This window comes from Strix aluco, chromosome 5 (assembly GCF_031877795.1).
Source record: "Strix aluco isolate bStrAlu1 chromosome 5, bStrAlu1.hap1, whole genome shotgun sequence".
Classification (NCBI taxonomy): Eukaryota; Metazoa; Chordata; class Aves; order Strigiformes; family Strigidae; genus Strix; species Strix aluco.
This window is the reverse complement of record NC_133935.1, coordinates 60,886,801-61,129,373: the sequence shown is the minus strand read 5'-3', so window position 1 is coordinate 61,129,373 and position 242,573 is coordinate 60,886,801. Positions and strand designations below refer to the sequence as shown.

Genomic DNA, 242,573 nt, shown 5'->3' with positions numbered 1-242,573 from the left:
TTCTCCTCCTACAGTAGTGCAAATTGAGATGCAGGAGGATTGAATGGATTGGACCTGGGGCCAAATCCTGCAGATATGTAGCTGCTTAAAGATGCAGCGAGGTTCCTACTTGCAATACCATTGGATACCTAACTTCTCTTGACATGGATGAACATTCATGCAATGGCATTTTCTCAATCTTTAGACTGTTATGTAAAATTAGGACCTTGGGTGAGCCTGTGGAGATTGGAAAGAACCTAAAGAATTTTTATTTCTAATTTGTCCTGTCCAAATTAAACTGCAGGTTGTATGTATTGGGTGTCTCTTCCCATGCTTTGGGATTTGCCCAATTCTTTAGATTTGACTTGTGGAGTACCTGGCCTGTCATAAGACATTGCCCAACTAATTCTCTTGGGTACCAGTTGCAAATAGTAGATGGTAACTTTGGGTATGTGCATTAATAAAGTGTGAGCTTTTTTTATTATCTTCCCTGTTGACTTACAGAAGTGCTGTGTTTGGTTTTTCTTCTTCATCCAACTACCTTGTTGGGACAAGACTTAAGCTTGAGCTGTGCAGTTTATTCTTTCTCCTCTTGCCATCTTTTAACCCCTTCAGGTGTTCCCCAAACGTCTGACTTGCTCATAAGCGAGTAGGTGTTTGCTTGCATTTGCCTTCTCTGTTCCAGCAGTCCTGCAAAAGTTACAGGTCAGCTTTCCCAAATCTGCTGTGTTACTAGTAAAGTACTACAGATGTTGCTTTGGACCTTATGTGGTGGAAGATTCTGAGTCTTGAGCCTTGCTAAGCAAGTCACTTTCAGAATAAATTGAATAAATCCATCTTACCCTGTGTCATGGAAGGGCAACTAATTGATCCATAGTTATCCATATGCAGTCTATTTTGGTATTCATATGGGAGGTAATCTTTCTGCACAAGTAAAAAGCCTAGCAGGTATCTTAACTGCAGGGTTCTGCTCCTAAAGACTCTTATTGTCACTTCTTTGTTCTGGAGGCATGGGGGAAATGTGTCTTAGGAAATTTATAGTTCCCTATTCTAGAACAGGAACTTCTAGTTAACGGGGCTCTGTCTCTTACAGACCAGAAATGATAAGCAGTGAGGTATGAAATAGGGTATTACTGGCATTAAATGAATAATGTGTATCCTTAACAGCTTTAATAGCTGTTAAATTACTTCTAGTTTTTGTCCTGATTCAAATGGTGTAGTTTCATGTAATATAGAGCCATAGTCCCTGGAAGTGGGACTTAAAGGGATCCCTCTGGGAAGGATTTTCAGTTCTTTTAAGCTGTGCCACTGACTGTGATATATATGGGAAGATACCTTCTACTTAAGGGTTTTGTTGGGTTTTTTTCTTACTAATTATTCTTCTCAGATAAACCTTCCATGCCTTCAATTTTTCTGAAGAAAACAGTCTTCATTTGAATGTAGAAATAGAGGTTTAACTACATTATTTTTGCTATTGTATTGAAAAACCTCAGCTCCATTTCATAAGGTGAGTACTCAAAGAATTGGGCCTTCATTGTTACTGGGTACTCCACTGTCATCTGTATTGCACATGGTGTGATTTCTTGACTGGATGAGGAACTGTGTGCATACTACTTGTTGAAGGCACATACCACTTCCTCAGTCCCGGCTGAGGCCACAGCTGGAGTGCTGGGTCCAGTCCTGGGCCCTCCAGTGTGAGGAAGACATGGACGTATGGCGTGAGTCCAGTGAAGAGACATGAAGATGCTGAAGGGCTTGGAGCATGTGAGCTATGTGGAGAGGGTGAGAGCTGGGATTGTTCAGCCCAGAGAAGGCTCTGGGTCATTTTACCCATGTGGATAAATACCTGGCGGGGGCGGGGGGAGTGAAGATAGAGCAAGGATTTTCTTGGTGCCCAGGGGTGGGCCAAGAGGCAATGGGCACAAACTGAAATGCAGGAAAATCCATTTAAGCCTAAAGGGAAAAAATTCATCCCAGGTCAGACACTGGAGCAGGTTGCCCAGAGAGGTTGTAGTGTTTCTGTCCTTGGAGGTACTCAAAGCTGGACGCATCCCTGAGCAACCTGCTGGTTGACCCTGCTCTGAGCAGGGGGTTGGACTGGAGGAGGTGCCTGTGCTGGGTTGACCCTGGCTGGACACCACATGCCCACCAAAGCTGGTCTATCACTCGCCTCCTCCCCTGGACAGGTGAGAGGAAATAGAACGAAAGGCTTGTGGGTTGAGATAAAGACAGGGAAATATCACTCGCTAATTGCCATCACGGGCAAAACATACTCGACTTGGGTAAATTAATTTCATTTATTGCCAATCAAATCAGAGTAGGGTAATGAGAAATAAAACTAAATCTTAAAAAACACTTTCCCCCACCCCTCCCTTCTTTCTGGGCTCAACCTTGCTCCTGATTTCTCTACCTCCTCTCCCCGAGTGGCACAGGGGGACAGGGAATGGGGGTTGTGGTTGGTTTGTCACACCTGTTCTCTGCTGCTCCTTTCTCCTCTGGGGGGAGGACTCCTCACTCTTCCCCTGTTCCAGTGTGGGGTCCCTCCCACAGGAGACAGTCCTCCATGAACTTCTCCAACGTGAGTCCTTCCCGCGGGCTGCAGTTCTTCATAAACTGCTCCAGTGTGGGTCCCCCACGGGGTCACAAGTCCTGTCAGCAAACCTGCTCCAGCGTGGGCTCCTCTCTCCATGGGGCCACAGGTCCTGCCAGGAGCCTGCTCCAGCACGGGCTTCCCAGGGGGTCACAGCTTCCTTCAAGCATCCACCTGCCCTGGCGTGGGGTCCTCCATGGGCTGCAGGTGGAGATCTGCTCCACCATGGGCCTCCATGGGCTGCAGGGCACAGCTGCCTCACCATGGGCTGCACCACGGGCTGCAGGGGAATCTGTGCTGTGGTGCCTGGAGCACCAACCCCCCCTCCTCCTTCACTGACCTTGGTGTCTGCAGAGCTGTTTCTCTCACATATTCTCACTCCTCTCTCCTGGCTGCTGTTGCGCAGCAGTGTTTTTCTCCCCCTTCTTAAATATGTTATCACAGAGGTGCCACCACCATCACTGATGGGCTTGGCCTTGGCCAGCGGCAGGTCCATCTTGGAGTCAACTGGCATTGGCTCCATTGGACATGGGGGAAGCTTCTAGCAGCTTCTCACAGAAGCCACCCGTGTAGCTCCTCTGGCTACCAAAACCTTGCCATGCAAAACCAATACAGTCCCACAGGGCCCCTTCCGAGCTCACTGGCTCTGTCACTTTAACAAGAGTGGTTAATAGAAACAATGGATCCAAGGTGAGTTCACTTAAGGCCAGCACAGAACTGTAGGGTTGGGAAAAGGAATCTGGACAGCAATAAAGCTGGAATGCAGATGTGGTAAATTACTCTTCTGGAGAGGAAGAGGATGTTCATGAGCTGCTGGTGATGTTGCCACAGGTAAAGGAGCCCCTGTTAATACAGAGGACTATCTCAAACAAACAGGTCAACTTTTTACTGCAAACCTGAGAAGGCTGGTAGCAGGGAGGACTGTAGCCTCTGCTCAGAGGGGTCTAAAATACTACTGAAATTTTCTGTCCCCTCCCTGGTGTTTCTTTCTCCTGCTAATTGATCCAAGGTGTATCTTGTAAACTTTAGAAACTGAAGTTGGCCAGCAGCTGAAAATTGGAGAGTGTACTTCATCAAATAGCTGTTGAATGCCCATCTGTGGCTTTGTAAGACCTGCTGGAGTTAGTAACTGGAACTGTAGTTGTCTTTGGGCAAGTAGTACTGCTAGAGAAGCAGTAATGTGCTCCACGCTTCAGTTGCTCTTAACATGAAGCCTTTGCAGCCAAAAACTTTTCTGATATTGGGGGGGGGGGGGGGGGGGGGGGGGGGGGGGGGGGGGGGGGGGGGGGGGGGGGGGGGGTGTTGATTGGCTTCTGTGGGGGTGTTTTGGGTTTGGGGGAGTTTTTTAAATGAAATTGGTAAGTGAGTGAATGTAACCACCTCAAAAGTTGATGCAATTCTACCTTTTGCATTTTCTTTCTGAAACCCTACAGGTTTACACCTGGTTGTATGTCTGTGATCTGAAGAAGTCATACTGAGCGACAGCCTGGAAGACTGATGTCTTCTCTGCACGCGGTCATGGCTGTAACGTGCTGCCTGAAGAACAGATCTCCAAGGGTGCTTCCTAGCTTGCTTTTCCAGGATTTTCACCTGGAGTTGACAACTGAAGGCAACTTTTAGGAACAAGAACCGTGCAGTCCCTAAGTCCCTTAGCAACCTTCAGAGTTTGTCTTTGTTAGAGCCAGCGAGGGCTGACCTGGAACTGGGGTATCTCCATCTGGTTAGTGATGGTGCCTTCTTTGGAGTATCTGCCACCCTGCCTTTGCCTCACAGAGATGACACTGAGTAAAAAAGCCGCTGAATTCCTTGTTCTCGAACAAGGCCTCCAGTCCCGGAGGCATCGCCCCGCCGTTCCCCCGCCCCGGGCTTCAAGCGCCGCGATGGGGGCGAGTAGCCCGCGTGTGTGTGTGTGTGTGTCCCCTGCGCGGGTCCCCGCGGGGCGCGGGTGGGCGGTGCGGGGCGAGGCGGCTCCGGCCCGGTGCCCGCGGAGGGGCCGCGCAAGCGGAGCGCGTCCGCGGTGCCCCCGGGAGGCGGCGGGGCGGTGTCGCACCCCGCGGTGGGGCTGTTCGCGTCCCCCGCTTCTCCCCTCGGCCTCGGGTCGCGGTTTCGTTCCGCGCTCGGTGTTTGCGGGTGCGCAACCGGAGGACCCCGGCGGCGCCGTGCCAAACGCCGAGAGGTGCCCGGCGCTGCTGGGCTCCCACAGCCGGGGTGGTCGCCGCTGCGGGCTCCGCGGCAGCGCGCGTAGCGTCTGCCGGCGTGTTGGAACTAACTGTCTGCTTGTGGGGTTATTGGAAAGCAACTGGCTCCTCGGGATTCCTTGCCTAATCAGAGGTGTTACCTCCTCCTCTTCCCCCAGTGTCTCTTGACATCATTTCATCCATCAGAGTTTCAGAGGAAAAGAAAAAAAAAAAAAAAGACACCAACCAAAGCAGAACCCACCCAGTCTGTGAGCAGCCCACACCAGCCCCTCAGTTTTGCTGTGACTGCAGGGAAGAGCTGGATCAGGGCAAAGATGAAGGATGGGAGCGGGGCTGAGCTCCTTGTTCTGAAGGATTTGGTGCGGGGCGAACCGAGAGGAATCCGGAGCGATGCACCGATCAGCATCCCCCGTACCTCGGGAGGGGATCAATAAACCCCGCGGCCGTGCGTGGGGATGCGGAGGCGCTTGACCCACGGAGAAAAAGAAGCCCTCGAGGTGCGTTTGCTCCTGCCGGTCCTTGTTGCTCCATGGGATTTCTTCTGCCCCTCGCGACTGACCTGATGTGGACCGAAGCGTTTCTAACATGAACTTTCTCCCTGGGATCTGGTGGTCTCTTCCCCTGGTCTTGGTCTGGGCGACCCCACCAGTCACCTCCTCATGGTGGTAAGTTGTGCAATTCCAGGAATTTTTATTTGCTCTTGGGGAAGGTGGGGTCGGATTAATTGTAAATTAGGGAAGGGAGGGCGGGAGTGGGGGGGAAGCCTCTCCCTCTCAGGCTCGTACAAGCGGAGCTCGCTGCTGCCAGCTGCTCCGGTCCAGAAAGCCCGGCCTTAAAGCAAGCGGGATTAGACGGTCTCGGCATCTCCTTCCACACCCCGTCCCTGCTCCCCGGCCTCCTTCGCAGAAGCATGGAGCAGCTGCGAGGGCTGAGCGGGGCTTTCGGCGGGGCTGACGGGTGCGGGGGGGCCCGGCCCGGCCCGGCGGGGGCAGCGGGCACCTCCCGGCGGCGCGGCGGGGCCGCCGGAGGGAGCGGGAGGGGCGCAGGCTCGCAGGGAGCGCGCCCGAGGTGCGCGGAGGAAGCGCCCCTGCTGCTGGCAGCCAGCCCTCCGCGCCCCGGCGGCGCTGGGAATTGGCTACAGCGGGGATATTCTTTTATTAATAATTCCACACACTCCCCCCTCCTTCCCGCCTTCTTCTTCGCCCTCCCCGGCCCCTCCCTCCTTCGAAGTTTCTCCTCGCTGAACTGCAAACTGCAAGTGCGAAGGGTTGAAAGCCCCGCGGGCAGCGCAGGACCCGACCTCAAGTGATACTTGATGCCAGTGCGGGGCGTCTAGGGGAGCTGGCGGCACAACGGGCCCGTGGAACGGGGCTGGAGGGAACACACAAACCTGCCCCTCAAACTGGGGACTCCAACCAAGCCCAGACTGAAAAGTCTTGGCGTAGAAGAGGAGTTAAACCACTTCTTATAAACCTGGGGAACACATTTAACCTTGACACTGTCTGACGCGGGATGAAAGCCTGATTTATCAGACTGAGCATATTTCAATAAAATGACTATCTGTGCCCATAGCCGTATAAACATTATTTATTGCGATGGCTTTTTGTCACAGTGTCTTTTAACTGCCACTTAAATATATACTTTTTTTTTTTTTTTTTTTGGAAGTCACGGCTTTAACGATTTTATGATCGTATAAAATAATGAAAATACAAGAAAAGGACATTTTCTTCTGTTTGATCCCTTCAAAAGACACCTATAATAGTTTGGGTTTTATGAAAGGTGCCTTTCGAAACATTTCAGGACTAATAGAGACCATCTGGATACAGATGATGATGTAATTTGACTTTTGTCAAGGTTTGTTGGTTGTTTTTTTTTTTTTTTTTTAAAGTACAGCACGGAGCTGTAATAGCGGAGTTTGGGATTCTCCTAAATGCCTCACGTTATTAAAAAACACGGCATCGGAGGGTAATTTTAAAGGATTTCCACCAAAAAAGGCAAAGGCGGCTGGAGCTCTGGGTCGGCTCCTGCCCGCAGACGGGGCGCCAAGGAGCCCCCTCCCCGGGGGCCGGTGCCCGGGGGTCGCCGCGGGCCCCCGGCGCTGCCCTGCCCCTTCCCTCCTGCAGGTACATGGGGGCCGTGGGCTCGTCGCGGGTGATGTGCGACAACGTGCCGGGCCTGGTGAGCCGGCAGCGGCAGCTGTGCCGGCGGCACCCCGAGGCCATGCTCTCCATCGGCCGCGGCGTGGCCGCCTGGACGGCCGAGTGCCAGCACCAGTTCCGCCGGCACCGCTGGGACTGCAACGCCCTGGAGCGGGGGCAGCGCCTCCTCGGCCGCGTCCTGCTGCGCAGTGAGTCCCGCGGGGCGCGGCGCGGCGCGGGCGGGGCCTCCCCGCGGGCTCGGGCGGGGCGCGCAGCCTCCGCGCCTGCCCGGCGCCTTCGGGCCGAGGGTAGAAGCGGCTGCGGAGGGTGGGGGCGAGGGGCGGGGGGGGCGGTCAGCGCCGGGGCTGGCACCGACGGGGCGCGGGCGGTCACGGCGGGGGAACGACGGGAGGCGGCGGCCCCGCTCCTGCTGGCCGTGCTTTCAGCAAGGGGGAAGCTTCACTTCGCGGTTCGGGAGGAAGGGAAGGGGAACGCAAAGTTATCCTAGGGTCTCACAGTCAGCAGAGCAGCACGTACCGTAACGCGAAGGGCTGCTTTGCTTAAAGGCCTGCGTCAGAGCAGAAAAACACACGCAAGGTTCAGAAAGGGGATTCTGGCTTATTAGGGGCTGGCCCTGCAGTTTCCGACTTCTCCTTTTTTTTTGGTGCATGATGGACCCTAAACCCACAAATTAAGGGCTACCGAAAATTAAGAGAAACCGAGGTGTCCGAATGCAGCAGTTGGGCAGAGGGCTTTCCGGCACAGCCCACCTTGTCTAGGGACACGGGTACTCTGGGGGGGAGGCAAAAGGGGCAGCCCACGTCCCAACAGGATCCCAACACCTTGGGCTGGCAGACGACAACCCCTTCTGCAGGCGGGTTCCCGCGGGGGCATTTCCCTGGGGAAGCACAGCAGCAGGGAACCGTCCCCCCGGCGCTGTGCTGCCCGCGAGGTGTGGGCCGAGGGCTGGGCCCAGGTGTGGGGTCTGCGCCCGTGCCGGGGCAGCGCTGCCCCCCAGGCCCTCAGCCTTCTGCAGGGGGTGCGACAGCCGGCCCCTCAGATCAGGCTCCGGGGGACACATCTGATGATAGAGGTGAGCCAGGCTTGTGCAGATCCCGAGCAGCTGAGGGCTGCCATGAGCTTCCCACCCTCGGTGGACGATGGTTAAGCAGGGTGTTTTTGCCATCTAAATGGTGGACTAAGCCATCTAGTGAGTCTTCAGAGAGCTCACACAGTCCTTTGGACTCAAAGAAATGGCTGAGATCTGTTACTGTGCCAGGATGTCCCTATCCAAGTGATAAACATTATGAGATTCTTCCAAACTGTGGCTCTTTTCACCAAATGCCACACCTGGGCACGCAGCCGTGGTGCACAGCTGGTGGGACTGACCCTGCCCTGGCACTTGTGTCCCTGGGATGTCCCGGGTACCGTCCGAGACAGCCTCTCCAGGCTGTGAGCTGCAGGGTGCCTGCACTGAGAGGAGGAGGGAAGCACCCTGGGCCATTGCCCCAGCAGTGGGAATGGGGAGGAGGACAGGAGACACTGGGCGTGCTGACCCAAGCAGTGGGATTTCATCCATAGAGCATCATTTGGTGACAGGCTTTGCTGCTGGTAAGCAGTTGGTTCCCGTAACCAGCTTCATGTTCCCTCAGCAATTATTTGTGAGTAACCAGTAACATCACCCATCAGATGAAGTTTTTGATGAGGTTTGTCTGACATTCAGGAAAACATGTCTGGCAGAACATGGCCTAATTCTGATGAGGCTATTTCATAAAAAAAGCAAAAATGCAATTTTTCCAACAGTGAAGTTTTCACTGTTGGCTCACAGAGACAGTTCTGAGCTCTACACTAAGCCTATCAGGCAGTGATTGCGATGGGAAATATAGCTTGATATTGGTAATTTGAAATGAAATGTTTTTGATTAGTTTAATGAACTCAGATGAAACATTTCTCTTCCAATGACAACTGTTTCTTTTTAATTAACACTTTAAAAAGTTTCGATGTTTCTGAATACATTTTCTCAGAAATAATCTTCAAAACAGCATTATTTGTAACAAGCCATGGTATCTCCTGACTGATTTTGAAGGCACTGTAGGAAAGACAGGGTTTGCCCAATCTTTTTGCAAGGTTTTGGTTGCCATTTGCCAAAGGTTTGCACAGCACATGGAAGTCCAGGGCCTATTCCTATCTGAAACATCTAGATGCTACTGGAATAGAAATACTGAGTTATATGTAATAAAATTGTAAATTATATGGCATATTGCTGCACCTACAATAAAATCTCAGATAAGATTCCCTCTTTGGGGTCCTACTTTACTGTGCTAACATGATTTAAGGCTTACAAGTCCTCCAAACAGGTCTCTCTCACTGCTGATGGTCTTAGATACTGCACAAAAATCCACTTCTCACTCTTTCCATGCTGAAAAACTTTTGAAATATGAAAATTTTCCATTACCATAATTAGAGTTGTGCCAGTATAACATAGCTCTGTATTGTAAAGTGCTACATCTTAAAATAAACTTAAGTGATTACTACGTTGAAATATGTACCCAATAGCCTAAGAGTAGGCATAGTCTCGAAATGCAGATATTCTTTGGTATAATAGAGTATCTTCATTAAGAGAAAGGAAAACTGCCCGAGCAGCTGGTGTGCAGAAGTCACAGCTGCCAGGCCAAATCCTGCCTCAAGCATGACACAAGCAGTGCCATTGATTTAATGGAACTTGTTTGTGTGAATTACGGTTACCGGGCTTGGTTCTAGGCAGAGAACATGAATTTAATTTATTTTCAGAAATTAACATCCAAGATTTCTCCCTACCACCTTTTAAGCAGGGAAATTTATTCCAAGTGCTTCGAAGAGGAAAAGCCAGTTTCTGAAGTTATTTGCAGTATTTTGCAACGTACATGTTGTTCCAGTGTCCCTATTTAATAATTTCTTAAACCTATCTCTGAGATAGCACTTCATATATTTTTCTAAATCAATGAAACATGATAGAAATACCAGCTGTCCTATTCACGTATCTGTAGAAAACAACTGATCCATGAAAGTATATTAATCAATATCAGAAGCAAACATTTAATGTTTTCCAACTCTAACACTATATTGATGAGCTTTTACCAGGGAGGGGTCCAAGTTTAAGACATGACTAATTCTGGCTCCAGGGAATGTGTGTTTGTGTGATTTCAGCTCAGTTTTATCTTTTGCTCAGCAAAAAAGTCCAGGCTAACTGGCTGGAGTTAGGATAGCCACTCAAACCAACTACCCCAACAATTTTTAAAGTGACTTCTTTTGTTTCAGGTAGTCGCGAATCTGCTTTTGTACATGCCATCTCCTCTGCTGGAGTTGTTTTTGCCATCACCAGGGCATGTAGCCAAGGGGAGCTGAAATCCTGCTCCTGCGATCCCAAGAAGAAAGGCTCGGCCAAGGACAGCAAGGGCCATTTTGACTGGGGTGGCTGCAGCGATAACATCGACTATGGTGTTAGATTTGCCAGAGCCTTTGTGGACGCCAAAGAACGGAAAGGAAAAGATGCAAGAGCACTGATGAACCTTCACAATAACAGAGCTGGAAGGAAGGTGGGTGTCCATCCAACAGATGCCTGGAGATGCTCTCAGTGAGCTCTAACAGATCTGGTGCTGGTAACGGTTGGCCCTTGCTGACTGGTCTCAGCAGTTAGGAAGAAGTATGGGATGAGCGGGAGCCTGAGATGCTATTTCTGTCTCCCTTGGAGGTTCAGAGTGGCAGAGATCTCCAAACAGACTGAGTGCAACTGCTTAACAGTGCTCCCGTCTGAGTCAGCCCAGTGGTTCCTTGTGTGGGAAGTTAAACACGAGCCCAAGTCATTGCAGGATCAGTTTGGAGGGAGGTTTTGTTTTGAGCCTTTGAGGAGTTTTAGTTTTGGTTAATATAGAATACAAGTTCCTAAGGGAGGCTGAAGACCACACTGAAGAACAGGCTTGAGTATTAAAGAGCAAATTCAGAATAGCATTGGAGAAAAAACCCATCTTGTCCATTCTTGTATGTATATGGTAAACTTAAACACAAAATGAGCAGAGACAAAATGCAATTACTTCACTTTAAAAAAAAATAAATTCAAAATACTTGTCCCTCCAAAAGGCATTGGCCTTGGGGCATGATGTTCTCTAAACAACCCCTTTTCTGTACATTGTATGAAAATACCATTCTTCAATTTTAACAAAAAGAATCCTTGCTCTTTTACTGTAGGTGAGTAGAAGGAGTAGTTGCCAGGCGTATTGCCCACTGCTGGTGCAAAGGCTGAGAAATACATGAACTAACATTTTGTGATGGTAGCTATAAGTAGTAAGAATAGTGCATGAAACTGGAATACACTGTTTCATTATTCAAAACATATTCAAAATTTTCTGCATCCATGACATCTGAAATAATACAGAAAAATATTTATAGTGCTAGATCAAGCACTGCTACAGTGATTTGCAGAGACTTCTTGTTTCTTGTCTTTGGTTTTCCTTTGCTTATATTCAGTAGGAAATAAATTGTTCATATTCTGATCTTTTTGTATTAAAAAGTTCCCTTTATAAACTAAAATTGTTCTATATTAACTAGCCCTTATTAGGAGAAAAGATCCAATTTTAATGAATTGTACTGCAAGTAGATGATTTTTCTGATAAATATTTCTCCTTCAACATCTTAACTCCACCTGTTTATTACCAGCAGGTGTAATTGATATGCAATATAGACAGATGAGGCTATTCAGAATAGTGACATGCATATGCAATACTATGGCTGTATTTATGTTACTGTCCAAAAGAGACTGCAGTCTACAACACAAGCAAAGACTTTATAGGGGTGATTTAGCTCCATACTGGGAAGTACTTTGTGTAATAGTTGAGTATCTTAGTAAGTTTAAAAAAATCATATGCCAAATAATAAGACAGTATTGGTAAGCAGGTAGGTTTTTTAGAAAAAGATCAAGAGACTTTAATAAACACATTCGATTAAAAATAAGCAACACATTCTCATATACTCTAGGACCTGCTTTAAAGAAAGGGATGCTAGTTTGTATCCACAGTGCAATAGCACAGGTTTTGCTTTGCAGAGATCTCGCTACCTCAGCCCATCCACAAGCCTGGCATTCAGATCTGGGTAGGACCAGCTCTGCCCTCAATTTTTTCTCACCCCCAAATGGGGTGTTGATAGGTTTCTTTTAAAACCGGACTATTCAGATTTTACTAATTCAAAAGTACATAGAATAAATATTTAGAATATTCCCACATGAATCATACAAAATAATATGTTTTGTATCAGTACAGGAACATCACTGACAAAAAGAAGTTCTGCATTCCTATGTGCTTCTTCCACTCTTCCAGCAAGTTGTTTTAAACGTACAAGTAGTTAAACTGATTTCTACTCAGATAATTAAAAGCAAGAATCTGCCTAAATCCCAGTTTTGTGATAGTGCCATTGGCAATGAAGTGGGGTAGTGGGAATGTCAGTGACTTCTTCGAAGTAGTCATATTGTTTACAAGATGGAAACAAAATTAAAAGTACTTTGGTTTTATAATATATTCTTGCTTTATTATTAAGTGCTTGACTGAAAAATGCTGCCTTGCTGTGCATCAGTCTCGCTTCTAATCATGGAGCTTTCCTCTCTCTTACTTCCTCCCATGATGCTGTTTCTCTTGTACGAACTCCAAAACGTTCATATTTCATGAACCCTTAAGGCATAATATTTTTAGATCAAATATCCTTATCTTCAGAATTAGGAATGAATTATTTATTGTATATGAACCCATCTGTTGTTCTCCAACATCATACAGATAGCTTAAATGTCTGAGATGAAGCTGAAATGGCTTTAATGCTATCCAGACATTAAATTAATGATGAAGATGATCTCTCCAGTGCAAGCTTATGAAGGTCTTATTCTAAAATGTTTGTTAAAAGGTTTATAAGCATTTTAAAAATACCATATTTTAACATTTTGCATAGACCTGATGCCTAGCCCAGGTACAATGCTTTGCACAGTCTCTGTAAAATCATTTAAATATAAATTGTCGATGAATTTCTGGGCAATATTTGAAACACTATTCAGGGCAAAGGGCAACTTCACAAGGGTGAGCTAGAGAGGGTCAGCATGGCGATGCTTCAGCTGGAACGATGGGGAGAGGGGCTACGTTTGCCTACCAAGGGGCTGAGTGATTCTGTCCACTTCCCAGATGGTTTCCTCCTGCCCAGCCTGTGTCCTAGTGCTGTGGACCATCTCGATCCTCGGGATGAAGGGCAGGAGCGGGGAACGTAAGCCCACCAGCCGCAGGATTGCGTGTATGGTTGAGTCAACCAGAGCAGACCAACCATGTGGGGATGACTTGATGCTACCAGTGGGTGTCACTACAGACCGTGATTTGGAGACCCATTGCAAGCCTGGCATTACAGGATGACTGGAAAAGGGCTGAGAAGCATAAATTGCAGTTTGTTTTACCTGTGTATATTTTACTGCGTTTCTAAACAGGCCGTGAAGCGGTTTTTGAAACAGGAGTGCAAATGTCACGGTGTGAGTGGATCATGCACTCTAAGGACCTGTTGGCTGGCCATGGCAGACTTTAGGAAAACAGGAGATTATCTGTGGAAGAAATACAATGGAGCGATTCAGGTGGTCATGAATCAAGATGGCACGGGTTTCACTGTGGCTAATAAGAGATTTAAGAAGCCAACTAAGAATGACCTGGTATACTTTGAAAGCTCTCCAGACTACTGTATCAGGGACAGGGATGTAGGTAAGCCTCTGTTGTTACACATGAATGGTTTTATTTCAGACATTTGTACTTTAAAGGTCAAAAATTATCATTATTATTGAATGTGTGTGTGTGTGTATATATATATATATATAAAAAATATCCATGCATGTAATCAGCGGGAAACGGGCAGGAAGATGTAGATGTTCTGGGAGGACAGCTCTGTACAAGCTCCTCAATGTCCCTAGATGTACGACAGCCAGTTGTTATAATATAATTCATCAGTTTCCTCCAGATGCTATGGAGCCCTGGAGATGCTATAAGGCAAAAGCTGCTCTTAGGACAGTGTGAGTATGCTCTGGAGGCAGGTCCATACTGTACACAGCCACATACACACTTGTATCACACAGCTTACTCCAGAGCTGCCAGATGTAACTACGGCAGCCCCAAGTCCTGTGATGTCCCTATAATACCACCTCCTGTCGCATTTCTTCTCTTCCATATTGTTATGCTACTGCTGCAGACTCCCGAGAGACCAGTGTCCACCTTTATTTGCACATTCCCCGCAGCTCACTGTGGACCGTGGACCCCCTCGCTGTAGACACACCTCTCCCCTTTGGTAATGTAGGAGGTATGGCAGCTTTTGCAAAACCATGCTCGCACCAGTCAACGCAGCTGTGGGTAACAGTGCAAGGCAGCTGGAGAATGTGCAGGTGAATGACATAATAGAAGTTGGTGGGGCACAGCACAATGTACTGACACAGCTGTTCCTTCCTCTTTATGGGGCAGTGTTGGCTCTGTTCATGATAACCATCACATTTGCTGAAGAGTTGTGCCAGCCCCAGTGGGAAGAGGTAAAGTTTCAGGGCTGCTATTAACACTGAAGTTTTCTGCTCTCAGAGGTTTCAGTAGGGATGCGCTTAACAGTGTTACAGGATTCAAGGCATTGCCAAGCACCAGGAATCCTGCTAACAGTTGTTGACCCATGTATAGTATTTCCTGATGTGGCAAGTAAAAACTAGCAACTAGAAAACCAGAAATTTAGAAAAGAAAGCCAGACTGAGTAATGTATGAAAGATGTTGTGGAACTAATTAATAGGTTGTATAACATACCAGATTGCACCCGGTATGACATATCTGTAAGTATCTGGATAGCAATGCGGCTCAACTCTTTTTGGCATCGCTGCATATTTACAGTCCAAGTTTACTTGGAATAAGCATTGCAAAACAACTGTACTTAAATAAGAACAATATGTGAAATCCTGGTCATGTACTATTGACTTCAGTGAATCCAGAATTTCATCCAGTACGCTTATGTTGTAAAGTGTTTCTGGTTAGTTGAGTAGTCAAGGTAATTTTAAATGTTATTTATGGCTTTGCAGGTGATGCTTATTACCTGCACAAGCACATATTGTTCCTTGAATGGTGACTGGTATTGTAAAGTCTAATACTTTAATCCAAGTGAATAAATGGGCATATTGTAGCATTGTGCAGAGACTAACTTTGCAAACTAGGATTTATTCAAAACTTTATTTCTTGAAGTTGCCTCGTTCATTGTAAACCCCATGATTTCTTCCCCCCAAAAAGGAGACTGTACACAACCCACTTCTATGTCAAAAAGCTGTTTAATAATCTCTTTGTACTAAGCCTAATCTCATCTGTCAGTCTTGTTATCGTGGAGGAAAGTGGGCATTTTTCACCACAGTATATTATGCGTGCTTGCCTGATGCTGTCAAGCCTGCCCAGAGATGATGGTCTGACACGTGCTTTGGCTCAGCTCAAGATAAGGCTGTGGATGAGGTGGTGTTTCTTTGCTGCCCAGAATTCAGAGAACGTTGCTGTTTGGAAGAGCACATTTTTGGCAAGCTGCCGTAAACCTTTAACGGGATGCAGGATGCCCTCCTGCTTGCATCGAACAAAGAAAGAATCAGACTAACAAAACCTGATCTGGCTTTGAGAGAGGTCATTTCAGCAGCTGAGCAGCATTTTTTGCTTTAGTACTTTGGTTTGCCCTGTCGAGCACTCCAGAATGTCAGCCCTGTTAAAGGACTGGAAATGAAACGAGATTATGGAAGTCTGAGTCTGGAAATAGGTGGGGAGCATCTCAGTGTCAGCTAAATCTAATACACAGCTCTTTAGTATGTCCTTGAATACAGTTCTGCCTTTCATTCTCTGGGGAATTCAAGCAATTTAGTGCTTCAGGAAAAAAAAAAAAAATATCTGGAGATTGGTTAGTGTTGGGACTGAATAGAGGATTCCCAGAGCAAATCATATGAAGTGTCACGACTTGACTGGGAGACAGCTACACAAACTGTAAAACGACCAAGCCAGTGTCCTCTGTGGTTGGGTGTGCTAACACATGTGAACCAGTAAATTAAAGGTGCTCAGGGCTTGTATCATCAGCGGCCTATCCAAAAAACCACATACCTCGTCTTCTGCCATCAGAGCTTTTAGCGCTGGCTCTTCTCTCTGGTGGCGGGCAGCCACTGGAGCCTGCTGGGACTGAATACACCCCACTGGGTCTGGCAGTCTGTTTGGGGGAGGCAGCTGGATGTACATACGTGGATCACCCCCACAGTGTGAAAAATGCAGTATTATTTTTTTTCCTAGAAGGAAAAGAGGAGTCATTGCTTTTGGGAGGAATACAATATGTGGAAATCACTAATAGCAACTCAATAGCAAGAGAATGTAATAACCCGACCACCTCTTGTCTAGCATTAAGATTTCACGGCTTCTAGAAAAGAACCAAAGGAAGATTTTCAGAAGTGTTCAGAATTCACTTAACTCTGCTCACATGTATGCTGAAATAATTTTTACTCCCAATTTTGTACTCATAATTTGATAGAAGCAGAGGTAAGACATCCCAGAGGGCTTTTGAAAATCTTGTCATGAACTTACAAATTTTGCCACACTTTGCATGGTCCTCCCTTATATTATCATAAATTTTCAGCTCCCAAAACCAATACAAGCATACCGAGGACTACACAGGGAGAGACCTGTTAGAAATAAAGCTATGAAGGGAACTAAAGTGATGGCCACACAAGTGGCAGTCCCACTGTTGCATGTACTATCTTACCCTGAATACGTAACTTCACCTCCAAAATGCTGTAAAAAACCTTCTTGCTTGTCTGCTTATAAGCTTCTGTTAGAAGCGTTTTAAATTTTAAAAGATTGCTATTTGACCATCAGTGCAGGCTAGGTTGATTGAAAGCTGTTGCAAGTTTATCATGTTTTGAACGTACCGGTGGACAAGCAGAGACTGCTTCAGGATTAATGTTTGAGCAGCTGCAGGACAGGCATCGCCCACTTGCTCACTGAGCCTTCGTTACAGGCTGTTGTTCATAGAGGCTCTTAAAGCTGTGTAATATTTTACTGCAAAAAAACCCCATTTTGCAACAGGTTTATTTAAAATTAATTGTCACAGAGCAACCAAAAAACTTAGGCAATGTTTGAGTGAAGCCTCTTCCTGCAGGGAGACCCCCACCAAAGTGTGTGGAGCAGGCTGAGCTCAGCTACGTGTGTTGGTTGAGGTGGTGCACAGGGAGCAGAGAGGTTGCATCCAAAGCGTACACCTCAAGGTGGAGGTGATGGGCAAGCAGCAGGATGGTGTTGGTGAGCACGTGTTGACTGCAACTGTTCTGATAGCAATGAGACTTCAGCTGTGTGAAGGTGGTGGTGGAGCAAAGAGGCAGGTTGTGTCTATGTGCAGATGGTCTCAGGCTGCTGCAGCAGTCCCTCAGGACCTGCTGCAAACCCCTGTGCCATGTGCTTCAAGTCATCCGTAGGTTTCTCCTGACACTCACACGGTCCTGGTTTGGGCACTATCAAAGCTGGCATCACTGCCTCTGCCTGCATGTAGGGTGTGGGTTGTGAACCTGGACTGTGGTGGCCTTCTCCTGTGTCCCCAACAGGCAGACAGGGTGCTGCAGCTGTGTCTGAATACCCTCCACACCTGATGTCCTGGTGGAAGGCACTGTGGAGATGCATGTGCAGTGCTAGGGGCAGCCACGTGGAGCTGCACATTGGGTGACAAACCACATGCCCAGGGTGATCTGCTTCGGGTCCTTCACAGGATTATTTTTACGTTAATTTATTTCCCTTGCTACCCCCTGTAAGCTATTTGCTGCACTTTTGAGATGAATGAGGCCAAGTCTGGAGTGAAAGAAAAATGTGAAACTAAAGTACAGCCTGGGCAAGATGTGTTAGTACTTGAGGTAAGTAATCCATGGAGGGAAACCAATCTTGATTTATGTCAAAAACTTCTCACCGAGGTTAGTCGCATACAGTCAGTCCCTGTGTGAGTTCTTGGCCCATATCTCCCAATTTACACACTGTAAACACGTTGGGTGCAGTCCCAGCCCTGTGCAAGCTGACAGTGGAGCTTGCAATGACTTCTCCTCCAAGCACCATCTGGCAAGGGAGCAGCGCAATCGCCCCAAGCACCTCTGGGAGCTGTGAGGTTATGACAGCTGTCAGTGGCTATGGAAATTAGAACGAGACACATGTTTACTCTAAACTGAATCTGGATAAGTTGTTCTTATCAGCACATTGCCATCTCTTCATTGCTGGCCTGGGAAATCCCAGCCCCTCTAGACAGGGCTGCCTCCAGTGTGTGCTGCCTGTTCTCTCCAGCCTTGCCGTACTGGGGTGTTGTACACAGGTTTCATGTGAATCCTTCTTGATTTAAAAAGTAGTTTCAGAGCTACTTTTCTGTGAATATTTCCTCCCCCAGCTCACCCTCAAACACTTGTGTGGAAAATAGTTTATTGTTTTGGGAGATTTCACTGCTTTCTTTTTTTTTTTTTTAGGTGAAAGTCAAATAACGAACTTTATTGCTTGAAGCCAGATTTTTAATCAACAGAAATAGAAGAGAAAATCTCATGTTATAAAGGAATAAACACACTTTAGTGCTTTAGGAATGGGAAAAATTATCTTTCAACTTATCATATATTTCCTTAAGAAAACAACAGTGCAAAGCAAGTAGAAAGGGTTTGATGTACTGACAGTAAAGTTGGCTGTATTAAAAGCTGTGGATGTTTTGGCAGGTATAATGTTGTGTGTTGGCATGGCAATTCCAACACTTGAAATAAAAAAAAGAGGTTGCACAAAAACTTTTTAGAAGTTAGAACATACTCCTGCCTTATTTTGTTTAGTGTCTTCTGCTGACTTCATCACCTGGGTATCCGAGTGCCCGCCAAGGAGTGCAGTAACTTGCCTGGCTGCTCGCTGTCAGTTATTGCTCATTTTCTTTCTCATGAGAGAAGCTGAAGAGATGCTGAAGATGCTGTTTGAACTTTTAAAAAATAGTGGGTTTTCTCAAAAATGAAGCCTTTATATGAATCTGTTTTCTCTTTTGTCACATTTTGTGGATAATTTAGTTTCCTCTCCTAGTGGCATAGTAGATGTTGATGTTGTATTGTGAGCAGTATCAGATGACACCGGCTTCTGCCTATCTGTTAGCAGCTGAAATAATTTTGGTTTTGAAGCCAGTGGCAAAACTCCTGTCAAAACCAGGGGGCGTATCCTGCTCAGGTTCTCCTTTATTGCTGTGTCATTTCCCCAAACCTCTGGAAATTAGAACTTTTGGAGTTGGAAATTAACCTGTGCCTTGGCTGAGGGACGTGGTCAGCCCTTCCCAGGACAGGTCCTGCTGGGTGTGGGGGTACGAGGGGTCTTCCTTCACCTCCTGCAGCCAGGTGGCTCGGCCCTGCTCTGTTCCTCGCCGGGAGCGTGCTGAGGTGGAGAGCGGCTTTGCTTTTCCAAGGAGTGACGCCTGGCTGGTCGCCACAGGACGGTGGCACAACGAAGGCTGTTGAGTGTCCAGCTCGTTTCACACGAAGCACACGCAGAGACCAAGACACCGAGCGTTTCGAAATCTAACCCACATCACGGTTGTTGGAGATTGCTGTCCTAGGCATGCTGCGTTATGCAGCCCAGGCACACCAGGACTTTGGGGCTGGGCCTTGTCAGTGGGGTAAAGCATCATGCGGTGCAAGGGTGAGCGGGAGCCCGTGCAGGGAGGTAAGCAGGAATTCACACCAAATTCCTGATGCAGAATGGTAATCATATGAGTCACAAGCTTGGCCTTTGTACCTTTTTTCTGTCTGAGCGGAGAGGGCAGGACAAGCACCTATAAAAGTGGTTATTCAGTTGTACATTGCACAGTCCAGGATGCGATGGATATTGCTGTGGACTGACTCAAGCACCAGCACTTATGTTCAGATGTTCCAGCTGTTTGCACAGCATTGTGGATGGAGGAGAACGTGGTGGCCGGGAAGCAGGGTTTGGTTTGTTTTCTGCTACAGGCTTCCTACAGGACCACAGGCAGATCACATAGCTCTGCATCCTCCTGACTCCGCAACACTGCCTAGATCAGGGGCCACTGGAAGTCTCTCTTCCCCCAACGTGAAGTGATTCCTAAAAAAATGATCTGGGAAAGGCCTTTTGGCATCTCTGCTTTCCCTATCACGCAGGTTTCCCAGGTGCATCTGGCCTTGGTGGGAAAGCTGCGTGGCAGAGGGCTTGCTAGGAGTGGTGTGTGCCCATGTGGGTCATTGCTGGTGATACCTCTCCTCCTCCTCCCCAGGAGCCCCTACACGGGATTCAGGTGCCAGCACTGGCTGTGGGGCAGGAAACCGGGAGTTACTGGTTGTACCCTGGTGCAGGGCATGCCCAATGCAACATGTCACTGTTTTTTACATCAGCATGAGGAGCTCCCCCAAATGGCAGAGACTTACTTTAAGGTGCTGTTCAGCTGCCTCCCCAAGGATCCTATGTCAGAGCGCTGGTCTATGGGCAGAAGCGTGAGCAGGCTCAGACCCTGAGGAGATCTGGGATCTGTCAGGCAGCAGGTGCAGGAGCCCATCTCTCTCTCTCTCTGTTCAGCGTGTCTTCTCCTCCCTCTGCCTTTTCCCTCTCAGGTGGCTCAGCAGGTCTCTGCTTGACCGGCACAGCAGCACCTTTGCAGCTAAGGATCCCTGAGCCAGGGCGGGTGTCTGTCACCAGCAGCAGCTGGCGAGTGGCTCCTGGGGTGGGCTGCCGGGGCGGCTGTGGGCAACCTGCTGAGCTTGGGGGGCAGGCGGCCATGCAACACCCTTCTGCTCTGCCCACAGCAGACCTGGACCAGTGATTTGGTGTGTGTATTTCTACCCAATGAATATTTAAATATTTAAACAAATGTGGGAATACGGGCTATGGGAGACAAGGCTGAGAGGCCTTCTAGGGACTGAAACACTCCTCTGGGGCAGCAGTTGAAGCCTGTCCTGACTTAGATGCAAAAAGAGCAAAACTTCCCCCACTGTGGCTAAGAGGATAAATCATGTGTTGGTCACATGAAAACTGCAGTCTGAGAAGGTGACTTTACTCAAGTCCCTGAGACCACTTGCTACCTCAGTGGCTGGACCCAGGCCCAAAAAGACATGAAGTCTCCCTAGTGGTGGGGACAGTAGGGGACAGAGGAACAACAAACACTTGTATGTTGTGAACTGCTTCAATACAGCAGTGGTGCTATATACAACCATAAGTACCCCATAGTGGAAAAAAGAAAGAAAATTAGAATTTATGCATCTTAGATTTTTATTAATTTCAGATTAATTACAGTTTAAGTTTATTAATTAAGATTGACTTGCTATCCTAGCTCATGCAAATTTGAATTAATGTCTGCATGTTTTTTTTTTTCTTTAAGAAGGTAAATTGTTCATGTTTGATGTACACCTGTGAATAGTCTTTGTAAAATGTTCCACAGTCAATACTTAGGGCATCCCATTTTGGCCAAGAACAGAAGAATGGAGCTATAATTGGGTCTAGGGAAAATGTCAGAACAATGTTCATCCCATGGATATATCTGATATTGATTTATAATAGCAATATGTAAGAAATCAGGGGAAGCAATGAGTATTCATGAAGTTTTCAGATTGCTGGTAATAATCTGTCAACAGCTGTGGTATAGATTCTAAAGTGTACCTTAAGTATTAGATGAGCAGCAGCTTGTATGTGGTACAGTAGCTGTTTGGGCTAAGACATGCCTTAAAGGGCCATTTTGTGCCATGTGGTGACAGGCAGAGGCACTTCCACAACTCCAGAGAGGTATTAGGAACATGAAGAAGTGTGGTATGCTTCCCTACCCCTCCTTCTGACCACAACAGGCTATAATTGAGTTTCTTCTAATCTCTATCAAGAGATAGGAGAAGAACCCTTGGTGCTTACTCCACAGAGTTGAGACACGCAAAGTGCAGCCACTCTTCAGCTGTCACCTGAACTGGTGGACACAGGGGCCATGGGTGGACACAGCAGCGATGCCAAGCAGTTGGGGTGCTTCTGCGCTCACTTCTGCAAAGACTTTAACCACCAGCAGCATGGTTACTCTGCCCACCGTGTCCCTCACAGCCACCAAATTTCACAGTCTACTCTTTCCCAGCCCTCCCCTGCCCACTCAGAGCTCCCCTGCAAAGCCCATGAGCTCCTGAGCACCACAGGTGTGCTCCTCCTGGCCACCTTATTTCACACAGCCCTGGGGGACTGGACACGGAGGACAGAAGAGGGCTGCACGGCTGCCTCAGGAAGGGTATCTTCTTGCTGGAGAGGAAAAAGGTGGTACAGAAAGATGAAGCAAAGCATGATGATACTGACAGAATCAGGCAGAGCCTTGAAGTATTTGGTCCATTTTACTCCTTATTTCCACATCTGATTTCTAGGAGAAAATTGAGATCAATTTTACCTTACTATAGGCATTTTTCTGGCTTGATATTGAATCCTGGGTGAAGTGATGTTGAAGGATCAAATACATTGCATATTATGTCTCCTATACATATTTTCATATGCTTTCTGTCCTTCCTTAAAATCCACCTTGTGACATTTACTATGTTTCCTTTGTAGGGTCCCTCGGGACAGCTGGTCGGGTTTGTAACCAAACCTCCCGCGGCATGGACAGCTGTGAAGTGATGTGCTGTGGGAGAGGCTATGACACCTCCCGCGTCAGCAGAATGACAAAATGCGAGTGCAAATTCCACTGGTGTTGTGCTGTGCGCTGCCAGGACTGCCAAGAAGTGGTAGATATTCACACCTGCAAAGCACCAAAGACTGCTGGCTGGATCTCCCGGACATGATGCACAGGCTATTGATGCGTGAGGACCATAGCCTTTGCCCTTCCTGGTCTGTGCAGGGAATGCGTCCAAGTTCTTCTCTACTTTTATGCCAGTTTTGCCTTTTTCTTTCATTGCACAGAAGCTGCTGAATAATTAATACAAACTCTGCAGCATTTACTTTCCATTTCTGCATGACTGTGTTGCTGCAGAGTTGTCTGTGCATAAACTGATGCAGCTCTGGAAGGACGTACTTCTGCCAGGACTCTTCCAACCAACACTAACTCTCCTCTGCACTCCTTGTGGCAATTCATTCCTGCCACCAGGAACACAGCAAGATGCAAAGATGCGGCATTTCGTACAAGACCACCACCACCAACTGCATGGGCTGAGCTTGCTCAAGCATCTTCTAAAGGATCTTGTGCTGTTCGCAGTCTTGCCCTGGATACTGAAGTGCTCAGGAGTTTGAGCACCAGTTGGCGATTCCTCCATGAAAGAAAATTCAGGGTGGGTGAAAGGCTTTACTGGAGGGGTGTTTGTCCATCCCCAGTGGACTGGAGTTTGCAGTGAGGTGGCCACATGGGGCCAACCCAGCCACCATTAGCACGCTGTGGCTTTCCGTGAAGCAGAAATTGGCCCACGGTGAAAAGCAAAGGAAACTGCAGGAGATGTATTCAACCACAACATTTTCATAAGCTATTAAAGAGTCAAAGCAAATGTCTTAGTTATGTATTTGTGAAAACTTGCCTTAAAAGCTTTTAAGAGGTCATTAATATTAATTGCTGAGGTTTTTTGTGATCTGAAAGATCAAAGAGAAGAGATTTGTTTCTCAGCCTAGTGAAAGCTGGGCATAGGACATTCAACTACCTAAAGATAAGGTTTCCTATTTTTCACTTACTGAATAAGCAGAAAAACATTTGCAGAAAGCTGATGGGGAAGGAAATACCTTGTCTCAGTAATGATCGGGTTTCTAAAGATTCTATCAACTTCTATGTTCTTTTAAATTTAATAAATCTATTAAATGTGTTCAGAATGATACTTTCCATTCAGATGGGGACTTCCAAATGAGATTTTCTCTGAATACTTTCTGCAAAAACTTACACCTGTGATTAAGGGTGCGTTGGCCTTTGATGGAGGCAGTTACAGGTTATGCCAGGTCCATATGCTGGGCTGGGATCAGCACAAAACAACAAAGTGCTGGGAAGATGTGCAGGCTCATGCAGCCCAGAAATTGTAGCCTCACTGGAGGGGAGCTGGATCAGAGAGGGACAAGCTGCCCCTCCTCAGAGAGATCAGCAAATGAGACAAGAAAAAAGATGGGTCCTGCTCAGCTAAGTCTAATAGGCTCTGGAAAAGCACCCATGAAGTGCAGAGACAGGCAAAGTAATGAAAAAATAACATAGGAAAAGAGGTTGAATGGGTGATAGAACATATTGTAGATGCGGGTAAAATTTCTATATGAAAATGAAAAATACTGGAGGAACCCTAACAGGTACAAACAGTGCATGAAAAAGTAATATACAAGTAGTATATGGTGGCAATTAAGTGAGTACTCTGGTTATGTGTTTTTTTTTAAAAAAAGAGTATTTAAAAGGAATGGGGTTTTGCATTCAGTGGTCTTGAGATAGCAGACATTTACATCTGAAAGGCTTTGGAAAAAGTTTGTATCATTAAAATGGGCAAGTCATCACCAGAAGGCACAGCTGGCATTAGAAGATTAGCAGGATCCAGAAAGGTATTTATTTGGACTATAAGATAATGTTTCAGTTACTGTATATGGCTTTAATGTAATGATCATGGCTAGAAGTAAGAATAATCACACTTCTGTGTATAAACCAACTGCTGGTGGGAATAACCCTGTCAGAGTGTTAGTGTACAGTGTGTGTGTGTGTGTTAGTGTACAGTGTGTGTGTGTGTTAGTGTACAGTGTGTGCATTACACACACGCACACATGCAGTGTGCATCTATGTATACATGCTCCGTTCAGTGGTTACACTGTTGGCCTCATTACTGCTGGCAATTCTAGCTCTGGGCTGGATAAGGAAAATTTCATACATAATTGTATTTAAAGGTGAGCTCCAAGGAGAATTTTTATTAGGATTTCACTGTGAAATTAAATCTGCATGTAGTTCACAGCCTGAGCAATGTCACATTTTAAGCCTTAAACTTAAAGAACTTAAAAGCAATAGAATAATTTTTAAGTTGGTTTTTTTTTTTTTTTTTTTTTTAAGATTCAGGGACCCTTTGAGTAGTCTACAAATTCCCCATGTAGTAAAGCTGAAAATATTTCAATGTTCTGGAAAAAGGAAGCCTCATTCTTACAAGGGAACTTGTTCTAGCAGTTGAATAAAAGGTGATGAAATGAGATTGCTTCTTAACTCCATCATTTGGTTAATACACCAGAAGACAAACCCACCTGAATTCTCAAGTCCCATGTAAAGTGTTTTGGGGTCATTGTGTTAAAGGTGGAACTTTTATATCCTCTTCCTCCACCAAGCTACATCTTCCTGCTCCAAACATTCCCCTGGACTCAGGGGCTTGTGGTTCCTGAAGGCTAGTCTTACCAATAAGACTGGGAAGATGGTGGCATTGAGTACCTTGACCTTTTCGGTGTCCTTTGTCACCAGATCCCCTGCCCTGTTCAGCAGCACACCCACCAAAGGTGCACACAACAGGCTGAATTTTATATTTCACACAAATGTCATATTAATAAGCTGCAATACAATGCCGCCACCAAACTTGCTTCACCAGAGGAAAACCAGAATGTTTTGCAGCAGAACAAATGTGTAACTGCTGAGCTGGCCAATTATTTGATTACATTTTTTTTCTGTATTTATGATATTTTTTTTTTTAAAAAAAAAGAGCTCAAGGTAGGCTTCTTACAGCTGTAAGCATTTCTGCTGCCGCTTCCATGAAGAAAGCACTCCCAGAAGCTTTTGCTATTTCTTAGTGGGAAAAGACACTCAGAGATATAAATATTGCTAGGAAAGGCACCTCCTTGACCTTCAGCTAATCAAACAAAGAAAAAAGAAGGGAAAAAAAAAAGAAAAAACAGAAATCAGGCAAGGCAAATGAAAAAATCCTATATTTTGTTCTATGGAATAAATTTACTCATGTATTTAGTCATGAAGAGGAAACAGCTGTCCCTAGGTAGACACTTTAGTGTCAGAATAATGTTAACTGAGGCAAAAGGTTGTAGGATTTTTTTTTTTAAATATGCAGTCCAATTTTCTTGAGGGAGTTCCCTTTAATTTGCTGCATGAAATCACAATATAGCAGCGCTCTGAAACGCTGTTAGCCTGCCAAGGTTTTTGGGATTGCTCCCTCCCCACTAGTTTTTCTTTTAACAAACTTTACCCTAAAAAGTGTGTTGAGCTGTTTTAGGAGAAATCTCATTAAAAAAGCATAATCTTCTTTTACCGCATGGAAAATGGAGAATGACTTTAAGGAATGGTGGTGTATGTTAGGGCGTTGTGGGTATCGTAGCTCAAGAGATTGCTGGGTTGCTTCTTTTTCTTCCTGCAAAACTATCTAAGCCAAATTTGTGCATCTCACCCTCCTCTCCCATGCCTCTGTAACCTTCTTTGCAGATGTGAATTAGAAATAAAATACCACATTTCTGGTATGGTGCTGCACAGCTGCTCATCACACCTGCACTCGGCAAGCAGCCGCAGTCTCTGCCTGCGGGCTTCATGCCCAGCCTCTCACAAGACTCGGCCTATGGTGGCAAAGGGAAAATGAACGTTTTACTGGGGATTAGTGAAGATCTGGGGCTGGGGAGGGTGCTTCTGCAAGGAAAAAAACAGCTCTTAACCCAGTGGGGCAGCAGGAAGTGTCCAACACTTGCTCATCTCTCTGGGTTTTGCTTCGCACTGTTAGGAAGGGCTACAGCCTTCGTGTGCAGGTGATGGCCACCTCTGAGGGCAGAGGTGGTTTTGTGATCACATATAAGAGCCTCCAGGTTCCTCCTGCCACTTCAAACAACACAAGTGAACTTGTACTATTATCTGAAAGACAGGAGCAATTCACGGGCTGTAATCACAAACATGCGTAGTTTTTTTTGTGTAACAGCTCCTTTGCCTGATTAAATGGATGTGACTTCATAATGTAAGATCTTCTCCAGTGTGAAAGATGCAAACATGTGTGAAACAATATATTAACTGCTCCTCCTTCGTTGTTCCAGGGGTGCCACTCTGCTCCCTCGGTGGTGGGAACCAGGCAGGAGCCCTGCAGGGAGCCAGGTGGCGTGCGGGGCCGGGGGCTACCTTGCACACTGTGCCTTAACTAGCGCCACTGAGGCTCTCAAGCCCTCTGTGCAGTGACAGCCACAGCGGGCATGAAGGGGAGCTTGCAGTCTGTGCAAGGGGCACAGCTTCCTTTGGATATTCACCTTCTGTAGGCTTCTGCAACACAGGAAAACTCCTGATATTCTTCCTCCTTGCTACTGGGGTAGGGACTTCTATGCTATCCCACTGAAAAATCAGCGCCTGTGCATTCAGCGTTCACACCAAATTCCAGCAAACGACAAACCACCAAGAAAACAACAGCCTTTCCTAGGAGCAGCACTAACCTCTCCGAGTGTGGCTCTCGCCTTGGAGCAGCTGTAAATCTACTTGGTGGTAGGGCCATGAGGTGGCCAGCTTGACTTACCTGACACTCCTGGGGGTCTCCCTGACACTCCTGGGGGTCTCTCCTTTTTTTGTTCTAGGCAGGTTACAGTGTAAAGAGATAGCATGTGTCTAAATTGTATTAGGTTGTCTTTAAAAACAAAACCAGGAACTGTTAACCTTTGGAGTTAAAAAGCTCCCCCCTGCCCTCAAATCTGCAAACTGAAGATTTGGATGAGTTATTATCTGAACCAGATTTCCAGGAGGCTCATCTCCGCACTAAGCCAGAGGCTTTCCATCATTATAATCATGGGCTGTGTTTGCCTTTTGATCTAAGCCATGCTGAACTTCACAGGAAACATGTCAGAGGCAGAAAAGCCTAAGGCAAGAAACCCTGACCAATGAAAAAGAAAATCCTTTTGTCTGACTTGCCTGGTCTCCCAGATGCCTAGAATTATAATTAAAGCTAAAGAGATATTTTCTAGATAAAATCCATGGCTCATTACTGCTTATAAGGGAGATGGATACTAGAAACAGTAGAAATAGAATTGCAGAAACATATTTTTGAGTTCCTAAAAGTTCCCCATAGTTCAAGGGAAAGATCTAATTCTTCCAGGAGTTAAGGATTCCTCTTTATCAGATTATTACTGATAGTAATTCCCACACAGATCATAATTCACGTTATCTCTTCTTCTAACAGAAGACCAAACTGCTGCCTTAGTTGCTGACAAACATGGATGTTTGCATATAGCTAGATATATATCGATATGCAAACACATTTACATATTATGACTGTTAATCACAGCAATTTGTTCTTTTGTAATGTAGGGTATACATAAATGAACTTTGAAAGGTTTTTGAAGTGGCTGGGAATAAGAGATGCAAAGCAGCACAGGACATCAAGAGCTGACTATTCCTGACCCTTCTGATTTTCACCAACCTTAAGTAATTCTGACAGCGCCGTTGTGAGACAAATGAATATGATTATCCTTGGTTTTACAGCTGGAGATACACAGGCACGCTGGCTGTAGAAGTGGTGCTCTCTGTGGCTGTCCTAGCAATTCAGGTGCAAAGCCAAGAACACAAATATTGGCCCATTTTACACTTCCACATGCTGTCCACCAGCAATCCACTATCTCTACTGTTATCCCACATTAAATGTAAGCCACACTAATTTCAACTTTACAGTGAGTTGTTTTGCACAAATAATGGCCAGAGATGAAAAACCTGTATGGAAATCCCCAACAGTGACACACCTCACCATTTTTAACATTTAGCCATGGGGCTCTCTGATCGTCTCTGTCCTCCCTCAGGTCTCATTCTTACAGTTGATTTCTCCTGGCGTGGGGCTGTCTTTTTGCCTCATAGCACAGCAGTATTTGCTTTAATGCAGTGCCATTGCTCACTTGGACAAAAATCTTTCTTCTACGTAGACTAGTGTATCTGTGATCAAGAGGGCAAAAAATAATGCAATGGATCTCCCACTGTTAAGAAACACTTTTCTTTTATACCAGCTCCAATAATGGGAGTTCTGTCTTTGCTCACCCATTTCCTCATTGATAAACTTACCTGCCGGTGATCACAGTCCCTCAAGCTGCTCAGATTTTTAGAAGAACAGCAAAGTTGAACTGGCAAAGTGGCATTTTTGATCCACTGCATCGGGTTTATGCTTCCTTATCTGGGAAAGGAGTCGAAAAAACAGGACCACTTGCTTCAAATTCCAGATCAGATTCTTGATCTTAGAGCTGGCCTTGTGAGTTAGCAGAGGTGCCTGCGGGAAGTTTCCATCTACAGTGGCTAAGTTATAAATGAATACTTTGTCTAAACCTCTCACAGCACAAGGATAAGATTTCCTGAGGTAAGCACTAATGATGAAACACCAACCTCTCTATTAATTGTGCATGAACTAACACCAATTTTGCTAATGAGTTTCTGGTCTCAAGCAACAGTTTATAATGCTGATGTTTAATCTGTACAGGAAAAAGTACCTGCTTTTTCATACTTGAAAAATACCAGCAATACAATAAAAACTCAGCAATAAATACATAAGAGTGTGAATGCCATGATCACTCTCTACAGGTGAATTTGTCTTCAATTCTCTGCCATTACTTACACTTTGTTCTTCAGACAGAAAACAAAGCACGGAGCTTCTGGAGGTACTTGAAATAACAGTGGTGTGAAGAAAATCTGTCAAGTATGTGGACTTTCTGAAAATTCAAATGATGATAAAACCTCTGTGCAGGGATGGGAATCAGAAGCCCAATGTGCCATCCAAACTGCCCAGAGAGCCTAAAGCTGCTTTAAGCGAGAGCTTTAACTGTCTAGAAGCCTCATCTAGACTGTCTGTAGCAGTGAGGGCTTCACCCTAATTGAACTTTGTAAGAAAAGGCAGTGATACCATTGCTTAATTGTAAAGTTATTAGGGTTTCATCATTAACTGAATGGACAGCCAAGCCCTAGCTGTGGTGAAGCAGATACACCACACATGTTTAAGAACACAAAGTACAATCTGAGCTTTGAAGAAGCAGCCAAAAGACAACAATGCTGCAATACACAAAAGTTTATTTTTAAGTTTTTCTTGTCTGAAGGCAAAATATAATAGAACCTAACATCAATGTATTTTGTACAACAAAACAGTTTTCATATGAGAACAGACAATCCATGAAGAGTTTTTAAGTCTCAGAACTGCTTCCCTTTTTTATCATGCTTTCTTGTGGTCAACAAAAAGTTGGCACAGAAGATGTCATGGCAGTCAGTCAGCGGGCGTGCTCCCTCAGATCCTCGTCAGCTGGTGCCACAGACTGGAGGGCAGGATACTTTCTACTTTTTCCATCACAAAATTTAAAGGGGCAAAGAGGGTGCTGAGAAACTGCAAAGAAATCAGATACACATTCAAATCAAAATCCAGGAGACAATACACCTCAAGAGAAAGCTGTCTGATAAGACAAGAAACTCTTGCTGCATTCCTCTGTAAAATCCTCCAGCATGATAAAAATTAAATAATTCACATATAAAGACATTCTGCCAAATTCTGAGTCTTGCATATATACAGATTTCTGGATTTTGCAGTAAAGAAAGCAAGAGCCCCATTTTTATGAAGATCAAAGTGATGAACTACAGAAGTTTTCACACATCTCACGTCCTCGATTCAGGCTCATACTGAAGTCACAAAAAGCTCAACCCAAAATCTACTAAAGGGAAAGAGAGGCTTTTTCATAATGGCAGAATCTGCCAAACCACCTCTCACAGACAAACAGCATGTCTTTAGATTCAGGTTTAAAATGGTTCTGGGTTATCTATGTATCTGCTATACACACCGAGGCATCACTAACTGGAATTTATCTTAACATCCTCCCTCTATTACAGAACACAGTTGGCAATGTTGAAAGAGGTTTCAATATATTAATGTTAAAGAGCTGCAAGAGGTTTGTGTTTCAGCTACTGCTCTGCAGTCGGCATAAAACATATAAACTCCGCTTACTGCACTGATGTGTATATGACGTCTACTCGGTAGGTCAGTATTAAAGCAAATCTGGTGCTGGATGTGTTCTCTTTTTGCCCAAAAGAAGTCTCTCTCCTGACAAAAGAGAGCATCAGACTTTATATATCCTTTTAATGTTCCGAATTTGTCCCATATATCTTTAGGCACTTGATTCAGACGTGGGGGTCTGGTCCCCCTGCAGTCACTGAAGAAAACTGGACAGTAATTCTACCCATCTCAGGACCAGAACTGCCCTTTGAAATTGTCTGTTCCTTCTCTACCCCCAGCCAGGTTGGGCTTTGTCTTCTCCTGTAAAGCAAGGAGGACTGCAGCACAGTGTGGGGTGCTGGCCCGCCCCAGCCACACTCCTGAACTGTTAGCTCCTGACACAGTTCTGGCCCATGCCAGCTAGTCTCTCCTCAACAAAGCCCAGGCAGAGTTTGGGGATAGCACAGGGCAGGGACAGTTCCCAGCAGCCCAAGGATGGGGTCATCCTGCCTTTGAAGGGAGGAGAGTTTAGAGGTACAGACATGAACTGTGATGTGTCACTTGGCCTTTGGAGCCACAGAACAAACAATATTTTATTACTTAATAGAGATATGTCCTCAGGCTTCTAAGTATCTAAAGTTAAGCATGAAAAATTCAATTTCAAAAATTGTTACAGGTCTGTGTGCTGCTGAAGCACAGCTATCTATGACAAATGTATTTAAAATATTTCAAAATTTCAATATTCAACAGCAAGAGATTACAACCATTTCATGCAAGAAAATACCTGCAAACAGTTTCACTGTTTAACAAAATGGGTTCTGTGCAGAGTTTAACTGTAAAAATGTACGATGTTTATGATGCTTATGCATTTTAAAGGCAATAGTAAGCATTCAAACTCTTTTTTTCCTCTTGGACATGTTTGCATGCAGTACAGACACTACATCATGGACAACTTGTTCATCATGGGAAAACCAGGTAACACCATCACTGGTAATGAGATTTTGTCATAAGCACAGGTCGAAGAAAAAACTTCTTCTAACTGAAGCTGAACAGAGTATTTCAGTTGTAGTGCTAAAGGTCAAGCTGTATAATGTGAATCACAGCTGAATTAATGTAACACTGACCTACCTAATCTTAGAGTTTGCTATTACTATTTTAAGTGGCTTAGCCCAAGTAGAAGCATTCCCTCTGGTTAAGCTGTGAACTGTTTAAGTATGTCCCTTTAATTTTGTCAAACGCAAAAGGCTCATTAGAGGATATTTTCTGCTCTTTGAGTAGCACTCGATCTTTGTGGTAAGCTTGCACCATCACACCCACTTGGATAAAACTCAGCTTTGTAAACAGTGCAAATTACATACTTGTTAAATCAATGAAACAAGAATAATTTGCCTGACAGTAAGTTTTATTGCAATTCGTAGGAATTTTGTTGCTGAAGTAGTTGATTGTATCCTATAACAAACTCAGCAAAGTATCTGTAGCTTAAAATGAGCCAAGTTTTTCTCCACCTGGAAAATTAGTTGGTCTACAAAATACATTTAAATTCATGGATACCAAAGCCTGGCTTCACTGAAGTCCAAGCAAAACCTTTGCTGGCAGCAAGGGGTTCAGGATGCCACCTACTTTCTTGTACAAGCCCATGCAGACAACATCTGTGCTGGAGCTATCTGGCCCTTGGAAAGCTGGTGCTCCTGTCCTCAGACACCACTGGCAGATGCCTGTCTGGCTTGTTTGCCACATGGTAGCACCCAGGAGGGCTTAGTCTGTGCAATACGGAGGTATTTGGGTTTTTTTCTGCCTCTCCTTTTGACACTGACTGTTTTTTCCACATGGAACAGAAAAAACAAAAGCAGCAGTAGAGTAAGAATTCAGGGTGGCAGAACTGGTGATGGAAGACCTGTAAAAAGTTTGCTATTACTACTTTCTATTTTAAAAGAAAACTATCAACCTGGTTATTTCAAAGCTGGCAGAAAGCAGCTTCTAAATAGCACCATTTGATTAAAAAAGACATGCAAAAGTGTCTTTTCAAGCTTTTCCACTGTTTGGTTGGTGTTTGTATGGAGGAACTGACTATTTATTGCTCAGTCCCTGTGATTGGATTTGCATGTTCTCTGCCTCAGCATTTGTAGAGGTCCAAGCAGATGAAATATCTCCCTAGGCAAACCTGATTGCTGAACTGAGGTCTCATCCATCATACAGGAAATACTGAAACAGATCGTGTCAGTGATCTCAGGCAAAGGAATCAAATCAAAGAAAAATTAGTCTTTCTAAAGTTTAACTCATTTTGAAAATGTAACTAGGCACCACACTTTTAGACTGTTGACTCAAATTATATAGTGACGCCCTTGTTAATAAAACTCTCAATTTTATTTTAGATATTCTTATTGCTACCATGTTATGACAGGACCTGCACTTACATATTTTTAGCCATTTCCCAGATATTTTTATATTTCTACATGACAATGAAAGAAATTCAATACTGCCAACACTGTGCTGACAATTTTATCCAAGCCATGCAATCAGAAATTAGTTCTGCTTATATTCATATCTTAAGTGACTTCCAAAAGCCTTTTGTTAGAAAGCCTAGCAGAAAATTAAAACCACAAGCTATGAAAATGTTTCTCCCTAACTGAGTGAAAATGCTAAGATCTGCTGTCATTTTAAAGTTATTTATATTCAGTCTGACAAAATAATCAGAGAAGAACTGGAGTCTTTCTATTTTATTATTGGAAGAGTCAAACTTACTTCCAGGTACACTGGGGATATCTAAACTTGCTGCTGAACTGGCAGGCAGCATTCAGAGCAGGTTCTAGCTCTAAAACATGGGTGCACTGATGGAGTTTCAGGAGTTCCATCCTGCACTGAACTTCCCAGAAGAGAAACATTTTAAAATGCCTTTGACTTCCGCATCCAGTGGGGGAACGCAGGCTGCCCTAAGGGATTATCACAGTGGCACAGGCCACCTTTGGCAGTCTCACATGTGGAAGAGGTCCTCAGAACCCAAGGGCTTTTTCTGCCTTAAAGAACCCAGTGTCTGGGTTAATGGGCTATGGAAAAGGTGCAAGAAAATGCTACCTGGAAGACAGGTCAAAGCCAGTTCCCAACACCCAATCATGCTAACTTATTCAGGTTTTGTGAAATATGGTAAATATCAACTTGCAGTAACATAAACCTGGGCCATGATGGTGGTATTACATCTGTGCAATGCTTTTGGGACTGGCAGGCATAAGAGAAGGAATAATTTTGACCAGTGAAAATTAAAGTGTATGTGCACAATTTCACAACATAATATACCATATCACAATGACTACCAACCATACACGAATAGGCAATTCAGTGCACACAGCCACAGCAACAGTCAGCACATTCATCTTTTAGCTATTTATGAAATTAGATATTTATGAATGATCTTCCCTAAAACTGAAAGGGAAGCTGGCCAACCTATCCTATCCTATCCTATCCTATCCTATCCTATCCTATCCTATCCTATCCTATCCTATCCTATCCTATCCTATCCTATCCTATCCTATCCTATCCTAATACAGCTGCATTTCAAAGAGATGTCTGCCATGATCTTCTTCAGTCTCATATACCTGGGCTACTTTTCCCAGAGGAGACCACAAAATGAGCCTTCAGAATCACAGCCTTTCTACGAGCTACTAAATGAATGTCACAGGCTTAAATTCTGCCCTTCCATGTACAACAAAAACTCAGCTGCTGCATGTAGTGGATTGTGAAGATTAAGATATAGCTAAATCAAGTCACAATACATGTTAACTGACATCCTAACTGCATCCATACAGGTTCAGAGATCTTGAAGTAATCTTGCCAACTTTATGCACATAATGCAGCCCACATTTCAATTCTATTTGTCTGTGCTTATTTTACTGACTAAGAGCTTTACCTGCTCTGATATGCAGAACTTAATAACCACATACAGAGTCTTGGGGTATCTATTCTATTAAGACCAATGGCAGTTTCACTTACACATCAGGGAAATAGATCCTTCTGGTCTGACTCTACTCCCCAAATGGCTTTGGAACCTGTAAGCTCCAAACCATAGAGAAACAATTACTAATGCACCACCAGTGTAACTTCTGATATCTCTGTTTGATTGCACTCAGCAATCAAAGCCAGGTGAGTTAAGCCCATGGAGACATGCTACCAATTTTCTCCGATTCCAGCAGCTCACTGCCTGTAGCAGGAGCACTAAGTACAAAATCTCATCATGCTGACAGCTTGAGATATACTCTTTGGTTCAAGATACAAGGCTAACAGGGACAGATTTGGGGTCATTAACTGTGACAGGATCAGAAAACTGAAGATTACATTGAAAGAGTGCTCAAACAGGGATTATCTTTTTCAACGATTTAAGGAAAAAAACTACCAAAAAAGCTTTACAAAGAAGTGTAAGATTATATGCCTGAGCTACACACTTATTGTCCACCAAACGCCCACATATATACTCAAGAAACAAAATAAACCAATAATTTTTCAGGTTTGTTTCAGCACTTTTTGCTGATAGAAGTGGTATCTTTTGCTACAGCTCATCTTATTTTCTGTCTTCTAGAGCTAATGAAAGAAAATTCTTGATGCAAGAACTGTTGCTGAACCAGATCTCTATCATTCACAAGCCTGGGTGGTAGAAGACCTGGTTCACCTGCAAAGGGAGTCTCTCATCACTTGCAAAGGAGTTTGAGAACGTACTTACAATCCGGAATTTGCCAAAGCCTTTCAGCCTTGCCTCTTCCACCCCACTCCCTAAGCCCCCAAATCAAAAGCACCAAAGACATTAAAAACAAGACCAGGGGGCTATTTTGGAAACACAAGACCTACAAGATATACAAATATATTTGAGAAAATATATTACAACAGAGGATATTCAGTATTTCTTGGAGAAGAAGACAGGGTTTTTATTATTCTAGAACTCTTCTGTAAGTGGCTTTTTCATATCCTAGCACACTGGAGCAGTGATGTTCTTGGTTTTGCAAAGAAAAAAGTGTTTAGCATAATTCATGGCCCTTTCCCCTCATCCTCCAACATTTATTAATGCTTGGTGGATTAAGAAAGGAGAATTAGCAGAGACTTCCCTGGATGTAGTTAAGTAAAGCTATGAGGCAAATATTGAGACTACTTCCTTCATGGCAGTTTGAGGAAAGAACACAGAAATTTGCCCTGGTTAACAGTACACTCTATTTCTGCTCATACTAAGAGTTTCTATTGCACTGGAAAGCACGGCACAGTCACTATGGCTCTAGACAAAATAGAGGGGTTCTGCAAACCATTATTAGTTTATTTTATTGGATTATGTATGAGAACACAGATATGCCCTTCTCCCACCAAGCCTTTTTTGGCAAAATCACAAGAGATCTAGCCTAACAAAAGAGTCATATAAAGCAGAGAAGACAGACAGTAGTGTGTTTTACTGATTAGCTCAAAAGTCCCCCTGCTCAGACATGTCTTGACATTTTATTTATACTGCCGAATATGCAGATATTTAATACTCAGAAGTATTTAGCTCAGCTCTTCCTGCATCTGCCTCTTTATTTACCAGAACAGAGCAGCAGCAGAGAATACTCACAGCTTTTGCAAAGACCCCCATAAGCTCTGGGAACTGATGTGTCAGGAGGGCTAGCATGGCTGTGAAGGAACATAGTCCAGCAGTGAAGAGTATGAAGAAGGGAAGCTCTTTCTTGGGGTAAACTGAAACTTCATGAAATGCTGTAGAAAAGAAGATGGGAAGGGGATTGCATTATACGTTAAAAAAAAAAAAAAGACAACAAACCCAAACCAACATTCTAACATGGTTTAAACAGCCAGAGACACTCAAAGATGCTTTTGAAGGAAGGAATATGCAGAAGGTCTGAAACATCTAAGGCCAACATTATCACTGTGTCAGTCATTTTACTGCCAAATAATTCTCATCTAAAGATCATATTTCTGGCTTACTCTGGTCCTTTGTACGTGTTACTTTTGTCTTTCTTGTGTCAGCACTAACCATAATGCAGCTGTGCAACAACTAACCCTGGAAAACTAACCTACAAATAAAACATTCACTTTTTTATGCAGGTCATTGACTAGTCACATGGCTGCATGTTTGCTAATGCTGATACACAGAGAGTGCAGAAAGACGCACCCAGGAGCAGCAGGGAGACCAACCCTGCAGACGCATCGTTGTAGATTGGTTTAAGCAGGTTGTAAAACAGCCTTTGTAACAGTACTTTCTGAGGGTTTAATCTGCAGAACCAAGAAAAGTTATCCTAAAAGCAGGACATATAAACACGTACTTCAGATTTTCAGAATTCTCTGTATAACAATACAACAAATTTTTTAAGTGTTAAAACCTGGAATTTAAATTAATAGTGAAATTTTAAGGTGTTTCTTAGTAGACACTAAAAGGAATACAGAAATTTCCTTGACTCTGGTATGAAAAATCACTCACTGGGCTTTGGAGAAAGCAGCACTGAGAAGGCTAAAAGGATGAGTATTTTACTGGAAGAATATACCCCTTAAACTTTTATGGTGGCTCAGATTCAAGGTGAAAATTTGGCTGGGCTGGCAAAAGGTCTGGTGGACTCTTATCTGCTTGCTTCACTCATTCAGTCCATAGTTTGGAGCTACATTCACAATAAATGTAAACTTTGAAACATTTTTTCTCATACAGGACCAATCTCAAGGCTTTCCATATACTCAAATCCTATGATTCTTCATACACACAAAACATTACTCTTCCATTTTGCCTACTTTCTTTGCTTCAGTGACCAGCTGTCATCTCATCGCACTTGCATACAACCTAAGCACAGGGTAATCCAGCAACATGGCAGGACAATATTCTTGACTGCATTCATCCAGAGTGGAGTGGTTTCCAAAACCAACAGTAGGAATTCACGAGTTTAAATTCAAATATTATAAACTAAAAATATGTGTGATTTTTGGGCCTGCTAATTCAATCAGTTTAAAAAGAAAAACACAGATAATATGCAACTTCTCTTTGATTTAAATTAAATTTAAATAACAGATCATGGACTTTATAAGTCTAAGATCTCTTGTGCTCATTTTTTTGCACTTGCTTTTGACACAGGCTCAAACTTGTTCCGGTCTGTTATCCAGTTATGGCAAAAGTTTTGTGATCGATAGGTTTAATTTGGAGAGCCTATCACATCTTAGTGTTCTGATATAATTCCAGCTGACTCTCCTTTAAAACACATGCAATTAAAGGGTGTGGACAGGTATGCAAACCCCTTTAACTGACCTGTGTCTGTCACAGTATGTTAAACCCTTCCCTACTCAAACCCAAGAGATTTTGCAGTGAAAGGCATTTCCCATAACTGCCAGAGCAGAACACAACTGTCTGCATATGCTGTTAAAGAGTCCCTCGCTTCTAACATTTGACAAGAACGATTAGTTTTGCATCTAAAAAGAGAATGCTGAGCAATTCTGCATGACTTTGTCATTCCTGTATCTCCTGACACTCCACCCTCCCCACCTCAGCATCCCTCTGAGTAAAGCAAGCAGAGCACTCTAAGAGGTGTTGTTATAATTAGGATGATTATAATGGGGTGGGGAGATACTGTCAGTTGCCAAGGATTTCTGTGTAATATCAGTGAGAATGTACTGTGAAGGAGAGACTCACAATGAGTGGATTTTCGCTGTATTATTCTCACCTAATGTTTACTCACGTTGGTTTATAAAAAGTGGCAAGACATTTTTCAGCCCAAACCAGAGAGGTTCTGAATGAAAGACTACAAAGAGTGCAAATGCACTCAAAACCATCCTTCACAGCAGAAGCAGGCTACATTTTACTTTTTCCAGAACAGATTTCTCTTTATTCCTTCTTCAGGATAATGAAGGTGAGAGAAGAATCTCCTTCCTTAGATCAACTTGTATTTGCCCCCTCTGCCCTAACCCTGCAAACCCCTCCGCACTTGTGTGTGTTCCACTTGTGCTCACACAAAGTCCCACTGTGAGAAAACATGTGGGAATGAAGCATAACTGTTTGCAAGATTGGCTGCTTCAGCTCTTCCTCTGCATTCCTGTGCTTCACTCCATGCACTGCAGTAAGTCTCATTAGCTTGGACTGTAACGCTTCTCAAGGGCTGATCTGTCTTTGTATCTGTATCTTGCAGAGCACGGGGAACTGTTGGCACTTTGCTAATACATGCCATAAACATATATAATAAATAACTGAGGTAATTTCACATCAATCTCTCCATAACAGCACACACACCATTACACGAAGAGAACTGTTTCTTGATATTTAAGACTGCTTTTCAGAAAACATCAGCATAACCTGTCAGAGTAACAGCTGCATTGATAATCCAGCTGTCCTCAAGCAGGTTTGATCTTGCCTTAGAACTTAAGTAGCTAGCGTTTCTACAAAAGACTAACAAGGTTGTGCCACTGTGCTTTTGGTTTGATGGGATTTTACCCTAAATGAAAGATCAGACATATTTTCCAATGTCCTGGCAAGAGAGAATAGCAAGATCTAACTGATTTATAGCTCTTCAGTAATCTCTCTCCCTGTCCCTACACTGTCAACAACAATAAAGATAGCTAACTGTTACGAACTATGGCTAGGAGCTGCCTCTTAAACCACCACAGGAGATCCAGGAAGTCACTGTCAACCCAATTATTCTAATCCAGTGTATTCAATTTAAAAAGCATCAACGGAGATCAGTGCTGCAAGACTCGGGTAAACAACACTTTGATGTCAATGATAGGAAGAGAAAAATTGAACATACATGGTAGTAGTTCTCTATCTGCAGTTTCTGTACAAATAGGGTAAGGGTAGAAAAGATGTCCTTTTTCCAGTGGATAGGGGATCATTCTGAAAGCTGAAAAGAAAACACCATGCACAAGTTACTGTGAGTGTGGCAGTCACTAGACATACTTAACTATATGTACAATTTTGAAAAACAAGCACACACAAAACATAACATTTATATTTGGTTGTAAACAGCATATAAATTGCTTAATGAAATGCCAAAATATAAATATACGCTTACCTTTTAATCCTGCAAACACTTACGTTTGCTTTTATTCTTGGGAGAAAGTTTTACACATTTTGTCTTAGGCTTTTAGGCTGCAGAATTTTTAAATTTCAAAGGAAAGAAGTGCATCTGATATAACAGGTGTGGCCTACAAAAATGACCAGCCAAGTTTGTGAATTCAGGCCAACACTCGCAATCTCTGTGTATCATGGATAATAGAAGTTTTGCATGGAAAAAGTGCACCCTTTTTTTCCATCACGCACCAGAAAACCAGGTAACATTGATGACTCAAGCCCAGAGAACCAGTTTTCCAACACAGTCATGTTTTCATTTTATATCTGGCAACCAAAGATTAATACTGAATTATTAAAACTGGTTTCCTCACATGAGTTCTTTGTAAATGTAGCAGATCAAGTCAGGTTCCAACATAAATCTTCAGGTCATGGATTAAATAATACTTAATCTTATGAATTTTTAAAATTGAAAATAATAATAGAGAGGGAGGGAAATGGATTACTAAATCTGGACGGTGATGATGTCATAGACCATCTGAGTGTGGTTTATGGAAACATCAGAATACATGACTGAATTATAGCTTTGCAATCAAGGCATCCTTTTCCATTATCCTATATATTATTTTCACTGTTAAAATGTCATCAACATGTTATTCTCACTACTCCTATGAACCTCAGTCACTGAAGCAATATTTTCCTCAACAGATGTCCTAGAAGCACTGTGTATTTTAGATGTTAGGTACAGCCCACAGCCACACGATAACATGCCATTATCTGTTGCTCACAAGGCAACCAAGAAATTGGTTTAAAATACACAACACCCCAATATTTTCAGTTGTCCACACTGTTTCACAGAATCACAGAATCATCTAGGTTGGAAAAGACATTGAAGATCATCTCGTCCAACCATTAACCTAACACTGACCGTTCTCAACAACACCATATCCCTCAGCGCTATGTCAACCCGACTCTTAAACACCTCCAGGGATGGGGACTCCACCACTGCCCTGGGCAGCCCATTCCAACGCCTAACAACCCGTTCTGTAAAGAAATACTTCCTAATATCCAGTCTAAACCTTCCCTGGTGCAACTTGAGGCCATTACCTCTTGTTCTATCGCTTATTACTTGGTTAAAGAGGCTCATCCCCAGCTCTCTGCAACCTCCTTTCAGGTAGTTGTAGAGGGCGATGAGGTCTCCCCTCAGCCTCCTCTTCTCCAGACTAAACAACCCCAGTTCCCTCAGCCGCTCCTCGTACGACATGTGCTCCAGACCCTTCACCAGCTTCGTTGCCCTTCTCTGGACATGCTTGAGTAATTCAATGTCCTTTTTGTAGTGAGGGGCCCAAAACTGAACACAGTAATCGAGGTGTGGCCTCACCAGTGCCGAGTACAGGGGTAAGATCCCTTCCCTGTCCCTGCTGGCCACTCTGTTTCTGATACAAGCCAGGATGCCACTGGCCTTCTTGGCCACCTGGGCACACTGCTGGCTCATGTTCAGCCGCCTGTCAATCAACACCCCCAGGTCCCTCTCTGACTGGCAGCTCTCCAGCCACTCCTCCCCAAGCCTGTAGCGCTGCTGGGGGTTGTTGTGGCCAAAGTGCAGCACCCGGCATTTGGCCTTATTGAAACTCCTACAGTTGGCCTTAGCCCATCGCTCCAGCCTGTCCAGATCTCTCTGCAGAGCCTCCCTACCCTCGAGCAGATCAACACTCCCACCCAACTAGGTGTCATCTGCAAACTTACTGAGGGTGCACTCGATCCCCTCATCTAGATCATCAATAAAGATGCTAAACAGGAGTGGCCCCAAAACCGAGCCCTGGGGGACACCACTCGTGACCGGCCGCCAACTGGATTTAACTCCGTTCACCACAACTCTTTGGGCCCAGCCATCCAGCCAGTTTTTTACCCAGCAAAGCGTGTGCCCATCCAAGCCTCGAGCAGCCAGTTTTGCCAGGAGAATGCTGTGGGAAACGGTGTCAAAGGCCTTACTGAAGTCAAGGTAAACAACATCCACAGCCTTTCCCTCATCCAATAAGCAGGTCACTCTGTCATAGAAGGAGATCAGGTTTGTCAAGCAGGACCTGCCTTTCATAAACCCATGCTGACTGGGCCTGATCATCTGGTTGTCCCGCATGTGTTGTATGATGGTACTCAGGGTGATCTGCTCCATCAGCTTCCCGGGCACCGAAGTCAAGCTGACAGGCCTGTAATTTCCCGGATCATCCTTCAGACCCTTCTTATATATGGGCATCATACTGGCCAATTTCCAATGTGTCGGGACCTCTCCGGTCAGCCAGGACTGCTGGTAAATGATGGAAAGCGGCTTGGCGAGCACCCCAGCCAGCTCCTTCAGCACCCTTGAGTGCATCCCATCCGGTCCCATAGACTTGTGTATGTCTATGTGATGCAGTAGGTCACTATCTCTTCCTGGATTGTGGGGGGCATCATTCTCTCAGTCTCTGTCTTCTGGCTGAGGAGGCTGGATTCCCTCAATACAACTAGTCTTGTTATTAAAGACTGAGGCAAAGAAGGCATTGAGCACCTCAGCCTTTTCCTCATCACTCGTTGCCATGTTTCCTCCTGTGTCTAGCAGGGGATGGAGGTTCTCCCTGGTCTTTCTTTTGCTGTTGACATACTTACAGAAACATTTCTTGTTATCTTTGACTGCTGAAATAATGTTAGCTGCATTTATTGTGCAATTATATGAGTGTATTTATTCTTGACTACTATGTTTAAAGGAATAGAAAAAAAGGCAGAAATCCTCAAAGATGGTAAGCCAACCTGGGCTATAACTCTCTTCCAATATTAAATCCCCCTTCTCCACAGCACCCCAAAAAGCCAAGTACAAATACAATAATTCAAGCCTTTATGATCTTCACATGCAACAAATTTGAGTGTCTGTACAAAAACATATGTGGAGGGATGTTCAATGCTCATTATTTCAAAAATCACTAACACAAGTTTTTCCTTCCAGTTTGGCTTAATATCTAAACAGACAATCAAGAGCCTTCTGCCTTACCCTAAATCACAGTAGTATTAAGATTCTTATCAAAATAAAAAGGGAGGGTTGCCTTTAGAAAACAAGTGAAAAATGTCTAAACAGATTTTGCTGAATTTAAACAGTAATCTTTGACATGAGACCAAATATGGAATATTTACAGTAAAACAGTTTATTTAGCAATGTTAGCCATAGAAGAAAGTGCTCTGGTTCATCTGTATCAGTTTGTGTTTACAGATGTACTTCTCTGCCTTACTCTTACAGTATTATCTGATTCTATTTTACATTAATAAATTCAGGCAGCACAGAGGCAGCTTGCCATTCAACTGTGTGCTCATCAGAAAAGCTACTGTGGTATTTGAGAATGCCTCAGTTTTTCTTCTTCATGCAAATCATAGGAAACATGACACAAGTTTAGAAAGTGGGAGTGGCAAACAAGCACCTCAGACTCTTGAAATTCGGTTACACTTGAAACTACAGACCTTCTACGCAGAGCACCTGGACCAAACCCAGAGGAATGTTTCATGTGGTGTCACTTGGGCTTTTTTAGTTGTACTATGAATAAAACTGTACTTCCACTGATCGAATGAAGACAGAGCAGGAAACAACCAACATTCCAGTTCAATGATGATCATTATTTTTATAACCTCACTATTCTCAATTGTTGAATGCAATTTGGGAAGAAAGTCATTGAGAATTTCGTAGTTTAAAATATCACAAAGGCATGTCTGCATAAATGTTTTTAGAGGCTGTCTTAATTAGGAGTGACCTTATTCTTCTCTGAACCATTCAAAATGTAGCTCCCAAGTGACTGACTTAATGTACTTAATTCTGCCCAATTCCCACAAGGTCAGAACTGAATAGTGTATATATGTGGGCATTAAATTTCTGCATACAAGTTACTGAAGTGAGACTTGTGGTTCTTTAAGCATACTGACAGAACAGTACACTTTAAACACATGGCAAGTACGTATATACCTAGAAAGAAAGTGATGGCAACCAACCATGTACTGTATGTAGACTGTTGGTTAGAACTAGTATTTTATTAAATTTAATTTCTCTGTCATGTTTCCACTGGTTTTAACTTACAATTGTGCAGAGATGCCAAGGAAACCTTTTGCAAGTAAAGGACATGAAAGTGACATAATTTATTACATCCGTAAAGAATATCACCCAGACTTTACAGGCACCTATACAAATATTAGCTAATAAAGTACATATTCAGATTGCTGTGGAGGTAATAAGGAGAGGAATCAGTTAATGTAGTTAGATGGAAATGCCCTACACTGCCTTCAGGCACATATTACCAGATTTCCTAGGTGGCAGGAGGCCTGCAGGGCAGCCAACCTCCTGTGCCAAAAGCTGGTCCTTGTAAACAGCCCCTTAGGGACTCCCCAGACTGACAAAGCAAAAGACGACCTATTCAGGATTCCCTGCAAAATACTGTTCCATAATGATGGGATATGAGCCTTGGGCTAAAGGATTTCTGCAGGCATCTGGAAGAGAAGAAACACTACACAAAAGCAAACCACTGAAAATAAGTCACTGGGAAGGAAGCTATGACAGAGAAAATAATAGGCTGGGAGAAATGACAGGAAAAGAACAAGCAGATAGGACAGAAAATGATGCAGCAGAGGAAACCCCAGGTGGCAATGGTATGGATTACTGAGCAAGGTGTTCTATACACCTAGAAATAAAGCCATTGCTTCCTCAGGGAGCCTACATTGCAAATTAGGTAAGTTCAGACCATTTCATACAGTGACTGAGACAATAAGTCACTTTTACAATGGAGGTATTAAGTGCATTTCTGTAGAAAATATCATGATGACAAACTATCTTTTCTAACAAAGCTTAAATGAGAACAGCAAATGGAGAAAGCAAAAAATAAGGTGGTATAACAACATATGAAGAAGCTGAAAGAGAACAGAATAAAACAGAGCAGAAAAGGGGAACTAGATTACATAAAGAAATATCTACATTATAAAAGGCCCACAAAGGCTGATTCTAAACGGTACTTTTTGATTCTCTGAAACCTGAAAAAAAACCACATCTCAAAGACAGGATAAGACAGGTTAGAAGGTTAGTATATGGCCTTTGGAGGATATATACTCCAATCTCCTACGCAAAGCAGGGTCATCTTCCAAGTTAGGTCTGGTTGCTCAGAGACGTGTCCAGCTGAGCGCTGAGTATCTCTGGGGATGGAGATCCCAGAACCTATCATCAACCTGTCCAATGCATCATCACTCTCATTCTGAAAATATTTTTCTAGAATTGTCTAGATGAAATTTCTCATGTCAACTTGTGTGTATTGCCTCTTGTCTTTCTGCTGTGCTGTTCTGCAAAGACTCCGACTCTGTCTTCCATGTCATCTCTCTGTTGGGTGGCAGAAGACAGCAACTCAATCCCCCCTTTACCTACCAGAAGTTCTTTTCCAAGTTGACTAAAACCAGGTCCCTCAGCATCTTTTCCTACATCATATGTTCCATATGGCCCTATGTATCCTAGTAATCCTCCACTGGACTCCCTCCAGTTTGTCAATTCAAAAAAAAAAAAAAAAAAAGTAGTCATATAATACTGTATTGTTTTATACTACACATCAATATTTATCTGCCTAAGAGGCACTTCCATGATTTCCCAGTATCAAAGTATATGTCAAAGAAGATGAGAAATTTTTTCAGTATTACACAAAGAACACAACCCAAGACTTCAGAGCCCTTTTTCTCATTAAGTGAAGTTTGTATTTTCAGTTTGAATTTCAAATATTTCAGTGCTGATGAGGATATAACTGACCTCCAAAATTCCACATACTATTCTTCACAAAAAGCTATTATTTTCTCATGACATTCAATAAAAATATTTGATTAGCTCCTTTGTAAGAAAGAGAATTACTTACTGCCTTCCCATGTACAGTGTAAGAGATTCAATGCCCCCTCTACTCTTTTCCAGTGTTGAAGATGAAAGAAAGCATATGCTATTGCTTCACTGTCCCCTCTCTTCAGAATATGTTCAGGGGGCAGAATTAAGCTTTTCATTTCTAGTAGATACTGCAATAAAAAAGCAGAGCCACAATTATTTCAGAGGTAATAAACACAAAAAGCTGCCTGCAATTCTACAATGTACACTGAAAGGTCTATTTCCCTAAAGTACTTTCCCTCATAAGTGTTTCATCAAATGCGCAACATCACCAACTGCACTTGAAGATAATTATTGAATTATTCCCAAAGACTAAGGTATGCTGACAGATGGTTAATGTTCTGCTCTTCAGCTGTATTAGGGGCACTACACAGAATTTCAAAATGAGATGTCTCTCTTATCAAAGGAGATGTAAAAAAGGGCTCAAAGCAGAAGAGAATTTAATTACAAGAGCTTTTTAATTAAAAGTGTTTATAATAAAGCAAAGAAAACATTAAGCAGTTTGATGCACATAGTCTTTCTATAAGGAAACATGCAGTACTTAATAGTTTGCACACAGGTGTCTTTACTGCATTGCCATCAACTGATCACTAGGGCTATGAATATGTAGTTGGCAGCCACCTAAATAGCTACCGACAAGTTACAAAGTAAAAAAAAGTTGCAAAACGTAACAAATACCTGATTTCCAGGAAAAAAAGTATTAGATGGTTAAGCTTGCTACTTGAAACACTTAATGAAAATGGCACGAAAATGAAAAGCACCGCTGACAAAACCCACAAGCAATTTTCCCAGTTACTGGATCCCTGATAACAGAAGCAGATGAAACGGAGGGTTCATGCCACAGGAAAAGACAGATGTCTTGGACATTATTCAAGCAGGAGATTTTTCCTCCTTCCCCAGCCAGTGAACTACCAATTCAGCAGACATTATCTCATCACTGCTGTTACTACATTCCAGTTAGTGGAGGGGAAGGATACAGCCGAGGGGAAAGATACACCCCTTGTTGGCATGCTTTACAGGGAAAGCAGTGACAGACAGAAATAACAGGCTGCCAAATCAACTCCTGTTTGTCAGTTCTCCTCCTCAGCTGTGCTCTGACTGCTCTTCAATAGCATAGGGAAACTGTCCCTTCTCTTCTAGGATGCCCAAGCGCAAATGTTCTCCCCACCAGACTATTTAAGTGAACACAAAAGGCACCAGATGAGTTGGGCAGTAGACCATCAAGCCCTAACACAAGGTTTGGAAAAGAAAGTTATGGTTAATTATTGGTAAAAAGAGAGCAAGTGTGCAGCCCCTCCATTTCACCCTGTGCCTATGCACTGGTCTGGAAGGAGGAGGACTGCAGGATCTAGGGACTGACAACTCAGTGCAGGCACCCACAAGAAGGCAACCTGACACCAGAGGTGAGGCAGAGGCATAGGTGGTGGTAACTGAAGGAGACTGGAAGGAGCTAGCAAACAGGTAAAGGATTTGAAGAGACTGTGATCAAAGCAGAGAACTGTCAACCCTGGGAAACAGATAAATACTTCGAAGAGGAAAGAGAAATCACACGTCTTTCTGATGCAGGTAACTGTATTAAAGGAGAAGAAACTGAATTAGCAGTGGGAGCAATAAGTTTGATATTTGGATTTTCTCTAAAGCCTTTGAGAAAAATCTGAGAGCTGCAGAGTAGGTGGATTAATGGAGGAAACTGCAATTTAGTAGGCAGGACAGGGGATTAAGAGTGACAGAAAGAACAGAATAAAGAGATGACAAGAGGGAGGGAGCTGCCAGGCTTAGAGATATAGCAAGCATTCTTATTCATGCCCTAATGAATGTGCCACTATTTTAAAAACACCCATTATACCTGTTGAACACAACAGAATACAGCTGCAAGAGCTGCGGTTTTCTATCTGTTTTATTATTTTAGAACACGACTCTTATTTCCATTTTTTTTTGCAAAAGTAGATGAGAAAATTCTTAATATCTAAATATTTCAGTCAAAGGAAAACAAACTCAAAGCCATGTCATTACTTGTAGGAAAAGAAAAAACAGGAAGGAACGTCCTATTTCCAGGAGTGTTGAGATGAAAACATATTATTTTGACTCTTATGTATTGCTTGTTACCAGTGACAAATCAAGTGGAAATACTAGATGGAAGGATGTATCTTGACACTTGCAAATCATTTTTAGTCCTCAGTTGTGTGGACTTTTCAGTCTGTACTTTTCCCAGTTTCAGAAAGAAAAACCTATTTTTAAGAGTTCCTCAGATCAAAAATGTGAAACACTCCTCCCTCCTCCCTCATTACTCTACCACAGCTATTTTCCCAAACAAAAAGTCCATAATCTGCTTTGGTGATATTCAAGAAGAGCCACACACAAAGTTGATGGATGGCTCAAGTCTCATTTGGGTCTCATAATAGTTTTTGTTTTATACACAAAGGTCAGCCACACCTTTTGGGCATACAAACTGTCAATGAATTTATTCTGGAGGCATTTCCAGCAGGAATGCCAATTGTACACAGCTCCAGAGAGACTTCGTCTGGAACACTCTGTACAGTTCTCATCATGCATTTTCAGAAACATAAAGATCAAATTCTGCAAGTACAGAATAGAGCTAACCAAAGAAATGGCAAGTCTGCTTTGTGAGAGGACACCTGAAGGCCTCCACCTGTTTAACTTCTCTAAATAGCTACCAAAAAAGGTATCTAGCTGTAGGTAAGGCTTGATTATTATGGAAGAAGAGATATGACTGTCCATGAAAATTAGGATGGTCTTGATGTCCTAGAATATCATATCCATTTGTACATTGCTGTATTTTCAAGGAGAGTTCAAAAGCCCAGAGAGCATTCAGGTTCCTGGAGGTTTCACTGACAGGGCTCAGGGTCTACTTGGAGATAACATAGCCAAGGGCAGCCCCCTTTTATGGTAACTGCAGGCTACTGGCACCCAGATACTTGACAGGTGGGACTGAGCCCCAGCAATCTGCAGGGTTTCTAGCAGATTGACCATGAAATCAACACAGTCCCCCTGAAACATTTTGGATTGGATAAGCAGACAATTTCCAGTGAAATGAAATTACACGAAAATAATCATTCTTCAAAAACTATCCAATAGGCTGCAGTCCTCATGCTGCCCATATAATGTGTGAATCAGAGTCCTGATGGACTTCTGCATGCAACAAGTATCTCCAGCTCTTGGAAAAAATCGGCCAAAGACATCTGACTGCAGTTTCCAAGAGGCTGCTATTGCACTTAATCAAACATACTACACTACTAAGTTACAGTCTTCAACCACCAAAGACTTCAGGGTGGGAATGTGACTATTTATATATCAACATTTCCAAAGGCCTCAGCTGTTACAGGACTAATACGAACACAAAATCCTACCATACCACTAAAATTCATACCAGCTCCATCTGGCTTTACAAGAAAACAACCTCTCGACAGACTCCCTGTTAACTGTAACTCCTGATACACTGGCATCCTCTCAGATTCAACCATGACCTTTACAATTTAAATAAAACTTCACTACCTTTTCAATACTTTTGAATACACAGGGAAAGACAGGGCTCTGAACCCAAGCATGGTTCCACTTCAGAGGGAGAGTCAGGTAACAGGCTAAATAAGAAACTTAGCAAAGAGCTAGCCATCATGGAGGAAATGGAGATAGCAAGCCCAGCATATCTTCAACTGCATTTGTTTTTCAATGACGAACGAAGAAGTTTAACTAGAACAGGAAACAGCATATCATCAACATCTGGTGTTATCATGTTCCTTTAAAAAACGAATCAGCTCCAAAAAGACAGTCTAGAAAATTTCAGCTGGAATGACCTAGTCTTAATGAAGCCATGAGTGAACACTGAAGTTGCGCAATGATTTCTGTCGTCAACAGATGGCTCAATCAGCCCTTCTCCACTGCACTGTTGTAGCTTGGATTTTTTTGGTTGTCTTTTTTGTTTTTCTCGTCTCTCTCTTCTCTCACCCCAAATTTTTTCCTGTCAAAAGCCTGTATTTTAGGAGTTACAACAACAGTAACAGTATTTTTCATGTGCTTCCACAGAGAGCTTCTGGGCCGGTTACACGACATTGTAATAGATATTGCTCAGCTATAGCCATTCTGTACACATGTGGGAATATGCCTTTTAACGAGCATTTGGAGGATGACAATGGACCTGTACACATGAAGTACAACATGGTGGAGTTTATATTTCTCTTACTTGATTAAATATACATTATTTATTTCATAATATTGACAGCACTCTGGCTACTAATTCTCCTCTGCTGGGAGTGCTTTTAACATTCCACATTAATGAGCTACTTCAGTGCCCTTTTATAAAATAAATCAACCTATCTCAGGCAGGTTTCCTTCTTTTCCTCAATTGTGCAATTTGCCTCTGAAATTACAGCTAAGGCCACAAATAGGCAATAGTCACTCCTGCACCTGTGACAGCATCCCTCCAGGCCAGAATATGAGAATTTAAAGTTGTTTGAACAGGAACTCTCCTCCTCCCAGCAGGATGAACAGCACAAGCTTAAAACATTTCCAAAATGCTGGTTTCTACATGCCCAGAGAAGCCACTTTAAGGTCACTTTACAAGTTCTCATTGGACTGATGGTAATTAAGAAGTTTGGCCTTTTAGCTGGAGATATAAAACCAAATCACTGTCTCACTTAACAGTCAGAAACTCTCTTAAACGTGTCTGGAATAGTTTCTCTGTAATATCATGGGGTGTGAGGAACATATTCATTTCCCATCTGGTATATGAATTTGTTTGCATTATTTGTTTCTATTAGCAACTACAACTTACTAGAAACCACACAAGCATACAAACAGACACAGTTCTTATTAAAAAAAATGAAAATAAGTAAGAAAGAAATGAGAAGGAATGAAATGAAGAATAGATAAATCTTTAAAAGTGTTTAAGTCAATGGTTTGTATGTCCTTCGAAGAAACTGTTTACACACAAAATTGGCATTTCTTAAAGTAATATCAATATTTGTCTGATTCAAATGTAGTAAATTTCAGCAGGTCCTGTCTTTAAATCAACTCAGCTGCTGGCTTAGTTAGCAAATCCATACTCACTCACTTTTAACAATTAGATATATAGACCACCATCTGTTTTCTCTTCCCTTTGACTTTACTGAATAGCCTGTGTCTCGTGATCACAGAAAAGAGGTGGGGGGGCTTTTCAGGAGGAGTTTGAATGCAGGGAGGGAGCCTTGCAAATCAGTTCAGAAAGGGTGTTCCACAATTGAGGAATTTCCCAGAAACAGCTGTGGTACTTTATCACCATTAGCTTGGGATAGTTGCATTACATGTAAGTGGGGAAGCTCCAAACACAACATGTAAATAATATTGAAGTTTTGTGTGTGTGTGTATACACATATACTTTTTTTCCCAACCACTCCACAAAGTATGTACTTTCCATGACATAGGATGTACTACTCTCTTGTCCGTACAAAACCCTCTGGAATTACAGTAATACCCCTGCTGCTTCAATGGCAATAAAAACTTTTTTGTTTTAACTCTTAGGATTTTGAGCAGCATGTTGTCAGACAGTGTCAGTCCATTTCCTTGGGACCGAATCTCCGCAGTGAATAGCACTACACTAAAACAAAAGGATACTATCTTTAGGATCTCACTTAAGACAAAGATGGTTGAAAAAGAATTCAGACAAATCTTCACAAACAAGTGATACAATTTGTTGTGATTCTTCTCATAGTGAAATTCACAGCTCTTTGCTTTGTTCTCCTTTCTGCTCTACTGCTGACTTCAATCTGCTACTGGTTATGTTTTTCTTGTACTAAAAAGAACCCTGAAAACACTCTGCCTGGTGAAGTGCTTGCTTTTTACATAGGCAACTTCTGTCAAAGTATAAAGCTGCATTTTGCTGTAGCTGAGTTGTTTCAGTAAATAAACAAGACAAACTGTACACAGATGCATTATCTTTTATCAGATAACTTTCTGGTACAGCTTAAAAAATTAAGCTACTTTCAAGCAGAAACCTTTTTACAGGTGAGACATCTTCTGAATGAGAAGTCTTGATCAGTTTGCTAGTGGTTCGATTTTTGCTGCAGTCAACAAGATCATAGTTGACAAACCTGAGCTGGTCTTACCCTGCACAGCCATGCCAGCTGCCCAGCTTTCTGGAGAGATCTGGCAGGCTGCACTGAGCTCTGTACTGCCTTTGTTCACTTAAACCAAATTCTGGTACCTCCATGTGTCACATCTTGACTTCAGTGTATTCCAAAACCAATGAGAATTTACCACCTATGGCTGAGACTTAATGGACTGATCTTCAAGAACTAAATTGTCACTGAAATGTACTCAAAAATGGAAGAAGAGACCTGTGTCAAAAGAAGGTTATTTGCTGGAAGGGTGGCTGCCTGAAGAAAGACTGTCAGCCATATTAGGTCTATGTAAAAAGCATTTTTGTGCAGACAGAAAATAAAACCCAAGGTGATGCATAGTCATCTAGAATCAGTGAAAGTGGATGCCAACATCTTCATGACATACATACTGAGAAGACTCCCAGAACCATGTATATACACTGGTTTCTATGTGGAAGGTAAGTGTTTTTGCAGGGTTTCTCACCTCTATGTAAAGATGATATTCTGGGACTTTTCAACTGCTTCTTCTTAAGGGCTTCCTACGTCTTTAGATTACATTCAAAAGAAAGTATAAGAAGTGTATCTGACTTCTGCAACATCACTATGGAACACTGGACTGCAATCTGGCCATAATCTCCTAGGGAAGAATCAGCAGCATTGTAAGAATCCCATGGTTGTTTTACACAAACCTTCAAGAGGTCACAACCCAGTCTCCCTTTCTTGCTAAATCCAGTTCAGCAGCATCTCTCAGGGTGATCAGAGTGTGCTCCCTGCATTCCCTTTGTCTCAGAATCTCATTAGCAAAAATGTCTTGAAAATGCACATCCAGTAATAATCTTTTTATGTGATAATTCTAAATTGTAATGATTTGCACTGAAAATGGTAAAATCTTTTAAGACAAACCAGAAACATATCAAACCATTTTTTTTCTCTTTAATAGCGCAGTTTCCTGCTTTCCAGGCTTCTGCTGGGAACTTTGCAAATGCTTTAAATAATTTGTCACCTTTGTAATTTATTTCTTCCTCAGTCTGAAGAAGAGACTCATTAGTGTTTAAATACTGAAGAATCTTTGAAGACATATTAGTTTCGTAGCCCTGCTAGATTTCTTGTGATGCTGCTTGCTAAAACTTATCTCCATTTCATTATGAACAAATTGGATATGACTTCAATCAGAAATGACGTGTAATATCCATACTGTGCATAAAATTATAACCAAAAGTATATTTTTGCCACCTTAATAGCCTTTAGCTAACAGCAGAAAGAGTGTGAAATCAGCAATGCTGCATATTAATCTGCATTAGGCTACACTGTTTTAATGATAAAATATGAACTACAATCCCCCTAGAGTCCTCTCCCATTACTACCTTGTTATCCTGATAATTTACATGTTTCACAAAGGATTTCAATTTCAAAATGACAGACTTTGAAAAACTGAGGGAATCAGTTAACAATGTGAACTGACTGAAAAGCTCAGGAACTTGAGTGAGGAAGAGGACTAGAATTTCTTTAAATCAAAAGTACTGAAAAGAACACACAATCTGCATTTCACACAGGGGGATACTTGTCAGAAAGGAGATTCAGCCTTGTACTGAACAGAAGCTGGCTAGTAAGAAGGTGGTCACAAATGATGAATGAAAGTACTGATCTACAAGAAAAGCAGGATCTTGGAGATCTGGAAGTGCAGAGGCTATGGAGCAACTGCCACAATTTACAGTAAGGTAGATTTTGCAAAGGAAGTCAAACCAAAGTAGAGCAAACTCGTAAGTATAAACAGAAAAAGGACAAGCGAAAAGGTAGTAAATGAAGACAGCCTCAGATTCATGGCAGTGCAGAACATGGGGACAATAGCAGAATGGACATTAGGAGCATGTACAGAATTGGAGGCCACTGCAGCCAGTGACTCTGTCTCTGAACAGTAAATGAACCAGTCCCAGAAATGGCCAGACTAGCACAACTAACTTAAAGCAAAAAGATCCCCACTCAGATTCAAGTGAACCAGTGATGTGAGAAGTAAATGCAGTGACGTTCATTTAAAGAGGAGGGAAACAATATGTGTTAATATGGAATCATTAGTACACAAATTGTTAAAAAGGATTTTGACAGAAAGAATTATCAAAAGCATGGAAATAAGTGAGGAAAATGGAACAGGCTCCCAAGGATTGCTCATGACAGGCTAACTGGTATCTTTGCTTGGCAAGATATCTATTTTTTTAGACAACAAGGATAGAATACTCGAACCGGCCTTCAGTAAAACATTCAGGAAGGTTCACCCAGAACAGGACTGGAATAGAGAGTTAAACCAGCCAGAAGAGAAATATCAATGGTTATGCTGGTGCAAGAACCATTGGGATGGGAGAAAGATGGGAGTTCCACAGAAGCAGTCCTGGAATCAAACTTAATTTAGTATTTTCATTTTATGGCACAAAAATAGAAGATCAGCTAATAATACAAAGGGACTCATCTCACCTAAATCTTGTTGTCTAAAAATCAGGCTTTTACTGGAAAATAGTTGCTCCTTTCATATTCAATGTAGAAACAGGCACCTCGGAGGGAAAGTCTGTCTAGAGATGTCTAAGATAGTTCCTTCTTTCCACTGCCTGTAGAGGAAGTCTAGATGATTTTATTAAACAAATAGCCTAATCTTCAGGTAGTTAAGCCATGCTATTTAGTGGTTGGTATAACAAACAGCTCATAGAGAAAATATTTAATTCATGCAAGGCATGAGAATTAACTTTCTGCAATCTGTGTGTACATATGGGAGAAGTTTTGGGTTTATCTTGACCAGACTTGGTGTTCAGCTGTACTGTGGTGTTCAGCTGTACAGGCTCCCTACACTAACACACACCAGTCTTCTGCTCTCCAGTGGAGGCTGCTTACTTTCAAAGAACAATACTGGTCCAGAGGTTTGTAGGGTGAGGTTCAGAGGCAGATCTCCAAGGGCCAAAAAGCATCTGCCTCTAGTTTGCCTTTACAATGAACTTACAGACTGCAATACTGAGTATCAGGTGATGAAACAGTAAAATACATTACCCTTTAGTAGCCCCTGGGCAAGATTCTTACTGCTGAGATACATATCTGGAGAGGGGATTAAGGAATATAGAACATAAATCCCTTTTCTTACTTTGTAGTTCTCACCAATTATTCATCTCTGAGCTTTTGAATTCTCAGAACTTAATGACAGGGTGCTGCATAAGGAATTACTAATGCAACTTACATGAAGCACACCACAAACTCCAAACATAGGTTCCTTTGTATAGCGTGCCAAAAACAAATTCTTACATGTAATCATCAAAACAAATAAAACATGCTATTTTGATCTAGAAGATCTTTAACGGCTATTTTGTAAATTATAATCTGTCTTTATGTATGGTTCTGTCCTCCAGTGTAGCATTTGGTGGTGTCTACTACTGCAATCCACCATGTAATTGCTCCTCACATAGAGGACTCACTTCAGCTAAAATTTCAAGTTGTACGGTCCAGAGTAGAAGAAAATGAATGTGAAATACCAAACAAAAAAACTGTGCATACTATCAGCTTCTTTCCCTTCCCATTGTTTGCTCCCCTTTCCACAACACTTGTTAATCTAACACAGAAATCAGGAGTTAGGCCCTCAGCAGTGTTAAAGCTACAACAATGCTTTCTCCATACTCACTTTTGGCACATGTGGATTAAATTCTACTGCTCTGTGAATAGCTTCTACTGCATTCATCTCTGCAGTACTCAGCCCTCGCCTTGAGGCAGCCTCTGGAGAAAATCTACAAAAGCAAAGAAACAAACACATTAGGTCAGAAATGTTAGTAAGAAAAAGCCAGAAAAGGAATCTAGAACATGGGCCCGTGTAACCAAACTGAGTCAATTTCCTATGCTCTCCAAACTTCCATAGCAAGTGGAAACTCTGAGTGATCTATTACATCAAGGTCAATGAAAATCCCAGCAGAAGTGGAAAGCATGTTTGCATCTAATCACGGCAGAAAGTCAGTTCAAACAGTCCTTTCTCTGTCACTAATCTAAATTTGCTCTAGGTACCTTGCTAAGGGGCATATTCAAGGCTGAAGTCGTAGGAAAAAGAAAAGCAAAAAAAAAAAAACCAATGCCAAATTATTGTTGGAGGGTTTCTATTAAAAAGAGGTTTGGGGAGGTTTTAGGGAGGTTCCCAACCCAATGCCCCTGGGTCAGGTTGGGATGGAAGCACGATGCAGCAGCAGTAGCAGGTGGTCTACTGGCCGCAGCACCATCGAGGGTAGCATGCCCAAACTGTGGGCAAATCATCTGCCCCAGTGAATGAAAAACCAGACCATGCAATCTCTTTCTCACCTCACACCCCACGGCTAACTCCAGAGCTGTACTTGGCAGGCAGACACCACAGGGAAAGCTGTGACAACCTTAGCCCTGCCCTCCCAAGCTGGAGTCGCTGTGTAGGGAGGAAAGATGTTGCAGTAGGTACTGGCGATCTACAGGATAAAAAGAATGAAAGAAAATTACTTAGATCTTGATGTGTACATACACTTTAAAAGCAAAAACTGTCAGGATGTCAATCAAGAAAATGGCTTTCCACTCTACTTGCTTTCCAACTTTGGGGAGGCATTCGACCCTCAGGTGCACAGACACAACTCTGCCTGGGATTTGTGTGAAGGCATCTGAGAGCAGAATTGGGATTTTTGAGCTCCATCTCACAAGGAGCTGAGCACTCTTTCAGAGCGGGCCAGCGCTCTCAAGTCCACAGGCATCAAGTAGATGGGCTCGGCACCTTGGAAGGTTGAGACCCAAGAGAAAACCGTAACAGGAATGAGCAGATATTTGTGTGTCTAAAAATATGAACGCCATCTACCTCTCAGAATCCCTGACATAGTAATGCTAAATCCACCTGCCTCTATTTAAGTAGATGAGCAGCCTTCTGACAGCACTTGTAAAATGACATTGCTACCAGTACATCCACATTTATTTATTACCTTTTTGTGGTCAAGTTTATACAAAGTTGAAGAGGTTCAGCCACACAACACCTTCTAGTTGCATCTTCGTTATACTATCTAGGAAGCCAAAGCTCACCCAGACAGTATACATAAAAATGAAACAAGAACTGAATTTATGCTATTTCTCTTCTTTTCTTCTTCTGTAATATTTGAAGAACAATGTTTGATCACTGCAAATTTTTCTTAGATATAAAATCATTTTATGAATTTACTGCAGGACTGAATTCTCCTGCTAACCCAGCAGATTGTTAGGGTGTGGGCTCAGCTAAGAGAAATCTCAAGTTAAATCAGGAATTTTGCTGGACAATGGTTCTTATGCACTTACTTGTCAGAGACAGCTCTGGCTTTGAGCAGTGCAGCTGTGTAACATATTGTTGCTGATTTTGGTAAGCTTATATCTGTTGAAAAGAAAGAAAAAGGTCAGCATCTGAAAATTTAAAAGTCTGCAGAAAGAAGTGTGTTTGATTGATACTTTGGAGTTTGCATGGCATATGCAAAACTATTACATGAATTCAGAATATTTTCTGATCTTGGGACTTGTACTCCCATATCACAGATTTTTAAATTTCCAACCAATATACGGGCTTTAAAACCTACATTAACGACCACTGGAACCGCTATTTAAGCAGCAACTGGGTTCATTAGAGAACTAATTCAAAGAGTGACATGACAGAGACATCATGAAAGAATTCATTACTTCATATATAAATGTATAGGTAACCTGGAATACATGAATTTTTCCACAGTTCACAAAACATCTAAGTAATAGCTGAGGGCTATCTTATTCACTCTTTTTGTTTTCACTCAGAAGCAGTTCTCTAATACAATTATGTGGTAGCTATACAAGTTAAGACAGCTTTTTAAGTAATAATGGATTTGACTTGTAAGCAAACAATCATTAAATTTATTGCAGTTAAAGATCAACAATAAAATAAGGTGCTTTGCCTCTTAAGGAAATCTTGGACCAAAATATTCACCAGACAGTCTCTGGTCATTTTATGCCATCCCAGAGACACACAGGAGCCATAAACCTGACTTAACCTATTAGTTCATCTTAATTTTTACCTGTTCTCTACCAGCAGATTGGCACAAAGCATCCAAAAGGTAGTGAGAAATGTTGCTTAACACACTTGAGTTATAGATTTCTTCCCACTGTTACAGAGAAGAATTGACTTCCACACTAGTAATCTACTCAGCAGACAAATACCATATAGTGACTAAAATATTTCACCATTAAAAAGTTAAAGATTACAGACAAATAATAATTAAAAAAAAAAGGAATCACCCCCAGTAAAGGCTGGATTCTGCAAACATTTCTGCACACTGCAATATTATAGCTTCCTATAGTAAACAGCAAATACACAGTGTAGTAAACACAAGGCACTGGAGTAGGCCCAAGTGAAGAACAGCTAATCTGACTATGGTTCTAAGAAACTATCTATCCCTCAGTTTGTCATTAAAGTTGATTAGAAAGATGAAATTACCACAGCTTGGTAACTTTAGGATTAAGAGAAACTTGTTATTTACTGAACCCCAGTGTCTTGCAAGACAGGGCTCCAAAATGGAGTTAAAGGGGACAAGCAAGTCATATCTCAGCAGTCACCATCTTCCACTTATGAACAACTAAGCAGACATGCACAACGTTGTTCTGTTAGATAGAAAAAGTTGCCAGAATGACTCAGGCACTTTGAAAATGCTACCTGTTAAATCCTCTCTATTGTCTTTTTATGCACTTGCACTTCAACTATGAGATGTAAAGATCTTGTTGGAGGCTTCCCTATAATATATTCTAATTATAATTTCACTGGAGTATGTAATTGTAGTGACTAAAGTAATTAAAATCAACAGCAGGCAAAGCAATCTGGGTGATAGATATGTTAATTACTCCACTAATAGAAGCTAGCTACAGACACAGACATGAGCACATCTTCAACAACAGGAGGAGAAAATATTTATAAGCACCTTCAGTAAGCCTGCTTATACCACGTTTTCCTTAAGATAAGGAGTTAAAAGTTATTTCCAGTAAAGAGAAATTACCTTTTTCAGAACATACTGGTCTCTTTCTTTCAGTATAAACCTTATTCATCAAATCATAAATGGAGTGAAAGTTATAGTAATGGAAAAGTAAAAAAATCCCAAGAAAACCAGAAATTTGCTGTCATTTATAAGGTTTTCAATTGGTCAGTAGAATACCTTATTTTCCCCTTACCTGTAAGTGTTTCTCTGGGCCATCAAGTCACCATTACCTTACAGGAAATATTTTCCCCTGCATCAGTTCAAACCTAGTAACGTTGGTTCAGGATCTGACCTTTACAAAATTTGCATGAATGACACAGAACAAGAGGTCTATCTAGAAATCCCTGGAAATACGTTTCCTCAGGCAAAAGGCAAACTCCACATATAAAAAAAGGACCAAGAAGAGAAAGTTTGCCCGGACTTCTTCAAGTAATGCAGTGAGAGCACCACTTAATTTTTCTATCTTTTTGAAGGAGCTGAAAACCAGGAGGAATCAAGAGGTCTGCAGTATATAACTGATGTAGCAGAGGAAAAACAGTTATGCTGATGAAAGCTGCTCACTCAATTTTATCAGAGAAAGCAGGTATGCCATCAAAAGACAGAATGACAGCAAGAAAATGGCAGTTGAGCCACTAATACACAATCCATAAGGTTAAACAAGGAGACCACTCAACAAAAAACCTCTAATCACATGTATAAAGGCTAGTTTCTGCATCAGATCATTGATACTTGAATGGAGAATGTTCAGTGGAAGTTGCATGGACCAGGTTGTGAGGATTATTACAATTCTTGGCAAAGAGAATAAGATATCATACAGTAGGAACTGAGCTTGATACAGGGTTAAATATACTAAACCAAAACACTGTATCACAAAATAATAGCTTCTAGTAGGCAGTAAGTGCTCCTGAGCTGGAAACATCTGTGCATATAGATTGCAGATCTATATTGATCCACAATGAACTGCTGGTACCTGTAAGGAAGGGAAATGTGGTGAGGTGAGATAAGGCTCAGGTACGCTACACGAGTCATTTCTGCAGAACAAATGGGATTTGTCAAGGAATGTTGTGTTCAAATCTCATCACCCATGGTCAAGAATAACAAAAGTAAACAGAAAGACTGGATTGGTTTTGTAACAATCCAAATTAAACAAAATCTGAGAGAAGATAATACAACTGTTCCCTATGCATAACCACAAGGAACACCAAGAAAGGAGAAGAGCTGCGTAGGATAGGCATATGGATATGTTTGCAAAGGATAATGTTCGCAAAACAATGAACAGCTCAGAATTAAATTTAGGCTGGAGATTAAAAGAAGGTTTCTAAGAAGTGAATTTTTGAGGCAGATTTCCAGGTAGAATAGCGGGACAAGAAAAATAGCTAATTCTAGGATGGAGTTTGCTCAGCTCATGGAAGGCGTAATATGAATGCAACAGCGGGGGACCTGACTCACCCAGGAGGCCTCTTCCAGTACTATGCTCCTAATGAGCAAGCAGCAGTTATTTGAGGATAATACCTACAAGTCCCTTGGCAATGGAAGAAATACATACAAATGTTCGTGTTTATGTTGCTGTGGAGATAGCCCTCTGTAGGTCCATGCCCGCTTCCCTCCAAAAGTGTTTTGCTTTTTGTTTGCTCCACATTAAACTGGAAGTACTTGGTTCTGCTATATTCTTGTCTGATCAGTACAATATTTTAAAATCCTCATATAATTTATGCTTCATCTCCAAAACTGGACCTTCATATTTTACAGAAAAGCATAAAATAATTATGTTACAACTTGAATTTAGCGAGGGAATCAAATCTAAACTAGCCCTAGGAGATATGTCCTCTGTCAGGAACCAAAGTGAAGTTTTTCATAAATGACTGTGTCCAGCTCTGTGAGCCATCTGGCAAAATATCTTCACATATACTGTTTCCCACCCTCCTGTGATTACTTGTGGAGTTCTCACAATGTGCTGAAAGATGTGACTGCTATTCTGTTGTCAAACCCATCAGAACATTTTTGCCTAATAAGAACTGGTGTGTCAATCTAAAAAAGGCTCTCCTTCTTCCTTATCACTTGTATCTTTAAACAGAATACAAAATAGTCTCGACAATTTCTGAGCATATTCTTTCGATTAGCCCCAGTCAGCTATGGGGAAGGTTGGGAAAGTGAATTTTTACTGGTCATTTGCTTCTTAAGTGGTTGCTTGTGAGACTGAACTAATGGAAAGATGCTATGGATAGAGACTTGCAAACTTCTCTGTTTCAAGATATCCAGAATACGCCATATATCATCTAAATAGGTTATGAGATCTATTGTTCTTATAAAATAGCAACTAAACCAAGAAATGATGCATCTGGATATGGACTGGTGCAACATCCCCTCTCCAAGTCATCAGAAGGCCCTAAATGTGAAGACACAGGCATGTTGCAATTGCTTTAGTCATTAATAAATGCAAAATCTAAGTCACTAATCAGAAATTATTCTCTATTTTGACCTTAAAGTATATGTTATTCCCAAGTCAACAATACAGATTTCTATGGGCTTAACTTCAGATAGGTGAATAGTCTTATCAACACTAATAGGACTTAAATATTTGCTTAAATAAGCTGTAGATCTGGGATCATAATTTGCACAGTAAGATCCTTCCAGTCAAACTGCTAGTTCTTCTTCATATAGCACTGAAGACATACTACATTAAGCCGCTGGAATCGTTCATATATTTCCAAATATGTAACTGAAAGTATATCAACAAACTGGAAGAAGTTATGAGAAGAGATAAAACAAAAAAAAATGGTGTAATACAGGAATATATTGTGTTATGGCTTGACGGTGAGCCCAACTCTGATTTTCTCTCCCTCAGCCTGTCTGTAGACACTAGTGTCCAAGTGGTACGCCAACACTTGCCCTGTCAGCACAGAACTCCCCCAGTTCTCTGCAACTGCAGGCTAGATTGTCAGCTCTTGCACAGGTGGTAGGAAGAATTACTTATGGGAAAGATTGAAAGTGCTCTAGCAAATAAATATGTGCAGGCTGGACCAGTGATGACAGAAGAGAGATGCAGTCATCTATAAAGACACAGACATTAAGGAAGAAAGTGAATTAAGCTGATACAAATGGTTAAAAGCAAGAGTAATGGGGTGGAATTCAATAAAGGAAAGTATGAACTGAACATCAGGGGAAAAACACTGTCAAAAAGATCTAATATCCTGTATTATTATCTTCCATGAGAATAGTCATTGCATTTTTCCACAAAATGTAGTAGAAAACATGCTGGAGGGAGCAAAACTATGAACACAATGATCTAACACTTATTTTGTGCTTGCAAAATAAAGCAGTTCTGATTCTCTATACTTTTGACATTCTTCCTCAGTGGTGGGAAACACCTCGATCAAACACAAACACATAGCCACTGTGGATGTTAAGGCCTGGATTTTCGTCCCCTGATAGGATGGAAGAAACATTTCGACACAAACAAAAAGTGTTTATTTTGCCATGACCACAACTAAAACTTAAAAGTGTGCAGTTATGGAAGGATTTTGAGGGTCACTACTGGTTGTAAACACTTCATATGCAGCTCTTGCCGAGATGGATATCTCTGTGACAAGGCAGGTGTCAACCCCTTTAATTTGACCAAATTCAATCCTAAATGTATATAGAGGGGAAGGAATCATTTCTCCTATAGGAGAGTAAAAGAGCAAAATTAGTTTAATTAGTTTAGACATTTGTGCTTTTGCACAAGCAGGAAAAACAAAAAAACCCACAGAATCATATGGCAAAAGAGAGAGCAGACGGCATGAACAGACACAGAACTGATACAGAGACTTGTATGAAGTGTCTCTATGTCCCTATGAAGCCACTATGAAGCGACAATTTTGACAAGGAGGAAAGAACTAGTTCTTAGAAGCAGAAGCTAGAAAAGATGTAATAGGAAAAAAGACAAACTATTCTCTTGATACTGCTATTACACAAACTGGAGGTCTTACCTGATTTGCATCTCTTGGAGAAGGTAGACTAGGCCTTGATACGACCTTAACTAAAAGGAACTCTCTCTTAAGGTCTCTTTTTCAAAGAAACAAAAGGATTATAAAATAGTGTGCATGAAGTAATGGTTGCTTCCGTTCTGTCCCTTGTACATCTTGAACTCAGAAGAAAACCCTTTCTCTTGCACCCAGTTAGTTTCACCAGGTAGAACATCTTCACAAAAACATCAAATGTAATCATGGCAAGTAATGAAACTGATAGAGTGGAGTTGTGATCTCAAATATATACATATACACAAAAACCCTGGAGACCATAGCTAATATAACTGAAGAGTCCATGCAATTGGTTCATCAATCTGCAACTCTCTACAAAAGGAATCCCTTCAAGTTCAATGTAAATAGAATTTACCCATTTCATAAGTCTGTAAGGACAAAAAGAAATAGGACAGAGGGGGACTGGAGAAAGCCCTGAATAGGCTACATTTTAGAGAACTAATTTCTCTACATTAACTGTTTGGATTTCGCTAAGTGAAAGTATTTCAAGACAAAGATGACTGTTTCTAAAATGTTTCTTCAAAGGCCTGCATTTTGATTTGACATTAATTCAAAGTAGGATTCTTCGAAGTAAGCTGTTACCAAATAAAAAAGTGTCACAGCCTAGAGCAGAATAATGCCTTTTGTATTTAAAAACCACTTTCTTTCTATGTAGCCTTTGGTCTAAATTATCTTCTCAAGTGAACTCTGAATTTGGGACTGTCTACAATGGTGACATGGTCCTTCTCCTTCTTTGCAAGAGAGTAAGTGAAAGGGGAATCTGCGTAAGGTGTTCCTCCTGCAAGCTAGAAGGCTTACAGTCTCACTGAAAAACAGTCATTTAAAAAAAGGAAAGCAAGGACAGGTTTAGGGAGGAACCATTGCATCACTATGACTAAATACGTAGGCATCCATTCTTTTTAAATCTGACTTTCAATTGCCATAAAGGTCTGAGTTTTCACACAGTGCCCAGGTTACCAGATAATAACAATCAAAACAACTGGCTGCCCAGGGAAGTTAATAAATCATTTGCTCCAAGCATCACAACAAGCAGATCTACTCCACTGGAAAACAATCCATTTAAAAAGCAAGGAAAGAAGAGGAGAGAAACTTTATCTACTATGAATACCAGAAGCTTACTCCATCAAGAACAGTCTCTTTAGGCAGCCATAACTATTTCTGCTGTAAATAACATGGATATGTGTTAAATCAGAGCCAAAAATCTTTCCAGAATTCAACAGTATTTAGGTCATCTGCACTCTATTGACAGACACTGAACTCTCAAACCATAATGATGTAGCTCAGCAACAGTGCATGCTGTCCCACTAATGAGGCCCTTTTTCCATGAATAATGAGTATGGACATCAGCTGTGTTGCCAGGTACATAATATAAACACAATTTAACACACTGCTTGCAGAGGCTGAGGTTTCGCATAATGTGATCCAACTTTTTAGCCCAGGGTGGGGGCAGACAGCTCAAGGAAATGATTTGTTCATATGTTATCAAAATACAATAAATCAGGTTTGGTCTTAGTGAAAAAAAAGGCAGTGGAGTGGGACCAACAGAAACTGCAGATAGGAAAGTATAAATGAGTTCATTGTTTTATATTCCAATAAATCTTACAACACATGAAACTGATGAGTTCTAAAATGAGCTGAGACTCCCTGAGATGGGCCTTCTGAGACTCATGAACTGTAAAGGGTTACACTGGTTAAGCCTGTGTTTGCTGAGTCCTCATGCATACCTAGTGTATACACACACACTTTTGTTTATATATGGCAAAGCATGAGTTCAAACTGCATGGGTTCAAGTAGACAAAGTAAGAAGAGTTTTATTTTGAAAAGCCTCACTTGTTACATTTACGACCTCAGTTTTGGCTATCAGATGCTTTTGAAAAAGAAAACACATGTTCAAATTTTATCAGCTTCCATGACACAAAGTGCCACCATGGTATTGTCTAAAACTAGGTATCGATGCTTTAGTATGCAAAAGCAGAGCTGGCACAGGAGTTTAGTCCGAGATTTGGGAGGGCATGGCTTAATTCCCTGTTCTGTTCTGCTGTCTCCCAGGACTATTATCTCATAACTACATTAAAGACTAGAAGGTACCAATGTCCAGTGGTGCCTGGGGCATAAAAATGGGTATTTCTGCTTACTTGCTTCTTAACATGCCAAAATAAAGTCCATGGGGATCTACACCTGTGTCATGGGAATTACTGAAATACAAGGAGCTACAAGACTCTGATGTTACCACTTTAACTGCAGATTTCTTCAACCAAACTAAACACAATCAACATCTCTCCCAGAGTCATTACTGCTACTAGATGGCAGTACTCAAGGGCCTGGGTGACATTCTGATCTCTGCTTAGAATATTTGACTCCAGAAAGAGTCAAAAACATTCCAGGCTGTATTGGTAGCAGTGACTACCAACTAATGGTGCCTATAATCAGCTGCTTATTTATCTTCTGTTAAATAACCTCAGCTCTGCCACAGTCTGCTGCAGGGGTCTGAAATTTGACAGGATGATCACGTTAGTATCAAGCCAATGGGCTACTGCTGGCCTCATTAAAATTTATCTTAATTTCCTAAGTTATAAGATGTTAGAAGAAAGCAGTTAGCACATATTCAGTGGAAGTTTCTGCACTTTTTTCAGTTATACTCTCCAAAGATTCTTTGCTCATCAAGTAGGGACGTCTCAGCACTCCAATAAACCTAAGCATCAACCCCTTGCCACTGTTTCATGTGATGATATGGGACCAAGTACTGGGGCTGACAGTGAGAAGTCTCTGTCTGCATAAGCTCCTACTGTTCTGCTTTTTGGCACCCAGACAATGCAGCAGAGAATGTCAAATGCAGAGGAGGTAGAAGCCACAGAGAAAAGGGTAGATGGAAAAGATGTCTGGTAAGACAGGAATTGGAAAGTGGGTGAGGATCACCAAGTATCACGACCATCACTGCCCTGAACAGAAGACTGAAATAGGTAGTTAAGAAAGGCAGAAGAATGGAATTGGGAATGAGTAGTACTGGCTGAACAAGAAGTCTCTGGTAGGAACTGGGAGCAATAGAAAGCTTAAACTGACCTTGCAAAAGGGAAGTAGAAGACAATTCAGTGGACAAACGGGACAGGAGATCAACTACGGGCAGGCTGGAAAAGCTGCTAATTCCTTCAAGAGAAAGAGTGGCCAAAGCACTGTGGATGTAAGCTCCAGGGCCCATATTGGTAGCCATTTATACAGCAGTACCTCATATTATGTCCATTTATCTTTTCAAAAACTTTGGAAGTTACAAGCCTTAAAATCTCTGTTCAAAGAACACCAGAAAGACTGTAAGAGCTAGTAATTAAGAACATTTCAAAGGGTACATCAAGCTAGAGAGTTAAGAAAAGAAACAGCAAAATTAAGGCTACCAGTTTCAGTTAGTTCAGCTATTTGATTCATGTGTGTTATGATCTCATTCTTAGTTATATGATTACATAACATTCCTTTCATAAACTCCCTTGACATATTCCAGTGCATAAGAATGAGACTTTTTTGAGGATGAATGAGGACTGTGCAGTAACACAACAGGAAACTGATGGCTGTAGGATTCCCGATTCACTTGTTGCAGAACTTGGAATGTGGATAGTGAGTGAGGGACTGCAGGAAGTGTATGAAGAGTGGCACTGTGCAGGTTGATGACCGTTGCTCAAGAGAACTGGATTATATTCCTGTTTCTGTCACAAAGTTTCTACTTAACACAAGTAAAACCCATTTAACTTAAACTAAACATAATATGCCAGTTGGCGCTTCTTACTCTGTCTTTTCTGTGAGACCCTGGTGTCTTGAATTCAAGTTCAAAGGACTAGAGTGGAAGTCACCAGGAGCTGTGATTTGAACATAAAAAGTGATGTAATGCTGCATAAACTGATACTTACTGAAAAATACTGAAAATTAATGCGAAAAGTTCACCTAGTCTCCTGAGCTTTCCAAGTTTTCCCCATAAGACATGAAGTCTGCTACTCACTAGACTGCTGTGAAGTTAAATCAATTAATGTTTGTAAAGCACTTGTATGCTAAATCAACATTCATAGAAAAGTCCACAAGGGAACTCATAATCCTTTTTTCAGACAAGGTTTGAATAGCATGCAATAAAAAGTCTGCAGAACCTAAGGAGTCGGCTTTTTTAAACATCAACAGAAAGCAAAGAAAGCACTGAAGAGCTGATAGTGAGTGAGTTCCATTACCCTGTACAATGAATTAAGCATGGGTTGGCAGAAAAAATGGACAATGTTAATCTTTGGATTCAGGACTGTATAAGGGGATCTATGAAGCTTGTGCCAATCACCTTATTTACAGTGTTTCCTAAATTTTAAGAGTTTGACTTAGAAACATTGCTTCTGTGTGTACCTTATAGAGAAAATATAAATATATATGAACTTACCATCATATTTTGCTAAGACTGCCTGGACATCTGCATATGCTTGCAGTTCCAACAAAGCCTCTAGCAGGTTTTCATGGATGTTGAACATGCTAAGCAGAGGAAACTCCTTCATCAACTAAAATCAATAACATATGAATGGGTTAGATTATCAACATGGAAAAGGGTTTCTTGCTCAAAACACATTGAAATAACAAACACCAAGTTTAAATCCCCCAGTTCCCCTTGTTCTTGGCTTCTTCCCAGAATTCACTGTTATCTCAGAGATTTCTGAGCTCTTAATGGACACTGGCTCAGGTTTCTTGACAAGACGTGCTTTGCATTGGATGTAATTAGTCAAATCCAAGAACACAGCTGCCTGAATACATAACCTTCCTTCAATTAAGATGCTTCTTCAAAGTGAAGAAGAGTTATTGCACTGGAAAAGAATCTTCAACAATATAGCTCCTGTGTATCAGTAGTAAGTAATCCAGCACCTCTCTGGTATATTAGTAGAAAAAACAGAAAATACATTGAAAAAATCAAAATAAAATCAAATGAGAGGTTACATATATGCAACTATATTATCAAGTAGGATTTGTAATTGTGGATACTTTAGAACACAATTGCAATTGTGGCTAATAAAAAAAGAAAAAAGAAAAGGCAGCAACAATAGGAAAGATAAAGTTTATACAAATCTAACACTATAACTAAACAATCCATCTTGTATGACAAACTAAATGAAACATGTAGTTAAAATAATCTAATCCTTTTACATGTCAGTGCCTTTACGAACTAACCCTTTGAGAGAAGCATCCATGTTTTTTACTGCAGAATTGATTAAATAGTTTTTTATTGTCAGAGTGATTCTCTAAAGAACTGAAGTGTTAAAAGATCCTTGCTTCCTTGTGTCCTCTTTATGGTTGTTATACCTTAACTGCCTACATGATATACATTCAGCACACAAAGGTCCCACACAGTGTAGAACTACAATAGCTGATATTACCACTGTTCTTCAGGAACTTTCAGGGGAACACTACCATTTACAATCTCTCTGAGATGGTTTATGAGAACAGAAATACTATAAAAAGCCAAGTAAAGAAAATGATTCAAGGTCAGCCCTGCTCAATTTGAAAATAGTAAGCTGGACCTGAAAACACTGTCACTTAAATCTACCTTCGAAATACAAATAGAGAAACTGATGAGAACCAGCAAATCTTAACCTTGCAAACAGGTAACTTAAACAAAAATAAGCCAGGATTGAAGTGAGAGGGGTGGAATTTATTAAGAACTTCAGAAAATGAGAAACAGGTAATGCACTAGAGCTTCTTCACTCTGTTAAGGAAGAAACCTTAACAGACGGAAAATGCAGATAATTTCTTCCTTGTGTTAGTGGTCTGGCATAAACTAATGTAAGAACTATGCTGACCTTTAGGGATAAATCTGTCTAAATTTGGCTATCTGGATAGTACTGACTTTGCTGCAGTTTGAGGATTATTAAAATATCAAAGGCAAGGGCAGCAGTGTTTTGTTTAACTGATTATATAAATTTCTGGTGAGAGTTATGATCACTGAGGCACTGAATTTTTGATGCTCATGGCATGGGGATGTCCATAAAGCTCCTAGTTTCAATAGTAGGAGCTGAACCCGTGAAAAAGAACACAACCAAAACTGCACAGTTTGCAGGCTTTTCTCCTTCTCCAGTTTTCAAAAAAATGGACCACAGGCCATGGTGCTCATCTAGGTAAATGGAAGGATTTGACAACAAAATAAAAATTTTAAGTCATGCTCATGAAGAAAAATAACTGCAGGTGAAAATTCACATACTTGGATTCATCAGTTAAAGATTCAGCACAGAGCCTACTTCTCTTCATTCTTGTCTTTACTCACGATTGCATTTTTAACAGAGGAAGCTACTATTTGGCAGGAAAAAGCATGACAGAATCTGGCCCTTTGTATACAGTGATTTAAAGTTCAGAATGAACATATTGCAAAGAAAGCCCTCCAAGGGATTAAGTAAGATTATCTCTGCTCATTGAGAATGAATAATGGCTGGCAGAATAGCATTCCCTCCATCAGTGAAGAAAAGGGAAGAGCTGCAGCTAGTTATAGACATACTGTGGCCAGTAAAAGCTCTTACTCTGGTTCTCCATTTCCCACTGATACAACTCTCAGATTTTTTTTTTTTTTTCTATTTTAATTAGGTTCTGTCAGAGTGATAAACCCTGCCTAAGACAGCAGCAGAATAAAGGTCACTGTCCGGACTGCCAGGCCTCCAAACTAACAAGTGTTAATAAAGGTTTCATCTGGGAAAGGTTGAACATTAAGAAGCCCAACCCAGTCATAATGAACTCAGTTGATATTGTAGCTACAAAAATAAAACACTTCTAAGTAGCCACTCAGTTATTCGAACACTGACTGTGCATAAACGACAGCACGCTTGCTATTAAAAAAAAAAAAAAAAAGAAGAGAGGACATGAACTCATTTCTCTGTCATCTCAGGATGTAGAGTATATAGTTTTCACTGCAAATAATTTTCACTCACAGTAAAACTTTGGTTTTTGAGAAACTTCCAAGAAAGTACAGCCACTTAGATGGCAGAATATTCTGATGTGTCATCTTTTAGGTCTCATAGTGAAAGCAAACACTGAGGGGAAAAAAACCAAACACCACAAAGGTTGCAACATAGGCCTGCTGGACGGTCAGGGCAGGCCAAATACTGCGTCATGCTGAGCAGCAACGGAGAGCAGACCACGAGCCTGCTCTCTCCCCTCCCTAGCAGATGGAGAGGGAGGCTGGCTCATATGCCACACAGAGATGTAAAGATGGGCATGTTATCCCTGAACACAAGAATGCACCCTCAAGTTCCGCAGACCTGTACAGCATCGAGCTCTAATCTGGACTCTAGTTTAAGAGGCACAGACCTCGCTTTGTACCCAAAGATTTATTTTCTGTGAAGTTACAGACTAACATTTGCCAAATCATTTGGCTTATCGATTTTCATTCTCTTTATGTCTTTACTGTAACCTGACAAATGTTTTCATTTGAGTGTCAAGCACTGCATGTAAAGAAAAGACGAAGGCTCTGTTACCATTGTTCTCCACAGCTTAAGATCTCAAGAGACAATCATCAAATTCAGCACTCAAGATTTCTCACCAGAGCCGCTACAGCTTTTTACATAAACATTAGTCAGGCCTAAAAGTTTCATTGTAAAATTCCAGTTAGTTGCTTTCTCAGCTGGTATGAAAGAGCTGTGCTCCACCGAGCAAAGCTTATTTTCATACCATATGAAAACAGACACCACATGGCTGTGAACACATTCCCTCCTTACAATATAAGGATGTTCAAACAGCTATTGAACATATCATACCAAATATTTGTTTACAAGGATTTTACTTTGAGTTTGTATTGGTCAAAATATTTTCTAGTGATGAAATTCAGACCTGAGGCTGGGTTAGCCCATATTCTGTTCTAATTGCTCTGCACATTTGGGGGGAAATGGATACATGTGTCAAAAGCAGAATTGCTCTTCGTTGAAGGATTCATTAGGTAAACTGCACATATATAGAAAGGGTAGCTTTTGCAGAGAATTAATAAATCTTAATTTTTTAGATAAATAATATTTTGGGAATACAAGTTCCCAGAAAAATTCTGGAAATAAGCCTGACACAATCAGATATCTTATCACTAGTCCTGGGAGGGCCATATTTCCAGACTCACCCAATCCATATTGCAGGGTGTAGGTTCAATGATTTTGTGATGGATATGAAAACGTGATGATTACAAAAAATGCTTTATGGTACAAGGAAATCCAAATCTGATTTACTGAATGAGGAACAAGTTTTATCTCCCAAAGACTGTTCTTTAATGACAAGGACTCCCTTCCTTGAGAATATTTCAGTCATCAGCATTTTCTCATTTAGATCTAATTTTCGAAACATTTTCAAGGAATGTAGCTTTAACTGTTGCATCCATTATTCTCCCTGTGATGACATTAACATCATGCATCAATTAGCAATGTTACATTATTTGTGTAGAAAATGGCTTTAAGCTACAATTTATGCCTACGACTAGACCATGAGACTCATGGGAATACAGAGGTGGATAAAAGCTGGTGTTGACACATTCATTCTTCATTTGCATTATGGCTGTATGCATGGTCACATATTTCATGGGCAGAGCATGCAACCATTCATTGCTGCTTATACTCGTATCTTCTCAACAAACAAACAAAAACATTTCTAGATCGATGTATTCAAAAGAATGCATTCATAAATATGAAAAGTTAATTCAGCTTAAAATGAAGAAACAACAACAAGCAGACAAGAGAAATTCAATGCAAATAGTGAAACTGTTACAACTTCAATTCCTAGTGTATCTATTCCCACAGCGGGTAGCTGGAACGGTAAAATCTGTCTCCTAAAAGAGGAATGACTGAGGCTGCAATCTTCCAGGTGCAACTGTCCACCACCGTTGAAGAATCAAGCACACGGTATGGGTAACACTGTTATTTTCACAAGTGCTTTGCTTAAACTGCTTTCTGGAATATGACTTGTAATCTGTAAGAACTGTTAACTTGAACAAGGTAGAAAAGGCAAAACTCCAAGCCATTTCAGAGTAGAAAACCAGAAACTTCCATTTCTGTGGGCTTCACTGTCTACAGCTAAGCTTTCAAGTGTCTAAACTCTGACTGAAGCTTACTCTGGTCTTGAGGCACTTGCAACATGTCACTCCACGTTGACTCTCTGATGTCTAATAAGATACACTAATGCTTAAATTTTTGTCCTAGCCAGCTCACCTGGCTAGTCATCAGACTAAGGCTAGCACACAAAAAAGGCCCTGTTATCAATGTCAGATGCTTAAAAATTAGGCTAACTCCTGGTCCTAAAAGTGCAACTCATTCCAGGGTGGTCTCATTGTGAGTGGAATTCATGTGATATAAACAGACTCTCTCATAGTTCCTGGAGTTAGAAAATTATCTGAAATACACTGCACCCACCTGAATTAAAGTTCTGCTTAATTACAGCAAAAGTAGGATTCTGTCATTTAATGTATTTCTCTATGTGCTGCATTCCTTTTGGCAAATAATCACTGTTTTGTTTGGAAGCAGCTCCACAGTTACTCTTTCTCAGTTCAGAAAGGATAGAAGCTAAGAAGCCAAATCTGCCAGATCCTGTTCTTTTGGAGCTTGAAAACAATTAGCAGTAGGATCCACATATTTTCATCCATATGTGGAATTCAGGGAATTTGACATGTCATCTAATGCTTGAACTTCAGAGTGTCAGGAAAAAGACCCAGATACAGTTTACACTAACTGTGGGATGGTACAGGTATAAAATTTGCTGACATTATATTTTTACTTTGGCAAATGTGAGTTTAGTCGTAGTGCTCCATAATACTCACAGATAATATGACTTCTCTTCAATGTAGGATTAACAATGAGCCAATGATGTGAAAAATATCTTCCCAAATATGCAAACTCTAAGGAAATATGCTAGAACATGCAGCCTTTATGTTCTCTCTTAATAAGAGGATTAAAGCCTTCAGAGTATGACTTGAGTTCTTTGAGAAATATAATTATGAAGATGCTGTTATTTGGACTGTGCTATAAAAATGCATGTAGTTCTGGAATAAAGAGAATTTTAAAGGCAGATGTGGCATGAAACCAGAAGAGTGCAAGTTGTTCCAGATGTACATTTACTACTAAACAATCACATCACATAAAAGTAGTAACAGTGATAAATTGTGTTTGTTACATCAAAGATCAGTAACTTCATAAAGCATGAAAACAAAGTCATTACTCATAGCCCTCTTCAAAAACATTCCTTTATTTGCATCATTCCAAAGCACTTTTTGCAGAAACTTTGCCATATTTTTAGAATCAGATTTTTAAATGAAATTAAAGAGGGAATTATCTAGTAGCTCAAAAAGGAGCTAGGAGATTCCAGAGAGATGGAAAAGCATAATTAAAAGACAATACAAAGCCCCTGAACATGATGCAAGAGGGCAGACAAAAAGGAGTACAAGTTACTAGGGCTCCTACCAAGACCGTGTGACTACAAAGACTATAAGACTATATTCTATCTTAATGATGGAAAACCCATAATTTATATGAAAAACATTATTATTATAAGGGTTAGGTAGTAGTCACCAAATTTCTAGTTTCTGAGGGGTTTGCGCAGGATCATAGTCATGACAAGAAGTGAGGGGTCTGAGTCACGTGCAGGTAAAGGGAAGGATAAACAGCATCAGGGGAATCACAGGAGTCTCCGTTTTCTTTAAGAGCCCATTCAAACAAGGGATGTTCCAACCCACCCCTCCCACTTACCTGTAACATGTAAATCTGTGACAAAACAAACCACATTTGAATATACAGACATATGGTAATGTTAAAATCAGCATTTATCACTTGCTATTACTGCAGTGCTTATGTGTCAAAACAAGAATTAACTGAAGATACTACTCTGTGGTAAAGATTGACAAATGTCACAATTCACAAGAGTAGCCCTTTTTAAAATTTATGAGATAACTCTTGGTTTCGTTTAACTAAGAAGTACTTTTCCTTCAAATTTTAATAAATGGTACTTTAAGCAACTGCTACAGTTGTTAATAAAACTAGAATCCCACTCAAGGCAGAGCAGCCTGCTTAATCTGACCTGCGTAACACAAGCCAAAGAATCTCACTCACTAATCCTTGCCTCAAGCACAGAAGTATTTGGGAGAGACAGACAGTAGCTGCCGATGCAAGAAGCTGCAGAAGTTGTGTTGTTAAATTGCTAGGGATCATAATATCTTTATTAGCAACTAGTACTCTCTTTGTTTCACACAGCTTGATAATTCAAGGTACAGAACACTGTCCCAGCTGTGTATTCCCATTAACTAAGAGCAAAGCAGCAATGCACACAACAATACAGAATCCAAGAGTATACTGAACAGAAAACCTTATTCAAAGCCCAGCAAAACAGGTTGCCAAGAAAGCATGCTAGATTTGCAGAACCATCATACCAGCAAAAATCACTAACACCACTGGTCATAAAAAGATAAAACCCCAACTTTCTCATATCACTAAAATTGATTAAGTATGGTTGAGTAGGCTTTTGAAGCCTTCAAGTGACATAGCCTTCAAGTGATATAGCCTCTTAAACCATTTTAAATGCTTAGGACAGCCTGGGTGTTTAAAGAACTTATCATGCAGCCCATTAATAAGCATACAACATATAAATACTTCCAACTGAAACATCCTCAACAAGGTTCTCGGAGCTAGGTACACAGAAGTAGACTTCTAGGTCCTTTACTGTGATCTGAAGAGTGATTTCTCAGCAGATATGACTGATCCCAGAAACAAAACGTACTTTTCTGACTCTTAAAAAGTATTTTAGTTTCTATCCTTATCCAGAGCTGAGGGAAGACCTGGAGAGTCTCTTCTCTCCCTAAACCTCACTCATTTCTAAAGAGAGCTTCAAAGCATGGGTCAAGCTGCAATTCCACTGTGTCTCAGAAACACATACTTGTTAAAACTACAAAGCAGTCTTCAGCGAAGCGCAGGGCTATGGGGTAGGAGATAAAGACACTCTAGAATGAGTTTCTTTAGTCATGTCTCTGAAAGAGGAGGCAATTAAGAGTTTCTGTTCACTCTGTCCACTAGCACGCCTTCTGCCTCTGCCTGCCACCCTTCTCTTTCCTAAACATACATCACCCTTCAATGAAAGCTTGTTCCATAGTCTAACTGTTCTCCAGAACAATCCCAAGAAGCTTGAATTAATTTGACAATTCACTTTCTTTCTTGCACAGTACATTTTCACCTGGATACTTCAGTGACCCAGTGAAGGGAAATCCCATGTCAGTCTGCTCCTGAATTCAGTAGTGCAGTCACTGATGCAATCGCCCACAAAGTAGAGAAAGTGCCTTTGCATACCCTCCACATCCTCTCTGTTTTTAATCAATGAAAAACAAGAAACAATAACCCAGCAGACTTTTGTTTTCTTCCATTGTAATGGTGAGGGAATCTGCAAAGAGCAGAGAGCAGCTGGTACAAAAGGCTACCCTTGCTCATCAGGATGTAGCTACTTGGCTTGCAACATTGTCCACAATAAAGATTGAACATGAAGGGATACTGAAGATTCCCCACAGCCACCATCAAGGCCTTTCACCTCTGCACATAACAAATTTTCCAATGTAATTTAGAACAAACTAGTTTAAATTCTCCTAACATAATCAGCACAACAAATAAAACAACCAGCACTGTAGACTTTCTCCTCAGGGACAGTAAAAGAGATTTAGTTCCCTCACAGACCATATCATGCTCTGTATAAACAGGAATAAAATTGGAATAACTGTTGACTAGACTGGAGTTATTCCAACAATACACTAATCAAAATGAGATCACAGGTTAACTCAATATATAGAAATAGTGACAGCTGCTGGTTTCTATAGCAAAAAATAGTAAATAATTATCATCAGAAATACAAGCAAAAGCAACACCTATATATGATTCAATTACATGCTTCCATGAAAATTACAGGTTCATAATTCTCATTCAACTCAACTAAATTAATGGCATCCAAGCAGCAAAGTCAGCAACAAAATACTATCTCAGAATCAATCACAGAAGCAAGAGAAATTCCTACCCATTTTTTAAAATTAAAACCCCCGTTTTTAAACAGTTTTTTAAAGTTTCAAAAACACTGGTTTTAAATATCTTCAATATAATATTAAAGAATATGATTTTCCTATCAGCAGTGTCTATAACCATAAAATCAAAATCTTAAGTCGCCAACAACTAATTTTCTTTCCATTAAGGTGTTTTAAGCAGGATCGCAGTCTTTTCTTACATAAAATTCAAGTAAGACAATCTAATCCATCAGTAATGTCCTCAAGATGGCCTCATATATGCAATGAATTAAACACTCTCAAATATTTTATTTTTTCAAAGTGGCAAAGACTCACTACATCCCAATCATATTTCCCAGATGGTGTCATGAACCTCTTAACACTTCATTTCCATCATGTTCCATGTCTTGAGAAATCTGTTTTCAATCTTTCAAACACAAACAGAGCCACCGCCCTCTGTTCCCTGATGCTAGATTCAGCAGTCCCCAGCCAACATATTCTTCATATTCTTTTTAGGGTGAATAAATTCATCTCCTCCCTCATCAATCACATAGAAACCTTCAGTGACACATTCATGTTCTTCAAACTTCTTCATAAGTATATTATTTATGTCTTCTATGAAGCAATGGAGGATATGCATTCATCAGAAATAAGTAGCTTCAAGCCAGTCTAAGAAAAGCATCTGCAAAGCTGACTTGACCCTACTCTTGGTTCCAGTGTACTGGAGTTGTGACCTAGAGATACTGCTGCTTTTATATTTCAGCTAGGGACCTGCTAATTCTCAGCTCTGTTTGCTCACAACAAAGAGCTCTAGAGGAATCTAATTTCAGTTCTGAGGATTTGGCTGTGTGTGTATGTGGAAAAATACAGAATGCATTGATCTGAGTTGAAGCTCTAGAAGCTGAAATTCTATCTTTATACCTCCTTTGTCTTGCATCCAGTCATTTCATTTTAGCAAAGCATCACTATTGAGGAGAGTGTCTTCTGTCCTTCAACTATCTAACAATGACTTCGGGTCTCCCTATTGTTGTTTTTTGAGATCCACATTGTACTTAACTTCAACAATACACAATTTTCTCTCTAGTGACAGAATAAGCCATTCATTATAATCAAAGCTTTCTGGGTCTTACTTTGCATAAGAAACCTAGGACTAGACGGATCACCCAAGTCCCTGAATCCAGTGCTCTGAATGCACAATTAACCACACATATTGACATCAGCAGAAGAAGGCTTCACAGACTATCTGTTCCACATAGCTCTAACTACAAATCACAAAACACATTTAGCAGCCAATAGTAAGCTCCAGAAGTTGCCATTACGATGTGTGACATTTGAATGTGAAATTCAAAATTTTATCTTTCTTGTATATTATGTATATTATATGCCAGAACTTAGAATTCCAATGTTTGTCCCCAAACATTTCAGTATTTTTCCCAGAGTGCCCATGTAACAAAATTCATGAAGAATCAGTGGAGCTGGCTGGACTGAAAACAACGTTTTTGAAATCAACGTTCTCCCAGCTGACCACAAGTCTGCAAAACCAGGTCTTTCTTCCTCATTCCCCTTTCTTACACTCCTAGCTGTACAATAGATGGGTTTTTGACAAGTTCTTTTTCAACACCTCTGTTTGGGAGCCTAGCAATTCTGGGGAGTGAGAGATGTGTGCCTGAAAAAACCCAGCTAGAGACAGGAAACAAAGTTACTCACTACTTGCCATCTGGTAGATTATTTAGGATGAAGACCTGCATTATTATGATGAACTCTGCTCAATGTTTTCAAAAAATATTCACGAGTGCCCCAGTTCCAGAAGATACTGGGTGCTGGATTCCAAGCTGGCAGACATACTTGCCCCAGTGACGCTGATGCAAGTGCCCAAGCTCCAGCGAAAGTTACTTGCCTTTTTACATTAAAATTACTACTGACTAGCAGCCAGAATCTCCCTTTTCACCAGGCAGGTGGAAATTTAGGTCCTTCAGTTTAACTTGTAGAACTCTGTATCTTGATGGATTAATTTCCACCCCACTTTTGTGGGAGCTGGGAAACAAAGTGTAAGCAAGGAGAACACAAGAAACTGGTAAGCAGTTTTACCATCATCTGCCCAGAGTTCTAGGACTCCATTCCTCCTTCTGTCACAGACTTGCTACCTCGGGTGAGGCAAGTCACCTTCTCAATGAACTGTGTTCCTAATCTGCGTCCAGGGGATCTCACTTGAAGAAATGCTGGGCATTCACAGCTATCTCTAAACTTCAGCATTTTACATACTTGAAACATATGCAGTGCTTTATGCGGACAGCTGCCCGTCCTGCCATTCCCAAAATAGCTACTGTTTGGTGTTTCAAATTCAAATTTGTAGCTTTGTAGCTTACTGCCTTATGACCACCATTGGTAGCTCCCCTGCCTACAAAACAGGGATATAGTCATCCCCCACCGCAGAGGGAAATCAGTCCATTATAGACTAATTACTTGGGTTTGACTTCTCAGTAATAGGTTGTGTGTGAATAACGTTGTCCTCGGGTCTGAATAGACAATGCACAAAGCCAAACTGCACCTTTGCAAGGAGGAAACAGAATACTTAAGACCTGTTTATTAAGTTAATGGCATTCATTACATGCTTCAGAAAAAATGTTAGGAACTTCATGATCAAATAATTAAAGACTGTGCTCCATTGCACAGGTACCAGGATGGGAAATTCAGTCTGTATGGGAAACTGTCCACCTGGTATTTTATGATTTCATAGTGTTGCTTTCGCAACTTTATAAATAAACGATCTCTTAACTTAATCTTTACGTACATTGCACATACAAAATGACTATCAGCAGTGCTGCAGGCATCAGGAATGGATGCTAGCTTGTAAGCAAACACGTATCATTTCTATGCTACTATTACCTAAGTATCACAAGCGAAACAAATCCAAACTCACATCTCTCATCATTTTCACTGCTTCCCTGGTCCTTCCCAGCTTTCTTGCACACATTGCCAGCCTCCTCTTAATATAAACTAACACATTGGTGTCCCTTCCTGTATAAGAAGAAAAAGAAACAGCATTAAGATAAAAACATAAAACAAAGGTTCATTCAATATTCCAACACAAAAGGAAACATTCTTCTTGCCATTTTTTGTTCACAATCATCAATGTTTTCACAATACTTTTAATAAAAAATTACCAAATTCTGCTGATTTAGATGTGGCATAACATCACTGAAATCAGTGGAATTACTCCAGATATACAGAGGTAAAATAAGGACCCATGGGTTGGCCTTACACCTATGAAATATAAGCAGATCTTAAGGTACAGAGAACGCTATAGGGCCATCAAGTAATCAAGTGAGGCAAGGAGAACCCCTATGAAGTTAACATTGGCACAAAACTCTGGTCACACACAGCATTACATTACTTACCAATTCACATACATGGTTAAGACAAGGGCATCCATGAAAATGCACGTTATATCCTGCCTTTTTTGTAAGTTATGAAGTACATGCTTGTTAACATGAGATGTAGCAAAACAAATCCTCATCCTCTAGCAGTCTTTTTCTTAATGATTAGAAGAATTTTCCATTTACAGAGCCTTTACTTGTTACCCAGTCATCATCTTCAAATTCCTCACTCTGCTAATTATGGATGGCAAATTAGTATGTTTCAGATATGACAGTCCTATGTACTGGAAGATGCCCTAACAGCAAAGATGACAGAAACTAAACAGCTGCAACAATTATTCTCTTGGAGAATTCTTACTTGTTTAATTTCTCATTCTCTTCCCTGTAATTCCAATGTGAACTCTTAACATGCTTCTGGACCAACAGGAAATGAGCGGACAGCTAATCATCTATAAAATTATCGTATCATGAAAACATAAGACACCTGCTACAAATTATCTTTGTGTATAGTATGCAGTCTGTAAAGACTGTAGTCTGTTCCTAACATTTTAAAGTCTTTCATAACAAGAACAAGATGTGCACTGAAAACATTCCAAGTACCTACAAATTGTTTTAAAGCTGTGATTAAAATTTTCAGACAGATTAAGCAGCAGGTTGAAAGGTCTGACTTTAGAAGAAAAAATAAATAAGGGAGGAAAGGAATTCCTTTAGCTGTATTTTATATTATGTAATTCCTTATCTCTGCAATGATTCCTATATATTTAATAAACAATTTATTAGTTACATCTGTTTCAACATGTTTATGTAGTGTAGCTAAGAGGTATATATTTCTGGCCAAGCTCCTTTTCAGTCTTTTCAGAAGGAATACTCAAAAGAAATCTACTTACTATGAAATCAAGATAACATTTCAGGCCAAAATTTTCTGAGGTGACTAATGATTTGGGGTGACTAACATGAGCCACCTCAAAAAGATTGCCTGCGCTTTCTATAAACTAGTACCTTTTGGAAGAGGTTAAGTTGGGTACTCAAAGTCATTATTTACTCTTAAAATGCTTCACTGTGAGGGTGGTGAGACACTGGAACAGGTTGCCCAGAGAAGCTGTGGCTGCCCCCTCCCTGGAAGTGTTCAAGGCCAGGTTGGATGGGGCTTTGAGCAACCTGGTCTAGTAGAAGGTGTCCCTGCCCATGGCAGGGGGGTTGGAACTAGATGATCTTTTAGGTCCCTTCCAACCCAAACCATTCTATGATTCTATGAAAATTCATGGTCTAACATAAAATACTGTATGAAGGAGAGCACACGAATAAACAGAAACATAGAGCAATATGCTGTTGTTAAAGAAATTACATAGTGTTTTTCACCTGTAAAAGATTAAATGCCCACTCTTCATCCTGAAGTTAACTTCAAGGGCCAGAAATGGAATGACAGACATCTCAGAACCATGGAACTGCAACACATCTGTCTGTGGTCCTTCCTCTCCACCTTTGAAACCATGCAGAAGTCCAGCACATAATCAAGAGAATCCTACTTGAAGCACCTGTGTCCAAGGCATCATCTGAGGCTGGAACTTCTCTAACTTTTGTGGGTGTACACTGACATTATCAAGGGCAGATGGGGTGGTATAGAGAAGTGCAACAATCTAGCCCCTCCTGAAGCCGCAGTCAGAGCTGGCAGCCACTTTTCAGCCCCTCCTGCTCTGTGGCAATGCACAGTTTTGCAGTTCAATTGGTTACTTCCTCTGCTGTAGTACTGAAGGTTCAGGGTGTCAAATTTGATGATGACAGTAGCCATCTAGCACAGACAGGTTACAAAAATACCATACTTATATTTGCCTGCACAAACTTAACCAGGTTATCTTGGACATAAGCATCATGACAGTGTTTAATTACTCTTAGTGTGCATCTTTCATAGAATTGCTGTCATTTTCTATGCTCAGGATGGATTGAGTGCAGAAATTAAGGTTTCACAGACAACCATAAGCTTGCTAGAGCCTGAAAGTTGCTTCAGGGTCTCAGCTGCTCTATATTTTTATTTTCACCAAAAATAGGCAAATAATACTAAATATCATTTTATAACCAACAAATGTTTAAAATAAACTTTTATAAAACCTCAGGTTTTCAGGTTTAGGCTTGCGTACACTTGAAACTAGAGATCACAGACAATTTCACTGTATACAATTTTTATCAGCAATCTTCAAATTATGCGAGATAGCCAGAGGCTGTGAATTCAGGTCCTGAGAAACTTGAAGATGCCCAAAGTATGTTAGTGCTTGTACTTATGTAATTAATTGGTATAATTTTTGCCTGAGGTAGTCTAGAAATAACCTAGACTGTTTTATTTATCTTTTTGTTCATGTACTGGCAGTGAACCCTCATGTATTTCTTAGGTTTAAGAAGCATCTAATAAACATCATCACAGCAGCTAAATCTGCTTATTCAAAATTTTTAAGAAATCTAGACTTTCAGTTAGAGCACTGTATTATTGCACTTGCTAATTTTTATGTTTCTGTGACCTTTCTTAATGTATGCAACTAACTTTTCAAATGTCACACTGGTTAATGGGTCTCACTAACTTTTACACAGAACAATGTGTTGTACATATTTACTCTCACAGCTGATGGAAAAAAACTGGCAAAGCATCACTTCACGCCTGTTTCTATCATTCTTTTCAGCCTTTTCACAACAAGAGCCCATGTTTTCAAAATGGCTAAAAGCACTTCAGTGCAACTTCCTAAAACAGTGTCCAGCATTTTCTGAATATCAGACTGCTTTCAGCTCTCCTACTTTTTATTTTCTGTTAAGTGCATGCTACAGTATTTTCTGCCATGACAAAGAAAAGGTGCATCTGTAATCTGAGCATTGCTAGCTCAGCAACAGAATCAAGCAAAAACACTGAAACAGAATAGTCTGGCTCTAGAGCCATATTCCAGCCAATGTTAAATACTGAGTACATAGTTCTGAGAGGGAAAAAAAAAAACCACCTCAAAAATCAAAGAACTCTCCAGAACTTCTCTCCCTTTAGAAACAGCTATTCCCTCTAGAGAAACTTACTGTGTTGGGCTTCATACTGGGCACCATGGTGCTGTAGCTGCTGACTGCGCCTGTAACAGCCCTCTCCAGCTTTCAGAGCTTGCTTGAACAGCTTCTCTGCTTCTACAATTGTCGTTGCTTCCTCTTCAGCCAAGAGAATATAGGCAGTAGCACACCTGCAAAAATATCAGAGGAAAAACCATGAGAAAGTTGCATGAAGTAAAAGCTATACAAAGAAATGCAGACTGGCAAGGGTGTACCAAATACAGAGGCAATGAAGTTTTGTCCATATACCTTTCTGTTGAACTAGTCTGACGAATAAATATTGCGGCAACCTACAGCTTCTCTCATTTGTAGATACTGTATCACTCAGCCACTTGAGTAAACCTATCGACAACTGCCCCAGAAAGCAAAGCACTGTCTCACCAAGCAATCATGGCCTACATCACTGAAACTCCTTCTGGAAACCAAGACTAGTTTTATGCACTATTGTTTTAACACAAAACGTCTCCATTACTGTAATGGTATGAAAAGAATCAATAGACCTATAACACTTGCCATGTGCAAAGAACAGATTATAAATATAATTGTATAGATTAAAAAACAAACAACACCACCCCCTCCAAAAACCAAACCAAACCCAGGAAAGGAGCTTTAGAAATACACAGAAAGGTGAAATGCATGGTGGCAGTCACCTCATCCAGCTTTTAGCTGTCTGATTTAGATCTCTTAACTATCTGTGCCCCTCCACTTCCATCAAGAAGCATCTTCACAAAGCCATTCATTTCACACGTTTAAACATCTCGCTAAGAATAGGGTGAATTGCTGAATGGAGGTGCCTCTCTCATTGACTATAGAGGGAGCCCAGGCAAACTACTTTAAACTCAGTGGCCACATTTTTAGCAGCTGAAGTTAGGTGGATAGCCTGTTGACTTCTTTACCATACAAAGCACACTGCTGGTAAGATTATTCTTTATACAGAAATAGAATTGGGCTGCAGCTGCCTTTGGTTGCATTTCACAAAGAGTCATCAGCTGAGGAACAGGAAACAGGTCTGCATGAAAACAAGATTCCAGGAACCAGTACTTGCTGTGGGCCAACCAGCTGAAAAGCAGCTTGGCAGAAAAGGACCTGGGGGTCTTGGTGGACACCAAGTTCAACATGAGTCAACAATGTGCCCTTGCCGCAGAGAAGGCGAATGGTATCCTCAGCTGCACTAGGAGAATTGTTGCCAGCAGGTTGAGGGAGGTGATCCTTCCCCTCTACTCAGTGCTGGTGAGGCCACATCTGGAGTGCTGTGTCCAGTTCTGGGCTCCCTGGTACAAGAGAGATATGGACAGACTGGAGAGAGTCCAGTGAAGGGCCATGAAGATGATTAGCTGGAGCATCTCACATATGAGGAAAGGCTGAGAGGGCTGGGACTGTTCAGCCTGGAGAAAAGATGGCTCAGGGGGGATCTCATCAATGTTTGTAAATACCTGAATTGAGGGTGCAAAGAGGATGGAATCAGGCTCTTTCTAGGGGTGCCCAGTGACAGGATCAGAGGCGGTGGGCACAAACAAAAATACAGGAGGCTCTGTCTAAACATCAGGAAACACTTTTTTACTGTGAGGGTGATTGAGTTTTGGCACAGGTTGTCCAGAGATGTTGTGGAGTCTCCCTCCTTGGAGATATTCAAAAGCTGCCTGGACATGGTCCTGTGCAACGTGCTGTAGGTGGCCCTGCTTGAGCTGGGGGGTTGAACCAAACGACCTCCAGAGGTCCCTGCCAACCTCAGACATTCTGTGATTCTGTGACACATGAGTAGCACAAGATAGGCTTATAGCTCACTTCTGCAAAAGCCTTTTATGCTACATGCTCTCTCAGTTAAACTTCTGTCCAGGAACAAACAATTATTTTTCTCCTTCTGATGAAACATGTGAAGGACAATCCGTGAGGCACTGGTTTATGGAATTCTAGAACGCAGTAATCTCTGACAGCAACCTAAGGGACTCTCTCCACTTTATACACTTTGGCAACATTTATACAGTTTGCCATGCCAGTAAAGTATCACAGCATTGAGTTTATTGTGGGACCTCTGAATACTACACTTCTCATTGAGAAAATAAATAATGGACTCAAAGACCAAAAGTCCCAGAAAATTACATCATATTCTCTCACACTATGAAATGAATATTTTAGAAGGTGTTTATGAGTCCCTTCTTTCTTGCCTCTGTTCAGGATGACTGAGAAATCCAAAAGGGAACTCTCCACCTCATAAATGCATGTTTCATATGCTCATCAGGAGGCAACTTAATTAACACTTTGCTATGCTGATCCAAAGCCCACTGACATCAATGGGAAGACTCCCATTGTCATCACTGCCCTAAGGATCTTCTGGGTGGCTAGCACAATGTGCAGCTGTGCTTTTTTCCTCCCATTGCAGGCCTTCCTGTGACAGGCCTGTAATCATGGTTAAAAATTACTGTAGCAAACCCCCTGCCTTAAGCTATCATCAAATGGATTTTTAAATGACAGGATAAATGTTAATGTTGTTGTCACTCACTCATTCAGTTCCAAAGCTTCATGTGCTGCAGAAATTCGGGCTTGGGGGTTTCTCTCTCTCCAGGCTTTCTGCATTACTATTCAATAAACAAAGCAGAACAGGGGCGTATCAGTCATTACAGCGTTAACAAGGAGAATCTACTGCATTATAACAACAAAATTTATTGCTCTCAGCCTGACTCACTCCGATGCACTTCAAACAGCTCAGTGATCACTCAAAAGATACATAATCAACATGAGCTTTTGTCCCAGATACTCAGCTTTATTTTTTCATTTAATTAATTTATTTTCCATGGGAAAGTCTGGCTAAGAGATCATGCCATCTGCACTGTCACATACAGAGGTGACAAGCAGCTTTTTCCTCTTGGGGTAGTAGATTCCACAGGGCACAAAAGAATATATGGATAGTTGGGATTCGCATTCTAGTTCCTTACTGTGCTGTTGCGTTACGTGAATACTAAATGGAAACAACATCCAGGCTAATCAGACCACCTTATAGTTAGGCCATCGAGTTCAGAAAATAAGATTCATGTTTATCTTGTGTCAAAAAAGCACAGTATCTTCTCCTTTGTAATTTTGCCCTCAGAATGGGGTGCCCAACCATCAGTACCTCTCCTTTCCTAAGAGACAAAGAAAATTTGTCTCTTCAGAGGCAAATTCTGACGACTGAAATCATTGTCGTACATTTTTAGCAGAACCAAAGTCTGCACATGGACTTAACAGTAAAGGCTTAATACAACTAAATCTGCTTATATCAAAATCAGTTGTAAATATGTCGTTCCCATTCTTTACAGAGCTTCTAACTACGTCGGGGAACGAAACACAGGACTCAAGTTTTACATAAGCTCTCTCTCTTCTGTCAGCGTAGACTAAATAGGACGTGGACAATGTAACTCAACATACTACACGGCAGCTGGAGGCAAATTAAGCTATACACGTTTGAAGCCACTGCAAGAAACAGGAGGAAAAACCAAGTCTTTACACTTGCAAATGGTACCTTGAGTGACTTCAGCAAGAAAGTAGAACAAAATAGTGACACAAATTAGATAGTTTATACCTATATAGATATTTGCCCAGATCTGGAATACTATGAATCCAACAGCAATGGCTTTCCAGGCACTATCAAACTTTTGTCTTTCCTTATCTACTATGTCTGACTGCATTTTTCTTGCGTCAGTTTAAACCAACCATTAACCTATTAGCAAAAACAGTTGTTCACAAGGTCTCTTACTAGCGTCTGCAGGCCGTAAATGATCCGTGTCACATGTAAAGAATGTCTGATGGTCCTGTGCTGAAAGATTCATATCGTAGTAAGTCAAAGGTTCTCTTCCTGTTACCCATGTATACCTGCAAACATGCCAACAAAGAGACATTTTGTTTAATGAGGTCACATTCAGCAAAATGAATCTAGAAAAGAATCCTAGATGTTAGAGATGGGCATAGCCCACTAAGTTCACCCAGCCAAACTCCTAACCAACATACATTTCATTTCACTGTACTGGGATGGAGCAACAGTAGTTGAACCTGAGCTAATGAGGATGTTGGAAAGCACACACAGGAAACCAGTTATGCACATATTCAAACATTAAGACTACATGGATATAATTCATTAGGTTGTTTGCTATAACTGATTTGAAGCAAATTACTGTATTAACAGTACCAGGTACATCGCGCTTAGGTTTTTCCATTTTTTTATGTCACCAAGAATTGCAGAAATAACAAGTGCATGAACATAAATTTAAATTCCTTTTCATTCTGCAATTCTTACAAATGACAGAAAAATCTGGTATGAGCGCATGTGTCCATGGGTGTCTTTGTTTTTCCATCTCTGAGTTAGCTTAATGGAAAAGTAGAGTTAAGGTCCTTAACCCAGTACTATGCCTGAAACTGTAACATCATAGCACTTACCGATTATATTCGGCTCCTCTGAACAGATTTAAAGGATTTCGCCAGACTTTGCATTCTGTCATAAACAGAAACACACAATAATGAATCTCTCCCAAATTACAATGGTACTTGAGATTTATCAGAAACATCAGTTACCTTCTAATAAGCCTTATCAAATGGCTTTTATTTTTTATAAGTGCAAATGGAAGAAAAAAAAAAATAAATCAAGAGCATAGAGATGCAGGTAACCAGACTGTTCTTCCTTTTTAAATGATACTTTCATTATCAATCAGTGTCAACAGATGTAATCATTCCAGACAAATAACCACTAACAAAGCACCAAATGCCAGATGAAAAGATAATACTGATTAGTGCCAGAACTCACATCTACTATAATGCAGAACTGAAGAGGGATCACACTGAGTTATTGAACTGAAAACCAGCAATTAACTCAGTCCCTATGGACTTATTATTTCTACAGAAAAACTTCACTGTCCAGTTAATACTGCAAATCACTGAGAATCTCAGCTACAGTTGCCAAATTTAATTCCTTCTTAGCTCGTGAAGTAAAAATCCATGACAACATCTGCTGATCTTACTTAAGTTACAAGCATCTCAGGGTTGACAAAGGATGATGGCAGAGAAAAGTCCATTGCATTGCAAAGGTTTGGGAACACTAAAAACATTCATACATTTCTCTCAGGGGTAAAAAAATGCCAAATTCTTTGCACTACAGGTAGGAAGAGATAAGAAAATCCATAACAGTGTAATTTAGAACAGAACTCAAAAAAAAAAAAAAAAATCACAAAAACTCAATTTCTATAGCATTTGAAAAGGTAAGGTCTAGATTCTGACTCTTCTTCCTTTAATTTAATACTAGACTTGTTCGCTTCATTTCAACAAAGACAATTCACTCCAGTGAAGGTGAAACCGGAATCAAACCCAGTATTTACACAAAGACTGACTGAGAGGCAGCATGTCGTTCCACCACAGATCTGCTACTGGATGACCCCTCACGTGGTGCTCTGCAAAATCTCATCAGTAGCATGGGCCGTGCAGTATTTCACCAGCTGCTTTCCACCACCGAAAGTCAACCAGCACATTTTTCCCTATGAAATTTTCTGACATTGTTTCTAAAGAGATCACAGCAACAGTTTTCTTGTGGCATGTTGAGTCAGCAGGGTACCCTACTTTATACAACACTGGTAAGTATATGCCTGCTCCCTTTATGCCTGTTCCATCAAAGAAAGACAGAAATACAGAACGGCAAGTCAAGCCCTTCTCTTTTCTCACGGACATAAGCTCCCACTTTTGAGTATGAGGCTAAAGCAGCACAGAGAGAAAGCATTTTACATAAATTATTTGCAGTAACATAATGACACCCACAGCTACACAAAAACTAGTCAGGTAGCGTAGGAGGTGGGTCCTCAGCTTGGTGCCCCAATCACCTAACACGTGCATGAAACAGAGACATGGGAACGGGAAGATGTTTGGGAAGAGAGCATTGATTATACATCTGCATCTTTCAACTAACCATTTCAGCAGGTAGCTAATACTAGAAAGCACCACTGGTTTAGTCAGCAGAAGTGCTCAATCAACATTCAGCTGTTCTGTTGTGCAGCCAGAGGATATGGCTGTTTGACAGGCTTCAATCTGATAGTTTTTACCCAATACGACTATCAAACCATTGTAAATATTAAATCAACATCAGCCTTCTCAGCTCCAGCGGTACAATTCAATGACTTGGCTTACTCTATTTGCAACCAACAAGATTAGACAACAACTATTTGATCACAGTGACACCATTCTTCTTGCTCATCTTATTTAAATTTAAGTGGCTATACTTTACCTATGCAGTACTTCAGCACTGCACCAGGGAAAGGTGGAATCGGGAAACAAAAAGGGGAAGTGAAGAAGGTATTTTATCAGCACCTCCTGTCCTGGGGTTAGTTTGGCATCTGCCTGGCTAGTTAAACACGTGCTCTTTGTTCCTTTTGTCTTGGTATCTGTGGATACCACAGTCTCAGTACAACAACCATTCTTCTGACCTTTCTGAAGACAAAGATACCTACTGCAATATTCTACCATAGTTAAACATCTACACAGGAAAACATGGTGAGACAAGTGAAAAACTCATCTTCACCTTGTTGGACAGTGAAAGAAACATCCCAGTGTTGATGCATGGTAAACCAAAAAGGTTGCCTTTTCTGTTACATTACAAACTAATAACATAACTATGTCCTTATTTTACATAAGCAATTAGGATTTATTGAAGATTAATCTTTCAGCTCCTTGTTCAATGATCACGTTTTGAGCACCAATATCTTTCTGAAGGCACAAATAACAGGCTATCCATACAGACACACTATCCAGAGACACTGTGAGAGTCCCAACTCATAGACTCAGGTGCCAACGCACTGAAAGCAAACACGCTCCTTGACTATTTGTTTATATCAGAAAAGTCAAGATGCTTGGGTGAACCTCATTAGTCCAAATAATGTGTCTTCTGCTTTAAAATGATGGGAGTTATTTCAGAGCTGCTGAAGTGTGACTGAGAGCGTTGATGAGTGCGCACAGGTGTTTCCAAGCCATCCCATGCTTTCTGCCAGTCCATCCAAATCTAATATATTGGACCGTGCAGTGCTGCTGTTCACAGCCTCTCCTCAGATGGGAATGGCAACAGCTGAATTTGCTGTGCTATATGGAGGCTTCCCTAAGTAGAAATACTCAGTAGAGAGCAAGGTTTTTTGAGGCCACCTATTTTATTTAACTTGTAAGTTCAAAGCTAATTTTTGTTTGCTTGTTTTCATGAACGCTAAAGGGCAGAAATAAAATTTGCCAGGTACAGACACAGGCACCTCAGCTGCTAAACAATAATGTTTTCTCCATAACTGAATTTGGGTTTCTTTCATTCACTTTTTTTCACTTGTTAATTCCAATATATTTTAAAAGTCTGCAGAGGAAATAAATTTAATGAAACCATAATTGATTCTAGGGCCACACCCCTAATGAAAGTTGAAGTAATTTCCAATATTAAGATTATGGCCTGTATGCCAAGCTAGGGCTGAGATAGGTAAACTTTGTTTTACAGATGAGGAACACAAGCCGAGATGCTCCTGCCCTGACTTTCTTTAACAGTCAGTATCACCAACTCAAGCCATAAGCAATAGTATTTCAGCATCTTCATTACTCACAGGCTAAGTTTTCGATTCATCCCCCCCAGGTAGCTGAGTCACCCAAGCAGAGAGACAAGTTCCCCTGGGACTCCTCTTCAGTCCACCAAGATCAGTGCTTGGGGGGCTGATTCATTTGAGGCAGGCTGGCCTGTCTCTCAGAGGAACCATCCCCAGGCAACCAGGCACCTGACTCAAAGTGCCTCAGCAGAACTCCAAACCTGTGATGTGAACAAACTGACCTGCAGAGATCATCCTCTGGCCCCAGAGCTGTAAGAGGACTCAAGCTGCCTCAGTTCAAAATTGACATTCTCTCCTTCATCACATAAAAGCTGATTTCTTCTGATTTAACACTGTCTTTTTCACCAGAGCAAGTAAATTTGTATTTATTATAGTAATATATAAACACATAACAAAAATTACAACTCGTACATTTATACTGCTTATATAAGGCTCTCAAAACACCTCCTCAATCATATGTTTATTCAGAATAATCATATGCACTAGAAAAGAAACCCCAGAGTGTCAAGGTCAACTTTAAAGGATTGAAGGGCTTAGCATCAGACACCTTCAGCCTGATTTGCAGCACCTACTCCTTACACTGAAACTCATAAGGGCTGTGAATGTCAGGAAGCTCACTAAAATTGAGCCCCAAATGCCTGAAATCAGGTCCCCTAAACTGGAGGCCTTTTTAAAAAACCTGACTACATTATGACTTGCCCAAAGTCACAAATCAAATTGGTAGCAGAGTCAGGGACAGAACAAGCCCTTAAGCTATTAAAAGTCACAGTGCTTCCATTTACTAAAGTGAAATCCAAATGTTGTTTACATACTACCTAATTTATCTAAAAAATAAAGTGATACAAAAGCAGATGAGCATTCCCAACATTTTTTTCTGATTCTATTTTTTTCACAGTCTTGGTTTATTCAAAAGAATTTAAATAAAAATACCACCTGCCTTTAGAAATTGTACTGTAGAAAGAGCACATGCAGTTTAGCAGGGCTTTCAGAACAAGGGGGAAATAGATGCATTAGCAATACAGCCTGAGCAATAAACGCTGCAGGAATTTGGAAAGATATAATTAGTCACAGCAACTAATAAAGCAGCTTTGCCTTTTATTTGACAACAAAACAAGTTTAAAGGAAACCTTATCTGGTCTCACAGCTCAGCACGAGATATTTGTACCGAAGGTGTGCCTAGCTTTTGCTGCCACAACGGGCCTGGGCAAAAGTCGAGCATGGCACCCTTGGATGAGGTAAATGTGGGGTGTTTTGGGGCAGGAGGCTCAGCCACCACCCAGCAGCTTCATCCTGCATCCAGTTCCACCCAGCCCAACAGCCCCCCGAGGTAACAGCCCCTTATGTCTCTCCTCAGGCATATAAAGGACATTTTCCCCGGCGCCGGGTGACCCGGGGCACAGGAACCTTGAGAAGCAAAGTTTCAGCTTTACACCGCCTCGAAAGCCGAGGGAGAGGCGGCAGCCCCCGCCGGCGGAGGGGTGAGGGTGAGGGGTGAGGGTGAGCGCCGCCCGCCGCCCCTCACCTGAGACGCTCTGGCGGCTGGAGTCCGCGTCCCCGTTGGCGGCGCTGGCGGTGCTGGGCGCGCTGTTGTCCACCCCGCCCAGCAGAGGGCGCAAGTGGCTCACCGAGACCTGCTCGATGAAGGAGGTGCCGTACTTGCGGAAGTACCACCACTCGAAGATCTGCAACAGACAGCGACAGCGCCGCAAGTCAGCGCCCGGCCCGGCCCGGCCCGCCCCGCCCCGCGGCACTGCGCCGCGACCCGAAACGGGAACCGCCGCAGGCGGGCGGGCGGCGGCCTCCTCCCGCCGCACCCGGGGGGAGGCACCTGCCGCCGCCTTCCCCGCCCCAGGAGCACCGAGGCCGCAGCGGCCGGCCGGCCCCCCTCCCTGTGGCATGCTGAGAGGTTAAATTTGATCCAAGTTCGTGCCAAATCTGGCAAATCGCTTTAAAAACCTGGTGTACAGGAGGACAAAAATCTCAAGCAAAAAAATGTGTTTGATTGTTTTGGGTTTTTAAAAATTACTTCTTTTAAAGGCATTTAAAGTTGGTAGGAGCATTCCTCTAAACTGTCTTCTGGAAAAAAACAGTTCAGCTCCATCCCGTCTGACACCAGCCACGTAAATGGGATGCTGCAGTCAGGACTCTGCTCTCGCCTCACCTTTCCCCAGCTCCCTCTGCAGTCAAGGGAAACTGAGGAAAAGCAGGTGTGTGCTTGTTTTCCCAGTAATGCTTCCAAAGGAATTTACTGAGTTGAATTTGAAAAATGTTACAAATACCAAGCAAACTCCAGGAAGCTGAATCCTGTTCCTTTTAGGATTCTTTTTTCCGCAACTGAACTGTGTTTTGTTTTGTTTGGCTGACTTGGGCTGATTCTGAATTAATTTTATTTTTAAGCTTTTGGTTCAGCTAGCAGAAAAAATTATTATTTACAGAGCTTTACTTGGAAAATCATTCCACAGCCAAAAGAATCCCTTGTAATTGAAATTATATACATATATATATCAGTGGTATTTTCACAATGAAATTACATTCTTGGGTAAGAATACACATCTCTCAGGAAACCACATGGACCTGAAAATGAAGACTATTTCATATAAATAGGGAAAAGGTTTTGACTAAAAACTGTAAAGGCACACACGCTTATAATGAGTATGTAAAATGAGTGTATTTTGCAGTTGCACTTGAATCATCACACAAACATCTATATACCAGCTGGAAGAAATTTGTAATATTGATTGCACTAGGAATTGTGAACAATCTTTGCCCGTTCTTTATTACTTGGTGTCTCCATGTTTTATGCCAGTGCTGAAAGCTTTTACAAAATCTCTGAAAAAAAAAATTATTTATTAATTCTTACAACAACTAGGCACAATCAGCAAGTGAAAGGATTGCATTCACATCTTTGACACCATCAGTGCGCTGTCGAGCAGGTTCTGGCGGGCCAGCCAGGAGCCCGCAGGCTCTGCAAGGCCTCTTAGGAGTCTGCCTGCTGCAAAGAGGTTCAGGCTGGGCTCCACACTCTCCCTCCCACAGTATTTTTTCATCTTTAAGTTCTCTTGAGTCTTTATATAATTGAACTGACTTCTGTCTCCATGGAATTGTCTGTATACAAGACTTACTTTATTTTTTTCCCCCTTTAAACTATTCCATAGGGGAAAAACAGAAGATTAACCTTCTGGCACAGTAAGAAAATGTTCCTTTCCAAAGGGTACTCCAATGCATTCTGCAGCGGGGCTTCCCCTGAATTCAGCTGTGTTGTTAAAGTGTCTACAACATTCATCCGGAGTAAGCTGACCCTAGCTGCACTGGAATGGAGGGGGAATGTAGCTGGTGGCCACTTGAGACAAGTTCACACAAGAGTGCATGGCAGCCCTGGAGATCACTCAGTCCCCAAAACAATCTAACGGCTCTTCTAGGAGACATCAACAAGGAAGAATGGAGCAGTCTGATGAGGAGCAGGCAGAAGTGCTATGTGAACACATAGAGGTCACAAGCACTTGGGAAGATGGCCACAGAGAAACCAGAACATAAACACACCCAGATCTTTGTGAACTCTATGTCCCAGGCAAATCACTGAAAACCCACACAGCACGGAGTTCCTCCTTACATAGTCTCCACAGCGCATTTGTCGCTGTGCCCATTCCATCAGCACACGCTTGCAGCCGTGTCCAGGTGGGGGTCCTGGGAAGCCAGGGACAGAACGCTGAGGACTATCACTGAACACTTGCCCCTGCACTGCTGATACACTTCCTCTGGCATGCACCGCTGCCTCCAGTGAACAGGGAGCTAGCACAGGTGAGCCAGCTTTGGTTTTAGCTGTCCTCATGCTCTTAATCACACAACACTTTCTAAAGGGTTTAGAATTTAAATCTTATGATCTAAGAGAGCATCATAACCTAAGCAGGCAGCATGTGGCTGACCATGAGAGAAAGGCCGTGCCATGAGATGCAGTCACAGATCTGCTGTGAGCATCTGTTTCTGTTTTATCTTTGGAAACTTTGAAGCTTGAACAAATCAAGGCACACAAGCCACAGTTCTACCTGCCCAAGGCCTCAGAGGGAGTGGCTGTTAGGAATCAAACATTATAGTCTTGTGCTGAGGCAAGGGACACTCAGTAAGAGTATCACTGTAACACAAGTCAGGGACTAAAGTACAGCTGCCAGACTGGCTGCTCAAAACTCTTGGCAGTTATAGACCATATCTAACAAGCTTCATACTTTCTTTAAGAGAAGAAAAACAGATTTTTCAAAATGTGCTAATAAATTCCTGCTCATTATTTCAATCATAATCAGCTTTTAGATAAAAAGTCAGTAAAACCCAGAGAGGGAGAGTGAGCAGCACAAGCGCATGCTTGAGCCCACTTGCCCTGCACAAATGTATACCAGCTGGAAAACTGTCACACTGAATTTCAAGGAAACTCAGGATACAAGCAGAAAGAATGTATATATATGTGGTTGCTACTACAGTTCAGCTGATTGACTGGAACTTGCTAGAACATGTAATACAGCTGTCAGTCTGCCTCCCTAGACTTACAAATACATTAATTACTTAAAAAAATTAAATTGTTTAAGGCAGTTCTGAAAATATCTGCGATGTTGAGCGAATCCAGTGCCAGGAAACATCAGCCAGATCTCAATGCATATGGTCTCTTAGAAATTAAAGCCATAAATGATCATCATAATAAGCCTTTGCTTGGAGTGATTTATTCAGGGTGTATGAGAAGGTAATCTGGTACTGAAGTCAAAACAATAAATTCTCTTCGCAGAATTTTTGTACCTTTCTCAGACAGTGTAAGCTGTTCTGAAACCTGATTTCTATAAATCAAATTTGATTTCTAACTGCACCAGCTCTAGTTTGAATGTGAAGTCAACAAGCTTTTGACAGTTCAGCAGATGAGAGATCATCTGGCAGAATAATAGCTGACTACACAAGGATTAATTAGCCATTGAAATAGATGTGGATCAGAGAGGAAATTAAGGAGAAAGATCATTTCTGCACCACTTCTGAAAGAAAAGGCCACCTCATTCCTGTCATATACATACAGTGGGAGGGGAACTCACCTTCACAGACCTTGTCCCCTTCACAGCAGTGCCAAACTTCTCTGGGCTCTTTCTAGTTAGTGCCTGTGCTTTCAAATCAGAACAGGGTCAAACATCTCCAAACCCTCAAGGGATCTTTGAAACTATTATGCTCACAAAGGCCAAGTTAAAACCCTGTTCTGAATGTTTCCAGCTTTGTGTGTTTAGAAATCCAAATCTAGAATTTTTATTCTTTTAATCTGGTGTGGATAATGCTTAATGTAAGCGTATTTGATTCTGGAAAACCCTTATTGATGATTTCTAGAAATGCATGGCTATGAAAAAAAAAAAACTTGTCGGTTACAAATATATTTAGGTTAAGTAAGAGCTGGTTAATCACTCATAAGTCTTCTTAATGCATTTCAGATGTTTGCTCTGGACTTTTTTTGCTTTTGCTTCTCCATGCAGATACTTGTCTTCCCCTGTGCAATGAAAACATTACAGTCATCCTCTTTCTTATCTCTGCTCTCACATACAGACAATCCTGCATCATGTTATTTCTCTGTGTAGCAACAAATCTATTCTGCATCACTTGGATATCTGATCTTCTCGCCTGGTTTTTCAGAACACATATTCCATCATAAATGCATCAATTCACAAGGGATGGTTTTGATGGTGGTTCTCACTGAACCAAGTAGTGATGTCTATCAGTGATCTGAATTATGCTTTCCTGTTTATCATATCCGACACAGGCATCCTCTCTTAGAGCGAACATTCTCTGTGGTCCTCTCCTAGTGTATGTGTATTGAGTCTTCCAGAGAAGCACTAAAGGATTTTGTTTGCCAGCAGCTTCCACAGTTCAGAGTTCTCATTCAGCCTTGTAATGAGGCTTCCCAGTCTCAGAGGACTAAGATTTGAAGTACTTTTCTAATATGAGGAGTACTAACAACTGATCTAATGGGATTTAAATGAAACTTACTGTCTTGAGGAAAAGGATAACAATAGCAGAACTTGATTCCATGGTTTAAGCCTATTTGATAAATAAAATGAGAGCACAGCACAGGTTTGACTGGCTCACTCATCCATGCCGTTTGTTTGCTAGCACACTGCCTGGCCTGTGCCAACTCTCCCAGGCAATGACTGGACATGTTCTAGGGATACCACAGCCCAGGGGCTGTTTCCAGTAGACAGTATGCAAAAGATCATCTTGTTTTGGGAGGCAAGAGAGTTCATCCATATGGATGTGACTATACAATGCTACTTGCCTTCTGACAAAGAAAGGCCCTGGTCTGTTTTATTTAGCTGTTAGGGGTAGCCAGTGACTCAAGCAGATACTCCAGTCCTGCCCATTTTGGTTCCAGGAAACAGTGCACCTCTGACCATGCTCTCAGTGTCCTTAACAACAGTCTGGAATGCTATGCAGCCCCATTCCTTCTGGGTGAAATATGCCCCTTTAGCAGGTGTATTTCAACTCTGCTCCTGGTTACCAAACTCCCATTTATCTTATCTCAGGGAGTCAGCGTAAGAAGATACATGCAGTGCTAATGAGCAGCTTATTCAAAATAAATAGCTATTCACTTACACTTCATCTACCCCTGGAAATACAGAAATGGGAAAGAAAATAATATACTGCCTGAACTAAGTTTAGTACTTCTCTCAACACTGAGTATACCCCAGTTACTTATGATACCTTTCTCTTGTCTGTGGACTGGGTTATAGCCTGCCTTCCTACAGACCCTTCCTCTCTCATCTGCTCCTTGGCAAGTGTTTCCAGTTTCTTAGGAACTCCCTACAAGGATTCTGCCCTCCCTGACCTGTCAGTTTCCATTGAGCAGAGCAGAAACTTTCAACAAGTACCATGTATCACTTTTCAGCTGCCAAAGATTGTCCCTGCACAACTGTCAGACTTTCCTGGAGTCTGTGGCAACACCCAGAACTCAGTCACCTTTGTGCTCCTCTGCAGCAGACCACACAAAGGTAATGAAACAAGAAGAAGAACAATTAATATCTACAGAAAATAAGACAGGTCCCTTCTGTGTTATTCAGGTCCTCTTTCAGACTTCCTGTACTAGTACGATTGGCTACAAAAGGCGGGGACTCTCATACTATACACATACTTGGGTAATAGCAGACAGCCCAGGTGCTCAAGGCTAGCCTGCGTGTAGACTCAGCACTCATTCTCTACCTCTGTAGCCTGGTTTTCTAATTCTTATCTCTGAAAGACCTGGTATTTGTGCATTGCAGAAGGTTTCTCATTGTGTAGCAGAAAACTCTTCTTATTGTTCCAGGCTCTGAGGTAGAATACAAGGCATTCTTGGTGCAGATTCAAGACTGGGGTTCACTTCTGGCTATGCTTTGTTAGAACGGAGACTCCATCAGTTTGCAATGCAAATGCCACCCGCGCTTGCTAACCAACTTTCACTCTAGTGATAACTGTATGTTAAATACGTGGCCTTATTTAGAAATCTCAGTGGCATTTACATAGTTCCAGTTCACAGCATTTACTGGACGTCAGTTGTGTTTCATGACAGTTTTATTACCCTACCTGTGGAAAACCTTAGCCTTTCAGACACCGAATACAATGCAGCTCATTGTATTCTGTGAGACAGAACCCTGTTTTTTACTGGATTAAAAGTAACTGTGGTGGAACCAAGTTTCCAGTACAATATTTCTAGTGCAGCTTAGGACTTAATTTGGTTCCTATTTTTGATGCCTAAAATAGATCCCTAAAATAGGGATGAATTGAATATATGTTAAATTGTTCATTTTAAACTATGTGCTGTAGTCAAGAAATTATTCAGGAGAATGCTTGAGATATAGAAAAGTATTTTCTGTACAGTTCTGAGCTACCCAGAAAAGAAAAAAGGTCTAAAATCCTTACTTCATTTAAGTCACATTGCCTACAGCAAGGCCAGAATTTTACCTAAAGAATGAAAACAAAGAGACAAAATGAGACAAGAGAGCAGTGTTTTGCAAAGGAGTCACGTAGCATGCAATTGCCCAAAGCTGAACTCTGCAGAGTCATTGTTTCATGACCCAAACATGAAATAGGAAAAGCATTCACTTTCCCATCGGTTACCACAGTTCTGAAATGGATGGAATTTTCCATCATTTCATAACCTGCAGTGCTGTGATTTCTCCTTCTAATTGGGAATTGCAGCCAACTGATAACAGAGAGAAATCTGCCAGACCATATGGTGGAAAATTCCAAGGAATATTACTACATCTAGTCTGAAAAATAGCCCTGCAATGTAGATTTGACAAGAGAATGTTTATTTTATAAAAGAGTTTCACTTAATACCGTTAGCAGGTCTAAGAGTCCTTTAGAACTGCAGGTGCTGTGTAGTGTGACAGATAAGTAGGTGGTAATGCAGGCAATTCAGCATGTTACAGGGCCATTGGTGAACAGCAAGATTATTAAGAAATAATTGATCTGAAGCAGAACTGGGCTAGTGACAGGCTAGCACTACCTCACTAGAACTTTCCAGTTCTATCTGTCTTTCCTGATGCATGGTCTGCTCAACTTGCAGTTTCTTCTTTCCATGATCATGTCTGCTAAGTTCCTTTTCCATCATTCAGTTTACAGACCCCATGTTCCTCTCAGCACAGGCAACGGACCCTATAGACTAGGGTTCCTGGCTGCTACCTGCCTGGCCTATGTATCTTTTGCACACTTAGGATGGTGGCATATGAACAGCAGACAACAACTGATAGCAGTAGTGAAAGTCCACAAAAAAAGGCTTTCAATCTTCTTTCATTCTGTGTCTATAGCTCCATCACCTCACTGTTCCTTCAACTTGTTCATAATGGACTTTGTCACGCAGCATTTAGTGATTTTTTTCAGTTAAGGCTCACTCAGTCTCATCTCTTCTTGGAAGGCTTCTATTAGTGCTCTTCTGCCCCTTCTTCATAACACAGTCTTGAATACTCCTTGGCACTTCCTTCTCGTACTTTCCATCAAAGTACAGCACTTAGAAATTTCTTGCTCACAAGTCTCCTACTGAGCTCATTCCTCAGAAACTGCCTTCATGACTACAGTATAAAATGTACCTACATTTGCAATCATGCTATACACAATTTAGTTTCAGATAATTTAGTCTCTCTTTAGGGTTTTTGTTCCTGTTTGATTGTGTAAGATATTTCCACATAAGCCCAACAGGTCACAAATTGTCTTTTTCTTGCCACCTCCTCCTGCTGTCTTCACTCTCTAACAACAAATATGGAATTGTCCCTGTGGAACCTGTGTTATTTCTCTCATTCCTTCTCATCTGGGTGGTGGGGCTTGGCTTTTTAAACGTTTCTTCTTTCTGAGTGACAGTGCTGAATGTAACATTCAGTATTTTTCTCCCATGCATTTGAGTGAATTGTGCTGAGCTGAATCCAAGTCTTACAGGTCTATCTCCTGTTCACATTCTGAAAGATCTGCTGATTCTCTGGAGCTCTGTCCTGTGCTTTGGGGCTCAATCTATACAAGGATGATGAATGCCCAAGGTGCAGACATTAAGTAATTGCCTTCTGCTACAAGGAAACCCCAGAGCAAGGCACAGCAGTAGTGCACCTGATGCTTTATACCTGAAATCATCTGTGTGATGAGAGTCTCACAGGCATTCAGGAGTCAAGGATGTCATTTCTTTGTCTACATCAGCTACAGGCAATGTGGAAGTGAGAGGTGCAGATTTCCCACATGAAACTGATAACAGTTTAATTAGGATCTTTGTTGCTTTCAGGTTTCTCTGAGGTCAGTAGATCTGAGGTGTTGTGAACTAGCCCCTAGATATGCCTCTCTTTCCACTTACCACTATGATAACTACACTCCTAAAATTGGACTCACTGGTCTCCCAATTACATGCCTAGTTTGGTATGGTGAGGGATGGTCTGCAGCTTGTATCCAGCAGATTTTTAAAGCGTACAACTTGTTTTTAGTCAAAGGATCTAAGACTGATTGAACAAAAAAGCCAACCTTTCCCTGGGGAGGGGAAGTGAAGAGGGAAGTGCTGATCTCTTCTCCTTGGTATCCAGTGATAGGACGCGTGGGAATGGCTCAAAGCTGCACATGAGGAGGTTTAGACTGGACATTAGGAAGCATTTCTTTACCAAGAGGGTGGTCAAACAGTGGAATAGGCTTCCTAGAGAGGTGGTTGATGCCCCAGGCCTGTCAGTGTTTAAGAGGCATTTGGACAATACCGTTAACAACATGCTTTAACGTTTGGTCAGCTCTGAATTGGTCAGGCAGTTGGACTAGATGATTATTCTATTCTATTCTATTCTATTCTATTCTATTCTATTCTATTCTATTCTATTCTATTCTATTCTATTCTATTCTATTCTAGTTCTTGTTCTGTTCTATTCATGCAAGTAGAAAGCCAACTCTCAGCAGTGAGGAAACAGAACAGCCCAGTCTAAGCATAATACCCTAAGTACACCGTGCAGATTCTTAGATTTTTTTACCTGCATTTGTTTCTAAGAAGACACCAAATAAAATTCAGAGCAAATGTTCTGGTTTGGACTCCTGCACTGTGGCGGTATTATGATTCACTCCACTGCATCAATCTGAACAACGAAGCCCTCAGGGATTACATATGGGAGGAGGGAGTTTTAAACGGTTTAAAAACACTCTTCAGACCTTTAAACAAATAGGCAGGTATGTATTGAGAAAGATTGTAAAAGTGAGATCTGAAATAATTATCCCTTGGAATCCTGGCACCAGAACTAGGTTTACTGCTAATATTCTGCTTGCTGTTTCTCTAAGTCCTGCTGTAACTTTCTAATAGGACCATGCTAAGCTGAGATAGTTGGTACCTCTCCTCCTCTTCTTTTTACCAGCTTTTTATTTCTGTAGGACTTGTCGATGTAAACACTAATGTGCAAACACTTGTTATGAATTACTATAGGGTTGTTAACGGGCCACATTGTCCTTCAAGACTTCTTTTCTTCAAAGACACATAGCACTGAAACATTCTCTTTTTTTTTGTTTCCACAGAAAAAGAAGTACAAATGAAGAAATACAAATTCTATGTACTGCAGAAATGTTAAGTATAAAGAAAAAAAGAAGACATCTATTCATCTGGATAAAGACTGAAATCCCATTCTAGATAACAAAATCAATGCTTAAAGTGATATTAATATATCTAGTACTTACCAAAATAAGTCCCGAGATTAACGAGGAAGTGCCTGTCAGGGCAACATAGAACTTGGGGGTTAATGTGTTCAAAAACATACTCACTGAAAAAGAAAAGAAAAGAAACCATGAGTACAAGAGCAGGACACGTTCCGAACATGTGTCCCCTCCTCCTCCCAACTACTTTCCAACTTCAGATAAAGTATTACCTTAATTCTGATAAAAAAGACAATTTAAAGAACATCCTGTTCCATCTGCCTAACATGTGATAAAGCAGAGTGTTAGATTGCCACATGCAGAATTTTTTATTCACAACAGAGTCAATCACAAGGCATTGGAAAACAATTGCACACATGTTTTTCCTATTCCAGTCAGCGCTCCACTGACACTGAGTTCAGGATTCCCCATGATATATGGAAGACATTTTATTATCTGCCTTTGCTGCTCTGTTGCAGTTAGAAATCTTAGGGGCAGATCTCCATGTCCTGCATCCAATATTGTCTCAACGTCCTGTATGATCCTGGTGAAATTATCTGGGCAAACTTTTAAAAGCCTTTTACTTCTCATTACCTTGGTTCCTCACTTATAAAGTAGGAGATAACAGCATTTCCCTCATTCCACTGCAGTAAAGTTGGTGAACCACTCAGTATGAAAACAGTGAATAAATTCATACAACAGATTGGAAAAGACCCAACTGGCTTTCTGATAATTAAGGGTGAAGATCATGATAGCTGTACAGATTATTTGAAATCTAGGTCAGAAGCAAAGCCAGACAAGCTGCAAGGAATGGCAATTCCATCTGTATGGGCTTCTGGAAATTCAAAGGGCTTTTCTAGTCATATCCCATTTTGGAAGCTGCTTAGAGAATCACCAGGTAGTTGTACTCAGCACCCCACAGAAAATCCCAATGGCCTTAAGAGAATAAAATAATGTTTTTACAGGTTTTGAATCACTCTACAGAAGCTACCAGGGAGAACTGGAGCTCTTTCACTAAATTCTAGATGTTTAAAGAAAACTCTCAACTTCCCATCACCTCCATCTTCCACAAATTAAAACATTCTCTATTAAACTACACTGAGGGTTAGAATATCTTCTGTAAAAAAACCTACTGGTTTCATCCTTAACCAGTGCCAAAGTATTTCTCATACATCTATACATATATGTATATACATGCATATATATTTGTATATATACATGTATCCATGACTGAAGAGGGAACTGAGAATAGTTAGCAGGTAAATTTAAAAGGCTTGTAGCAGACTACCAGTCATTAAAAAATGCTGATAGAAGATCTGGATACATAGGTGGGAGGCCCTCAGTTCATTCTGTTCCTTTTAGAAATGACACTTACTGATATTCAATAATATGGAGCCAAAAGTGAAGAGAAGACAACAGCAGGATACAATTCATCAAATATATTATTAGTTTTCCATGACCAGTAAGAGAAAATTGTTTTCCAGAAATGCATCACAAAAAGAGATTGAAACCCTGCGATTCAGCTGCTTTGTTTGGGTTTTGACTACATATTTTTTCTATTTTTTTCTTGAAAAAGCCATGAACTGTTAAAATGGAAGTGTCATTTTCTGCTCCATCGGAGTGGCATTAAGAACCAAGCTGATACAGTGAAGTTGGTGGGTTTTAATTACATCGTACATTTTCTTTCACAAATGAGTTGGATGCCAGATTCTCAGCTAGTTTAAATCAGCATAACATCCCCAGTTTTACTATGTGCTACAGAGCTACACTGATTTATGCCGCCTCTGGATCAATAGTCAGGATTTTCCAACTTCTTTCTTTTTTTCTGTTCCCATTCTTCCTTCCTTTCTTTTTTTTTTTTTTTTTAATGTCTAATACAAGCTGATTTTGAAATAGTAGTCCCTGCTTTCTTCAGCCCCAGAAGGACAAGGAATGGAGAGACTGAAATAGCTTTGGCTTCTACCAACCACCATGAGTCCTTTAGAAGAAACATTCCTCATTCTGGAATGTAAATGTAAGCCAGAGACATAATCAAACTATGTCACTGGGGAAATTTCAAATTGCCAGTGAAATTACTTCCTCTGCTTAGGTCAGGATATTCCTGAGAGAGAATATGCTATGATGGGATATAGATGTCCGTGTCGCCCATGTAGGACAATGCTGCTGCAGTGCCAACAATAACACGAAAATCCAGGCAGCAGGAGACTTTACAGAGGTGCTTTCTCTTCCACTCCTCCGCCATAGCTTCACAGCTCATGGAATGCTGGAATTGTTCCTATTAAACTGGAAAAATTTTCCCATTATCCTGGAGGAAATTTGATTTCCAAAGTTGTGAAGCTACCTAAGTCTCCGGTGTTTTAGAAGATTCCACATGAGGATATCCATTGAATAACGGTATAGTCTATTTGCTTTAAATTCCTCTTGCCTTTTTCCCTAAGAAATGCTGCAAAGAGAACAAAGTTTCTTAAGCAGTGATGAGATACTCACTTATCATCACTGACTGCCATCAATAAAATTTGCTTTGGGAAATGCATCCCTGTTTGGAAGAGCCCTCTCAACAAATTAGCTCCATGGAGTAGAATGAATGAAGCTGTTAAGAAATGTTAGCTTTTCTCTGTCACCACTCTTTTACCAGCAATGTATACTGATTTATAGACAAACCCTCAGATCTGAATGGAGATAGGATTTTATTTATCTGTCATTTGCACCTGTGTTACTGCTCTCTTCTTTGCTTGCATGTATACTGGTGCTCCTTTATGCTCTTCAATATAGGCTGCTACAATTCTTCACTTTTACAGCTTAGTCATGAGAACTGGCAAGGTGAACAGATAGAACGCTGGATGCTTTTAGATTGTATGGGCCAGACTCCCAGCTAACTGGAATAGCTCAGTAGATTTGCTCCAGTTGCACTCAACTACCAGAGCTGCTTATCTGCATTGTATCTCCCTAATCCTTTTTCTATTCTTCTTCCCACTATTAAATATAAAAATCCATTATGAAAACTATCAACTTCTGCCAGTTATTAACTACCCTCACAGTCCTTTTGTCTCCATAAATATTATTAACAAAAGCAAACACTTTCTAATAAGAAACATATCTCCAAAGCAGTAAAACTAAGCACTGGAGGATCTGTGGTCAGACTGTTTGTATTCTGAAGTCAATGAAAATTCAGTTATCGTTTTGGTGGAAACTACATCAAGGCCTAGTTCTCATAATATTAATCCCAAAAGTAAAAATTAACCCACTTTTGGCTTATTTGTCCTGGTTTGAGTGAGTGGCAGGGGTTTTTTGGTAGCAGGGGAGGGGGCTACAGCGGTGGCCCTCTGTGAGAAGCTTCTCGAATCTCCCCTGGTTCCAAGTTGGACCTGCCTTTGCACCAAGGCCAGGCCAGTTAACTGTGCCTCTGCGATAACATAAATAAAATAAAGGGGAACCTGGGAGGAGCTGAGGGAGTTGTGAGGAGGAGTTGTGAGGAGAACATCTGCGTGAACACTGAGGTCAGTGGAGGAAAGGAGGAGAAAGGGGGGAAGCGCGCCGGAGCAGAGACTCTCCTGTATCCCGTGGTGAGATGGCAGGGCCACCCCCCACCACCACCCATGGGGGTTTACGGTGGAGCAGATACCAATCTGCAACCCATGGGGGGCCCCACACCGACCTAGGTGACTGCGCCCGAAGGACGCCAGGACCCTCTGAGAAGGAGGCCCTGCTGTTGCAGTTCAGTGCTGGGAGGATCGCAACATGTGGGGGTGACCCACACACCCACGGGAGTGACTCATGTCAGAATTCATGCAGGACTGTCTCCTGTGAGAGAGACACCACATTGGAGCAGGGGAAGAATGCCAGAAGTTCCCCCACCCCAAGGTGGAAGAAGCGATAGGACTGACCACATGCCCCATTCCCTGCCCCCCTGTGCTGCTGTAGGGGGAGGAGGTAGAGAAATCAGGAGCAAAGATGAGCCCAAGAAGAAGGAAAGGATGGGAGGTGTTTTCAAGATGTGGTAACACTTCTCATGGTCCTCTGTCTGTTATTGTTAGTGTCTGTATTAAATGTATGTTCTTTTTTTCTTCCCCTAACGAGTCTGGTTTTTGCCTGTGCCTTAAAGGATGAGGTCATCCCTCCTTGTCCTTATCTGAAATTCCTGGGTCTTTTGCTTCCCTCCTCAGCACTGGGGGGGGGGGAAGGGGGGAGTGAATGGCTGCATGGTGCTCAGTTGCCCTCTGAGCTCAAACCACAACACCGATATATATCATTATCCAAAAGAGAACATTTATTTACAGTGAGCATTCTGACATTGAAGAAATCACTATCACATCAGTGCCTCCATCCTGTAGTGGACTCAGGTTTCCTTCAGTGTGTTGCACTAAACTAGAGCCATTAAATAATGCCAAATGTCCATTTGCCTAAATTTGGATAGCAGTATTTTTCTCCTCTATCTCCATTCGATGAAGTAGCAGGATTGAGGAGCAGAGAGAGATTTCAAGAAATGAGAGTTGAAGATATCAGCAGAAGATGACTGCACAATAAAGAAGCCAAGTAGAATCACCAGCAAAAGGTGGTTCTGTTTGTCCTTTCTTCTGAATTCATAACATGCCAGTGATTGCATAATTATATCTGTCCACAAAGGGAAGATGGTGCAGTTACTCAGCTTGGAGTATCATCTCTTGTCTGTAACTTGGTAGAACTTAAAGAGGGCAACTGATGAGTATCTAAGAGAAAGAAACTTGCCTGATGTTCCTACAGTGCCAACTCATTTGAAATTACTATCAAATCCCAATTATTTCCACAGGCTTTTGACGGTGAATGATTTATTTTAGGTGTGTTAGTAGAGATGATGGAATACAGTACAGTCTGGATTTTTTTTAAAGAAAACCAGCATGACCTATAAATGCTGTCTAAACAAGCCAAACATGTCTGCTCATGGCCTTATAAATACCCATCCCCCTCTTTCTTCCCTTCTCTTTATTACTTTCATTTTAATCATGCTTGAGTCACCCAGAATAAGGCACTAACATTTCCAAAGGTGCCTAAGTTACACTGGTAAATCGTTCCACCCTATTGTATAATATTTAGGGAAGGACTGTTATTTCATTGCTAACTGTGCATGCTCACAGAAATGAATTTACATCCTATTCAATTCATGGCAGACAAGCTAAAAAAGCTCACAAGTCATACCTAATATTCCCTGTTGAGGCTAATCAAAAGAGGCAATTGAAATGTTCTTGAAAGCTGATGCTGTTTCATCCCTGTTATGTATGTTATTCATTGACAGTACTTGTGATTCATTCTGAACATGGGAATAAACAAGAGGAAAATTCAGATATTTTTCAAGCAACAAAATCCTCAAATTATGTAAAATGTATCACTCAAGCTGATAAAACACTGTGTTGCTTTACAAATTTCTTCAAGGACTTAAGACATTCAGATTTCAAGCATGTGAGGAACCCCAGTAGGGGGGAAATACTGGGGTTAAACTGCTCAAAGGATTATCCTGCTGCTGTATCAGTTAATTACATTAGATGATCATTAGGGGAGAGAGCATTGCAAACTACCTACTATTCCCACTTGTGGATCTACTAAAATGACAGCTCCATTACCTGCTTCTGAATGTGAGGCTACGTAGCTTGCACAGTAAAGTGCAAATAAAAATTTAATGGCAATGTTACATAAATCATACACACAGAACAGACCAAGCCAAGACAGGACCGCAGCATTTATGGCACTTCTAAGGGGAAGAAAATTCCCTGAACAGAATGTTATCTTAAAATACAGATAAAATTAAATATATATCAATAACTTAGTATAAAAAGATGCATTGCAGGCCCAGAATTAAAGATCAAACATAAACAACCCAAACATATTGAAATACACCTGAAGGCACAGCTCTTTTTGTGCCAGTATCTCTGTGCTCCTAAGTAAGACAAGGTTTCTGGGTACAGCTGTAACTTTTATGAGAACAAATATCCAGAAAACATAAAAAAGGTTATAGTTACAGAGCCCTTCTAGTACATTACTGGTCCTTAAGTTATCATGGGTAAAATATGTGTCCCTAAGAAATTTTGCTGTACTTTCTGTCTTCACCCTCCATAATATTAGCTTGGTATGCAGACCAGTGCAAATTCTTGTAACACCAGTGCCAAGAGCCCAAATCCTTTAGACAGGTGACAAGCTAAGAAACCTGTCGTTGAAGACCTTTGACACAGCAATTCAGCTTCTTTTCACTGCAACCATCCGTTCAAGGTTGTGTTCAAACATTGTACAGAGGATGGGGCAGTGACTGGCTTATTTCACAGGACATTTCAGCATCGATTAATGCAGCCCCTTGAGTCAAAGTTGTTGCAGCAGTGAAGAACTCTACCAAAGTGTCAGCAAAGAGGGCAAAACAAAGTTCAATAAACTACTTTTAACAAATGTATAACATTCCCCTCTCTGAGTACAAAGTGCTGCATACACTTGACTTTAATTGAACTACTTATACATAACCTTTCTGAACCCTCAACCCATCCCTTGTAAGAATGTTAACAATACACTTTTGGGAAAACATGCTAGGGTCAGGCTGAATTATGCATTATATACTATGATGGCCTCCAGCTCAATATAAATACAAACCCTACCAGATTTAAAGCTAGTCCAGTGTATTGTCTCAGGGAAAAAATAAAACCCAAACAACAACTTTTACTATTTACCAGGGTTTTCCCTGGGAAGCTACTGAGATTTTTTTAACTTCTTCAGATTTCTTGAAGAAATTACCAAAGAAGAAGTAAGCATTCAAAAGTTTAAGAATGCTGCAGAATGAGTTTCATTTTTACTTGTTGCAAATGCTACCCAACTTCCTTCTGTAAGGCCTTTTGTCTAGATCTGTTTTCAAAACTTGAAGACATTTGTCACTCAGAAACAAACACATGGCCATTCCAGGCAGAAACTGACAGTGTCTCTGTGCTGTGCACAAGGAAATCCAGATGCCGGCTCACTTTGTTTAACCACCTACACTTGTCTTAAACGTGTGATGCTGAATGAGAGACACATCCAGACATCTGGAGCCTAAGCTAATGGCTGGTGAACTCTGTTGCTCTCAGCGAATGCTGGATCAGAGCCCAGGTGAGAAAAAATGGTGATGTGCTACCTATTACTTCAGATAAAGAATGAACTCTGACTAACTACATAGTTGCGCATAATCAAAGTTCTGCCCTTACAGATATTTCTAATTAGTGAAATAAAACTTTCTGGACTGAAGACCACCACACTTTCTCTTCCATGTTTCCACATCTCAAATGTAGGTTTTCCCTTTGAACTTTTGCCACAATAAAAAGGGAGAGTGAGTAGGGATGGTCTATTATGGAGAGAAGTCAAGGTATCATGGGAGAGGCTTTAATCCACAAAGTGAAGCCCAAAGTGAAGAAAGAGCAGAAGGCAATAATACAGTACCAGTTCCAGGTCAAAACCATTCAAATTCATTTACTTATAACTGAAAAATAAAGAATTTTGAAGGTTGTAGATGACACCAATAACATTCTCTCCTCTTTGTGATCCAGTGGCCCACTGAGCAAATTATATCCAGCACAGAAAACTGAAACAAATCTTAGCAAATTCAGTCCATCTTTTCACAAACAACCATGCCTGAGGATTGCTAACAAATTCAATTTCATCATTCTCCTTGACATTTTAATGCATTAAATATCTGAAAAAAACAAAGTGACACAGCGATCAGTGCTGGCCTGCTTTTCAACATCAGCTCTATATTCATGTTGTAATGTCCAAAAGTTATCAGATTGGTCAAAATTCTAGCTCAGCCCTAGCGGGAATTAATCTGTGCTGGTTCTGGAGCTTTTGGGACTTACATGAATATACCATGTCCTTCAGAGTGCATTAACCATTCAGCCTGTTAGACATTAAGATTGCTCATCCCCAATGAGAATAATATACAGGGAAACATAACTGACAAGAGACAGGAGCCATCACAGAACAGAGGGCAGAAGGACATACAGATGAATCCAGGAAACCAGATCTGGAAGACAAAAAACTACTTAGACACTACTGTGACTTGGGAAAGGGGAAAGAAAAGAAAACCAGAAGACAGACAAGTATAATACAGAGAAGAGTTAAAATTAAAAAATGGAATGGAGATAAAAATTAACATGCGTAGAAAGATTAACATTGAGACAAGAACAGCAAAAGCAAGAAAGACACACAAGAAATGACACATGCAACATGAATGTAAATGAAGTTATTTTTGCTTTAGCAAAAGATGTTTTGTGATTCAGAAGTATCTTTTCACTGGGAGAAATAAGACTGCCAACACTAACAGCTTTGGTCATTTAGGAAGAGATACTGTCAACAAGTGATTCCTTGGTTATCAAATATACCCCAAAGCCTTGTCTCACAAACTAAGGCATTTAACGCAACATGCTAGTAAAGATTCCCATTTCCAATTACATCTTCCCAGAATGTCCTGCTAAGGTCAGCTGCTACACTTTCCCCCAGGAACACACAGGCACAGGATGTGCTATACCCACCCCAAGAAAAACATTCTCTTTGTGAATTTAAACACTAAAACCAACTTAGGATAGCTAGACTTAAGCACAGTATTTTGCTATTCCATTTGTATGAGATCACGAACTCCCTACCTTGTGGATTTGGGGAGAATGAAAGTATGGAGAAAAAAAGATCAACTTTCCCCCATGAAAGCAGCTATTATAATGCAAATTTGCTGCCATGTATTCGCCCCTGCCAAGGGACAGGGACATTTCCTCTTGCTTTCACAATGCAGTGCTGACATGAGTTAATTACACAGCTCCTGTTAATTGCAGAGTATGCTGCATGAACACCAAGAGTTGCTAACATATTGGCAGCAAAAAATCACGTTAAAAACCAAAATAAAACCAAAAGCCCCCACAGGATTTTCATTTAAAGAAAAAGAAAATGAGGGAGAAACCATTTCCTGGGACCTTACAGCCCTTAGCTGTCAGGGATTGAACTACTCTGCATTTCTTTTGATCATCATAGTGTCCTAATGCTAAAAGCAGATTCCTGGTATTAATATACACGTGGAAGGGAGGAACTGGGCCAAGTAAGAATGAGGCACAAAGGATGAGCAATGACGTATTGAGTAGCGATATTAATATTCGGATTTTTGGAGATGTGGATGTCATTTGGTTCTTAGTCAAATTCTCTTGCAACACTTTCAACCTCAATTCTTCTAAAATGAGGTTGCTTGCAAATTGATTTGAAACGCTGTCATTATACACATCCCCCCTGCAGATTTTAAAGTTTCAAGAAACATATGAGTCCTTGTCTTAATTTTTACTTCAGTGTTGCACTGCATGAGGAAGCACTCTCTGAGATTTGTGATGGGGGTTTTCCTCTGTTGTGCAATGCTACAAGGTGTCTTTGTAGGCAGAACCAGTTCAGATATTGGAGAAGGCACCTTCACAGAGAGCTTGTGGTTTCCCTTTCTAATCACAAACGTATCAGCATGTGTGTGTATCAGCAATTTCCCCTACACAAAAACAGGGGAAATCTTGATGTGATGCTACAGTCAAATGAGGATGCATTCCTTGACGGTCTCTTATGTGACTGCAGATATCACCATGTACAAACATCTTCTACCTTCTTTTAGATACACAATTGTAAGAGAAAGCATGAGTGTACTGAGCTCTCCAGAGTACAGCTTGTTGCACAGTTTATTAGGTAGATGATCTTAAGACTTTTTTAAGTCTTAAATTTAAGGCATGCAGCAATTGGGCTCTATTGAAAATCAGTAGTAATGTATTTCATCACAAAGATGTACCTAAGCGCTCCTACAAAATGACCTTATTTTTCACTCTGCACCCCAAACTGTTCACACAAATCCGTATTTTAAAATTATTCTTAACTAATCATTCATGTAACTGAACTGATATGGCTTTATCCAGTTTGGACAGGCACTGTTTGTGAAGTCAAGCCTACCTGTTACCTTAACTGTCACTTATTCTGAGGCATTACACAGATTTATGTGGTTTAGCCTTTCAAAGCTGTATTAAAACAAAAGCCAATTACTAAACCTCATTATCTGGAGTAATTTAAGACAATTAATGGCTTTTGTTCCAAGCACCAGATCAGCACAGTTCTCTCAATGGGACAGGGTAAGTTTTGCCCTCTTCTTTCATGCAACACTCAGGGAGGTAACATCTCCATTAAATCTGTCTGACTTTGGTTCATTAGTTGTCTAAAGAATACCCTAAACTAAAAGTTTGCCACAGTGATTAATTCCAATGCCACAGATAACAAAGGCTAATCTACTCTAGAGACACAAATCACGCAAAGAGTTTTCACCACCAACTATTGGCATTCCACAAAAGAGAAAATATCCCATGGGTTCCCATTATCCAGGAACCTTTCTCAGAGGAGCTATTCCCATGCTAAGACAAAAAGAAACACATGAACAAAGCACCCTCTGCTGCCCTGCAGCCTCCTTTGTGCTCCCTTTTGTTCCAGGAAGGATTTGATATGAGCACTAAACCTACAGATAGGAGCACTGCTACATCTTCCATCCTTGCTTGTGTGTTGCATTCATAGGCATACAAAGATGAGGATCATCATGTTTTGTGCATCCAAAAAAATCATCTCAGCAATGAAAAAAATTGAGAAAGTATGGCTGAAATTTGCATCTTGACTAAAATCTTTACTATTTTTCAAATACATTTTTTAAAAAATTCTGGAGAAATATTCTACTCCAGACATTTTTGTTCTAACCTTGATAGCCTCACTCTATATAGCACTTCTATTCTGAGAGCCTCTAAGATGCTGATCTCTTTGCATACAAGAAATTGCAAGGTGCTTCTTGGAATAGAGGCGACTGGAAAACATTTTCACATTTTCATAATTAGAGCAAACAACCTCATGAAAACTCTGCAGAGATCTACAATAGCTAATATTATTATCTTGTCACTGAAAACTCATCCGTGCTTCCTACTTACAAAACCAAGAGGGTGTTCGTGCCATTTTTCTCCTATGATAAATTTCTACCTATGATAAATTTCTATATGAGGCAGGGATTTTTTTCTCAGTAATTGATGGTCTGGGTAATGTTGCACAAAAAGAAGGGAAAAATGAATTTTCCATCGAGTATGATTCATTATTCATATGTATCTAATAATCAACTTTCCCCTTCAAAGCATTCTTAAAGCTGAGTGACTCACACACTAATTGTACCAAATTGAAAAGAAGACAAGTTAAGTACAAAACTTTTACCTCTTTGCCTCCATTTTGGGGTATTTCAAAGAAAGCATAGCAGCAGGTTTGACAAGTGCTGTATAATTTCCATTGTCTACCAGTCTCTCGGGACACCCAAAACTTATTAAAATGGAAAAGACTCTGAGGTAACTCTGTAGACAGAACTGCAATCTGCATTCAGGACCTGACTGATGAGGAGACAAACTTCAGGGGAGAATTTTGCATAATAAAGATTTTCAGTAGAGTAAGGTCCAGAGAAAGAATTTCCAACCAAATGCACAGCAAATGGCGTGGTGGACGCTGAGGGAGCACCCTCTCACATGGCCTTATGGATGTATAGCATGAAGTTAGACTTTTAAAACACAATCATCTTGTGGCCAGGGTGGTCCTCCTGTCCCTATAAGCAGTGAGTCTCTCTCCAGTGTAATCTTCTCCAAAGGTCTTGTGTGTCCGCTAGACAAAACTGGACTGTCCGTAGTTTTAAAGCTTGCTTTGTTTCATAAGAAGACAAATAAAATGCCACTTAGACTACCTCATTAACATTAACAATAATGATGTTATTTGATTTGGCCTTTGATGAAATCCCAGGAGAAACAGCAGTGCAAGACACCCACTATTTTTCTTACTGAATAATTAATGGTTTTAATTCCAAACATGAGCTGTGGCTGAGCTGGCTGAAAGCAACTGTAAAATAGCATTCTGTCCAATAGCATCTTCCTTCATTTTCTTCTGTTTAAAATTACTGAATCTTTTCAGAGGCGTGGCTCCTCATGAAGGTAGGAGGGACCATGGAAGGAGTGGGGCAGGGCTTGCAGGCAGAACTCGGCGGGGCTGCGACAGCACCAATAGCACTGTGCAGAACTGTCACTTGACCTGCAGTCAGGCTGCTCAGAAATACCACACAAATACACCAACCCCAGCACTCTGTGTTATCCACCAGCTACCGTCAATTCTCTTTTCCTCTAAAGCCAAATAATGAGGAAATAGAAGTGAAAAATGTAGGACTAAATTAGCCAAACAAGGCATACCTGATAAACAAGAAGTTTGCATGAGAAATAACACCAGCACAGGACTTACTATAACCTGTCTCCCAACCCTGTTGTTGACCCAGTCAGATACTGTACTGGATCTAGCTTGAAAATTCAAAGTCTAGGTAAAACATCTAGTTGTGTTTGGAAACCCTACATTTAGGTCCAGTCTTCAACCTGTGAAAGTAAATACCCATTTACCTGTCTGATTTCTCCAGGTGGACATCAAGCAGCTGAAGAGTGCACCTCCACATTTTAGTAAATAACTCTAGAGAAATATTCTGCACGTCATGATGTATCAAACTATAGCTCTATTGCAGATACCATGATGCAGAAAGCACCTTAAAAAAAAAAAAAAAAAAAAAAAAAGTATTTCTCTTTGTGATTATCAGGCTATGTCTTGGTTTTTGTACTGGTTTTTGCTGAGCTAAAGGGAGGGCATGCTGGAAGCACAGGTGGTCAGCAACGCTGCCCTTCCCTTCCACTGCATTATGCACATTGGGGTCTCAGACCAAGATGGCTCAAATCGAATGTCTGCAATTAGAAACTGGTTTTGAAAGTTTGGTCAAGCAGGCAGTGAGGTGAGACAAACCTCAGGAGCTCAGCTTTCCATTCTCAAAGGGTTGGTAAGACCTGAGCACTGAGCAAGCCCAGTAACCGTTGCCTGTATTCATTTCCGAACATGACTGAACACTGCTTCACCACTGCACCCGGTGACCAGAGAAGGTCGTGCTGCAAAAACAGCCCGTCAAAACCTGTGCTGTGGTTTTCTTGCATCTGCTTGTTCCTCTTCTGTTCATATTAGTATATCTAGGACTAGTAACTATGGCTACATTAATCCTCAAATACTGATGGTTAATTGTGATCACTGCACTGAGATTTTTTCTGCTGTCCTTTAAATTGACCTACTCAGATCACCCTGGAAAAAATGTCTCTGAAGATAGAACTTACCGTGTTTTCTCTTAATGCAGTAGCAAAAGTTTCTGGAATTTTTTCAGGGGGGGAATGCCAGCAAAAAGATTCAACAGATGAGGAACCTCACATCCACTCCCAGGTTTTCCTACTCATGTGGTTAGAAAATAGCTTCCCTTCTGGCCCTTGAGGAAGAGCAATAGGAAAGTGATCTCCAAGTGTGTGGCCCATGAAGCAAATTCCCCTCTGAACACACACATCTGAATGAGCAACTGCTTCAGCAGAAAAATCCAGAAGAAAACTTTGAGAATGGCAGAACACCAAAATCAATACAGCAATAGATTCAAAGTGCACTCTGGTACTGAGAGGTCAAAGAGGGAATGCAAAATTGTTGTGGGAGACTACTTAACTTAATGCTTTCCAAAATGTCACTTGGCTCAGAAACAGAGATTCGGAACCTGCTAAGTGTGTTTAAGTGCTTGGAATTGTGGCATTTAAATGACCAACAAACCCCTTAATGTTCATTATTCAAAGCACGAAATGCCACTGTGAGAAGGGCAGCTGACTTTCTGGCTAGAAGTGCCCATTAGAGAGATGCACTTAGGGATATATAATACCGGAGCAACACAGAATTGGCAAACAAGTTTGGCTTTATGGCTGGCTTGCCTGCCAGTCTTTCACGTAATGTTTTGGGGCTTGGGTACCCTGCCTGTGCTTTGGGAAGAGACCTCAGTAACATTTTGTGTGCAAAAGCAGCAGAGATCTTTGCACTCATTTATAGTTCCCCTGTTGGTTTCTCCACTTAGATGCAGCACCTTCCTAAGACACCAGCAAAGTGAATTGTTCTGGCCTTCTCCAAGGGCTGTTTCTGGTACTATCACCCTCCCAAACAAAAAGGCATTACAGAAAACAGCTGATTATATCCAAAGAAAGGTATTTCATTTAGTGCTTTCCAGCAGACCTGATCTCAGTCCAGCCTGTCCCAGGGCAGCATGGTAGTATAAGATATGGTAGTCCATGAAGCAGATTTGCCTGCTCTCATTATATAAAGGTGTTGGAAGATGAAGTAGAGCATGAGAGGGTATGTACCGGTGACTAGAACAAAAAACTAACATAGTTTTGCAGCCTTCAAAATTCCCTACAGCAGAAAAAGTGAAGGCTACATATAACCTACTGTGTTGGGTTTGGATCTCCTTGTGTCTGGCTACCATCTCCCTATATTCATTGTTATTTCTAAAAAAGAAAAATAGCTCCCCAAAGGAGGTTTCTTGGAGCTCCAGCAACATTAGCACTATTAAGGAATAGGTCCCTTGAAGAGTTCTTATTCATATTATGCAATTAGTATTTCACATGGTGAAGAGCTGCCGCTGAGCAGAAAGATCCTGAAGTCAGAAAATACTAAACATCATCAGTCAGGGGAATTAAGGAAAACGATCTGAACTTGTTAAGGCATTGCTGCCTGAGGGAAATAGCACGATGCCCAAATACTTGCAACAGCTCGCCAGCCCAGAGTTGATACTGGCAGCAGAAGCCAAAGGCAGGAGATGCCAATAGGTCTGCAAGCTTGAAATGGTATCAAGAGATGTTACCATTTTGTAGCCGTATTAAAAAATGTATTTGGCTGACATGCAGGGGGGGTAAGATTTGTTTATTTCTGCATGAATGCATCAATAAAGAAATATTAAATTTACCTTTTCCCAAAAGCATTCACAATTTTTTCAATGAAGCATAACACTACAAAAAATATTTAACTGTTTCTCAAATCTCAGAATTTTTTTCCCATTAACAAGTCCTTTGCCCTGAAGACATTTAATTTTTAGATTAAATAAATAAATCCAGTCTTCTTGGGAGTTATGAACATGGCTTTGTGGGAAAAATGCACCTCTTGAATTAGAAATAATAGATTTTTAGACTGCTCCAAAATGGTGGTTTCCTTTTGCTGAGAAGTAAGACTCCTGAGGAAACTACTCCAGGTTTGTTGCTCATGAAGTACTCATAATTTGGATAATTAACTAAACGCGACAGAGTCATTATCTTTTCCCTAAAGCTGGGTTGTTTTTTTTTTTTTTTCTGTAGGAGTTTTCCCAAGTTAATTTAATATTTTCAGTTTTCCCAAGTTAATTTAATACTACCAAACAGGTAAATCCTTCAGAGATCAGTTAGTCTCAAACCCAAGCTGGGCAGACAGCTTGCAGTGGTTTTTGCTGCCATTTTAAGTGTGCTGCTCTACCTGCTTTTCAAAAACAAGGAAACATTTTTAATCCTATGCTTGATTGCTCCTATGAGGCAAAGCAAAAAAGGATGGCAAGAGGACATTGTTTAGAACAAATGTTGCCCCATCTCTTTGGGCTCTCTTTGCCCCATCTGCCAGTCCCACTTCTGTCAATGCTGTTCAGCTGCGAGAAAATGCCGACTGCATCAATATATGTCAGGAGAACTGAACTGCTACAAAATGCCGCAAACATTTTTCCCGTACTGAAGTTTTGGGAAATGCAGACGAATATTATAGAAGCATCAATGCTACATGAGCATCACTGAGGCAAAATTACAAGTAAACACATAGCACACAAATTCAGATGCATAATTAAATAAAGCACGCCCTTCTGAGTTCCAGCATGCTGCCTGGGTGTTTGAAAACAAGCCCCAGAGGAGTGGTTAAGGAGAGGCCTCTTCACTGAAGTGGCCCAGGATGTTCTCAGGGGATGGAGAACCTCCCTGGCATGCAGAGCACACTGATACCATGCAGCACAGCTTGCCTTCAGCTGGGCTGCAAAGGGGAAACTGAATTTTTATCCTGCAGTTTCACACTTCTTTAATACGGAACCAAGCAATTTTTGCCAAATCCTTACCGATAAAATTGAATAAACAGAAAAAAGAAATCAAAATCAAGAAATAAAATGAAACAAGCCTGGGATTCTCTACTGACAGTCATTAACTGTATCATTTTCTTTCTGTGTAGACCACTGCTGCTTTCTCTGTTTTGCTCTGAGCAGACAGAATTTTTTTCACCATGGTTATACTCCCTTTCTTTGAAATGTTTCTCACCAGGAGCACTCCACAGAGCTGACAGGGAAAGCACAGAGGCTCTGATAGCAGATGGGCTCATTAAGATTTTTTGCTCGAGGCCAGCATCAGTGGAAACGGAAGTGCTCTCCATACACCAGATTAGCTGAGGTGGTCGCATGGCTGAATTATTTGTGGCTCCATCTCTCCAGGGCACACCTGCAGTTTGTAAATTCAGTTCCCTAGCACACCAGCTTCCAGCTCAGAAGACCATTTTTACTTTCTTTCATGATGCAGTAGTTTTAAAGCCTCTTCTTGCCTTCATTTCTGTGATGTGCATCCACTTGCTTGCCTCCATTGCAGCTCCTTCCTCTTCAGCATGTAAATTATTCATTCTGGCTGTCATCTGGCTCAATTTAGTTTCCATTTGCAATGTAATTTGAAAAAAGCAGTGTAGATACAGCCTCCTCTCCTATCCCATCTGCATGCATTGGGAATGGCCTCAGAAAGAAGGAACCAGAGTGCAAAACTTCGGTTTATGTCTTTTCTGCCAGGAATCGATAACAGCACCCATTTCTGAAGAGTTCAGCATAAGTTGCCACTTTTCCTTATATGATCTAATTGTATGGTAAACAACCATGGGACAAAAGCATAACGAATGCTTATGGGCAAAAATGCTAGTCAAAGTCCCCACTGACACAGAACAATTTATTTTTTCTCAGTACATCATTTTGTAAAGCTTTTCCTAAAATCAGATTTCCCTGTAGTTCAGCTGAAAACGCAGGGAAGAAATTCCAAAAAAAGTGTTTGATGAACAAAGAGATGTGAAGGACAAGTGGGGACGACCAGGAAATACAGCCACTTATTTTAAGGAAGAATGAAATAGTTCCTCTAACCTTGAAAGAAAATAATCCTATTAAATAAAAGGAAATTGCATCACTGCCCCAATTCTATTGCAAGAATAAAGTCCACAACTGATTTCTGTACTGCCCTGTGGGGTAAAGTCACACAGGCTCGTGGAGGGCTGCTCATCCGTGAGGATAACCTGGGGAGGCGGCAGTGGCTGCCTCTTTCACTTCAGGGCAGCCTCTGTATGACTGAACCCCGCTTTGAGAGGAAGCCCCGAGAAGCTGAAAGCAGTACTTGAAGAAGTTGCCACACACTATCTGCCAAGCAGAGGCAAGAGACAATGCAGGCCCTCCCTGGGCAAGGTCCTTGAACGGGAATGATGCCACCCAGGCGGCACAGCCATCAGGAGGAGCAGTGTAGGGGTGCCTGGCGTCATGATGATGGGTTACGATGCCCTGGCCCCCAAACCCTGTGGACTCAGAAATCCGAGTTTACTGCTGTTTAACTTTGATTCTCTCCGTATGTTTTAAAAGGTACATGCCTTATTTTTGCTCACTCTTCCTAGATTTTCCAGATGTGTGTTAAGTTCCTACAGGTACTGCCATTTCTTACCCCATCCCAACAGACTCAGCTCCCCTGGTGCACTACCAGGAAATCGGAGAGCCACGGCACAACTTCTTCCATTAGAAAGAACTGAGAAAGAGGTTAAAACCAGTTCAGTGCCAAAGGGCTCAAGGTCTAACTCTGCTCCCTTATCATACACCGTGCAGTATCTTGCCCCGGGGCACAGCGCCTGTTGGGGTGGGCGGGGCTGCCAGGGACCGAGGCATAGCTGCAGGCATCAGTATTCACTGCTCAGGGCAAACACAACAGCACAGCGAGAGTTCATGTCATCAATCACACATGCTGCACCTTATGTAACTTAATTTCTGACTCACGATTCAAAGAGTAAACCAGTAAGATTTATTATAACCCACCTTCTAATGCCAAGAGAGTACCTGTTAAAATATATATTAGAAAACCTAGAATTCACTTCTTGTATTTTTTTCTTCTTCCTCCAGCTCTCTTTCCCCTTCTTCCACTTCTCACTTTCCTGTGATGCTGAGACACAGACTCTCCAGGCAGTTGCCCAACTAACCTGTGCTTAAAATGGACTCCAGGGACAGATTTCCAGCCCAGGGATTTAGCTTTCCATCTCCAATTAACGGTACCAGTAGCTCAGCGGCTCAGCAGCTAAGCCTTTGTGAGTAGCACCATGCATTTACCCATACTATTATTGAAGCTGAAGGGTTTAATTAGATTTGGTTGTTTGATTCAGCTCAAGAACTGCACCAAAACTGTGTGCTCCAGTAGTGAAATCTCCAGGACAGCTCTACACCCATACATGCAAGATATTGACCACAGTTGCTCAATGATTTTTAGGTTCATGACCTTGGGCAGCATTTTCCCCTCTCTTTTTCTGAACCACAAAAAATGGGATGATTTACTGGCTTGTTTCAAGGTAAAGGGACATCGTCAGCCTAAAATAATTTCTTAACACTTTTTTTTCTCCTGATGAACAGAAAAAGATTGTGATGACAACTCCTGATATTAAATGAAGAAGCTAACCTATCTTACTGATGCTATTTTTTTTCCCAATCTGTTTGTCTGTAACCTCTTCTGGATGAATGTTTTCAGCAAGATATTGTCTCTATTTTGGCCTTTCATACAACAATAAATGAAAAAAATTTTCCAACAAACTAGACTCCTATTATCTATTTTGACACAGATACTGTTTTCAATTTATAAGTTACAACACTGTGAAAGTCTGTAACAAATGAGGATAGTGGTAATTTTGCTGAGGATTTTATAAAATGTTAATAAACACCATCTTTTGCACTTGCACCCTTTGTCTCAATGCTCAAATCACCTAGCAAATAGAAATTAAGACTCTTCCTAGTCCTGCAAAAATAGCCTAATATGATGCCAATTTTCAAACTGACATGATCAGAGGTAAAGGGACTGAGAGGTGCACCCCAAAACTCTGGTTCTGCTTTCTTTGCACTCATCCCGATGTTCTACTTTCAGATTTTTAGTCTGGTCTGAAGCCACTTTCTAAAGTGGGATTAATTGCAGCTGCTAGAGTGCAGCATAATAATGGTACTTTTTAATATAAAACTAACAGAAGAATAACTTCTGGATATCTAACAAAAGGAACTTTATTAATGAAGTCACATGTGCAGAAACATGTCCCTTGCAAGGAAATATGGGACTCCAGGGAATAACCAGAGCATTCCAGTTCTTGTTTTGGTGGTGGTGGTTTTTTGGTCACTTCACAATACATGAAATATGGATGAAAAAACAGCATGAAGGGTATGTTGCCTGCATATGCAGTACATAGATCAGTGCTTGTCTATCAGATAGAGACAAGACTAAAAGCAGGTATAGAAAGAAATTAACAGAACTCACCAGCTCTTGCCAACCAAAATCTCCCAATGTTTGCCTAATTACTAATTTTGCTCATACTAAGCACTTTTATAACCCTTTGCAATTTGCCATCATACTTCCATATTTGGTATGTTATTTTGCCCAAGTAAAAAGGACAAATCCAGGAAAAATCTAAATATATCTCAGTATCTGAATGGACTGGATGACATTCTGTGAAGAACTGGTGATGTGACTGCAATCTCTTCCAAACGTTTTTTTTCCAATTAAGTTCAGGTCTCTTACTCTATTTTCTACCATCCTTCCATGAGTTTACTAGTTCTTCCAGACCTCAACCTTATTTCTGTCTTCAGGCCATCACAAGCATAAAAGCTCTGCTACCACAACATGGAAGATACCAGAATTGGATGTCCAAAAGAAAGCCTCTGTAACTCAAAGGAAAAAGGAGCCAGAATAAGTAACATGACTTCTGCTTCAGAAGGGCTTGCTTGCCTGGAATTTTTTTTTTTTTTCCCAACGGTAACAATTGGTCTGAGGAAGTTATCTCTTCTAACAAATTTATTTAGCATTTCAGTGTCCTTTCTGTCCTAGATCTCAAACTGCAATGCTAAACTAAATCTGCATCAAATTCACATTTCAGAAGGGAAAACTCTGATACAGAGAAGCACTAGTAAGCACTCAAGTCAGTGGTTGATCTCAGAAGGGAATCACAGGGGAAACTCATCTACCCACCTTGAAGCCAGGAGAAGTTTTGGTACTGATGTCAGCAAGACCAGGATTTCACCCTGGCAATCTGATGCCTCTGCCATTTCCCTGGTAAGGTTAACAACTCCACAAAAATATCATTCAGATAAAGCCATTTTGCTAATTTTGCCTCCAGAAGGCTGTCATCGTTACAGCAGTAAGCTATGCAGGGGGATAATTAAGTGGTTGCGGCAGAATGCACAGTTCTTCAATGATACCTTTTCCCTTGTACATTGGTTATGATTAACAGTCATATACATCAGACAGAAGAAAGCATCATCTGGGCCCTATTTCCAAGCAGTAATGATCTTAGAGCACCCAGAAAGGTAGACCTGACTGCCAAAAACCATCTGTTTCTGAGTCGATTCGCTTATTTTGTACATCTGCTCAGTTCGTTTCATTTGGTGCTAATACACTTTGCTTCACAAGAATCTTTTACTAATGAAATAGTTGTTAAAGAGTTAAAGAATAATAATTTGATTGATTGACTAATGTTCTCTGTATTGCTGCCTTTTCTGGACATCTGTCATGCTGCAGATGCTGGGAACAACCCAGTCAGTACAGGGACTTTTCCAAAGAACCTTACTGAGATACAAGAGCTCCTTGTTTAAAGAAAGTCCTCTCATGCCAGCACTGGAAGACTGTTCTTCTGCTCCCTTCTGGGCACTCTTTTTTCCCTATATAATTGCTATGCAATTTTTATAGAGATTTTTATTATACAACTGATGTGTGATCAGTGTGTGCATGCCTCAGTGGAGGGAATGACAAAGACAAAATGGGACAGCTGCAGTTTCCTTCTTTCTTTGTTTGGGTGTGCTTTGAGGTTGGTTTGTTTTTTTATTCATAGCTTTGATGGCCATCTTCACTTTGCCCTCCATTTTCATCATCTGCCTTCTTGACATTGTCCAGCCTAGTGGGGACAAGGCTCTCTTGATACTGACTGTCTACAGTACTGCTTTAGTGAAAGGAGGGCTGCTTAGTTCCCCTTCTTATCCTTGAGGGATGAAACCTTCATCCTTTTAAACTCTGACATTTGCTGCTGACTAAGGGTAGTTGATTAGAAATGAGCTCAGGTATCCTCATTCATGTACCTTCTCTGTAACATATTAGGAAAGCACCAGATATTGATTACTGTGCTTGCGTGTTAGTAAGAATCTACAAGTGGTTCACAATAACTAACAAAAAGCTCCATCCTTTGCTACGTATCCTGGAACCTCATACTTGATATACCTAAAGCCTTCTTCATTCTCTTTCGTCTAAGAGCAATACAGAATATGAAGCAAAGGCGTGTGTTAAGATTGATTTAAGCCTTCCCAGTTCTGCTGAAAAGGCAGGAATTTCCCACTTCCCCGGTGCAATTTGGGTAGCTGCATAGTAGAAATCCAGCATCCTGTGGGGATGTCTCAGGGATCACAGTGCAGCCCAGAAGCTTGCAGTACTGTGATGAAGCTCCCATGGAAATGCCCCTCTTCACCCTAATTAGAACTAGTCAGAAAGAGTCCTTGAGAGACGCTCAAACAGTTGTCTTCTGCAGAAGTTTACAATCAGGCTTTTAAAATCCTTAGACATCTTTTACCCAAGCAAAGAAGCTATGAAAACTGGTGATCTTTAATGGGCATGCAGGAGGGAAATGCCTTTATTTATAGCACAGAAAGCTTGAGATGTGTTTATGTATTTAGCAATTGTTTTATGTAGCACATGCTGGAAAGCAATATATCAAGATGCCTTTGCAAGAAATCTTGGAAAGCCAATCTATTTTACCAAGACCTGCAACTTGAAGACTGTAACCACATCTCATAGGTTTATCTCCCAGTATTTTCCTCCAATGTTCCCCTCACTGCAAGATCTTCCTGCCAATCTATGTGGGATGCTAGCAGTACAAATAGACTGGAGACATGTTTTATTTCCCTGGACTGTTTTTCACCTTCAGGACTTAATTTCATGTCTTCTTGTATTGTTCCTGGAGAACAGCCTGGGTGACTAGAGCATAAACGCTGTCACACCTTCTTCAGAAAAGATGCTTGAGAAACACAGGGATGGTTCTCCAGGCTTCTGGTTTTGGTAAAGCCTATTTTCCTTTACGGAAATGTCCTCCTATTAAGAATGGCCTGGTTTTCCACATGTTTTGTAGAGGGGCTCTGAAAGATACGGATGAAATAATCTGGAGACCTTCTTAGCCCTAACTGAACATATTTGAAGGTTATACCTCTTTAGTTAAAAATAATGGCTCTGTCTATATACTGATTTTGAGTGAACTATAAGCAATAACAGCAACCAAAAATATGAGATGTTAGATTAAGACCAATTGTTAGAATTTGAGGGGTGTGATTCCTCACTCGGTGTTCTGATATAAGCAGACTTTTTTGCTGTGAAAGGAACAATAAAATGAAGGTCTGTCCAATATTTTCAAATGTTTGTTCCATTTATAACTGTGTGGCAATCTGAATTTATGCGAATTAGATAAAAACAACTAGTTAAATAAGCAAATTATCAGCACATTTTTATGATCAAATGTTTCTCAGAAGGTAAGAAGCAAACACAGATTAAGAGTTTTGAAAATACCTTAAAATTTTAGAGGTTTAAATTAAGGCACTTAAAAAACTTCTAATCTGAGGAATGGAGAACATCTTCAGTAGGATCCTTTGGAAGGTCTTAGATAAAGTGTCCAATAAAATGGGATTTAAAAAATACCACTGAGAGCTGGTCTAGAAGAAAAATAGGGGGGGTTGTTCATGGTAGAACATGTACTGGTAGAAAAGGAAAAGCCAAAAACCAGCTATCATCACACAACCTCTCTAACAACAACAACATCCTTCATAAATTTAACATGGATCTGAACAAACTTGACACTGTAAAAGATGGAGAGAACATCTAAACGCTACAAGCAAAGTATGTTACAGAGCACCCTGAACGACTGCTTAATGCTTCAGAAACCCCATGTGGTGCTGCAGGACAATGCCATGTGAAGATGTTAATTTTCATCCCAGACAGCAGTGAAACCCTATTAAACAGCTTGACAGACTAATTAGCTGGAGTACAGTGCAGAAGAACAATATTGCTTTGGTATTACTCCACTAGCTCACTTGAAGCTGTCTCCACTGCACAATGTAGACATGCCCTTCACAGGAAAAACTTAGCTCCATTTATTAAGTGACAAACCCCTTCTGACTCAGTTTGCCCCTCAAGCTTTATATTAAATTCCTATCTTCATAAATGTACTGCTCTATGTCAGATGCCATAAACAGCAACTGAATCTAATGAGGTCTGTATTCAAAATCATAAAAGAACTCAAATAAAATGTCACATCCATATTTATTTGAAATGTTAAAAACATTCAGTATTCTCAGGCATAATTAAAATTTGTGTTCTGTATATGCTTTTCCCCTCTGGAAAAATAATGATCTATCATTTTAAAGGCATCAAAGCATGTTTGTACGATTGGCATCTGAGAGATTTCATTAAAGTTGGGTTTCTTTGAAAAGTGGTATCTATAATTCTGTTTAATGTAGGACCCCCTCTGTGCATTTTATATGTGTCGACAGTGAGCATGCCTATATTTTCCCTCTTTTCTGACAGTAAATCTGTTTCTGGTATTAAAGAGCAATACACTGAAGCAAGCAGAAATGCACTAATTTTGTATGCAAATTTCATGTATGCAAGACATTATACAATATATGTGTGTGTTTGAATGATATGGATTTTGTATTTAATGGAGTTAATTAGTGTCTACCTTACTGCTGGTTTCACAGAGCTGGCTTAGAACCTGAAAAGGTGCTTTGCTGTTCAGAACCCCAGCCAGATCTATACCTTCAAGACTCTTCAGCTTAGTGTTCTAAAGTGCAACCACAGCAGCCTGCTCCCACACACCACTGGACCAGAACATCAGCCTACAGATGGCCTGGACTTCCGTGAGTACTCATGAGCAGGCTGAGTACCAAAGAATGACAAACTGGGGTTTTCCCCACTCCTATGAGAGAGATTCAAGATGTTGCTCCACTCAAATTTGCATGTCTTGCTTACCAAGTGTATTGCAGTCATTAGCTAACCACAGTTCTACTAATCCCCATATTTGAATGCTCTTTCATTTAGTACTTCCTGCGGTGACTGTAATTATATTTCAGGGCTCATTGGCTGGGAAAGTCAAATGACATGATATGAAAAGAATAAGATTAAAGCAAGTTTTCAACTCTAAACCTCAAATATACAAGAATGTACTGTGAATTTGCACCAAATGAGACTGTCATTCTTTATCCTATAGTTAGCTACATATAGAGATTGTCCTTTCTATTCTATTTCTTTTCCTTATAGCTATTGGTTAAATTATTATGCTCTGCTCACTTACTATATTGAACAGTAGAAAAAGGTCATATCAAGATAAAGTAAGCCAGAACCTAAAGTAACTTCTACAAACAGAAACCCAGTTTTTCAAAAGATCTTTCTTCCAATGGCCCTGAGGCAAACCTTGCACACAATCTGGAATATTTTATTTGTACTTTATTAGTATTATTCAGAACTACTACTAGTAGCAATATCTATTAGTAAGTATTAAAAATTACCATTATTATTTTGATCACAGGAAGAACAGCATCTACTTGGGATCAAAGTACACTTGTATCTTTCAGGGAGCTGTCAAGGTTTTGCACATGGATGACACTACTTCAATCACAGGATAGCCACATAAATATTTTGAATATATAAAAATAAAAATATTTATATTTATATGCATTATAAATACAATCTGATATGTTTTTTCCTTACAGTAGCTGGTTCTGTTTTTCCCCACCAAGGGAGGAGATAGAGTTACGGTTTAGTCCATGGAGGGTTGAGAGAGAAGACTTTGTTTTGGATCGGGGGAAATAAATGATGAAGGAATCTAGAAGTGTCATTATATTAATACATGTGTTTGAATACCTACGCAGAAGGCACAGGAGGTTGCTGTGATCAGTGTCTCGCCTTCTCCCAGTGCCAAGTGTAATTATAGATAGCAGCAACAGATGTTGCCAATAAGCTTAAAAGGAGAAAGGGAAGTGGTAGGAATAGAAATGCAGTGTCATACAGAAAAAAACAACAGGAGGAACACCTGAAAATGCAGTGAGTTTCCCCCAAAGACAGACCCATGGCAGCAGTGTGTATCTCCCCCTGCAGTTAAACAGATGGTTGCAAAGACTGTAACGGTACAAAGATCACAGAATATCCTGCAAAGCCATAGAAGGAAGGAAATCAGTAGCATTGCTTAATAGTCTGCTTATTTTACAGTCAAGTGGATTGCCAAGCAACTAAGCTATAACAAGTCCCATATTTAGGGGAAGAAATGTTTGTCTTCTGTCTCTGCTTGCAAATGGCAAGTGGAGGGCATTTCTAAGCCAGATAATTGGAGTACAGCATGTTCCCCAAGCCCTGAGCCTGTGCTGCTGAGCAGCCGGTGTTAATCACGGCAACAGTTGACATGAGCGCCTTGCCAGTCCAAGTTTATCATCATCATTGTGACTTTCACTCTCTACTGCTCAAACCAAACCAAAATAACCCCAAAAAACCCTGCAGTTACTCAGGAATCTTGAGATTCCCACATTACTTAACATGACCAGATCTTTTTGGATTACACAAACGACAAGTCCTGATGATAAAAAGAGCTTGATTTGGTTGTCTAACCATGTGCATCCAAAGATGTTTGAGATGCACAGGGTAGCTGATACACTGACACAAGGCACAGACAGAAGACCCCCAGAGACCAACAGCTGGAAGCCAGGTGAAGTATTTCCTAGGGCATCTGAAATGGCTCTGGATGCCTCATTTAGGCAACTGATCTGAGCCCCAGACAGCCCCTTCGTGTCCTGCATTCTTCAGCTTCACCACTAAAAATGGTTTAGTATTGCTATTAAAAAGCACCTATATAAAAGTACAAATATAGACAGTGTATACATTCAGGAGCACATCTTAAATCACAAAGACTAAAAATATAGTATTCCTCTGAATACAAGCAGATATTGAAGACTCTCACCCCAGAGAATCATCTTGTAAACACAGTGCTCAAGCCTGAAGAAAGATGTGGTTAGGGCAAATGACCGAAGATGCTAAAGAATAACACTTCAAGACTCCATGTAGTCGTATCCCCATCCCAGAGCATCCTGCTGCTGGACAAGGACAATGCAGCAACAAAACAAGCTTATAGGTCATATAGGTAAGTGGGGCAAAACTACTCCAGCCTGGGCCATCGATACCCACAACATTATTTCAAGGATAAATCTAGTTGATCAGTCTTAGCACTACTAGCCCACAGGAGAAGATGTAATTATCTGAATGCTTTGATAGACATTTGTTATCTCATTAGTGGCTTTTCAGGAAGCACCTGACTACCTTTATTCAGAAGATACATGGTTTTCCCTGACTCAGCTCTCTGACATCAATGTTTTCCGGGATTCTGTCTAATGATAACAAAATAAAATTTAAGGTGTGATGAAAAACTGTAATCTAAGTGTACAAGTAGCACCTCAATCTAGACTGATATCACATTAATGCCCAGCTGAAATACTAAGGAATGAAAAACAATTGTTAAAAAGTAATGATTTAAAACAATCAGCAGTCATTTTGAAACTGATTCTTCTTGTAATTCACTGTTTTACTTCAAATAATAGGATCAAATTAATGACAAAACCACTGTTTTCCTTCATTCTGAAATGATACTAAGAATCAAAGTAGAATTCAGCAATGGAAACATCCAGTGGCTGATCAGCACTAAAATTTGATTGGAATATGACTAAAATGTCTTTGCTTGGGAAATTACTGCATTTAAAGTCATCAGTTTCAGTTCTGTATTTACTACATTTCATAGCCTTGACTCAGTTCCTCTCTTTATATCCCAACACTAAAACTGACAACAGAAACTCCCAAACCCACAACTGACAGCTAGCCTTCTCCCTGAAGGAGGATATAACATAAAAAGGTAACGTATAGCTTCTTTATTACATACAAGCTATATGTAATAAACATTGTATGCATATGTAAAATATTTATTACATACAGTAAGAGCACATACACGTGCTTTTATTCTTTTACTCAGTAACTGCTGCAAACACAACTAGAGAACACAAAAATTGGGGTATAAATAACTACAACATAAAATTCTGCCAGTGCTTTAAGCAAGTGCTTCTCTGCAAGCACAGCAGCCACCTTCCACTCACCACAGGCACTTGCTGATAAACAACATTTAAATCTTGCTCGAAGCAGATAGAATTAGTGACTGGAATTGGAAGAAGCATTGCGCTGTGCAGAGATGTACTGGGGTGAAAGTGTTTCCAGCTGTGAAGCTTTAGCTGAAGAACCAAATTATCTTCCTTACCTGTTAGAGACGACCCTTGTCAGTCCACTCGGAGACCAGTAAGTCCCACTGAGCAGAAAACTTATCTAGCTAACAGGACTTGATGAAAAGTCTCTCCTCAAAATTAGGTGCTTAACAAAATAATCCACCAAACAATTTCCAAGAAAATGTCATGCACTATAACTACACAAACCAGAGTGGCAATAGGAAGGGCTGGAGCCTGAAGACCAGCCAGATGTGTTTGTAGTGGACAAAATGAGTAACTCTGGTGTCTGAGATGCACTGTGCATTGCATTGAGCCTGATCAGCCAAACCACAGGCAGTACTGGGAGTCAGTCACTAACAAGAAATGAAAAAGCAACAGGTTCAAGATAAAAATATGACAGACTGCTCCAAGCCAAATAACTGAAGGCCCTGTCATAGATAACAATAACTATTTTCTCTAGATGCCTGCTTGTTTCCCTTCTCCAGGAGGACAGGCTTGCTTTCGTCTTACTTATCTTTCTTACCATCTCAGGGATTCTATCAAAACAGTCTTTTAGCTTCAGAACAGGTTTATATCCACTTTCAAAACACTCAATGGCTATCTGTTAATTGAAAATACATACATATGTTTTGGCTACCTATACTTCAAACACTGTGGCTTGTTCATGTCAGAGACCTAGCTAAGCCCTCTCTGTAGCAGACCAAGCTCTCCAAACCTGGTCTGTCCACTACAGACTGAGAAATGGCCTTTTTTAGATTTACTGAATTAATTCAGTGCACCTTCTTATGCTCAGGCAACCTACCTGGCATGCTGTACAGGCCGTAATAGAAAGGATAGCATCGTGCTTTTTACAGCTGAGGACTATAAAGACTAAGCTTCCAGGGAGAACCTGGAACACTGGCTGTTGGAAGCAATCATACAGCACATGAAACAGTGGTGTGTTCAGTGATTTTCTCCACTGTCACCTTTAGAGTTCTGAAAAGTAGGGAGGAAAATCAATGTAGCTCTTCGAGTAAGTTCCCAATACATATTCTGAAAACACGAGTTTTTTCAGAGTAACGGGAAAACTATCCAGCAGGAAAATCTCCGTGGGGCCATGCTGGTGATCGTGAGTGGGTGAATAGGCCTACACTCAGAAATCCAAGTTCTGAACAAAAGTGCCCGTGGAGCAGCTGGAAGCTGCAGGAGATCTCATCATTAAGCAGAGACTTTCAGTTATTTCCTCTGAACTACAAGATGCTAGATCTAAAGCAAGCAATGGACTGAAAGGGATCTTACAGTAGATGCAGCTGAAAAGAGGGGAGGCATCACTAAGAAGGGCATAAATGCATTTGCTGTACTCACTTGTTCATTAGAGAAAGAGAAGGGAAAAAAAGATGCAAATTAAATGGAAATGCCTCATTTTCACAGGAGCCGAAAATAACGTGGCAGCCCATGGGAAAGCACAGCTGGTACTCAGGCTTATTGCTACCATCAAGGCTGAATGGCTAGCAGGATTAGGAGCAAACCAGGCTCAAACAAAACAGTGTCAGGCAGTTTCTCCTCTCCCCTGATCCCACCCCACCCCGGTTCTGCTCTTTCCTGCTAACTACACCCTTAACTCACATCCCACTGTTAATTCAGCTTCAAATGGCTGGCTGCACCTATCTGTGTACAAGATTACAGCTTGGGCTCCTGCCCGTTTTGTTACAGCACAGATTGCTTCTCGTATTGAAGAAGGAACCATCTGGGAAGAAGAGCAAATGCTCGGCTACTTAATTGGTGCTTTCAGTAAAGCAGACTACAGTCAGGATTGACAGACCTAGAGAAAATCACAAAAGCAGCCACTGGAAAGTGAGGGAAGGAAAAAGGAGCCTGCCTTCACTCCAAACTCTGAAAAGATTTGGAAATAAAACAAGATTTGTGTCAACCCCTGAAACCCTGGATCACCTTGATCATCACAGCTTCTCCACCCCAGTCCTAGAGACACTGCCCTATTTTCCCACCCCAAGCAGGAGCTGGCTCCATGGACATGATAAACTCTTGTTCACACGGCAGTCAAGGACTGCGTGATAACAGTCAAGTGTGGCAAATGATCTACCATCCACCTTCTCATCTAGATATTGGAATAAACGGAGACTCATGTCTTGCTTTTTATTTCTAAAATGGCCTCGTTTACTACAATCACTTCAATAGCATTTCTAGCATTTCCTACCATTTCCATTTTACATCTTAAGGATGTCTCTTGATTTCTTCATGAGAATGTCAGCAGGTCTTCATTAAGGAAGGGTGGGCAGGATTAAGCATTCCACCATCAAACCTGTTCACATCTGCCCCTCCTACCACTTCTCTCACCCTCCCCCCCTCTCTTACACATATATGTGTGCCTATTCAGCATATGAGATTTTAGCTCTCACAATTTCCAAATCCTCCACAATTCGAGAATTTGCTATTCCAGGATCTTCCATGTTGCAGACTTCCTTCTCTCTTCTAGCTCATCACACCTCCTCAATTTTCTTGTTGCTCAAGAATGAAGATCTGACCTCCTCCTTCAGGTTTCCAACTGTTCTTCAGCTTATTTCAGTCTCCACAGATCAGCCATCTAGCCCATACTAGATTTTGCAATATCTTGCAAAATATATTTTGTGCTTGACTCCTGTTTTTGTCAGAATCTCAAAAGTTTTAAAACCAGCTCAAGTTCAGTGTTTAGATCCAGAACAGAACATAAACAGTAGGCTGTTTGGTGTAAAGACTAACTTTTATACCACCTTGGACAATGGCTTAAGTGCTGAACTATTATAGTTAACACCCTCACTCAATTTAAGAGGGCCATTCTCACCTAGTGGTCTCAGAATTGTTGATGCTCTGCCACTATGGATCAATAGACATGTCTCTAGGCCTTCCCACAAGCAAGCATCTCAGGGAAGCATGGCCATATCTATGGGTTGTGCATTAACACTACCTAGTATCCATTTTCTTGGCATCCTCCAAATATATGTCATCAGCTTTGCAGAAACATCACCAAATGGCCAACTGCACGGCAGCAAGATCAAAGAAAACAAAGTTATTCATTTGTTATGCTTAGAAACTGTAGTTCACCTTCCACAGATGTGAACTTCAAACCCTTTATCAAAGGTCATTCATGCTCGTTAAGAAACCAAAGAGCACAGCAAACAAGGTGATATTTCATTTTGAGTTTCTGAAAACTACAAGAAGTGTTAAAAGTCAAAACCAAAACCAATAAACTATGTTGACATTTTTACATGAATATTACTTTAAAGTAATTTGACCTGCCTGCACCCATATTTTGACACATGGACATTTTTATTTCAGCTAAGAAAGTTTATTTCAATTAACCTTAAACCTACACCTTGTTAACTGAATCTAGTCCTAATTGAGAATCTGTGTAAGTTTTTTTGCAGCTGTATTGGGTCTGGCTGAGATGGAGTTGATTTTCCCCATAGCAGTCCTCATAGCGCTGTGCTTTGTACTGGTAGCTAGGAAGGTGTTGGTAATACACCAGTGTTTTGGCTAGGCTGAGCAGTGCTCACACAGCATCATCAGAGCTGTCTCTCCAACATTCCCCCTCACCAGTAGGCTGGGGGTGGCCAAGATTCTGGGAGGGGACATAGCCAGGACAGCTGATCCAAACTGACCAAAGGGATATTCCATACCTTATGATGTCTGCTCAGCAATAAGAGCTAAGAGAAAGGAGAAGGAAGGGGGGCATTTGTTATTTACACTTGTCTTCCGGAGCAACGCTAGACATACTGAAGCCCTACTTCCCAGGAAGTAGCCAGACATCGCCTGCTGATGGGATAAAATCTTTTGTTTTCCTTTGCTTTCATGCATGACCTTTGCTTTTGCTTTATTAAACTGTCCTTATCTCGACCCACAAGACATTTGTTATACTTTCTCTCCCCTGTCTGGTTGAGGAGGGGGAGTGATAGAGCAGCTTTGGTGGGCACCTGGCATCCAGCCAAAGTCAACACACCACAATACGATCTTAATTAACCTTGTTTAAAAAAAAATCACATTTTTATTTAAACCTAAGTCAGGACACATACAGACAAACCTCGTAAGAGATCATGGACTATTTCTGAGAGTAGTAATCACAGAAAAGACTGATCTCATCAATCAGCCTAAGCTCTTAAGAACCCAGCACAAAGGTTTTCAACACCTATTTAGGACAAGTCTGTCATTGCTCAAAACCACCTTGACATGCTGTTCCCAAAAAAAAAGGTGACCACCTGAAATGGCCAATACCCAAACTCCATTGCAGTGACTTGTACCATAAGATAATCGTGGTTGTTGACTTAGTTTCGGACATTAGCATCCTGCTGTAGCTGGTGTGAAATCACTTGCACAGAAGCAATCAGATAAAACTTGAGACCATGGAGGCTGTGTTTTGCCTTGGGCTCATGTATAAGGCCCTGGAAAAAGCAATTTTATAATGAAAAAAGGAAGTTACCTCTACTTTTGCTCATAGCTAGTGCTCCATTCTTCTTGCAAAGAATGAAAGCAAATGAAATGTTGGAAAACAAGGTGATTTTTTAAAATGTTCTACAATATTTCTTGTCCTATCATGACTATCTCGTTCACCACTTCTTTTATAGTTTAATGTCTCAGATTGCTGTTCACAAGTCTATTTTGATTAGGTTTCATTCTGACTATATCCACTGATAACTTTTGCTATTATTTGATTGGCTGTCCTCATTTTCGTCTTCGAAATTATTTAATCAGACCAATTCTGTGAGCTTGGATGCTAGAAAGCAGAAGCATGGCCCAACAACTATGATTCAAGTTTAGCATTTAATAGTCGTGCATCTTTCCCTTTGAAAGGTATTTCTAGACTGAACTTCTGAAATATAGACAGGACTAACAGCCAGATTTTAGACAATTAAAAAAAAACCAAAACAACAAAGCAATCAGTAACCTCCAGCAGCTGATTTTCAGAGATGAAATTCCAGTTTCTGAAAGCCAACTTGGCAGCATGATCCTCCCTTACCTGTACATAAGGCAGCACATGAGTCAGCTGCAGTGCAGGCTCGCCCATGCTGCTCACAGTATATATCCACCCTCTTCTGTCAGTACATCTGCAATGCTTCTGGAGATGAGGGGGGAGTCTGATTGTACGATATGTAAACTTTTGGGCTCCCCACACACAGGAACAACAAGAGTTGTTACCTGCCATGGTACTGAACTCTCTGGAGAGAAGCAGTAAGACTACAGCTTCACATCAGCAATGATGTGCTATATGGGGAGACGGCTTCAGGCTCTTCCTTCACTAGGAAAAAACGACTTTAACTTTGGTCAACTAGTCTGTTTTACAATCCTAGTAAAACAAAGCAGTTACAGTTTCAACTCACAACAGCTGTCAAAGTAAAAAAAAATAATTAAAAAAAATATACATATATACGACATAAATAAATAAAAACTGGGATTTTTTTTAAAGTCCCTCCATAGTTAGATGCTCAATGACATAAAGACATGTCTTTCTTCCTAGTGTAAACCAAAACAGATTTGGAGTACATAAAAATCAGTGAACTAAGGAGAATAACTGAAAATGCAGACACCGCGTGTTTACTGCCAGACTGCAGGCAGCAGCTGCTGCCCGCAGTGCCTCTCTCTACAGTGACGGTGGCTGCGCTGACGTTCCAGATTAGAGAGTCACATCACTTTGTTCCCTCAGGGAAGCCTCTGTGTTTAAGGGGATACTATTAAGGATGTCAAGTCCAAACACGAGCCTTTTCTTCTTGTCTTTTTGCATAATTCTGTGTATTTGTCTATACTTTATTTTATGGAAGAATTAACTAACTGTCACTATAGACACACAAACAAGACATAACCTAACTAAATGTCAGGCACGTAGTTCACTGAACTCCTGCAGTACAAGGCACTGGTTTTAAATCTACAGCTTCATTCCTCTCTGATACTCAGCCAAGACCCGCAGAGTCATGAGCATACGTGCAGTGCCTCAGAGCGACCAAGCCAACGTCTGCATCCAGACGGTCACTGCAAGCTGTAACGTGCAAAGCCCACAGCAATGCCACCTTCTGTGGCGTGGAGGTGTATCCTAGCACAGTGAGAACCCCAGTTGTGAAAATATTTATACCTATGAAGATAACTCTAGAAAAGGTCCCATGTAAAGGCCTTTGAATGCCTGTTCTTAGTGGGACTCCTCTCTGTTGCGACAGACCACCTAGCTTCATCCCTTGGTCATCATAGCTGTTGCATCCCTATGGGCTGGGGCAACACCCAGTAGTCCCACTATAGCATGGCAACTGTAAATTATACTAAAGATGATGTAGTAAGTCTTTATTTAATGCACTTGAGAAATCCTTCATCCTACTGCCATCTCCTTGTGATATCGTAACATTCCAGCTGAAGCCTCAGAAAGACATCACTAGCAGGTCAGCAGTCAGAGGAATATGTTCCCACTTATACTGCCACAGAGCTTCTCTTCTGTCCTGTGACAAAGGACACTATATCCTCCTGTTCAACAGTTATGTGTTAGGCCTCTCACACTTGGGTGGTTTCTTGGAGGAACTTCCACTCTTGAATGCAACACTTACAGCTCAGATCTTGCTGCTTTTTATCCGGCTGCTCATTTCCACCATTTGGAGCTTTTCTCCATCCATCTGCACAAGCAGCCTGATTATCACCCTCTTTGCTCTGTACATAATAATAACAGCTTATCTGGAGTTATCACTGTGGACCACGCAAGCAGCAGAGGACACAGAGAACAGCCAGGCTGATACACATTGCTGAGTTACAGGAACATTTTCCCCAGCTTACTTAACCCTCTAGCAGACCTTTGCCTCCACTCACTGCCTATAGAATTTCCAGGGCCTTTTAGTTGGACTGTTTGGGCTCATGTCCTTGTGGATGACAGAGCACAGCATGGGATCTTCATACACAACTTGACATGTTTCTTTACAAGCTAATTCGACATTTCTGTTCTACTGTATTCTCTTTGATAATCTAAATCAAAGCTTGAGAGCATTTATCAGCAGATGGATGGTTTGAGTGACTGGTTATTACCTCTATGCAAATACAGTGGCACAATTTACTGCCACTGCGGCAGTCCTAGATACCTTACTAATGCCAGTAGTGAATGCAGCCCACAGGAAAAAAAAGGTTAGTGGTACTAATATTTTCCAGATTCAGCTCTTCCTGAATGTTAAATATACCTTTTTAGCATCTTTCTGTATTGCTAATTACAATGCTTTTATTTTTTTTATTTTTTTCTATTTGCGATGAGCAGGATTTTCCTTGTGCTAAGTCAGTTCAGAGTCAGTGTGACTCATGTTAAGTATTGGTAAGCCAGTGATTTATACAGTTCAGGTTATGCTTGGGATGCTATCTTCTTACAGCAGTTTTTCCTTTTCTTGTAGCAGAGATCTTAACAAGTGGAGTCAGCTGCTATTTTCTGAGCTCCATGGAGCTGTAATATATGCCCTTCCCCTCAGAATTTGCCTTCTAGTGGTGTCCTCATCATATGTTACTCCTTTTAAAAAATGCAGCAAACACAAGAAGTGAAAAATATCTTATCTCCTTTTTCAACTTCTATCCAGGAACTTTTAAAATACGTAATTTAGTACATTTTCCTTTTGCTGCACTTGCACAACCACAACTCATCAACGTCAAGACCATATCCTCTTAAAACTCCCTGATGCACCATAAGATTGGTTAGACAGTGGAAGAGGCTGCCCAGGGAGGTGGTGGAGTCACCATCCCTGGATGTGTTTAAGGGTTGTTTAGATGAGATGCTGGGGGATATGGTGTAGGGGAGAACTTTGTAGAGTAGGGCTGATGATCCAAAGGATCTTTTCCAACCTGAATGATTCTATGATTCTAAGATGGGGACTTCCACACTCAGGTGAGTACAGCAGGAAATCCAAATACACAACAGCTTTCCAAGACCCATTCCTAGCAGTAAAATGTAAGTTGGCATTTGCTGGAGTGATGACATATATGAAATCATATCATCACTGTAGATTGCAAAATCACTGGGCTAATGAGTGGCACGTTAAACATGAGAGGCCAAGGGAGATGGATAATCTTTCCACTGGCATCTTCAGAATCTCCTCACGGCTTTGTAGGCTACAGGCCTTTTGAGTACAAGGCACATTCTTCCAGAGTTCATTCCCACCACTCTCTCGTCCTTCTTCCCTGTTCAGTCAAACCTTCACAAAAGCTATGTAAGGGCTATACAAGTGTGGAAAGTCCCCACTATAGCTATATAATTTCTCTGAAAAGCTCACCAACGTTGTAATGTTTTCACCTTCAGCTCTTGCTTTAGGCTGAAACACTACCTAGCATGCTTTGAGGGTCACACCTCAGCATCCTCCATTTCACTGCACCAAGGAAAAATCTTCATAGCCACTGGATTTCTCAAAAGAAGTCAAACGTATCAGACTTTAATTTTGTATTGCTGCCTTTAGTTTCACAAGAATTTACCTTCTACTTCCCATGTACTGATCAAAACACCTGATAAACCTCAAGATGCCATTTCCAAATTAAATCCATAGACAGCCCTAGGAACCCCAAAAATACTTTCCATCTAATGCTGGGAAGCAATGGCACACTTCTTGGTCTAGGTAGAATATGTGTTCACTTGCACTCCTGGTTTCTGAGCATCTTAAGTTGATCTCTCAGCATAAGCTTCGCCTTGATCAAACACAGCAAAGCCAGCCAATTTTCCACTGAGCTACAATGGATTCTGGGTTGCAAGTGTTTTTCTCTGTAGTTGTACATCTTCTTTCCCTAATATGGAGCCTCAGCATCCTATCCTTTACAATAGGGAACATAATGGCATTTCTAAGATTCTGTAATCTGTCATTATAGATAATGGCCTTCATATGAAAGGGTCTGAACAGTGGTGTTATATCAGTATTTTCACCAAACAGGAAAGATATACATTAATCTTGAAACCTGTAATACTCTATCTCCCTGAATCCCACATGCTCTTTTTGTAGCATTTTACAGACCTTTTCCTGCTGCTTCAAGGATCAAGCAGGGTATTCTAGCTAAGATGAAAAGAGATGACTTATATTGTTCTGTGAATAAGTCTTTTTTGCTGGGCATACTCATTAATTACCCCCAAATTACATGAAACTCTACTTCTGCTACCCTAGCTCTAATAATATGACACAGTCATCACTGCATGTACTGCACTTCCCATCTGGGTCACACAGCCCAAAGGGACTCTAATAATCTTTCAACTGTCCTTGAGCATAAAGATTTATCCCTATTTCTGGTCCTGTAAATTAAACTGGTCAAAGTTGAAGCTTGTTTTGATCTCATACCATTTTGCAAACATGCAGATGAATTGAGATGGTATCTTTCACTGGCTTGGAGATCGGTCCTGCTTTGAGGGAGGGGCTGGTCCCTTCAACCTCAATTATTCTATGATTTTTGTCTTGAATCTGAAAGATCTTTTGTCACCTTTGACCAGTCACAGACTCCTCCAGTAATTATAGCTCATGCTTTTAGCTATGGCAAGGACCAACCAATTTGACAATCTGAAAAAAAAGGTTACCCTATTCACTGTATGCACCTTGAGATTTCTTCCCTGTTCCAGAAGGCTGTGTGTGGACCCAGCTACACCAGACACTAGCACTGTATTCAGTAACTACATCACATCTTTGCAACCTCTAAACCAATGCAATAGGAAAGGTGATCCAGGGCTGGAAGAGCCAAATTGTCTAAGACTGTCAAGTGCATGAGTCAAATTTAGCCTGTGAGACGTCTCTGTTCACTTTTTCTTTGTGGAGGACGAAAGGGCATGGTGCACTTAAACCTTCCCAAGAGCTCCCTGCTTGTAAACAGCTCAACACAGCGAATTCAAACTGCCATCGGTGCTGTCTGAGAAGGAGGGCTGAGCTTCAAGCCCCTGTCCTCCTGAGCACACATACAAGCAAGCCCTTGGAGACATCGCCTCAGGCACCTAACAAAGTAATACAGCCAAAGGCCTTTACAGAACCTGCAGAACCCTCTCTTACCTCATGCTTGTATTTTTAAAAAATACGTTTATTTAAAAAATAACCATAATAGCACTCAGTAAATCCTCAAAATCTAATGTAAAGTAGGAGGTGAGACTATATTTTTCTCTCCAAACATCTTGAAGTTTCACTGCTGAATTTGTCAAGTTTATTACAGCTCCTGCAAACTCAATCCCTTTCATAATCCAGGTTTACTCTGGCATTTGACGCTGCTGTAGCCAAGCCTGTCTTTGACCTGGTTCTGCAATTTGTTCAACAATCCTGACTATGAGGAACAGCAGGAACCTCAGCAGCCAAATATATTGGTTTAAAGTTACAGCTTCTGGTACGTTCCTGTAACCTGTCTTTGACGTACAAGTTGCCTGAGAAACCAGTGTAACATCACTGTGAAATTGTGGCTGTCATCTGATGCCAGGTACCTATACTTACGGTTATTACTGGTCTTGGCAATTCAGGACAGCAGTGGGCTATTTATGCTCAAAAAAGGAGCGTTTTGGTCATCTGCTGGTTCAGTGGAGCCCACTCTCGCCAAGGCTGCTATCCCACCAGAGTTTCAACAACTGTGTTCCACCCTCGCTTGCGCCGCTGCTCATTTAATTACCCCACGAACCAGCCTGGGGACCCAACATGCTCAAAACTGGCTACTTGCAGAAGCGGACAGGTTTTGGCTGGCTCTCCCGTGGTTGGGGGTCAGTACTGGTGCTGGGGAAAGGAGGATGCAGGCACACCGACCCAGGGCAGCAGCAGCCATGCCAATTGGATCGTCCTTGCTCTTAATATCTGATGCTAAGATCTCTTGTTTCTCCACTGTTGACTGCTGCTGTTTTGCAGGGGTTTATACGACTACTGTTCTGATGCCATAAAATCAATTATCTTGGTACGACCTTTCCCATTTATTGAATTCTGACTGGAAGAGAGTTTGGGGAAAAAAATGCCTAGAAACAAAAGCACTTTCTGAACAGACAGAGCAGAAGACAGTACAGTGCGCCTGTGACAAGCACAGCAGCTTTCCCTGGCACACTTAAGTGGGCAAGGTTTCCCCTTCTCCACAGCATTCTCTGGCCTCTCCGTGGAAAGCAGCCTTCCATCATTAGCCTTGTGATGGAGAAAAGCTCCACTTGCCCTTTGGTTTGGCATTTCTCCTGTCCTTTAGTCAGCCCTCCTTTAGTGCAGAGACTCTACGCTTTCCAGAGTGCAGCTGCTGATCTATCAGACAGGGACCACCATGAGCATCTCCCTGAACAGCTCAGGCTGGAAAAGCACCTCCCAGACTACCTCCCATATAACCCTCACAGTTCAGCATTGCTGGTAGGTTAAAATACCCTGGCATGAACAAATGCAGCAGTACTGAGAACATCACCTCAGACTTTCACAGCATGCATCTGGGTCCTTTCAGCAGCGTTGGGGCAAGCGGAATACACGTGTGTGTGCGATTCCCTTCTCGCAGCTTCCTATCTGGGGTATCTGAAGCACACATGGTGCACATTCTCAGACACGCATGAAATGGCTCTCTGAGCACCTCTTTGCTCGCTTTACAGGCTCTGAACCGCGTACCCTGAACCATTTCTTCCCATTACACAGACATATTTGGTGGAGCCACGCACATCTCCCTGACCTCCCCCAGCACTGGTGAGCCCCCCTGACTGTGTCTGTTCTCACACTTCAGTTTAATTTGTGTCTGTGTTGTCTCTCTTGTAGGCCTGCAACTGCCAGTATTACGAGTCAGCTGAGGCACATTTCCTGGTTAATGCCCCTAGGCTTGGGGTTCTCTCTTCTCCCTGAACGGAGGGTGTCCTTCTTGTGGGGTCCTGCTCATCACTTGTTCAGAGCCCCACCGCTTCCCCACTTCGGTGCAGCTCTGCAACATCATTTCAGCTTCAAAAAGACTGCATTCTCAACCCAATGCTCTATCAAACCAGGTTTTATTTACTCCCTACAGAATATGAAACAATTGCGGTGAGCAGATAAATCTGTCAGGTCAGCCGGAGAGGTGGCGTGGGATGGAGAACTGCACCCCCCATGCATACAGCCCCCCTGACACCACCCCAGTGGTTTTTCCTCGCTCATCATGTTAGCAGCTGTTTGTGCATCGCCTGCTGCCTTATCCCCCTTTACAGGCCGGTGTCGCCTGCTGTTTGTCTTTCCCTGCGTCCAGGAGGTGATAAGCAGATGCCTGTGTTTCTACAACAGCCCTTGGACTATCTTTTATTGCCCTTCTGCTGTTAAAAGCAGAAAGAAAAACCTGGATTGCTGAGTGAGAGTTGATTTTACATTTAAAATATTTTGATACTCAGTGACAGTATAAAGGTTCTAAACCAGAATTCGCTTCTGACCATTTATCTTGGTTTTTTAATCAGAGAAGAGAAAGAAAAGCCTAAATACTAAGTGTAAACAGCAGGATTAAAAAAATGTAATCTGCTCATTTCATGCTTTTTGGGCAGCAGCAGAAATGGCCTCTGTCGTTTTCAAGGACCAGATGATGCTGAATCTTATTAATTTATTTTATTTATTTTATGTTCCAGCAAGACAGAAATTTTAACAATTCGTCACGGTATTGACATTTGACAGCTTGGAAATATGATGAAGACAGGAGGAGGGGGAAGACCAAAAACCTCTGGCTGCGACTGCATTTTGATTAAATTAATTTTGATACAATTTTCTTTCTCTGAAAGCAAACCCGCCATTCCTCCTGCAGTGCTGCGGGCAGGGCTGATTATGCAAGGGCTGCCCTGAGCAGGCAGGGATGCAGGGGGCATCACCAGTAACCCCGCTCTCCTCCCAGCTGCCAGTACCAGCAAGTAGGCAAGAGGACAGGCAGTCCAACCAACCCAAAGAGAAACTCCAGTGTCCCAGGAGGCCCCTTGGGTACGAGGTCCAGGCCTGAGCAGAGGCACAGGGGAAGGGGACTGAACAAAGGCGAGGCCATCACACTGCCTTCTTCTTCATCTGGTGGGGGAGTGCAGGCAGGCACTAGCCACAGTCTCTGCTTGGATCGATGGCAACTAGACATGATGCATTTAACCCGTTTTTTAAAGGCAAATAATGCCACTAGACCCTTCTGGGAAACAGGTAGTGGCTGTTAGGAAGCTCCCATCACCCTTTTCTAAATTGCGGGAACCACGGAAACAAAAGCAGCCACAGCTGCTGGTGGTACAACCCAGTGACTTTAGCCAAAAGCCTGATGTGACAAGGAAGCCGTTTATTAATGCACCTCATAAAACAAGAGGACGACAAAAATGAACAAGGCTGAATAATTTGACTTTCCAAGTATGCAGTACACGCTTTCTGCAAAAGGGCAGGTACGCCACTGATTTTATGTCAGAGCATGTTAATATGCATTTTGCAGAGGCAAATCCCATAGACACACAGGCTGGGGCTTACAGATCTGGCAGGGTATTAAACAGATGCAGCTACAACATTTGGCATCTCTGCTCACGCTCCACTGACCCAGAGCTGCAAACATGTTTACAACCATGAATGAAAAATGAGTCCCCAAACAAAAGAAATCTAAAGGCAAATTTTGTTTTTATGCTGCCTGACCTTGACCAGGTGTTGTGGCAGAGGAGGGGGGGAGCTGCTAGAGCCAGGCAACAGGACCAATTAACCCTTTGGGAGCATGGGGGTTTGACAACCAGGAGGACGTGATTATGAAGTATCCTGCTGCTCTCACTGCTTCTCAGGAAGAGCTGAGCCGCAGAACGAGTCCCAGCCTAACGGCACGGGGACATTACACACGCTGCATGTTATAACGCTCTAAAAAGCCACCACTTCATATTCAAATGAGACACGTTTTCAACATGCAGTACTACTTGTGCACAAAATACAGTGTAAACAACTGTTTTCTATTTTTCAGTCACCCAATAATCACTGGATCAGACTGGTCTCCACACAGCTGCACTGTCACCAGCAACATTATTTATACATAAGCCCCCAGCCTTCCTCTGCAGCCAGATTTGCCAGGTAGGTAATTATTGTTCCCGTTGAAGCAAAACTGGCTTGCTTTCAATGACACGCGTCTGCACTGCTATTATACAGCAGACTGCCTCAGTTAAGATTTTCCAGCACAAAGATTGGGAAGAAACAAATAAATGATCCTATTATTTTGCATTTTTCACCTCATACTTAGAATTCCACCTAATTTAATTTTGGATTCTCCAGTTACAGGAGGGATCCCACGCAAGCCTCCTTCTTCCCAGAAACAAAAATGAAGCAAATGAGACAGATAGTCTTTTCCTGCTGATTAAATCACTCTCCCCCAGCTCTCGCCCATCTAATGCTGCAGCATTCCGAGTCCCCAAACGTATCATCTGAGTAGCGCATTCACTAGAGCGTTTGCAACTCCCGATCATTGACAGATGTGATCTTATCAATTAATACATTCAAGCAAAACTGCCTTTTTCTCCCCATCTTTCAGTAGCCTGAATTCAGCAGTGCTGACAGCCCTATGCTGCCTTGCTGCCGGCAGCGAGGATGCACCCACAGTTAAGGAGGAGGTAGATGCTTCCCCTCCGGCATCTTTCATCCCTTCGTAAACAGGCAAGGACCACAGCTTTTAGCCAACGACCTACAGCAAAGGGAATGCAAGGGTGGTGGGTACAGCGAGGACAAAACAAACCCTATTCTCAACAGAAAAATGATGTAAGTAGGATGCATTTACTTACATGAAGATTCAGTGCCAAACATGGCTGGCCCCAGATGCTGCTATTTTAAAAAGGAAAGAAGAAAAAAGAGTGGAAGACAGAGGGAGTGTATGAGAGTAGGGATGAGACAGCTACACAGCAGGGGTCATGAAGCCAGACAATGCAGTCCAGGCTCTCCAAGCTGCCAGATTCTGCTCTCTCCTCAGCCCTCCTCTGCTCCACACCGCAGACAGCTTTTCCTTGCAACCGCAGCAAAGGTCCTTCTTCAGGAAGCAAAAAGCAGGAGCTTCTGGTTTAAATCCAAGAGATAAGGGCAGGCCAGCGTCCTTTCCGTGATACCGGCAGGCGTAAATAGGTAGCAGCCACCAGATACTGCAATCCCCAGCCCCTGCTCTCCGTAAGACAATAGCAGAGCTTATGCATACACTGGATGACGTCAGGACACTGCAAAGACTGACTGCTGCTAACCCGGAGGCTCGGAGGGGGCTTGAACGGAGCAGAGCAATTCAAATGGGAATTCCTTTGTCACAAAAAGCAGAAGACAAAGAACCAGACATGTATTTCCCTCCGTGATGATAAAGCCCCCACCTGGAGCTGTAATGCTGGCAGGAAAATATCTGCCTTGAATTCACACTCCTTTTCTCAGCTGCACGAGATGCAAAGTGTTTCTGTGCAAACAGAATAAATTTTGGAGACAAATGTCCTAGTAAATGCCACTTACGGCATTTTCAAAAAAAGAATAACCATGAATTTCTATCACTAACTCTCTTCATTATTTTTCCTTCCAAGAAAAATTAAAATCCTTGGCCAATCTACACTTTAGACCTAATTTTCACATCGAAGTGTTAGCCAACCGTGTCATTTACTTAAATCTATTGTCAGAATACACTGTGGCAATGTTCTAACCATAATAAATAAGTTACACATCTAAATTAAAAGAAAGACCCCAAACCACACTGATCTCAGTAATAAATAGGCACCCTAGCAACCAAAGAAATATTTTCATTATTTCTTCTTTATTCTTCTAAACCATCTAGATCTAGTGTTTCTTAGCCTCTGTGGGTGCATTTTTGAGTGCATTGAGCGTATTTTTTTCTGACGCTCAGTAATTTAAAAATGTTCAAACATACAAACAAAGCCTTAAGCTGGCTCCTTCCAATCCTCCTGCAGACAAAAGGAATTTGCCTGTCTTGTGCTGGCAAGAGCAGTCAAGCAGTAAGCTGATAGTGGGAAGCTACCAAACATTGGGGGCCATCCATAGGAATAGCTGTCTGGAGGGGACAAAACCGAGAACATTTCTGGTAAATCTCACTGAACAAATATATGTAGTTCCCAAGATGGCAAAGACTGAAAAGCTCTGCTAGTGGATCAGGAGAAAGGAGATACATGCAAGTCCATTCTTTAAGTGAAGCACTTAAAGAAAAACAACCCACCCTGCCCATTTCTGATCTTTTGTGAGGTAACCAATGCTTCGTGGGTTTCCCAAATGCTCCTGCTACTCCATGTGCTAAGGGGGTTTGTGCTGTTTGCAGAATATGAACAGCAGGCTGAAAAAATGAGTAACACCCGAGGATCTCAATGTGCTTAAATCATTAGAGAACCAAGCAGGTGTTGGCCAGGGCCACCACTGCCCTAAGAGCAGACTGGAAAGCAACGTATAGGTCATAGTCACAGTGGTCCATTGCCATGCTATCCCTCTGCTCCTGGGGATGGGGAACACGGTCCCAAGCTCATACAATGTGTGTGCCCGCCAACGTCCATATGGACCCTCAACAACCCAGGCCCACAGGTGCTGTGAGGAAGGAGGGAGACCAAGAGGCTGTGTAGAGCCTGATCTCCTTGTCCTTCCCATCCTGGTGGGGGGCACCCTGCAAGGCACACAGAGCTCCTCTCCTGGTAACCTCTGTTGGTGCAAAACACTCTTCAATGGTTTCCCTGCTTTCCACCCCACATGTTGAATGGTCTTTTTGTGTTCTGCACACACCATGTGAATACTTAGGACCACCAGGCTTTTGGGAGCATTTATCTGTATTTTATCTCTGGAACAAAGCCACGGGAGAGGCCATACGCTGGGGTGAGACATCTCACAACACACTCTCGAACAGGCAACTTTTAATCTCTCCATCAGCAGACAAAACACCAGTGCATGGTGACTCAAATCAACCCTTGGGCAATGACCAACCAGATGTCCTCAGATTTGTACTTAAGCACCTGAATTAATAGCCTGGCTGTTCAATTGTAATGAATATCTGCAGTCATGTGCGTGGATGCTCAGCACCAGGAAGACATGTCCAAATTGGTTTTGACCATAATGTTATAATGCCAGTGGCACAAATACTCTTGAGAGGACCGTAGTTTTGCTGTTCCCAGAACTGAACTTGTTATTTTGACTAATTGGAGCCAGTAACACCTCCTTCAGTCAAAACAGTTTGATAAGAAGCTGCAGTGCATGGAGCAAAGCAAGTGTTCTGGCTTGGCTTTCCAGCAACCGAGGCAAGTTCCCAACAGAAACATGTTTATTATGTACAAGTAAGTCTCCCAGCATCTTTAAACACAAATCTCTGGAACAAAACCCCTAGTGCACTTGTGCAATGGCTGAAGAATAGGTTTTGCTCAGATGAGCAGATCTGAACTTGCCACAGCATTGTTTCCAGGAAGATGCAAAACCTCAGGGCTTTCCAACGACATCCTTGAAGGTGTCATGGAGCCCAGGCCCTCTGCCAAGTTCTCATTACAGTGATGCACACAGGCAGCTGAAAAGCCTAAACAACCCATGCAGTATCTATGGAACGAGTTCATAATAATTTATTTCATTAGCGTTAGGCTTGCCAGGTCAGTGCTTAGCCTTGTGGGGAAGGTGACTCTTGACAGGCCACTGAAAGACTTTCTCTGAAATTCTTTCACATCTACCTGAAACACTTTGTAAAATGAATTGAAGAAAGTGTTAAAATCTGTTTCTGATCTACTGCTCTTGTAAGACCATAACCTTTTTAGTTTGCTAGCTAGCTAGCAGGATTATGAATTTCTGTTTCCTACCCTGAATTTTGCTGTTGGTTTATTCTGCAAAGAAGGGTCAAGAAGTTTAATCTCTTCCTATGAGAAAGTTTCTCTCTCTTACATAGCAGTGAAGATAATGTAAAATAGTGTAGAGAATGTCAAATGAAACCTCCTGCAAGTGTTAGCATTGCTGTGATTTGCTTAAAATCTGCACAAGACAATGTTCAGGTGTTAGATTCATTTACAATGTAACTTCCATACATTTCTCAACAAGCCAGCATGAAATATTGAAATCAGCAAATATATATGCTATTCAAAGCTCTCTCCTATACATTCACATTTTCCAGAGAAAGGGATGTGCTCCTCAACCGTTTCTACTCTTGGAGCAGATACTCTTTATTCCTCAGTTTATTACTGCAGAAAAATAATGTATATATTTTACTTGGGTTTGTAAGGACATGTGTGTCTAAACCCTAAAGCATAGTTTGAATTTTAATAAAGAAGCTGGATAATGAAATGTTAAATTTTTATACAGATGTAAATTTCTGCTCTGGAGTAACTTCTCAAGAAAAACAGTGTAAGCAGGAAATTTGAGCTACCAACAGAGGTAGATTTGTACATGTGCCTTATGCTGATCCACTAAACCAGAAATCTTTATTCTCTATTGTCACTAGAGAAACATTTCACTTTGAGCTTAATCTCCTTTTCCACAGGAGAAACTCTGGGAATGGGAAACGAATCCATCCTACCTGTGAGGTTCTCCTGTTCTACTGCCCTGAACAGCTCACCTCAACAGGGGAGGTCTCACCTGTCTCTCCCAGGGCAAGGAAACAGGTCCCACATATTCAAGTCTCTAGAGCGAAAGTAAAGGATAATCTCAATTGTCCTCAAAGATGTGTAAGGATTTTCATTACATTAGTTAAACTTGACTTTACTTTCCAAGTCCCCTGTTCTGTAAGTTGTTTAAAACTGAAAGTTTTTTAAGATATTAAAAAATTTAATGCATTTAAGGTGCTGTTGTAAATCTCTGAGTGACTGTGCAGTTAGTCCACACCATTCAGCAACCCTCAAAAGCAAGTTATTTTGCCTCTAGGAATGTTAGTTAGCTTCCTTCTAAAAACCCAGCGAAGACCCCTAAGTCACCCATGCTGTGACGATCTCCAGCTTCTGTAGGTTTTGTCAGCTCTGGCAACAGCTGCCACACCAATTATTGATCAATGTGACACCGGCAAAATACTGTAAGGTGTTTTTTCAGGCTCTAGAGAAAAATTAAGCCAAATAGCAGCATGTACCTCTGAGGCACAGCTCCTTGGCCTTACACTTTCTCCGGCCTTGTTTTGCTCAACTTTGCTGACCCTTAATTAACTTTAACAAACATCTCTGGTGAAAAAAAATGACATTGTGATTATACTAGGGAGAATCTACCATGGTGGTAAAACTTCAGCATCTCATCTCACAGGATCGTGTATTTAAGGTACAAACAAACACCTCAAACAACCAAACCGCACGGCCTGCACTGATGCTATGACACCAAGTCCCTGGCACAGAAGTGTGAACAATTACCCATCTGAGGGGTATATTTCCAATACCTCCCTCACTAAATGAAGCCAGTGTCTCAGAAATGGCACCTTTGGAGCTGTGGCCATGGGAAGAGGGATCACGGCTTGCTGCGAGGGAAGACAGTCCTGACGAGTGCTTCCCGGCAAGAAAGTGGGCAGGTGTCCCATGGGGTCCACCAGTTTAGCATTCAGAGCCAAGGAGAGCCAATAAAGACATGTCCCACTGGAAGGAAATGTCAGAAGTGCTTAATTTGTGGAGACACCAGCATGTTCCCACTGGGAGCTGGGCTGGGCAGCGAGAAGAGCAGCCCAGGGAGCGAGGTAAGCAGCAGAGCCAGGAACAGGCAGCCCAGGCATGAAGGCAAGGGGACTGGCTAGCCAGGCACTGGAAAATACCCCTGAACATCTGAGCTGTCTGGAAGTCCTCCCTGTTCTCCTCATAGACAGCTCTTATCACCTTTTGTTTGAGGTTTTCAACCCGCATTCCTTCTTTGTAACTTGCTGTTCCCTTATTGCATTGGCACAGAAAGGAAGGAGACTGCTGACACAAAAAAAGTCAAAGTCGTCGTCCTGTACAACATAGGAAAAGGATTTTATACCAGATTTATTTATGGACTCAAGGAATGTTTTTTTCTTTTTATTATTATTTGCTCTTGTGCCATTTTTTAAATACTTCTGTGCAGTCCATATTGCATTTATGCAATCCCATTTCATGTAAAAATTCCTTTTCTGCAGCATTTTCAGACAATTAATGCCTAGAACGACTAAGTTTTTTGAGTAAACATACACATGCACACACACACAAATAACAGACTGAAGACCAAGTACTTAATGTTGCCACCAAAAAACCTTTTTATGTCTATGTTGGTCCTTATCTGAGAGATGAAGTTCAAAAGACAGACTGCTTTTTTAAAAAGAGATACAATGAATCATAATAGCCATTATTGCAATGCCTTTCAACTTCAATTTTAACAAAGATTGTAGGTTCAGCACTGCCCTGTAGATGATTACTGCAAGCCATTCACTACAGGCAGCGAGAGGCAGCTCCAAGTAGATGCTCAGCAATGAACAAAGGTCTGTGTGTTCTGCCTCTCCCAGGCCACCCATCTGGGGCACATCTAATGGACATGAAATGATAGTGTATTACACATAGAAAGCTGTATGTAAAGAATATTGCGTTCAAGAAAGAAAGTAAGAAAGGATTAGCTCATCTTAAGCACTTAATTCTAGAATTCGTCTGAAATCGTGGATACTAGGCAGGTGTCTAGCTCTCTTCAGAAGGCTGGGTGTTTGCTCCTCGTTAGCCTCATGACCTTGAAGAAACCCCAAATCTTGGGCTCTTGTCTTCTCATAGGAACCAGAAACTTCTGTAGGTGACAGAGCCCTGAGATACTAAGGAATGCAGTATCTATTTCTCCCCTGGTAGTAGCCCCTGGACTCTACTTGAATACCTGGGGTAACAGGGAGCAACAGAACAGAAAGGTATTCCCATTCCCTACAGCAGAGGATGCAGAATAAATCTTCCGTTTTCAACAACCACTTCCCTTCCAATATTCAGTGTGAGACTGGAAAATAAGGCAATATTATTTTGTAAGTGGCAGAGTAGAGCTCACCTGTATAGTACTGTCAAAAGATTAGGATGATTCAGCTCTTTTTTGTTTCATTGGTTTGGTTTTCAGTTTGGTTGGTTTCGTTTTAAACATAAAACTGTTTATCCACAAATATCTAAGACAGTTCCCAACACTGTATGACAATCTACTCACTGTGTACAAATGACATATCCAATCCAAATTAAATGCATTACTTTTTCAATAACATCAAGCCCCATGGCTCAACAGAGCATGTGTAATGGCTTTGTTAAATTGAGAGCAGTTTTTGTTCCAAATGCATGCAACTGTGTGATAAAATGGGGTCACTACTGTATCTGAAAAATGTCCCAGCAGAACACACCACCTTTCAATATGATCCAAGGAGAACTTAAAAACAAAGGAAGCAACCAAATCAGCACTGTGGTTAAATTAAATACATTTAAATAACCAGTTACTTAGAAGTCTTTTAAAAGAATAAATTATTAGAAGAAAGAAAAAAGTGTGTATTTTCTACACTGAGGGAAACACCTGAAATATTTTGGTTTGGGGTTTTTTTTGCATCCTAATATCAGGATCATTTTCAAGGATCTACCACAGGACTGCACATGAAAGCCTCAAATGTCAGAATGAACAGAGGTGGATAACAAATTAAAAAACAGATTATAAACAAACTGTCATCATTTTTTAATGCAACTCTGAGGGACCACAAATTAGGACTAAGGCCGACTCATAATAAACTGCATGCAAACTGGCATCAGAGGGAACATGTGTGCCCCAGAAAAAAACACAAATATCCAATTTATATGCATAAAAAATAAGTCGGGGAGGCTTAGAAGAGTAGTAAACATTGCCAACATTGCATTATGGTCTACATTAATAATGTTTGATCTAATGCCAAAACTTCACAAATACGAGTAAGTTTGATTGTCGAGAGAGGAAGATCACATTTAAATTACATCTCAGTCTGAGTAAACACAGAACATTAAATCTGACATTATAAATAGCAATGATTTCATCATACATATGGGAAAAATTAAGAAGGACTTCTAAGCCTACGAGGAAATACCCTCAAAACAAGGTAAGAAGGTGTCTGAGAAATTTAGATGCTCGCATGAAGACACTCTGTCTGTCCAGGCTTAGTAACTCTGGAACCAGTCAGCCATTTCAACCCAACTTGGGAAAGGGATAGGAGAAACAAAGTTATCCCATGTGCCATGTGACAGCAAGGAATTAGACAGGGAAGAGGAATGTATGAGCAAGTGCTGTGTTCAGCACGCTCCCTGGCAGACATAAAAGAATCCTAACACAAGCATGGGAAAAACTTCAACTGAGACTTTCATTTTTATTTTCCTCTGTGGACTCTTGTGTGCATAACAGTGGATGAGCTGACATTGCAGGCATAAATACAACAATTGTGGAGTCAGTGGGGAAACCAAGTCCACTGGAAACTGTTTCACTAGTTCCACTGGACAAAGCTGTAGTCACTTAAGGATTTCAGTTTTCTCAGGATGCAGCATTTTGGTGATGTCCCAGCCCCTCCTGCCAGGGGTTCCACTCAGCTTCCCTGCAGTGCCAGCCCTGCAGACTGGAGATGTAAAATTCCTCTCTCAGAATAAAAAAGATTAACTACAAAAATTGGCAAATGTTTGATTATCATAGCTTTTCTTAAGAAAGAAGAGTTTCTAAGAGTCGATAAAACAATCCAAGCAAGAGGCCCTCCTGAACCTGCAGCTTGATAGGTGTTGGAAGTCCCTTTGGGGCATGTTGCTGCAGGCACAGACACCCATCGATGAGGCTCAGTCTGCAGGTTCCAGGCAGCAAGCCTGGATACAGCAGTCTCATTTGCTGAACACTCAACACCAGAAGAATAATACCCCTCCTGGAAATGCAGCATTCTCCAAATTAAAAAAGAAGACTTATGTGGATAAGGGCCAGCCTGAGGAACAAATGTACGGTTAAGAGGAAGCCCCCACCAAAGCACTTAAGCATAGTACTACTGGCTTTGAGGAGAGGTAGGCTTTTAAACTTGACAGACACCTTGGAAATGCTCTCCTAAACAAAGCACTAGAGAAAATTTTAGGCATTTAGTCATGGTAATGGAAGGCTTACGTATACAGTTAGAGGAAAACAACATTGTAAAGGGTGATGGCATCTGCTCTCCTCATGGCAAAGTCAACTACACCAACATCCTTCCCACCAGGCACCAGTCACAAAGGAAAACTGCAGAGGCTCCCAAGTCCAACTCCATGTGGAAACTCATCTTAGGACATACAGAAGACTTTTACTAGGAGCTCACAGCACTTACTGGTTCACAGGGTTCCTCTCACAGCAAACCACCATGCTGCCGAAACAAAAAGAAGCCTCAGTAACTACAGCTTACGCCTTCTGTCTGGTGATGGTCAATGTATGAACACCATGGTAGAACCGTGACTCCAGACCGGCATGACAGTCAGTGACACTGGCAACTTAGTGGCAATTAAATGATGAGACATTAGCACTATTCAAGTTTCTCAGAAACTTGATACTAGCTGTGGGCCTCTCTCTGAGCAGACCACACTGCCCAGGGCCAGGGTGCTGGTATCCCCCTTCCTGGCCTCTCCCTTGGAGAGATGGGTGGTGGTACCCTCAGAGCTGCTGTATTCCAGCAGCATGAGGAGAGGATGGAGACATGGAGGTTCCAGCTCCCAATCTCTACAACATTCATCTCAGGAAAAGTCCTGGTCAGCATGATTAGAGAGCACTGATTTTCTGAATAGTTTTGTTGTTGTTTCAGCAGTTGCCAACTCCAGCGGTCCCTATTTCTCTCCGCTGACTACAGAGAGAGTACACACAGAGACGGGCTTGAGCAGCTCAGATACAGACATCTACATAGGCATAGAAGAAGTGCCTCCTGTGTGTCTGGGAGTTTTAGAGGAAGCATAGGAAAAGGAGAAAGCTGTTCTGAGGTCAGGGGCCCCATACTTCGAGGAAGGAAAAGTAGATCCTTGCACTCCAAACCTACCTTGAACTGTGATCTCTGATGATATGGGTGCAAATTCCCCCTGAACAGGTCCCAGACTTCAGCATGATCAAGTCAGCTAAAGAGCAGGTGTTCAGCTGAGAAAAACACCCTTTTCCCCCCTGCAGCTCCATACCTCTCCATTACACCAGTGATTTCTTGATACTTGGAAGCACTGTGCCACTTCTCTGGTGTCAGTATCGTGAAAGATTCAAGGGCTTGTATCCAGTACTAGATGGCACACAGAGTTTATCAACCTCATCAGCCCAGGTAGGAAGGTCATGCTGAGCACACCGTTTGCAGATATGCAAAGTGGATAAAAGCAGCAGGCATCGCAAGTCTCCCCTGCCATCGGAGACATTCCTCCTCCTAACAAATTTAAGCATGGAGACGCATTCCTTTCTGCAAGTCGAACAGTTTGTGGCCCTTCTGACATGAAGTTTACTTAACACCACCTAATCAGTTGTCAAACCAGACTGAAGAGCTTCAGCTTGTAGTAGAGCACATACAGCTCTGCTCAGCCTGCAGGGTAGGCAGAATGCCTCTGACCATCCCACGTTGATGCTTCATGAAATCCATCAGCCCTCAGATGGCTACAGGCTCTGCTTAGCGTTATTTGTTGTCAGTCAGTGTTATTTACCCACTTTAGCCTCCAGCCCTGTTTACACTACAGGCAAGTAGTGTTTGACACCACTTATCCTTCACGGGAGATGGTTTGGTGGTTGGCCAAAACACAACCTCGAGCACAGGGAGCAACTCGCCTCCTGCGTTCGGTTGATTAAGGCTGGCTCCACACCACTGCTTCACCGCAGGACCCCTGCAGGCATCCCGAGGGCAGAAGCTTTCCGGGTCCTTTAAAGTTCAGTCAAACAGCATGAGAAGTATATCTTGTGCAAATAGTTTCATCTCTTTTTAATGAAAATTATCAGGAAAATGTATTCTGAAATAAATGATGCAGACTGTTGTGCCTTTCTTCACCTCACACCAAACATCACTGATGAATGTGGTCCAGTATGGCACCTTCCCCCATCTTGACCCTCGCATCTCTTTATAAACTGGTAAAAACAGACTTTCAGGCTTCATTTCTTTTCTTGTTGCTAATTGTGTGTTTGACTGAAATTAGTATAACACATTACAGGTAGGGAAAAGCAAAGGGTTAAGTACTTTTTAATAAGAAAAAGGTATGTGATATCAAGTGTCAAACTATGAACATACAGTCTTCCCTGGCATGCAGTGTCAGGTCCCAGGGAAAAGACCTCAGTGGAAAGTCCCACTATGTTAAACATGTGCTCAACGTGCCTCTTATTCCAAATATCTTTCTTGTGTCTGTGCAGAGGAAGTTAAGATTCTGCTGGAACATTGCTTTCACTGTATGCAATAATTGCTTCTTACCAGAGCAATTATTTTTACAGAATATATTCTATGAAAAAAAATAGTTCACTCAGTTCAACTTCAGCCCTGCATTACAGATGCAAATGAAAGCAACACAAATGTGAATTTATATTTCATCAGCAAACTAACCCTTCACTGACTTTTCATTGTCATTTACTAGCTTGAATTAACATCAATTTAAATGCAGTTAGGTAACAGTCACTGAAAGAAATGCCAATAACTTTTCTTTTGCTCTGAAATAACATAAAAGATTTTAAAAACACACTTGTTGAAATGTGACCTATGTGTCCTTCAGTAAGGCCCTGTCCTGTCACAGGCAGTGGGCAGACACACACTGCACGCTCACTGTGGAAACCAAAAGGGAACTGGAATATTTTACTTGCAATAGCCACAGTCATAGTTTAGTTCTGCCACAAAGTAGATTTACATGAACTAACTACAGAGCCAGGAGATGTCTCCAGGGCAGCTTTCTGAAAGGGTAATTTTCTGGTTAGTGAGCTGCAGTTAAAGCATTTATTTTCTTCAAAATCTGTCTTTTTAATTTTTCTTATTTTCTGTTGTTACTAATATTGCCTATTTAAAACAGAAGACTTCACTAGTTTGTAACAGACAAGGACTACTACATCTCCAGCAGTAAACTCAAAGCAAAACTAAATCAAATAAAAACCTACAGGACCAGGTGATGGATAGTGTGGACAGCCCCCTTGCAAAAAGTCATGGTGAAGTGATAAATCACTCTCTGAGGATAGTTCAGAGCAAGACAGTCATGTCCATAGGTCTTTACTCAAGTCAAAATCCAAGTTAGATGAAATGCATATAGCAAGGTGGCTACTTGTTCCACCTACCCGGCCACAGCCAAGCTCAGGTCCCAGCCCTCTTCTTCCCAGACCTGTCCCACGCCTACCCTGCACTTCCTAACCCTCTGCTGCACCAGTGTCCATCCCTCCCCTTGGGGAGCACCCAGCCCTTCCCAATGCACAGTCAAGTCAACTTTTCTCAAGCCCATAGAAGAATCTTCTCCACTCTCTTCTGCCTTGCTCCATATCCTCTGCTTTAAGCCTCTCCTAAATCACTACACAGAAGCACAGGTTGAAAGGGAGTCCAAGCCCCCTGCTCAAGCAGGGTCAGTTGCAGCAAGTTGCTCATGGCCACATCCACCTGGGTTTTGAATGTCTCCAAGGATGGAGATTCCACAGACTCTCTGGGCAACCTGCTCCAGTGTCTGAACACCCTTAGAGTAAAGAAGTGTTTTCCCATGTTTGGACAAAATTTCGCATGTTTCAGCATGTGCCCATTGCCTCTTATCCTGCCACTGGGCCCCACTGGGAATCCAATCCATGTATCTAGTCCACCTCAAAGGCTGCAGCCCCTCCTGGCCCAGACTCCACCATTCCTTGCAGTCGCCCAATCAAAATACCCTTCCATCTCAGCCAGAGGTCCCTTGGATGAATGTATGGAGACAACAATGTTCACAATCTATTTAAATAATGGCACTGAAAGCAGATGTCCATATATCTTGATTCTTTTTGTCTTCCTTTTTCTAAAATCAGAATATCAAGATTTTTGCACATGCCTTTGGAATTAACCTCAAATTGAAACTCAGCCTTAACACATGAATATATTTCAGGCTTCTGTAATTTGTCCAAGGCTATTCATGCAAGAAAACTATTCTGTCCATCCCTGCATTTGAGGTAAAAGGACATAAAGTCAGCAAGTTTTAAGGAGCAGGATGCCTGCATGTGAAACCACATCGTGCCTTCTCCTAATGCAGAACTACTGAATAGATCTCTGTGAAGAACATTTTATAGTGAAAACTTTACAATCAATCAACAACTTTTGCCAAATTAAGACCCCAATAATGCTAATGATTAGACTGAACTAGGTTTAAGAGTGTATAATAAATAGATTATAATAAATTAATAAATACTAGTAGTAAGCCACAGAAAGTGTGTCTTTGTTTTCCCCCTTTTAGCATCTTTAAAAAGAGTAGAAAATTGCAATAGTAACAGGACTCTTTTGCAGACCTCACAGTATAGAAGTAACTCTTTAAACTGCAGTCTAAGGAAAAAAAACATGCTGTGATGACATGACTAAACATTTCTATGTCATCAAGCCCAATGAAACAGATTGTGTCAGGCAGTTCTGAAGCTTCTGCAGATAAAGGAATATCATTAGAATCTTTGATGTCCCAAATCAAGGACACTTTTCCTTAATGTACTTTGGGGTACTGCACAGTAAATGGGCTAGATAGTAGTTCAGAAACAAATAATGGTTTATGTTTTTTTTAAAAGTTGCAATGTTTTTTATTGCTTCTTTAAAATAATCAGAAACCTATTTGCCTTTGTTGTGAAACAACTGAGAGTTTCTGAATTTCCTTGATTTGAGGCATCACTGACCTCAGAGAAAAATATCTTCTTAATCAAGTCTTTGTTTTTTTTTCTTCCAGTTGACATATGAATTAATATACTGTTGGCCACAAACAAAACTTTTCATCCTCTTAAGATGCATCATTTTAGCTCAGGGTGAATATTGAAAACTCAGTTGTTTTATTTCACAATCAGATAAATCCATATTTCTTCTGGCAATACCGAGGCGTAATTTTGTTGCTTCTGCAGCAGCCAGCTATGAATTTCTGTATTTCCCAGCACCAAAAGTTCACAAAATCATGCCTTTAGAGGCTCTGCTGGAGAGGTTTTATGATCCCCTTCAGTTGCATGCAGTTGTGCCTTGGCACCACTACTCCCCTTTTCAACAGCTGTGTGGTCACTGAACCCGTGTAAACCTGTGGTCCTTAAACCCACCTTTTGGTACTCACTCTCCTGAGCGGCATGTGGGGAACCAGGTCTGGGAACAGACCTGGCTGAGCAGAGCATGAGGAAGAGCACATAGTGAGACCGGCTGCCCGCCCATGAGAAGCTGTTCAATGGAGCACAGTCACCACTGATTCACAGCCATCTCTGCCATCTTTACAGATCTGGGGGATCAGAGGTTTCCCATTACCTGGGATGCTATTACTGCAGCAAATATTGTGGTCATGATCGAGCTCACTAAAAATACAGCCTTTGGTCACCTTACCCCTACATACCAGACCAACAGATCTAACATACTGTTCTCCAGACAGGCAGAACTCAGCCTTTGGATAAAATAGCCTTTAGATACCAACAGACTGCATGTATAATAAGCATGCATTTATGGGAAACATAAAACATCCTTCTTCATTTCAGTGATGGTTGAAGTACTTTCTGCTCCTTAAATGGGAACGGAGTATTGCATCTCAAATGACAAGAGTTGTTCTCAAGGCACAAGGTAGTTCAGGGAAATGAAGCACAATCCCACAAAGGTGGATCCAGTGCACTCTCTGAATTCCCACTGCAGAGGGAGAGTTCACCAGGCATCTTTCACTCATTCTAACTCTTTTGGCCTTTTATCTATTTATTTATTGCATAGAGTTTTCTTTCTTCAAGCTGGCAGCAGAACCTTAGAAAGACTTTTGCCCTTTCGAAGTCTCACCTAATTGCTCCTACACTCAAAGAGAAACCATTTCTCTTTCCACTTCACACCACAGCTCTCAAGACCTCTTTCTACAACCTGCACAACTGATCAGAAAATGCTGAGAGCAGAGTGCAGTGAGTCTCCTGGTGCCTCCCCAAGAGCTCCCAAGAGCTCCAGTACATTTTGTATTTAAAATCTGCAGACCCTGCCAGAAGGAGCTGAGTTGTCAAATTTCAAATCTGTGCTCTCTATACAGTACTCAGATATGTTTTTGCAGTAATAAGTATTAGCTCTCCCACGTGGCACACACTTGGCCTTTACACAGACATCATTGAAGCCTCACAGAAGTCTTCCTCCTTGTGCTCCTATTACTCCCTCATTTCTAGTCCAGACACAGCCTTCTTCTGTCTGAAAGGAACTAGTGACCACTCGAGGAATGGCAGACAAGCACCCACCCTGCCAGGGTCCAGAGATTTCTCATCAACCACCATCACTCACTGTACCCTTAAAAAACTGCTCTTGACATGGGCCTCCTCACAGGCCTCAGAGTCCACCTCTGCTGCCCCAGAGTGGACTTGGCTATCCCATTTTTTCTACATCCCTGATTTTGCATTGGCAGGGAGCTAAAAAAATACCCATAAATTGTTCTTATCAAAACCCACCTTCACAGGACTCAACAGACAGTGAAAGTCTTGCCTTACTGTCCTGGTTTCGACCAGGATGGAGTTAATTTTCATTGGAGTATTTCATACCATGTGCTGTCATGCCCAGGGATTGAGGTGGGCGGGCTCTCTCGCTCTCTCTCGGCTTTTCACCCCAGGCTTGCGCAGGCAGTCTGCTCGTCGGGCTGTGTTGTTGCTGGGGGGTGGTGGTCGACGCACTCGGTAGGCCACTGCTGCATTTTACCCGTTTTCTTTTTGGACTCACTATTGTTACTGTTGTTCTCTTGTTATATTTAGTAAATTCTTTCTTTTTATTCAACCTACGAATTCACTTCTTTTTGTCCCTCCCCTATTTCACCAGAGGGGGAAGGGGGAGGTGAACGGCCACGTGGCGTCTGGGTGCCGGCTCAGTTCAAACCTCCACACTTACAAATAACAGGCTGATGGAAGCACTATGCAAGAGACTGTCTAGTGTCATCACAGCAGTGCAATACAGAGCCCTTTCCAGCAAATAGTGAAGAACCCAAGCTAAATATCACTGCCACACAGCAATCCACAGGACAGACTGGGGTCATTTCCCAGGTCAGCCAAGGCTTTCACTGCTACAGCGATGTACCTGAACTTGCAACACCATTTTATCTAACATCTTTACATAACTGCAACAGAGAGCTGCACTTCAAGGACCAGGCTCTGCTGAAAAGCCAGAGAGAACTGGCAATCAAGACACACTGCAGAGAAGAGACAGAGTCAGGACAGACTGAGGTGTGAGCACAAGAGAGGAATGGCAGGAGATGGGAGAAGGTTAATGGAGTAATACCGCAGGGAGCATCATCCGTCCCTCTCTGTGCAGCCACCACTGCCTGAGCCACATCCTGTGACCGAGCATCAACAACAAACCTCCTCAGAACCAGCACGGCTGTCAGAGGAATTTTCCCACAGTAAGGATCACATTCATCACTCTGTGCCAGGAACAATATTGCATTGTAACATCCCCGGGATTCCAGCAGACAGAAGAAAAAACATCCAACCTCAGCCATGAGCAAACTCTGAGAAGCAGCTGAAGTGATGAGGAGCAATGCTCTCTGGGCTGCACTACAGCATGGCAAGTTTTATACATGTTGACCACATGGCCAAGCACATGAGCTCAACTGAGGAATGGAGACTAGATCTGAATAAATCTTAAGAGGCTAATGATTATAACCAAGCTTGACCTTACCTGTAAATTCAAGGGAAAGCTGAAAAAGGACAGAAACCCCAAGCATTAGATAAAGATAAAACAAGTGTCTGAACCTTATGGATGTATATGGCCAAAAGAAAAAGAAAAAAAAAGAAGAAAGAAAAAGAAGAAAAAAGAAACAAAACACTGAAGAAGAATTTGAAGTACTTTCTTTACCTGTACAATCTCACAGATCTGTGAGTGGGAAGAGAACATGGTGATGGCCATGTAGATGACACTGCAAGCTTTACTGTTTAAAAAAAAACCCCAAACAACCTAATATTTGCAAATATTTTTTCAGGGTTCTTTAAATTCCCATAATGCATGGCAAAGCTTAAGAATTAAGACTTTTCTTCTTATATGTAATGGCCACTGTTATTTTTCTTCCTACACATTTTTCAAGTAATCTTTCTCAGCATTTGTATAAGAACAAGATTTCACAGCCACTCTGTTTTTCTTTTGGTCCGGGACCACTCTATGCTTTCTCACAACCCTGTCAGCAGGAAAGCTGTAGCCTGCACGGAGAGGAAAGCATAAATTATGCTATGACAGGTTTATAAGACTAATTCTAATAAATATCTCTCAGTAGCCTCCTATTCACTGTGTCCCTACAAGAGCAAGGAGGGATTTTTCTGCTGGCAGCCTTTTTCAACTGTATCTATGTATTTCATGGAAGCACATGAATTTCAACAACACTTTGTCAGTGAAGCCCAGACAGGCTTGCAGGCCAGGAGGAACAAGGAGGACCCCTCAGAGTCCCCTGGTCAGAGCACTGGCCTGGGGTAAGACAGACCAGAGACTTGACCCTATTTGATCACCAGGTGCATTCAATCCACTTTTTTTCACTTTGGATCACTGCAAGTCAGGCTTTGATCAAAGATTCTTCTCCTACAAAGACCCTGCTCTGGCCAATTCAACTGATCCGGGGCCAGGCAAGGCAGAGGTGTGAAGCGGGGTGCCTGTGTCCCAAGATGCAGTCACTGGCACCAGCAGCCCAGCCCAGCCCAACCCAGTTCCCTCGTGTTTTCTTGCATTAGAATCATAGAATCACAGAATCATTCAGGTTGGAAAAGACCCTTGGAATCACTGAGTCCAACCATCAGCCCTACTCTACAAAGTTCTCTCCTACACCATATCCCCCAGCATCTCATCTAAACAACCCTTAAACACATCCAGGGATGGTGACTCCACCACCTCCCTGGGCAGCCTATTCCACTGTCTGACCACTCTTTCTGTGAAAATTTTTTTCCTAATGTCCAGTCTAAACCTCCCCTGTTGCAGTTTAAAGCCATTCCCTCTTGTTCTGTCACTAATCACCTGTGAGAAGAGACCAGCACCAACCTCTCTACAATGTCCTTTCAGGTAGTTGTAGAGAGTGATGAGGTCTCCCATTGTTTCATGGTGTTTTGTTCAGGTGTGCAGAAAGTCCAAAACACCACTCAAAGCTCATTTCATTGCAGTAGGACCCTTATATGTATCTTAGTTTCATCCTGTCTACTGCCCGTGGATTTTTATTGAGGTAAATAACCCCAACATATCACAGACAGAAAGAAATTATGGCCCTGAAAGAAGCAATGTCCAATGCTATCAAAATCAGCTCTACCATGCACTCTGCATGTGGTAGACGTATTTCTCAGTCATCCTTTCATGATTGTTCGTTGTGCTGTTCTTATTGTTTCAAACAACATTTCATGCTTTAGCTACATGTATTTATTTAAATATTGGTTCAGCTGTGTCATTAAAACTCTTGGAAACCCATCTTTTTCAAAAGTTAATTAGAAACTTCTTTATTCTAGTACCATTGGCTTTCCTAGAAAGCCACGTCACTTTTGAAAATAGGATTTAGATGCGTGACAATGTGGAAGGAAATTCAGAACTTCATTTTAGCAACATTAACCAGTCCAGTAGCTCACCTATACCACTGACCCATACCCATATCATTTGTCACCAAAGTCTCTTATCACTGATATTCAGGTGAATGCTCAAGAGGCCAGAGAGGTCTATGTGTTCATCCCTGTTTAAATCATACGAACTGTGATGGTCTAGGATTAAAACTGGAGGCTGAAGGACGATGTACAGAACTAAAAGCACTTAGTACTAAAGCATCTTATGCAACACTCCCAGAAGACTTTCTTCCTTGTAACATATCAAATGATGGCCTTACCCTCAGACTAACTCCACTCTCTGTATCACGACCTCAGTACACAAAATAACTAAGATTCAAAAGAGCAACACTAAAAAAAAAAAAGTTAAAAGTAGAATTAATCTGGTGATAGAGTTCCTGTCACCTTTATCTATTAACTCTCCTTTTCTGGTTATATAAAGAGTGTTGCACCGACCTTCAGAAATACTGAGCAAGTCTTTTAAGTTTTTCCCTTATGCAAGACATGCAGCTGGACTTCTCCTTTGGCTCTCCATGAAATGCCTTTTACCTAACCCCTCTGCACTTTTCAGCCCAAGAACAGAATATCTGACCCCACCCCCCACTTTTTGTTGTGAAACTGGAACATACCCAACATTTTTTCCTCAGCAGACAATTTATTTTTAAATCCATGGCTAAGAATGAAGCATAATATATTTTAAAACAAATGATCTTCATCATCATTTCCATAATATTTCAACCCCTTCACAGGAAATATGATTCAGAAGAGCAACAGAATAAAAAATAATGGTTTTCTATTAGCAAGTATCCACAGCCCTTCATTTCAAATCTCAGCAATAACAAAAAACTGCAGTAATAAAAACCTGGATAAAGACTGACTCTGTGCAATAACACTAATCAACAACTGGAGATCTGTCTGAAAGGTACACCGTATTTCAGTGGCACATAGTTGGTCAGCTACTGAAACAAACGCTTAAATTATGTTGTCTATGTTAAGAGCATATGTCTATGTTAAGAGACCTTCTAGGTCTTCAAATAAGTAAAGTTTAATATTTAATAGGAGATAAATAGGTCTAAAACTAGATTGCCTTCCTCAAAGGCAATTCTCATTGATCCCAACTGGCCTGTTCTCCTAAGGAAGGTTTCCTATCCTAGATGTGGAGAGAGAAGGTCTCCTATACTATAATTCCCTGTTACTTCTTAAAAGTACATCATACATGCACAGAAAGTGAGGTTAAATGCCTGGCACTTCTAACAAACTAGTTCATTCCTCCTTCTTTTTCCCCACAGAACTGATAAATAAAGGTAAGTGTGTTTTGTGTCAGTGACGAGGAAGGGTAGATGTCAGGTCTGAAGTGTCAGGTTCAAATTTTAAGGTTTAGTACATTAAGCTTTTATAATGCCAAGACCACGGAGCTACCCCATGAGTCTGGGCACACAGTTCCCGTCACAACCAGGAATTATTCCTCACTTCCCTGCTTACTGCATTATGCTTTGGTACAGAAGTGCTTCTGCCATATCATGTAAAAGCAGATGAATCTCTCCACTGCACTTAAGGATCTTGTAGGTAATAAAATACCATATTGACTAAACATATCTTACTGTGTGCTGCTAGGGGAAAAAATAGGAAATACTACTGCAAATAAATTTCCATTAAATTGCTACATTTCTTCTTTCCTTTAGTTGAATTATTACTTTGGCTTTGCTCACTGTCATGATTTTTTACTTTTATTTTGAAGTTCCTTCTACTAAAACAAGTAGGAATAGGCTGTATGTGAAATAATAAAAGTTATGCTGCTATTTTGCATATGAAATTGTTCAAAACCATGCACAACTTAGGTTCAAACCACAAATTCATGACCAAACCTGAAAACATACTTTTTATTCATGTTGCCATGAACTTTTACCTATGGAGGCCAGTGAGAAATCAGCTATTGACACCACTGTGAGAAGGTCAGATCACTCAGAAAAAAATGTAACAGGCTAATGTCACCCTGGAATTAAATAAGTTGTGCAAAAAACCAAGTGGTAATCAAAACATACAATGGTCTGACCTGTATAAAGTGTTTTCTCTCAACTACATTAAAAGGTTGAAGACAGTTACAAATACACTGTTTTCTAAAACTGGCTTAACAGAGGCAACATGGGCGGAATAATGGGCCATGTCTGATGTTTGAAAGCTATAGCATTTGCTGACACTATGGTTTGCCAAGTGGAAAGAACAGGATTTCTCTTAGAGAATACACTGCACCTGACAGAAAGTATTTGCAGAAAACAGTATCTGTGCCTTTGTCTAGACCTTACACATCCACAGACCAGACCCTGTTTGAGTATCTGCTGTGCTCTGAGGAGAGGACATTCATCTCCATGGCCATGGAGCTCCCAAGGATACCTACCTTCCATGGTGGTATTAACAGGGCATTAAATAAGAAAAACAATTGCACCTCCACAGTTACTTTTGCAATTAGATTCCCTCAGAAAACCTATTCGTCATTACTAATGAGCAGGCTCTCACCTCATATTCCTGGCAGTCCAGTGGTCTCAGACCCAGGGCTCAAGAGACAGCCTCCTGGAGCTCCCAGGTATTTAAGGCAAATGTCTCCCAGAGAAGGGGTATGGACATGCCACTGCCCTACTTGTACTTTCATGAGACAATCTATCCAAAGAAACTGGCTAAACAAAACAAGGTTTCCAGTCACAGATGTTTTACCTTGAAAACACATAAATCCAACACACCCTACCAGTTGGACCTTATCCCATCCTAAAGTGCTGGGTTTACCCAAAACCCCAAATCCCAACAGTCCTTCTTGCCTATTCTGATTTTTGTCTGTTAGGGTAGAAGACCTCTATTCCTATGGGATCTCCTTTTTTCAAAGGCATTTCTCTTGCTGTCCATGCAGTTCACAGAGCAGAAACCCATCTCAGCTCACAAGCATGGTTGGTTTCTGCCTAATTGCACAGGGAGACTTTCTATAGTCGGGGGCCTCACTGACAGAAAACAACTGCCACAGTTGTATGGAAAATCTGTTGAGTTGAGACCATACCTTGCTGTGCCAGAAAATCTCCTCTGGCCCTGACTGTCCGTGAAGTATCACATCTGTGCTGAGACAGAAATGCTGTGAACCAGAACACAAGTTACAACAATCAATGGTTTTCATATACCAGAACAGAATTCATACCTTTATATGGGGATATTTCACACATGTATACAAACATGCCTAAAAACTCCTGAGCTTCTCATTTACTAGTAAATAAAGAAAAAAGGAACAGTGATTTCTTATGTTTCTGGTTAATGCTGAAGACGAAAAAAATGTTAACAAACCAACACCAGAAAGAAGACAAATATCTGGTAAAAATCTGTTAACCTAAAGTAGAGGCCTACATACTGATTTGAGACAGAGAAGCAGTATTTTTCAAACACACCTACTGTTTGGAAATCTCTTCCAAGATTATGGACTTTTCAAGTCCATAAAAGAAGTAGCAAGTAGTGCATAAAAGGTTTTTAATCTTGGCTTTAGAGAAAATGGAAAAATTCATCAAATGTCTACGTCATACAAATTAAACAGTCAAAACCACAACACACAGTCAAGATCTTGTTATGGGTAAAACATTCCTGTGTATGACTTTATAATGTCAAACTTTTAACATCGACAATTATCTATAATTTCCCAACGCTGTAAAACACTTTGGCATCTTATTGTAGAGATTTTCCAAAGAGGCTGATTTCAAGATCACAGAAAGCCCCAGAGGACACCTAACACCTATTCACACCCAGCTTTCAGCGCTCCCCACCTTGACCAAGGAGCATCAGACAAAAGGGTTTGCCCGAGGCTTCAACCACCTACAGAGCTCCAGAGGAACCTCTGAAGCATGACAGACTAAATCTGACAGCATTTTTAGTAAATAATGTTTTCCATTAGCTACAAGAGCTATAAAATTAAAGCTGCTGGTCAGTCAATGCCCTTCTGTTTCCATTTACGGTTAAGAATGCAAAAACTTGACCGTAATTTCTTTCCCAAACTCTCCTCAGCCTGTTCCAATTTTGGGACAGAATTCAGTCTAGTCAAAAATATTTTTAAACAATGTGGTTTATTTATAATAGGAAAAGTGATCTTAGTAATCATCAAAATTACTACAAGTTACTAAATTTAAAACACAACGACTGCATTTTCTTCTCTCCCCATACAGAGCAACAGATTGAGCAGAAAATCCGAGTGCTGCTGTACACAGCTCAATAGAATTCTCTCCCTCCATGAACAGCTGAAGCCAGAGCCAGAGAAAAAAACAAAACCCCAAAAATCCCAAATCAGCCAAACAAACACAGTGTTAAGAATATGAAATAAATAATCTTTTTTATGTATTGTAGTTCATCTATACTTTGTGAGCACTACCGCTCCATCCAAAAAAAGATGACTGCATAGGGAGATGTAGCAGTGGCAATAAAAATGGTAAGATTAAAAAAAATCAGTATCGTTTAGGTCACGTAAGAGTTAAAGGAAAAGGGATACTCTATGTAGAATAAAGAAGCAGAATTGCAAAAAAGCAGCCATTCAATAAAATAAGGGACAAATTGAGAACTGTACAAGAAAACAGGCTTTCACTAAAAACATAATTTACTTGCAACAGTCAACACAAAAAGATGATGCCGAAGTCAAGAATTAGCAAAACTCAAAGTTGGAATTACAATAAGACTATCCAGAAGAGTAACAAAAGGAAAGGCAAGTGGCAAACTCACATGTGAAAGTGTATTAGAGATGAAGAAGGAGAAGCAGATTACAATTGGCATCTGCTCATTAAGAGTTATTTTACACTGTCTGCTGCATCTGCATTGGTACTACCTATTAAAAAAAAAAAATACACCACCCAAAAAAATATATCAGTCCCCACCTCCCCCAAAACAACACTAGAAATGGACTGAGTGACTCCACCACAGAGGTTTCTCTGTTCTGTGTAGTTTCTGGAGCACAGCCTGCTAGCACACACAAAATCCCCTATGCTGCTCAAAAATATCAAGAACACATTAAAATGCCTGCTTTACAGATAACAGGAAACTGTGATGATTTCCAGACTAACCTGAAGAAACTTTCAACATACATTGTATTATGTTTAAATATGAGACTGTCTTGTCTTCCCAAGTTAGCACTGCAATCTGTCACTCTAGCTTACTCCAGCTATGTGACACTCAGCAATAGCAAGACTAAGGCTGTGGTCTGACAGGTATTGCTGGCACCAGGTCAGGCGTTAAGTGATTTTTCACTGTGAACAGCTGTCATCATCGCTCTCCCTACCTGGGGTAACCCCCAAAGGTCCGCTGGCATAACAGCACAACAGCTGATCAACGCGTCAGCTCTGCCTGAGGGATGGAGATCACAACCAGAACCAAGCAAAACCACTGTATGGAAAAAGTGAGCTGAGATCGCTTCATCTTGCCACATCTGTCCAGATGTATACCTGCTTTTGCAGCACAAGTCAGGTGGGTAACAGTGATGAGGCATTTCCCATAGGAGGCTTCAAGTGCATTGGCTTTCATGCTAAATGAAATCTAACCACGATTCAGTTGGTTTTTACTCTCCGTACTCCCAGGTCAGCACTATATAACAGCCAGGGATTCACTTGCCTTTGGAGTAAAAATGTCAACATTTTGCCTCCACTAAGATTTTACAGCAGTACTGCAAATGGGTGTTAATTATATATCATGAGGGAGAAAGAGAGAAAAATCACTGCTTTGGTAATGAAGACATTGCTTCTCGGTAATCTCTGGATGCATCTCCAGCTTATTAAACTCATTTCCCATTCTCCTATACAACACACTGAACTCATGCGTCTGACCACTGGAAATGAACTTTCATGGCAATTAAACCCCATTCTTCCTGCCTATTTATTTTCAAATGACCTCTCCCAGGAAAGCAGACAGCCTAGTTCCAAGCATGAGTAGAGAAAATTAAAATAAATGCTAGCAAAGATGCAAGACTTCTTATGTTATCTGCAGTGGTTCCTCGAAGGCTTCACAGAGGATGCAAGTATGGAAAGGAAAGCTGTTATGTTCTCCCTCTCCCCACACAGCTAGATGTTAAAAGCTTTTCACCTAAATTTGGTTTAAAAATTGTAAAAAGAAAGTGACACATGAATTTTCAATTCTTTCCATATCATTGTCTGTGTTCTTCCACATGCTGCAAATCTGGGAAGGGGCTGTGGTTAACATGGCTGAAGCAAGAAAAAAGTAAATTCAAACACAACTGGAGGAAGAGTGTGTGAAAAAGTTATCGCTCATTTAAGATCTGGAAAGCAAATGAGAACTTGACACTCAAATTATATTGGATAACACTTGAGACATAAGTCAAAAAATCAGGCATTGTTTGCCTTTTCCTTTACATATGAAGAATTGCTTTTAATGAAAAATACACAGTAAGTCCCACTCATATTTCATGTTCACTTACATGTTCTCAGCTTCAGATGTTACAATACAAATTCAGCTGTTAAAAGTATTTCCATAGAAAACTATTTAACATGTAAAGTTATTTTAATTCTTCTGGCTTTGCCATTGTTGTTCTGCATTAGAAGATGTGGTAAGCTAAGGAAGGGCTGAGGGCTTGTCTACCAAGGCAGTTATTCTTTAAAAGTCACTGCCCTTCCAATTATTTTATACCATGTTAAATGCAAGAGAGGACAAGGCTGAAATATACATTATGCAATGTAGGAGATGACTCACTGGAATGGAACACCTATCCCTATGCCCTTGACATTCATTGTGAGTTGCTGGTAGCCATACAAATTTGTTTTCTTGCATTCTCTCTTTGAAATCTCTCTAAAAATCTTAATTAGGCTTCCGCCTTGATAGACAATAGCAAATATTTTTGTTCCATTTATGAGTATCTGTCATGAAAACATGTCACAGCTGAGACTGCTCTTACTAAAATACAGAGAAAAATTTTAAGTATTTAAATTGCTTCTACCTAGTATGCCTCATTATAAGTCTCCTTAGCTGAAGTCATGGTTCAGTTACAACAAGCCACACACAGAAAAATCAATTTAATAATCATGAAGCAGGAGGGGACCTGCCATTACAAAACACTGAGACCTGCTCAGCACTTGGCAACCTATTTTAAACCATGCCTGCAATGCTATTTTTCATCTTTTATTGCTTACATTTATCTTTGGTCTGTCTGGACAGGTCACATAAAGGTGGCAGCTAGCATTTAATACACAGTCGTATAAAGACTAGTCACCTGAGCCCCAATCTAGTTGAAACTCCCCAAGTAAGGTCATGGATAAAATCCCAATGAAGCAGATGTGCACTATTCCAGAGGCCCCTGATGCTGAAGAGTCTGTTTTAACTGTCTGAGCAGCTGCAAACACCTACATACTTCTATTTTTAAATGATGCTATTGTGCATACACAAAATGTCAATGGCAGTCCAGAGGAAGAACATAAAGCAGCTGGAGAACAAACTGAATGAACAGAACTAGAGCATAGAATGAACAGAACAACCTGCTATATGATTCTTTTAGCAAGGCAGACATAAGCATCAAAGGAATGCAGTGTCTTCTTTCTTGGCAAATCCCTGATAAAAAATGTCAAATTTCAAAAATGAGCAATATATATATTCTTCTTTTATAAAGATGATACTGAATCAAAAGGGGCATTTTTTAAGAATTGCATCAGTGTGCATAGTTACAGGTGCCTAACGGATCAGCTGTACTTGGGGGGGGAATAAAAAAAAATCACTTCCACCTTTAATTTGTTTGTAATATAAAAACCAAAACCAAAACCAATGTCTGAATGTATGTACAAATGCTCAGACAGATGATACATGAGAGTTATCTAATAACAGCTGGGGAGGAGACAAACCAGGTAGAGTCGGGCACATGGCAGACTTGTAACTGGCTCCACAAGAAAGTGCTCCATGTCATGGTCCAGGGAAGGGTTGTACGTGCAGAGATGTTCTGCACCAGTCTTCAAAGAGACGGCCTTCTGCTGTAGGTTAGGCTGTGTCACAGGAGGGCAGCCGGCAGCTCTGGCAAGGGATTGCTCACCTCCCACTGCCCTACCTGCTCCTGCCACACACCACAGCCGGTACTCGGTGTTTGGGGGGGCAGCCCCTCGACCACTGCAGGCTGACACCAAATGTTGCAGTATAAACTAGCGTGAGTTTTCCAGAGCCTTAAAAATGACTTTAAGTCTATAAAAATGCTTTGTGGCCTTAATGGTTGAGGCAGCCAGTACTGGTTACCTCCTCAGCACTTGAATGTAAATTGACCTGACTGTCTTAAAGTCCACAGTCTGCAGGAGCATTAACACACAGATGAAGCACTCATCAGCACAACTGTTTCAAATTCACAGTCTATCCATCTTATTTTGTGGTAATCACTTCAGGAAGACAAATATGAGACTTTAGCCAACAATCAGTCTTCTAGTCCTACATTTTCCAATTTTTGTCCTACTTAAAATAATCTGGCATTATGGCAGTCACCACTGTTCCCTCAAATCCAGGACCTGGGTCTCATGAACCTTATCTTTTAACTGACCTTGAAAAAGCAATCTGGAGGATCACCTCACAAGCAGACTTCTGAAGGTCAAGGGTGGGACTTGACTTTGCCATACAACTACATCAGTTGCAGGATGGCCCTGCAACTATATTTCTTACCTATCACGTGACTCTGTTCAACTTAATACTTCCTCTGCGGATAACTTGATGCAATATAATGAATTAAGGGTCTCTGCTTGCGTATGAAGGGGCTCCATCACATTCACAAGTTTCCTGTATGGGGCTGTGTCTGTGTGTGCACGTGTCCGCTACCAGAAACCAATGACAACCTTCACTGGGTCTCTGACATGCAATTAGACCGAAGCTTTTTTCAGACTACGGTTTCCCACAGGCTGCAGCCGCCTCTCCTTGTCCCTGGATGCCTCCTGTGTCTTTAACAGGATGCCCTCTAGTGCGTAAACTGTACATGGACTTTTCCACTTCTGCCCACATTACTGTTTATCAAATGCAAAATCTATTTAAGGCAGCCTAGGTGAGGCACGATGCAGGGGCCAGCTCAAGCGCTAAGGAAAGGACTAGAAGGGAACTAGCAAAGACAACGGGGAAAAAAAATACCTACAAACCAACAGCACAGAACAAAAGTCTAATCTTACTGTTCCCATCTGAATAGCAACCACTAGGAAATGGAAGTGAGTCAAATTCAAGTGCATTGGCTTCTAGTTAGCTTTCTGCATGATAAACATCTGCTGATTTGAAACTATAATTTTATCCCTTTCATAAACAAATCCAATGAAACCTTTCTACTAAACTTAAACTGCAACATGCCAAACGGTAAAGTTAACAGTCGCTGTAAACAAATACACAGTTTATTTTGTTCACTGTAAACTAAGAACAGAATTCAAACTTCACACTGTTCCCATCTACTGCCATGCAGTGTTGGCCATCCCCCAACCAGAGGGAGCCACACTTTAAGAACAATGTTGAGGACCTGAGTCAGCCAACATTCATCTTGCTGAACTACGGCATTCTAAGAAAGCAAACACCATAACCAAATTTGTTTGAACTGGTGTGTATTTTTGGTTTATTATTATTTTATAGTATTCTCACATCTCTCATTAATATTAACTTTTATTCCAAACTGACAGCATAACTTCCTGCAAAAGCAACGGCTATATTCACGGTACAGAATTACACCAGCATAAGACTAAAAGGATACTGTGCCATTATAGATGCCCATAATATAGTGTATATCAGATATTTAATGCTTTTCTTTCAGTTAGCAAAGCACTTTCTGGTTTATTACTATGCTTATTATAAAGAGTATACAAATAAGTACATGTTAATAAGTAAACTAATGGCTGACCAAAGCAATACCACGGGTGCATCTGAAAACACTACCCTGTAGATATAATTGCAATTTGCAGGTTTAAAATACATACCACCCCAAATAAACTAATGCAATAAACAGGAACAGAGAAGATACTTTTAATACCAATTTATTTTCACCTGAGGGATTAAAGGCAAATAAAAATTTAAGGAGGGAGGGGGAAGGAAGAGGACAAAGCCCTTAGTTAAGGCAGGCTCAGGTACAGCTTGGGGGGGGGGCACGGGTATACAGTACTGCTTCCACATACAAATAAAAATACATCCAGAGAACTGCAGAGTCCATCCCGCACAAGACACATTTCTACCTACTCCGCCAACACAATGGGTTTCTGATCCTTACACAAGGAGAAAGCTTCAGAAGGGCTAAGCCCAGGACCCGCACTGCCGCAGCCTGCAGTGCCTGACGTGCAAGGCCCTGGGAGGGGATGTTGTTCCCCTCAGACTCCACCAGCCCTTTCCCTCCTAAAACAAAGGCGTTTGTGAGAAAAGGCTTTATAAAATTTCATTGCTCCCAGCATCCTTCTCCCTTAAATGCTTCTCTGTCACATTAGATTAGAAAAGGAAAAGAAACACAAAATTAAACAAGAGAGATTTTGGTTGGCAGGCCTTTCGTTATTCATTTACTGTTTATTATTGATTTTTGTGCCTGTGCAGAAGGATCACGAGCATGTGCACTGGAAAGAGGATGACTGCAATTTACAGAGGGCTGTGTATGTAATGGAGCTCAACAGCCAGAGAAGCTCTCTGTGGATTCTCTCTGTGCCTGGTTTTTGGATTGTTATTGTTTTTTTTTAAATTAAGAAAGTCTCCAGTGTTCACCCAGGGCTCAACCACAAACTCCTCTGTAGCTCTAAGCGTCCACTGCAAAGATGTAAAGGGGTTGTAACCCAGAGTGGAAGATCTGAGATCTTGGGTGATCCCCAGGGCGGCAGCTGCCCTCCTGATGAACCAAGCTGGGTCAGCATTTACAGCTACTGAGCCACTTCACAATAACCGACTGGCAGCTGGTCTCATTTGCACCAACAAACAAAACGGCCCCTAACAGCCCTGCAATAAAGTGGAGAGTATAGTGGTATACGGATCCACGCATTTCTGCCATCCAGTAATACGAACTCCGCTGTATCTAGAGAAGAAGGGATTTGTAATTAAAATATTAAAGGTTATTTATTTCAAGCCTGTATTACTAGCTCACCTAAGGAAAGTAGCAAACAATGCTGACTAGTCCTGCACATCGCTGACTCTGCACCTCAACTGACAAAGAATTTGTAGAGCTGTGTATTTATAGACCTAGACCCTCAAACACAAGGGGGACAGTACTATGCAATTATTCAGAAACCTAAATAAAACCAATTGCCTAATAAGGATGTTTGCTAATCAGTCATTGCCAGCTTGAATGTGGCCTGCAGAAAAATTGGGAATTTTTGATCTACCTGAGGTTTAGAAGACAGTAGAATAGTACTTGAAGCACCCAGAATTTTCAGCTGAGTGATTTACTAATTACTGGGTTTGCCTTATATGGCATAAAATTTGTCATATTGTCAGAAAGCTTGCAATACCTTGTAAAACTGAAAATTTATCTTGCAACTTCAAGAGCTTAAAAAAATGTGTGGGAAGATAACTGATTAAACATAAAAGCACCTGAGAAACTTCGCAGTTTAGGTTTAGACAAGTCAGGTTTTTTTAACACATAATACTCACTAAATATCTTCATTTAATGCTGTCTAACCTGCACTGCTATCAGTTCTCAGTTTCTTGATACCTGTGATGTTCCAAACACAGGAAGGCAGTGAATGTGCAGGTTTATTTCAGATTGCTGGGGGATGTTTGGGAGTCATTCACACTAAATACCTTCTTCTACCAGGACCTAATGTCAAAAAACTCTCGGGGCAACACAGTCCTTTCATTAGAGTCAGTAGGAGCTTTGCCAACTGCTTCAAGGAGGCCAGAACTGCAACACAGACTTTCTCAAAATAATCTTGGAAAGTTAAATTCCATTTCTACCTAATAGACACCAATCTATTATCTAGTGCTTTAAAATAAAGCAACATCAGCCCTGTACAAGTAACACAAGACCTCAGATGTTCAAAGATTCCACTCTGCTTTGGTGAGGACAAAAGGCACAGAAATAAAATTACATCTGCTAAAAGTCAGACTAAGCTATACCCTAAGAGCTGTATAAAAACACTTAATATGTATCTAAATAAACCCAGCAAACCAGTAAAATTACATCAACAAAATATATAATGAGACAGCAAGATAAGAAGTAGGGTACAATAGTCCCCAAAACAAAGTGAACACTACTTTTGAACTGGAACAAAACTGTTGCATGTGGAGGGAAAAAAGTGCAAAAAAAGAGATATTGTGACAGGAGAAACAGAGACATAATTCAAAGATCTTAACACATTCAAGATATGGCTGAGTGCAAGATGAAGGGAATATACATAACTCATCTTACTGAAAGAAGAGGCATTTGAAAAATCAAGCCCAGCATCAAGACAGTTTTAATAAACTGATGAAACTCCCCAAACTATGCCAGAATACCTCTTATTTCTAGATTTAATACACAGTCTCAAGCTGCTGCACTACTGACAAAGCAGTACTATGTGAAACTTCAGAATTTTAAAGATAACAATACATTAAGCAATGAAGGTAAATGAAAAATTGGATAAAATGCAAAACAAATAAATCATGCCAGACCAACCAGATGTGTCTCTTTATTAAAAATAGCCAGTTTTCTAGCCAAGAAAAATGAGTAGCTCTAAACTGTCTGGATTTCAGCAAAGTATCTGACAGTGGCATAGGAAGTTAAAACAGATGATGTGGGGGAAAAGAGAGAGGAACTGGAAGAGATGGAGAAACCTGCAGCTTTGCCTGGGAACACTGGCATATGAGGAGAGCCCATGGAGCTGTCAGCCGAACCTGACTGAATATTTTCATTACCAAACCAGAAGGGTGCAGAAGAAGGCTGGTATGAGCTGCCAGAGAAGCTGGATCAAAGTTAATGGTGCAAAGGGCAAGGGACCAGCAAGGGTTTCTGCTCACAGCTGGTCAGCTGGCATGACAGGTCCACACCTACTATATGACCACATACTGTTACGATCCACCAAGGACACAAAAAAAGACAATTTTAACCATATGACTACACAGCAAAATATTTACAGTGGAATGCAAGAAAGATTAATTACACTATATAAAGCAGTTAACGAAGCCTTACCATGGCGTATGATGTACAATGCTGGTTACCCAGTTACGAAATGGATAGAAAACTGAAAGAGTGGAGTATTACTAGTATGATCAAGGACATCCAGCCATTTTAGGAAAGCAGGCTAGGACAGCCTAACTGACTCAACCTCACAAGGGGAGGACAAGGAGGAAAAACACCATGTGAATGCATTGGGAACCAGTCCTTATGGCGGCAGTGAAGTTTCTGAAGGTAAAGGAGAGAGCTGTCACAAGTCCAAACATGTGCAAGCCAGCCACCAATACATCTGGGCTGGTGTAAGAGCAAGGTTTCTAACTGTCAGAGTTATCTTTCAGTGCAGTGGTTTATGGGAAGATAACATAAAATATGACTGAGGACTGGAGTTGGGGACCCAGAGAGCCTTGTTCACCTCTCTAGTCCCACACAGCACAGCTCCTACCTACTCCTCACAGGAGGCAGGGAGCTACGCTAGAACATCAGGGGTGAAGACTCTGGCTCCCATAGAGCCACTGACAGAATGCCCTCAACTGTATCACAGGCCAAATCCTCACATCTAGTCAAAACCTGCAGTCTGGGCATCAGAAGTCCTGGAGCAAATGAGAGCTCCTCATGGCTTGTGTGGCCCCTAAGACTACATGGCTTTTGGCACTGCTGCTAACAGCTGTGCTCAGCACTTCTAAAGCATAGACTCTTGACAAGGATTTATGGAGCAAAATCCAAGTTAGGAATGCGTAGGACAATATCTATTGCTAAGGAGATTCTCTTGTGCTTGTATCACTCCTCCTTTGCCCTGACCCAAAGAGCTGGACACACGGACATACGGACCAGAAGACATTTCTAAACCGCCTAATGCAGCACAGTACAGGAGCCTACTCTGAGCAGGCAGATAAATCCATAAAGTCAAGCGCTACTGAGGAGACACCCCTGGCTCCTACAAGCAGTAGGTATGCATCAGTGCAGCCCTTCACGAGACCTCCTCAGCAACTTTTCTCAGCAGGGAAGGCTCATCAGCTTGGCTGCAGCATCCTGCTGCCACGCAAAGTCAGCTTCTGCTCGAGTAATGGCTTGAGTTGCACTCAGAGACTCTGTCCCCTTGTCCCCTGCACAGGGTATGAGAGGGAAGCTGCATGCCTTTCTCCTAATGGGATCTGGTTTAACCTTCTCACCGAAAACTGAGGAAATGACTAGTCTGAGACTCTAAACCGAGATTTGTGTAAAACATACCAGCTGGGTACGCTGCTATCAAGTTCACTTCAGAATTAAAAATAGCAAGAGAAATTTCACATGGACGATTAAGTGCATTAGTGGATCATATAACCTTGCTTCAGACCAAGCCATGCTGTAAACAATTTTCAGTCCTCAGCATAAAACATACAGGCAGTGCCATCGAAATGTTTAGTTATGTGAAGATCAATGTCTATGGCACTCTCGGGTTACAAGCATATTTTCTTGAGAAATGAATGGCAGCCTTACAAAATAAAATTATGATGATGATAACATTTCTTGTGCTTTAAATCTGATCTCTGAGTGTCTTGCTGCTAAGCACAAGACCTAATGTATCAACCTAACAGGCTTGACATTTAATAAGCCAAGTTTATTTCTAGAAAGTGAGCTGGAAATTAAATCTCATGGTTGCAGTTGGCACACTGTGCAGAAAAGGAATCTTACGATGACTGCATTTCATTTTTGCCCTATAGCTTTCATCCTTCTAATTGGTATATTTAAGTGCACTTAATCACTTAAGCATTGAATCTACCACAGTGATAAATCTCCAATTTAGACTCCACAATAATAAATCTTTGTCTTCTCTCAGCAGCTGATGAGATTTGATTTGGACTTTGAGTTTAGGTCCTTTCCTCAGGCTTAACAGTAACAACTTGTTTGTTCTGTCTGCTGAAAGCACAACATTAAGTCTTGTTTATAAATGAATTATCGTTGCTTAAGCTTAGTGTTCTCAGTGTTAGAATTGGTTGTCCTTCTGCAGTGCCCAACTAAGAAACACAAGAAAAATCCAATTAGCCTGTGCTGGCAGTTTACAAAGCAACTTTCACTCATTAGTATTTACACAGTATCACTGGTCCACATGACACTTCACAGACACGAGGACGAGCTGGAGTTTATAACTCAATCTTTCAAAAATGCCTCCAGTGCTACAAAGAGCTAATTTAAAAACAGGTGGAAGGGGCCTTCAGACACCCCGTTTAACAGACAACGGAGGAGTGACATCCTGCAAGCATCTCACAGTCTGGCCTCAGCACCAAGCTAGGTTTTATCTTAAATTCTTTGCCAGATACCCTAAATATGTTCCTGAGTAGCTCTGGTAAAAAAGGTAAAACTTAGACGAAACCATCAAACCACAAGAGGGACTTTGGACTGAAGAAACTGGGAACTCTATCCCCAGTTTTGCTACAGGCTTCCTGCAATACCTTGGTAAACTATTTAGGCTCCAGTTATTAAGCATTCACGCATATCAACTACCTTTGCAGTAAACCCCTGGACCTATGCTTGTAGAACAAACCATGCCATTAAAGATTTGCAGGATTGGGGTCTCATTTCCTTGTGCCTTAGTTCTCCCTGTACAGTTCAACATAACTCTCAGTTGTATTCAACATACCAATAGATACCTGGAGTAGGGCCTTATTTTGTTAAATATAAAATATTTTCTTAAACAACTAGCCTTGTTTATAACCTGAATCCTGACTTCTTGTGACTGCTGCACAAAAGACTGCATCTTCATAATTTTCTGACAGTGATGTTCATTTCAGTAGATTTTAGTCCAGAAGAAACTGCTCGGTCATCCAACATTAAGTTGACACTTAAGTGGTTTTATTTGCTTTACCACTTGCCAACAAGACAAATAACTCTCCCATAACCACAGAGCTTGCCAGCTGACCGAGCTGTGCACAGAAACCTTGGGCTTGGTGGGGACGCCAGTCTGGCACATGCACCGATGTCCTCGCGCATCGGGGGACTATCGAAGCCTCCGTGCTTGCACGACATACCTGCACACCGTCAGCAATATCTTCCAGCTGGCTGTTGTGGGTTTCTTTAAATCTCAGCATGATAGTGTTTTTACTAGTCAGCTCTCCTGTTTATCACAGGCCATTAGATTTCACTCCCGGTTCCCCCACTATCGAGTTTGACAATCCTCATCACGCTGATGGTCTTAATACCACTGTAGCCAAAGCTGCAAAGCCATAGCATCGCTTGCCACAGCAGTTGGGCCCAAACACACACATCTTCAAAAATCTCCCATTAAAAACATACTTTGCATGTGAATTCCTTTGGATTCAGCTTGCAGCTACCCATTTTTGTAAGTCTTGTCTCCCCTATATTAAGGGTTACTTTAGTACCTGCTATTTTCTTCCCACCATATAGTTTACAGTGTAAGCAACCACCTCTCAATTCTTTGTTTCTACTAAAGTGAGGGCATTGCATGCAGCATGTCTTACAGCCAGGCTGCTTCTTCAGACCGGAGATGATCTGGCTCCAATTCTGCCAAGTGTAACACATGAATTTTAACTCTGAATATTTAGGAAGCTCGCTATATGTTTGTCAACTAGATTAAAGCTCTTACTCCTCCTTAGCTACTGTCAAGTTGCTTCTGTAGCTTCTCTGTGATTAGATAAACAGTTTGAGCTTCCTTATGCTAGCAGTATGTTTTTGCTAGACTCTACGTAGTTCCTCTCAGAGACGCTGCAGTTTTCAGAATCCATTTTAAAACACAGACATACCATTCCCCCCAAAATCCCTGTTTTATCCCACATCATCTTCCTAATTCCTGCTAGGTGTTGCTCTCAAGGCAGACATCATGTCTTTCACTTAACATAGACCTTTGGCACAGAATTATGTATTTCTCTCTCTTTTCAGTCCTTTAGGCACTGACACCACTTAGCACTTCTTGTATCTTTCACAAATGCAAATTTATGGTCTAGATATTTGCATTTGCTTTGTTTACAAAATAACCACCAATAAAAAAAAAAAATAAAATTTTTCCTGTGATTTAAAATCGTAGTATTTTCATGGCTGCTCAGACAATTAGGACCTACGACCTCTGTGAATAATGGGGCTTATGTTCTTTTGGGCTAAATTTATCTGGGCACTCAGTGGATGCTTTGGGAAAATCCAACTACATATATGCAGTTTTAGGAGCGCTTCTGAAGATTTTTATCAGCACATAGAGGACATTAGACTTCAGTTAGAAGCTGGCAGTACAACTCCATGGTTGCATATCAGCCAGTGTTACAGTAAGCTCACTCAAGATTTTATCAAATACTATTTTGAAGGCTCTGGCTTACACATTTCCCCTGAAATACTGGCTGCAAATCTTCTAGAGCTTTTGTAGTATGAAAGTCAATTTCTTAAAGAAGTATTTTCTGAAAACCTTGCATTTGCTACAAACTTCACTCAGTTTCCTGCATTTGCTGCTGATTTAAGAATTAAGCTCAAACAAAAAAATCAAACTCACAAAGAAATGCCAAAATTCGCAGAAAACAAGTATCGTTGTACGCTGCATCCATCAGGAATTGATCTAACAAGTTTTGTTAGGGCTTTTCTCCCCCACAAAAATCCCAAGTTTCATCTATAAAGACTTTTGTCAAAAATAACACATTACTTTCATGCACATCATATTCTTTTCCATAAAAATTAAAGGGAGAGTTTCCAAGCATAGTGTGCTGAAAACACACATGCTTAAAATGGTCAAAATCTATTTTATAATAACCTCTTAAATATTAGACTATATCCAGGTAACAACTAATTTTTTGCAAAACCCAAAGAAACCCCTAACATCCAAACACTGTCTGGAGGCTCAGCAGACACTATGAATGCTTCATGGTGCTGTAACTGATACAGCTGAAGATGGAGGTTAACAGTAAACAAAACACCGCTTACTTTCATTCCATTAGGACTGCAGAAAATAAGACCAATATTTAGGAAAGCCTTCATTTACATTCTGAGAAATGCAAAAATTACAACAAGCGATTTGGGGTCAGTGACCAAACTATCTATATATAACTGTTTCTTGTGAAATCCATATGCAGAATTAATGCTGACCTCGCCAGAAGTGGTCATGTACTTAAAATTTTACGTTCAACAGTCAAGTTCATATAAAAAAAAATAAATCTACACTGTGCTTGCAGGGAGTTAAAGAGTTTTTCCATCTCCTTTTGGTGGCATCAGAGTTTTGCTCCAGGCTTTCTGTGGACATGCCACCACACTCACTTCTGTAGCTCACACAGCAGATGCTTACAGGGAAACCAACGATGGCAGATGACTTTGAAAGAAGGCCAAGCAACTACCAGCAAGTCCACAAACATAAAATTAACTGTTATTCAGTTCTTCTCAAAAGAAAGAAGCTGTTCACTCATTTTTAATCCATTTGAAACTCCCTGGCCTTTGTCAGGTTAATGTTTTCCAGCCCTCATGATTAACTTCCCAGGCTTAAATTTATGAAGGGGAACAACACCTCCTGACCACGCTGTCAAGATGTTATCGCAGCGAACACACTGCGACACACACGGTGGCTACAGTGACCAAGCACACTGCACAGGTGCCCACAGCTGTGCTCCCTGGGCCAGGGAGGACACACCCCCCAGCATCCAATCCCCAAAAAACCCTTCTGCCCTAAGGGTGGTTTATCACTGTAGCTCTGCGAACACACAGCTCCAGATGGCCAAATATCACCAGCAGGAAAAAAGTGACCATTAGTTAAATTTTAGTAACAGGCGAATGTTTTCTGCTGCTACTTGAATTTGAGACCATGGGAATGAAAAGCTACTTATTTCTCACATTGCACCCCACTGAAGCACATTGCACCAGTGCCCAGTATAGATCTGCAAGGTCAGGAAGCCCAGGAAGGGATGATCAGAAAGATGAGATGAGCTTCACTGACAGCGATCACCACCCTAAGGCAGCATAGCCTAAACCTGTGAAGTATGCTCCATCTCTTCATCTCCCCCAGTATTTCTGCTTATAGAATCACACCCAGTTTTCCTGCATGGTTAAACACTGGACAGTTTTTGTAAAATGAGGGTTCAATGAGATAAGAGTGGTCCAAGTGCTTTATTTAACTGACGCCTGCGAAACGCACACAGCAGTGAATGCATTTGAGGTGGATCACATCACCATAGTATCTGGCTGCCTAAAAATCTCTCCACTGTGTATCTTCAGAGAGACTCTTCAATGAAGATAAAGTGTTGTTATCCTAATTTTACAGGGGACAGAGGAAACTCTCTGAACACATCTGCTCTGTACTCCTGCCTATGCATGCACAAACCCTGACTGTGAGTGAGTAACCTGGTGTTGGCCAATGCTGCAAATGCTGTTGCACATCAGCTTCTTTCTTCCCCTCTCCAGATGGCTGGCACCATGTGCAGTGTTTCAGGCTCTGGGCTTTAACAGAAGCCGATGGTCACAAATCCCACATTAATTAAAATTCTAGGTAATTATTTCAGTAGGAATGTCATAACAATAATAATAATAATAAAAAAATCATAATGAAGAAAGGTACCATGTTCCTCAGAACACAACTTTGTCACAACCACCAGCTTCTCACCAAGGTGATGTGGTCTTCCTCCTCCAGCTGTGGTTCTCCCAGGCTTGCTGACTTTGGGGGCCTGGCAGAACAACGTTACTTGCTTTTTTCCATGCTGTAGGTTTCTAACCCTCCCTTCTCTAGATGTCCACCTGGTAACAGTATGGGGCCTTGCTCCCATGCAGCTGAAGCAGGATGTCCTGCAGAAAGCTAGTAATACTCCACAGACACTGAGAGCTAGATTCAACCCAGAACTCATACCCATATATTTATTAATCATACTTTTAGGAAATCAGTTTTTCTGATTTTTCTACCCTCAGCAACCCAAAGGTCTCCTCCTGTCTGCTTTGTTACAAGCCAGTTGGCACTTAATGCTCTGGTTATTAAATTTGTCTTTCTGTTGCACTTCAAAAGGATAAATAAAATTATCAGAAACTGTTTAACTTCTGGGACTCTTTCCTTCTTAGGATATGACTAGAAAGCCAAACTGTTAGGTCAGGAAAAGCAAGCACGGCTGCGCATTTTTAGAAGAGGTGTGTCTTAGTGTAGATTAATGTGGCATTCAGAAATTGTTCAAGTGCCAACATGGGAGGAAAATACAGCATGTTATATAAAGTAATCATGTTTATTTTAATGGTTTTGGAATAAGATGCTAACAACTGCTTTCTCAACTACTTATTCTATATTTAATGTTTTATCCTGGCATATTAAGTCTCCTCTCTTGCTTCCTGGCTAATGGTATAGTACAGTTATAATAGTTCGAACACTCCTATTCATATTTTATTAACTGATTTGCACATCAAGCTTCAACAAAATGCAAAAAACCATGAAACGCCAGATTTCACATTAATATTATTGTATGACAGAGTAGATTTCCCTTTGATTATATCACAGTAATGTAGTCCACTGAGGATACTGAAATTACACTTGCCCTAAACTGTGAGGAGTTTCAAGCCTGGAAATGAAACACACAGGATGACTGACTTGCACTACCAGAGCTACCAAATGCTCAGGGCACGTACAGCTGTACAACATCAAAAGAGGGGAAAAAAAGGCCCCACACTTCATCTTAACAAAACTTACCACTAGAAGTAACCACTGGACTATTTGGTGAAATCGTGCGAACCTCATACAGTTCAACAAGGCCAAGTGCAAGGTTCTGCACACGGGTTGGGGCAATCCCAAGCAAAAATACAGGCTGGGTAGAGAATGGATTGAGAGCAGCCCTGCAGAGAAGGACTTGGGGGTGTTGTTGACGAGAAGCTCGATGTGACCCAGCAATGTGCACTCTCAGCCCAGAAAGCCAACCATATCCTGGGCTATATCAAAAGAAGCATGGCCAGCAGGTCAAAGGAGGTGACTCTCCCCCTCCACTCTGCTCTTGTGAGACCCCACCCGGAGTACTGCATTCAGCTCTGCGGCCCCCAACACAAGAAGGACATGGACCTGCTTGAGCGGGTCCAGAGGAGGCCACAGAGATGATCAGGGGGCTGGAGCAGCTCCCGTATGAGGACAGACTGAGAGAGTTGGGGTGGTTCAGCCTAGAGGAGAGAAGGCTCCAGGGAGACCTTATAGGGGCCTTCCAGTACTTAAAGGAAAGACACGGAGGGACTCTTTAACAGGCAGTGTAGTGATAGGACAAGGGGGAATGGCTTTAAACTGAAAGAGGGTAGATTTAGATTAGACAGAAGGAAGAAATTCTTCACTGTGAGGGTGGTGGGACACTGGAACAGGTTGCCCAGAGAGGCTGTGGGTGCCCCCTCCCTGGAAGTGTTCAAGGCCAGGTTGGATGGGGCTTTGAGCAACCTGGTCTTGTGGAAGGTGGCCCTGCCCATGGCAGGGGGGTTGGAACTAGATGATCTTTAAAGTCCCTTCCAACCCAAACCATTCTATGATTCTATGAAACTATCCGTAATTACTCTGACCGCTGCCATTGTACAGCCCACTGCCCAAGTCCTTGCTGAGAACCGATTTGAGGCTGTATGAACACTAGTGACTCGTATTTTGCCATCTGATTTAAAGACTTTCAGACATGGGAAACCCAAAGCTTCCTCTGAGCAGCTGATCCATGGCTTGTGAAAAATTAATGCTTGATTATGACTAAATGGAGTTTGCCCTCTGCTTCCAATCATTAATTCTTATTATTCTTTTCATGATTAAAAGACCATTTATTTCTCCCCCATGACCATACCTCCTTACTGTAATCGAGTCACCTCCCAAGCAAAATCTCTTATTCTGATGCTTCTCTCCAGCCCTTAAATAATTTTTCCACTATCTTCTCCAGCTTTTCAACTTCCTTTTAAAAATACTGACATCAGGCATGGAAAAACAAAATCACACAGTAGTACAAAGTACCAGTCCCTCCGGCAGGTACTCTCCCTTACATGCCACACTAGTCCTTCACATCACAGCAGCCCACTGCGGACTTGGGTTAAGGTGTTTGATCTAAATATTTAAAACCTTTTCAAATCACTATTTCATGAGGTACAAATCATACCCACAGAACTGCATTTCTCTTACCAGCTGTTTAAGCCTGTGTCAGTTGGTACTGAAAACCAGTTCACAGAATCACAGAATCACAGAATCAGCTAGGTTGGAAAGGACCTTGAAGATCATCCAGTCCAACCATTAACCTAACACTGACTGTTCCCATCTTCACCAGATCTCTCAGCGCTATGTACCTCCCTGGGCAATCCATTCCACTGCCTAATAACCCGTTCTGTAAAGAAATACTTCCTGACATCTAGTCTAAACCTTCCCTGGCGCAACTTGAGGCCATTCCCTCTTGTCCTATCGCTTGTTACTTGGTTAAAGAGACTCATCCCCAGCTCTCTGCAACCTCCTTTCAGGTAGTTGTAGAGGGTGATGAGGTCTCCCCTCAGCCTCCTCTTCTCCAGACTAAACAACCCCAGTTCCCTCAGCCGCTCCTCGTACGACATGTGCTCCAGACCCTTCACCAGCTTCGTTGCCCTTCTCTGGACACGCTCGAGTAATTCAATGTCCTTTTTGTAGTGAGGGGCCCAAAACTGAACACAGTAATTGAGGTGCGGCCTCACCAGTGCTGAGTACAGGGGTAAGATCACTTCCCTGTCCCTGCTGGCCACGCTATTTCTGATACAGGCCAGGATACCATTTGCCTTCTTGGCCACCTGGGCACACTGCTGGCTCATGTTCAGCCAGCTGTCAGTCAACACCCCCAGGTCCCTCTCTGACTGGCAGCTCTCCAGCCACTCCTCCCCAAGCCTGTAGCACTGCTGGGGCTTGTTGTGGCTGAAGTGCAGCACCCAGCATTTGGCCTTATTGAAACTCCTACAGTTGGCCTTAGCCCATCGCTCCAGCCTGTCCAGATCTCTCTGCAGAGCCTCCCTACCCTCGAGCCGATCAACACTCCCACCCAGCTTGGTGTCATCTGCAAACTTACTGAGGGTGCACTCTATCCCTTCGTCTAGATCATCAATAAAGATGTTAAACAGGAGTGGCCCCAAAACCGAGCCCTGGGGGACACCACTTGTGACCGGCCGCCAACTGGATTTAACTCCATTCACCACAACTCTTTGGGCTGACCTCAGCTCACCAACAGATCCAGCTTGTTCTGGTAAAGTGCCTGGTCATTGTTTTTAATCACCTTCTTATTTCTTTATGTCATGATGCAGTTTTATTAGCAATGTTTATACTTTTATTATCACATCACTGAGATATATTTGATTAGTATCACATCTGGGGCAGTTGCTGTGGTACTTTATGAGCAACCTTAAACAAATGAGAGTAATCCTATTCTGATCTATTGGGGGGGAAAAAAATCCACAGTAAATCAGATCCTTTTTAATCCATTCACAAAAGCTTTGAAAAACAAACCAGAACAAAACCCCCTAATGTTATTGCCAGTGCTGATTTTTTAATAAACCCCATTTAGGAACAGATGATGCATAAAGGCCGTATTGTGCCTATTGTTCTCCCCTGGTAACTCATTTTCACCACACACTTCGGGATTTACTGGTAATTTCTTCAGGTTTTTTAACCCACTCAATGCTTACAACACACAGTTGTGAAAATCTCTCCCATTTACAGATTTCATACTGTCATTTTACTTGCATTTTGGTCATTTCAACGAAAACAAAGATGACTCAGCTGAAGACAACTGGAGTAACACTTCAAATGAGAAAGTGCATCAAGAATTAGTTTGTTCAAACTCAGGGGCTTGATTAGGTCTCAGACAGATGGCTGCATTTTCTTTCCAATAGTGAAAATGATAATATAAAGCATTCTGACATTTTTGCTTGTTAACCATGGCCTGCAATGTTTACCTGGGACATACGCATTACATACATTATTAAGAATCTAGCAACAAGAATTACATCCTGTTCTAATCAGTGTGCAGTAATGTCAAAAGAAACAGAATACCTGTTCAAAGACATATTGAGAAAATATGACCAAAATTATATTTAAAAGTAATTTTCAACTGTTTTTACACTTAAAGTGAAAATTGCAGTATGTTGAATCTTTTTTTTATTTTTTAATTCTTTGATGCTGGATTTGCCAAAGGCTTATCAAATGAGGATGTGCCAGAAAGACGGGCAAAGAGCGCTCAGATAACACTGAGCTTCCCAGCAGCAGGGATACCACATGGGTTACATCTCATCTGCCCCCAAAACAAATAGCCTTCTCCAGTGTGTGGGGGGGGGAAAAAAAAAAAAAGATCACAGTAGGTAGAAAGGAAAAATAAGTAATTTCAAGATAAAGACATAACTGCCTACTTCAGACTGGCTAACACTACATAAATTACTGCTGATTCAGCACTGTAGGGGCACACCACCTTAGTGAGTCTTAACAGTCAAAGCAAAGTTCATTGCTAGAGTGATAATCTTCCAGCAAACCTGTATGCTTATTCTTATCATTCAGAAGAATAAGCTGATATCTAATTTTTATCAGAAACATAATAAAAGTTTTAATCCTGTTAAAAAAATGCCTAAGTATAAGATAAATTGTACAGGAAAAGTATTAATTCCGCTCCATATACTCCCCAAATACAAGCATACTCTCCATAATAATCAAGGTCCTTTTTTATCCTTCAAAGAAACCAAGAATTTTCCACAAATTTAATTTTCCTTCGGAATCCCTCAAACATGCATATGCCACCTGCTCTGATGAAAGCTCCCAGAAAGAATGACCTGCCCTGCAACTGAAGATGGGTCTGTATTTACATACTTAGTCTACATCAAAGATAAGTCTGTTATTGAAATTAATTGAGACCTGGCACATATGAGATGGAAATTACTTTTGGTTGTTCCTGACTGAGGCTTGTGAATTGAACAAGCTGCACATTTTTGCTCAAGCCCGTGAAACTCTCAGTTATTCTCAAATGTACAGAAAAAGCATGACATTGTGGGGGGAAACAGCATTTTTGCAATCTATCATTTATTCAGTAAAACCAGTATAGATAGCCTAAGCCACTACTTGAAAACAAAACATTTATTTTTTTTTCCTCAAAGAGTCTGCTAGTCAAATATCAGTTTGTTGACTCCTTTAGTAAAAGCCCAGTGCGAAATAGAACTCCAGAAAACAGCAAGCTTCAGCTAGGGCACGGCCACAGTTTGCCCTACACTCCTGAAGTAATCTTGACTTCTTTACCGCTACTCACAGCATAAAAGAGGAGAGAGAGAAGCTCCTCCAGTGCCACTACAGCCCTTACAGCCGAGCAGGCAGAAGTAGGTACGTGGCACAAGGACCAAGCATCCCTCGGGCCCCTCACCCAGCAGGCCAGGCAAGGGGAGAGTGCTACACCAGGAGCAGATGACCTCTCTGCACACCGCGGGGCACCCTCTGGGTGACGCTGGGATTTCGACAGCCTGTTCCTGCTGCAGCACAACTACTTTAAGGCTCCCAGATCCAGGAGGAAACTCTCAGCTGAGCTCCCTGTGTTCCTTCAAGCCCTCCCTCGGCACCTTCGAGCCCTCCCTGAGCTAGCTGGGCTAAGTCAAGAGCGGATCACAAGCTCACATCGCCCACCGCAGCCCCTTACAAAATCCCACCCGTACCGGCAAACAACGGGGAAGGCGCAAACGCCCAGGGGACCTCGGTTGCCTCCCACCACCCCGGGCACCCACTGCACGGGAGCGTTTCGGGGAAGGGACACGGACAGGGACACCCGGCCTTAACGGGACACTCGCGCGCCTCCGCGCCCTGCCGCGGGTTTTACGCCGATCGCGGAGAACGGGGGGGGCGGTGGGGTACGCGCTGCTTGGCCGCCCCGGCATCCGAGGGGGCAGCGGCGGTGTTCGCCCCACGCCGGCCGCCCGCCGCCCCCTTCCCCCGGCTCCGCCACCCCCCGGGGGAAGGGGAAGGGAAGGGGCCGGCGGGGGGGAGAGCGGCGCGGAGGTGATCGCACCCTACCTGTGGTTAAATTGTCATTGATCTTCAGGGGCACCCTTAAGATGTAGACCAGGAAGAGCATGATGAAGAACCACAGCGTCCAGAGGTAAGTCCAGGACCAGACGATACAAGACTTGAGCTGTTCCAAAAAGCCCGTCCCAGCTTCAGCCATGTTTTTGGAGAAGAAAAAAAAAAAAAAAAAAAGGGAAAAAAAAACCACCACACAACCCAAACCCTGCTCTCTGCTGCCACAACCTCTCAGCGTGTATTTCTGGGATGATTCACGCCTCCCCGAGCCGGCTCTCCCCCTCCCGGCGTTCTCACCGCGGGGCGCGGCCCGGCCGCGGGGCGCTGCGGGTCCCCCCGGGGCGCTGCCGCCCCCCCCGCGCCCGGCCCCCGGCGAGGCCCGGCCGGCTACAACGGGCTCCTCCGCGGTCCCCTCGCACCTCCGGCTGAGCCGGCGTGCTGTTAGGCAAAGCCACTTCGGTTGCAACTCGCCCCCCCCGCCCCGCCGCCCCGAAGGGCGGGGAAGGGAGAGCGGAGCCCAGAAGCCTCGTCCGGCGGTCCCCACACCCGGACGGCCGGGCGGACGTGCTGCGGTGGCAGCAGCTGCATGATGAAATGCGGGGAAACAGCGAGAGGCTGTGGAGAAGGGAGGGGGGAGAAGGCCGTGCAACTTTTTTTTCACGTCTTCACGATTTTGAACAAGAATTTCAGGCGGTATTTTCACCATGCAACAGGACTTTAAACCTAAAAAGGGCTCATGTAGGATGTTTTTTAGCAGTTTACTTGCCTAAGCGTCTTGCTAGGATAATATCATGGGCGTAAAACTACAGTTTTGCTTGTGTGCATTTGTGTGTACAATGCCCAGCAGAGTCCTGAACTGTAAAACTTCCCCCCCCCCTTGGAAGATACTATACGGCAGCAGAAATATATGTCTCATTAAAATAGTGTCGATAAAGCATAATCTTCAAGTCATAAAATTGTACTTTTGTGAAATACAGTTTTCTTCCTTCATGACCTTCTCGATGAGGTATTTCTTCATGACACAAGATTAACAGCATGTTACAAAAATTCAGAGGCCAGTTAACACAACTGATCCCTACTTTTTTTGATGTTACATGGGTTACAAACATTTAAGTAGACAGACACCATTTATTGCCATTTGTTTGGATCTCTCTCCTGTGTTTCCACAATTTGTATGGACTGGGATAATACTTTTCAGCATTTAAAGAAACAGGTAGTATTTCTTAAGCAACATCAAAAGAACAAAAAATCCTGGAGAATTTTTCCAGCTGGTAGTAGCCACTCTGTCCTGAGATCTTCTAGTCTGCCAAGGAAAAGGTCATCATGGAGAAAAACATAGTAGCTTTTCCAGAATGTTTACAATACCTAAAGACATTAAACCAAAATAAATCTGTAATTGTACGAATTGATACCTTGTCATGGTAGCAAAGGCACCAAATTTGTTCTTCCAGACTATGCTACAGGACTTGATGCTAGGTGGGGAACACTGGCTGTGTCTTATGCATTTGACAGTGACAGTATCTTCTGATTAACGGACTGTGGTCCCCATAGTGGAATATTGGTGCAAGACTGATAGAAGTTTTTCCTGCTAATAAGTCACAAAACTTTAAAAATTAGACTATACTGATTAACTGCAAAAAGGTCATTTATAGTTTAATTACATACCAACGAAAACCACATTTCAAATATTTCAGCTTCCCCTTCGAGTTATAAAGGCAAGAAATACTTAACATGTAAGTAACATCTGAAAAAAGTCAACACTATTCCATCATGTAGTTATTCATAAATCAAAATATGCATCTCATTTTCTTTTATGTATTAGTAAAAAACCCAAAACACTAAGCAATTTTTTCACTTTTATAATTTTTCCTCTACATATTCTAATTTTCAGATTATTATTTATATTATAAAACTAACTGATCAATTCCTTCTATGTATGAAAGACAAGGTGGTTTATGGGACTTTTAAAAAATTTATTTTTATAAACAACTTTTCCTTTTCATTCTGCTAAACTGTCTCTTATTGAAAGACTAGAGTGGACTGTGTTGGTTTCTTCAGCTATGCTTTCTTTATATCCCCTGTATTACTAGAAGACCAAACCACTGTGAGCTATGCCCACTTAAAGCACAGTTATTAATTTTATGCCTTTCTTCCTTTAAGCACCCCTGTTTATTTTTTACCCTGGAATTAGAGCACTTAGTAATATTTTGCAGTAATTTCATGCATTTCGCTCCTGGGTCTCCAATGTTTTTACTGTGAGCATAAAGTATTTAAAATCCAAGCTGCCAACAGAGTCTAGCTCCTCAGGCTCCCAGCAGCACACTTCAGTGGATTTCCCATTGGGTGCTACACACAGAAGATGATGATGATGGTGATGATGATGATGATGATACTAATAAAAAAGAAAGAAAGAAAAAACATGTCTCCAAACCCAAATGTTTGTATGAGGTGGAGAGCAATTACCCATTAGGGTATCTGACTCATGACTAGCTTGGTGCACTCCTATGACAAATTCCATTCCTGTTGTCCCTCTTAAAGAAGCACCTGACATTCAAGACAAGTTCACAGTTCAGGCTCTGTTTAACACAAATTCTCTCTCCTCTTTCAGTTCTGTTCGAAAGGAGCGCCAAATATTAATACAAAGCTTTAAAACATGTATTTCACAAGTCAAAGAAGCAAACTGTTCAGTAGTATGAAGAGACACAATTCTATTAAGTGTCTCCAGGCACTCATTTGCTAAGTCAAGACATAACAGAAAACACCTGAAGTGATCACTAGACAAAAATAATTTTGAAAAGAGTCTTTTACCTTTCTGCTAAGATTTTCCACTCAATTATTTCACTCATTTAAGTGTTCTCTCACACAACCCCTCAGGTAGCCCAGTTCCTACCTCAAAATGATCCCTGTAAGTGCGAACATTACTAATTTGTTTGCCATAAACTGAGTTCAGGTTTCCTAGTTTCTCATATGACTGTTGATGACTTCGCTAAATGAAATCAGGAAGTAGAAGCAATGGCAGTTACTAAACATGAGGTACACTGAAGTTACTGTTTTTTTCCAGAAGAAAGAAATGCTCTTGAACTTGGGTCCTGGCAAGTAAGAAAGAATAGATGGGACCTCTATGCAGAAAAAGTCTAGTTTAAAAATTCTGCCCATCTGATCTTTTTATGGGTCAAGAACCAAAGTAGTAGGGTTTTAAATGTGTGGGGTTTTTAAAAATAAACCTTAAAATATCTTCTGTCTGAACATTTCAGAGATCAATAACTTTTTCTAGGCCCACAATGTACAGTCTCCTTGGAGCCCAGTTATAAAATAAGATTGCATCAGGTTTCTTGGCAGTCGAGAGGGATGGCCAGGCACATTTGTTCAGGACGTTCAGAAAGGGCATGAACAAGACCCACATTGGCTCCAGACATCTGTGAGTGCTGGGAAACATCAACTTGGCTCAGAGGAGCCAGGCATCCCCCTGACCTTCAGCTGATGCCTGGTTAGCAATTGAATCCAGCTAAGCAGTGTTATGCCCAACACTTTTTAATCTAGATATATATTGAACAACGTATACATGCATGCATATATCTACACGTGTATCTATATACACATAAATACATATGCGTATAGTGCACTTATTAAACATATCAGATGGCATATTAAACAATATCAGGAGTGAACTGGAGATGGCAGTCTAAACCAAAATCAGTGATAGTGAGAAACAGCATACCAATGTGAGTGAAAGCACTGGAGGAGAGTTCATGGGATCCCATACCCAGCACTTTTCAGGCACACCAAAGTCTGAATAAAATGGCTGAAACACATACAAAAAATCTGTTTTCAGCTAAAGCACATGGTCCTTAGCTGCAGTCCAGAGAACTGAAAATATGCTAAGAAAAACTGAAATCAAAATTCATGCTTAATTTACAATTTAATCAATGTATTTTCATTAAAACAAAGATATTTCAAAAGTATGTAGCTACAGACTTCTGAACAGTGTGCCCAGGCTGAAGTTTCTCTTCCCCATCTTAGAAGTAAGATATTATGGCATTACAAGAATATTCTTCAGCTAAAAGGAGGACAGTAATATTTAAAAATATGCCACCATTACTAATGTGGAAAAGTCAAATAAGCATTCACATGCCTTGAAGCACCATTTGTCAAAAAGCTTAAAAAAATTGTCATCTTTATTACTTCCAAAGCAGTATGAAGGTGGGAACATGGGGATGAAGCTCTGCCCATTTTATCTGTTCAGAAAGCAGAAGAGCTGAGTTTGAGGGAGCTGAATCTTCACATTCCCAGAGATCTGTTTAAACTAAAGGAGGATGGAGAAAACAATGAGAAGGCAAACTCCCCTAAACCCACGAGGCCGTCCGTGGCCATGGGGACTCTGCCAGAAAAACAGGGTGACATAGAATGTGTTTGGACAGTTGTAGGGGAGGGAGGAAGTACCACCTGAAAGTCATTTTAAGATCTCTACTGACAAGAAAATCAACCAACAAGATGCCTTAATTGCAAGACAAGTCACAAAAACTGAGTTAGAACTGGCTCAGTTAAGAATCAGATGTCAATGCAAAGACAGGACAAAGAAAGGTATTACCAAGTAGCTGGTGCAACTCAGAGCAATGTTTCAGTATTTTCAGGTAGTGTTTGAAATAAATCTTAACCAGAAAAAAAAAAAAACAAACCAAACCCAAACCTGTTTTCTTCTTTTGCTTTTTTGCCTAACAAATTACTTTTCTCCTAAAAATGAAATGGGAGTACTACCCTGACCACCAGCACACTTAGGAGGCAATGCAGGGCAAAGTGTCCCATCCCAAACACACACACACATGCTAAAGCACATTGAAATTTATGTTGTTGTTTTTTTTTTTTTTTTTTTAATAATCCGTGGAAATATCCCCCAGTAGCACTTACATAGTTTTATGAAGTAGGTGGACACACACATTCATTGAGGCATTTGATGAAGATCCTATATAAAAATCAGGTGGTGGACCAAGACACATCAGTATTTGTACAAGATGGTACGTGCTTAGGATTCATAAAGGAATTATGTGAGCTGCGAGGTTGGCCCCTGGTCAAAAAAGAGCTCTCGGCAAGTCAGAGTCTGGCATCTGCATCCACACATGTTCTGTACGTCACAGGAGGCAAACAAGGCTGTGGGAGAAACAGGGAGGCAGAGACAGATGGCAAAAAGCCCGGAGGGAACCAGGACTGGTTTCTCCCTCCCCCGTTTAGGTTGAGAAAAAGGACAAGAGCTCAGCTCCCCACATCCATGCCTTGGCCTGAAGCCAAAGAGTAAATCTGCTTTTCTTAAGGACATGCATTTGTGGGTGCAGGAGGTGGAGAAGACATGGAATTTTTTTGCTGTTCGGTATATTGGCCTTTTTTTTCTTAAGAAAAAAGATGTTGAGAGTGGTCTTTAATTTGCTGAGCATTGGTACTATATTTAATAAGTAAACCTTTTTTTAAGAGAGAAAAACGTCTCAATTCCTATCCTCTGAAATCTGCAATTAGCAGAGCATAGTTTATTTTTCCCCTGTCATTTGTCAACACAGCATCTTTACCAGCTATGTAACAGTAGAAACACAGAAATCCACTGACAGTTACATTTTACTTAATCTCCAGAAATTCAGATGAACAAAATCAAGCAGTCACAGTGCTAGGTCATGTACAGATAATTATTGCTGATTGAGGCTGGCAACTGTTATGGAGGATAAGAACAGCTCTGACTGTAGGCAGATGGGGATGGAGCAAGTAGCACATCCTCTGCCACGGAAGCAGGTAGCATCCAAATGGCACAATTTCCTTATATTACAGCTAAACCTTGTTAAACCTTTGCAAAATCGAGTACCAAAATATCCTTTTGCCTTGCCTGATACAATTCTTTTCTCCTTGGCCTGCTTGTCTCACCTCTTCACATTCATCCAGTACATCATTGCTGAGAAAACCTCTCTCTGCAGACCATGGAGCCCCCATCTTCTTTCCCTCTCCACGGATGAAGGTTTTCATGAGCTCTTGCCTTTAAATTTGGGCTACAGAACAATTGTCTGTCTTACATGTTAGATTCATCATATCCTACTATCTTCCCTCCTTTGCTCTTCAGTCTGTTTTGCTTGATCTATATTCTTGCTGGTTCACGGCATTCTCTCTTCTGCACCCAGTAGTCGCTCTTCACATCCCATTCCTTTCTCACAGCATCCTTTCATTCAGTCCATCTTGGCTCCCCTTTTAGTAATGATGCAATCACTATCCCAAATTACATTTACCTCACTATATTTAGGTTATAATATTGTGAAAAAAAGGAGGAACATATTTTACTGATGTGTAGTGAGAAAATGTACCCAATAATCTCTGACTAAACAGAAAGCCTTGTTGATAACCCTTATGTAGTCTGTTACGGAGAAAGAGTTCTGGAGAGGAAAATCCTCAATGGCCATTTCTTGAGTAAGTGGCCTGGCTGCAAAAGTGACATTTCAGACTTAAGCCTGGCCTAAGACTATGCACTCTCTAAATTCTCAGGAGGCAGCAAAATAATTCCATGGGCAGTGTTTCTCACTTCTGAGGTAGCTGGGGAATGCAGCCCTTCTCTAGAAAACATTTCTTGTTCAGTTATCAGGAGCTGACAGACCCTGCAGCCTGTCTCAGGCCCTGCAGCCTGTCTCAGGCCCTGCATGGGCAGGTGATGGGTTCAGGAAAGAGAGAGTGAAGCTTGCCACTCGTACAGACACCTGGGTTGCCCAACATCCCAAAACAAAGCTCAGTGTTAATTGTTGGTGCCAACATCTTACCTTGCATTGAAGTGGGATGCTCACATTTGTTACCTGAACCATGTTTCAAGAAGAAATTTCAATGATGTCACAGTAGGCCTGCCTTCCTCTCTTAATATTAATCTAAATAGTTCCTGTCTCTTCTTCTACACTGTTTGAATAGATTGTGTGCTCTTTAGTCAAACTCAGACCTAGGTGAATTCTATGTTACAGATACGCTCGTACATAACATTCTTGTATTTCAGCCTCTTTTGGATTGTGAAGAACAAAGAAGAGTAAGGCGATGGAGTCCCATCTGGTCTGAGAAGATTCTCTTCCTTCTCATGCCTGCTAGTGTTGTTAAGCCCAAAGTAAAATGACTTTCTCTGTCATAAATTACTATTCGCTTATATCCCACTTATTATCTCTTATCATACAGCTCTGAATTTACTGCACAGCTGAACATAATTGGACAGCCTTAGCCAAGACTGTTATACACGTAGGGGCAAGGTGGGTGCCTGCAGCCCCAGGAAACATTGTGCATTTCTCACATACCCCACTGGCTTGTTGACACAAGTGCCAGTTGATACCTGCAGTTCCATTATTGCCATTATTTATTGACCCCATTTACTACCTATTATTGAAATCCTGCTACAGTAGGATACAGTATTGTTCATTTCCTGATGGCTCCTTTCATGACACCACTACAGTACCAAGTACTTCATAGACTTCATATGGACTTTTTCCATAATCTCTTTTGCAAACAGAAAGCTGTGATGGAGAAGGAATCTAAATGTAGTCACTAATAAGGGATCTTGTGCATTGCTGAATACTCATGACATCATACTTCTTGAACTCCAGCCTGTTTGAAACAGCAAGTGGTTCTGCAAATCTGGGCTTCTCTGGACTTGCACACCCCAAGGTAAGAAACATGAGCAGACCCATAGCAAAGGAGGATTGTAAGGAGAATTAAATGGAGACAAAATTCTCCTAAATCCCAATAGCTGCTGCTACATGGGGAAGTGGGTGGTGGCTCTGCAGCGGTAGGGTGAACAGAATGCTGCAGCGGTGGGGAGAAGCCACAGAGGTCAGGGCAGCAGGCTCAGCTCTGGCACCAAAATGCTCTGCAATGGCTCTGAATACAGAAATGGAGCATAGTTGTACTTACACCAGAGCTTTATACAGATACAGACTTGTGAGAGGTCAGTATCTCTATAAAGCTCTTTCCCTCCGGCTTGTTCTTGCCAAATGGTGATCACCCAAGGGCAGCTTGCACTGCCCTCCTACAGCTTCCCATGATAGGTGCAACAGAGGTGACTTGCCCAGCATCAGGGGTGCTCTGCGTGCCGGTGATAGCAACGCATGCAGGTGGTAGTTATCTGGGTGCCTTTCTTCTACTAGAGATATTTGTATACTTTTCTTGCCCTTCCACCCCCCAGAAAATTAGCTGTTAGGCCTTGTCATGGTTTGAGCCCACAGGGCAACTGAGCACCATGCAGTCATTCACTCACCCCTTCCCCCCCAGTGCTGGGAAGGAGAAAGATGAATCAAAAGGCTCAGGAATGGAGATAAGGACAGAGAGGGGTCACTCACCCTTTAACGGTCACAGGCAAAAAAGACAGGCTTGTTAGGGGAAGAAAAAAGACATCACTTTAATTCAAAACACTAAAAATAACGACACAACAGAAAAAGTGGGACAGTGAGAAGTGTTACTGTATCTTCAAACACCTCCCCCCATCCCTCCCTTCTTCTGGGCTCAGTTTTGTTCTCGGTATCTCTACCTCCTCTCCCAGTGGTGCAGGGGCAGGGGTTGGGGGGTGCAGTCAGTTCACTGCTTCTTCCTCCAAGGTGGGGGGGAAGCACTCTTCTGCATTCTTCCCCCTGCTCCACGTGGCATTCCTCTCATGGGAGACAGTCCTCCACAAACTTTTTCTTTCGTGAGTCCTCCCCACAGGATGCATTCTTCTCAAGATGCTCTGAGTGGGTCACCTCCACGTGTTGCAGTCCTCCCGGTACTAAACTACAACAGCAGGGACGACTTCTTCCCACAGAGTCCTGAGGGCCCTCCACAGGTCACAGGTGAATCCCGGCTCCTCCAGTGACCTCCATGGGTGGCAGGGAGGTGGCCCTGACTTCTCACCACGGGATACAGGGGGGGCTTCATGCTCCAGCGCACCTTCCCGGCTTCCTCCTCCTTCCTTCCATTGACCTCTGTTCACATAGGTGTCTTTCTCATAACTCCTCCTCACAAGTCCCCCACCCCCTCTCAGGTTTTCCTTCTTAAATATGTTATCGCAGAGGTGTGACCACCACCGCTAATTGGCTTGGCCTTGGCCAGAGGCAGGTTCTTTGGAGCCGCTTTTTGAGAAGCTTCTCACAGGGGCCACCACTGTAGACCCCTCCCCCGCTTCCAAAAACCCCACCACACAAACCCACCACAGGCCTTCTCCATCCTAAGATATAGACTGTTCCCAAAGTCTTCATCTTTTCTATTTTGCACTTTTATCTTCTGTGCTCAGGAGGTTTTAAATCCTTAGGAATCCCTTTCCTACAGGCTAGCCCAAGTCTGCTCTGGCTAATTGGTTTTAATGGCATACCTTCCCCTCTGCAGCTCTGGCTGGAATTCTTCTGTCCCATCTCAGTTCCAAAAAAACACACATCTGATGAATCCTCATTTACGTCTGACTCCAGCGTTGGCTCACTTCACTTTCTGTTTAGACACAGTCAGCGCAGCTAAAGAAGCCAGTTTGTCTTCATCCTGCTGACTGAATCAGTTGCTCTGCACGGCATCAGGAAAGAACAAGATGAAAACCCTGGTGGGTAAGCAGGAAGCTTCACCCATACACTTCCATCCTTCCCCCTCAGCAGTTCCTAACCTTGCTGGCAGGCACAAATATCCATACTGAAGGGTTTTTTCCTTACAATTTCATCAATGGACTATGAGAGGTTCTGAGCAAAGGACATGCTGCTCCCATGTTTTTAGTGGTGGAGATCACCACGAAAGATGAAGACAGCCACGTGATTGTGACAAACCCATCATCTGCCGTGAAAATCCACTGTTAGAGATAATCTTGAAACCTCTTCATTTACATTCAGGTAGAGTAACTTTGGTCACACCAACTGCTGGTAGGACCACAAGGCACACAGTATCCAGCTGAAAGAGCTAAGGAGAGGTAGACAACTTACTAAATGAAAGATAATGGCTCACTAAGTTTAGTAATGAACTGGGACAGGATACATTACTGACTTTAACAGATTCTTTTGTACCCAGAGAATCAGTTATGTAGCAACCTCTGCCTTTGCCTTGCAGCAAAGCCCTGGAACCAGAGCAGCACTTCAATTCTTCATGAGCATATGGCATTTACTTTCTTAGCAGCATATCTCAGGTCTAGTCTTCTGCAATTGAGCTGGCTCCTGGCATCTGTAACAGCTAAAGGACTCTTCATACTCAGTACACACCTACAGGAACTTTAAACAGGCTCTTGAATGACATAGACTTTTCTGATACTCTCTAAGTTCTTCCTGGCTTGGTGGAGGATACTACCTATTTCTACACACAGAACTGTTGGGATACACAGAAAATGCCTGCATGCACTAGCTACCATCCAGTCTTCACCAGTGCATGGCAGGAGAGGTGAGGTGCACTTCAGTGCTTCTGAAAACAGGAAAAGGTTTCCTCCTGGACCCCTAGCTTAGGCTGCCTTGTCAACTCTGGCTGATCATTGATTTCTCCACATAGAAAAAAGGTAGGAAAAAAGCATATTATGTGCTTCCTAGCACAAGAGAACGTGGCACATTCCACCTCCTCAGTTTTGACCGACATCAATGCCTACAAGGTACTTCCAAACAAACTGCCTGCTGTTGTCACAAATATCCCAGACAACGAGGATCCAGACAAGTTCACAGCAGCCCTTGACTCTTCATTCCAGGATGCTCTTAGCTCAGATCCCTTTGGTCCACATCATTAGGATACAGTACAGTCTTATTTTTGCATACTCCCAGTGCCTACTTTGTCAGTAGAGAAGGATAGTATCAGGCACACATAACTAGCAGTGGTTGGTTGGGTCTTTTTCCCTCCTTAATTTAGCATGGGCTTTAAAATTATAACAGAAATCTTCTAATTGCTGATGATGACAATGCTAGAGAATGTTATAGCATTCAAGGCCAGATTGTAGCAAAAGTACTATGTTAGTATCACGATAGCCTGCAATATCATAAAGACCGAAATGAACAATATTCAGAGAAAAACAAGTTTCTCAAAATGAACAGAAATCAAAAAGCAAGATGTAGAGAAATGACTTAAGAGTATTGAATTTCATATAGAAATTAAGAGTTGCTGGATTCAGTCCCTAGCCTAAAAGCTACACTGTCTGGAGATGCTCTTCAAATACATAAACCATGTTGAAAAGAAAATGGGAACAAGCTGTTCTGTATGCCCACAGCTAAGATAAAAAGAGATTAAGAGCCAGCAAGGAAGATCTAACTTTTTCTAGTATTTACCTTAGTGCTAATACCACCAAAGCCCTACAAGAACTTGGGAGAGGAAGGATCATCTTTATCATGAAGAATTTCTTTCAGAGCAGACAAGTCTCTGTCCTGGCACACTGTGGAATAAAAAACAAGATGAGCTTTTGCTTGCCATTCAAGGATTTCAAGATTTCTAAAACCACTATTCAGAAATCTTCCAATCGAGTATCTGAACTTCGGAGCCTTTAACCACAACTGGTTTTTTGCTATCTCATGTTCCTTTTTTTACAGTGAAGTGAAAGCCTTGCAAAGCTTACCAATTGTAAAGCATCAGAAAGCTGGTTTAACAATGCAGCATCACATAAAAGAAGGAAGCAGATTTTTCTTCCTGCTACTCAGTTTAAAACTGCTAATGGCTCTTGAAAGTTCAGATTTCTACTCCAGTTGCTTGTGCAGATATTAACCTTCAGTGTCACAGTAAAGTTGAAAATGTATTAAAGAAATCTGTTCATCTTGTGAATATTGATCTATTTTGTAATTAACTTACTCCTTTTCCAAGCCTCTTTCTCTAATTACCAAATTATGTGGAAGTTATTGCTGCACAGTTAGACCAACAGCCAGGAGAAAGAGGTGCTAGATCACTATACAAATAGCAGGTTATTAATGGAAGGGCCACAGAGGCATTTAGGGCAGCATCCTTGGGAGTTTTGACTGGATTAAGACGCATCGTGCTGGGAGAGGAAGAACAGCTTTAGCAACCATCAAAGCATGCTGTTGCCATTTGCAAGGCACGGGTTGAGGACCAGCACATGTACCCAGACAGGCAGGCAGCAGAGGCTGTAGCTCACAGCCGTACCACAGATAGTGAGTACCCTGCCAGTCTCCATCAGACCTGCGCTCCTGGAGTGCAACTTTAACTGACCCTTCCCTCAGAGTTCCAGCATCATGCTCCCACTCTCTAGGCTGAACAGGAGACTTAGTTGAGTGGAAACATGTGGCACCTTTCTTCCTTAAGGAAAATCATAATAGATCACGTTCTTGTACCTCTTAAGACTCTCACTGACGCATCTCGGGTTATAACTGGATGTACTGCCTTACCCGGGAAAAGGCAGCATGACAGCATCCCAAATCCCAGGGCTGGTATTTGGGCCCCTTGCTGCATGATTGGCCCTTCTGGGACCTTCACAGCACAGCGAGAATTTGAACATTTCTGCAACAGATGCCTAGGCCGAGACAATACACACACCACCATCCAGTCCCCAAGAAAGCCAGCACACTGGGTGGGGGGGCAGCTGAAGCAGGCAGAAGGAAAACACTTTAAATCCGCTGCAGCTGAGAACAAAAGGCAAGGTTTTTTTCTGCACTCGAGAGCTTGTGGCTGTGATTTTTCAGTTAGGTTCATAAACTTTATTTGCAAAAGAGAGAGTCTGGTTTACTTCTAGCCAGTTACAAGAACATTTGCTCCAGGGAGACCGAGTCCCTTCTTTACCTCATGGGACCACACCTCTCTCCCCTAGGTCTGAGGACAGTAGCAGAGGTTCCAGATGTACCATGAGAGCCAACTTTTGCCTTAGCAGGCTGTTGCACCAAAACTGGCAATCCCTCCAAGGACATCTTTATTTGTTAAGAGAGATCATAAGCATGCTTTTCTGAACCCCTCTGCACAACACTGCTTATCTTGCATTCATAGTGTTGTGCTAAAGCTATAGCTCAGCCTTCTATGTTATCATACCTAAGTAATTTCTGAAATAATCTTGAAGGGTAACTCAAACTTTTGAGTTGAACGCTGGGAAGCTACTTATTAAAGGAAGTACTCTCAATTCTTTCACTGATGCCTACAGTAGCTGTAGTGAATATACACCTGACATTGAAAAATATTAAGCACATTTAAATACAAAACTGAAATTAGTATTTAGTAAAAGTCATTATTAGAATGTGGTGTTGTTCCCCCCAAACCAACCAACCAAACTCTACTTTAGCAGGCACATTTACAACCCTGTAAGATGGAAGTTGTTTCAAATCTGAAGTTATTTCAAGCTACAGCTAGTCAGGCAAAAGTCCCTACATGCTCCTCTTATGAGGAATAAACCCAACAGATTTGCCTCTGCATAACTGTATTGATTTGCAAGGAAAATATACACAGAAAAGTAAACATGTTTATAGAATATATCCTTTAAGGCAACAATTGCTACTCTTACCCTCTTGTGTGACAAGCACATGGATAATACCATGCTGAACAATACCTGTTACAGGTAAGGCAATCACGGTAGCAGAGAAAAATATTGCTAATAAGAAAACCTACCAAGTATTAAGCATTAATTTTCACAGAAGGAATAAAGTACCTATTCACAGTTCCTTTCCTTTAGCTGTGGAAAAAGAAACACTTTTTTTGTTTAAATCTGATGCAAATTTTCCCCTTTCCAAAAAAAAAAAAAAAAAGTTCAGAGTTGACACTGTCACACAAAAACTGACACTTGGAGGTTATGAACAAACTAAGTTTAATCTAAACCTAGTTTACAGTTGCATCAGAGGACGAACAGGTTCAGTCTTTCCAGTAAACGAATGCGGCAGAAGCTATGTCCGTGTCAGCAAGTAATTCAGTACGATAGGAGCAAATCCATAGAATCAAACAGTTGATGTTCAACCTCTATACCTACAGTATATACAGTCTGGAAATTTGAAGGCCAGGTTTAGTCTGATCCTCTGGACATCCTCAACGCATAGGTGGTTTCAAGCTGCCTGAAGGAACACACTGCTATGGACTCAGGTCACCTTTAGGAGCTGGAGGGCATTCAGTGCACACCTAGAGCCCAGTTCCCAGGTCAGAGTTCCCCAAAAGGAATTGAATTCAAGAGCACCAAAACTGCTTTGTCAGCCAAACCAGTATGTGGCAAGTGGGGATGAGAGAGGGATTTACTCCCAAACTGCACAAACTACATCAGTGCCGTAGATGCAGCTGAAGTAATCCCCTAAAGAGAACACATCTATTTGGATGTTCAGTCTCACACAACACTTTTAACGCTGGGCTGAATGACCACTTACTAGCGAGCTGTGTTGCAGTGTTCCCAACTGAACCAGCCGGCAGAACTGTTATCAGCATGTAGAGCATAAGAAGCAGTAGTGATGGAATCAAAATTACAATGATTTTAAAGTTTCATTCTACCTGCAGTATGAATTTTTAGACAGACATACAAAAAGGGGCTGCTCAGGAGAACCTGAAAGCAGAATTGCCACTCTTGTTGCAGATGTTCAGAAAGAACAATTGCTTACTTGCAGAAGTTAAAAATTCCTTTGTATAAAGGGGCACTAAAATGCATAAGATGTAATACACTTCATAAACGCAAGCATTTTACAAGTCCATATTACAAGCCATAATGTCTAGTACATCAACATTCCACAATACAAAGCTTGCCTTTATATTTAAAAATAGAATATAAACAAATAGTAATTCACATTAAGACAATTGCCACAGCAAAATTTATCAGAGAAAGTGCTTTACCTACACAAAGTACCCTAAAGCCTACCAAGCAAGGTCTAAAGTTCTCCAATTTAAAAGGGGTAGGGTAGAAACAAAAGACGTGCAAGTGACATCCACAATTTTGAGAAAAATCAGTAACTCCAAATGCGCCACGTGCCTCAGCTGATACTCGGGTCAGCTTCATCTGGGGAGCCATTACCCCTAAATATGATACAGCATACCATTTTTAAAAAGTAACAGAATAGTTGATTTACTTATAAATTGCTTTATTGAAGCTATAACTTAATAAATTTGATGTTCAAGGTCTAAAATTATCTCACAGACTAAAAATCAACACAACAGAAAAAATATAAGTAATACAAATCTACTTATGTCACCCTACTGGTAGAATTGAACCTGTAAGATGCTATTCTTTTGAAGATAAGGAATTAAGACTATCACAGGACTGAATAAACAGAGGGAAACATAGTAATAGAGTACTTCACAGTAAAATACCTCTTTATTAGGAATATATTTAAAACTAGCTTTTTATTTCAGGTAAGAAAAATAGCATTCTGACTTTTAGCCAGTGCCGATTCCGGTCATACGCAATATTCTAACAGCTAGAAAAGTTATTTGCACCATTGTTGCCCATTAACAGTTCTCCTAACTGTCCATTCACTGCCTTTTAATTTTAGCTTGTTCTTAAATACGCTTAAGAAATTCTTCAAACAAGGTTCGTATTTAGATCTTAGTAGAGATTGACAGACTGACTTGACAGTGACTCAGCATCTGTTATTAGCTCACATACAGCTTTTATAAGCCTTCTTTTAAAGAACAACATGGTTCAACAGCTGATCTACAAAGACAATTAAGAGGGCAACTCTCCAGGAAGACTGTGGTGGAACAAATCCCACTCTTCTACTAAACAGTTTAGTACTGTAAAGTAGCAGCAATTTCAAGAAGTTCAGTTAATTCTATACCCCTTTATAAGAGAGCACTGAAGAACAGAATATAGGGGTATTGCTATTACAATTCAAACAGTAAACTACTTTGTGTGTACATTTTTATACTTAGTACAAGTCCAGACTCTTTCTCTTGCTATGCTGTAATTTAACAGTTTAAGGTAATTAATTGGATCATGCTGTAAACAAAGATATAAAACCTTTGTGTAAGTTTTACTGGTTTAGGAGTGTGCATAAATACCTGCTTTCTAAAAAAAAAAAACCCACCAGTTTAATTTTCCATCATGAGCATATAATTAGGTAGCATATTTTAAAACAGGTTTTCATCCAATTAAAAATGAAATCTATGTATTTCATAGAAATGTTATATAGCTTTTGTAATTAAGTCTGTGTTTTTTGATACCTGACATCCATTTTCAACACAAGATGTATCAGACAGGGAAAGTATTCTCCAGACAAATGTATTATTTTTGGTCTTGTAATTTCTTCCATCATCTGTAGCCAATAAGAAGCCAAAAGATACCTGTTTTAAGTAGACTTCCATATGTAGATATTTCTTAAAATGCAGATGGAAACAATGGATGATGATATTACAGCAATCTCCAAACACACAGAGAATAGCCAATAGGCCACAAGTTTGTGGCTGTTCTAAGCAGTATCTTAAAAATATATAAAACCACCAAAAATAGGCTATATCAGGAAGCAATCTGATACTCAAATAAATAGAAAATTTGCCTTTTAATGTCACATTGAATTTTAGTACATTTCAATCCAAGAAAAAAATAAACTGACATAGTAATGAGTACAGGATTATATATATTACAATATGCCTTGTTATAATACATTTGTGGCTTTATGATAAAAAAACCCTCAAGGGCAGATGGAGTTTGAGCTCATTTAAGCAATTCTCAGGAACAAAGCATTAAATGCATTTCTGAAATAAGTACTTTTATTTAATTTCAAAACACCTTGGCCTTTTCTTAAAAAAAAAAATTTAGTTACCATGGAGCTAGCTAAGTAAGTATTCTGAAAGGTTTAAATGATATAGAAAATGCTTTTCCCAGTTTTACAGACAATGAAAGGATAGATGATTTTAAAAACAGCATCTAAGGCTAACTCCATATTGACCTTAACCTAGAAATGCACATTACTGATCTCCACAAGAAATCCAGCAAATTTGGGAAGATGTCCATTTCACATGAAAGCAAGAGAAAGGGTTATCATATGCAAAAATATTTTTCAAACTGTTCTTAATGTGTAATTGAAAACTAAAGGCATGGTCTCTTCATTATAAAAAAATAAAGGTACAACAGAAACTCTAAAGGAAGATATTCAGCTATACTGAAGTTGCAACCCTCTGAAAAGAAAGGAAAAAAGTCAATTAGCTAAGCTTTGTGCTCTAACCAAACTACTTACAGTGATTTTCAATGGCAAAAGCCCATGCTGACTGGGTGATTTGACAGTTCCAAATACTTTTTGTAATAATTTTTATTTGTATACAAGGACACTAAAATGATCCAGTCATGCAACGTTCACTTTAAGCATTCTGCATCTCTTTTCCAATCTTATAGCTAAGGATCTTGTTCCAGTCAATCTTGGTGCGGGTAACTGGCAATTGTCGACGTAAGGCCTTGAAAGTAGTGTCTGACATAGTCTGATAATTCTCACTGATAGCAGTCTGTTAAACACAAAGTCATACAAAACAAAGACACATGAAAAACAGAACTAAGATGTTATATAAAAAGTTAAATGATTGAGTAGTCTGCTACTTCTTAAACAGGCTTCATAAAAATATGCTAAATTAAAATATTTTATGAAGGAAAGCTGTTAGATCTAGAATGAAACTATGTGAAGAAAATTGGTGAGATGGATGCAATAAACCTGGCCATAGCCTAGGTGTTTCTGCAAACTGCAGTGTGGTTAATCAGCAGCATGAACAAACTGCCAATTGGAGTTAGCTCATACATCATTAATTTCAGACACCAAAGTCTTCCACTGTTATTTCTGTGAGGATGGTAGAGCCAGTCCACATCATCATATGAACTTGAATATAATGCATATGATACATAGTAAATTTTTATTAAAGTTTTTTTAAAACTGATGGAACATGGTGTCTGAAATTATATCTTATGTTCAAGACCTAAATGAGCATGAATCCACTTCTACAGAACAGTTATAATTTTCTAACTTTAAGATGACTAATTGAAATGGATAGTGCTTATAGTCATATTTAGCAGAGCTGTCTAACAGATTAGCCTCTGAACAGAATCTGTACAAAAATTCCACTTAAGGAATGCACTAATACTGAAAGAAATCAGAATTGCTTCTATTTGATCATGCTAGGGACTTTTCTGCTCTCAAAAAATTAACTTCTGATGTAATGTTAAGTAGGTGGGTGCAATCACCAGAAGGTATGGAAAGGGAGGATACAGTTAATAGCAGCATGCAGTCTTTATATTTGTATGGAACTGCATTATCTTAATATCAAAAGCTTGCTAATTAAAGAATTACTTGGTTAAGTATATGGTAATGTTATGTTATACATGAGTAAGGATATAGTGTTTGTTTCCAACATACCTGATATTCATTTTCTGCAGCCTCTACAATTTTTATAAATTCCTTTGCTGTCTGGGCTTCATTCTAGAAAAAAAGCATTTTAATTAGGTCTGATGTACAGCATGATTTTAAGACCAGTTAGATTATGTTTATTCCTATAGTTACGAGTGATGTCAGGTAGACTCCATGAGAACACACGACCATTTAGTGGCTAAACCAAAACTGAAAAAAACATTCATCCAAAAGGCATATGCCACCTTCAAGGTCTTTTCCAACCTAGACGATTCTGTGATTATTATATTTATATTATTACTATATTAAAAAAATAAAAACAGGCAAACTGCAACAAGCATAAAGATTAGCATGGAACTCATTAAAATATTTTGATTAAAAATTCTATGGTAAGATAAAGAGACATTTGGAAATATGACAAGGCGCCCACAAATCTCTAAAACACACAAAGTATAGATATTAACATTATCAATGTTAAATTTCCAGTACAAATGCAGGAAAACTTAAAGAACACCAGCTAACCCAGAAGTATGAAGAATACAACTAAAAACCAAAAAACCAAAATTGTTTACCTCCGAACGTTCTGAACCTGGAGACAAGCCAAGCCAAACACTAGACTTTACATACCTAGCCTTATAAACACATCCCCAAGAATATCTTGCAAAAATGAGGGTGCAACACACCACGATGTCCAAATTTCATCATGACTGATAAACAGTTTCTTGGCTTCCAGCCTCATCCTTAAGTATGCAAGTGTATGTTTGTTTTAAAATAAAAAAATGACCTATCAGTCAATTTGGAGACAAATTAGCTGAGGCGGTTGAAAGAAGTCTCAAGAACAAAGTGAGGGTTCATGGATTTTGAAACTCCCAACTTGGTGTTGGAGACATTCCTAAGGGTACTTTTGCAGAAGCTGTTGAAAGTTAGGAAAGCTCATGCCCCACATGATCCCTTGTTTCTACAAAGGCAAAGACTGGGAGAAAGCGATGGCAGCTTCACTATAACTGCTTCAAAGTTTCAGTGAAACTGCACCTAACAGTTGTGAAAGTGTTCCTGGACACAGTGGAGAGATGAAGGAGGAGGTAGAGACCAAGTAGAACAAATGAAAATGTTTTGACTTTTCAGTGAACCGAGGCAATGATTTCAAAGGCTCTGCTACTGAAAGGAAGAATTCAGGGGTATGAGGTCTTATTTGGCTCAGAGAGAAATTAGGGATAAAAAATTAACCTTCAGCAAAATTATTCATAGCTCTAGCAAGAAGAGAACTCTTGAGTCATTTATTTCAGTTGTGCCCACTGATAGTACAAAATTGCTTCTCTGCCAAACAACAAAGAAGAGTAGTCGTTGGGGCTCCTTTTAATCTACCTACCATTCCTTCTGTGTGAAATAAGAACTTTTACAGCCTCTGCCCTCTATGAAGCTCAAAGGCAAGGCTAAAAATTGGTAACCAGCAGCATACTTGCTTTTGTTCTAGCAGGAGGTAGGAAAGTTATGTAAAAGATGTTTTTCTACTCATCAGTCTTCTGTTGCTTTACTAAATTGCGGAACAGGATTAAGTTTCTTCCCACTAGAAAGTGAAGCAAAAGCTATTGAAAGGAGAACTTCTTCCACATAACCTTCCCTGAAGCAACTCTTAGTTGAATGAAAGACTAAACTCCCTTTCCTTAGGGGGTCAAAAGTAATTTTATATCTACAGCTCCAGAAGCGTTATCAGTTGGCACCACACTCCCACATTCTTTATGGTGCTATTGCAACTGAAAAGCCAACAAGCCTTGCTTTATAGTTGCGAACAATGATCTTCATTGATGAATTAAGCTTTTGAGCCAAACTGGTCACTACTAGCTGTTATCATTAAAATACTTCTACTGTTCACTTTTACAATTTCCCTTTGCCAGTTTAACCTCACTGGCTTAAGTCTTATTAAAGAACACTCCAACAGAAAACCTTACTGTTTATAAACACCATTTCCAGTAGGCAAGAGGACCATTATTGCAAAAGTAGTAGGAGTTCACGTTGTATCCTTTAAGAGTTAGTAATGCTGCATATGGTACCATTTCTAAACAATTTTTATTTCTGCTGTCTGCTCTTTGTTACTATAGTGATCCATTTGGAAAAAGGATGAAAAAAACGATGTTTTAAATGTGAAGGGTGTTACGCTTGTCAAGGCGAAGCATCTCTGAAGGGGCTTTTTGTACAGAAAAGCATGAGGCTGACAGCACCAGTTACAGACAGGAAGGAAATGAAGGGAGAATACCCACTACTGCTTCTCAAGTGGTAGCATTTGTTTACTATTTTTAGCATACTGGTCTTCTCCCAGTGAGCAAGAGAAGCAATCTCCTAGAGATTGCACTAAAGTGGGATATTATAACTGAAACCTCCTTCATATTAAAAAATTAATTCCAAACATTGATCTGCAGAGTGACCTATAAATACAATAGAAGTGCAGAAAGACTGACAGCAAGCTAATTGAAGCTTTATGATCCAAGTTAATTTAGCTTATATAAGTCACATGCAAGCACATGTTAATTTTTTTAAACAGTAACTACATGTTAGGTGAAACTAGTAAATATTACATACAAAATATATAAAAATTAGAACATTAATTCCCATTCATGCAGAAGAGCAAACTAGTCTCCAAACTTCTGAACTTTTTTTTAAGGTTGCTTCTCTTTTTAAATTAAAAAGGCACTTCAATATACACACTAAGGTCTTTAAAGTTCACTTACAGACACTGTTAGAGAGTCTTGTATGTCTTTATGGCTCACCAGCTGAACATTACCATCTTCATAATAGTGAACCTACAGAAAATTAAGCAAAGAACCTCATATTAAATGTTATAGACCAACAACATACAGGAAAAATCAAAGTATTGTAGTATTTATCATAATAACAAACCTATACAAATCAAACAAAACCACAAAAAATGTTACAGAACTACAAAAACAAATAGGAAAACTAAAACATTATATAATTTAAATATTTTTGAGGAGCAATAGTAAAGAAGCTACTCTGGAACTATTTTTGTGTTGATGTGCCTTAAGTAATATAAGTAATATTTCATGCAAAGTAGTTTAGGTTTTGACTGACATCATGAAGACAACAACATACTATTTATGTGACCTTACTAGAAACTCTTGAAATGGTGAAGATATATTTAAAACAAGAGTAGTTTGGACAAGGCTTCAGGATACTGTGAACTTGTTTTCTGCTTCACCCAAGCTGTCTTCTAGGGACAGCGCAACATTAAGCTTCCCTTTCCAGATCTGCCTGGTTTTGATATTTTCCTCTGTTAGATATGGCTTATAACAAAAGCTGGTATTTATCTAGACAAAGGAGCATTTTGGGGCAAAGTTTGCCAAGGTTAGATAGCAAAGCAGAATAAAATCTATTTATTCTTGAAGTGTTATATCTATACAACAGCTTTCTTGATTATTTTGCAGGAGGAGGAGACCAGTAAAACTCTACCCAAGCTAACTCCAGTATTCTTAAATTCAGTTGGGAAGAATTTGAAAACACTGAGTTTCTAATGCAACTATTGGAAAACTTAAAAAATAGGAAGCACACATAAAGTTACATGTAATCATTCACAGTAACTGATACAGAAGAGTTATGCAGCTCACTGACATCTCAAGAGGCATCTTTATCAAAATTGTAAAAGATCTTTCAAGTCAACATAGTCAACCTAGCTGATGTTGTGAGGAATTGAAACATTTGTGTCTCACTATTAGGCACAATCCTATCATTATTAATGCACATTAATAATTAATAATTAGGCACAATACTATCAGTATTAATGCACAATACTATCATTTCATATACATTATGATGATGTGTGCCAGAGACCCTCAATTTTATAAACAGCAATAGAGAAAACACGACACAGCTATAATACCTAAGCAAAAGGAAGGTTTCCTAGATAAGAACATTACTTCCTATGATTCATCTTATATTATTATTTTGCTTATTGTCAAATAGTTGGTTTTCAACAAAAGATATCATCCTAACCATGAAATAAGCTTATTTTCAACTCAAGACTACTGGGTGAAACTTCTGCTAGCCTTTTTAAATCCAGTTCCTAAAAGATGAGGAGTGCTTACTCAGTGCAAAATTCTGACACCTCCCAACAAAACAGCAGAACCCAAAGAAGTATAAGTCTCCCCCCTTCTCTGTCACAATCCACTGCAGAGGGCCCAAACCTCCCCTGTGCTCCGAGGCCAACAGCACAAACATCTGTCTGAGTCACATTCTTCACAAACACTCAGGCCTAAAAACTTAACAGGGATGAAGAGTAAAATCTAATTTGGGGATGTGTTATACAAAATATGAGAAGTAACTGTTCTGTACTATACCTCACTGCTGACATCCTTCTAGAATGCTAGGTCTGGGTTCAGAAGACTACAAGAAGGATGATGTTTATGAACAGAACCTCTTGGAAAGGTTAACTAAGGAGGGATGAGAATAACACATTATCTAAGAGATAAAATTAGTAACCAGTACACTTATCAGTTGTTTTCCATGCACAGTTGGAGCATGTCAAGCACCATAGGGACTTAGTTTTAGTAAAAGGCTCTGCTGTTGCAGTATTTCCCTTACATATAATTAAAAGAAAATTAAGCAATGGAAGAGATTAAGACAGTTGAGAATCTCCTATATTAGAATTTATTAATAGAATTTAAGAAGGAAGAAAATTGTGCAAGTGACCTTAAAAATACAGAAGACACCTGAAGACAGCAGGTGATGCTGGACTTCCCCCCAACTTATACAAAAAAGATCTTAGCAGAAGCAGGGCAATGGCCATATTGCTGTCATAAAGATTCTACAAATAACACTGAGATTTCAGTACTCTGAAATTCCACTGATGTTGTATTGAGTTCATATTCTAGATTATTGTGCTCCTTAAAAAAATTAAAGCACTTTTTTTTTGTTTGTTTGGAGAGGGAAAGGGGAAGCACTCCCACATACACTGAAGAAATCGTACAAAATTTCTAAAAATTTGAAACTGAGTTCAAAATTCCTTGGTGAAATGAGTAGCTCCTATACAAGAAAAAAAGTAAAACTTTTCTTTGCTCCCCTGGACACAGACTTCAGCAACTGTAAATAATGACTTGATTAATTATGAGAAATAGTAATAAAAGACAAAATCAGCTGGTACCCAAATCGAGATGCCGTTTAAAACCTGACTAAACCAGGCTGTTTTCTAGGCTAACCTTTCACAGAATTAGGTAGAGACCTGCCTACTTGTTCTGGAAAATCTCTTAAGATATTTAACCAAAAGTACATGCTGTGGAGAAAATGCCTGTTTTGCTGCTGGATTTAAGTGACAGTTTTCTTAGACCATCCCAAAGTCTTGAGAAGACTGGAAGTTACTTTGCATGCTTACCATGACAGTCTTGATCTGACAAGATAATAATGGCTCTCCACATTTTGACTATCATTCCAGTTACAGAATTTCCCCCAGAATGGGAAATCACATTCAGCCCCCCTGCTTGGGTGGATCTGAATGCAGCTATCACATCCTAAAATAACATCCTAGCCTGAGGCTATGGCTAGAAAAACATTTAATTCCATCTTCCTTCTGAAGTCAAGTCACTGAACAGTAAGAAAGTGCAAAACTCACAGGGGCACAGAAAAAGGTAACTTGACCCTATGTCTTGTAAAAAGATAACAAAGCACTACACTAAAAGCCAGACTGCACTAAGATTCTAGTCCCTGATCCCAGAACTGTTTTAATAAACTCCTGCAAAATATGTGTACACATTCCAGAGAACCAATCCAAGAAGTCAAGTACCCCTGTCTACCACATGACAGTCAGACTTCCTTTGGTCTCAAGATTTCTGCATTCCTGCTTGGACAGTATCTCCTTTCCAAATGCCCTAAAGCCAACAGGAAGGGCAAATTCTGAATGAAGGAGACCTGAATTCAAAAATTTCAGATGGTGGAATGACTGAAACCAAAGATTCCCACCTTTCTGAACAATAGAGTGGGTAACATGAAAAACAACTGCTATTATCAGTTGAAAAGAAAGAAGTTCTACTTCAGAAAGGGCCTACCCTCACTAAAGGCTTGTGCCACTGCAAATTCAAGAAACAGGAAACCAAAGAGGTATATATGCCTAGCTGAGGTGAATACATCTTCTGAAGTCTTCCAAATCATTACATTAAACACATATTTTGCATTTGCAAGGAATAGGTAAATAATTAGGTCTCTAACACTTAACTGAATGGGCATCTCTGCATTGCTTACTGGGTCCCCAGATTCTCTAAGAGTATTTAATACACTGGCCTGAGTCTCCCTTGATAATAACCAGAGACTTTAGTGATCAGGACACAGTTTGAAATAAGCATACCTGAATTTTCAAGATGCCAGCCACTTGAGTGGTTGAAGGGGTGATTGTAAACTTCCATTCTGACCTCCAACGGCCATTCCTTTAAAAAAATAAAACAGAAATCAGATGTCACCCCACTGGTTAAGAACTCCCCCCCCCCCCCCCCAACTAATAGTCAAAGGAAAACAGAGAATGAAATATGCTATTTAACTACACACGCACAAAATCTTTCCCTAAAGATTCAGCCCTGTAATCAGTTGAGAAGAGAACAGTTTCCTAAAATACTTAACCTCAGTTTTGGATGGGGACCAAGGAGATTTATTAGTAAGGACCTTTTAACAATAGGATTTAACTTCTGAAAATGCCTAAAGCCTTCAGTGTTCTCTCCCTCCTTTATTATTAATTAGGCATATATAGTCAATATTTTGTTTCTGGGACCCAGACAACTTGCTGGATCAGCCAAAGTCACATTTCACATCAGCCTATGAAAATCTTGAATGGAAGAAACATTGAAGTAGCAAGTCTTTCTGCTATGCTGAACTGTAACTAGGTCTTTCAGCTCTTCTAGCATTTCTGTTCCAGGATAACTATTTCCTTCCACAAATTCAATATCCTTGCCAAATTGCTTAAAGGGCATTTCAAACATCTGGAAAACAGTATGGGATGATTGTAGTTTCACCTGAGTTCTTTCCTGCAGACTAGACATTTTCTCATTTAGTTATGAGGTTAGTGGATTAGAAGGTTAGTAAATTAGAGCTATATTAAGAATGCACTGCAACTGTCTCTTGATTCCTCCTTTGTTTGCTCTTAAAGAAGGAAAGTTGATACTATGAGTTCCAATTCTACTAATATTAGGTGTAGATGCCAGTGCATTTAACAAGGGGAGAGAGAGTGAGACTTCAAGATTAACAGCTACTAATGGATCTATATTGACATATCTTAGATACTAAAAACTAACTCAATTAGTTTTTAGTATCCAACCAACACTGGTTATTATTTCAGACAATATCCAAATTATAGATTATCACTGAAAATTCAGACTAAGGCAACTCAGAAGATTGTTGGCATCTCTAAGAAAACTGTAAGGGTCACCCAACTCAGTGAACACTAATATAACCGGTAGCCTTACAGACAGACCCATTAGTTATAAGAAAGCTTACGTGTTGAACTATATTAGGCACAACATTAGTTTTTAGATGCATGGAATTCAATAACTAGCTAACAGATTTGTTTGCTTCTTAGTCACTTTGTGGTCCTTGAAGTTAAGACGACTACAATATTTCCACTCTGGGATATCTTGTTTGTACTTAAGATGCTACTCAAATAAAAATAGTTCAAGTTCAGAAGGATCCTTCTGTGGGAAATACTCTAAGTTAAAAACAAAGTGTCATTACTTTATTTACCTCTGCTGACTTAGGATGTTTTGCAATATATTAACTGTCCTTCCTGTTCTTTCTGGTTCTTTAATAAACCACCTATCCTACTATGTTGATCGTTATTTCAGAAATCCATAGAACACTTTTCTTCGGCATGTATTGGTTTTCTATCATCCAAACTTGCTTTCACAGCAGGTTGCTAAAAAGATGGGACCCCTTGAGAATTAATACTGGCTGTGGCTTGGGCTGGATATCCAAACATACAACTGAGGAGCCTGGTAAACTTTAAATCCTTTCCTCCATCCTCAAATCCCCCAAACCAATATGCATTTATTAAAACTTGCTAAGAATGAGAATTAGAGTCTGACTATCCCCCTGTAAAACTCTTAGAAACATGGTCAATATTTACCCATAGATGTCTGACCATAACTTTAATAAAGAAAACTTTAAAGGAACATTTTCTCCATCTATAAATGGTTGTTGCATATCTGTTCCTCTTCTTTAAAGACTATGATATTAAAATAACTATTTGGAATATGAAAATTCATTCACACTTCCAAACTAAAAAAAAAAAAAAAAAAAAAATCAGTATTTTTTAAGTTACTTTTAATATTGATGCAAAACATGCAGACTTAACTAGTCATGTTTAAGTCATCAAGAGAAATTATTTATTAACTGTGCAAATTCAGTTAAAATCTGTGGAACAGTATACTGGGTAAATCATTTAACTGATACAGACATATGCTGAAGTTACTATGCATATGTAATATTCACCTTCAGCATCAGAAAACAAAGACTTCTGCACTTCCATTCGTTACCTGTGGGATTACTAAATATAATTTCAAGCAAATGCAAAATAGCAAATAAATTAATAATGATATACATTTCTTCAGACAACTGCATATATTAGCTATCTTTAGGAGACACTTCCTTAACCCAGTTCTAATACTGTGATATTTATCTCAACTCTGGCCAGTTTCCTGAGCTATCCAGACCATGGAAAACATCTTTCAGCCAAGTACAGAAAAAAAATCAAGTTTTAGTTTGTAGGAGTTCATTTCATCCAAGATCACCTTTATCTACCCTCACCCAAAAATTAATGATTCAAGTCCTACAGTAAATTAATCTCTGGTCACCTTCTTTTTCCGAGACATGCAAACTAGAAGGAGCTGGTTTTATTCTGTCAGTCACAAAGGAAGCAACACAAGCAGAAGCAACTGTATTAGAGAACACAGGCACAGGTATTGGTGCCAGTGTGATAAACTGGAAGAGTCATAAGGAATTTTACAAAGTTCCCAAAGTTCTGCAAAGGAGATGCAGACATGCAGTCTGCGATTTTACTTACCACAAAGGAAGACATTTCTACATAGTTTTGCCAGAAAAACTTGGGGTGGAGGGAGAAAAGTCACATGCAAGATGTACATGTACCTCCTTCTCTGAACTAAGGATTATCAGTATAATGGCACTAGTGCACTTATTCAATTTGTTGTATTTTAATGTATTTGTATCCATGCAGAAACTTACCAAAAATTTTTTGCTTGGAACTGATGGCTCTCTATGCATGCAATAATGGTCTGCTGTCCATCAATTGTTTTACCATACACCTTGATTAGAGATGAAAAAAAAAACAAAAACAAAACAAAAAATCCCAGAGTTAAAGTTTCAGTATCTGTCTTGCTCAAACTGCTTAGATAGCTAGTTCTATCATCGTTACATAAACTGTAAAATTTAATTGTATAACTACTATGGTTCTTACATAATATTCAGTACATGAAACATTGAAGTGTATATTACAATGCAAAAGAAATCTGAAGGTCAAGCATCATAACTGAAATTTTATATACTGCAAACTCATTTTTCTGCAACTGTAGGAATTTTAAGCCCATAGCAGTGGCTGCTGTGACAATATATATTGCCAGGTGGGTTTCAGATACCAGTCATTCTACAACTAAATGATGATTTAAGCCTTTACAGAGTAGCGAAAAGGTGATTAAAAGGGTGGGCTTGGTCCTCTGTTCTGCTTTATCCCCTAAATCAAATAATACTAAAAATGATCTCAATGAACATACAATTTGCTTTCCTTTACAGAAGCTGGAACTCATCTGACTGCCTGGGGATTCAATTCAATTTGCTAAACACAACACCTGTTGTTGTTGTTTTTTTTTTTCCCCTCGTTAATTTTTCCATCAGGTTAATACAAAGTATGGGACAGCTATCATTAGATCAGCTGGCTGAACTTTAAACAGTCATAGGGCTCCTAACAGCAAATGAATGTTATTTTAGTCCAGACTGAGAGGTTTTATTTTAGGAAGTCATCAGAACCCACTGATTCTGGTGGTAAGAATACAACACTTGGGTATATAGGAGATGTGATGGAGACAAAACTGTTTGCTTTACTGACGGTTTTGTCAGTAAACCAAGCCAAGACAGACATTTATATCTTACGGATTTTTTTTTTTTTTTTTTTTTTTTTAAGTAACCGGCCAGGTAGCCAGGACCAACAGGATCAACCTGCAGTAGTCTACAGAAGTTCTTAATGCTTTAGGAAATTTAAATAAAAATTCTTCAGAACTGAGAGGTAAGTCTTCACTATGACCTGCAGTAACCACCCACTAGTAATCCAATAGCGGAAATATTACATTTCTGAAGCTTTCCTTCATTTTTCCCTGTATGAACCCTTAACAGGACTAAATTCTTTACAGCTGAAACTGCCTATCATCCTGGTTTACAAATAGTTACTTTTTTTTCCTTTTTTTTAAAAGATTTCTATCTACAGTGCTACAGTGGTTATATGATGTAGTACTTACTGTGCAGACACCATTTGGGTAGTGTTCTTTCACATAGGCTTTCATTGCTGTTTCAACTGAATTTCTCCAGGATTCTATGGCATTTTCAACTTCATGGGGTCTAGGATCAGTAGCCTCCTTTCTTAAGTGATCAAATTTAAAAGAAATCTTGTTCTTGGGATCCAAAAATTTTCCATTTCCCAAATCACCATGTTCTGTTATCAAAACCTGTATGACACATTTTTAGTTAACATTTGCTATTGAATAAAGAGGAAAAAAATACCATGCTAAATCTAATTATATCCTACATTTAACTGGAGCTTACTCGTATCCAAAGCCTCATATTTTAAACAAAATATGCATATAGCAAGAGAGGACATGACACACTGACTCGGAAAAAAACCCCGGAATCTCATCCTCTTACTGCAACGAACACTGCAATATAGAAATTCATGTCTTCTACTACTAAAGATGGAGCAAATTGTTTCTAAGGGCCCAAATCAGGTCTGACTGAATTTAGGTCAACAGTCTGAGATTTCAAGCTCTTTAGATACCGCAAATGATTAACTTACAAACTGGTACTATTGGAGAGCCATAATCTCATTTTGGCAGGGAAGATGGATTTCTTTTCATTTTCTTGCCAAGATACAAGATACAATACCACAACATGTTTAACAGTTTAAGGAACATTTCAAGTATTTCATTGTATTCATACCTGTTCATCGTAACCGTCAATTTTTACTGGAGTAAACTGGTCCAAGTTGTACTGTGCAAACGCACTACAAAGAAAAAAAAAACACCGAAAGCCTACATCAAGCACAATCTTTTTCCTTAGTAGCTGTAGGAGATTTTAATAATAGCTAATAATCTGGGCAATGATGCATCAAAAAAAATTACATCAATACTTCATTATCTAGCAGGCCCAAATTCTTGAAGTCACCTTGGTTCATTCAGTGCTCATATTGCAGATTCCAGCTACCATTACACAATGATTTATGTTCAAAAGTAACCTAGTATAGACAAACACATAAGCTTTACAGTAACCCATAGAAACAGATAAAGTTTAAATTCCACAGTCATCCAAACTACTAAGCCAGAAATCTCCATTCTTACAGATGAAACTAATTTTGGCATAAAATACAGCAGGCATAATGTTTTGACATAAAAGTAGGGTCTAAGGAGGCAGTATCTTACAGATATATTACAGATTCAGTGCCTATAACATCTATCAAGAAACAGAAAATGAAATTCAAAAAGGTGGAGACTAGTTCTACAATTCAGGTCACCCATTTCCAAAACAGTTGCTTTAATCATTAGGATACAGTACAGCTCTCTCCTGTGCCAAGAATTTAATCTTGATCAAAGATGCACACCACACATAGCAGGGTTTTACTTGCCAAGAACACATCTTTTTAAACCAATCACTTACAGACAGTGAAAGTCTTACTGAAAAACATCTTGCTTTTATGCAACTGAGTATGTGGCATCTGGTACTTACTGGGCTGCTCCTTCCCTGAGAAGATTGTCATTATTAAGCAGCAACCGAACATCTGAAAAGAGATATTTACAGCATAAAAGTACAGTCAACTCAGAAGCTTGTTTCAGTCACATAACAAATGTCAGACTGTACAAAAAAAAAAACCACCAACCACCCCATACTCACACAGATTACTAGGTAGGAAATTTACTGCTTCATATTTTGTAATTTTGATTGAACAAAATGAGTAGTACAGAAATGGATCCCTTCCAACACAATATGGTAAGCATATATAAACCATATTCTACAGGCTGTGTGACAGCTCTGGGAATCTGTCAAACTAGTTTTTAGAGGAGTTCTGAACGAGAACAGCACAGGATTCAAATGAGTTCACTTTTAAGATGTAAACTACCAAATCCCTCACACTATATTGATGGCAATGGTTACTGTATTTTGATGACACTAATATGGTATGTGTTGTACTCACTTTTTTTTAAGCCTTACCATTTTTGCTCTCGTTCCTTAATGATACTTAATAGTCAGAGCACAATATATCACAATACCATTTCTTCAACCATCATACAAGAAACATATGAATATAGAATAAAGTCAATACTCTCCTCAGAATGACTTCATATTTACCATGCAGTAAATTGTTATTTATACACTTGACTTACTGGCTTATTTACTAGGCACTATTTTAATAACAATTTAATGCACTGATCATTTACTAACTGATCATTAGCCTCGCTATAACATTTTAAGTTGTTCTAAAGATTCCCAAGGTATCATGCAAGTAAAAAAAAAAAAAACAAACCAAAAAAACAGAATATATTTGAGGTATGTTTTCTTTTAAAAACCAAAACAAAGCCCAAACCAAAACACAAGACAACAAAACACCACAAATGAAAAAAACCACCCCTCAAACTCAAACCCCACATCAAACCAAACAAAATCACAATTTACAGAATTGGAACGTAAAGCCTTTTTTTTTTTTTTTTTTTTTTTTTTAAGGCGACAGTCTGAATCTCATTAAACACTGGTCATGCATCTGTTACTGAGCTAGTAGTTGCAACTGTGAACTAACTCAACAATAAAGTTTATAGCAGTACTGCTATAAGAAATTGTATTGACCTTCAGGGAGCTGGGTTAATGAGCTGCTCACCAACAGTTCATTTCACAAATGCAGTACAACCTAAGTTTAAATAATAATCAGCTAGTCACAGTTTAACTGAAGAATAAGGTATTTCTGAAAACATTATATTCTTTAATATAATTTAACCTCTCTCCAGTCTGACACTGACTAAAAGTTTAGTATACTAAACTTACTTCTTTACTTAAATAGCATCAGAGATATTTGTAAGCTACAGCTACAAAACATATGCCTTCTCATCTGATATGTATGCCCACATATCTTGATGCAAGACAAACAATTTTTAAAGAAAAATAATATCTTAGGTAAAGTTCAGGCAACAATAGTTGAGAGAAGCTAATTTCAAGTTTCCTTTCAGTTTACCAATACACTCAGAAAAATTAAGTGTGCCCAGAATTTAAGGGTTAAAAATGTTTGGAGAAGATTAATATTCCTTCCACAACTGGCATTAAGCAATAGTCCTTTGTATACTCAAAGCTATGTATTTTTAATGATATTCTTTCTTTAAAAGAAGACCATTTTAATTTCAGCTAGTTTAATTTCTGTTGAAAAATTTAATTGTCTATCAAAGACTGCAAAAAAAAAGTACATGTGTCTTCTAAACTAAAACCCTAGCAACTGTTAATTCATGACTGATTAAAAACAGAAAGAAAGCTCATTCCCACATCACAAAAGTGGTACTTTCCTCCTTCTGCATTTAAACTCCAAGCTGTCTTGTGACTGTAAAGCTTATTATGCCAAACTACAAAACCAGCTCTTACAGCAAGTGAGCTGCTAAAATATAAGCTACATGAAATTCAGGAGAGTGATCAGCAGTACAATTTTGGATATAGATGCCTTAAATAAAAGGACAGGGCAGACAGATACTCACCATTGAACACTTCATTGAATTCCCCAGGAGGAGCATGAATTATGAATTTTGCCGCTATACGCACCTTAAATACAAAAACAATTATGTGGTTGTATATACTTGTATTCATTCCTATTCAAACCAATGATGCATTGTATAGCTTTAATGACACGAAACTGTACAACTCCTGTTTCATATATTTGTTCACATTATTTAAACTACTCTGTTAGAAACACAGAATAAGTTCCACCTCTTCAAACAGAATAGAGGAGATTGTATGTGACGGAAGCAGACAGAGAAATTGAGTCACTCATGTTTTGTATTACTGGCAAAAAGAAGATTAATTTAACAAATAAGATCAGTAATATATTCACAATGTATTTCAACTTTCAGTCCATAGATGCCTGGGAGTCACACATTCCAAGAGAGCCAAAAACTACAATGAAGATGCATTTGATCTTCAAAGCCTTTCCTCTACTTTTACTACATATCCTATGGTTCTAAACTTTACAAAAGGCCCACAGCTAGACAGTAATCGATAGATTACATAAGTTTAAAAACACTTGCATAGACACTGAAGCATGTAATTTCACCTGTATCTACCTGTAAAGCCTCAGTACCACAGTCATCAGCAGATAAAATTTAAAAAAAAACACCTTGAGAACTTTAATGCAAGTCCTTAAGCAATTGCCTTCAGCCATAACTTCTTGCAGACAAAACACAGCATAAGCCAGTACTTCCACTAGTGCAGTGCAGGTGCACCTGCCCTGGCTTTCCCCCTCCTGCTGGCACAAGCACTTGTACAACTCAGCAAAATTAGAAAAGTTATTTTTCTTTTTTTTTTTTTTTCTCCAAACTGGTTCCCTGAACTGGTTCACTGCACAGCTTCAGACTCATGTGCTTGCTAAAGGAACACAAAAATGTTTTTTTGATGTGAAGCAACCTTAAAACTTTTCAACTCTTACCTTACTTGAAGAATGTCACTCAGCAGACTTGCTGCTTCTTTCCCCCTTAAACTGTTAAGGGCACCCATTATAAAAATAAATAAGTAAATGCTGGTTTCCTAACTTAACCTGACAAAAGTTCCTATCCTTTACACTTTACAGGACACATTCAAAGCTCTCTTGCATCCTTGATACGATGCCGCTATTCAGGATACTACCTGAACCACAGTTCTCATTCCAACACCTTCAGTTATGTTTCTATGGAACAAAGAACTGGGAGATTCAGTGTCTGCACTCCAAGCTTCCCGTTTGAAATCATCATGTTTGAGAAGCACATACTCCATTAACAAATACCTAAAAACAACCAAAGAATGCTTTACATTTACACATTTATATATATCTGAAACTACAAAAGAACTGTCTGAGCATGACAGAACTCTTGAACTGACTTGTAAATAGCTTTTACAGTCCAGCATAGCAATACAGCCAGTGCTCCAGCCTGGTTCTTGACAGGGACCAAGTTTCAGACAATGGTCTCCAGGAGAGGTAGTTCAAGTTTAGAGTGCCCTGAGAGAGTGCTTAGCTGCCTCATTAGCAGTGTTCAGTCCTCAATGAGATCCCAGATGACTAGCCCAGGCAGCTTTCTGCTAACAGTCAGCAAGCACATCGCCGCTCAGAGCTGCAAATGGAAACGGAAAGGCTGTCACTTCCCAACTTCCCAAACAGAATGGTACCTTTTGGATTGCAGACACCTTCGTCTGCTGCCTCAAATAGTTAAATCAGAACTCCTCTTCCCATGTGAACATAAACTTGCATTACATTGAGATAAATGCCACATGGTTTACTCTTCTCAAAAGAGACACAAAGAGGCAGGAGCATCTCCTATAGCAGCTTATTAAAGCACTTGCCCAGATAAGAAGAAAGCATGACTTGGATTGTCTCCTTTGACCCAAAGGAACATAAACTCATCTGCATTAGCGAGATTACACCAACCATCAATCTGCACACTCTTCCCAGCGAAGACATACTCCATACCTCTCCTGCTGAAGTCTGGGCACTCTGTACAGTATACACAGCTCAATGCTCAATCCAAAGAAATATAGAGGATGCGAAATACAGCTAAGCTACAGTACTATTAAAGCACTCATGAAGGAGAAGGCCAAGAGAGGCTCCAATGCTCTATTACCAGGACATTTTATCAAATGACCAATAATGGTCTGGGATCAGACTGAAATTTAGGCCTCGCACTTAAGAGTGTGTATTTATTTGTGCTTTCAGCATGGCTATCAGGCTGATTCCCAGCTCAAGTTAGATTAAGGGACACTGTTTCTTGGTTCCTTGGCTTCAGAATGTGAACAGGACTGCTCACCCCTGTCAAGGCCGGGTTAGCTCTGGGCAAGCAGAGAAACAAGACCTAGAGACATTCTGAGCTCTGAAATAAAAGGTCCATCAGTTTTGGGCTGGGCAACAGCTAAATGAGCTCAATTAAGCAAAACTTGCGTGCCCAAACTGCATTCTGAATGACCATGTCCTTTAAACTGGTAATATCTGTGAGATATTAAGTCTATACTAAAACTGGAATAATACCTCTTTTTCAGCTGTTTTGGTAATGTGAAAATGGTTTTGCTTCTTTTTTCGCTATCAGTAAGAACTATTAGTCAGATTAGCTACAGTATCAGTAATATCTATTCAGAAGTATTCAACAGTAACAGCGTTTCCTCAGGACAGACCAATCTCAACATTACCTTTAATGAACATTTTACTAGTAAATTCAATTCCTCAATGAGAGTTTTTTTAAGCATAATTCAGCATAACACCACTTTCTATAGGACAGATAAACACAATCATGCAAACTCGCATTGACCATCTCATCGAGAAGTATAAAGTATATTCATGCTTACAGAGGCAAAACTAAAGCACCCCTCAGAAGTTGAGTCTGTCAGCTAAGACACTCTGCATTTTGCTAACCTGCCTTTGTGAAGCCCATTTAAAACTAATCCACTTTTCTTCAGCAGTTAAACCAAATTAACTTATCTGCGGACATGTGTATCTGAAAAAGCCATATTTCCCCAACTCATATATACAAGAAGCCCATATAAAAGAATTAAATCCAGTAGTCTCACTTAACACATAAGAACTGAAAAGCACTTCCAGCTTGTTTATTGCCACTGAGCTCTTCCAGAAATAAGTGCTCTAAAGGAGGCTTCTGTTTTCCAAAACCAGACTGATACTGAAGGATAAAAGAATACACTTTCATAAGCCTCGATGAGACAAAAATCTCCACCTTTCGGCAGTAAAAAGCCACTGGCTCATCTATCACTTTAAGCACAATTTAAACAAAGGGACAGTCCACATAAAATGGACATGGGTTCATGGGCAAATAAAAAAATTTAAATGCACATATAGCAAGAGGCACATTACTTGTAATACGAAATGACAGGCAAAAAAACTCAACCACAATATAGTCCAGTTGAGAAAGAAAGTTTTTTGCTGAAAACTGTTTAAGAAAACACATCGATCAGATGCATTACAGTTGAAAGCAATGCTGGTTATTCAATACATTGGAATTTTAAAAAATTGGTTAAAACTGATTTGAACAAGTCCAAACAGCAACAACATAATATTTTAGAAGTCTAAATGACAAAATCTTTTTCATTCAAGAGAACTGCACCTTCACACACAGTACAAGAACCTTATACATGTATCAGCAAGTAACAAAAGATTAGCTTACAGTTAAGTATTCCTTTACAAAACTCAAAAGCCAAGATTGATAAAACACCTGAAGTTTCTCCACTTATTATTCTAGTTACTTCTAAAACACCACCTAAAGTTTAAGACAGCATTTTATTGATGTAGTTTCCAAGATTGGATTTACAGACACTGTTTTCAGTTAAATGTCTGCAGAGCAGCTTGCAAGAAACTATAAACTTCAGAGTTCACTAATCCAGAACACCTGATCATCAGTGGTTCACAAGAAACACGTCTTGAAAACACCTTTTACCCCAAGCCTGTGTAAGGAATTGTACATTTGCTATATTAAATTCCCTGAATGCACAAAACCAATCTAAATATGTTTTAATGAAACATGACTTCATGCAGGTTTGAGCATTAATTTGGACAAATCCTACAGAAGCTAAGAGGAAGTTACAAAAAAAAAAAAAAAAAAGAAAAAAGACTTCTGAAACATTTAGAAGGGAAGTATTCCCCACTGAAGGTGTTCTGTTTATCTGATTTTCACATACACACTCACTTAAATGTAAGTCTGATATCAGTAGGTAAAAGCTAGTGAGATTTACTTTCCCAAATCAAGTGAAGCTAAATGCTACTCATCAGTTACAAGCTTTTTGATTTTATAAAGTAAACTATTTCAATTAAGGTAAAAATTCAGACTGAGAAGCTTAGCAAAAGAGAAAAGGACAGGTTTATTGTATGCGATGAGCATGGATATCGGGCATAGTAATGCCTAATTCTTCATTCTGCTAGAGATTGAAACAACTGGTCCATCAACAAATACCTACATTCAGTTACTACAGTATTTGCAGTTTTCAGATTACACAAGTACAGAGGTAGCAATGAACAGAATGGTGTCTGTTATGCTAGATCTGTCTTGTTTCCATACTTCTGCCTTTATTTCACAATCTAATTTATCTCAAGGCATGACACCCATCAGATACACAGAGAAATGCTACTTCTCTGCCTTTTCCAGTCTGAGACATTCTGAAGTTTGTTTTATTTTAAAGAAGTTACATGCAGTGACTTCAGATGCCCCCAAACCACTCTTCCTGTTCCTGGCACATCGGAACTGAAAAAGCCCGACCTTCTGTGCTGTCTGTGCCTATATATGGTCATGAGTGTGTGCTTGCAGACGTGCAGTGGCTCCCGCAACGCCGCGCCACTGTCGGCTCCGCTAAAATATGCTAATTACTGACTATCACCTAGGGTGCATCTAACAATATTAGAGACATTAAAACTTAAGTTAGCTCTCTCCCCCTCCCGCCCCTTTCTCTTTTCCCCCTTTTAACTGATGTGAAATTTGCCAGGCACCCCTGACAGCTCACTCCTTCAATCAACAGCCACCGCTGCGCAGGAAGAATGCGCTGCTAAGCAAGATGCTGTGAAACCACATACTTTGCCCTTAGTCTTTCCTATACATCACTTATTTCAAGTTCAGCTGTGAACTCCTTGTGGCATGGAGACCCACCCTTCCGCTATGCTCATACCAGGTTCAAGATTACTGCTTCAGAGCAACAAAAATGAAATGGTGAAGGAGATATTTCACCTAAATACTGCATGAAAATGTGGGGGGCACGGTGTGGGAGAGTGGGGTGTGGGGAAGTAACAGAAGACCTCCACAATACACTTCCACTCAAAGACAACTGTATTGCTAATCACAGGAAAAAAAAGGAGTTTCCAACAGTTACTTTTATCAGTGATAATGTAAAGTGTTACAGCAAGAGCAAGGCATTGTATATCATGCATTTATACTCTGGATTCCTGAGAGCACCCTTGCTTCCTTATAAAACAAATCTCCCACTCAGAGGAACCTATGTTTGGCAAAAAAGGAGATGAGATCACATTTGGGAGCTCTTTGGTTCTGCTCTAGGAACAGTAAAGAATCCAGAACGCCCTATTCCCAGAGTCATGCCTCCTGCCGTAGTTCTTGTTGGTTCAGGGAGCCTTTCTGCAGACAACTAAGATTAAGCAAATGGCTTTGTCTTGACCCACTGAACTCTGCTTACAGGTAGCTACTGGGGTTTCTCACAATTAGCCCGTAGTTACAGAAATATTAACACAGTTAAGCTGATTCAAACCAGGTAAGTTCCAGTTGTCTCAAGACCCTGTAATTCACACTCACAATAACTTGCAAGTCATTCAGGGATCATGTTTGTACTACCTGCAGTGATACTGGACAAAACACTTGCCTAGTTTTACTGAGTTCTGAGTTTGATTCAAACTTGTGTTTTGAGTTCAGCTGAGCCGTTATTTTTCAATATGCAGTTTTACTTTCTAATGAACAACAAAACTGCTCTGACATCTACCAGTCAAAATTTTTCATTGACACATGTAGCACATCAAAGAATACAGTCTAAGGTTCACTCACTTGCAAGATACAATGCCTGACAATCTATCAGTATTGCAAACATCAACATAGTATCTGAGTTTGCAAACCCTTCAGTCTTTAAAAAAAGATAACTGGCTTCTCCTTTAGACAGGTAGATACTTGGTATTACTCGGTCCTATTGCTCATTAAATGCTTAGGTTAGATACTTCCCAGGATGTTACACCCTCAATTACAATACCACTTTTAAAATAATTAAAAAGAGCTGGGGGTGTTTCCTAAGTGGCATAACTGACCTAGAACCATGCTGCTGCTGCCACCAAAAGAACTAACCTCCCTGCCTCCTCCCAAACAAGTGCTGTGATCCATTTTTATAAACTCCTATCACCAGTGCTCATCTATTTATGTGGGCCCGGAGAAGCAAATCGATCTAGCTAAAGAATAGCTTAAGAAGGTGTCAAGAACATAGAGACCAAATCACTTAGCAAGAGAGCTTTAAATTATTGCTTCTTGCTGCTAACAGTTTAGTGAGGTGAATAAGCCTTCAAACGGCCAGACAAGCACTGAGAACATACAAGTGAGAAAGGGATTACCCCGTGTCAGCAGCAAACTGTCTTCTCAGCATCTCATGAAACCTCACGCATACCCACGGGTATAATTTCAAACAGTGAAGAAGCATCCCAAAACATGCTGCATCTCACACAAACATGGAGCAAAGGCACTGACTCTGGTAGAGAGGGAATGAATATAAATAGTAGTGTTTGCAACTGCTTTCCTACCAAGCTCAACTGAAAAGTGTACTGCACTACTCAATTCACTTCTGCTTCTGGGAGAGCTAAGGAAGAAAACACTGCAAAAATGTGGTTCTGTGGCACAGGAAAGGAGGGGCACATTCCATGCCTATGGCTTTGACTGAACAGACGTTTCCTTCATAGTAATGCCTGAAGTGGCATTGCATCTGTAGAACACGTGTTTTCCTCAATTATTTTTAATACACAAGTATTTAAGAGTATTTAACAGTACCAGCACTTAATAGTGGTGCAAAAAGTAAATATTACACAGTGTGAGGTATTCTAGCTGCATTCTTTCTACCTGAAGAACTGACTTGGATAATGAGATTTATTTTCACAAAAATAACCATTTTGAAAGGTGCTGATTGTTTCACTGTAGGGCCTTTCAGCAGCAGTATATCTAAATATAAAAGTCTCAATCTTAAAATCGTTTTACACACCACATCATATTAAGATGAAGGATTAAAAAACCAAATCCAAAACAGGATTTATGAAAGTCACTGTATCAGGTACAGATAGCAAAGAGGACTATGAAAGCAATGTATGTTAATTGGGTAATACACAGGTCTAACTAGAAGAAAATTAAGAGAAGACAAATCTCCCCCACGTAATTTTGCAGTTACTTTTATTACTCCTGACTGTATCTAATTGAACACCTTTTTATGTCATGCATTTCCCATATTTTAATTCAGAAATGTATTAAAAGAACTGTACTGGTCTCAAGTTAGTAAAACAAGTATGTTTTGTTTGTAGACGTTAAAGGATCAAGATTAACCTGAAACTTTAGCTTCAGCTATCACCATCAATTACTAAAAGCTCTGAACTGAAAAAAAATTCTTGTAATTATAATACAGACAGAATACATTATATTATTTTTCCCCACATCTGTATTTCTCTGAAAGCCTATGTCTTCTCAGTAGTTGGCTGGAAACCAAATGAGTTGAGAAAACCACATACATGCAAAAGAGATTCTAAAATTATTGATAGCACTACATGGCCCAAATTTGTCATACAGAACATTCTTCCTGCAGCATCTTTACCGCAAGTTTTTATCTTTAATGCAGTAGTCCTTTTTCCAGGTATGTACCTGAAAGCTCATAACATAAGCAACCAGGAAAAAAAGAAATATATTACGAACATTTCAGGTTCACAGCTTAGACAAAAGTTGCTTTCAGTAATTTCCAAAGGGCTTTCTCAGACAAAATGCAAAGACAAAAAAAAAATAAAAAGGATGAATAGGAGGTGTGTCCAATAAAGTAGCATTAAGTTCCAGTCTCAGGAGACTATACATCGGGTGCTTTAAAATACCAGTATCTCAAACTGTATCATTCTTTGGTACTTCCTATTTCATTGTAGGGTCAAGCCCCAACATATGCAATCAACCCAAGAATCAAAATATTGTTTTGAGAAGCATGCTAGAGGCTAGTACTCCCTTTGCTAAATAGAAACGTCATATGATTTGACAAAGGTCTAATGCAGTCATTGGTCTGATATAAATTCATGAGTAAATCTTACCCATAAAACCTTTAGAAGCTGAGCAATTGCATACTTTGCTTATGGATGAGATAAACAACAGATAATAAGCATTAAAAAAATCTCAAAACTTCCTTGTAAAGTCATTTATTTGAGAAGTAAAAGGTGTGAGAAATGGCTAAGACTTCACAATGAAAGAAACCGATAGCATGATCTCCCACATACAGAATCAAGACATTCTGTTAGCTCAACACATATGCTCCTCAGGTGCAGCAACAAGAACTCTCTTTTTCAGCTGTCTTTACAGAGTGGTTTCTGCTATAACCTAAAAAGCACTTGGTTCACATTTGCAAAGCAGTCTTCCACCACAAAGCTTACATTTTTAAAGTGATCCTTCCTACTCCTCCAAGATCATTATTTATAATTAGATACTCCAAGGACATCAAGCCTGGATTCAAACAATATCAGAGCTTGCTCTATGAAAAATGCTGTTATTAAAAGTCATAGAATAAGGCACCGCCTTAACTGTACACCTCCCCATCCAAATTCTCTCTCGAAGTTACCTATCAGTTTGAAAGTTTTAATGCCTTCTGCCAAGTTAAGAAAGTATTTGAAATATTTTACAGTTCAGAAGCCTTTTACTCAAGGATAAAAAAAGTAATTTCCTTATGCTGAAAAATCTGCTTTCATTTCTGCATGAGCAGTTCAAACTCCTTTACACCCCACTTTCAGAAACTGGAAATGAATATACAGTGCTGCCTGAGAAAAATACACTGATTTGCTAATTAATGTGGCTAAAATCCTTATCCTATTCCTCTTTGGCTGAGAAAATTGAAATCAACCAAAGATGGTATTTCACAGCAGAACTGTAGGTTGACGACTCGGTGGGCAACGAAACCTTATCTGTTATATCACAAATTATTGGCTCTGGTTTCATTACTGGATTTGCCAATAATTTGTTCTGTTACTCTTCTCTATTTCTGATCCAATTTGTTTTTCTTATCTACTTAAACTATGAGGTTTCCTGGATAGCAAGCTTCCTCAAGAGTTCTCTGAGCACAAAGGCAACAAGAATGCAGCTTTTGATGGTCCTGAGGTGTCAATGCGTTATAAATACTCCATGACATGGTAAAAGTCATAACCCATAAAAAGTACTTAATGTCTTCAAACTACTAATAACAAAATATATGAACTGCAGTTTTAGAAATCACTGATCTTATATTTAGAGTAACAGGTTTCATTACAACAGCTTCAGGTAATTCTTTTTAACTTGTCAAAAATGCAGACAATTCTGCTTTGCCTAACAACTTTCTATGCCAGTGCACAGCAAGAAGACAAGCAGTACTGGACACAAGTTGCAACAATTAAGTATTAGGAAAAGCTTCTGACCATGGGTGTAGTCAAACATTGCAACACACCACCCAGGGAGCCTGTGCAGTCTCCATCCTTGGAGACAGACAAAACTCAAAGTGCAAGTCCCTAAGCAACCTGACCCAAGCTGGCCCGCTTTGACCAAGCAGCATTCGAGCTACCTCCAGAAGTTTCTTCCAGCCTGTATGACTACAAATAAATGAAGTTATTATTTGCAGTTTTACAGTATATGATATTTTTTTCAGACAGTGTTGAACACTTCTGTAATTTCCCAACAAAGGGATTAAAAATTTCTGTCTGTCCTTCAATCTCAAGGGTAGTGATGCATTTAAAAAAAAATAAATTCATAACTCAAGACAACACACTATGATATCTCAGGATGTACATAAAAATCTTGATCTTGGAAGGACTGCTATATCCAGAATTACATGTCAGTCTGAGAAGCACTCCCAACTTTCTTATTCAAGAATTTCCTTAAAATGTTATCAAAGTGTAACCACCAAGTTTAACCTCACCTTTGTAAAAACAATTCCCTCCACACAACTTCTATCACATTTCACTTGTGAAAAAATGATAACTTTCACAGCTTTGACAATGTAGTAAATTAAACAGAAAACATGCTTTAACAGTAACTGAGTTATTTCACATTTAAGTATTAAAGGTTTTTCAACCTTTCATTGGAATCTGCGACAGCATTTCCAGTTCCATTCAGAGTTTAAATATAAACAAGAACCAAAGAACTCACAAGGTCCTCCCACTAAACAGTTAGCAAAGCTGCACTTTTATATTTAAAACAAGTGAACACTGATGAACTACAAAGAAAGAACATTAAGGACACTTGCAAAACTTCACCTTAAGTTTACCTTATAGTGCAATTATACCCAGAAAAGGCTATTCAAATCCTGCTTCTACTCCAACAGATTGTTCTCCTAATCATTTGTGGTCTCAAAGTCTCATTCAGGGCAATTCTAAAGGTCAGAATTTGAGATCCTTCCAAAATGAGTGATTTAGAGCACATGTATTGCTTTAAAGATTTTTAAAAAGTAACAAGTTTTTGTCAAAAATTTCTGCTAATGCTTCCAAAGCAGTTTCAGGAACAAGGTTTATGTTTGCATTAAGGAAACACCTGAACCTCTCACTTTGGTGGGCTTGTACGTGCAAGTGCAATCTGCTGTCAATGTATTACATTTTAAAGACAAAGTTAAATACGAGAGAATGCATTTTACTGGCATATCATCTCAAAGCACTGACTAAAGAAAACAAGTTTTCCTTAAACAATCTGACAAAACTACACTGCAGAGTTTTGTTGGTGTAAGACATCCACCTTTATTACTCAGATTTGTAGGTTTTGACATCTAATTTAAGAAGTTACAAAATTACCCAATGCACCAGGAAATACCTGGAAGCAATTCTGGCTCCCACAAATGGGACTACTTCCTCATCAGAAGAGAAGTTTTGCTCTAACTACAGCAAGCTGACCTACTGTTAAACCCCACCTTCCAGAACAAGTAGAACTACTGAGGCATAACTTCACTGAAAGAGGTGTGGTTCCTTTTTTTAAAATCATGTTTGACAATTCCCATATATATATGCTCAGCATTTTAAGGAATGCAAGAGCTAATTTTGCATTAAAAAAATTGATGTGTTATCCTTCCCCATGAGGATTCTCCCCTTTCCTCCCTGAAGGCATCCTGATTTTCTCAGGTTTTATCTAGTTATCAACACAGCTATATAACACTCCTGTGCTTTGTAGAGAACAGGATTCACATTTAAAAAAAAAATAAAAAAAATCTACAGTAAACATATCCCTTCGAGTCACCAAAAATGGAGTGCAGAACACTAGTTTTATGATTTAAATAGTTTTAGTCTTGTTTTGCATTTGCACTGTTGTTTGTTAATGAATATTTACATAAGTAAATGCAACTTTTACAGTAAAATCGGTACCTTCCATTAATCATTGCCTATATTCATGCAGATAAATTGTAGCTTTTACATTCACACTAATATGCTCATTAAAAACATTTTTATATATGCTTATTAGTTTGACATAGCCACAGGTAGGAAAACAATTTCCACAGAAACTGAAATAAAATTAAACTGCGAAAAATGGTTACTAGACTTTAACAAAACTACTTCAAGTATGCTGGATACATAAACAAGTTTTGTTATCCTCTTGTAACAAGTGAGGACGCATTACCCACTGGAAGGGCACACGAAGTGATGACTTCCCATTGCTATCTCCCTTAAGAGTTCAAAGCTTCAAGATTTCCACATCTCACACCTCATTTTTATTTACAGACTGAAGCAAACAAACTTGTGTTATTCCACCTATCTAAAAGCTTCTGATCTTTCAGTGACCTACATGAATAAAGTAACTACAAAACACTGTGTCTCACAAAAGCTGTTTTTAGCACTGGAAAATCCTTGGTATTGAATGCTAAAGTCAGTAACTCACTAGCAATGGCCCAACTTCAGACCTTTGGATGTACACAAATCTTACACACCGTATTTACTACAAATACTTCAGATTAAAAAAAAAACCACCAACCTTTTCAAATTTATCTTCACACTATCATCACTGAAAGATAATCAAGGCTTCAAAAATCTCATGTTAAAATGTGAATCTAAGGAACAAGACTGGGTTCAAAACCAGTTATGCAATCTTGCATATTGAAATCATGTTCTTTCTGGCAACTGGCTCTACTCCTTCCTTGGTTTTAGAGCTTCTTTACCTGTACTGTACCTCTGTTTTGCCATTATTCCAACTCATGACCTTTCTGTATTCTCAATTACGCTAAACGCTGCAAGGTTTAAATGTGATTTATATAAGAGCTAAATACAGCCATCCTAAACTGACTACTAGATAGCATCAGGAAGAAGGTATAGCCACTACAAATGGAATTTCTTACTACCTTTGCAACACTTAAATCTACTGCCTATACACAAAGTAAGATGTGAATGAAAGACCTTTCAGAACTTGTCGTATCACTACATCACTTGATCTCCTATTTACTTATGCTTTTACAGCATGATTAGGAGTCTGGTACAGAAAAGTTCTGTTATTTTGTTCACCTTCTTCGCTCCTTGAATTTCAACAGTTTTGACCAGTGTTCTAGTTATGTCTCTATTGAAATTGCCTACAAAACTGTATCGCCACCATCACCTACATCAGCCAATACTATCAGTTCCGTATTATGAGAGAAAAGTATATAAAGGAACAATGTGATTTGTTCCCTGTGAAAATGAATGTTTGTTTGTCTGTCTGCCTCTATTCCTACATTTATTTACAGTCCCAACTGGGTAAGAAGGGTGTGCTTTTCAAATGCTATCCAGCTGCCTTTTTTTAGCTCAGTAAAACTGAATATTTGAGATAACATTTTTATTGTAAAATGATAGCACAAACAAATGTATCAGAATTTAAATCTTAAGACATCACAAGATCTGCATGAATATATGCCTGCTTTCCCCAGTTTACAGTGTTACCCATCTTTGCTTTATTAGCCAATAAAATATACTGCCAGGCTTGGAAAATTCCACTCATATAGGACAATCAATTTTATATTGGACTGAAGCAGATAAAGGAATCAATTAAATTTACAATGGAAGAGTGCTGATTCTATTCACTTATACCAAGGCAGGAAAAGTCTCTAGAAGGTCTGCACCCATTTGGGGAGAAAAGAAAAACTTAAATTAATGGATAGAAGAGAGTTCAGAACCTAACTCCATCAGTCACAAAAGCACAGGCAGTGCTTCTCAAATCATACAGAGGCAAGACAAAACTGTCACTGCATCTTTTATTACTCACAGGACAATAGGCAATGGACACAAAATGAAACATGGGAGGATCCGTCTGAGCATATGGAAACACTTTTTTACTGCAAGGGTGACCAAGCACTGGCACAGGTTGCCCAGGGAGGTTGTGGAGTCTCCATCCTTGGAGATTTCCAAAAGCTGTCTGCACACACTCCTGGGCAGCCTGCTCTCCATGACCCTGCTTGAGCAGGGGGGTTGGACAAAATGACCTCCAGAGGTCCCTTCCAACCTCAACCATGCCAAGATAACCTGTATTCTAAGTCTTTTCAAGCATACCCTCTAGGAATAACATACTGGATTAGAGTTACTTGTATTTTCTGTAAGGAGTGAAAAGAATCATGGATTACCACATAAACTTCTTGATTACATTACTACTTTGTACCAACAGAGAGGTGGCATTTGCACGTGAATTAAGTAGAGGAGGGCACAGTCTTAAAGCCTCTTGGGAAAAGACAGTGAAATCCTGGTGCTATGCATGTCTTAGCGTATCAGTGCATCTCTAGTTCTGAAACATGGTCCTGTTACCCTCAAACATACAGAAAAATCTGCCTTACTGTAACCATGTAGACATTTTATACATCCTTCTAACTTCAAAGAAGTCTGAAACATCATTTATGTCTCCCACATTTGTCATCTCACAGCTTCCACAGCTATGAAAACCTACGTTTTTAAAGTCAAAAATGAACAATATCGTGTATTACATAAAGACATGAGCAGTGCACCAGCACCATGTACACAAAACGCCACACCCTAGCTCTGAAACAGGCAGCTGCCATTAAGCTGGATCCAACAGAGGAAGACAAGGAGCAGTGATAACTGAGGTCTTATAAGATACCCTATTCCTTGTGAGATTTTTCTGGAAAAATCTGTCCTAAATCTAAGAAGTTTCCAACTGCCATAAAGAGAGATTACAAGTACATCTTGTTAACACAGACCCTCTGCTCCTTGACCTTACACTTCCCCAATTACTGCCTCCTAATAGGAAGTAAAACAACCTTCCTCATCCGCACACCCCCCCTCCTTTCCCGAACCTCCGTATCTCATCTCCTCCCGGAGCCTGAGGGGGTGAAAGGGGAGGCGATGGCCACGGCCGGCCCTGCGGTAGAGAGCCCCTCTGTGGCGAGGGCAGAGCCGGTGCCCCGGAGCACCCGGCTGGCACGGCCAAGAGGCCTCGGAAACGGGAAGTGGAGGTGGGGAATGGGAGGGGAGAGTCCCTCAGCGTCTTTTCTGTCTCTCCCGACCGTCCCCCGCTCGCCGTCCCCCCACCGCACACCGGGCGGGGGCGGCGGTGCGCAGCGGCCGTGCCCACCGCCCCGGCGGCAGCGGGGAGCCGGCTGAGCGGCCGCCGCCTCCACCGCGCCCAGGGCCCCGCCCCCCGCCGAGCCCGCACCGTACAAGGAGCGGCGGGAGATGCGGCAGGGCCGGCGCGGCGGCCGGGCCAGCCCTCCCCCCGGCCTCCCCGCCGACCCTCCTCCCGCCCCCCGACTGACAGGCCCAGCCGCTGGGCAACGGTAAAAATACGAATCGCAGGGCGAGGGCCGAGCCCGCCCCGCGGCCTCCCGGCTCACAGGGCTGGAGGACAAAAGGGCTACCAGGCTCGACGCAGCACCCCCACCCACCCCTACCTTCTCCTCATCGGACAGCTGCTCCTCCAGGTCCGCCATCTTCCCGTCTGGCTCCGGCCACCGCCACCGCCCCCGTCTCCTCCCTCCCAGGCAGGAAGGGCGGGGCCGCGCCGCTCGCTGCGCCGCTCGCTGGGAGGGTGGCGCCTGTGCGCATGCGCGCGGCGGGGGGCGAGGGTCCCGCGGTGGGGCGGGTAGCGAGGCGGGGGAGGGCAGCGGTGGACGGCTCCGTGCCCGTGCCCGTGCCCGTGGGGTGGGCCTTGTCGCCGTGCTCGCTGGAGGAAAGCGGGGACCTCAGCCGGTGGCTGGGTGTCGCGGCAGAGGGAGTGGGAGCAGGGCGGCTGGGCCTGCTGCGCCCCTCAGGGCGTCTTCGGAATGAACAGTAGGAGTTCCCATCTCCGTTTTAATAGCAAAATGAGTCATTTAAGTAAAATCAATGGAAATTTGGGCAGACAGAAGTAAAACTTGCCAGGTTTCAGGCATCCCCTTGGCAGCACGCTCAATGCGGATTAGTGGATGTGGGTGCTGGGGGGCGGCGGAGCGGAGCGTTGGGGTGGGGGCGAGCGGCGGCGGGGTTGCCGGGAGTACCCCGCGGTGGGCTGGGAGAGGTTTTTAAAAGCTCAGTTTGATGCCAGCAACAGAGACTGAGGAAATCGTGTGAATTGATTTCTACTGTAGAAGATTGGACATGGAAAAGGTATGTGGCCAACGGAAGGAAACAGGAAGATAAATAGATTGGAAATTTTTTACCACGAGAGTAAGAAAATGTGAAGTGTCCTCCAGCGATGTGACATCGCAAGTACACAGAGGGGCATGTGAGATGACAGCTTGCAAGGATTGCCTGTAAGAAGACATAATACATAGACTTATGTTTCAAGAAGACATAAGTTTTGAGGAAAACTGTAACAGAGGAAAGAAAACGTTTGTGTAGCTCAAACTGTGTGGGTTTGAGGCCAGTGAAATTATGTATCTTCTTCCAACAGTAACCCAGGGGCAGATGCCCAGGGAGTGGTGAGAGAACAAGGCAGTACCTGTTGGCACTTCCTGGGAATGTTTCCTTGCTTCCAGCCAGCCATGGTGCAGAAGATGGTCATCCTCCTCAGCGACTTAATTCTAACGAGGATGGTTGAACTATTCTTCAAGGGTCAGGTAGACAGTGGGAAGTTTTGCCTTCTTCCAGCAGCATTGATAATAACCTGTTCTGGCAACAGTAAGACAGTCACAGACTCCAGTCTGCAGAAGGTGAAAAACTGCAGAGGCCTACAAAGGAAACCAAAAGAGGAGTCAGATGACCTTTTTGAGAAATCCTTCCTGGTCCTTGGTCAAAGTAGAAAGAACATGGGAAATACTGGTGTTAGCCAAGTAGAGTGTTTGGGTTTTGTGGAACACTGGGATAAATCTGAATAAAATTGGGTGTCTGTAGGCTTCATCTCATTAATATGGGTGCCAATTTCCGGGATGGTACAAGAGCAAGGGTAGCTGAGAGAACAAAATAAATATCCTTATTCCATGTTCTATAAAAGGACAAACCCATTGTTTGTAAGGGATACATCTTTCAGTTTACTATATATTAATGTTAGGAAACTCAAATATGTAAGAAAATTTGGAGCTTGAGAAAGATTATATGATCAGTATAAAAATGTTAGTGTGTAGAGTCTTGTATGATGTTGAAATCGATGGTTAGACCTTGTTCTTCAGGATGGAAAAGGTAAAAAGGCTGGTGTATTATGACAGAGTGGCCATTAGCTGTTTCAAAATCAGAAGTTTCAGAAGAATAAGAACTTAATTATTTATAAATTTAAGTTCTAATTCATTAAATGAAATACAGTCTGCCATGGACCACCTAATCTTGCTAGAGAGTAAGTTGAACTTAGTGGCCTGTTCCTAATGTGTGGGAAGAATAAAGTTTTTATCATTAATTCAGACTGAAAGAAGTATGATGGAGGAATTATATGTCCAGTAGTAACTCTTTGGTAACATTTAAAAAATACATTTTCTTAATGTCCAGCATGGTGTGGTTCACCCCAGTTATGATGGACAAGGAAAAGCTGATCATTGACTGGAAAATCACAGGTGTCAAGATACATCTAAGTCGGTCATGCTTAGTGGTATGAATGTAGCCAGCTTCTAGCCAAAGGATTTTGTTATGCTGTAGAGTTCATCCACATCTGTCTTTCTTGCATGAGTGTTTGTACACAGTGATTAATGCTGTCACATGAAGTATAGCAAAATTTTGCCAACATCTGTCAAATTTTTCAAGGCTATTGTTCTAGATGCCCTGATAGGACTGTTGCGTGGAAATGAGGGAAAGTGATATCGGGCAAGAAATTGTTACAATCGAATGGATACGTGGAAATTACAATGGCACCAAAAATCAATATATGAACGAAGGATGAAAATGAAAAAAAGGCAAAATAATTAATGTACAAGTTGGACAACGTGACCGATTCAGGAAAGTTGAAGAGAGATTTAAAATACATGTAGCCATGGAAGATAAAAATAACGGACAGTAGTTTACTCATGTCAGGAACAAAATAAAGGACAACCAAACCTAATGTTTGATAAGGCCACTGCTAAATGCAGAGCAGTGAAGTGTAGAGCAGAAAAGGTATATCTAAAGGATGTTTGATTTTGGAACATCTCACATATATTATTTGGACTCAATATTAAAAGGTAATGGTCTGTAGCAGGGGAAGGCATTGCACAACATTCAGTTTCATGCAACAGGACTTTATAAATTCCACCCAGGAGTCTTAAGAGTAACTAGCTGAGGAGGTCTGTGAAATGCTGCTAATTTTAAACACATCTTGGGATTTGCCAGCTAGGGGATGCTGCCAAGGATGTTGCTTTATTTAATATGTATTAAAATGATAGTTCAAAAAGGTAGATCTCAGCAGATAAACATGAATACTTTTCTCGTAAGTTAATATATCTAATATCTGTCTGTTGGATGTACCATGTTTACAGCAGTTTTTTTCTTGGAAGTTTGCATGATGAAGTGAATGATTCAGAGGAGGACTGTATAGTCATTGTAGATACTAATGGGAATCTTCTGCATAGTACCTTGGTAGGTGCTTTACTGTAACCTTAGGACTTAATAGGAAATGAATAATCATGCAGAAATAAATACTGTTCTTGCCTTGTGACTCAGTGTTTTGGAGTCCTTGTATGTGTTTTCAGGAAGAATGTGGAAATTTCAGAGGGAACTTAAAGGAGGACTAAAAATAATCCTGAAGATGCAGAACAAATTTCAGGATGTGAGGCTTAAGGATGTAAAGATTAAGAAGTGACTTAGGAAATAGCAGTGATACCTGAGTTCGTTTGGAATTTATATGCATCTTATCTGAAGTCGTACATCTTGACTTGCTATTTTAAATTGAATAAAGCCAATCTCCAGCCAGTAAATCTTCTCATGCTATAAATTTCACCCATGTTAGCGATCTTTTTCATGTGCTGGTGTCTCTACACATTGATCAAATGTTAATTGGCACTACAATCACACACAGAACAGCAAAATATCCTATTGCTAACTAGCTAGCTCATGTCTTAGTAGATGTCTAGTCCCATTATATGAAGCTCACTGTGGACTGGCAGATCTGCCTGATGAGCAGTGTGTGGTTTACTGATGCAGTGAGAGAAAAACAAATGAATTAAAAAAAAAAAAAAAAGCATCTATTGAGTTGTACTTAATCTAATTGGACACGACAGAGCTACAATCAAGTACCTTGCTGTTTTGCTGACATTTCTTTCTTTATTGACACTGCAGGGCCAGACTGCTGGCCCTTGAATAGCCAGGCCCTGGAAGGAAGGGCACAGCAGTCCTTCCTGCAAGGTGTCTCTGCAGGGCTGTCAAAATGGCTTGAGACAATTACAGTTTCTGTGCTAAGGCCATCGTGAAGACTGGTGAGAAGACAATGGGACATAAGGTTAGCACAGCACACTTCCTCTCTCCTGCACTAGCCCCAAAGATTGGGATAAACAGTGCAGAAAAAAAAAAAATTACATTTTCATTCTTCTTATTCAAGACAGGTGATTGACATTTGTCCTATTGCATCTGTTCAGAGGACAAATTGGTGAGAGGTATATTTGGTGCTTACTTGTTTAATCTGGAAGATGTACTACACTCTTGTTTCCTAGGTCAAAGGTGGACTCTGGCCAAACTCTGAGCCCCACTCAGATGGTGTTCCTGGCAGTGGAACAGGAGGAGAGCCCAGAAAGGTGTGGTGGGCTCTGTCCCTGCTGCCTGCTCCTTTCTGTGGGAAGCATCTCCCTGCATCCTGATACCTGTTGGTAAAAATCCTCACATTCCTGCGAGTTGGTGGGAGGCATACTCCAGTTCATGAGATTCCCAAATACGTATCAGATCTTAGGGCCTTAGCAATTGCCTGCCAATTTGGGTCCATGTTTTGGGGGAGTTGGTGTTTGCAAACCTCGCAGTTTGCTCTTTGTGCCTTATAGAACCTTAGTGGTGAAAGCAAATAGGTTTGTTGTAGAGGAGTTGAATGTTAGATCCTTAAAACAGTGCTGGAAAGAAAGCTGTGACAGGAAGAAAACTATAATAAAGTGCAACTGTAGATCAAACCTGAGACTGAGCTTCCTTCTTAGATAACACTTAGGATCTTTTAGGCCACGACAGACATTCAAGAGAACGAAGGAGTAGCCTTTCACCTACTGTGGAGGTCCCATTTAGAGTCACAGAACAGCCCAGGTTGGAAGGGACCTTGAAATATCATCTGGTCCAACATTTTGTGGGAAAGGGGGCATAGATGAGATAATCTGGCGTCCTGTCCAATTGCATCTTGAAAACCTCCAGTGATGGGGACTCTACCACTTTCCTGGGGAGGTTGTTCCAGTTACTGATTGTTCTCACTGTAAAAAATGTCTCAAGATTTTTCTTGATACCTTAGAATTTACTGTCATTTGGTTTCCTTGCTCATCAAGTTCACGGTTACTGTGGCATTTTTAAGATTGTCACCACATTCTTTATGCTTCACAACTATAATATTTTTACAGCTTTTATTAATTTTCCGGTCACAAGTGGTGTTCCTCAGGGCTCAGTGTTGGGACCATTTCTGTTCAACATCTTTATTGATGATCTTGATAAGGACATAGAGTATATCATCAGTAAGTTCGTAGATGACACCAAGTTAAGCGGGAGTGTCGATCTGCATGAAGATAGGGAGGCACTACAGAGAGACTTGGATAGATTGGATCGGTGGGCCAACGTTAGTGGGATGAGCTTCAACAAGGCCAAGTGCCAGGTCCTGCACTTGGGCCACAACAACCCCATGCATCGCTACAGCCTTGGGGAGGTGTGGCTGGAGAGCTGTCTGGAAGAAAAGGATCTGGGGGTTCTAACTGACAAGCAGCTGAACATGAGCCAGCAGTGTGCCCAGGTGGCCAAGAAAGACAACAGCATCCTGGCTTGTATTAGAAATAGTGTGACCAGCAGAAGTAGGGAGGTGATAGTCCCCCTGTACTCTGCACTGGTGAGGCCACACCTGGAGTATTGTGTCCAGTTTTGGGCACCTCAATACGAGAGAGATATCGAGGTGCTGGAGCGAGTGCAGAGGAGGGCAACAAAGCTGGTGAAGGGCCTGGAGAATAAATCCTACGAGGAGTGATTGAAGGAGCTGGGACTGTTCAGTTTAAGGAGGAGAAGGCTGAGGGGAGACCTCATCACTCTCTACAGCTACCTGAAAGGACATTGTAGAGAGGTTGGTGCTGGTCTCTTCTCACAGGTAATTAGTGATAGAACAAGAGGGAATGGCTTTAAACTGCAACAAGGGAGGTTTAGACTGGACATTAGGAAAAAAAATTTCACAGAAAGAGTGGTCAGACAGTGGAATAGGCTGCCCAGGGAGGTGGTGGAGTCACCATCCCTGGATGTGTTTAAGGGTCGTTTGGATGTGATGTTGGGGGATATGGTGTAGGGGAGAACTTGTAGAGTAGGGCTGATGGTTGGACTCGATGATCCCAAGGGTCTTTTCCAACCTGAATGATTCTGTGATTCTGTGATTTTGCATCATATTCTATGTTTTTCATGGAGATTATGCATGTTGTAATTATTTAGATGACAAAGTTGCTATTTAGAGGGGATTTTTTTGGGTCAGTTTTAGGGGCCTGTATTACCACATTTACCCTAGAAGCTCTTTTTAGGTTTCCCTTAGTGTTGCATTCAAATCTTATAGGCTTGCTCTGTGACTTCCTACTCTGTTTCTATTCTTGGGAGTTTTCTCAGCTTCTTTCTCCACCCCATCCCCTCCAAGAATAGTCAGCTATATATCTTGCCTCATGTAATTCAAATTCAGAGTCTTGCATTTGCTTTTCTTTTGACATGTACCTATGTTTTCAGAATTAGATAGCCATGTTGCTTCATATCTATCTTAAAATGCAGGCCAGTAGTTTACTTCCCTGGTTACAACAAGATTTAGTTCTCCCATAAATTGAGGTGCTTCAAAGCAGATATGCTCTTTCAAGAACTAGAGTGGGATTATTTATTTGTGATACAGAAATTTTTTTCAGGGATGGGAATGTGCAGAAGTAGGGTGAAAAAGAGCAAGTGTTGAGCATTTTAGAGGAAGGCAACCAAAGGAAAGAAATACGCCTAAGTCCTGGTGGCTGCTACTCTTGCTCCAGCAGAGATAAGGAGGTTACAGGTCTTTAAAGGCAGTGAGCAATAGTGCAGCAGCATCTGCAAAGAGCTGAAGGCAAAAAGAAGATGATACAGTTGAAGGGCTGCATACTAAAACATCTACTTTTGGTTCTAGTCAGTCCCAAGCTATCTTTTGGAAGGAGCAATGCTCATATAATCCAAATTATGTACAGATTTTCAGAGGTGCCAAAAAATTTCATGTTCTGCTGATTCGGAAGCCTGTAATCTTCATACATGGGGTATGTGTCGGTAGGTTTCTCTTAAAATGTTATCTTTCCTATCTTAGTATGTTAACTATTTAAAAGCCACAGCGTTAGCTTTTAAAATGTTGTCTCTACCTGACAACTTATTTTCTTCACCTGCCCTTTGACTTCTTGAGTGTATTGTTTGATAAAGTTGCCAGACTTGCAAAAGCACTTCATCCAAAAGTCTCTGATGAAAGAATCCTGATTTCCTTCTGAAATGTAAAATGAAGTACTGCCATGCAAAGATCAGTGACCGCTTATAAAACATCTTTCATTACAGAATATCTTCTCTTAATGCTAATTTATTTAATTCTGATGCAACGTAAGGAACAACAACATAGTAAAAGTGCATTCTAAAAGTATTCTTGAAGTTAGCAGTGCATGTACTTGCCAGTACTGAGCAATTTTAGGGGTTTAAATTACAGCACTGGAGTTTTCAGAAAAAATGGGACAACTAGAGAAGTTTCCTCTAGCATTGTTTACAGTGTCTGTGGAAAAGTTGTTAACTTAGACATTACTCTGTACTACAGTGATAAATATTAATAAATTATATCATAGTCATGTGCTGTGACAGTGCCGTGGAAAGAAGAGTATTGGCATGTCTATTTTACAACCTGTTTTTCAAAGATAAATAGAGTAGCTATAGACAGGTATGGCTAGAGGGTTTCAAGGAGAACATTTATGAATTGAAAAGGGTTCAAAGAATAATCAGGGACTTGAAAATGTGAGAAATCCAATCTGGTTATTTTATCAGCTAAAAGCTTAAAGGTTTTTGAGTACTTATTGGGGGATCAGAAGGTTGTTAATAGGATGTTTTGATGTATTAGGATATTACAGGTTCCATGTCCAGAAGTTAAAACAGGACAAATTCAGACTAAAAATAAACTTAGTGTTAATAAATGAACTTAGTATTAATTGTCAGAGGAGTTGACTACTGGAACACTTTAAGCAAGGCAACACTGGCAATAGCAATTTTAGAGTAAAGATTGACCGTTTTTCTAAAATATATATTCTACAGTTCAGCAAGGTCTTAAGTCGTCTTGTGGCCTGTGTTGCAGAAGAAGGTAGCAATGAAGTTCCTGAAGCAATCCTGTCTGACACTGTATGACAGCATGACTCTCTGAGCTCTTTGCCTGTTCAGAAACTGGTGGAGAGAAACTCAAGTGAGAATGTAAGTGGGTCCCTGGAAGAGCCAAAGAAGAAAGAGTATAGTTGGTGCATAATGAACTGGATCCAGTGAGGATGGAGTACAGAAGGGGATCTGTCTTTTAAAAGGGAGGAAATTAAAAATCACAGGGAAATTACTGAGGTTAGAGTGGGTATTAATGAAATAGGGAAGACCAGGGTCAAATAGAAGGTCTTTAAAGAAGTTTAGTAGAGTATTTGAAATGGGATTATTTGGGGAGTATTTTTGATACTTATAAACACCTAAGTCTCAGCTGGTGACCCTTGGCTCCCATTATATCAACAGGGAGAAATAAGCAGTGCAAGGGTGAGATTCATCTGACCTAGTTAAGATATCTGGTTTAGGATAAGATTATTGGCTGTAATAAGGTGGCTAGTTCAGACCCAGCTGTCTAAATATTAGGTGCCTGCATTATGACAGCCAAATCCCCTTTCAGTGTTAGAAGATCAAAGGGCAAG

At 41.1% G+C, this 242,573-nt stretch overlaps 3 protein-coding genes and 1 long non-coding RNA gene across 8 annotated transcripts; 1 reads left to right on the top strand and 3 right to left on the bottom strand.

Moving 5' to 3' along the window:
- The first annotated feature begins 5,307 nt into the window (after positions 1-5,307).
- Positions 5,308-22,719, top strand: WNT2 (Wnt family member 2). Its single transcript, XM_074825472.1, has 5 exons — positions 5,308-5,432; positions 6,891-7,114; positions 10,203-10,480; positions 13,393-13,657; positions 22,490-22,719. The coding sequence occupies exons 1-5, from the start codon at positions 5,353-5,355 to the stop codon at positions 22,717-22,719; spliced, it is 1,077 nt and encodes a 358-aa protein (XP_074681573.1). The 5' UTR covers positions 5,308-5,352.
- A 7,128-nt stretch (positions 22,720-29,847) lies between these two features.
- On the bottom strand, positions 29,848-187,174 carry ST7 (suppression of tumorigenicity 7). 4 transcript variants are annotated; one of them, XM_074827551.1, is made up of 16 exons: positions 186,790-187,174; positions 100,955-101,037; positions 97,697-97,738; positions 91,317-91,476; positions 86,622-86,676; positions 85,945-86,060; positions 84,715-84,790; positions 82,191-82,345; positions 78,686-78,783; positions 67,180-67,294; positions 57,071-57,143; positions 55,428-55,530; positions 45,664-45,814; positions 39,510-39,602; positions 36,350-36,489; positions 29,848-30,171 (listed from the first exon to the last, which is right to left on the bottom strand). In XM_074827551.1, exons 1-16 carry the CDS (start codon positions 186,938-186,940, stop codon positions 30,076-30,078), a joined length of 1,707 nt encoding a protein of 568 aa, XP_074683652.1. In that variant the 5' UTR covers positions 186,941-187,174; the 3' UTR covers positions 29,848-30,075. The 4 variants fall into 4 exon arrangements, with proteins under 4 accessions (XP_074683652.1, XP_074683650.1, XP_074683654.1 ...); XM_074827549.1 differs by lacking the exon at positions 186,790-187,174 and adding an exon at positions 143,026-143,403; XM_074827553.1 differs by lacking the exon at positions 97,697-97,738 and having other exon boundaries at positions 186,790-187,172.
- Positions 187,175-195,160: 7,986 nt separating this feature from the next.
- On the bottom strand, positions 195,161-198,131 carry LOC141923830 (uncharacterized). The gene is made up of 2 exons (XR_012623409.1): positions 198,033-198,131; positions 195,161-196,311 (listed from the first exon to the last, which is right to left on the bottom strand). It is a non-coding gene; the product is annotated as an uncharacterized LOC141923830 (long non-coding RNA).
- Positions 198,132-200,480: 2,349 nt separating this feature from the next.
- On the bottom strand, positions 200,481-234,144 carry CAPZA2 (capping actin protein of muscle Z-line subunit alpha 2). 2 transcript variants are annotated; one of them, XM_074827548.1, is made up of 10 exons: positions 234,033-234,144; positions 218,978-219,041; positions 216,975-217,026; positions 216,192-216,255; positions 215,498-215,704; positions 214,215-214,294; positions 211,336-211,414; positions 207,716-207,787; positions 204,999-205,061; positions 200,481-204,099 (listed from the first exon to the last, which is right to left on the bottom strand). In XM_074827548.1, the coding sequence occupies exons 1-10, from the start codon at positions 234,069-234,071 to the stop codon at positions 203,959-203,961; spliced, it is 861 nt and encodes a 286-aa protein (XP_074683649.1). In that variant the 5' UTR covers positions 234,072-234,144; the 3' UTR covers positions 200,481-203,958. The 2 variants fall into 2 exon arrangements, with proteins under 2 accessions (XP_074683649.1, XP_074683648.1); XM_074827547.1 differs by lacking the exon at positions 234,033-234,144 and having other exon boundaries at positions 218,978-219,086.
- Positions 234,145-242,573: the final 8,429 nt, after the last annotated feature.

Bases quoted from the DNA above. Each gene is read 5' to 3' on its own strand.
- WNT2 (XM_074825472.1), top strand. From the start codon at position 5,353: ATGAACTTTCTCCCTGGGATCTGGTGGTCTCTTCCCCTGGTCTTGGTC. The intron at 10,481-13,392 runs GTGGGTGTCCAT...GTTTCTAAACAG, and splicing joins ATAACAGAGCTGGAAGGAAG to GCCGTGAAGCGGTTTTTGAA. The intron at 13,658-22,489 runs GTAAGCCTCTGT...TTTCCTTTGTAG, and splicing joins TATCAGGGACAGGGATGTAG to GGTCCCTCGGGACAGCTGGT.
- ST7 (XM_074827551.1), bottom strand. From the start codon at position 186,940: ATGGCTGAAGCTGGGACGGGCTTTTTGGAACAGCTCAAGTCTTGTATC. The intron at 91,477-97,696 runs GTAAGGATTTTA...TGTCTGTTGCAG, and splicing joins GGCAATGTGACTTAAATGAA to ATCTTCGAGTGGTGGTACTT. The intron at 36,490-39,509 runs GTATGTTCAATT...TCTTTTCTACAG, and splicing joins AGATAGAGAACTACTACCAT to CATTTCATGAAGTTTCAGTT.
- CAPZA2 (XM_074827547.1), bottom strand. From the start codon at position 219,086: ATGAATACAAGTATATACAACCACATAATTGTTTTTGTATTTAAGGTG. The intron at 216,256-216,974 runs GTAAGTACCAGA...TTTTCTTTGTAG, and splicing joins CTCAGGGAAGGAGCAGCCCA to TGCGTTTGCACAGTACAACT. The intron at 215,705-216,191 runs GTATGAATACAA...TGTGTCATACAG, and splicing joins TTGACGGTTACGATGAACAG to GTTTTGATAACAGAACATGG.